General features: G+C 35.4%; 32 protein-coding genes, 3 long non-coding RNA genes and 4 other non-coding genes across 55 annotated transcripts in view; 26 read left to right on the top strand and 13 right to left on the bottom strand.

The window, feature by feature from the left end:
- Positions 1 to 3186: 3186 nt before the first annotated feature.
- Positions 3187 to 46845, bottom strand: LOC106883450 (ATP-dependent clpX-like chaperone, mitochondrial). 4 transcript variants are annotated; one of them, XM_014934469.3, is made up of 12 exons: positions 46428 to 46845; positions 14409 to 14586; positions 12944 to 13324; positions 11524 to 11663; positions 10421 to 10616; positions 9737 to 9946; positions 8274 to 8438; positions 7918 to 8006; positions 6326 to 6490; positions 5318 to 5614; positions 4230 to 4322; positions 3187 to 3599 (listed from the first exon to the last, which is right to left on the bottom strand). In XM_014934469.3, the coding sequence occupies exons 2-12, from the start codon at positions 14515 to 14517 to the stop codon at positions 3411 to 3413; spliced, it is 2034 nt and encodes a 677-aa protein (XP_014789955.1). In that variant the 5' UTR covers positions 14518 to 14586; positions 46428 to 46845; the 3' UTR covers positions 3187 to 3410. The 4 variants fall into 4 exon arrangements, with proteins under 4 accessions (XP_014789955.1, XP_014789956.1, XP_089198071.1 ...); XM_014934470.3 differs by having other exon boundaries at positions 9737 to 9943; XM_089341945.1 differs by lacking the exon at positions 46428 to 46845 and adding an exon at positions 20158 to 20283.
- Trnam-cau (transfer RNA methionine (anticodon CAU)) lies at positions 24830 to 24901 on the bottom strand. Its single transcript has one exon. It is a non-coding gene; the product is annotated as a tRNA-Met (tRNA).
- Trnam-cau (transfer RNA methionine (anticodon CAU)) lies at positions 25516 to 25587 on the bottom strand. The gene has a single exon. It is a non-coding gene; the product is annotated as a tRNA-Met (tRNA).
- Positions 28916 to 28987, bottom strand: Trnam-cau (transfer RNA methionine (anticodon CAU)). Its single transcript has one exon. It is a non-coding gene; the product is annotated as a tRNA-Met (tRNA).
- On the bottom strand, positions 30624 to 30695 carry Trnam-cau (transfer RNA methionine (anticodon CAU)). The gene has a single exon. It is a non-coding gene; the product is annotated as a tRNA-Met (tRNA).
- LOC106883453 (DNA-directed RNA polymerase III subunit RPC7-like) lies at positions 32220 to 41412 on the top strand. 2 transcript variants are annotated; one of them, XM_014934472.3, is made up of 5 exons: positions 32220 to 32388; positions 34367 to 34571; positions 35975 to 36096; positions 36603 to 36707; positions 37496 to 41412. In XM_014934472.3, exons 1-5 carry the CDS (start codon positions 32275 to 32277, stop codon positions 37583 to 37585), a joined length of 636 nt encoding a protein of 211 aa, XP_014789958.1. In that variant the 5' UTR covers positions 32220 to 32274; the 3' UTR covers positions 37586 to 41412. The 2 variants fall into 2 exon arrangements, with proteins under 2 accessions (XP_014789958.1, XP_014789959.1); XM_014934473.3 differs by having other exon boundaries at positions 32231 to 32388; positions 34367 to 34562.
- Positions 43063 to 46285, bottom strand: LOC106883451 (uncharacterized). Its single transcript, XM_014934471.3, has one exon. The coding sequence runs from the start codon at positions 45829 to 45831 to the stop codon at positions 44578 to 44580; it is 1254 nt and encodes a 417-aa protein (XP_014789957.1). The 5' UTR covers positions 45832 to 46285; the 3' UTR covers positions 43063 to 44577.
- A 2477-nt stretch (positions 46846 to 49322) lies between the features above and the next one.
- Positions 49323 to 89253, bottom strand: LOC106883447 (sugar phosphate exchanger 3). Of its 3 annotated transcripts, XM_089341954.1 has the most exons (19): positions 88799 to 89253; positions 78709 to 78832; positions 78070 to 78159; positions 76955 to 76986; positions 75610 to 75661; positions 73781 to 73926; positions 72998 to 73094; positions 71708 to 71792; positions 70294 to 70341; positions 69773 to 69808; positions 68183 to 68218; positions 64342 to 64439; positions 62911 to 63052; positions 62006 to 62031; positions 61179 to 61254; positions 59641 to 59751; positions 58440 to 58534; positions 57665 to 57730; positions 49323 to 57056 (listed from the first exon to the last, which is right to left on the bottom strand). In XM_089341954.1, exons 1-19 carry the CDS (start codon positions 88861 to 88863, stop codon positions 56877 to 56879), a joined length of 1605 nt encoding a protein of 534 aa, XP_089198080.1. In that variant the 5' UTR covers positions 88864 to 89253; the 3' UTR covers positions 49323 to 56876. The 3 variants fall into 3 exon arrangements, with proteins under 3 accessions (XP_089198080.1, XP_089198081.1, XP_089198082.1); XM_089341955.1 differs by lacking the exon at positions 69773 to 69808 and having other exon boundaries at positions 88799 to 89251; XM_089341956.1 differs by lacking the exons at positions 68183 to 68218; positions 69773 to 69808 and having other exon boundaries at positions 88799 to 89248.
- Positions 89254 to 94135: 4882 nt separating this feature from the next.
- LOC106883446 (uncharacterized) lies at positions 94136 to 107169 on the top strand. The gene is made up of 5 exons (XM_089341968.1): positions 94136 to 94263; positions 95201 to 96900; positions 99513 to 100015; position 100810; positions 105711 to 107169. The coding sequence occupies exons 2-5, from the start codon at positions 95856 to 95858 to the stop codon at positions 106937 to 106939; spliced, it is 2778 nt and encodes a 925-aa protein (XP_089198094.1). The 5' UTR covers positions 94136 to 94263; positions 95201 to 95855; the 3' UTR covers positions 106940 to 107169.
- Positions 94229 to 98213, bottom strand: LOC128250673 (uncharacterized). The gene is made up of 3 exons (XR_008266681.2): positions 97484 to 98213; positions 95886 to 95913; positions 94229 to 94356 (listed from the first exon to the last, which is right to left on the bottom strand). It is a non-coding gene; the product is annotated as an uncharacterized LOC128250673 (long non-coding RNA).
- Positions 107170 to 109277: 2108 nt separating the features above from the next.
- LOC128250672 (uncharacterized) lies at positions 109278 to 118798 on the bottom strand. The gene is made up of 4 exons (XM_089341600.1): positions 118660 to 118798; positions 115978 to 117553; positions 112797 to 112831; positions 109278 to 111833 (listed from the first exon to the last, which is right to left on the bottom strand). The coding sequence occupies exons 2-4, from the start codon at positions 117192 to 117194 to the stop codon at positions 110476 to 110478; spliced, it is 2610 nt and encodes an 869-aa protein (XP_089197726.1). The 5' UTR covers positions 117195 to 117553; positions 118660 to 118798; the 3' UTR covers positions 109278 to 110475.
- A 799-nt stretch (positions 118799 to 119597) lies between these two features.
- LOC128250671 (uncharacterized) lies at positions 119598 to 124078 on the top strand. Its single transcript, XM_052976243.2, has 2 exons — positions 119598 to 119734; positions 121750 to 124078. The coding sequence occupies exon 2, from the start codon at positions 122082 to 122084 to the stop codon at positions 123876 to 123878; it is 1797 nt and encodes a 598-aa protein (XP_052832203.1). The 5' UTR covers positions 119598 to 119734; positions 121750 to 122081; the 3' UTR covers positions 123879 to 124078.
- A 2240-nt stretch (positions 124079 to 126318) lies between these two features.
- On the top strand, positions 126319 to 140561 carry LOC106883448 (uncharacterized). Of its 5 annotated transcripts, XM_052976475.2 has the most exons (3): positions 126319 to 126355; positions 128627 to 128728; positions 136999 to 140561. In XM_052976475.2, exon 3 carries the CDS (start codon positions 137442 to 137444, stop codon positions 140010 to 140012), a length of 2571 nt encoding a protein of 856 aa, XP_052832435.2. In that variant the 5' UTR covers positions 126319 to 126355; positions 128627 to 128728; positions 136999 to 137441; the 3' UTR covers positions 140013 to 140561. The 5 variants fall into 5 exon arrangements, with proteins under 5 accessions (XP_052832435.2, XP_052832439.2, XP_052832438.2 ...); XM_052976479.2 differs by lacking the exons at positions 126319 to 126355; positions 128627 to 128728 and adding an exon at positions 133302 to 134377; XM_052976478.2 differs by lacking the exons at positions 126319 to 126355; positions 128627 to 128728 and adding an exon at positions 133302 to 134645.
- On the top strand, positions 128830 to 133181 carry LOC149131080 (uncharacterized). Its single transcript, XM_089341949.1, has one exon. It carries the CDS (start codon positions 128948 to 128950, stop codon positions 130889 to 130891), a length of 1944 nt encoding a protein of 647 aa, XP_089198075.1. The 5' UTR covers positions 128830 to 128947; the 3' UTR covers positions 130892 to 133181.
- Positions 140562 to 140702: 141 nt separating the features above from the next.
- On the top strand, positions 140703 to 149031 carry LOC128250720 (uncharacterized). 3 transcript variants are annotated; one of them, XM_089341940.1, is made up of 2 exons: positions 140703 to 142016; positions 145209 to 149031. In XM_089341940.1, exon 2 carries the CDS (start codon positions 145473 to 145475, stop codon positions 148506 to 148508), a length of 3036 nt encoding a protein of 1011 aa, XP_089198066.1. In that variant the 5' UTR covers positions 140703 to 142016; positions 145209 to 145472; the 3' UTR covers positions 148509 to 149031. The 3 variants fall into 3 exon arrangements, with proteins under 3 accessions (XP_089198066.1, XP_052832433.1, XP_052832434.1); XM_052976473.2 differs by lacking the exon at positions 140703 to 142016 and adding an exon at positions 142049 to 142198; XM_052976474.2 differs by lacking the exon at positions 140703 to 142016 and adding an exon at positions 144145 to 144275.
- Positions 149032 to 150705: 1674 nt separating this feature from the next.
- Positions 150706 to 154491, top strand: LOC106883449 (uncharacterized). The gene is made up of 2 exons (XM_014934468.3): positions 150706 to 150866; positions 152268 to 154491. Exon 2 carries the CDS (start codon positions 152588 to 152590, stop codon positions 153407 to 153409), a length of 822 nt encoding a protein of 273 aa, XP_014789954.1. The 5' UTR covers positions 150706 to 150866; positions 152268 to 152587; the 3' UTR covers positions 153410 to 154491.
- Positions 154492 to 157087: 2596 nt separating this feature from the next.
- Positions 157088 to 164162, top strand: LOC106883445 (uncharacterized). The gene is made up of 2 exons (XM_052976507.2): positions 157088 to 157260; positions 160500 to 164162. The coding sequence occupies exon 2, from the start codon at positions 160827 to 160829 to the stop codon at positions 163842 to 163844; it is 3018 nt and encodes a 1005-aa protein (XP_052832467.2). The 5' UTR covers positions 157088 to 157260; positions 160500 to 160826; the 3' UTR covers positions 163845 to 164162.
- Positions 164163 to 166829: 2667 nt separating this feature from the next.
- On the bottom strand, positions 166830 to 167393 carry LOC149131079 (general transcription factor II-I repeat domain-containing protein 2-like). The gene has a single exon (XM_089341599.1). It carries the CDS (start codon positions 167391 to 167393, stop codon positions 166830 to 166832), a length of 564 nt encoding a protein of 187 aa, XP_089197725.1.
- A 1428-nt stretch (positions 167394 to 168821) lies between these two features.
- On the top strand, positions 168822 to 173656 carry LOC149131078 (uncharacterized). Its single transcript, XM_089341643.1, has 2 exons — positions 168822 to 168984; positions 170135 to 173656. The coding sequence occupies exon 2, from the start codon at positions 170501 to 170503 to the stop codon at positions 173336 to 173338; it is 2838 nt and encodes a 945-aa protein (XP_089197769.1). The 5' UTR covers positions 168822 to 168984; positions 170135 to 170500; the 3' UTR covers positions 173339 to 173656.
- Positions 173657 to 176323: 2667 nt separating this feature from the next.
- On the bottom strand, positions 176324 to 176887 carry LOC149131077 (general transcription factor II-I repeat domain-containing protein 2-like). The gene has a single exon (XM_089341598.1). It carries the CDS (start codon positions 176885 to 176887, stop codon positions 176324 to 176326), a length of 564 nt encoding a protein of 187 aa, XP_089197724.1.
- Positions 176888 to 178301: 1414 nt separating this feature from the next.
- On the top strand, positions 178302 to 181904 carry LOC149131076 (uncharacterized). Its single transcript, XM_089341953.1, has 2 exons — positions 178302 to 178478; positions 179483 to 181904. The coding sequence occupies exon 2, from the start codon at positions 179849 to 179851 to the stop codon at positions 181505 to 181507; it is 1659 nt and encodes a 552-aa protein (XP_089198079.1). The 5' UTR covers positions 178302 to 178478; positions 179483 to 179848; the 3' UTR covers positions 181508 to 181904.
- A 4907-nt stretch (positions 181905 to 186811) lies between these two features.
- On the top strand, positions 186812 to 189465 carry LOC106874596 (uncharacterized). Its single transcript, XM_052976258.2, has one exon. It carries the CDS (start codon positions 186814 to 186816, stop codon positions 189166 to 189168), a length of 2355 nt encoding a protein of 784 aa, XP_052832218.1. The 5' UTR covers positions 186812 to 186813; the 3' UTR covers positions 189169 to 189465.
- Positions 189466 to 191291: 1826 nt separating this feature from the next.
- On the top strand, positions 191292 to 197251 carry LOC106874605 (uncharacterized). The gene is made up of 2 exons (XM_014922394.3): positions 191292 to 191616; positions 193632 to 197251. Exon 2 carries the CDS (start codon positions 193952 to 193954, stop codon positions 196040 to 196042), a length of 2091 nt encoding a protein of 696 aa, XP_014777880.2. The 5' UTR covers positions 191292 to 191616; positions 193632 to 193951; the 3' UTR covers positions 196043 to 197251.
- Positions 197252 to 198844: 1593 nt separating this feature from the next.
- On the top strand, positions 198845 to 203081 carry LOC128250687 (uncharacterized). The gene is made up of 2 exons (XM_052976315.2): positions 198845 to 199507; positions 200925 to 203081. Exon 2 carries the CDS (start codon positions 201232 to 201234, stop codon positions 202885 to 202887), a length of 1656 nt encoding a protein of 551 aa, XP_052832275.1. The 5' UTR covers positions 198845 to 199507; positions 200925 to 201231; the 3' UTR covers positions 202888 to 203081.
- A 1853-nt stretch (positions 203082 to 204934) lies between these two features.
- Positions 204935 to 218058, top strand: LOC106874606 (uncharacterized). The gene is made up of 4 exons (XM_089341969.1): positions 204935 to 205549; positions 207448 to 209175; positions 214790 to 214794; positions 215703 to 218058. The coding sequence occupies exons 2-4, from the start codon at positions 207765 to 207767 to the stop codon at positions 217602 to 217604; spliced, it is 3318 nt and encodes a 1105-aa protein (XP_089198095.1). The 5' UTR covers positions 204935 to 205549; positions 207448 to 207764; the 3' UTR covers positions 217605 to 218058.
- LOC149131075 (uncharacterized) lies at positions 218050 to 219412 on the bottom strand. The gene is made up of 2 exons (XR_016238367.1): positions 219275 to 219412; positions 218050 to 218668 (listed from the first exon to the last, which is right to left on the bottom strand). It is a non-coding gene; the product is annotated as an uncharacterized LOC149131075 (long non-coding RNA).
- On the top strand, positions 219363 to 223102 carry LOC106874597 (uncharacterized). The gene is made up of 2 exons (XM_014922386.3): positions 219363 to 219503; positions 221021 to 223102. Exon 2 carries the CDS (start codon positions 221314 to 221316, stop codon positions 222526 to 222528), a length of 1215 nt encoding a protein of 404 aa, XP_014777872.2. The 5' UTR covers positions 219363 to 219503; positions 221021 to 221313; the 3' UTR covers positions 222529 to 223102.
- A 115-nt stretch (positions 223103 to 223217) lies between these two features.
- LOC128250688 (uncharacterized) lies at positions 223218 to 229818 on the top strand. Of its 2 annotated transcripts, none has more exons than XM_052976316.2 (2): positions 223218 to 225981; positions 227547 to 229818. In XM_052976316.2, exon 2 carries the CDS (start codon positions 227876 to 227878, stop codon positions 229130 to 229132), a length of 1257 nt encoding a protein of 418 aa, XP_052832276.1. In that variant the 5' UTR covers positions 223218 to 225981; positions 227547 to 227875; the 3' UTR covers positions 229133 to 229818. The 2 variants fall into 2 exon arrangements, with proteins under 2 accessions (XP_052832276.1, XP_089198084.1); XM_089341958.1 differs by lacking the exon at positions 223218 to 225981 and adding an exon at positions 226456 to 226722.
- Positions 229819 to 232092: 2274 nt separating this feature from the next.
- On the top strand, positions 232093 to 236314 carry LOC106874598 (uncharacterized). Its single transcript, XM_089341963.1, has 2 exons — positions 232093 to 232301; positions 233719 to 236314. Exon 2 carries the CDS (start codon positions 234002 to 234004, stop codon positions 234896 to 234898), a length of 897 nt encoding a protein of 298 aa, XP_089198089.1. The 5' UTR covers positions 232093 to 232301; positions 233719 to 234001; the 3' UTR covers positions 234899 to 236314.
- A 927-nt stretch (positions 236315 to 237241) lies between these two features.
- Positions 237242 to 241991, top strand: LOC106874600 (uncharacterized). Of its 2 annotated transcripts, none has more exons than XM_089341961.1 (2): positions 237242 to 238436; positions 239445 to 241991. In XM_089341961.1, exon 2 carries the CDS (start codon positions 239797 to 239799, stop codon positions 240775 to 240777), a length of 981 nt encoding a protein of 326 aa, XP_089198087.1. In that variant the 5' UTR covers positions 237242 to 238436; positions 239445 to 239796; the 3' UTR covers positions 240778 to 241991. The 2 variants fall into 2 exon arrangements, with proteins under 2 accessions (XP_089198087.1, XP_089198086.1); XM_089341960.1 differs by having other exon boundaries at positions 237242 to 237654; positions 239445 to 241210.
- Positions 241442 to 246154, top strand: LOC149131074 (uncharacterized). The gene is made up of 2 exons (XM_014922388.3): positions 241442 to 241582; positions 243623 to 246154. The coding sequence occupies exon 2, from the start codon at positions 243968 to 243970 to the stop codon at positions 245024 to 245026; it is 1059 nt and encodes a 352-aa protein (XP_014777874.2). The 5' UTR covers positions 241442 to 241582; positions 243623 to 243967; the 3' UTR covers positions 245027 to 246154.
- A 954-nt stretch (positions 246155 to 247108) lies between these two features.
- On the top strand, positions 247109 to 254288 carry LOC106874604 (uncharacterized). Of its 2 annotated transcripts, XM_089341964.1 has the most exons (3): positions 247109 to 247321; positions 247654 to 249896; positions 252432 to 254288. In XM_089341964.1, exon 3 carries the CDS (start codon positions 252719 to 252721, stop codon positions 253598 to 253600), a length of 882 nt encoding a protein of 293 aa, XP_089198090.1. In that variant the 5' UTR covers positions 247109 to 247321; positions 247654 to 249896; positions 252432 to 252718; the 3' UTR covers positions 253601 to 254288. The 2 variants fall into 2 exon arrangements, with proteins under 2 accessions (XP_089198090.1, XP_014777879.1); XM_014922393.3 differs by lacking the exon at positions 247654 to 249896.
- Positions 254289 to 254429: 141 nt separating this feature from the next.
- Positions 254430 to 260493, top strand: LOC106874602 (uncharacterized). The gene is made up of 2 exons (XM_014922390.3): positions 254430 to 256732; positions 258312 to 260493. Exon 2 carries the CDS (start codon positions 258648 to 258650, stop codon positions 259608 to 259610), a length of 963 nt encoding a protein of 320 aa, XP_014777876.1. The 5' UTR covers positions 254430 to 256732; positions 258312 to 258647; the 3' UTR covers positions 259611 to 260493.
- Positions 256576 to 258312, bottom strand: LOC149131073 (uncharacterized). The gene is made up of 2 exons (XR_016238369.1): positions 257190 to 258312; positions 256576 to 256983 (listed from the first exon to the last, which is right to left on the bottom strand). It is a non-coding gene; the product is annotated as an uncharacterized LOC149131073 (long non-coding RNA).
- A 2601-nt stretch (positions 260494 to 263094) lies between the features above and the next one.
- On the top strand, positions 263095 to 267780 carry LOC106874601 (uncharacterized). 2 transcript variants are annotated; one of them, XM_052976213.2, is made up of 2 exons: positions 263095 to 263425; positions 265309 to 267780. In XM_052976213.2, the coding sequence occupies exon 2, from the start codon at positions 265658 to 265660 to the stop codon at positions 267206 to 267208; it is 1551 nt and encodes a 516-aa protein (XP_052832173.1). In that variant the 5' UTR covers positions 263095 to 263425; positions 265309 to 265657; the 3' UTR covers positions 267209 to 267780. The 2 variants fall into 2 exon arrangements, with proteins under 2 accessions (XP_052832173.1, XP_052832172.1); XM_052976212.2 differs by having other exon boundaries at positions 263095 to 264334.
- Positions 267781 to 267900: 120 nt separating this feature from the next.
- LOC128250666 (uncharacterized) lies at positions 267901 to 272734 on the top strand. The gene is made up of 2 exons (XM_052976214.2): positions 267901 to 269165; positions 270415 to 272734. Exon 2 carries the CDS (start codon positions 270763 to 270765, stop codon positions 271894 to 271896), a length of 1134 nt encoding a protein of 377 aa, XP_052832174.1. The 5' UTR covers positions 267901 to 269165; positions 270415 to 270762; the 3' UTR covers positions 271897 to 272734.
- A 123-nt stretch (positions 272735 to 272857) lies between these two features.
- On the top strand, positions 272858 to 278432 carry LOC149131072 (uncharacterized). Its single transcript, XM_089341962.1, has 2 exons — positions 272858 to 273230; positions 276348 to 278432. Exon 2 carries the CDS (start codon positions 276697 to 276699, stop codon positions 277666 to 277668), a length of 972 nt encoding a protein of 323 aa, XP_089198088.1. The 5' UTR covers positions 272858 to 273230; positions 276348 to 276696; the 3' UTR covers positions 277669 to 278432.
- Positions 278433 to 278635: 203 nt separating this feature from the next.
- LOC106880118 (uncharacterized) overlaps positions 278636 to 285000 on the top strand; it is a 21221-nt gene continuing 14856 nt past the window's right edge. Inside the window, exon 1 of the mRNA XM_052976216.2 lies at positions 278636 to 278992. The gene's annotated coding sequence lies outside the window, so the exon portion shown is untranslated. The remainder of the gene's footprint in view (positions 278993 to 285000) is intronic.
- LOC106883748 (uncharacterized) lies at positions 280016 to 283700 on the top strand. The gene is made up of 2 exons (XM_089341959.1): positions 280016 to 281228; positions 281318 to 283700. Exon 2 carries the CDS (start codon positions 281666 to 281668, stop codon positions 282713 to 282715), a length of 1050 nt encoding a protein of 349 aa, XP_089198085.1. The 5' UTR covers positions 280016 to 281228; positions 281318 to 281665; the 3' UTR covers positions 282716 to 283700.

The following is a 285000-nucleotide window of genomic DNA, read 5'->3' as shown; positions in this document are numbered from 1 at the left end:
CTGATAGTGACTCCGCAATTAGGGCAAGGTCATCAGCATAGAGGAGCTCCCAGGGGCAACCTGTCTTGAACTCCTCTGTGATTGCCTGGAGGACTATGGTAAATAATAGGGGGCTGAGGACGGAACCTTGGTGGACCCCTACCTCTACCCGGAATTCATTGCTGTACTCATTTCCAACCCTCACCTTACTGGCAGCATCTCTGTACATGGCTCGCACAGCTCTCACTAACCATTCTTCTATCCCAAGTTTCCTCATTGACCACCAGATAAGGGATCGGGGGACCCTGTCAAAGGCTTTCTCCATGTCAACGAAAGCCAGGTACAGAGGTTTATCCTTAGCTAGGTATTTCTCCTGCAACTGTCTCACTAGAAATAAGGCATCAGTAGTGCTTTTACCTGGCACGAACCCAAACTGCATCTCATCTAAATTGATTCGCTCCCTAATTAGTTGGGCTATGACCCTCTCTGTAACTTTCATAACCTGATCTAACAGCTTGATGCCTCTGTAATTATTTGTATCTAAAGCGTCCCCTTTACCTTTGTAGCAGTTGACTATGATGCTGCTACACCAGTCATTCATTTATATATATATATATATATATATATATGGGAGACAGCAAACTGAAGATGAAAACCAATACCTGGATGGTTTAGAACACTAGACAGAGATTACTACATGAATATAGTCAAAGATAAGGCTTTGGAAAGAAACAGCTGGTTTTCATATGTGGAAAGTCTTTGCATTGCACAGCATTGGTGGCAGTACTTATAGACAGTGGTAGTAATAGCTTATCAATTAAGGATATATTCAAAGAAGCAGAGGTTTGGAAATCATTATTATGAGAGGAAGAGCAGAGAGTAGAAGATCAAGGGGCAGGAAAAGAATGCAATGGATGGGGAATATCACGAGCTGGTTTGACAAGAGTGGCAAAGCAGCTGGTGAACTCACACTTAATCATGAAGAAATGCATTGTAGTTGCATCAATATGCAATTACAATATAAGTTGTAATAATATATCTAAAAACATTTCAAAAGCCTGGCACTCCATCAGTTATGACAAGGGTTCCAGTTGACCCAAGCAACAGAACAGCCTGCTTGTAAAATTAGCAGGCAAGTGGCTGAGCACTCCACAGACACACATGCCCTTATTGTAGTTCTCATGAAAATTCAGCAGGACACAGAATGCGATAAGGCTGGCCCTTTGAAAAACAGGTACAACTTGCTTTTGCAAGCTGAGTCGACTGGAGCAACATGAAATAAAAGACACAACGCACTGCCAGAAATTGAACTCACAAGCTTATGATCATGAGCTGGATACTCTAACCACTAAGCCACGTGTCTTCTACACTGACGAATGTATATATCAGCATCATCTTTTAACATTTGTCTTCTATGCTGGCACAGGTTGAGTGGCCTGACAGAATTTCAAGAATCAGAGAGCAGTGTGGTGCACTGGTGTCTGCTTTGGTATTGTTTCTGTGGATGAATGACATATTTTAAGAGAGACCTGGCATCTATCTTTAACGAGTCCAATGAACACTGGGGCTCCTTCGTTGGCTCAAGATGTTAAAAGCTCAACCTTTACATGGAACAGCCATGGGTCCCAGTTAAAAGACATTTGGTCAATTACTGACGATGAGAGATTCAACTCCAACTGTGTTAAGATTCACAATATTCTATTTAAGATTCTCACATGGACACTGATGGGTTTTTCTTTTATAAATGGATCAATAACCAATCATCATAAAAAACTCAATCAATAAGTAAAGGAATATATCAATCACTGAAAAAGCACAGTGCATGTGAGATTAAGTGTTTATAAGATAATGGACTAATTGACCACATGTAGCTGTGTGATTAAGGTATTTGACCACATGGTCACACAGTGGCTGTGATGTTAAGGGAATGGGCTACTGACCACATGGTAACACACGGTGGCTATGAGGTTAAGGTGCTGGAATACTTACCACATGGTGGCAATTTCAAATTCCATAACATTGCATTGTAATCCCTAAGCAAAATAGAAAGAGAAAGACTTGTTTGTTCCAGTTTGCCTGGATGACAGAAAACACTAAGGGCCACTCCCCAATTTGGTACAGGGGTTAACAATAAGAGGGGACCAGGCTGTTAAGTAATTGCTGCAACCAACAGACCCACGACAAAAAGGGATGAAAATCCTGTTGGGGCAGAGGAATAGAAAATATTCAATAAATAAAACAATATATCAATAAAAATTAATAAATCAATGAGAGATATTTTTCAATGCAGAAGAAAATTATTCTTAAAAATAAATTGTGTAAAATTCCAGATTAAAAATTTTGTATAATACCATGTTGTTACATAATTCTATGGCATGGCTCCTGCTCGAAATAACTGGTTGCTAAAAACTGTTTCTCTGAATCATGAGGACACAGAAAAGTTGAAAGGGTGGATTGACATTAAAAATAGGAAATAGAAGAAACAGGAGAGAGAGAGAGAGAGAGAGAGAGGATATAGATGGGAAGAAGAGAGAAAGAAGGAAAGGCAGAAAGGTATGAAAAGGTAATGAGAGACAGTAAGAGAGGAAACACAGAGAGAGAGAGAGAAGAGAAATGTGTATTGTGTGTATGTGTCAGAGAAAGAGAAATGGGAATAAACCAGAAATGTGTTATGTAAGAAAGAAATGCGTGAGTGTGTATGTGTGTATGAGAGAGAGAGAGAGAGAGAGAGAAGAGCAGAAAGGGGTAATTATTCAAAGTAGAACAACGTAAAACAAACTGATTGTAGTGTTTGTTTTTGTTTTTTTTCAACAATATTCTATTAGGAGAGAGAGAGAGAAAGAGAGAGAGAGAGAGAGAGAGAGAGAGAGAGAGAGAGATGGAAGAGGTCAAAAGAGAGGAAAGAGAAACAGATGAACTACATTCTCTACTACCACCACCACCAGCTTCATCAATCATCATCATCATATGGCAAACACCAGAGGCCTTTCCGCCTTGATTTTCATTACATATCACAGTGTCACTATAGACAAAAGACAAGAATCAAGTTTTCTTCCTCCTTTGATGAAGTAAAAGAGAAAGAGAAGTCGGGGGAAAGAATTGTTTTGCTGTTTCTTCTTCTTTAAGAAAAATTATTATTATTATTATTATTATTATAACAATGGTTGTAGAACGAAATATAAAATGGAAAAAAAAAAAAAAACTATAGAAATTTCTTCAAATTTATTTTTGCTACCCCACCACTGCCACACAGATACACAAACATACATACATATATATATACACACACAATCGAGTCTTTCTCAAACTCAGACTTATGGCGTCGGGCGACATGTAAGCAGCGGGGCAGCAGTTAAGGTGGGGGGGGGGGGGCATAAAGAACTACATTCCTCAAGTCGACGGACACGACGGCATCGTTTGGTAAAAAGAGCCTACGGATTTCTGACTGTCAGCTCTTCTGCCTCCTCATAGCTGCCGTCCTCTTCCATGTCTTCTGTACAGTTGACATCCTTGGTGATATATGAGGGCTCTTCTCCTCCACGCACCACTGTGTCACTGATGAGAACAGATGCCACATTGGAACCTGGTACTTGGAACATTGGTTCCAGTAGGATGGATTCCTGTAAACAACATTGTAAATAATTATTATTATTATCATAATATAATATATATATATATATATATTATGATGTGCATAATATCATCATCATCATCATCGTTAAACGACGATGATGATGATATTATACACATCATAATATATATATTATATATAATGCATACAATATATATATATATATATATACATATATGTGTGTGTGTGTGTGTAGTCCTAGAAACACAATGTCTGAAAAATAAAATGGGATGGTCATGGCTGGAAGACTTTTGATTATAGGTCTGCTCAATCAGAACTGACTGTGGTGGCGGGGGGTTTTAGTAACAAAGAAACAACAATGACAGTGGTCTGTTGGCAATAGAAGTCTATTGTTACTAGGCTGTGGTGCCTGTTTACAGCTGGAAGGACAGCACCACCACTTGAGAATTAAGTGCCTTAGCCACAGACATCACAGAAGGTTGATAACAGGATATGAACATCCAACCTCTTGGCTGATAGTTTAGTAATCTATAAACTTGGCCATCCTAAGTCACAAATGGCCCCTCACTGGCAGGCCCAAGATAAAACTACATTGGATTAATTTATTGATTAATTAGAGGATTAATGCTGTGTTGTTAATGAAGGCAACGTTACTTACCATTATAGCTCTCAGCCCTCTGGCGCCGGTCTTCTTTTCTAAAGCCAGCTGCGCTATGGCTCTCAGGGCATTATCTTCAACTATAAGATCAACCTGAAGTAAAAAGTACAATGACAGTATGGGGACTTAGGAGAGAGCGTCAGTTAAGGAAGGGAGAGATGAAGATGTAAACAGAGAATACAGAAAAAAACGAGAATGAGATACACAGATAACATGATACACACATGCAGGGTGGGCAAACAGAAAAAAGGGAAAAACACACACACACAATGGCTACAAAGGAATTTCGAAACTTCAAGCAATGTCATCACTTGGTTGTTCTCTTAAAGCAGCACGAGTGTGGCTTTCCAGTCCTGCTAGGGGCCATGTTCTTTTGCACAGATGTGGCCATGATGGGTGCCTCTTGCAGCAGGGGTTCAAAGAGTTACCACCCACACATGCCTTCATCCTATTATGGAATTACAGAATTTTTCATCGAGTGTTTTGCCTTTTCCAGCTACAGCTAGTCATAGTATGCAACACAGAGGAGACATTAAAGATGGATGGATGGATGGATGGATGGATATGTGTTGTGTGCCAGGTATTGGTGGCAAAACTTTAGTGGGTCATGAATAAATTACCAAATGTATTGATGACATCAATATGATGAATTTCAGTCTGTCGCGAGAAATGAAAAGGCACACCTTGTTTATGTCTTGGAGACTACCAGTTTTCTTGAACATGGCATCAGTATTGGTCATAACTATAATCTCACTTAGCTCGACAGGTCTTCTCAAGCAAGGTGATACACCTTGTCACTGCTTCGATGGGCTGCCAGTATCGCCTGACTGGCCCTCATGCCGGCGGAACATAAAAGCACCCACTACACTCTCGGAGTGGTTGGCGTTAGGAAGGGCATCCAGCTGTAGAAACTCTGCCAAATCAGATTGGAGCCTGGTGTAGCCATCTGGTTCACTAGTCCTCAGTCAAATCGTCCAACCCATGCTAGCATGGAAAGCGGACGTTAAACGACGACGATGATGATGATGATTACAGATAAGAATGGCAGTAATAATTGTGTAAGACTGAGCCAGAAAAACTTTACTTACATTGTCCATTCTGAAGAGAGCCATGTACTGCGGAATGAGTGCATTACGTGGACCTGTAAGGATCTGTACCAGCATATCCTCGTTGAGACTGTGGAATGGTACGACAACGGGGAAGCGACCCACAAATTCCGGGATCATACCAAACTCAATCAGATCCCGTGCTTCTGACTGACGGATTAATGCATCGCGTTCCTCGTTATCTGCAGCAGTGTTGTTGCTCTCGCTTTGGTTCTTCATGTCGGAGGCGGTGGCTGCACGTCGACCCTGACTCACAGAATGAGCTCCAAAACCCAAATACTGAAAGGTCAAAGTTGAAATAAATAAAACACAGATCAATAAGTCAATAACTGAATTCAGTGATCTTTTCACAATGTCATCTACAAAGCAAGAGTGTATGTGTGTGTGTGTATAGATATATAAATAGATTGAGTCATAAAGTATGCAATTTGTAATCTTTAAATACAATTATATGATATTTTTCTCTCTTGCTGAATATACACATGAAACTCAGTGACATGGGCAGCAGATGAGTTTAATTTGCCTTTCTTTCAGCCTCGCCGATATCTCATATTTTGCTCCACACAGTTTGAGAGAATGGTAATCATAGAAGCATAGAGTGATTATGCCCGGACACGAGGGGGAAACAACTAAATATGACGACATTGTAATGATACGGACAGGATAGTGAACTCTAGGTAAGGTGTATGAATCAGAGCAAAATATGAGATATCGGCGAGGCTGAAAGACAGGCAAATCAAACTCATCTGCTGGCCATGTCACTGAGTTTCATGTGTATATGCAGCAGCTAAAAATAGCAGCCAAATTCCACTCACCACACACCTACATTACAACTTACATCTTAAAAATACAAAGCTATAATGGATAGTGTAGTCCAAGATACACTAGGTACGATGGTTCTATGATCATAGATCTGCTGGATCAGGGCCAATTGGAGAAGAAAAAAAACATGTTCTTCAGAATATACAATAACTTCCATCCAGACTGTACCTTTTCATTTTTCCTCCTGTTGACAATTCTATCAAGGCCATTGAAAGCACCAGAAGCAATGAACAGAATATTGGTTGTGTCCACCTGGATGGTTTCTCCACGGAGTTTCCGAGAGTTTCTTTCAGGAACATTGACAATAGTCCCTTCCAGCATTTTCAACATACCCTGCAGAAAGAACATTAAAATGCATGTACAATGGTCATTCAATGGTTTGCCCCAGCTTACATATATATCATCATCATTTATCGTCTGCTTTCCATGCTGACATGGGTTGGACAGTTTGACAGGAGCTGGCTAGACAGAAGACTGCACCAGTCTTCACTATCTATGGAAACTGAAACAAGCTTGTCATGTGTGTGGTGGGGTACACTTCACTTTGCATCATCATGTGATGATCGTAAATGAACATCACCAACATAAAGCAATGTTGCTCGTTTACTGTCTTCCTTGGTGAAATATTACCTTGCTTGGACACAGGTGAGGGTTGGTGAAAGGAAAGGCATCCAGCCACAGGAAATTTGCCTCAACAATTTCCATCCAACCCATGCAAATGTGAAAAAGTAGACATTAAATAATGATATTTGTCGATTTACCAAAAGTGATAAATTACAGGACTCACTATAAGTGTAGAGTAACATTTTCCTTTTATGGTAACATATGCATCTAATTCAATAAAACTATGAAGGTTACTCTGATTACTATGCATAAAATGCAAAATATTTTTTTTTTTTTTGTAGATTAAGTAGGCATAATTCTCTCCTGCCTTTCAATCTCAGTATTAAAGCTACGCATAGTACTGCTGTAGTACACGTGCTGCGTACATTCCTACAACAACGTTTTTTTTACGTACTATAAAGGCAGAAGTAAATCTGCCTCCAACTCAGTTGAAAGCCTATGTTTCATTTATTTTTTGTGTGTTTTACAACATAAAGTTCACCAACTGCCTACCCTGACTAATTACTGACAGCATGTGCCTGATATATACATATATATATATATATATATATATATATTTATATATATATATATATATATATATATATATGTATATATATATATATGTGTATATATATATATTGTTGTTGTTGGCATGCTTTTGTCTCGGGAAACAATGGAGTTGCGCAGAGTTTTGTGCAGGCCTGGGCTAGATGTAAGAAAATCCTGGGTAGCCCAATCGTCAGGATTCCTCTCTCGACCTTGCTGACGTAGTCCAAAGGAGTGCAGAGCATTACGTTTGGCACCAGCTTGGTTGTAGGAGCTGCCAGAAGAGTGTCAAGTTGAACACTAAACCGCCTACAGGGCTCCACTCCAGATTTCTTTGAAGGTTGTCTTCTTTCCGCAACCCTGGATAGGAACCCAAATCAGTTACTGTCAGCCGGAGCCAGCTGAGCCCAGGACTTGTGGCAGGCAGGGTCGTCACTCCCTGAAGTAGTGAAGAAAATCGCTACCCACTACATACACTCGCATACTTATACAGGTTATACAATTGTTATTTTATGTATTATTATTATTGATGCCTTAGCACCATAACACCCATGATAACTCAAACAAACTGAAGAAAACCCTAGAAGAAACAGCCACCAAAATCTTACCTGCTGAACTCCCTCTCCTCCAACATCTCTCAGTTGATGGATGCCTGGAACACTACCAATTTTATCCACTTCATCAAGAAATATGATTCCTAGAAATAAACAGGGATAAAGCTTACTTAACAGGAGTGGAGATTTTATGCCCTCATAACTTAGTAATTTGGCAAAAAAAGGACTGGCAGAATAAGTACTGGGGTTGATATGGTCAACTAAATCCTTCAAGGTGGGGCCCCCAAAGACTGAAACCAGTAAAAAAAACAAAAAGACAATATAGATACATGAGAAGAGAATAAACTGTGGAAAAAAAAGATATAAATGACAATAATAATAATAATAATAATAATAATAATAATAGGTACCCTGCTGAGTTTTCTCTACATTGTAGCTGCTGTCTTGGAGAAGTTTGGCAACCACAGATTCAATATCTTCACCAACATATCCTGCTTGAGTAAGTGTGGTGCAATCACAGATAGCAAATGGGACATCCAAACACTTGGCAATTGTCTGAGCCAGCAATGTTTTACCTGTGAAATACAAAAGTGCAGAGGGTTAAAGGTTGACATGAAAGCTTTAGTACCCCAGAACTCTGGGTACTGTATGGACAATATTTCATTGTAGAAGAATTATTGCATGGGCAAAATGAACGGGTAAATAAAAGTACAGGACAACAGTACAGTCACTAACCACCATACACTAGAGTATAGTCTCTAACCATAATGCACCAGGAGTACAGTCACTGACAATCATATTCTAGAGTACAGGCGCTAAATATCAAAACAATGTGCCCCGTAACTATCAAAACAAAGTGCCCTGTAATGTGTACTTAGTCTTCTCAAAGCATGTCCAATCAAAATTAATCTTTTGCAAAGTGAAATGCAATCATCTGAGACAGTTTCAATATTTTGGAATTAAATTTATCATTTGTTAATTATTTGCTGAAAATTAATTCCAAGTTCAAATCACATTCTTGCTTGTATTTCTGTCATTGTACCAGCCTCATTACGACAGAACAATCTTTGAAAATTAGCATTTTAATTCTGTCGCTAACTGAACAATTCTAAACGAAGTAAAGTTTGGCTTGCATGCTGTCCACCATAGTCATTAGCACCTTTTGTCTTAGACCATTTTTACTCCCTGCCTTGTCATATGCAAGATAACACCACTGACATTCAGGGAGCTGAACTCCTCAAATGATTTCAATGATTTACTGAACATCTCACACTGTTGTGGAGTTACCTGTCGTAAATGGCAAATGATGGTTCCTCAATTTCTTGGTGAACAACCAGTACAGATTTATCCGTTTTACAGTGATAAAATGTTTGTGTTGTACATTAGATCACTCCCTCCATCAAGTCAGCATTGCCTGTACAAACGCAGCGTCCGCACGTTAGATGTCACGGTTATCACAGAGCGATGTAAGGTGAAGTATTTTGCTCAAGAACAAACACACCACCCAGTCTGGGAATGGAAACCATGGTCTTGCAAATGTGACTGCAACACCCTAACCACTAGGTCAAGCACCCTCATTGTACAGTAAATATAACAGTTTGATACTATTAACCCTTTAGCATTTAAACCGGCCATATCCGGCCAAAAGTATTCTGCTTGTTTTATGTTCAAACTGGCTAAATCTGGTCTCTCACACCAACTCTACAATATATTTTTTAAAAATTAACAGCTACCTCATCAAAATTTCATAGCTACAAGATAATGCATGATTAGTTCAAAACAATGTGGATGAAAAAGCATTAATTTTGGCAGAATAATGCAAACACTAAAGTGTTAAGATACCACCAGTTTCAAATCTAGAGAATTTTTTTACCTGAACCAGTGGGACCAAACATAAGTATGTTACTTTTCTCTAATTTGAAATCATAGGAGTTCGAATCAAGGACACCAGAGCCATGTGCACCCTCACGGGTTTGCTGCTGTTGGGTCTGTTGCTGCTGCTGCTGTTGTTGCTGCTGCTGCTGTTGTTGTTGTAGACTTGGGCCCAAAGCACTACCAGTGACAGCAATTTGTAATAAATCTACTAAAATAAAAAAAAATAAAAAAGACAAGAGAGCAAACATGAATAGCCAAGTTCTATTCTCAGTAACAGAAAGAGAGGAAGTGAGTAATGAGAAAAGTAAGGAAGGACAGTGTAGGTTTGTATATATACGTATATATGTGTGTATGCTTGTATAAATATGTAAATGTATATATTATGAATGCTTAAATATAAAATATTGATATATGTGTGTGTGTGTGTGTGTGTGTATGCATGTGTTGGCTTTGTATAGTTTACTCTATCAAATTCACTTTCAACTGGTTGATCAGCCTAAGTCTATAACAGCAGACACTTGCCCAAGATGCCATACAGTGGGACTGAACCTGAAACCACATGATTGGGAAATCAACTTCTTAACCACAAAGCTAATCCAGGACCCAAGAAATAGAGACAGACACAGAGAGAGAAAGAGAAACAGAGAGGAAAGATAAGTGCATAATTTTAGTCAGTTTTTACCTCTTGGGGTGAATGTATTGGGAAACTGCCGAGAATTCTCCACCGTGGATGCTACTTCCTGGTTACTTTTAGATGCCGAGGGAGACGGTGGAGGTTGGTTATTGTAGATCCGTTTGTAATGGTTGTAGACAGCAACAGAAAGGACCTTCTTGGCATATTCCTGGCCAACAACATATTTATCCAGATAGTCATAGATCTGAAATGGAGAAAGAACAAACCAACATTAGAATGTAATTTTGAAAAAACAGACAAGGGTGGTGTATTAGCAAAATTATAAGACAAAATGATTAGTAGTTTTTGGTTACAAGCCCTCTATGTTCTGAGTTCAAATCCTGATGAGGTCAACTTTGCCTTTCATCCTTTTTCAGTTAATAAAATAAAGCACCAATCAAACTCTGGAGTTGATTTAATCAAACGTAACCTCCCACAAAAAAGGTGTGACATTGTGCCTGAGCCAGAAATTAATATTGGGAAACAGACAAAAGTCAAAATATCTTTGAGGAAGCTTTTATCCTCAGGCTTGTCAGCTCTTATTGAACCATCCAACCCATACCAGCATGGAAAACAGACATTAAATGATGATGATGATGATATACATATATGGTCATTACAGAGCCAATTACTCTCTCCCTACACCACTCTTTATCAACTCAATCTCTCTCTTTCTTACCATCACCCATTCTTATTGCTGTCCACCATGTGTGTTCAAAGCATTAACCAACCTGTAACTTTCATTGTCTTTCTTCAATTATTTCTTCTATCATCCTCTCCTTTCTTTCATTCTACTTCTCACATTACACTCATACTCTTTCTCCCCTCTTTTTTTATATTTCTAGTGAGTCTAATGAGCATGGAGGCCATCTAACATTCTCAGACATTTTTTCTGCTTAGCCTCGTGCTCAACCTAGCAAGCTATTGAGCTTCAATTTGAATTACAACAAACACTATGGATCAAACAAATTTTAATCTCTTGAACTGCTCTTCAGTAAATCACAACTCCTTATAACAAAGGCACAAACATAAATACAAACACCAAGAAAATAAAAAGAAAAAAAAACAAATAAAAAGAAGTGTGAGGGAGACAAATAAAAGAGGTTACTGGCCTTTTTAGGTGCAGGTGGAGGACTTCGAGCTGGACCTTGGCGTTCTTCTTTGCTTTCTTTAAAGCTTTTCTTTGAATCCGTTTCGGACAAGACCACGAAAAAATGATGGCATTTTTCACATTTCACAAACCTGGTTGAAGCTGAAAAAAAATAAAAGAAAATTAAAAAAAAGTCAAAACATTATTAACCATTAATATACTGGTGCAGGTTGGTGCCACATAAAAAGCACTGATGCTGATGCCACGCAAAAAGCATTTGAGCTGGTGCCAAGTAAAATGCACCTGTGCTGGTTCCAAGTAAAATGCACCGATGATGGTATCACACAAAAAGCATCTGTACTAGTGCCACATTAAAAGCACTGATGCTGAAAGCAGGTAAAAAGCATCTGTGCTGGTGCCAAGCAAAATGCATCTGTGCTGGCACCATGTATGTTTGTTAGAGTAAAACTCACATCAGAGATGAATGCTGAGAAGATTTATTAGAAAAAGGTAAAGTTGACCTCAACAGTATTTGAACTCAGAGTGCAGAGGGTTGGAACAAACGTTACAAAGTATTTGATCTAATGCTCTAACAATTCAGCCAATTCACTTTGTTGTACAAATGTGGCTGTGTGGTTAAGAAGTTTGCTTCTCAAATGCATCGTTTCCGGTTCAGATCCACAGCATGGCACCTTGGGCAAGTGTCTTCTGCTGTAGCTCCAAGTTGATTGCATCCTTGAGAATGGATTTGATGAACAGAAATGGAAAAAGATCTATCGTGTGCATGTGTGTGTCTGCTTGTCTTGACATTGCATAGAAGCTGTAAATGATCAGTTCCATTATACAGTGTCTCTCATTTCCCATATTCTGTAAAAGTGAAGGCACGCGGCTTAGTGGTTGAGGTATTCGGCACACGATCTTACAGTCACGAGTTCGATTCCCAGCCACGCGTTGTGTCCTTCAGCAAGAAGCTTTATTTCACATTGCTCCAGTCCACTCAGCTGGTAAAGAAAGAGATGTACCTGTATTTCAAAGGGTGAGCCTTGTCGTACTCTGTGTCATGCTGGATCTTTTTGTGAACTACGTAAAGAGTATACCTGTCTGTGAAATACTCATCCACTTGCGCATTAACTTCATGAGCAAGCAGTGCCAGTTGTTTGGGGGTTTTTTTTTATATATTTTTCTGTGAAATTATGCCTTGCCAGAGAGAAACATTATTCTGCTGGAAAACAGGTAAGGGTTGGTAACAGGAAGGATATCCCACCATAGAAAGTTTACCTCAATAAACATCCTCTGATCCATGCAAGAATGGAAAAGTGGATGTTAAAACGACAATGATGATGATGATGAGGAAGAGGAGGTAAACAAAGGAAGATAAATAGAAGATAGAGAGGAAGGGAGAGAGAGAGAGAGGAAGAGGGTGAATTAGAGATACTACTTACATACAAATGTTTCAACGTGTGTACAAGGGTCTCCACATTTGGGGCAGCACAACTGATTTCCTTTCTTATCACCGGTGGTACTTCCACCACCAGAAGAACCAGCACCACTGGGTCCAACTCTATCCCCACGATTCTTGCCACTGCTGCCGTGCACATCACTTCCATTACGGCCACTACCACTGCCACTTTGACCAATGGTCCCACTGGCGCCGCTGCCCTCACCGGTGACGTTGTCTTTGTTGTTGTTGTTGTCACCACCACTACTGCTGCCACTGCTACCACTACCACTGCTGAAGCGGTATAATAAAGCTGATGTACTCAGTTGACAGTTCAGTAACTTGGAAGTACAGCTGCTCGATACAGGAAGTACATTTGGAAAAACTGAAGAGAAAAAAGAAATTACTCATGAGAGCTGGCGGTTTTTCTTTTTTTGAGGTAAAGGGAGAAGCACTGATATTTTGCTATATGAAGAATGATGATGATATATATACATACATACATACATACATACATATATATATGCTTGTATATATGTAAACAATTGTGGGAAACAGTGAGAGTGAGTGCTATGATACAAGTTTTTTGTTTTAAAGTGATCTAAACTAAAACCTTCCATCAAAATTTTCATGTTAATTAATGTCCCAAACACCAGATTAATAAATGACAAAGTTACTTTACTAAACTCTTCATTAATTACAAAATTAATTGAAACACAGAAATATGGGAACAAAAGGGTTAAGCAAAATCATTTTTTTTCAAAACAAGCAGATGTAGTTAATATTTTCTGTTACCTAGGTCAGTGGTAAATAAAAAGTACCCAGCACACACTGTAAAGTAGCTGGTGTTAGGAAGGGCATCCAGCCATAGAAACCAAGCCAAATCAAACTGGAACTTGGTGCCCTGCTTGCCAGCAATGGTCAAACCGTCTAACCCATGCCAGCATGGTAAATGAACGTTAAATGATGATGATGTAAGATCGTTGCCAGTGCCCCTGGACTGGTTCTTGTGCGGGTGGCACATGAGATGCACCATTTTGAGCGTGGCCGTTGCCAGTACCGCCTGACTGGCTCCTGTAGGATTTTCGAGCGAGATCGTTGCCAGTGCCCCTGGACTGGCTTGTGCGGGTGGCACATAAAAGACACCATTTCGAGCGTGGCCGTTTTCGTGCGGGTGACACGTAAAAGCACCCACTACACTCTCTGAGTGGTTGGCGTTAGGAAGGGCATCCAGCTGTAGAAACTCTGCCAAATCAGACTGGAGCCTGGTGTTGCCATCCGGTTTCACCAGTCCTCAGTCAAATCGTCCAACCCATGCTAGCATGGAAAGCGGACGTTAAACGATGATGATGATGATGATGATGAGAGAAAGTGAGACAGATAATGACACACAAGATTCTTTCTTATCCGAAGCATTTAAAACAGAAACAGTTTAGGAGAAAGAAATGTTGTGGAAACAACAGACATACTGGGTTGTGATGTTTTGATAGCTGCTGCCCTCGGTGAAAGGAGTAGAGAGGTGAGTGATATATAGTGGATCCTGTTAACATGACACACAAGTTTTGGTGCTAACGACATCTTCTAGTGCTGCTCCATCAACTCTTCAAAGAATCTTCGGTGGAGAGGCTTAAAAAACCGGGTCAGACACTGTGTAGAGAAAGAAATGAAAGATAACAAGGATAGTCGACATATATTGCACTTTGTGCATAGTTTTCCTGGTCAGCTGTGTTCATTATCCTCCGCATCATCACAGACATTATTTTAATTTTAACATCCACTTTTCCATACTTGCATGGGTCAGACGGAATTTGTCAAAGCAGATTTTCTGCAGCAGGATGCTCTCCCTATGATCAACCCTGACCTAATTCCAAACATGGTAATATTTACAGTTCTATATTTAATATTTTCTATGACCCAGACATATTTTCATGGGAGACTGGAAATAAAGGACACTGGTTGCATGATAGTGCTACTCATTTCACAACTATCACATGGAGTCAAAGCACAGAGACAGTAGCACACACACACACACACAACAGGCTCCGTTTCCATCTATCAAAATCCATTCACAAGACTTTAGCCAGCTTGGGGGCTACAGTAGAAGATATTTGCCCAATGTGCCACACAGTGAGAGTAAATCCAAAGCTATGCAGTTAAGAAGCAAACAGCTTACAATACCTGCCTGAGTTGACCTATGCAAAAGAAATAATGAACTAATGCCTGCATAGGCACGTGATTAAGAAATTAATTTTTTAACTACATGCACTTAGGTTCCATCCCAACACACAGCCATTTGAGCAACAGTGTTCTACTACAATGGCTTCAAGTTGACCAAAGCCTTGTGAATGAAATTTGAAGAATGAACAATATATTGAAACCCAACAAGTGTGCATGCATGTGTGCATTGTTACAAAAAGTTGGTGTGTTAAAAGAAAATATTTCATGGCATTTTAATCTGTGTCAGTTGCATTCTTTTTACTCCAAGGCTGACTTTGTTTTTCATTCTCCAAACAAGCCTCTAACCAGGCAAGCATAAATGAGCAACCGGTTTATTCCCCAGCAAGCCCATCATGCAACAGGTTATACCAGATTACATAATTACAGAGTGCCAGTAGCACTTGTGAGTGATCTGGCTATATATATATATATATATATATATATATATATATATATATACACACATACATATGATTTAGGTAAATAAAATAGTAGGTGTAGGCTAGAGTGATAATGTATCTAATGGTGATAACCTAAGTAAACAAATACATTTAGTACTATTGTGTCTAATACATAAACAAATGTTTTGAGATACCCCTGTAGATGGTGGTAGTTGTCATAGTTGTAGTTTTGGCTGTCATCTGTTGAAACCATTTTACCTTTGAGAAAAACATGAATGTCACAGAATCCTGTCCATTCCCTGTGAATTTGTTGTATCAATGTTTTAGCTAAACAGAATAAGAGAGTGTGTGTACAAACATATGTGTGTGTGTGTGTGTGTGTGTGTGTGTGTGTGTGTCTGTGGAGACGCAATGGCCCAGTAGTTAGGGCAGTGGTCTTGCAGTTGGAGGATCGCAGTTTCGATTCCCAGACAAGGCATTGTGAGTGTTTATTGGGCGGAAACACAAAGCTCCACGAAGCTCCAGCAGGGGCTGGAGGCGACCCCTGTTGTGCTCTTTCGCCCCAACTTTCTCTCACTCTTTCTTCCTGTTTCTTGAGTAACGCTGCGATGGACTGGCGTCCCGTCCAGCTAGGGGGAACACATATGCCATAGAAACCGAGAAACCGGGCCCATGAACCTGGCTAGGCTTTAGAAGGGCGCATAAATAAAAAAAATATATAAATATATATATATATATATACATACACAGAAATTATATTTGAAAAATATGGATTGTAAAGTTGATGGTGGAAGGGAAATGGCTAAATACACCACAGTGTATACTCCAAACTTCTAAAAGCATTGGTCGAGGTACAAAACATCTCACCCCTCCCTTTCCCCCACCCTGTACTATGCTAACTCCCATCTCAGTAAAAACTGCTGAGCCCGGTCCTTACTCCCTTGTAAATGTACTCTCTGGAATTCTTTCCTTGGACATATTTTCTGATATTTATTTTCAACCATTATGATAAGATAACCTTCCCCCACTACCCCTCCCACCTTAGGCACAAGTCCAATTTCATGTAGTACAATGAATGTCTTGATCTTCCCCTATTTAGGCGTAGCAGCTACTTTAGCAATCCATAGAATCATGAAGGGTAAATCTGATTTTGGCAAGACAGGAATTCAAACCATCAAGAATTATATTTTTAAATTCGTAGATGACGTAAATCATCATTCAAAGAACATCAAGCATAATGTTTCCGAATGATGTAAATACAAACATTGTAAAGCCTCTGTCTGCCTTTCTTTCATCACACATTGGCACTCAACCATACCAGTCATTTCTTTTACCCCTTCCATTGGTCTATTAATGATTTCTTGCATTGGCATGGAGCCACATGTTTGGCTGAGGATTTTAGTTGATTTCCTTCATTCCAGTATCTGACTGACGTGAAAGCAAATTCTCTAGTAGTTGGTTAACAATCTTTAAGCTGTGGCCTCAATTTCTGGACCAGGTAGCATGCTGTGTGTCCTTGAGCACAACACTTCATTTCTCAATACTCCAGCCCACTTAGCCAAAAATAAGAGCTGTGGCAACTGGAGTAGGGGTGGACCAAGCACTCTTGTTAAAGAGGAAGTTTTGCACAGTTTTGTAACTTACATATATATATATTTCTTTATTGCCCACAGGGGGGTTAAACATAGAAGGGACAAACAAGGACAGACAAAGGGATTAAGTCAATTACATCGACCGCAGTGCGTAACTGGTACTTATTTAATCGAACCAGAAAGGATGAAATTCCTCGGCGGAATTTGAACTCAGAACGTAACAGCAGACGAAATACCGCTAAGCATTTCGCCCGGCATGCTAACGATTCTACCAGCTCGCCGCCCTAACTTACAAATATAATTACTAAACAAAATGTATAATCAATAATTTCAAGTTTGCATCAAGGGAGATAATGGGTTCACCCATTAAATGTATGTGTTGGTGTTTATTATGTGTGTGTATGCGTGATGTACATTTGTATATGAAAGAGAAAGTCAGAGATTTCATTTTGTTACTTGAGCTGAAGAAGTTTGAAAGAAGCATATCCAGAATGGCTGCTTTTAGTATTATTACAATAGCTCAGTCCGTTCAAAAAGAACAATACAATAACAAAAAAACACGAGCAACAGCAGTTCAATATTAGAAATAAAGTTCTTCTCAAAGACCTAATTCGAGAGGACATTTTATGGAACGCCGCACAGGTTGTTACACTGTTGCAGACGTTTGTGGCAAAAAAATTTACCACCAATTTAAAGTGTGTAAATAAATTTCGGTTTATATATAAAATACATATCGTTCTTCAAATCAATTTCTTATCGTTATATTCTGTCAACTCAACTAAGTCCACTAGAAACAACATCCATCTGTTACATATCTACAGAAAAAAAAAGTATTCTAATCCAAATCCCTTTTTCATAAACAAAAAATATAATGTTCTTATTAAAAAAAAAAAAAAACGAAGAATCTCTGATATTCGATATGTTTTTTTTTTTCGGGGGCATCATAAGAATCTAATATGTTTATCTTATTTCCATAACAATCTCGAATATAATCCGTGTTTAATGTTATAAGAGTATCAGTAGTTGTAAGTCTTAGAATTTATTATATTAGCAAAATCATTGAGTGGGGTTATGTGTACAGCGCGGGGGTAATTTGAAATCGGTTTCAGGTCAGCCCCTCACCCCCGGTAATTTGAAATCAACTTCAGTCTACCGGGAGATAGCTTGAAATCCTTACACCGGTACATATATATATATATAAGAGTTAATCTCCAAAATAAACGACTAAACTTCTTGAACTTGCAAAGTAAACTATTATCACATATGATTTAATATTTATGACTCAACATAAATTATGTTACCTTTCTACACCAGGACACAACACAAACATATAAGGGCTAATCTACATAATAATCAGCCAAACTTTTTAAGCAATGTATCATCTCGTATTACTTATTTGTGATACTGAACATATATGAAGAAGTGCATGTCACCTTTCTGCAGCCAATAGTATTTAAGTCGAGTTATCTTTCTTTAACTGCACTACTCTCTTTTTTTTTAACTGGAAGGATGTATTTGCATGTTTTGATGTCAGTGTATACAAAAATATAAATAAACAGATCAACATAAATATACACAGAAATATCCATATACAACATTGTCGTCGTTGTTGTTAGGTAGAAATTAAAGCTAACATGCCCACAGAGTTAACTAAAACACAACAATTAGGAGGGGATTAACAAGTGCCCCATTGATAGATAAATACTTACATGCATCCACAGACACATATGACTGTGTGCGTGTGTGTTCTATTTTCCTGACTGCATCACCAAACCCACATATATATATATATATATATAGTTTTAACCTTGGTTCTTCTCCCTAAAACTATATATTTATATATATTTTACTCTGTAAAGCTTATTTTAATTTTTTATAAATTGATTTTGAGTCTTTACCTGTAATTTGGGATTTTGTCCCTAATATTATATATATATATATATATATATATATAAACATCCGTTTAACCCATTGAATGACAGACACATAAGCATTGATAGAGAATGAGCAACAAGGAAAAGAAATGTTTAAGGGGTAACTCAACCTGCTAGAAATAGCAATCAAATCTCCATCATGATATACCCTACTGTCTTTGAAAACAAAACAACGAAGTGAGGACACATCGAACAAGGTAGCCCAAAAGATGGAGCTCGGTTTTTGTGGGGTAGGGCTGACTGTCGTCCAGCTCCACCGTCCAAAATATATGACAGGATGGTCACGGCTGAAACGACTCTCGATGGGCCTCCCAATTAGGAAATACTAAGTAAATTGATTCACTAAAGATGTCACACTAAGATTTTATATTCAAAACAATAACACATGCAGATTAATCATACTCAAAACGAATTTTTAGTATTTTCTAATACTATTATTCCCGATAAATTTGGTGATATTTTTAACATTTTAATTTAGTTCCAGAATGTATAAAAATAAACATTTTTAGAATTATTTAGATGAATAAAAACAAGAGTTGTTGGTGTTGTTATAATTTGTTTTTCTTTTGCAAGATTTACTCTTTTACTTTTACTTGTTTCAGTCATTTGACTGCGGCCATGCTGGAGCACCGCCTTTTAGTCGAGCAAATCGACCCAGGGACTTATTCTTTTGTAAGCCTAGTACTTATTCTATCGGTCTCTTTTTGCCGAACCGCTAAGTTACGGGGGACGTAAACACACCAGCATCGGTTGTCAAGCGATGCTGGTGGCACAAACACAGACACACAAACATATACACACACACATATATATATAAATAAATATATGAGTATGACGGGCTTCTTTAGAAAACAAAATTTAAGGATTAACCATCATAGTTAAACTTGGCATAGGAAATTTTTTTTTTTTTTTTTCTGATTTTCAATACAAAAATAAAAGAATTTGTTTTTGTATAAAATTTTGTTTTGAGGTTTTTGTAAGCAAAAAGTTAAGGTTATTGGAAAGAATCGTGTTATGGCAAACAGAGGCGAAAGAAAACGTCGCTTTTACAAAAGAATAATGAAAACAACATACACTCGAAGGTAAGGTGTCAAAAATAGGGGGCAAGATGTCGGGTCAGCTTCGACGACGTTAAAAGGATTTTTTTCTGTCCTTTACAAGAAACACCAACAGATCACGTACGACTCCATGTTTGTAAACGGAACAGACTGTATCACTCCGCGAGTTTATGTTTCATGTTTTTTTTTTTTTGGTGGGGGTAAGGAATAAGTGGTGGCGGTAGTGGTGTTGCGGGGTAGTGGTCACAGTTGTTAAAGCAGTGGTGGTAGGAGTGAAACTGTTTACACCAGGTTATGAAATCACAGATACGTGAATATTCTAACTCCGCGAGTATTTTCATGTTTTTTTTGGTGGGGGTAAGGAACAAGTGGCGGGGGTATTAGTCACAGTTGTAAAAGCAATGGTAGTAGGAGTGAAACTGTTTACACCAGGTTATGAAATCACACAGACCTAAATATTCTAACTCCGCGGTAATATTAACTCCCCCCACCTTCTGATGGTGTTAATGATGATGTTAATGGCTGCTATCATGATGACATATACAACAAAATAATCCGATATATTTGAAGTAAAGTCTAATATTTACTCATCAAAAGAAAATACTTTGAGCCTTGTAAATCAACTATTTATATATAAAAATAAAAAGCAACTCTCGATATTAAAAACAATAACAAAAAACTAGTCCAGTTAAAAGTACACATGGAATGCATCGTTAACAAGGAGAAAGAGGGTATTCATCTACACTGCATTATATAAGTTATTTATTGATTTAGTAAAATATACTTGCAGACGATTTGGAGCGACGAAGGGGAATTGGCTCTAACTGGATCATAAATTCTACCCGTTCAAGCTGAGTTTTGATGTTTTATTATTTTTTTTTTTCAAAACTATTCTGTATAGAAAGTGCCCGTCTGTCTATATTATATAACACGTCATAACTGTACTTTGACGAGTTAAATTCCTATAGAGCCATCTGCAGCAAAAACATATTAAACAACTTTAATACTAATGACTCTCGAAATAAAAATAATAAAATGTTAATATTTAGATGGCTTAAAACTGTTTTTTGCTGTGCAAATGCATTTTTCGCAGAGTCTAAACAAATCAGAAACTCAGAGCAACTAAAATTATCCAAGCAGTAGTAGACAAAAATTCCCCCAAGAAATGTTTAAGACAAAAAAAATATAATAAAACCTCAGGGGAGATAACCTTCTTGAGATCAGTTAATCGAAATTTTTGGTTTAATATGGGCTAGGCGTTTCGGTCTGTAGAGCCAACTGAGAAAAGTAACGGGTATTAGGGGGGTTTATTAGTCTTCTTCAACAAAGCCTACGCTCCTTAACTGGCAAGACTAAGACTGATTGACACACACACGTACGTACATACATACATGTATATTAAACAGATTGGGTTAAAATCCAAGCTGTGTCTTCTTGAAGCAGATATTCTTATTCCAGTATTCCAAATCCGTTTGTAGATGTTCTATAAGCTATATATAAACGCTTCATCCAAATGTACATTTTGCATGATTTGATTCTCTGTCTGAAGAATTTCTAATAGGAGATATCTTACATGTTTCTCCTCCAGTTACAATTTCGTAATTCCTATTAGCAAATGAAACATGTGTAATGGTGAATAAAGACTATCAAAACTTTTTACCAGTCTCCTGTTTTGATACATATGCATATATAGAGAGACAGGAAGTGAGAGAAAAAGAGAGAAGTGATACTGTTATGTCGATTTTTAACATCATCAAAATGGCCCAAATAAAACACGTCAAAGGACTGTTCCACATATCAAACACAAACCGAGGGAGGTCTTACATACTCATTTATTCTTTTATGCGTTTCAGTCATTTGATTGCAGCCATGCTGGAGCACCGCCTTAAAGGGTTTTGATCGAAGAAATCGACCCCAGGACTTATTCTTTGTAAGCCTAGTAATTATTCTATCGGTCTCTTTTGCCGAACCGCTAGTTTTCAGGGACGTAAATACACCAACATTGGTTGTTAAGCGATGGGGGCGGGGAGTACAAACACAGAAACACACACACACACATATATATATATATATATATATATATATATATATATATATATATATATATATATATATATACACACGACAAGCTTCAGGTTCCGTTTATCAAATCCATTCACAAGGCTTTGGCCAGCCCGAGGTTATAATAGAAGACACTTGCTCAAGGTCCAACTCAGTGGTACTGGACCCGGAAACATGTGGCTGAGAAGCAAATTTCTTACCACGCAACCATCTGTGATTATCCAAGTAATTACTAGACAAAAATTCCCACTAAATGTCTTTTAAATCTATACAAAAGAAAACGAAGACAAGCGAGGTAAATAACTGCAATATGATCAGTTTGCACCTACTGTTCCTTAATAAAAACTCACCTTTTCCTAGTTTCGAAGTCTTTTGATTGCAGATCTTGTGGAACCTAAATGAGGTGCCGGAGGCAATGGAGGTAGGTTGGCTGTAACGGGAGTGGCAGTGTGAATAAGGGGAGGAAGGGCAGGTTAGCGATTGAGGTAGAGGGGAGAGCCCGGTGAACAGCATTAACACTGTCGGTGGAGCTTGACTGGGGGAAGGAGGCGATGGCGGCAGGCTAGTTGTTACGGGTGTTGTGGGCTGATTAAAGGGATGAGCAGGACTAATTCCGGCAGAATCTGACGATAGAAGGGTCAGGAGAAAGATAGGGGATATGAATTAATTCCCCTAGAACGTGACGGAGAAAGTGGGGAGCGGGAGGACGAAGGCTGGTAGGATGTAACAAAATCTCTTGGTCACTTGCCCTAAAACTTTTTATTTTATTTTATTTTTTCCTCCACTACAACCAATGTTAAATCCAACCAGACCAACGTGCGGCAGACAGGACGGATGGGTAAGTGACAGGAAATGTGTGGGCCACGTGGGAATAGGAAGGTGGGAGCGAATCAAAACAGGAAAATGAATTCCGTGTTTGAGAAGGAATGTCAGTAAAATGATGGAATGAATGTTGCGTATGTGAAAGCATTTAAAACACACACACACACACACATATACCTATGTACGTATGTACATACGTACATGCATACACACGTGTGCATGCATGTATGTATGTATGTATGTATGTATGTATATATATGTATGTATATCAGTCTGTATACCAGTCTATGCGAGCTGAGTCATATACTATATACTTAAGACAAATCACAATGAAGTATGCCCGTTGCTTGTGTATTATCGATAATGATCAATAACTTCGATAAGCTAATCCTACAGTCGTTCTCACCTCTGTTTGTGGTATTTTTAGATTATAAACTGACACAGCGGAAGTTTTAGTCTATTCATTCCTGTTTGTTTCCCAATCGATCGATCACATTGAACTCACCACATCACGGAGATGTCTTTGTGGCTTATGCAAGAAATCATTATTGTGTGGCAGCCCAACTAGCCAGCAGAGTGGCGCAGTAGAAGTTCTGCTAACTAGCTTCATTTATTTATTTTGTGTGTGTCAAATAAATGCTTCATGGCAATTCTTTTGCCACTTTCCCTTCTGCGTTCAAATCCGGCCCCAAGATCGACTTTACCTGCGTGCTGGCAGAAACGTTAGCCTTTCATCCTTTCGGGGTCGATAAATTAAGTACCAGTTACACACTGGAGTCGATGTAATCGACTTAATCCCTTTTGTCTGTCCTTCTTTGACCCCTCTATGTTTAGCTCCTTGTGGGCAATAAAGAAATAAAAAACGTTAGCACACCGGGCGAAATGCTTAGCGGTATTTCGTCTGCCGTTACGTTCTGAGTTCAAATTCCGCTGAGGTCGACTTTGCCTTTCATCCTTTCAGGGTCGATAAATTAAGTACCAGTTACACACTGGGGTCGATGTAATCGATTAATCCGTTTGTCTGTCCTTGTTTAGCCCCTTGTAGGCAATAAAGAAATAAGAAATGAGATCGACTTTACCTATCATTGTTTCTGTTTTAATATTTGGTTTAATGTGAACTCGTGTGTTGAAACATATTTTGTCGTATCTCGGGTGGGTCATCATGCCACTGATAAACACAACCACTGATTCTATTCACTTCTTGTATTGTTGTTATTATTAGAGAGCCTTATTGTAACAGCCCAATGTTAAAAGTGGACAACAAGCAGCTTGAGAAGATATGTGTATGCGGAGAAGGTGTAGGGAAAATGTAGTGTGTGGAATTTTGGCATGAAACATACCATTGACTCCAATACGTGACTCTTACTTTATTATATCGTTGTTAAAGGGACGAGAAGTAAAGTCGATCATGGTGGGATTTGAGCTTAGATGGTAAAGAGATGGAAGAACGGCCATTAAGCATTTGTCCGACGCCCAAATAAATTTGCCAAAAAACTAAAACTGCTCAGCAGAGAGTAGTTTCGATCTCTGGGTTATAGGCTCAACACGCGCCCACTGCGCCACTCTGCAGAAGTTCGGCTGATTAGAGATAGAAATGATTTCTTGCATGAGATACAAGGCTACATCATAGGCACAACGCCAGCAATTTTGTGGGGAGTGGGTGAGGGGGTAAGTCGATACCACTGACCCCTATACTTGAATTTTACTTTATTTTATCGACGACGAAAAACAACTAAGAAGGTAAAGGGCTGAAAGAAGACAAAAAAAAATAATAATTTTAAGAAAAAACGAACAAAATGGCTACCTAGCAGAGCGTAGTTTCGATCTACGGACCTCTGGGTTATGGGCCCAGCACGCTTCCACTGCGCCACTCTGCTGACTGTTTTCGTTTCACCATAATAACTATTTCTTCCCTAAGTCACAAAGCCATATCCGCCATGTGGTGAGTTCAATGTGATCGCTCGGTTGTGAAGCAAACATGAATGAACAGACAAAAACTTCCGCTGTGTCAGTTTACAATCTAAAATACAACAAAGGAGAGAACTGCTGTAGGATTAGTTGATCGAAGTTATTTGAACACTATCGATAATACACAAGTCGAATTATCATAGTAATAACAGCAATAAAATAAGTGAATGGAATCAGTGTGGGTGTTTGAACATTGACATGACGACCCTCCCGTGATACAACAAAATATAAAAACAGAGATATAGGAACCTGGCAGGCGTGAAGTGGATTCGATCCACTTTACGCCTGCCAGATATAAAGCCTATGGAAGAGATGAGTTGATATAGTCGACCCAACTACTAAACTGGTACTAAATTTTATCGACTCCGGAGGATTGAAACGTAAAGTTGATAAAGGTGGGATTTGAACAAGGAAAACAAGCAAAGTCGTCCACGGCAGTATTTCAAGTCAGAAGGTAAAGAGCTGAAAAAAAGAAAAAGCGAAAAAAAACAACAACAACAAAAAACGAGAAAAACAGTCCCCTTAGCAGAGCGTAGTTTCGATCTACGGACCTCTGGGTTATGGGCCCAGCACGCTTCCACTGCGCCACTCTGCTGACTGGCTTCGCTACCACATAATAACGATTTCTTGCATAAGCCACACAGTCATATCCCTGATGTGCTGAGTTCAGTATGATCGATCGATTCTGAAACAAACGGGAATGAATAGACTAAAATTTTCGCTGTGTCAGTTTATAATCTAAAAATACAATAGAGGAGAGAACTGCTGTAGGATTAGTTGATCGAAGTTATTTGAACACTATCGATAATACACAAGCAGCCGGCATATTTCAATTCAAATTATCATAATAATAACAACAGCAATAAAACAAGTGACTAGAATCAGTGCGGATCTTTAAATATTGACATGACGACCCTCCCGTTATACAACAAAATATAAAAACAGAAATATAAATAATTGTTTCCGTATCAAAGTACAAAGCCTATAGAAGGGTGAGTTAATGCAATCGATCCAAGTACTAAATTGGCACTTCACTTTATCGACCCCGGAGTATTGAGACGTAAAGCTGATAACGGTGGAAATAGAACAAGGAACGTAAATCAGGAGCCATTATGATATTGCCTTGTATCTTGTCCAGAAATGACAAGTTCCCGATGGCCTGTACGTTAGCAGAGTGGTGAAGTGGAGTAAGATGGTCCCTGAAATCTATAGATCGTAACTACGGTCGGCTTGGATTCATGTTTTTTTTTTTGGTTTTTTTTTTGCAGATTTATTACATGTTGGACAAATTGCCATACGATATTTCTTCCGACTTATAGTCTAAATTCAAATCCTACCGATACCAACTTTACCTTTCATTCCTCCGGGGTCAAAAATTTTAATACTAAAATCGATTCTATCAACTCACCCCTTCCTTAGGTTTGTACTTACATTCGGAAACAGTTATTCTTTATTTCTGTTTTTATATTATATTTTATACTTTTATATTTCTGTTTTTATATTTGACATGAACTCATGTGTTGAAATACATTTTGTTGTATTTCGGGCGGGTCATCATGCCAATAATAAACACACCAAGTGATTCTATTTATCAGGTCATTCCATAAGTTCTGTCCGAATTTTGAATAAAGAAAACAAGTGATCAAATGTTATTCTTAATTGAAATTTAATCATCAATGTACTTTCCCTGATTATCTATGACTTCCATCTATTTACAAGCTTTTTAATCCCATCAATGTAAAACTCTTTTGGTTTCAAAGCGAGAACTCTGAAATATCAGTTTCGACCTCCTCCTGGCTTGCGAAAGTTATGTCCCTCAAATGATTCTGTAAACTACGAAACAAATGGTAGTCTGAAGGAGCAAGGTCGAGAGAATTAGGTGGATGAGGAATTTTTTCCCAACCAAGCTCTTCGATCTTCTGTGATGTGATCTTTGCAATGTGGGGTCGCGCATTATCCTGATGAAACATTACTCCTTTTCGATTCACTAAAGCGGGTCTTTTTTTTCTTCAAAGCTTGGTTCAAACGCTGTAATTGCTGACAGTAGACTTGAGCATTGATTGTTGCATTAGTTGGTAACAATTCAAAGTGAATTACTCCTTTGCAATCCCACCAGATGGAGAAAACATTTTTCCCATGAAGTTCCCTTCTCGGTTGTGGTTGAGCTTTTACCCTTTTACCAAGCCACTGTTTACGACGTTTAACATTTTGATAGAAGATCCATTTTTCGTCACCAGTCACAACTCTATCCAAAAAGGGTGAAATGAGTTCGCGAGAATGGAGAGAAGAGCAGATGTCAACTCAGGATTTGTGGTTGCTTTCGTACAATTCATGAGGCACACATTTTCCAAGTTTAGGAACCTTTCCAAGTTGCTGAAGATGACGATGAACAGTTGTATGGTTTGAACTAAGCTTTATTGTCAATTCTTCAACTGATAATGCAGGATTTTCTTAAAGTAATGCTTTAAGGAGCTTATCATCAAACTCAACTGGACGTCCTGTTCGATCTTCATCTTCAAGGCGGAAATCTCCACTTTTGAATTTTGCAAACCATCTTCTGCAAGTTCTTTCATTCAAGCCTTCTTTCCCATAAACTGAGTGTATGTTTCGAGTCGCTTCGGCTGCAGAGTTTCCTTTTTTGTACTCATAAAGCATTATGTGCCTTAAATGCTCTTTGGATATTTCCATGTTAGAAAGAGTTTCGATCTACGAACCTCTGGGTTATGGGACCAGCAGGATCACACTGCGTCACTCTGCTGACGTAAGATTTACAATGCAAGATCATAATGGTCTCTGATTCAGGCACAAGACCAGCGATTTTGTGTGCAGTGGATGAAGGGTTAAATCGATACCATTGTAGTGATGTCAGTATGTGACAACCTACAATTTTACAATTGCATGAGAGAAGGGGGGGGTCACCATCTTGTACGTAAAACTACAACAAAAATAAGAACTTGTCAGATGTTCATAATAAATCATAACATTTCTATATTTAAGATATGAGGAATTATGTAGTTTATTTACATTTGACGGATATTTGTCTTCATCTTTGTTGTTAACACGTTTCTGCTGATGTACCCTCCAGCCTTCCTCTGGTATCTTGGGCAAATTTCGAAACGTAAATAATGTAAATAATCTACAAGTCATAACATATTCATTACTGGATGTAATGTGTTAACATATAAGAATGGTTTGAAAGAAAAGGCTTGTAACATATTACATGAACATACTTTGCAACCGATATCTCAAAGCAAATGAAGCGAATATGCGCGCGTGCAAGGGTGTGCGAGTGGCATGGCTCCATGCGTACGCCTAGGAACCGACAGAGAAAAGGAGCATGAAATTAGAATTGCGTTCGCTTTATAGAAGGGATGAATCGGAAGTTTATTGAAAGCTTCTAAAACACCCAAGGATTTTCGAGAAGGTCGAGCGAGATTACACTCGTTAGATCCCTTTCTCGTTTTGCTTTCCTGCTTGACCACCAGAGGTCGCAAAACTATTGTCTGCTTACATGAACATACTTTGCAACCACATATCTCAAAGCAAATGAAGCGAATATGCGCGTGTGCGAAGATGTGCGAGTGGCGTGGCTCCATGCGTACGCCTAAGAACCGACAGAGAAAAGGAGCACGAAATTAGAATTGCGTTCGCTTTATAGAAGGGATGAATCGGAAGTTAACTGAAAGCTTCTAGAACATCCAAGAATTTTCATGTAGGTCGAGCGAGATTACTCTCGTTAGATCCCTTTCTCGTTTTGCTTTCCTGCTTGACCACCAGGGGTCACTACACCATTGACTGCAGTACTTGACTCTTATTTTATTTTATTGACAACGGAAAGGAGACAACCAAAGTTGACCACGGCAGTATTTCAAGTCAGAAGGTAAAGAGCCGAATGAAGATTACAAAAAAAAAAAGTTTCCATCTAGCAGAGCGTAGTTTCGATCTACGGACCTCTGGGTTATGGGCCCAGCACGCTTCCACTGCGCCACTCTGCTGAATGGCTTCGCTACTACATAATAATGATTTCTTGCATAAGCCACGAAGCCATATCCGTCATGTGGTGAGTTCAGTGTGATCGATCGATTGTGAAACAGATAGGAATGAATAGACAAAAACTTCCGCTGTGTCAGTTTATAATCTAAAAATACAACAGAGGAGAGAACTGCTGTAGGATTAGTTGATCGAAGTTATTTGAACACTATCGATAATGCACAAGCAGCCGCCATATTTCAAGTTAAATTATCATAATAATAACAGCAATAAAATAAGTGACTAGAATCAGTGTGGATCTTTAAATATTGACATGATGACCCTCCCGTTATACAACAAAGCATAAAAACAGAAATATAAATAATTGTTTCCGTATCAAAGTACAAAGCCTATAGAAGGGTGAGTTAATGCAATCGATCCAAGTACTAAACTGGCACTTCATTTTATCGACACCGGAGTATTGAAACGTAAAGCTGATAACGGTGGAAATTGAGCAAGGAACATAAAGAGTTGGAAGAAACACCGTAAGGCATTTTGTCCAACGCTGTAATAAATCTGACACACACACACACACACAAAAAAGCAGTCAAATACACTAGTAGCGCTTAGTTTCGATCTATACCCCTCTATTCCACTACCTTCCTCCATTGCAGACCTTTGTGCCTGAATCAGGAGCCAATATGACATTGCCTTGTATCTTATGCAAGAAATCGTAACGGTCTCCAATGACCCATGTGTTAGCAGTGTGGCAATGTGAAGAGTGCTGGGCCCATAACCCAGAAATCAATTGATCGAAGCTACGGTCGGTTTGGATTCCATATTTCTCTCTCTCTCTCTTTTTTTTTTCGCGGATTTATTACACGTTGCTCGGATTGACTTCCTTACGATTGTACTTAAATTCGGAAGCAATTATTCTTTGTTTCTGTTTTTATATTTGATTTGATGCGAACTCGTGTGTTAAAACATATTTTGTTGTATCTCGGGTGGGTCATCATGCCACTGATAAACACAAGCACTGATTCTATTCACTTCTTGTATTGTTGTTATTTATTAGAGAGCCTTATTGTAACGGCCCAATGTCAAAGGTGGACAACAAGCAACTTGAGAAAATATGTGTATGCGGAGAAGGTGTAATGAAAATGTAGAGTATGTGGAATTTCGGCATGAAACATACCATTGACTCCAATACGTGACTCTTACTTTATTATATCGATGTAGAAAGGAAGAGAGGTAAAGTCGATCATGGTGGGATTTGAACTCAGATGGTAAAGAGATGGAAGAATGGCCATTAAGCATTTGTCCAATGCCCAAACAAATTTGACAAAATATGTATATAATTAGCAGAGCGTAGTTTCGATCTACAGACCTGTGAGTTATGGGCCCAGCAAGATCGCACTGCGCCACTCTAGTGAGGTGCGATGAACTGGAGATAGAAGTGATTTCTTGCATAAGATACAAAGCAATATTATAGGCACAACGCCGGCAATTTTGTGTGGGGTGGGTGAGGGGTAAGTCGACACCAGTGATTCGTACTTGACTCTTACTTTATTTCATCGACGACGAAAGACAAGAAAAGTCGACCATGGCAGCATTTCAACTCAGAAGGTAAAGAGCCGAAAGAAGACAAAAAAAAAAAATACTTAGCAGAGCGTAGTTTCGATCTACGGACCTCTGGGTTATGGGCCCAGCACGCTTCCACTGCGCCACTCTGCTAACTGGCTTCGCTATGACTTAATAACGATTTCTTGCATAAACCACAAAGCTATATCCGTGATGTAATGAGTTCAATGTGATCGATCGATTGTGAAACAAACAGGAATTAACAGATTAAAACTTCCGCTGTGTCAGTTTACAATCTAAAAATACCACAAACAGAGGAGAGAACGACTGTAGGATTAGTTCATCGAAGTTATTGATCATTATCGATAATACACAAGCAACGGACATATTTCAAGTCGAATAATGGTGATAATTTCTACAATAGGCACAAGGCCTGAAATTTGGGCGTGGGGGAGAGTCGATTACATCGACCTCAGTGTTCAACTGGTACTTATTTTATCGACCCCGAAAGGATGAAAAGCAAAGTTGACCTCGACGGAATATGAACTCAGAACGTAAGAACGGACGAAATGGCGCTAAGCATTTTGCCTAATGATAATAATAATAATAATGATAAATGCCCAGATGCAGTGCCAGGTAGTGGCTCTCATGACTTATGATCTTAATTGATTGGAAGTGTTACCATGTACATTGTTTTGTCTTGGTATAAAAGTTGGGCTACAGCAAATATTCTGCTCAATACCACAGATTTACTTGTCAGTTGTTTGACGTTAACCAGTTGAGCATGTCCCTAGAGGGCTGACGATATGTGCATCTCTGATCATGAGCAGAAGTAGTGGGGAAGCATCATAGCCATGTGTTGAGAGGAATTCTTTGGGGTTTGAATAATTCACCTTATAGGGGGAAATGACAATTTTATTTGTAATTTTTATTATCTTAATCAAATGACGGGAAAACAGACAGACAAACTTCGAGTTTTAGTATAATAGAAATAAATTATAAACTGGAAATGAATAAGTGAATCGTTTTGACTATGAACACAAAAGCGGTGACAATGATCTGTCGCCTCTTCACTGACTAACTGCCGACATTGCATCTAACATAACAAACTGTAATTCTGTTTTTTTTTTGTTTTTTTTTTTCTCGAATAAAAACCAAATTTTTGAAATAAAATGCCTACAACCATAAAAAGAAAGGATGTTCTTATGTGGAACTTTTTTTTTCTTCATAATCTTAAGCCTGCTCAATAACAAAGACATGCATAACATTGTGGTTAAGAAGTTTGCTTCGCAATTATATATTTCCAAGTTCAGGCCAACGTCACAGTATCCTGGGACGTGTTTCGGGTTAACTAGTAGCCTGTGGATGGAATTTTGTAAACAGAAGTCCTTCGTAAACTTTTTTTTTTTTTATATAGGAGTATATATATGTGTATAGCTTTCACCGAGAAAATTACTTATAAACCAGTGCTTTCTAACAAAAATACCTTGATAGTTTTCCGCCAGAATTGCACCGTACGTTGCTATTCAGTTTTGCCAAAAAAAGATGCCATGAATAAGTAACCATGTCTCTTGACACCTGTCACTTACGACGCTATTGTTCACAAAATGCACCAATTATAAAGAATAAACAAATAATAACTACACAAGAATCATCTCCCACTAACCGTAAAGAATAACCTCCCTTGTTTTTGTCTTGTTTATTTGTCTTGGTAATTTGAGTCGAAGCCATCATGGCTGGCCGAGGAAGGGGTCGTGGTGGCGCAACGTTTAATATTGGTATTTTAGGTTTTAACAGGGGTGATGCTCTCCCTCAGCCAATTCACCAGCCACCCCCTTTGTTTCCCGTAAGTATTATAACACTTGTTTCTATAATCATTCAAATTTACTAACATGGTTGTAGTTTTGCAAGTTAAATTCATATGAAGCCGGCAAACCAAAATAACAACTAGAATGAATTAAGGTATTTAATACACGCACCCCCGTTGTAATATTTTGGTTTAAAATATATTGATAGATTGGTAGAATCGTTAGCGCAGCGGACGTAATGCTTAGCGGTATTTCGTCTGCCGTTACGTTCTGAGTTCAAATTCCGCCGAGGTCGACTTTACCTTTCATCCTTTCAGGGTCGATAAATTAAGTACTAGTTACGCACTGGGGTCAGTATAATCGACTTAATCCGTTTGTCTGTCCTTGCTTGTCCCCTCTGTATGTAGTCCCTTGTGGGCAGTAAAGAAATAAGAAACGTTAGCACGCCGGGCGTAATGCTTACGCTCTCGGTTCAAATCCCGTTGATGCCGACGTTGTCTTTTTATTCTATAGGTGTCAGTAAAATAAAGTAATTGTCATGCAACTTCTGTTGATTTAATATTTTTGTGAGACATCTTAGATGTGAAAGGAATTATTATAGAAAACAAAGTAACGATGTCGAATCTGTACGTAAACAACATCTTCCTGTGCAAAACGGAAGGGACTATACAGAAACGACATGCCGGACACCCAGAGTATCTACAAAATTCCAATTCGGCATTCTTTCGTTAGAAGCAGCAAACTATGAAACCGTTTAATTATTTTTAGTGGCAGAGATCTAATTATAGGCTCCTTCTTTGGCTCATAAAGTATTATTTACACTACACGTGTGGAATCCTGAATTTTAAAGTATCGTATCTTGTCCATAAAATGCAATATGCTATAAAACGATAATGAAATCCGTTTAATTAGTCTTTTCAATCACAGATTTCTTCATTGACTCGTTAAGTTTTATTTACACACTACACGTGTGGAATCTCCGAATGTCTGCAAATGTTCTTAGATGTGCTTTTTAAAGTCAAAATACACCACAGAACATTCACAATGATTAATTAATCTGAGTTATTCTTTTGCTTGATTCAGTGATTAGGTTGCAGCCATGCTGGGGCCCCGCATTAAAGAACTTTTAGTCGAATGAATCGACCCTAGTACTGGTACTTATTCTATCGCTGTTTTGCCGAACTGCTCAGGTACAGGGACGTAAGCACACCTGCACCGGTTGTCAAGCGGTAGTGGTGGGAAAACACACGCTCACATAGATATTAAATATATATATACACACACACACACACATACACACATATATATATATATATATATATATATATATATATATACGCACACACACACACACGACAGGTTTCTTTCAGTTTGTCTACCAAATCCACTCACAAGGCTTTGGTCGGCTCGAGGCTATAATAGAAAACATTTGTCCAAGTTGCCACGCAGTGGGACAGAACCCGGAACCATGTGGTTAAGAAGTAAGCTTCTTACCACACAGCTATGCCGAAAATGATTTATTTGTAAATTGGGGAATGTAGCATGTCGTTTTCTTTATGCTTTGCTCCAGGGAATATCGTTATGCTGACTCATAAAGGCTGGTTTCCATGCCGTATAAATTCCCACCTGGATGGGATGCTGGTCCATCACAGGATTACTCTTTTTTTTTTCCAGCTGAGTGGACTGGAGCAACATGAAATGAAGTGTTTTGTTCAAGAACACAGCACATTGCCCAGTTCAGGAATTAAAACAACAATCTTACAATCATGAATCCTATACCCTAACCACTAAGCCACATGCCTCCATCAACACAGATAAGGTCCCTAAGGACTCACGAAACAAGACTTGTGATGTAGGATTGAGGGATTTGAAAGAAAAGGGTATCAGCTCACTTTTACTCATGCATGTAGTTGACCAAATGGCCAATTTTAAAAAGAAAACTTTGTTCAGAAATATAATCCTATTTACTTCACATATGAAAAGAAACATATGTATTTTTTTTTTTATAACCATTAGCCATTGGAACTGAAAGCTGTACCTTTACTGCAAGGAGAGGAATATGATTACATGCTTGCATTGAAACAAGAATTCCGAGGAACTATCCGGGAATCACCATTCTACTTGAAAGTAACTGAGAAAAAGAAAGACATTCACCGATATTCTGATAAATACCAATTCAGTAGCAATGATGGAAACAGTTGTTTCCAACCAGGTTTGATATGTAATATTGTATACTTGTCTACTTGTTATTAATCATCATCATTGTTTTAATATCCACTTTTCCATGCTTGCATGGGTTGGACGGAATTTGTTGAGGCAGATGTTCTCTGGTTGGATGCCAACTCTCTCCTGCTTCCAAGTAAGGTAATATTTCTCCATGGTCAGACTTGTCTTTCATTCTTTCATGGCAGACTGGAAACAAAGGACATCGCTTACAAAATAGCAACACTTGTCCACAACTATCACACAATATCAAGACAAAGAAACCTCAACTCACAGACATACACACACCCACACTTATATGCACAATGGGTTTTGGTCAGTAATATTTTCCTATGGCCAGGCATGTTTTCACAGAAGATTGGAAATGGACATAGCTTGTGTAATGGCCATACTTGTTCACAACTATCACGTGATATCAAGACAAAAAGATACACACATTCATACTGACATATGAGAGATCCTATTCTTGCAGGCTTACAGGTGCTGGGACCACATGAAAGCACCCATGCCAGTGTCAGCACTGTGTAAAAGTGCTTGTGCTAGTTCCCCAGTCCATTGTGTAAATTGGTTGGTTTTAGGAAGGGCTTCCAGTCATAAAAACCATGTCAAAACAAACAAATAGAGCCTGAGCAGCTCCTGTAGAACTATCCAACCCATACCAGCATGGAGAATGAACATTAAAAGATGATGGTGATGACTGACTCTTTTCAGTTTCTATCTACCAAATCGACTCATAAGTTTTTAGTCAGCTCAGAACCATAGAAGACCCTTGCTCAAGGGGGTATGCAGTTCAACTCAACCTGAAACCATGTGGTTGAGAAGCAAGCCTCCTAACCATATAGCCATACCTACACCTATGATATATAAAGTATTTCTGTGTATAAATTTTAGATTGTGATAATGATATACACTCTTGTTATGTATGTATTGCTGTATAGTAGTAATTATTCCTGGCATATTCCTGTGAAGGCGCATGGCTCAGTGGTTAGAGCATCGAGCTTACGATCGTGAGGTTGTTAGTTCGAATCCCAGATCGGACTGCATGTTGTGTTCTTGAGCAAGACACTTTATTTCACATTGCTCCAGTTCACTCAGCTGTAGAAATGAGTTGCAATGTCACAGGTGCCAAGCTGTATCGGCCCCTTTGCCTTTCCCTTGGATAACATTGATGGTGTAGAGAGGGGAGACCGGTATGCATGGGTGACTGCTGGTCTTCCATATACAACCTTGCCCGGACTTGTGCCTAGGAGGGTAACTTTCTAGGTGCAATCCCATGGTCAGTCATGACCGAAGGGGGGGCTCAGCAGCAGCAGTAATTATTCCTGGCATATAATGTAAATTGCTGTATATATAATTATATACACTCACTATATATAATGTATTTCTGTGTACGACTTTTAGATTGGGATCGTCTTCCGCCTGAATTAAAAACACTGAAGAAGAAACTGAAGAAAGTCAGATTCACCCCGAAACCAAATGTTCCGACCAAAGCTGAGGCTGCTGAGGTTCTGAAGACTTTGGAGGTATGTGTGTGGCATTGGGTCACTGTATGTGTGTGACATTGGGTCACTCCGTGTATTTGGCATTGTGCCACTGTTTATGTGTGTGGAATTGTACCATTCTGTGTGTGACATTGTGCCACTCTGTGTATGTATGGAATTGTGTCACTCTATGTGTGTGTGTGTGTGCATGTCACATTGTGTAAATGTATGTGTGTGAAACTCTCTATACATTGTATGACTGTGTGTCTCAGTATGTGGAATTTTGTCATTGTATGTGACATTGTGTTCATATCAGACCCTATGTGTGACATTGTATGTGTCTGACTAGATTCCACACAGTATCATCCACCCACCAAACTTGGTCCAGGGCTATAGTTATAGTAGAAGACACTTAACCAAAGTGCTGCACAGTGGGACTGAACCCAAAACCACATGGTTGCAAAGCAAGCTTCTTAACCACACAGCCATGCCTCCTACATTAATTTTTTTTCTTTCTTTTAAGTAATTTGATTAATTAATATTTTCAGAGTTTAGAAAAGAAAGATGTGAATCCTGATGAGAATGAAACAGAAGAAAACGAAGGAGAAGACAACGAGCTGGAAGAATATTATGAGGAAGAAGAAGAAGAAGAGGTAAACTATTGTTCTTGGTTTATTTCATAGCCAGCACACACTTGACCATAGAAGGGACCAAGATCTTGTAGATCTATGACCAGGTGTGTTCCAGCTATGACCACCACATTTTCTTTTTTTTCAAGTATACCTACTTTTTTTTTTTTTTTTAAGGTAAGGTAAAATTTGAGGAAGAGGTTTGACTGCTTTTTCTAGCAGTTTGTATGTCCATGTTGCAGTTTCCTCATTAACTTCAGATGAGATTTTAAACTCAGAATATAAAAAGGTTTTTTTTTTTTTTTTTGACCCCTACGACTCATAAAAACTGGTTGCCCAGTTTCCGTGATGTATAAGGGACCAAGATCAGAACACTCCCCACCCTCAACGGATCATTGGCCCATTGCAGAATTCAAGGCCAGACATTTTTTTGTGGGGAGGGGACAAACTAATTACATTGACCCCAGTACTTGACTGGTCCTTTATTTTATTGACCTATGAAAGGCAAAGTTGATTTCAGCAGGACTTGAACTCAAAATATAAAGGGCCATAAGAAATGCTGCTAAGTATTTTAGTCCAGCATTCTAACAATTCTGCCAGCTCAACATCTTGTGAAGGAATACTGCACAACCCAAAAAACGGTAAGAATATAATGCTTTGCTCTATGTGCTTGAACACTTGCCCAAGCCGCAGCTCAGAAGGATTGAACCTGGAACCACTTGGGTGCAAAGCAAACTTCTTAACCACACAGCCATGCCTGTACCCATTTATTAATCACATTTTATTGTCTTTTTCTTTTCTTTTTTTTGCAGGACAATGACTACAATTTGAACTACTTTGATAATGGAGAAGATTATGGTGATGACGATGATGATGATGTTGATGAGGGGCCTACATACTGAGACTGATGAACACAGAGTATTATTATTATCATAATTATTATTATTCACTCTGTCTTCTGTCACCACAGCAATGTCTCCATTATATTCAATTTTCGACATACATCCATTGCAGAAGAAGAGTCAGGGACTCTCTGTCCCTGTCTTTCATTCTATATTTTCTACTTTTATCTATTAAATGGGTGAATCTGTGTTTGTGTATATCTGGTTAGAGAGTGTGTGTATATATATATGTGGTCTATATTGTGCCTTAGAAACAGAGAAGTGTCTGTGTGTTCTAAACAATGCTTTATTAAGGGCTGTGTATGTTTGTGCATTTGTGAAAGTATGTGTATGTATTCTATAATGAGTTTTTAATAAGAATGTACAGTGTTTACATGTGTGTATTATGTTCAGGGTGTGTACAAGGTTTGGGTACATGGAGTAAATAAAATCATAACATAAGCAATTAGATATAAGAAATAATAATTTCTTAAAGTACGTGTTAATCCCCATGTAGGTACATGGAGTAAATAAAATCATAACATAAACAATTAAATATAAGAAATAATAATTTCTTAAAGTATGTATTAATTCCCATGTACCCAGACTTTGTGGACACCCTGTATATTACCTATTAATCATGAAAATTGTGTGTGTGTGTGTATGTATGTGTGATAGTGTACTTTTCATTGATCCATTTAAGGGAAGGGTTAGTGTGTGTGTGTGTGTGTGTGTGCTTATATCACCCCTTATATCATACATTGAACCATGTGTAATCCATAATATGGAAGTATTATTTGTGTGTCTGTTAAATATTAACCCTTTAACATTCAGATTACCCAGTCAAATGTATTGCTTATTTATTCACATTGCTTTTAATTAATCAGGCAGCTTCAAGATTTTGATGTGATTTGTTTATTTTAAGAATGACATTGTAGGGTAGGTGTCAGGCCAGATCTGGTCAGTTTGAACATAAAGCTTATTTGAGCTGGACATGACCAGTTTAAATGCTATTGGGTTAATCATGAAGATGAAAAACTGTGTGTGTATGTATGTGTGACTCTACGGGAAAGGTTAGTGTGTGTGTGTGCTTATGTCACACATTGAACCATGTGTGGTATTCATTGGTCCATGATATGGAAGTGCTGTTTATGCGTGTATGCACTTCAACATTGTTGATGTAAGGAAGTAAATTGGTGTGTGTGAGCTTGTTTTCTGCATCGAGTCAGGATTCTGTGTTCAGATTGAGTTGTATTTGAAAGGGTCATGTGTTTCTACCTTAGTCAGGATAAGTGATGTGTGTATGTCTTCATCAAAGGGAGCGTGCATGCACACACACACACGTGTGTGTGTGTGTGTGAGCAAAAAGTAATTTGTGTGTATGTGTGTACATGAACTAACCAAAGGGAGTATACATACACACACATATATATGTACTTATACACATAAATATGTATATTTAATAGTGACTGGTGTATATGTGTGTGCCAATGCATTGATCCATTGTAAAGAGTAAACAATATAAATGCATTTGTGTGTAGCTGTTATGAGAAAATGTCATTGTTTTCATTTTACATTCAACAATAATTCTCCGTTCTATCAAGTGTCAGTAGTTCTGGCATTCCATTTCACTAATAAAACATTCCCTTCTAGTCTTGCATTCACATACACAAAGCACTGTAAAATATGTTTTTGCATGAAACTATTGAAGACAAAGAATACCAAATTGGTGTTTGTATGTCATTGTTTAGTGAAAGATGATTCCTCATTGTATTACACACACACAGGCACACAATACTTACCAAAGTTACAGGAAATTGGTTTGGGAAAGAAGTTATATTGCAGCATAAGAAAAAAAATGAGGAGGTAATGATGATAATATTATATACCTACAAAGCAGCATGCTGGCAGAATCGTTAGCATGCTGGGCAAAATGCTTAGTGGTATGTCATCCATCTTTACATTCTGAATTTAAATTCTGCTGGGATCGACTTTACCTTTCTGGGGATCAGTAAAATAAGTACAGTTGAGCATTAGGGGTCAATGTAATTGACTTTCCCTGCTCCCCTGAGATTGCTGGTCTTGTGCCAAAATTTGGAACCAATATTATTAAATACCATCAAAGCTATGTACAACTAAATTCCTTATACAATTTATTACAATAATTTTGAAATTCCAGACAATTTTCTGGAATATTCTTTACTACATTGAATATCATCGTCATTATCACCATCATCATCATCATTTTTAATGTCCATTTTTCCATGCTTGCATGGGTCACATGGAATTTGTTGAGGCAGATTTTCTATGGCCTGGTGCCCTTCATGTTACCAACCCCTGCCTGTTTCTAAGCAAGGTGATATTTTCCCCTTGGCCAGACATGTTTTTCATGTGGAAGACTGAAAACGAACAGGATTGTTTGTGTGATGGTAATGCTTGTTTAGTCATCACATGACGTCAAGACAAGGGTACATACACACACACACACACCTTCACAATGAGCTTCTTTCAGTTACCACTCACAAGGCTTTGGTCGGCTCTGGGCTATAGTAGAAGACACTTGCCCAAGGTGCCATGCAGTGGAACTGAGCCCAACATCATATGTGTAGGGGTGGGATTAAAATAAACACAATTATTGCATTTATTAGGAATTCAACATTGGATGTTCCAAGTGTATTAGGATGACTAACTACAATGGATCGTCAAGGAAACACTATATTGCATTCTGTTACAAAGGTCTAATATCCGAAGTTAGACATGATAAAGTATTCCCCCCTCGTGATCCTTTGTAGCTAGAACATCCGATGCAGAATTCCAACTCACTGCAATATTGAAACATACATAGAAACTAATAATTTATGCTTGTGTTTATCTTAATTTTTCCCTACATGTGCTCTGTGTATCACAATTAGTTACACTACTAAGTACAGTGGTCAACTAACCACTATTATGCTGGCAGCCAACTGAATAAGGATTAATCTACATGGAGCTCTAACTCATACAGTTTTCATACATCTAACCATACAAGATATATATATATATATATATATATACATATCGTTTTTAAATTTGCTTTCCAAACACAGTTTTGGGTTCAATCTCACTGCATAGCACATTGGACAAATGTCTTCTGCTACAGCCCTGAGTCGACCAAAGCCTTGAGTGGATTTGGTAGATGTAAACTGAAAGACTGTCATGTACATATATAGATAGCTGTGTGTGTTCATGTGAATGAGTTGTGTTTCCCTCATCTATACATTTCGCTCCTGATTGTAAACAATGGCTGCATTAACAGTGTTTGCTTGCAGTCCACTGTAAAAGCATGTCCAGGTTTGTGTGATCTTTACAAACGAAAGGCTTGTCCATACGGTGTCTTTGTTTCCAGAAAATCACATACTGGGACTGAACCTGAAACTATGGTTGGGAAGCAACTGTATATACATATGTATATATTTTTCTTTTGTTCTTATTTGCATGTGTTGACTTAATCCGAGATTGTGTTGTGAGTATAACATTGTAGTCATTAAAAAAAAAATCTAAATCATATATTTCAATAATAACAAAATTCACCACAAAAAGCTATCAACTTGTCTTCATATATCAAATAGTAAATAATGAAAATGGTTAAGAATACCGAGTCTGGTATTTTTCATACATACATATGCTACCATATCACCTAATTAGCCTCTGAATGTTACCTGACGAAGTGGCAAAGTTACACAAACATGTTATTGCATAATCCTATGTAATCTTAAATGTTCTTACATGCCAAGGTGTATGATGCAGTATGTTAATAATAATAATAATAAATCTTTGCTACAGACACACGTGTAGTAATACCCAAATTATCTGCTTGTCTCATCTTTATTATTAATTTATATATATATATAAACAATTTCTGTATATGTTATTAAACTTTTTTCTCATTTAAAAATTACATTCTCGATGAAAATATGTCACCAGTTTCAAGTATAATCACAGCTTTGTTTACATAAAGATTGAATTATAATTTAATTACAAGGGAACGAATAAAGAGAAAGTGTAGGGGGGTATTAAACAGCAGAAGATGGGGGGAGGGAGTAACATTGTACACCCCAGAACAAATGGCATGTTCAACCACACCCCATGGACATGACTTTAGTGGTGTTGCTACAAAGAATGACCCCTGTGACGCTCGCTGCAGCAGCCATCCCACTTTGCAGGGATCATTTCTCATTTAGGAATTGTTTTAGTTAATGTTGAAAACTTATAGCATCGTTTTTGTTGGTTTTGTTTTCTTGCTGCTTTTTTTTCTTCCTGTCATGTACAAACGCCATTAACAAACCACAACCAGTCTTTGACTCATTGAGTTATCTTCTCCTTAGTCACTCAACCTGCACAAAATACTAAATTTCCCCACTATCATCTCATAAAGGAAGAGACACTGTGGATGATGCAATATTTGAGAGACAGATGGGATGATCATGACTGGAACATGTTCGGTCATAGGATTGCCCATTCAATGCTGAGCTTGGCACAATAACAACCGATATCGTCATGTTTTTGTAATGCGTTGCAAGTCAGACTGTCAGCTGAGCAGCTCCCTCTATGGGAGTTCAAACTGAACATCAACTGTATCAATAGAACCAGTCTCAGAAAGCCTCTACTCACTTGGTACATTTAAGAGAGTAACAAAAGTATCCAAGAAATAAGATTTAGAAGATGTATGTTGTTACTGGAAAGTTACAGAGCTTTACAAACATAGACAAAACTTCAAGCCATTGTTGCTTTCGGAACTAAAGATTTTGACTTCCATTCATTAATGCTGTGAAGACTTCCAATAATGCTTTCATTCAATAAAACTAAGATTATATGAAATGTTAAATGTATAAAAACTATGAATCCAAGAATTCAAAAGTCAAAAACATTTTGATGTATGGAATAAATTATTGTTTTTACTAAATCTTACCTATTTTTGATCAAATATTTTTCAAAGTCTAAGACGGTGACATAAATTTCTCAAATACTGATCAAAATTAAATGATTTTATAGGAATTGTGAACTCGTGCTATTTTCATATAATTTACAGTAACATCATTACTTGTTAAATTAATGAAAGATCACACACACACACACAGGTGGAAAAAACAGGACTTAAATACCAAACGTAGAACAAAATCATGTTATTGAAACTGAAAAGCTTCCCAAACTGTTACTCAGAGCATCAGGTAATTGATCATCAGACAGGTGAGTATTTAGAACAATGCTTTAGTGCTATTGCATTGTTCTAAATACAATTTGTAAAGTCTTCTCAGCTTCAATAAAATTATATATATATAATCATCACCATCAGCATCATTTAATGGAATGAAAGTTAAATGATGAGATATATATATATATACACATACACACACACACAATCCCAAAGTGATACTGCACATCATTTGTTTAATATGGAAAGAGTGGGGTTCAAAAGTGACTGAAATCATTCATTTTCAAATGGAATGACTAAGAGAGCTGAAAAGGATATTGAAAATACATTAGTCGTTATTTAATGTATTTCATGAAATTTTATTGTAGCTCAGGGCTATGGAAGATACTTGCCGAAATTGCCATACAATGGAACAACTGATTCTAAAACCATGTGATTGAGGAGCAAGCTTATTTAACACACAGCCATGTAAGTGAATATTTGTTGCAGGAAAATGAATAAAATATATTTTCTTTTTGCCATCAACCATTAATTTGAAACTAGACAATTGGTAAGTTTAAGTGAAAAGCAAATGATGTCGGCTATAATTGCAATTTATCTTAGAATAGATAGCTCTGGTTTAACCCTTTTTAGTTACCATGTCTGTTGAAGTACACTGCATTTGTTTCAATTAATTTAGAAAATAACGAAGAATTTTGTAAAATATTTTTGTCGTTACAATGCTAATGTTTGGAACACAAATTAACAGAATTTTGATGGAAGATTTTTGAGATCACTTTATAATAGGAAATTTGTGTCATAGAACTTAGGTGGATTGGTACCCAAGGGGTTAAAGACACCAACCTACATACAGTAGAAACCAAAGTTAACTATAAACAGTGTCACATGTAAAATATGAGATGCTAAATATACAGTGAAACATGGTTGTAGTTGTGTCATAAGCATCTTGATTTAGTTTGTCTTCATCATTGGGGGTTCTTTTCTATTGGGTTGGTGCATAATTATTGCAGCTTTTTTTCAACAAATTTTATTCAACAAAAACATCTTTAAATGATTATTCTGGAGCATATTCACTATCTACTTCAATTACTGCATCCCATTTGCTTGGCAGGCGGTCAGACCATCATTTAAAGATGTTTTTGTTGCATAAATTTTTTTGAAAAAAAGCTGCAATAATTATGTGCCAATCCAATAACTCTTCAAATCTCAAAAAGGAGTATAGGTGACATTCTATGTGCATGGCCTGCCTTTGCAATTCAACTATCAACCATTTTTTATGAATGTTCATATTTCTGAATTTTTAAAGCCAGCATTCAAGCAGGATTCCATAACATACACCATATTTTCATTGTTTTAGTCACCTATGTAGTTGTAAGTTTTTTTACACACAACACTCTTGACCCTCTCGTACCATCCTTTGACTTAATGTCACATCCTAGATGTGACAACTGGATGGACAAAGAACTGTACCATCACTCAGTCGATACTCGTTTTTGGCTGAGCAGACTACAGATCTTCCTCCAGACAGTATATGCGAATTACAAGACTAGAGCTCGGAGAATGATTCATCATAATATATTTCATATTAATATAGTTTTTCTGTCCAGTGTGTCTTCATTTATAAACTGTAAGTTTATAATTCACAAACAAGGAATTCCTCGATATTTTAGTGAAAAGACTTCTCTCAAAATGAGATTAAGACTACATTTGCAGACAACAAGACGAGAATTTAATTAGAATCATTTTGAGTGTATTTCATCACAATAGATGTTTTCCAACGAGTATTCATTGTAGACCAAGTTTATATTTGCAGAAGGAATTCTCATATTTTATATCTCAAAGACTTCCCTTTAGAATGTATTAGTTCATGTCTTTTTAAGAGAGTTCTTGTGATAAACGATTTATCACATATTCCACAACAGTAGGGCTTTTCTCCAGTATGAACCCGTTTGTGCATGTTTAAATCACTGTTATTAACAAAAGATTTCCCGCATATTTCACAGGAACAAGGCTTTTCTCCAGTGTGTCTACGTTTGTGACTTATAAGGTCAGAATTCCGAGAGAACGACTTGCCACACATTTCACACAGATGAGATTTTTCTCCTGTGTGAATTTGCATATGGAGGGTAAGAGCCGATTTCTGACAAAAAGACTTGCCGCATACTTCGCAGTGGTACGGTTTTTCCCCGGTGTGTATCTGCCTGTGACGTTTTAAATCGTGATTTTTCAGAAAAGATTTCCCGCATATTTCACAGTGGTGAGTTTTCTCTCCGGTGTGTATTTTCAGGTGAGCTTTTAACAAGCCGTTAGTGAGAAACGATTTGTCACATAGTTCACACTGAAATGGTTTTTCACCTGTATGACTACGTTTGTGGATTGCCAGTTGGGAACTTCCAGAGAAGGATTTTCCACATATTTCACAGTGATACGGTTTCTCTCCGCTGTGAATTCTTTCATGACTTTTTAAATCGCTGTTATTTACAAAAGATTTCCCACAAATTTCACAGTGATACGGCTGTTCTCCTGTATGTCTACGTTTGTGAACGATAATATTAGAATTATCAGAGAATGATTTTCCGCATATATCACAGTGAAATGGGTTTTCTCCAGTATGTATTCGTTTATGTCTTGTTAAATTGCTGTTATCCACAAAAGATTTTCCACACACTTCACAATGATAAGGTTTTTCTCCTGTGTGACTACGAACATGGACCACAAGATGGTAATTCTGAGTGAAAGATTTTCCACATATTTCACAGTGAAACGGTTTTTCTCCGGTGTGTATCCTCTTGTGGTTTGTAAAATGACTGTTACACACAAAATATTTTCCACATATCTCACAGTGATAGGGTTTTTCCTTGTTATGTTTTTCTTTGTGCGTGACCACTTCATGCTCTGAAGAGAACGTTTTCTTACAAATCTCACAACGATATTCAGGAATATCTTTGTGTAATGAGGTTTGTTTAGTAAACGTTTCACTAGATGAAGATTCCTCTTCTGTGTATTTCCCTGCAATTGAATTTACCTTGTTAAAAACAGTTGTGTTAGAAACGTCCAAGTGATTAACATCCTCCATATTAATTCTCAATGATTTCTTAAAAGCTGAGAAATACCTGTGAGTGCGATCTATTACGATTTAGTTGATTTTTGTTTTGGATATCATGAGATAATGTTTAAATATCATAACTAGAGGAGTTTGTTATGAAGATACTACTAAGCTGGCGGTGTCGCTAACAATTTGTCCTGTCTTGTAATAATACCGGTGACTGAAGTTTAAAATAACTAACATAATATATTTAGCAACACCTTCTATTATATAAATTTGCTCCTTCAATTACATCCAGTTCACATTAAATACAAAAAAAAAAAAAAATTCAACCAGCAAGGTAACTATTACGAATATACGTAGCCACTTATTCAGCTAGAAATATTAACCAAATCACTCTCAAATCGCATTCAGAAGTGTACGTTCAATAATGTAATCTTGTATATACAAAAATAAAACGGGATGGTAACGCTTGGAACGTGTTACCATTATAGGTCTACTCATAAGGATTGACCTGGTGTTAAACAACAATAACTACAATACAAAAGCAGACAACAAAGCGGTGGGAAGGGAGTAAGATTGCCGGGTGCATCAAGGGTTGGTTTAGATATATCAAAAATACTTACTGAGCAATGTTTCAATCCATATCCCCCAAAAAGTTTAGACAGGGCAATACAGTGAATTAATAGTTTCTGAAACAACTGTTAATATATACATTTCTGAATTTGTTTTGCAAGATGTGTGTTGAAACAGATATTGTACTAATTCGGGATGTTTTTTTTGGCAAATAACCACACAGACTATACACCCGTTTTTCACTAAGACCATACCTCTTCAGCAGCTTTCCATCCTACGTGTCTCTTCTTGTTCTGTTTAGTCCGTGGACTACACAGACCAAGAGGGGTGTGTCAAAGGACACTAAAATTAGAATAATAACGATAAAGCTGAAGTGAAAAACGAGTATTTCGTGCGTGTTGTTATTTGGCAAAAAAAAAAAAAAGACCATCCCCAAATATAACAATATTAATATATATTAATCAACAATTTTATTCAAGTGAGAATACTTCTTAACAACACTGGAAAGTTTGACTGGAGTATTTGGAAGGTGCACTACAAGGAATATTTTATATTCATCATCATCGTTTAACGTCCGCTTTCCATGCTAGCATGGGTTGGACGTAAGCCTGGTGTAGCTTACGATTGTGAGGTTATGAGTTTGAATCCCGGACCAGGTTGCGTGTTGTGTTCTTGAGCAAGACACTTTATTTCACGTTGCTCCAGTTCATTCAGCTGTAGAAATGAGTTGCGACATCACAGGTGCCAAGCTGTATCGGCCCCTTTGCCTTTCCCTTGGATAACACTGGTGGCACAGAGAGGGGAGACCGGTATGCATGGGTGACTGCTGGTCTTCCATAAACAACCTTGCCCGGACTTGTGCCTAGGAGGGTAACTTTCTAGGTGCAATCCCATGGTCAGTCATGACCGAAGGGGATCTCAGCAGCAGCAGTAATTATTCCTGGTATATGTAAATTGTTTTCTTGTATAAAAATACAATTCAGCACTTCCACTCGGTGCCAAAATAGGATATGCCAGAAACGAACTTGCACGCATCCAAGGCAAATGCAGCAGAACAGAGGACAAGGTGACCCACACTACACGCTTCCTAGACATATTGAAAACCAACGGATATTCTAGATCCATTGTAAATCGGCTTAAGTATCCAAGACGACCAACATGCCGAACACATAGAAAACCCAGCAACACATGCTTCCTCAAAATACCCCATTTTAGCGAGAGGATAACTACAGCCATACGAAGAGAAGGGCTAGATATACAACTAGCCCACTCCGGCCCCTCTCTGAGAGGACACCTCGCAAAGAAACTAATAAGGGACAACAATCAATGCACATAAACAATTTGTCCCATCCGTGACACAGATTTATGCCAACGGGTAAATGTTGTGTATAAAATACAATGTAACAAATGCAATAAGTTCTATGTGGGTAGCACAACAAGACAGTTACACGTCCGCATCAAAGAACATATGAACACGAGAGCCTCCTCCTTCAGAAAACATCTAGACAGATGCCGGAACACTGATAAAAGCATAACAGTCACAATTGAGGACAATGAAAGAAATTTGGGTAATTTAAGAATCAAGGAAGCTTTACTCATACACAAACTAGGACCCCAAATTAACAACAGGATGGAAGTTGGTAATCAATATATTATTTAGCTACATCTGGATGTGTGTAGTTTAATTCTTAATAACATGCTCATATATTGTTTACAACAAAAAAAAAGAAGGGCAAAAAAAAAAAGAAAGAAAGAAAAAAGAGAAGCTGCACGTATAACACAACTTAGAAGCAGCGCCACAGATGTTTCAACACAACACACACGAGATTGAAACAGCCGACCTCACGCACTTCTCATGAGGAATTCCAGAAGAAGCTTCGTGAGACCACTCCTGAGACGCTTCAGAAAAACAGAAAAAGCGTTGGAAAACAGTTTATAGCAGAGACTCCGGCAAATAAGATCTGAAGATGGAATTCTAATTCCGAAATATCATCAGACTACAGTTTACCAAGTTACAACAGGTATACAGTCCATTTTTTTGTTCTATATTGCATTGTTATACCTTCCTAAACTTTTTATTCATTAAAAAAAAAATTTTCAAAAGAACTAGTTGGAAGAATGGTTTTATTGTATGCATGTTTGCTTTTGTTGCTACATTTCTGTTAAAATACACTTCCTTTGTTTCAATTAATTTAAAAATAAAGAAGGATTTAGTGAAATAATTTTGTCACTATTAAGATGGTTTATGGGATGTAAATTAACAAGAAATTTTGATGGAGGGTTTTAATATATAACATATATAATATAACATAGAGGGTGCTGAAGAAGCATGTAAATGGTTCTGGTTAAAAAGTGATAACTGGTGCAGAAAACAGGGACTTTGTGTCACAGAACCAGCATCTGTCTCAGTCGGGTTGGTATCAAAAGGCTGAAGCTGGTGGAAAGGAATATGCCAATAGCCTTTACAGGCCCTTTGAGACTGAAATATATGGGACGATGTTTATATATTTTTGTGTGTATATATGCAGTAAAATAGTATGTTGCATTATTTCTTTCATTAAGTTGGCACCTCGTCGGTTATGATGATGAGGGTTCCAGTTGATCCAATCAACGGAACAGCCTGCTCATGAAATTAACGTGCAAGTGGCTGAGCACTCCACAGACACGTGTAGCCTTAACGTAGTTCTCGGGGAGATTCAGCGTGACACAGTGTGACAAGGCTGACCCTTTGAATTACAGGCACAACAGAAACAGGAAGTAAGAGTGAGAGAAAGTTGTGGTGAAAGAGTACAGCAGGGTTCACCACCATCCCCTGCCGGAGCCTCGTGGAACTTTAGGTGTTTTCGCTCAATAAACACTCACAACGCCCGGTCTGGGAATCGAAACCGCCTCCACCTTTCATTAAGTAAATAATGGTGAAAAAATAAAATTGAGCCAAACACAGATTTTAGGAAAAAAATGTTTATATTCATACAGTATATTTACAGTAAATTTATATAACATCATGGTTTTGAATGTTTAAGTAATATGTCACAGCAGTTAAAAAAATATATCAAAGATAAGGATGGCATTGTTTATTAGAAAAAAAAAACAAAATCAGACACAAGGTCATAAATTTGGGATAAGGAATTTAGTCAGTTATATTGACCCAAGAATATGACTAGTATATATTTCATTGACCACAGAAGGATGAAAGATCAAACTGACCTCACCACAATTTGGACCCGGAATGTAGGGAGCTGTAACTAAAAGCTATAACTCTTAACATTCTAAGTTCAAATTCCTTATAATAAAAATAAAATGTCTTTCTAATTTAGCCACAAGGCCTGGGGAAGGGGATTAGTCATTTACATCAACCTCAGTACTTGACCAGTACCCATTTTATTGACCTCCAAAACAGATAAAAGGTAAAGGTCGACTGTAGCACAATTTGAACTAAGAATGCCACTAAGCATTTTGTCCAACACACTAACAATTTTGCCAGCTCATCACCTTAATAACAATAACATTTATAATAAGGCATGAAATTTGGTAGTGGTGGGAGCTAGTCGATTATGTAAATCCCAGTGCTCTACTGGTAAATAATAATAATAATAATAATAATAATCCTTTCTACTAAAGGCAGGATGCCAGAAATTTGGGGGAAGGAGACTAGTCGGTTATATTGACCCCTGTGTTTCACTGGTACTTAATTTATCAACCCCAAAAGGATGAAAGGGAAAGTTGACCTTGGCAGAATTTGAACCCAGAATGTAAAGACAGACGAAATACCATTAAGTATTTTGCCCAGCATGCTAATGATTCTGCCAGCTCACTGCCTTAAATAATAATAATGGTTTCACATTTTGGCCCAAGGCCAGCAATTTCGGAGGTAAGTTGATTACATCAATCATAGTGCTCAACTGGTGCTTATTTTATCGACCACAAATGGATGAAAGGAATAATAATAATAATAATATTATAATAATTATTTCTATTCTAGGCACAAGGTCTTGAAAATTTTTTTTGGGGGGGGAAGGGCTAAGTTGATTACATCAACCCCAGTGCATAACCAGTATTTATTTCATCAACCTCGAAAGGATGAAAGGCAAAGTCGACCTCAGTGGAATTTGAACTCAGAAGATAGCAGCAGGCAAAATACTGCTAAACATTTCGCCCAGCTTGCTAACGATTCTGCCAGCTTGCTACCCGACTAATTATAATAATTATAAAAGCTTCAAGCATTGGAATGAATCTTTAATGATTTTTTTTTATGGCGATGGGGTAGTAATGTTTTGTTTTGCTTTGTTGTCATTGAATTTAATGAACCAATTATGTGTGGTGTGTGTATGAGTGTGTGAATGTGTGTGTGTGTGTGTGTGTATGAAACTATGGAATTTAAAAAAATTGTCATGATGGTGAATAGTTCAGTGGATGGAATGTTATCCAAAAATATTTACAAAATAAACCTTGTAATATAACTTTTCTCATTATGTACATACATGTGTATGTGTATATATATATATATATATGTGCATATATATATATACTCTCACACACACGAAAGAATGTATATATGTATGTACACAAACACACACATTCCTCCTCTTTGTTAGGCGACACAAACACTTATGCATACATGTATACACACGATAGGAACTTTCACCTACCAAATTCAATCACAAAGCTTCGGTCATATATATATGTGTGTATGTATATACATACATATGCATACAGATATAAACACACATACACATGCACACATGTCTATGTATTTATGTATATATGTCACGATCTTCCAGGAAGCCCATATGCATTTTCACGATGGACTGCACGAGATACATTGATAGCAAAGCCACTGTTTACAATCGATGAACAATCACACGTTTGGACAAGGGTAAAACAAACTTATATAAACATACACAAAGGTATTTGCACAACAAGATCACAGTGAGACTGAACCTGGGACTGCATGGCTGAAATGCAAATTTCTTATTCATATAGATATAATTATGATTAATTTATTATTAATATTAGAAAGTGTGAGAAGGTGGTGAGCTGGCAGAATTGTTAGAATGCTGGGGAAAATGCTCAATGGCATTTTATCCATCTTTATGTTCTGGGTTCAAATTCTGCTGAATCAGCTTTGCCTTTCATCCTTTCGGGGTTGAGAAAATAAGTACCAGTTGGGCACTGGGATCGGTTTAATCAACTTACTCTCTCCATGAAATTACTGGCCTTGTGCCATGACCCCACACACTTCTTTTTTTGTCTATCAATTCCAAAAAGCTGAAAGGCAAAGATGATCTCAGTACAATTTGAAACCAGACCAAAACGAGCTGGAAGACATACAGCAAGGCATTTTGTCGGATACTCTGGTAATTCTAGATTCTGACAGCTTGCGACCTTTTTATAATTAAGTTGTTTTTTTTTTTTTATTTAGGCACAACGCCAGCACTTTTAAAGTGGAGGGGATTACTTGATACCATTGACCCCCCAATATTTGACTAGTACTTTATTTTTATTGACCTTGAAAGGATGAAAGGCAAAGTTGACTTCATTAGGATTTGAACTCAGAATGTAAAGAGCCAGAAGAAATACTGCAAAGCATTTTTACCGATGCTCAAACAATTCAGCCAGCTCACCACCTTAACAACAACAACAACAACAACAGCAGCAGTCCTTTCTACTATAGGTACAGGTCCTGAAATTTGATAGGAGGGACCTAATTGATTATATCGACCCTAGTGCACAACTGGTGCTTATTTTATCAACCCTGACAAAAATGATATAAAAAACAAAAATGATATAAAATTTTAAAAACTGTACAAGAATTTTGTAAATGTTTCCAAAAATTAATAAAGAAATTTCCAAATTTTATAAATTCCCATTCAAAAACTATTTACATCTTCATTACAAATCAGGAAAAGGAAAAATCTCAGTCTGATAAAATTATGAACTAAGACTCTTCGTTGTTTGCCTTTGGCAGAGTTTCTCCATTATAAGTTTACTCTGAATAGACACAAACCATTGCTTGCCATCCACTCATGCCCTACCCCTCACCCATTCTGCTTGCGTTTGTTTTTGAGTTATAGCAATCCATAATGACAAGATACACAGAACTACTCCCATTACATCAAATAGATATGATAAATAATGTTTCTTCCTCTCTCCCTGAATAGTACGCTAGTCCACTGCATGTGAACTTCACCCAACTCACACAGGATGTGCACATATTGAATTTGAGAACATAAAAGATGTACAGACACATTAGATGCACCCAATTTAAGTATCACATATTCAGGAAGAAAAGGATTTTTAGTGCATTAAAACATGTAATATAGGACCCAGGATGACTTCTTGTGATAAAAAGTGTCTCACATGTAGTCAAATATGGTATCTGTTATCTTTTACTTGCTTCAGTGATTAGGCTGTGGCCATGCTGGGGCACAGCCTTGAAGAATCTACCCCAGTACTTATTTTTTTATTTGGTAGCAGTGGGAGCTAGTCAATTATGTAAATCCCCAGTGCTCTGCTGGTAAATAATAATAATAATAATAATCCTTTCTACTACAGGCAGGAGGCCAGAAATTTTGGGGAAGGAGACTAGTCGATTATATTAACCTGGTACTTATCTATTGGTCTCTTTTGCCAAACTGCTAAGTTAAATCTCTGTAACTTAGCAGAATGTAGGGTTTTCCCAACTATTTAGTGATGTAGTGGGTTAAACCAAACAAAATTAATGTCCTGCATATGAGGTAAAAAATATAAATCAGGAAACTCATAAGTTAAAAAATCCATTTTGGCCAACCATTTTGTAGTTTTCGTTTACTGCTGTTGTCCGACCCGAGGTTTGTTCTAGCCGAACAGACCTATAATCGAAAGGATTCTAGCTGTGATCATATCTGTTTTTTAATCTGGCAGACTTTAATCCTAATCTTAGTAGTTTAGACACTATCAAATACCACAAAATCCCTACACACACACACACACACACACAGTTATTGGGTACAAAGTTTTGTTATCATAGTAGAAATTATCATAACATTGTCCTTGTGTCAAATAAAGTCATCATCATCATCATCATCATTTATTATTATGAATAAGGGAATGTATATGAGTGTGTATTTATGTGTGTGAGTGTGTATGTGTGTATACACAGCACTGGTCTACTGTATTACAGGGAGCACAGGCTCCAAGAATTTTTATCAATCATGTTGACCCCGTTTATTTCAAATCTAGTACTTATTTTATCAACCGCTATTTGTTGAACCATTAAGTTAAGGGATATAAAAGGATACAATATGAACAACATAAATTAAAGTGCACACACACACACACACTAGTAAGCACACAGGTGTAAAACAAGGGGAGGTGGGGGAAACTACATGAATACCAAAAGTAGAGCAATGTACTATTTTATGAAAGCTAAAAAAACCTTCACAATCTGTTACTCAGAATTCCACATGACTATTCATCAGACAGTTACGATAATATTCAGTATTATCACAAATGTCTGATGAACAGTCCCATGAAACTCAGCGAAACATATTGTGAAGATTTTTTCAGATTAAATAAAATAGTATACACATACACACACACTATATATATATATATATATATATATATATAAATAGACAAACAAATAGATAGATAGATAGATAGATAGATAGATAGATAAAACTTAGTTGAATTAGGTACTTAAACTGAGGCACCCTGTTAGGTCGGACTAATATATACACACAATATTAGGTAAATATCAAACTTGGTACAGAAGTAGAGGCCGAATGTCAACTGAAATAGTAGCAGAATCACTGTGGATTTAAACTATGTTAAATCATTTTAAATGTCCTTAGTTTTGAAGTTCATGAATTCATCTAACGAAAACCGTTTCTTTATAATGATATGATGTTTTCATTAATCAATTAAAAGAATCATTGGAAATGGCCATAATGGATTGACACCTGTACATATATTGTTACACACATATATACATATATTTTCATATATATATATCATACATACATATACATATATACACACACATATATATATCGTCTCCACCATCTCTATATCCTTACCAGCTATTCCTACCTTACATAATATAACATCTCCATAGCAAAACACCTGTGCCTCTTCCTTTATCATACTAAAGTATGATAAATGCATAAAACCAGGAATAAAATCACTGACATCCCCACCACTTTCCAATACTTCACTGCCTCTTAGCCAAGGGGCATTTCCCTTTCTTTCGTTGTCTTGCAAGTACTTGCTGATACCGCTAATGCGCACTGAAATGTGGTTCGCATTAGGTGGGTAGGAAAGGCACGCAGTCAAATAATAACCATATCAAGCTGATACTGGAGCTCAACAAAAGCCCAACAGCTTGCCAGATCCTGTCAAACTATCCAACCCATATCAGCATTAAAAACATATGTTAAATGATGATCACATACACACACACACACATATATATCCTTTTCTGAGCGTCCAATAACACTATCCATATCACGTCCTCACTTTGTTGTTTTTTTGTTATTGTTTTTTTGAACTTATATATATATATATATATATATATAGAGAGAGAGAGAGAGAGAGTATAAAAGGGATAAGTTATCCTAGCGGGAGATACTGTATTATTTCTCAAATTGGTTTGGAAGCCAGCTATCCACACTAGAATGCATAATTGCATACAAAGCAATGTGCAGTTGCTGCAGTCAAAACATATGAAGGTCAGATGCATATGCTGTAGAAAATTTTTAAATAAAGAAATTTAGGATGCGTATAAAATCTCTACTCTCCTCTTTGTTAGCAGCACTATATATATATATATATATATATATATATATATATATATATATATATACAGGGTGTCCACAAAGTCTGGCTACACGGAGTAAATAAAATCATAACATGAACAATTAAATATAAGAAATAATTTCTTAAAGTATGTGTTAATCCCCATGTACCCAGACTTTGTGGACATCCTGTATATATATATTACTAATTATTATATGTGGGGACACATGCACACACACACATAATTTCATGAGCATGTGTGTTTTATATATCTATTCTTCTACTAATTTCTTTCACTGGACTGCAACTATGCTCAGGTGCAATCTCTAAGGATTTTAGTTGGCCTTATCGACCCAGGACCTATTTCTGTCAATTTTTCAATCAACATTTTAACAAATCTCTAAATTATGATTTTTGACATAACACTATATATTTGTATGTCTGTGTGTAAAAATATGGATTTATATTAGTTTATCGATGGAAACAACAAACAGTATTATGTGAATTACAAGCTTATTTATCTTTAACTTGCTTCAGTTATTAGACTGTGGCCATACTGGGGTAAAAGCCACCTTCAAGGGCTTTAGTTGAATGAATACTTAAAAGCCTAGTACTTATTCTATCAGTCTCTTTTACCCAGGTGGTGGGGGACATAAAAAAAAGACACAGACACACACACAAACAGATATAGACATATATGTGGTAGGTTTCTTTCAGTTTCTGTCTACCAAATCCACTCACAAGGCTTTTGTCAGCCAGGGACAATAGTAGAAAACATTTGCCCAAGGTACCATACAATGAAACTGAACCTGGAACCATGTGGTTGGGAAGCAAACTTCTTACCACACAGCCATGCCTGTGCTTACACATATATACAGACATATATATACATACAAATATACCCACATACATAAACACACATAAATACAATTATATATATATATATATATATGGCACAATGTAAGAGTGCACCTTTGATGTAAGTCTGATGAAGTGCCAATCTAATGTCTAAATCTGTAAATATTATGTAAACTGGCATTGCACGCAGAGTTGGTACAGAAACAATTGTAAGTGATCACTAAAAGTGTGTTAAAGTATTTGTTCGTCTTATTATATATATATATATATATATATATATATATATATATATATATATATATATATATATATATATATATATATACATATATATATATATATATATATATATATATATGTATGCATGTATGTATGCATATACACACAAACACATTTATGTACATATACCGACATTATTTACATATATACATTTGTACAAATACATTACATTAATATATACACACACACACACACACATATATATATATATATATATATATATATATATATATGTATACACACACATGCATATATTAATAATGAAAATGTATTTTTTTCCTGCATGATGGACATTTAGAACCTTGTGTTTTCCCAATGGATTGAGTTAATTTATGTTTACTCTTTTTTTCTCTTCCCCAATAGATATGATTTATATTTTGATATTTCGTTGTGTTTCTCCCAATCTATTTATCTTTGTGATAGATGTTGTTTGTCTTCATAAATTTTCTTTGCAATTCAAAATATACAGTCATTTTTCATGTACACCCTGTTGTGGATTTGCAATTCTCTTTTTGCCTTTTTTTCTGAGCAGGTGGTTTTTTTTTATTTCATATTTTTCTTTTTTTTGTTTTCGATATTCCTTTTCATGAAATTTCATCATATGAGGGTGGAGGATCACTGTAAGGGGCAGTGTTTCCACTCTCACGAACTGGAGGGTCTATGGATACTTCAGCATCTGGGTTATTGCGTCGCTTACAACACGGCAAAGTTTCTCTTGCATCTCGGACAAACATTGGCATTAGGCAAACGATAGTGAGTACAGTCTGCAAAATACGACGAAATAAAAATGAAATGAATTGGACCAAACACTGGGCATATTTAATGAGACAATTTTTAAAAAAATTTACTTGGCAAAAATTATAGAATGACTTAAAACCTGCAAGTTCCATGGATTGGCACTTATCAAACTGGTTTCAAATTAGGGGGATTACATTTACATAGACTGACAAAAATAATAAATAAAATTCTCACAGGATTGTTCTAGCCACTACTTCCTGAACTAACACCCCTGAGCCATTCTTATCTCTCTCACCTTACTGTCCCCACCAAACTAATATTTGTCATCAAGTCACAACTAATATATAGACTTAAAATATCGGTTGTCCATTCAGAAGAATTTAAATCCTTGTTTCTTGCTTATGAGGAGTTTGACCAAGGTTCTTCCACATTTTGCCTCTAGTAACTCAGCAAACATTTATTCTTGTCTGCTGCAGCATCTCTAAAGTTTCTCCACACATACCTGTCCCTATTCCAGCATTGACAGTGGCAACCTTAAGTTTTGTACCCCTCGGGGAGAAGAGAGTGTCTGGTGATGTCTTGGTTGTGTGGTGTTTATCTATGAAGACGTATATCTTGTCAAAGAGCAACTTACCATGATCACAAACATATAGAAGACACATTCCCAGTTGTATGTGGTCTCAATGTAAGGTAGGGTCACCTGAAATAAACACAAGTTGATATATAAGGGAGGTGAGTGAATGAAAAAACAAGAGAGAGAGAGAGGGAAACAGCGGGTGGGACACTGTAGGCAAATTAACATTTCATAATTAGGATGGCAGTTAGTGTAGTTCTTAAAACTAGCTGAATGATAACCAAGTTATTTTACTAAATTCTTTTGTTATATTTAAAATAATTGAAAGAAACACAGAGTATCTCAAAATAAATACAGAAACGAAAGGATTAAGAAGTATATCCTGCAAGTGATGATTTATGGCAGTGAAACATGGGCTCTCAACACTACCATCATGAATGCCCTCATTGTAGCTGAATGTAAAATAGAACAAATCAAGCTTGGCATCACATTGTGGGACAAGAAAATCAATTGCTGGATTCAACAGCACATGATAGTCAACATCATCAGGAACAAATACAAAAGGGCTAGCCACATCACGTGACTGAAGATCAACAGATGGAGAGTCAGGGAGATGGAATGGACAAGATCAAGAAGCTGACCAAAAACAATACGGCGAGATGATCACACCAACTACTCGGGACTTACATGGCCATGACTGGCCAGAGACAGACAGTAGTGGAAGGAGTTCAGGAAAGGGTTTCTCCAAGAGCGATGAAGACTTGGATATTGGAAGGGACTTTGTACAACAACAGTTCTACAACAATTCCAACAAAAACAATAAAACAACACTCACCTGTCCAATAGCTGCACCAAGACTACCTGTTCCATCAATGATACCTGTCACTGTTGCGAGAGCCCGCTTGCTTTTTGACAATGTCTTCTGCTGTCCTGTTGAGATAAAAAAAAAAAAGGTCAATTCAGACACAACTACAAGCAATATGTTTAGTGGCAGGATTTGAACCACGTTTCTATTACTTATCAGGTGGCTGTGTTAACAATTACATCCCAGAACACCTGTCATTCTCTCATTTCATGTTTGTGTGTGTGTATGTGTGCATGCATGTACATGTGTATGTAGGTGGTTGTGTGTGTGTGTGTGTCTCATTGTCTTGACACAACATGGTAGTTGTAAACAAGTGTCACTATACAAACGCTGTACTTTGATTCCACTCCTCCATGAACATATGTCTGGGGAAATAATCACAATGCTGAGAAACAGGTTTGGTTTGGTTTGGTGACAGGAAGAGCATCCAACCATAGAAAATCTGCTTCAACAGACTCCGTTGACCCATGCAAGCATGGAAAAGTAGGCATGAAAATGATAAGGGGGAGGAGGACAATGACAACGATGATGGTGGTGGTGACAATGGTGATGACAGCAGTGGTGGAGGTGGTGGTGATGATGACTGATGATGATGTTGATGATGATTGGTAAAGGTACCAATACAGGGCATTGGCTAGATGGAGATGGTAGAACATGAAAGATATCTTGCAGCAGACGTTCTCATTGTTAGTGACCTGACAGCAACACCTGTCACAACACCAGTGCCAAGCTGTTTTGACCCTTGTCTCGTCTTTCTCTGGAACAACTTCGATGACATGGAGAGGAGAGGTACAGCTAGTCTTCCACAAAATAAACCTTGATCTATGGAGGTCTTCATGTATGAAGAAAATGCATTAATATTTTATTAAAATATTGTATTAGTAACATGTTTTGCTTATACACTCTGGTATAAACTATAGCTGTATATAAGCATTGCCATAGAAGCAGCATCATTTATCTCCATTTCATAAAAATATGTTTGGTCATAGAGAAATATTACCTTACATAGAAACAGGTAAAGATTGGTGACAGGAGGGTCATCTGATCACAGAAAACTTGCCTCATGCAGGCAGGAAAGAGTGGATGTTAAATGATGATGATGATGATGATGATGATGATGGTGACAGGTAAAAGTACCCTAGTGCCAATTAACAGCGACTAATTAACTTACCTAGATCAGCAGAGATGGCAGCACTAATCAAACTAGCAACACCGCCAATAAATATGCCACAAATCGACAGGATAATTGCATTCGTAGTGATACTGACACTGGTTGGTAGGTCTAAACAAAGTAGAAACAAGCAATGACAGTTAAAATATTTGTTGTAGCAGAATGATAGGGATGTAGCTGCATACACATGTGTGCACACACACACACACACACACACACGTAAACATTATCGGTTGAACACATGAAGCGTTTAGTAACAGAGTCTTGTAAGTGTCATCCTGGCAATTTTCGAGGTTAGTATATAATTTTCTTTGTCTTCACGTCTAGAATCTGAAAAAATTGGAAGGAAGAACCGGGTACACGTGTCTGTGGAAGGCTCAGCGACTTGCACGTTAATTTCACAAGCAAGCTGTTTTGTTGATATATATATATATATATATATATATATATATATATATATATGTATGTATGCGTGTATGTATGTGTGTGTATGTATGTATGTATATATATATATATATATATATAGAGAGAGAGAGAGAGAGAGAGAGATATATACATATATACACACACACACACACATATATATATGCAGTATAAATTTCAGTGAAAAATTGTATGAAAATGTTTTAAGACAAGCAATTAACCAGAACTTCTTTATTTTGGACATTTATTTAGATTTCAGTTACCAATGAAATGATGGATACTTATTACATAAACATATAGTAAGTCCATTTTTGAAACATGTATTCAATGATTATTTAAGTAAATCCTTTTAAATAGGAAGGCACTGCGGTTTCCATACTCAACGTGGGTATGAGCAAGAGTGAAAACAATGATGGGTGCAGATCTTAGTGGTAACAGCTAATATTCGAATCAGCCCAACACACACACCACCGCCACCGCCACCACCACCATCATGACTGTGTATATAAGCTAATCAGGTGGACTGTATTAGTTCTTGAGGTATATTTAATATAACACCCCCACTCAATGCTAAAACCAGGCCCTTAGATGTCCTGAGCAAAATCCACTTTGCACTGCTTCAGACTCCTTGCTTCTGCTTTCTTTTGCTCTACCAAACTTGGAGACCTTCCAAATGGCTATGAGACCCATCCATCTGCCTAAAGCAAAGCCATAAAGAAAATTAATATAATAAGGCATGGTCGTGGGGTTAAGAACCTTATTTTGCAATCACATGCTTTAGAGTTCCATCCCACTTCACAACACCTTCGAGCAACTGACTTCTACTATAGCCCCAGTGTGAGAGAATTTGGTAAAAGTGTCTGTTAACCCATTTTGTGTGTGTGTACGTGTGTGTGTGTGTGTGCGCCTAAGTTTGTGTTTGTTCCTCACCACCTCTTGACAACCAGTGTTGGTTTGTGTATGGCCCTGAAGCTTAGCAGTTCAGTGAAAGACTGACAAAATAAGTACCAGATTTAAAAAAAAAAAAAGTACTGTGATTAATTTGTTCCACTAAACCCACTAAACAAGTAAAAAAAAAAATAAAAGAATAGTGAATAAATTAAATAATTACTTACAGGAATAGAGAACAAGAGATGGTATAGCGAAAATCAACATTGGTACAACTACAATACCTCGTTTCCCAATACGATCCTAAACATTAGGAAAATACAAAAACAAAAATAAATAGATGAATAACAAAAGTTTACAATTAAAAGAAAGATAGATGGATGATAAAAAAAAATAGAAATTAAAAAAATAGGCGTAGGAGTGGCTGTGTGGTAAGTAGCTTGCTGACCAACCACATGGTTCCGGGTCCAGTCCCACTGCGTGGCACCTTGGGCAAGTGTCTTCTACTATAGCCTCGGGCCGACCAAAGTCTTGTGAGTGGATTTGGTAGACGGAAACTGAAAGAAGCACGTCGTATATATGTATGTGTATGTGTTTGTGTGTTTGTCCCCCCACCATCGCTTGACAACCGATGCTGGTGTGTTTACGTCCCCGTAACTTAGCGGTTCGGCAATAGAGACCGATAGAATAAGTACTAGGCTTAGAAAGAATAAGTCCTGGGGTCGATTTGCTCGACTAAAGGTGGTGCTCCAGCATGGCCACAGTCAAATGACTGAAACAAATAAAAGAGTAAAAAAGGGATCCATAAGTAAAAAAAAAATGGTTGAGAAATATTGCTCTACATGGCTGCTTGATTTACTAGAAGTAGCAGTCAAATATCCCTCAAAATACACCCTCATATTGTCTTGAGAAAAAGAGAAGTTACACTGGTTTAATATAGTATTGGACAAACTAGATCTTTACAGGGATGGTCATGGCTGGAATGCTTTAAATCAAGGTTTATTTAATCAGAGATGACCTGAGACCAAACAACAACAACAGTAGTGACACTCACAGATATATATCCTGCAACAGTTCCACCTGAAAGAGATAGAACAAAACAATAATAAAAGAAATGAAACATGTAAAAAACATAATTTGTTGTATTTGTTCTGGATCTTTATATTCTGAGTTCAAATCCCACCGAAGTCAACTTTGTCTTTCATCCTTCCTGGGTTGATAGAATAAAGAACCAGTCAAACACTAGGGTCGATATGATAAACAAATTCCTGGTTTACAATTTTGGGCCAAGAGAATTGGAAGAGCACTGGAAAAAAATATTCTGTGAAGAATGTTTTTTTCTGGTCTACTTCCCATGCTTACAAAGGTCAAATGAAATGTGTTGAGTCAGGTTTCAAAAGTCAGAGATGCTTGTCTTGTCAAGGAAGATTGAAAAACAAATGACATCACTGCTTGTATGATGTGACGGTGATGTTTTTTTATGATCTGACACATACAAACACACACACATTTAAGGTCTGTTTCCCTTGATGGCACATATATATATATATATATATATATACACACATACAAACACATGCACATACACACACAACAAGCTTCTTTCCTTTTAGTTTGGCTTACAAATCATCTCTCAAGGCTTTATATGTATATCTATCTATCTAACTATCTATCTATCTATCTATACAGGGATTAGCATTGAGTTGCTTCTCCAACATACTGAAAATTTTCAGTATGTTGGAGAAGCAACTCAATGTTAATCCCTGTATATTTATGATGATAAATGGTTTTACCGATAAAGGTTTTTTCATACTGAACTACTTGGCAAAATTGTTAATTATTAATTCTATTACTAATTGACGATTCCCTGCCCTTATTCTTGTATCTATCTATCTAGATATATATATATATATATATATATATATATATACACACACACATCAAAATCTAGTAACTTACCAAAAATGCCACCAACGTCATACCAGATGGATATTTTGTCTGACATATCCTCCGACCAGTGGAAGTTGCGGTCGAGGTAGAGGGGTAACCAAAAGAAGAAAGAGTAATTCACCAGCTTCAGGAAGGCATACGCAAAGGCACACTGCAACAAGACATCAGAAAATAAACATGTTAAAAAGAAAGCAAAATTATATGATGCACTATTTAGATGGACAGGCAGATTCTCTTCTGGAAACTTATACAATCTATAATTGCATAGGTTAAGATGCAGCTTTGGTTGTGTAGTGAAGAAGTTCACTTTCAAACCATATGATTTTGGGTTCAGTCCCACTGTGCAGTATGTTAAGCGTGTGTCTTCTACTATAGGCCCAGGTTAATCAAAAGGCTTGGTAAAATAGAAGCCGGAAGAAGCCCAACACCAGGAAGTAAGAGTGAGAGAAAGTTGTGGTGAAAGAGTACAGCAGGGTTCACCACCATCCCCTGCCGGAGCCTCGTGGAGCTTTAGGTTTTTTGCTCAATAAACACTCACAACGCAAGGTCTGGGAATCGAAACCATGATCCTATGACAGCGAGTCTGCTGCCCTAACCACTGGGCCATTGCGCCTCCACACGTCAACAATATATGTAAGAGACAGCTGTAAACACCTTGTTATTATATATTTTTAGGTACAGAAAAAAATGGAGACTCTATTTTCAACCCAATATCTCTTCACATCTGTGACACACAATAAAAGCAAATTTAAGACAGAGCTAATGATCTGAGATTTTAAAAATGAATATGTTTCCTTTTTACGTTTTCTTTCATCTTTTTTTTTTATGTTGTCTGATTGCAAATTAACCCTGACTGAGCAAACCTTGGATCGAAAGTGTTTTAGTTGTCCCCATCTTGCTAACATAATTTGTTGGTTAATCCAATAGCATATAATCTGGCCATATCCAGACCCAAAATTCTACCTACTTTATGTGCAAACTGGCCACATCTGACTCCTTGCAACTACTCTACAAAGTCATTCTAAAAATAAACAATCATACCATCAAAATGTCACAGCTATGAGGTAACGCATAATTAATTCAAACAAGGTAAATAAACAAACGTGGAGGTGCGTGGCTTAGTGGTTAGGGTGTCAGCATCATGATCGTAAGATTGTGTTTTCGATTCCTGGACCGGGCGACGCGTTGTGTTCTTGAGCAAAGCACTTCATTTCACGTTGCTCCAGTTCACTCAGCTGGCAAAAATGAGTAACGCTGCGATGGAGTGGCGTCCCGTCCAGCTGAGGAGCACATACGCCATTGAAACCGGGAAACCGGGCCCATGAGCCTGGCTAGGCTTTAAAAGGGCGCATTTATTTTTTATTTTATAAATAAACAAACATTAAATTGACGGAATAATCTGAATGATAAAGGGTCAAATAGTACAGAATTAAGACTCACCAAAAGAACACCGGGCAACATGAGAGCATCCAAAAATCTTATAGCTTCCTCTTTTTCTTCAGCCTCCTCTTCAGGATGCTCTTCCGGGAGTAAAGGATCTGCAAATATAAACATACATTTCATTAGAAGTGATGTGTACGCTTTTACTTGTTTCAGTCATTTGACTGCGGCCATGCTGGAGCACTGCTTTTAGTCGAGCAAGTCGACCCCAGGACTTATTCTTTCTAAGCCTAGTACTTATTCTATCGGTCTCTTTTGCCGAACCGCTAAGTTACGGGGACGTAAACACACCAGCATCGGTTGTCAAGCGATAGTGGGGGGACAAACACAGACACACAAACACATACATATATATATATATATATATATATATACATATATATATACGACGGGCTTCTTTCAGTTTCCATCTACCAAATCCACTCACAAGGCTTTGGTCAGCCCGAGGCTATAGTAGAAGACACTTGCTCAAGGTGCCACGCAGTGGGACTGAACCCGGAACCATGTGGTTGGTAAGCAAGCTACTTACCACACAGCCACTCCTGCGCCTGTAGAAATTTTTTTTTTTTAAAGCTGCTGTTTCTTTAGCATTGTCTGATTATAGGCTCGTTTTTTTTTTTTTTTTGTTTTGGCCTGCACAACATAAAACTCTTTCCTTTCCAATCTGGCCCACCTCTGATAAATATAAGCTGACTTTGCTTGATTCTGTTGCACCAGCAATAGAACATGCCTCTTCTAAGACTTGAAAGGTTTCCCTATCCCATAATACATCAAACTTCTATGTCATGTGACCAGCAACAGAATATTTTTTGTATCATTCTTAACACCCTTAACGCTTCAGACTTTCATATTCTGATATCATCATCATCATCAGCATCATCCTCATCATTTAACATTCATTTTCCATGCTGGCATGTGTTAGATGGTAAACTTTGGTATGGTTTTAAGGCTGGATGCCCTTGCTTAATGCCAACCATCCGGATAGGTAAAGTTTCCCTTAGCAACTTTGAAAATCTTCTTTTGCTCTGCAGCTCCTCAACACTCCATATCATTACAACAGCAATAAAAATCTTTTACCATAATGATGTCCCAAACTTTCATAAACAGCTGAACAAATAAACTTTCATAATGTCTGAAGCTTTCATAAACAAATACCGTATTTGATGGGATATAAGGTGCACTTAATTTTACAAAAGAAAATCATTCCAGGTCTTAAAGGCATTCAACCCTTTAGCATTGAAATTAGTCTATCAAATGTAAAGATTATTTATTCACATGATTTTAAATTAATCCTGCATTATCTTGTAGCTTTGAGCTTTTGTTCATGTGGCTGTTTATTTTTAGAATGACATTGTAAGGTAAGTGTGAGAAGCCAGACTTGGCTGGCTTGAACATAAAACAAGTAGAATATTTGGGCTGATTATGGCTGGTTTAAATGCTAAAGGGTTGAATATTGGCTTCAAATTTTGGCACAAGGTCGGCAATTTGGAGGGAAGGCGTAAGTTGATTTCACTGACCCCAGTACTCAACTAGGATTTTATTGGCAGAAAATGACCAAAATAAGGACAACAATAATATACACCCTCCAAAATATAAATTGCGATTTTATTGAATTAATTTACTTTTTAGTATTTCAAGATATTTTTATGTAATTTTAGTAAATATATCTGTTAAAATGAGATGTCAGTGTTATTTTCATTTTTGTGTAATTTAGATGGCAATTTATTCTCCGCACCCTGTATATATTTCATAGGTTATATACGTAATGCATGCACATTTGTCAGTATGTGTGTACATGTATTTACATATAGGTGTGTGTGCATGCACGTATTGAATGTGGAATATGCGTAAATGTATGTGTATATGTGTGCATATGTCTATGCATGCACATGCATGTGAATGAGTAAATATATATGTGTGCATATGTCTATGCATGCACATGCATGTGAATGAGTAAATATATATATATATATATATATACGTTTGTGTATGGTATGTCTATGTGTACAAATATATATACATGTATGAGTATGTGTATATATGTAGGTTATCTTCATGCATGCATGCATATTAATTCAATAAACGCAAAAGAACAGAATCAACAGTCGATAAGATGCATGCAAAACACCAGACGTCTCACCTGAGTCACCATTTCCTTTCATTCAAAATGTTAATCACTGTGCCAAATGTTAAAAAAACCATATCTTTATCTACATCATTACACTTACTGTTGCATATCTGATATCAAACTTATAACACTGGATGAACAATACTAGTGGGTAGGCAGGTATCCATCTATCTATTTGACTGCCTCATGTGTTACCTGACATGGGACCACCTAATTCTAAGTAATACATACATACATTATTTAAGTATATATGAGCATGTCTAGATAGTTGTTATAAGGAGTTTTTTTGGTTTCTCACTCAACTGTGCCCCATACATAATAATCAAGAAGACATACTTAAAACAAAACATACAGATCTGCACTATACATACATACAAAAATACCGTTGATGCTGTTAAAATTCCAATGAAGGAGCCTTGGATCTAGGCTAGAAACCAACTCTTTCTCTATTGGCAAGAAATCTTGAAACAAAACTGAATAATGGCATACATACATACATACATACACACACACACACACACACACACACACACACACACACAACTTTTACAACTTGAACAAGAATGGAGAAAATCACATCTTTAATTGATGATTACACCAGACATCACCAATGATCATTTCTATTGTGCCAACATATTCAGATGTAAAGAAAAGGTACAAAGTACCAGCCAAACCATTATACATGAAAATTTATGCTAACACAATGTTATCAAAGTAATCCAAAATAGGTGAAGGTCAACGCGAACTGAGATAATATCTCTAATACAAGAATGCATACAAAAAGAACGTTAAGAAGAAATAGAATATTCTAAGTAAAGCTAGTTTAGTGTTTAAACTTACAATGACTTCAGTAGATATAAAGATAGAAATGCTACATCATGACGTTTAGTTATCTATTCATTTATACATGCTAAAAAAAATTCAGAAAAATTATGCTTATTTGATTATAAGAAAAACAATTATAATTAAGGTGTTATTTAGTATTGAAATATTAAAATGCTTTTCTATGTTTATGAGAACATTTCAACACACACACACACAAAAATACAAGGCATTGCAGAAAAGTTCCTGGCTTTGGGTAAAAGAAAATAAAGGAGGATCAGTTAATTCTGATTTTATTCAACTGATTCCCTCTCAGATTCACAGACTTATTGCAGAGGTTCTTCAGTTTTTCTAAGCCCTGTAAAAGAACTTGGAAACTTGGGCCTCCAACCAGGCCCAACATGTTTTACAAATCAATATCAATACATGTATTAAGATAACACGGTACTTTCAAGATTGATGACAATGAATCTCAAACAGTATGAAATGGTCACACTTCTTCCTTCCCAGCCACACCATCTCTCTTTAAGTAACATCAAATAATAATAATGGTGTAGTATGGGGGATTGTGAAGGTACATGACCTAGTGCAATGGTCCACAAAGAGTGGCAAAACACAAGATGGAAGAAAATCTATTTAAACCAAGTACAGAAGATAAAAAAAAAATGTAAAAAAGATGGTGATGATGGTGGTGAGGATCTTGATCCTGATGATGATGGTGATGATGGCGATGATGATTATGATAACTTAAAACTAGATATTAGAACAAACCATTTTTTCTTTTAAAATTGCATTCACAGAAAAACAAAGCATGCGAAACAAGGATTTCAAAATACTATATTCAAATAAGAATATATTTAGGGGTTGGACCCTAGTCTTGGTTTTACTTACCACTCTCAGTGTAAGAACAATGTGGGGTCATAACATCTGATGTTAGGAGGAAATAAACAAATAAATATATAAGAGGAGACAGAGGGTTAAAGGGAAAAAACAGAAACAAACATATTTTAGTGAAGAGAGGAATTGATGAAGAAATCTATGTTGCTATAAAGCAACAGTTCTGAAATTGCACATTATTATAATTTATTGTTGTTACATTAGAAATTATTATTTACCATGTTATTGTAGTTGTTGTGGCAGAATAATTAGCATGTCAGACAAAAGGCTTTGTGGCTTTTCTTCTGATTATCTGACTTTCTGAGTTCAAACCCTACTGAAGTCAACTTTGCTTTTCATCCTTCTAGGGTCGATAAAATATATGTAATTAACTAGTCCCTACTCCACTCTCAAATTGCTGGCCTTGAGGCTAAATCAGAAACAACTATTATTGTTGTTGTTAGGACAGTGAGCTACCAGAATCATTAACATGTTGCACATAACGCTTAGCGGCATTTTGTCCATCTTTGTGTTCTGAGTTCAAATTCCACCAAGGTTGACTTTGCCTTTCATCCATTCAAGGTCAATAGAATAAGTACAGAATATCAAGCCATGTGGAAGGGGCAGACCCAGGGAGACGTGGAACAAAGCACTGAGAAAGGATCTACAGATCCTAGGACTCACAGAGAGGATTATAGAGGATTATATATATATATATATATATATATATATATATAAATATATATATATATATATATATATATATATATATATATATATATATAGGTAAGTGGTAGGTTTGCCTCGATCCTTCAGGGGTAGTCAGAAGCATCCAAGCAACCAGGGGATGTTTAAATCCAGAGGCACTCCTGGGGATCACCTGTATGGGTACCGTCTTGGGAAGAGGGCGTCCAGAGGCAGGTAATATGTTGCTTAAACCGTAGTTTATGTATTTACTTGGAGAATGGAAAATACTTTTTCTTGTATTTGTTGCTCCATTCTCCAAGTGAATATGTATATATATATATATATATATATATATATATATATATATATATAAATATGTGGAAATATATAAATATATATAGTTGAAATTTATAGAAAAACTAAAGACGAAGACAAGTGTATGAACAACAGCAGGTGTATTAGTCTGATGCTTGGGGAAAGTGGGAAAGTCTTTTACATTTCAAGTCTATGCTCTTCAACAGAAAGGAACACGAGAAAATAAACAGGGAGAGACTAAAAAAACTTGTGGATTTAGCGATCAAGCATGGTGACTGGTTATGTACACACACTTATATATATATATATATATACGTGTGTGTGTGTGTGTGTGTGTGTGTGTAAATATTAATTGATAAGCCATATGAAATAACTGACATGGTCACATCAAAATGATGATGATTAAGATGATGATAATAATAAATATGCTGGTGGTGATGGCAATGATGATTACAATAACTTGAACCAGAAATTAGAACAAACCATTTTTTCTTTTAAAATTGCTTTCACAGAAAAACAAAGCATGCGAAACAAGGATATCAAAATACAATATTCAAATAAGAATATATTTAGGGGTTAGAGATTAGTTTTGCTTTTACTTACCACTCTCAGTGTAAGAACAATGTGGGGTCATAACATCTGATGTTTGGAGGAAATAAACAAATAAATATATAAGAGGAGACAGAGGGTTAAAGGGAAAAAACAGAAACAAACATATGTTGCAGTACGGTGGATTGTGAAGATGAATATTTTAGTGAAGAGAGGAGTTGATGAAGAAATCTATGTTACTATAAGACAACAGTTCTGAACTTGCACATTATTATAATTTATTGTTGTTACATTAGAAATTATTATTTACTATGTTATTGTGGTTGTTTGGCAGAATAATTAGCACGTCAGACAAAATGCTTGCAAGCATTTGGCTGGACTTTCAATCTGAAAATAGACCACAAGCAATGAGCTCTTTCTCCTCACTCCCTTTCTCTGACCAGTCACTGAAGCCCTGCAAAAAAACTCAAAGTCAGAGGTGCTGCCTTTCCCTGTCTAAATAAGTCATAAGAAAGTTGTCAGTGCTTGGTAGACAGTATGTGTGTGTGTGTGTGTGAGGAGATGAATCTGGTTACCTTCATTAGCATCTGCAATTGGTTGGTAGATGTATTTCCTGGATCTTACTGAAAAACAAAAGAAGGGAAAAATATAATAATGATGATGATGATGATGAGGATGAGGATGATGATGATAATGATGATGATGATTTTAAATTTTGGCACAAGGCCAGAAGGTTTGGGAGAGGCTAAGTTGATTAAATCAACCCCAGTTTTTAACTGGTACTTATTTTATCAACCCTGAAAGGATGAAAGGCAAAGTTGATCCTAGTGAAATTGGAACTCAGAATGTAATGACAGACAAAATGCCAGAAAGAGTTTTGCCCTGGATGCTAACAATTCTGCCAGCTTGTGATTCCAAATTTTGGCAGCAAAGCCAGCAAGTTTAGAGGAAAGGGTGAAGTTGATTTCATTGACCCCCAGTGCTTAGCTGGTACTTATTTTATCAACCTCAAAAGGGATGAAAAGTAATGTCAACCTCAGAAGAATTTAAACTCATAAAAACAGACAAAATGCAACTACAAATTTTATCTGGTGCTGCAAGGTACCACAGGTGGCAGCCACCACATCACTAACTGCAGCAGTAGCAACAATATATATGGTTTCAAATTTTGACACAAGACCAACTGGAATTTATTTTATCAATTACAAAAGGATGAAAGGTGAGTGGCTGACAAAATTTTATGGAATGGTGCAAAGACACCTTTAGCCTTTTTGATGATTTTATAAATGTGGTTCATCCAATACAGTCTGTTACCTACCACCCACGTCTCCATATTAATTTAACCTTTTAGAATTTTAACCGGCCATATCCGGCCCAAATATTTCACGTTTTATCAAAGCAGCCAAATTATTCCCAATATCGATGTATAATTGCTTTAACCTCAAATCAGCCTTGATTATAGGCAAGTGTCTTTTTTCTAGCAAACCATTGCCACAGGTTGATCAAAGCATGGGAGTGAAGATTAGTAGAGGTGAAAGAAATTGCATGGAAGCCTTTAGGAAAAAATTCATCTGTTACTGAGTGGCAAACTCAATCTGTCAGATTTGGCCTCTCACATCTGCTCTACAATTTCATACTAAAAATATACAACATAATGCATAGTTAATTCAAACAATGGGAATGAATAAGCATTATATTTGACAGAATAATCAGAATACTAAAGTTAATGTCAGTTACTCAATAGAAGAAGGGTTCATATAGAAGTTTCAGATTTACTTTCTTGCATTATCAATACCAATGATTAATATACAGCAGTTGTCGAACAAAATGTTTCACAGTATTTAATAGCACTTTTACATTCTGTGCTTTTTATCCTTTTGTGATTGATAAAATAAAATTTCTCAAGTAATGAGATCATTTATAGTCCTATAACACATTCTAAATGCAAATGGAATTATATCTGAGACAAAAGTTGTGATGTGTACTTACGTAAATCAGCTGGAGAACTGATCAAGCTGAAGAAGTTGATAATTGCAAGTCCTATCAGAAATGTGGATGTAATTAGAAAGGAATACTGAAATAAAAACAAACAGCGTAAAAGGTTTTGCAAACTCTGTTACAGTAAATACTAGGAAAGGCAGCTGGATGGATTATAAAGACACTATGCTAGGGATGTTATGGGGACTGAGAAACAGTTGTGTTACAGTTACACTGGAGTATTAGAGAATTGTATTATAATAGTCGTATTGGTGAGACAGAATGTGACAGTATTGTTACTGTCATATGGGGAACTCCTATCAGCCAGGCCTAGGCAGCGAGCTGGCAGCATGGTTAGCATGTCAGACAAAATGCTTAACAGTATTTTATCTTTCAAATTATGCTGTGACCTTGTCAGTGCTGGTGCCGCATAAAAAGCACTTGGTCCACTCTGTAAAGTGGTTGGCATTAGGAAGGGCATCCAGCAGTAAAAAAAAACCCATGCCAAAACAGACCTCACTGGTGCTGGTTCCGCATAAAAAGCACTTGGTCCACTCTGTAAAATGGTTGGCATTAGGAAGGGCATCCAGCAGTAAAAAAAAACCCATGCCAAAACAGACCTCACTGGTGCTGGTTCCACATAAAAAGCACTTGGTCCACTCTGTAAAGTGGTTGGCATTAGGAAGGGCATCCAGCAGTAAAAAAAACCCCATGCCAAAACAGACCTCACTGGTGCTGGTTCCACATAAAAAGCACTTGGTCCACTCTGTAAAGTGGTTGGCATTAGGAAAGGCATCCAGCCGTAAAGACCATGCCAAAGCAGACATTGGAGCTTGGCATAGTCTACAGGCTTACCAGTTCCTGTCTAAAAATTCAACCCATGCTAGCATAGAAGATAAATGTTAAATGATGATGATGATGATGATTCGATTTAATTAATTGTTCAGTCAATTAATTAATCAGCTAGGTTTGTCAAAGTCCTTTCATTGCTAGTCACAACCTCATCAATGACATGCCTTCTCTATTGCAGGTCAATGGAGATGGCATGTCCGGATGAAGTCATGAATAGCAATGAAAGGACTTTAACAAATGTAACTGATTAATTGATTAACCAAATAATTTATCAAACAATTGATTAGTTAACTGGTCAAATGGTTAACCAGTGACAAATGATAATGAACTGAAATAGAATTAATGCTAGGAAGACGTAGTTTTAGTAGCAGAGTTTCAGGTGTACATCATACCTGTACTCTACGGGTGGATGTAGTAGAAATAGAGTTATTAGTAGTGTATCAGACATACCTCATAGCCATACTTTAGTACACGTGCAGTGACTAGAGCACCAATGATGTTACCCACAGAGGCACAAGAGCTCCAAAGACCTAAGATAAAACCACGGCTGAAAGAGAGAAGCATAAAATATCATATAGTGAGTGGAGGCTGAGTAGAAACTGAGTGGAGATTGAACAGAGACAGAGAAGAGACAGAATAGAAACTGAGTGGAGACTGAATGAGAGACTAAGTATGTGTGCATGTGTATATGTGTGGAGGCGCAATGGCCCAGTGGTTAGGGCAGCGGACTCGCGGTTTCGATTCCCAGACTGGGCGCTGTGAGTGTTTATTGAACGAAAACACCTAAAGCTCCACGAGGCTCCGGCAGGGGATGGTGGCGAACCCTGCTGTACTCTTCTACCACAACTTTCTCTCACTCTTACTTCCTGTTTCTGTTGTGCCTGTAATTCAAAGGGGCCAGCCTTGTCACACTGTGTCACGCTGAATATCCCCGAGAACTACGTTAAGGGTACACGTGTCTGTGGAGTGCTCAGCCACTTGCACGTTAATTTCACGAGCAGGCTGTTCCCTTGATCGGATCAACTGGAACCCTCGACGTCGTAAGCGACGGAGTGCCAACAACAACAAATGTGTATATGTGTTCATGTGTGTGACCTTGAGGCTACTGTCTGATGTTAATATTTTCTAAACTGAAGCATAGAAACAAAGAATTAATTGACATACAATAAAAAAAAATTGGAAAAAGAAACTAAAAAAAAAAAGAGAGAAAAGTAAATAGTTTCAAAAGAATACCTTGATTTTCCAAACCAGTTTCCCATAATAGCAACAACACATGGCCACCCTAAAGACTGCAGAAGACCATTGAGTACCATCAGAATCATATATAAATATTTTTTGTAAACGTGTGTCGCTTCAGTTACATAGCCAAAGCAAAGAACCTAAAAGTAGATAAAACCAAGGATAAAAAAAAACATTAAAAATATTCTTTGTTGTGTATTTTACAGTTGAATGGCCTTTCTATCATAAACTACTTCACATTATGGACTAAACATATTTTAGAGTAAAACCTGCACAAGTGAGAAGCTGCATGGTAGGTGTTATGATGTGGGTGTACATCATCATCATCATTTAACGTCCGCTTTCCATGCTAGCATGGGTTGGACGATTTGACTGAAGAATGGCGAACCAGATGGCTACACAAAGCTCCAATCTGATTTGGCAGAGTTTCTACAGCTGGATGCCCTTCCTAACGCCAACCACTCAGAGTGTAGTAGGTGCTTTTACGTGTCACCTGCACGAAGGCCAGTCAGGCGATACTGGCAATGACCACGCTCAAAATGGTGTATTTTACGTGCCACCTGCACAGGAGCCAGTCCAGCGGCACTGGCAATGACCTCGCTCAAATGTCTTTTCACATGCCACCGGCATAAGTGCCAGTAAGGCGACATGTCTGGTGTAAAATGCCAGCATGGAAAACAGATGTTAAACGATGATGATGATGATGATGATGATCATCATCATCATCGTTTAACGTCCGCTTTCCATGCTAGCATGGGTTGGACGACTTGACTGAGGACTGGTGAAACCGGATGGCAACACCAGGCTCCAATCTAAATTTGGCAGAGTTTCTACAGCTGGATGCCCTTCCTAACGCCAACCACTCAGAGAGTGTAGTAGGTGCTTTTATGTGTCACCTGCACGGAGGCCAGTCAGGCGATACTGGCAACGGCCACGCTCGAAATGGTGTCTTTTATGTGCCACCCGCACAAGCCAGTCCAGGGGCACTGGCAACGATACACATATATATACAACAGGCTTCTTTCAGTTTCCAACTACCAAATTCACTCGCAAAGCTTTGGTTGGCATGAGGCTATAGAAAAAGACACGTGTGCAAGGTGCTATGCAATGGGACTGAACCCAGAATCATGTGGTTGGAGAAGGCGCCAAATTGATTACATCAACCACAATACTTGACTGGTAACTTATTATATCGACCCCGGAAAGATGAAAGGCAAAGTTGACCTCAGTGGAATCTGAACTCAGAAATAAAGCCAAAAGAAATTCTTATTTCTTTATTGCCCACAAGGGGCTAAACATAGAGGGGACAAACAAGGAAAGACAAAGGGATTAAGTCGATTACATCGACCCCAGTGCGTAACTGGTACTTAATTTATCGACCCGGAAAGGATGAAAGGCAAAGTCGACCTCGGCGGAATTTGAACTCAGAACGTAACGGCAGATGAAATACCGCTAAGCATTTCGCCCGGTGTGCTAACGATTCTGCCAGCTCGCCGCCTTCAAGAAATTCTTCAGCCAAAAGAAATTCTGCTGACCATTTTGTCTGGCATGTTAACTATTCTGCCAACTCATTGCTCCAAGATATCTAAATATTAACTTCAAATTTTGGCACAAGGCCAGCAATTTTGGGGGGAGGGGTCAAGTCAACTATATTGACTCTAGTACTTATTTATCGACCCCAAAAGGGTGTCGACTATTTTGGCCATTGCAAGACCTAAATAACAAAAATAATAATTTGGATGTTAGTAATTAGTAGAGGTTGTTATAAAAAGGCAGAAACTGAAATATTGAGAATGTATATAGTTCAATGAATAGATACGTACCACGACACCACTGCTGAACATTCCAAATGACAGAACCTTCCGGAGTTCATATCTATAAGAAAGAGAGATCACAAAAAGAATTATTTAAAAAAAAAAAAAAGGTCAATTCAAAAACTAAATTTCAGAGAATTGTTTTTTTAAAAATATTAAAAAATATTAAAAAACCCCAGGGAGGTACTTTCTAGGTGCACTCCCATGGTCATTCATGACCGAAAGGTGTCTTAACCCTATGTGTGTGTGAGTGTGAGTGTGAGTGTAGCCTATGGTGATGCTGTAGTGCTGTGGGGAAGAATTTGGGTATTTTTATGTAAGTTGAGTATTTAGATATGCTCGTATAAGCATTAAAGACTCTATATGTAATATATATATATTTAGGTACAGACATACATGTATAAATACAAACACACACACATATATATATGTATAAATACACACATACCCACACACACTCACAGACATCTCAAAAGTAAATAGACACCATTATCTTTGAAGGATTATTTTCAAAGACAAAATAATGTCATTTGATGCATGTCAATACATAGTCTAGTATTTAGGAGACATGCCTTGTGCAGTTTTTAATAATTTAACCTATTTAAGTATTGTACTAAAGCATAGTATCTGCACAGATCAAATGGTATAATGAGCGGTGTCTATGTACTTTTGAGATGTCTGTGTATATATTAATATCTGTCTGTCCATATGTATGTATAACAAGTCCAAGAATGGAAGTTATATTACGTTTATTCCTTCTTGATGATCATTTCAACAATACAAGGTTCAGATACATCATGACTTACTGCAGGACTATTAAATTATTCCTGAAATTTGAGTTTGTACGAATGGTTTTGTTTAAAGAAAGCAGTCCACTTCTGTACATGCTCTTAGCTGGTATTTGCAGGAGTGATGACTGATGATACAGCTTGGATTTTTAAATCCACTTTTATCAGCTATACATACATAAACATACATACATACATACACATGCACACACACACACATATACCTGTATAGAGATATACATGTGTGTATGTATATGTGTATGTGTATGCATGTATGTATACATGGTTTGGAGTCTAATCCCACTGTGTGCCAACTTGACCAGTCATCATCTACCGTAGCCTGAAGCTGACCAAAGCCTTATAAGTGAATTTGATAGGCAGAAACTGAAAGAAGCCTGTCATTTTGTTTTGCTCGAGAACAGGTTGCACTGCTCTGCTTTGGACTTGAAACCACAACTTTAAAATCATGAGTGTAACTTTCTTAACTACTAGGCTATGCTCCTCTTATATTTGATAAGGAAGTATTGGTTATTACTATAGAGCAAACAGATGCGGATAATACGTACTTGTCTCCAAGGTAACCAGACAGAAACAAACCCTGAAAATATAAGAAAAGAAATTAAAAAAAATTCAGATAAAAGCATGATGAAAATGAGAAGGAAAATTAGATAACAGAAAGATGAAGATGAAATAAAACAATAATGAAAATGAAATGAAAGTGTGTTCATGAAATGAGAAGAAAATGAAACAGAAATGAAATGACAATGAGACAATAAATAATAATTAGATGAAAGTGAGAAAAAAGTGAGATAAAAATGATAATAAATAGATGAAAGTAATACGAATAGAAGATGAAAATGTATTACTTTTGGTGGCACTAATGGTGATGGGGAAATCTATGAAAATCTACAAAATACTTAGTGTGGAAGGGAGTCTTTTTACTATCTTAAACCCTTTCGTGAAATTACAAAAGGTTTAGGTTTTTCAGAGGTACAGCCCTCTAAAAATCCCCTGCGTATTATGCTCAAGGGCGGACTATACTCGAGGATTTACGGTATTTTTCATTACATTTCAGAGAGATTCAGCATTGAGTTGCTGAAGCAGGAATAGCAAATATTCTGCTCAGTACCACAGATTTGCTTGTCAGCTGCTTGACCATAACCACTTAAGCATGTCCTTTGGTAGCTGATATATGGATCTCTGATCATAAGCAAGTGTAGTGGGAGAGCATCATGGCTATGTGTTGAGAGGGATCCTTTGGGGTTTGAATAAATGTAACAAAAGCAAGGTTTGAAGGAAATATTAGCCATTTTTCATACTTTCTAGGGGTCAGCACATAGGAAATAACAGTTGCTACCAAAGGACAAAAATTTTTACACAGTGTTTTTTTATATTTACAGTAATGTTGTATGGAAGGAGTGACAGACTGGATCTGTCTGGTTTGAGCTGGTAGAACATTTGGGCTGGTAGAACATTTGGGCTGAACATGGCCAGTTTAAATACTAAAGAGTCAAAATTTCAGAAAATACTAGTCACAGCTACATAGTTTATTTCATTGTTTATTTACCTGGAGTTAAACGACAACAAATAAAGATGAATAAAAAGAAAAACAAAGTGCTAACACTACCCAGCCCCACAAGCAACAAATTAAAGGGAAAAAAAAGGAAAAGAATTTACTTACGAAAGAATAAAACAGCATAAAACTGGTGTCCATGTAACCAAGGAAAATATCTGCTTCCTTCTGATCGAATACAGAACGACTGTTCCATGTCTGTGACAGAAAAGAGAAATGTTTGATGGTTAGATATCTTAATTTTATCTTTCATCACTTGTTTCAGACACTGAAGTACGGCCATGCTGGGGCACCACCTCGAAGGATTTAGTTAATCAAATTGACCCAAGAGCTTTTTTTTTATTTTTTTAAATATGGTACATATTCTATTGGTCTCTTTTGCTGAAGTGCTAAGTTATGAGGAATTAAATAAACTAATACTTGTTGTCTAGGTCAGTGCTCCACAACTGGTGTGCCACAGCTCACTTGTGTGCCACGGGTGCCACGAGATGATGCTAGGTGTGCCACAGTATAATCTGAATGTAATTTTTTTCCCCACACTTTTAGTTATGTTTTTAGTTCAGGTGTGCTGCTGAATTTTTAAAAAGAATATAAGTGTACCACAAGTGGAAAAAGGTTTGTGGAGCACTGGTCTAGGTGATGGTGGGACATGATGTGGTTGGGGACCAAATTTCTAAACCACACAACTGGGACATGTATGTAAAAAAAAAAAAAAAAAAAAAAAGGAAAAAGAAAACAAATCCTTACTTCATTAGGTAAGATCCTGAGATGGGTTCTGTTGCTTTTGAAGAATCCTTCGGTTGTCCATTCATCAGAGATGGAAGATTTGACATTGCTGAGCGTTTTACGGGTTGCATGGAAAAATGAATAACTGAAAGAGAGAGAAGGAAATATGTATAAGAGTGTTGCCTCCGCCAACATCACCACCACCACCACCACCATCAATCATCACCAACACTACCATCATCATCATCACCGTCACCATCACCATCGTCATTGCTTTTATGTTGGTCCTTTTTTTGTCTTTGTTTTGTTCCATGCTGGCATGGGTTGGACAAGAATTGTTAAGACAGTATTCTACTAACACATTGTAAATGGAACTTGCGCAAGATGTCAGGTCATCTGCAGCACTGCATGTCACCTAAGTGCTATATAAGCACCACATATTGAACTCAATGCTCGTATAAAAGCCTTTGTCTGACAATATTATTTCCACCAACTCACTGTGTCAACTAAAACAACAACAACTACTACTTAAACTTAACTTAAAACAGGTAGAATGCTCAGGCCAGATAGGCCTCCTGATCAGGACAGATTTGTGCAATTTTTCACAGAAAAACTTTGTGTACATGTCCTCAGATTGACACCCAAACACTCTTAAATGTTCAAATTGGAGCTTTCGGCATGAATGCCAAGCAGTACAGCATGTCGTTTTCAAATTTTTGGCAAAGTGAATTGTGTCAATGGTACTGTTTTCTCACAGTGCCCAAGTGATCCTACTATACTGTGTAGTCAACAAAATCAAAAACAAACAATGTGCACACATGAAATTAAAAATATAAAATGGCGACAATTTATGTATTGCACCCTAAATATATACAGTTACCTCTGCTGAGAGCAAGGTTACATATTTTCTTTTATCCAAAGCCAGGAACTTTTCAGTACCCACTCATTAATTTTTTTAGCTTTTTATTTAATTTCATTAAAATTCATCTTATGTATAATACTAGAATTTTTTTGTGGAACCCACTTCAGGGAACACAAGTGAACTAAGTGTTTTTAGTAGGAAATCCACTGTGGTTAAGGAATCGTGGCTTATTGTAACTGACATTTAAGTTACTTCAGTGTTTCAGAGTGTTTTCCCAAGCACAGACATTTGTTCTATTTAAATTGAGGAATGGTATGTTCAGAGGAAGTGGTGACTGTTGAGGTGGGGGGAGAGAGAGAGAGGGATCTTTTTTAAAACGGGGGCCACATTTTTCATTAACGAAACACTTTGAAACTTGGAACACTGGTAGAATGTGTCATATAAAACATCTTTTTCTCTTAGTCTTCTTAAAAAAAAAAAAGAAATCCATAAGTTTTTCCATGTTAAAGTTGTCGTATTTCTGTAATTTCAACCAATCACTGACGTCCATTCAGCCGATATACATTAAGTGCCGACTACATAAACAAACGATTCTGAAACAATTAACCCTAACCCTAACCCTAGGGTTAGGGTTAGGGTTAAAGCAAATTTAAAATGAAAAAAGCAAATAAAACGAAGGTATGGAGATTAAATACGCTTTACATCGCTTAATCAGCCAAAGGAGTAAATATAAACAACTGAATACTTGTCAGTGATTGGTTGAAATTATCGAAATAAGACAATTTTTTACATGAAATAAATTCGAATACAAAAATATTTTTCTGTTCTATAACACAAAATAGATAAGTATACGGAGTTTGAAAGTCTTTCGGTACCAAAAACACTACGTAAAACATTAATGAAAAATGTGGCCCCCGTTTTAAAATAGATCCGATTTCTTTTATTAGCCACACAGGGTGAAACACAGACGGGACAAATACAATGTAGAGCTTTTCTTTTTGGGAGGAGGAAGGAGAGGAAAAAAAAAAGGAGGGGTTGATCAAAAGGGATCGTTGGAAAGAAAAAAAGGGGGGAGAAAAATAGATAGATAGATAGATAGATACATACATGCATACATATAGATAAATAGACAGCTAGAAAGAGAGAGAGGGAGCGAGGGTGAAAAACTGAGCTGCCCACCATGGGCAATGCAATCATTATGTAAAGAATCGTAACTAAATACCGTTACACATTTTTGTTTCCTACTGTAACGATCCCCCCCCCCCTGCCAATCCACACTTATGCGTTTTTTCCTCTGTAGGTAATGCACCGATGTGTTTGTGTGTGTATGTGTGTACGTGTGTTTCTATATATTAATGTGCTTGTGTTTATATACATATATGCGTTTGTCCTATTTAAGCAGTGGCAGGGTATGGTGGGACAGATGTTGACAGCTGAAAGATACAGAAACAGTAAGAAAGAGAGAAGTAGAGGGATTTTAAGCCTAATATGTTCAGCACTCTCCTCACACCCACACTAGGCACCTTTGCTCTATTCACGATATTTCTCAGCCGTTTTTAAAGTTCACCACAGAGTCACATGTTGAGCTCTGTTCTCTCCCCCCCCCACTCCAACTTAACAATCAGCCGCACCCCAACAATGTTCAATGTAATTTTTTTTTAAGTTCATGATCACATGGGTTACTAAGTGTCATGTGATGACACACATATAAAATCATAAGAGATAACGTAGAATCCCTAAACTACCAGTGTTTATATATTTCAAATATGCATACACACAATATATATATATGTAGGTGTAAATGTGTGTGTATATATATATATATATATATATATATATATATATATATATATCATCATCGTCGTTTAACGTCCAATTTCCATGCTAGCATGGGTTGGACGATTTGACTGAGGACTGGTGAAACCAGATGGCTACACCAGGCTCCAGTCTAATTTGGCAGAGTTTCAAATCAGATTGGAGCCTGGTGTAGCCATATATATATATATAAGCTTCTTACCAAAGAATTAAAAATACTTTTACAAAAACACAAAACCACAAAATCAGAAATGCACTCTCTATTAGATTGACGCCAACATCTGACTGGTATCTTATTTGACCCCCAACAATTTGAACTTGGAACATAAAGGATTGAAATAAAATACAATAAGGCATTTTATCTGATTCTCCATTACCCCTATACAGCTCTGAAGTGTATGAGATATTTTGGTACAGCTGTTTCAGCACCATCTATTTGGCATCGCTAATTCAACACTAACTTATTTGATAGTAGACACTTTAATATTTCTCTTGTTTTTTTTTTCCCCACCTCTCTGTTTGTCTGTCTGTCTGTCTCTCTTTGCTTATGTGTGTGAGCATCTAATTATGTCTATATGTATGTGTAATGTTTTCTCTCTCTCAGTATGTTTCTGCGAGTGTATGTGTGTGTGTGCATTTGTCTGTGTCTCTGTGTATGTTTGTCTCTGGCGCCAAAAAGTACTATCAACAAAACAGATTGAACATCCTGTCAGCTGAGCCAAAGCATCAAAGTCCCATTAGCTGTGTCCATTTGTCTTGTTCTTCTAAGTTTTGTATTTCAGCAATGAAACTGAACCAGACCTCGTGATCACAAAGCAAACTTCTTTACAATTCAGTGCCATTACACCTATAAATCAGGTGAATGTAAAACATAAAATGGCCTGCCTTTTCATAACTGATCAATGATATCGTAGAGACAGTAACTTAAGAACTTCTGCTGTGCTTCGGCTGTTTCCAGAAGCAAATGCCCAGTCTCCAATACACTTGCCACCTCTCCAGTCAAGGATACACAACAAAGGAAAGACAAGTCAATATTTTCACAGCAACTATAGAGCCACAGGAGATCTCAGATATTGACCAAGTATAACTATAAATATCTGCCTTAGGGCCCCTCCCACAGGATTTTCTGTAGGGGTTTACTTGTTTATCATTATAAGAAATCATTATCATCATTGCCATCATAAGGTCGGGGTGTGGTTAAATCAGTAGAGCTGCTGGTAAAACGCATTGTGGCTTTTAATTATATTTCTTTCATCTGAATTCCGAGTTTATTTTGTCATGGTCAGATATGCCTTTCCAATCCTCATTCATGAAAATTAAACGCCAATCAAGTACTGGATGAGAATTTAATTAACTAAGTTGCACCCTCAAATTTCAAGGAATTATGCTTTTTGTTAGAAACCGTTAGCCTTGATATAATCATTTTGCTAATGGTTGTCAGTAATTAAGTCACTGCTTATTAGTGCAATGAGTAGACATCAACTGAGAGACACAGATAGGATAGAACAGGGTCAAATGAAGACACAAACAACAGCAGTAATGGCTGTAGTAATGAAGAGGGACTAAATATAGTGGCATCACATGGAAATCATGGCAATCTCAAAAGAGAAAATATCAAAATTCAAAAACACTATAATATCATATGTAACATTATTTAGAACTAGTGACTAATCTATGAGGAAGTATGTTTGTATGTCTACACAGATACAGAGACGAAGATTTATATATGGTATTTGATTATATATATGAGTGTCAACATATATATACATATATATATATATCTATACACACACACACACACACATAAATTTCTCACTTAATAGTGAGAAACTTGTGGTTCTGGAGTGTTAACTTATCTTTCTAGCAAGTGGTATTCTAGCACTCTATTTATTTGTATATTTCACTTTTCTAGGTTAAACTTGCTGACCACTTTATTATTATTATTATTATTATTATTATTATTATTATTATTAATGGTAATGATATTTTATTAAATTTTAAATTACACACACACACACAGATTAGATCGGCCCAGTACGTAATTGGTACTTAATTTATCAACCCTGAAAGGATGAAAGGCAAAGTTGACCTCGGCGGAATTTGAACTCAGAAAGTAAAGACAGACAAAATACTACTAAGCATTTCGTCCAGTGTGCTACTCAGACCATCTTTTGCCACACTCTCCGGTGCTTATGAAGGAATGAATGAAAACAAGGAAAGAATTTCACATGTTCTGGTTGCACATAAATTAATTTTGCTTTTGTCTGTTTTTAATCCAATATCATTTAGCAAGCATGATGATGCTTCATTTTGTGGTGTATGCTGTATGTTCGTTTTCTAATCGCTATATCTACAAAGATACAAAGCATGTGACTTAGTGGTTAGGATATCCAGCTCAGTCATAAGGTTGCTTACTATTGATTGATGAGACCTATAATCAGAGGTGCTCCAGCTGTGACTGTCCTGACATTTTAGAGTATGAGGGATTATATTATCCACTATATCTGTTCTTAAAAAAATAAGATGTGATTTAAAGGAATTTGGCTGCTATTTCTAGCCAGTTGAGGAACCACATAAAGGAACTCTCCACCTGTTACACTCTGTTTGTCTTTTCCCCTCTCTTCACACACACATCTATTTTCTTTGTTATTCCTTCAGTCATTATCAATCTACTAAACATACACTCTCTCTTCCTCTCTCTCTCTCTCTCCCTCTTACTCACCCCTCTCTGCCTGTCTGTCTCCGTATCCCACCCGCTCTCTCACACACTTTTCTCTTCTCTGATTTCTATCTACTAACAAGAAGTCAATACACGGAATTTAATAATGATGTGTGTATTCCTGAATGTATGCATATACATGAATGCAAATGCATAGGAGCAGGAGTGGCTGTGTGGTTAGTAGCTTGTTTACCAACCACATGGTTCCGGGTTTAGTCCCACTGCATTGCACTTTGGGCAAGTGTCTTCTACTATAGCCACGGGCCAACCAAAGCCTTGTGAGTGGATTTGATAGACAGAAACTGAAAAAAGCTCGTTGTATATATGTATGTATGTACTTGTGTCTGTGTTTGTCCCCTGCACCATTGCTTGACAACCAATGTTGGTGTGTTTATGTCTCCCTAACTTAGCGGTTCAGAAAAAGAGACCAATAGAATAAGTACTAGGCTTACAAAGAATAAGTCCTGGGGTCTAATTGTTTGACTAAAGGTGGTGCTCCAGCATAGAGCCGCAGTGAAATGACTGAAACAAGTAAAAGAATAAAAGAATATATATATATATATATATATATATATATATATATATATATATATATATGATTGACCGTTGACTGAACACTATTCAATTTTTTTTCTCCGTGTTTTTCTCCTTGTCTCCGTATTCTTTCTGTTGAAGAGCGTAGCTCGAAACGTCAAAGACTTTCCGTATTCCCGAGCGTCATACTAATATATACTTTTGTTATTTACACCACCTGTCCTCGTCTGTTGTTATTATTTGTATATTCTCCCATATATATATATATATATATATATATATATATATCTTAAAATGACACCCCCATACACACTCAATTAAATATCCCAGCAACGTAACTTCCACTATGTAGATAAGTTTATTTGATTCAGAATTTGTTGTTGCTAAAAGGACTGCACAGACAAATGAAACAAAGATATGCATGCAAAAACATACACTCGCAGGAGTGGCTGTTTGGTAAGTACCTTGCTTACCAACCACATGGTTCTGGGTTCAGTCCCACTGCAGGGCACCTTGGGCAAGTGTCTTCTACTATAGCCTCAGGCCAACCAAAGCCTTGTGAGTGGATTTGGTAGACAGAACCTGAAAGAAGCCCGTCGTATATATGTATATATATATATGTATGTGTGTCTCTGTTTGTCCCCCAACATCGCTTGACGACCGATGCGGTTCAGCAAAAAAGACCGATAGAATAAGTACTAGGCTTAAGAAGAATAAGTCCTGGGGTCGATTTCTTCGACTAAAGGTGGTGCTCCAGCATGGCCACAGTCAAATGACTGAAACAAGTAAAAGAGTACACATACCTATGTACGTGTGTGTGTGTGTGTGTACTTATTTAAATAAAACAAAACGAGCAAAATCCTATCATAATCATCATCTCTATTAATAAAAATTTTCAAAATAATATATTTAATCTTAATTGTTTTCCATTTACATAGTACAACATATAACCACACACATAATTTCTCACAATATCTCAAGCTCTCTCTCTCTCTGACTTCCACACACACACACACACACACACACACACACACGTGTGCTGATAATCAGTTTTATCTGTTTACTTCAATTGTTTGTTTATATCTTTCTATAAACAGAGCACGTACATCATAAGTGAACTCTCTCACAATCTCTATGACACTATTCAATGATATACCACCAGCATCACATCATTTACTGCATATACAACAAGAATAACTCTACCATCAGCTTGAACCTGAGAGGATTTCCCTATGTGGTCATTCAAACTGCAAGAAATAGCAACCAAATCTACCACCACCACCACCCCTCAAAGCACACCAAATCTTGATAAGAGTAGAACACCTTTGATATTTTACTGTTAATTACCATATTTTAACATGTACAAGGAACCCATTTTTGTCAAAAATTAGGTTAAAAAATATGTTAGTTTCTTATACATGAATAGTATTATAATCCCTTACGGAACCTTTTTTCCACATTTTAAGCCACCAAAATTAGGGGGTTCCTTGCGAATGAAACTGGAGTGATGGAAACTGTGTAGAAGTCCTGCCATATGGTATGTACAGTAATTTTAAGGTCATGCCTTGTCACACTGTTTCTGCCTGAGAATGATGTTAAGAGTACATGTCTGTGAAATGTTCAGTCACTTAAAGAATAATTCACTTGATTGAACAATTGAATACCCATTGTTGAAACCGACCCTGGTGTGAAGAAAGGCAGAGATGATCTCAGCAGGATTTGAGCTTAGAATTATGGGTTCGTTATCAAGCCAAACATACTTGACTTATTTGCATTGAAATGGTTCAGCAGGGTGAGAGATGAAAAACAAAGTCGACTACAGCTGAATTTGGAATCAAAATGGAAAGCTAGGTACCTTAATCCTTTTGATACCAACCAATCTGAGACCACCCCTGGTTCTACATGAATTCCATGCTTTAAAGTGATCTAGATAAAAAAAAAACCTTCCACCAAAATTCCATGTTGATTTATATTCCAAGTACCAATTCAATTAGAATAAAGTTAATCTATTAAACACTTCTTCCTTTTAATGAATTGAATCCAGATAAAAAAGAAACAGAAAAATAATTGTGGCAAAAAAACCCCACTTAAAATAATGATAAAGGAAACAAAATTATTATCTATTATGATTAAGAGCAAGATAAAACAATAACAATGTTAAAATAAGCAAACTAAATATAAAATAAAAGCGATCGTTATAATGTTTACATATTTAAGACCTAGAATACGTGTTTATCGTGTAGGTTTAACTTTTAGCTTACCTACACAAGTGTGCCCCACCCCCACCCCGACTTTGTTTCCTCGTAGCTTTCAGAAAAATTGGCATTTTCTAATACGCTTCATTCAGATGGTGTAGATTCCGGTAATATCGGAATTTGTTGTGAAAAACATTTGTCCCGATATGGGGAGAGGGATTTCGGAAAATTCACAAGTCAGCTTTGTTTCCTCATAACTTTCAGAAAAATGGATATTTTTTTGATGAAATTTTCTATCGAAATTTAATATGAAAAAAGAGGAAAAGATTAGTTAAAAACTCGCAAAAATACATACATACATACACACGTCCGCCAAGGCAACACCAAAGTCCTCTCAACTATTAGCCAGGGATGATTTTTTTAAAATGAGAATATTTGAAATAAACTTGACTGCTCTCACAAACGAGAATACTAAAAATGAACCCGACCGCCCTCAAAAATTAAGTAAAAACACAGGAAAAATAATCCAGAATCTTTGTCCGGTACCGGATCGATCCCAAAATCTAATCAGTTCGTGCCTGCCATGAGGCCAAACATCCCTGAAAATTTCATCCGAATCCATCCAGCAGTTCTTGAGACAAACAAACAGACAATACCTCCGCTCAGGCTAAGGCAGAGGTAACAAAACTAGTAGGAGTCTGGCCTATGGAAATTCCACGGTATAAGTCGGTACATTTGAAAACAATCTGTTAGTATATTAAACACAAGGAAGAAGTTTTAAAATTTTCTTTTGATATCGTAGTCGTAGCCGAAGCCAGTGCCATCTGATTGGCATCCTTGCCAGTGGCACGTGAAAAGCACCATTCGAGCATTGGACCTCACAGAGGCAGTGACAGGTGACTGAGACCTTTAGCGATATACTGTGCTTGTGTAGACCTGTCAAGCCAAGTGAGATCGTAGTTGTGGCCAACGCCGGTGTCACATCAATGGCACCATTGCCAGTGGCACGTAAAAAGAATCCACTACACTTCTAGAGTGGTTGGCGTTAGGGGAGGGTATCCAGCGGTAGAAACCTTGCCAAATCAGATTGGAACCTGGTGCAGTTCCTTGGCTTACCACTTTTCAGTCAAACAGGCCAACCCATGCCAGCATGGAAAGCGGACGTTAAACGATCATGATGATAATCACATATATCTACAAAATGAAACTTGAAATTTAGAAAAAACAAATTATCAGTACGTATGAGTGTTCACCGTTCCCCCCCCCCCTTATATTAATCGTATATAATCGTAATCTACACATTCTTAAAGATATTTGTAGAAAATTTCATTAAAAAAATGGTACCAATTTTCCGTATGTTATAAGGAAACAAAACAGACTTGAGAATTTTTTTGAAACTCCTCTCCTCACCCGCGGAAACTTTTTTTTTTTTTACAACAAATTCCGATATAACCGAAATCTAAACCATCTGAAGCCTGTTTTCATTGAAAAATGTCCATTCTTCTGGAAGTTATGATGAAATAAAGTCGGTGGGGGTACATTTGTGCAGATATATCGTCGTTTTTGTTAAGCTCCCAGTCAGATCTGATTAAACAGACTCACGATCGAGACCATGCTAGACGACTTTTTTTTTTAATCTGAAGAGCGTGGGAGATCTAGATCAAATCACTCTTGTGTGTAATCCTTTCTTTTTCTAAGGCGGTGGGGTGCGAGTTAAGGGAGATTTTGGTTGTTCCTTCCAGTAGGTCGAGTGACTAACTTCGTTGGGTCAATACGACTTGGTTACAAGTCGATAACAATACAAAGAAAGTTTATTTCTCTCTTTTAATAAAAGGTGTATGTATGTGTCTTTATATAAACGAGATTTCGAAATATATATGTGCGTTTATTTTTGTGTTGTTCTTAATATAACATTAAGAAGAAGAAAAAATACGTTAAAAAGTTAAGTATTATATATATATATATATATATATATTTCTTCCTTACCTTAAAAATGTCAAACAGAATATGACAACGTGATGGTAACTAAATTTCATTTCTATGTTCGGCATCTTGTCAGGATCAGATCATGTGAAGAAACAGCTGAGTGAAGGAATGTAGGAATGAAACGAAAAAAGAAATTCGTCCTTCTGTTTGTTTGGTGTTGTTTGGTTTACGTAACCGATATAATAATTACCGACCAACATCACACATCACTCCAAGGTAATTGACAACTCAAAACCCACTTCAGAGTGGCCTCCCTTGCTTTTCCTTTTCGTTCTGTTCTTTTCTTTCAATTAACGTTTGCCTCATTCACTTTGTCTCTCTTTCATTCTCCTCCTGTTGCATGGCGAGTTAATTACGGATATTCCGTATGTGTGTATGTATATGGATGTATGTATGCGTCTATATGCATACATGTGTATGTGTCCGTGTGTGTGTGTGTATATATATATTGTGTTTTTAAGTATATCTTCTGTATATGTATGTGTATAAGTATGTATGCCTGTATATATATATATATATATATATATATATATATATATGTATATGTGTGCGTATATTTGTATATATGCACCTATGTATGCGTGTATGTGAGGTTTTTTTTAAGTAAATTCAATCAATGCTGCCCAATCTACAGAACGTTATACCAATTTCTTTGCCTTATTAGACAACTTAGTTAGCTCGGACAGAATAAACTGAGTTAACAACTAAATTGTCGTTATTTTGTCAGATCTTTATATAATATTGTAGCCATATCATGTTTGACTCCACAAAATATAAACATAAATAATAAATAAATATATATATATATGTATAAAAATTTGGTTTAGTCACTTTTCCTTTCTTTTTTTTTTTGTTTTTTCTGTTTATCACTGCTATAACCCCACTTTTCCACCTCGTCCTCTTCCCCTCGAATCAATTCATGTATTTAATAGTCAACAGCGAGCAAACAATTGATCGCCAGCCTAGGGTACAGAGGTTAGTCGGGTCTGACACATCTGGATGACCTATGGAATTTTATGTCGACGTTGGTGACGTTTGTGGGTAAATTAGGCGGAGTGAAGTTGGTGACGGAGAAAAAAAAAAAAAAAAAGAGGCAGAAAGGTGAGGTGGTGGGGGATAGAAAGATGAGAAAACTTGAGAAGCAATTGTGACAGAAAGAATGCAACAGTTAGTGTGGATGGTTTGGGTGGGTGGGATCCGATATATTTATAAATATCTGGATTTTCAATCGCAATATTTCTTTTCACATCTCTCGATAGTAAATGTTCTCCTCTATACTGTCCCCTCTCTCTCTTTCTCCATATCCTTCTCTCTCTCTCTCCCTCCCTTCTTTTTTTACTCCGTTCAATCTACTGAACCTATCCTCCGTTTTCTTTCAAAATCTATCCTCAAGTTCCTCCCCTTCATCAATCTGTCACTTGTTTATACTCTTAATTTCTCTCCGTCCTTAACTATTCTTGTCTCTCAGTACAACACTCACCTCACTCTCTCACATCTCTCAAGAACATTGTGGAGATATTTTCAGTTCTATTTATCGTCTCTCAATTTCTCAATGTCGCTGATTCTTTCTTTCTCGCTTTTCACCCATGACACATCCCCCTCCTTTCTCTGTACCTTCTCTTAGGACACCTATAACTTTTCTCTCTCTCTCTCTCTCTCTCTCTCTTTCTCTCGCGTATTTGTCACCAAACTAAATCGCAACGAATACACAAATAATAACCAATACAATACACTGAATCGGCGCAGATTATATAGTGCCATATTTTTGGCGGAGAAATGGTTCGGCAGAGTAACTAAGGTTCCATCAGAGTATGTAATCGAATAATTATGCTTAGACTAGAGAACTCATGCTGACGATGACGGCAAAGTAAATATAGTTAAAAAATTTTGATAAAGATCTAAAATATAGAAAAATTACTTAACCATGTCTATATTTTTAAATTACTCTCATACATCATATTAACATTATTCCAATATGACATTTGTTTCCCTATAGAAAGCCCATATTGCATCTGCTATATTGCTCCTTGTTGTATATCCCACCACACATGACTAAATTGACAGCCGTATATATTAACCCTCTGTGCATCACATGATACGCATAGAGTTGACTTATAAGGATATATATTTTCCTATCGTCCATGCATCATATATGACACATCATCATCATCAGTATTTAATGTTCATTTTCCATGCTGGCATGAGTTGGACGGCTTGATAGTGGGGTGCAACAGATTCCATAACCTGTTTTGGCTTAGTTTATACAGCTAGATGCCCTTCCTAATGCCAACCAATTTATGATGTACTATCCCCAAACACATCCCCAATTTTTTTCCAACCACCTGAGTAACTTGAGGCTTTTGAAAGGAAATCTTTATATAATTCAGAACGTATGAAACAAGGTGAACTAAAAGTCAGAAAACAAGCCTGGGCATTTAGTACAAACTTATGAGAATTATTTGGACAGAAAAAGAGTTAATGTCACAGATAGACTCAATATAAAGATATAGTTTGTATAACATGATTTAGTAATGACACACTAAACTGTCTCTTCTAACAGAACTGCTTAACTGTTTGCCTGTCCTTTGTATCACAGAACACAGAACATATTTCCCCTGTTGTCCATACATCATATATGATACATGTAGCCAATTTATTTCAACCACTTAAGTAACTAGGGGTTCATGAAAGGAAAGCTTTATATTATAAGTCAGAATATATGTAACAAGAGCTAACTAAAAATCTGGAAACGAGTGGATATTTGAGACAAACTTATGAAAATGCTTTAGACAAGCAAAAAGTTTAAGTTACATGAAATTAATCAAAGTCTCATCAAGTTTTAACCAGTTTTTTCTTTGAAATGCCCTTTTGTTGAGTGTCAATTTGTCAAAAACAGCTTTCCGTCGGATAGTTTTGGTTGAGAATGGTTCCATCCTCAACCAAAACTGTCTGACAACAGGGAGCATGAAACTCTGAGTAACAGTTTTCATGATGTCTTTGAAGCTTTATTAATAAAGCATATTATTCTACCTCCGGTATTCGAGTACTGTGGTCATTACCTGTTTTCCCTTTATTGGAGCAAACTTGACTTACAGCTGGTTCCAGTAGTCATATTAGGTACATGTATATGTGTGTGTGAGTATTATGTTACATTATATATATGTATCGGTATAATAGTAGACAGGCAAACAGAAGGAGGGAGGGATGGGTGGCAGGGATGGGTGGATAGATAGATAGATTGATTGATTGATTGATTGATAGATATTTTAAAACTTTTTTTTACAAATGTTGCTAAGATTTTCTCTTCCATTCCCAATCATTCTTTAAAGAATATTCTTTCTTTCTTTCTTTCTTTCCTACTTCTTTCTTCATTTTGCTTTTTTACTTCATTTTGCTTTTTTACTTTTTGTTTGTTTGTTTATTTGTTCCTTTCTTTCCTTTTCCCCTACCTTTTCTCTTGCTTTTATTATTTTTCCATTATTGTTCATTTGTTCAATTAAATAGAACATTGACATGCATACACAGCTACACAGACACACACACATGGGGAGGTAGGGGAGAGAGAAATAGAGAAAGAGTAAGAGTTGTACTGACAGTGGTATAAGCAATAGTAATAAAGATCATGTGTGTATTACATCTGTATACATTGGTGTAATCAGAAAGAGAAACAAACTTGGTGATGGAAGCATGTGTGTATTCATTGGTGTAATCAGATGGCGATATTAACAGTAGTGATTGAATCAGAGAATCATGTGTGTATAATATCTATAAACAATGGTATTACCAGAGATACAGTCAATAGTAATAGAACCACGTGTGTATACATATGTGTGTGTGTGTGTGTGTGTGTGTAAATCATTGTCATCATCAAAAATCAGGACACAAACCCATGTTTTGCATGTGAAGATCTACGCCTGAGAAAAAAAACTGCCCATTTAAGAAAGTGGAATGTTTCTGTTGTAGAAAAATTGGACATAGGCGTAGGAGTGGCTGTGTGGTAAGTAGCTTGCTTACCAACCACATGGTTCTGGGTTTAGTCCCACTGCGTGGCACCTTGGGCAAGTGTCTTCTACTATTGCCTCGGGCCGATCAATAAGTTAAGAGTTTGTGCAGATTTTTCAATGGGGTCGAATGATTGCTTAATCTCACATAACTATCCATTGCTGAGTCTTGAGGAAGTGTTCACAAAATCAAATGAAGGAAAATTTTTCTCAAAATTAGACCTCTCAAAAGCATATTTACAAATTCAAGTAGAAGAAGAATGCTCACACTTATTAACTGTGGCTTATTTAAATATAAGTGGCTTCCCTTCAGTGAAAAAGTGGCTCCTGCCATATTTCAGCAAGTAATGAATACAATGCTGGATGACCGTGATTTTGTTATTGCCTATTTAGATGATATCCAAATAAAAAGCAAATCACATGAATAACATGTAGAACACGTAAAGAGGGTATTCGAAAAGATAAAAGAATTTTCAGTTTCAAGTTAACTGAAAAAAAAATGTAAATTCTTTCAAAAAAAAATTAAATACTTGAGCCAGATAATAGATAAAAATGGATGGAAACTGGATCCATCCAGAGCAACTGCAAAAAAAAAAAATATGCCCACGTTGAATAATGTGACTATGCTACAAGCATTCTTGGGTTTAGTAAATTGGATGGTCATGTCTTGTTTGTCTAACTGACTATTCTGCTATACTGGAGTGGGCATTATAAAAGTCCAACAGAGGACTACAACATATGTTTAATAAAAAAAAGTATCTGGGGTAAATTTTTTCGACTAAAATTCTTCAAGGCAGTGCCCCAGCTTGGCCACAATCTAATGACTGCAAGAGGTAAAACAAACAGAATATACATTCAAAACAATAAACTCTGTATACTTTTTGAGCAACATAACCATTTCTTCCATACACATCAAATGTCAAGAATATATATTAAAGATTGCATTATATATTTGATTATCTTTGTTTTATTTTTTAGAATTTGTTTTGAAAATTCTATAATACTAAGCATATTGTTGGTTATTAAAAAAAAAAAAGCTGTCGTTATGCATTTTTCCCGGCGTGCTATCGATTCTGTCAATTTGGTGCCTGTCTACAAATTAACCATCGTAAAAAAACTAAGTTACAAGCATATTAAATTGTGATTTTAGTCAATCAGCAGCAGCCATCGAGATGAGCACGGAACAGACGAAACTTTTACGTGGTCACTTGACCGGCTAGAAATAGCTGCTAAATCTTCATTGAACTACACCATAACGTCTATAATTTAATAAAAATGTTTTTATTGTCATATATGATAAAACACTTTTTTTTTTTTTACAATGTTTGTTGAAATGCTCAAAACACACAGTTAACACTTTACAGTTCTCATTTACTGCGAACACCTTCTCTCCAACTTCCGTTCTCGTTGCCAACAATTCAGTTGTGATAGCAAAACAAAGAGATTATACTCCCTCGCATGTAGGTAAGGCGAACAAACCCCAAATACTTCCTCATAATTTTTTGATTTGTATATAGATTTGCAAAAGGGCGTACCGATACAAGTGTGCTCCTATTTCTGAAGGAAGAAAAATATAAAAATGGCTAATTTTAAATGAAATTTACTATAAATAACTTTCAGATACATTGTAGTTACATCAGAATTTAGATTTAAAAAAAATAATTAATTAGTAGATGCATGCACATGCATATTGACACGCATCATAAATTTTTGGCGATGTTTCGTTTGACTTGCAGAAATGTCATTCGATCCCAGCTGGTTGTTCGTTAATTTCCGTAAAACATTTTTTTATTTATTTACTTTTGTTTTCATGACATGTGGAAGGCGACATTTGCTTTGAAGTGAAAGATATATGGACGTGTGTATGTGAGAGAAATGCATACATCTTTTTTGTTTGTATGTGTGTGTGAGAGAGAGAGGATCGATAAATTAAGTACCAGTTGCATAATTGACTGGCCCACTCCCCCCAAAATTTGGGTCTTGTGCCTAGAGTAGAAAAAAATATTGTATCCGTGTTCAAGTAGTACCTAGTGCATTCTGTGTGAACATAATAATTCTACGATAGGTTATTTCTTGATAACCACATTCCAAATATTTATTTAGGTAATACTATTTTAAACCCGACATTCTCATCACTGCAGAAAACAATGTTATCATCCACTATTCTTTATTCGAACATAAATGTTATACAAGCTGAAGATATTGTGTGCAAACACATCAATTTTACACACAAATTTGTATGCTGTAATTTTAAATACAAATTAAAAAATTAAGGGCAATTGTCAGGGAAATATTTTATGAACACAATTTATCTGTACATTAGTGTGTAAAAATACCTCCTGATGAATTGCCACTGTTTAAATATTCCTTTATATCTTATATTGTTTCTTTACTTTTTCAGAATATCAGATGAAGTTAGCATTGAAGAATATTTCTGCATCAAGTGTATTCATCAATATTTAGACTAAATTTAAAGGAAGATGTTATACTGAAGACTTACAACTCGGTTTATATAAATTTATCACAAAGTTACTATGAAACACTTCTTCTGGGTGAGAAATTTCATTCTTCATTTCCTGGGATGTGTACAAGACAGTATTGTTTTCTAATTAACTTTAAACAAATATGCAAAGGAGTTTTCAACCTTTTTCTATTACCAAGAGAGATTAAAATTGATGAAATAGTATAGCTGAAACATTTGATCAAGACTAGAAGATATTATATAGGAGAGATATAATTAGTCTGTTCATATAAATATATGGTGCACTTACAGTAAAATATTTCTTAGCAATTCGGATTAATAGCAACATTTTTCTATTACACTGGTTGGAATACTTATAGAAGAAAACTTTTGTATTTCAATGAAGTTTGGAGCCTTTTGCAGATGGCAGTTACAATTAGAATTGATGGAAATAGAGTGGAAGGAATATTTGTTCAGAATAAACTATAAATAGAAAAACAATAAAATTATTCTCTCAATTCAGTGAAAGAAGAGATAAACGTAGTAAAATGAATTTTGTGTGAAATTTGAATGATTGATATTATTTCTGGAAGTGATGGCAAAAGTAAAAGAAAAATCTCCTTACCACTGTGATATCTCTGTTAAAGTATTCTCTGGAAAAGATCAGGAAAAACCATATCATTGTGATATTTGTGGTAAATCATTTACTGCAGGAAGTAGCTTAATTATTCACAAACGTATTCATACAGGAGAGAAACCCTACCACTGTGATGTCTGTGTTAAGTCATTCTCTGAAAAAGGTCACCTAACTACTCATAAACGCATTCATACAGGGGAAAAACCACATCACTGTGATATCTGTGGTAAATCATTCACTGCAGGAAGTAGCTTAATTATTCACAAACGTATTCACACAGGAGAGAAACCCTATCACTGTGATATCTGTGGTAAGTCATTCACTGAAAAAGGTGTCTTGACTAAACACAAATACATACACACAGGAGAGAAACCATACCGTTGTGAAATTTGTGATAAATCATTTTCTCAAAATGGTCATTTAACTACTCATAAACGCTTTCATACAGGAGAGAAACCATATCACTGTGATATCTGTGGTAAATCATTCTCTATAAGTAGTCATTTAATTACTCACTTACGCATTCATACAGGAGAAAAGCCATATCATTGTGATATCTGTGGTAAATCATTCTCAAAAATTCAAAATTTGACATTTCATAAACATATTCATACAGGAGAAAAACCATATCACTGTGATATCTGTAGTAAATCATTTTCCCAAACAAGTCACTTAACTAAACACAAACGCATTCATACAGGTGAGAAACCATATCACTGTGGTATCTGTGGTAAATCATTCTCTCAAACAAGTCACTTGACTAAACATAAACGCATTCATACAGGTGAGAAACCGTATCATTGCGATATTTGTGGGGAATCATTCTCTGTAAATAGCACCTTAACTATTCATAAACGTATTCATACAGGTGAAAAACCATACCACTGTGATATCTGTGGTAAATCATTCTCTCAGAATGATCATATAACTAAGCACAAACGTATCCATACAGGAGAAAAACCTTTTCATTGTGATGTGTGTGGTAAATCATACTCACAAAAAAGTCATTTAACTGCACATGTGTGTGTGTTCATGTAGAACAGTAATTGCTAAATTCCTTCTATGAGAGAAATATATAACCTTAAATACATTCACATATAACAGTGTGATAACAATCTCCCAACACTTTATTTTACATGACCATATCTACATTGGTAAGATAAGTTTCTGCCTTGATATTTTAATGAAATTGTGGTTGGAAAGCTGTAGTGGGAGACATTTGGCCAAATGTCTTCTACTATAGCCCCAGTCAAAGCCTTGAGTGGATTTAGTAGACAGAAACTGAGCATTTGCCACACATGCAATACATGCCCCTGGCAGTTCACACAGTTTTTCACTTATTGAAATTCGTTATTATATCCAGGGATATATTATTGAATATAATCTTCAATTTTCAAGACTGAAATATGTGTGTACTGCATGTTTTGTATGTGTGTGTATGTATGCATACATGGGTATGCTTGTGTGTGTCTAATGCTCATACAATTCGAAAAGCAGTATAATTCATAAATATACGAAACATATTTTTAAAGCCTAAGTATTGTGTTTTATATAAATACTTTATCTCTATAAGAAAATTGCTTTACCACTTGCAATACCCTGTGACCTTATGCATCTCAAAGGGACGCTACCATTGAGGTTGTGATGTTTGACATCGAAACTGCGGCTTGAGACATAAAGTCAGCTTCACTTGTTTATTGTATTCCGTTGGGATTTTGTTGACGAAGAAAGTTGGTACTTTTTGAATGTTGCTGGAGTGTAAAGTTGATAAAACATTAGTAAACTTCATTTTAACAGTCAGATATTTACTTTGATGAAAACGTATAACACATTGATTCATTGTTTTCATCTGAAAACGGTAAGTTGATTAACGTTTGTTTTGGCAAACTTCCGCCCTTCCTTGAATGTTGTAATAATGAATGGTGGATAAGGTAATTATATTGAAGTAAAATTATAGTTCCACACCAGACTCGATTTCGGTACTGTGTCTTTTGGGGGGTCGCAATCGTCTTCGTAAGCTGTCGGAAATGCATTCTTTCCGCGAAAAACAGAGGGGTGAGGTGGAGCGGAACTTCGGAAATTCGCCTTCCCGATTCCGTCTCCCGCATTGTTTTCGTTGCAACCGTCATGATTGACCTCATACTTATAATCAGTTAATTCCATATGCAGATTGTTTATTCTAATTAAAATGTTTATGTTTGGTTGTTCGCTGGAATTGAGCGTATTAGCAAACGTCGCTTTGTTGTTCCTCTGACAAAACATCGAACGTTTTTGGCAATGTTTTTTAAAGAATGGGTGAAAACGCTGGGTATTCGTTCAAACTATCTACATCTGTACCCGGCCAGGTATTTATTTATCTCTGCTACAGAAAAACAAATTGCTGCACCAGTTTTTTTTATTGAGGCAGCAAAATTATATACACTCCTCCCAGGTCGCCAGTAAAGGATCGATTCCAGCACAAATCCGGAGAAAGAAGAGATACAGGACTGTCCTTTAACTGCATAAAGTAAATTAAATACTTTTTAAATCGTAAGGTCAGTTGCTTGATATGTTTCATTAAAATCTTTGTAAATTACTTCCCCATACCCAAAATGAGCTGCAAAATTTTGGAGTATCGTAACTGTCAACTGTAAAGTACGTGAGTTCGTTTATGTTTCTGAACAAGATCATCGCTTTCCGTAAAATTTTTTAATTTTTTTACTTATGTGAATTTTGGTGTTGTGGATGTAATCATAGATTATTTGGTGTAATAGTTGATCTTATGGAAATGAGTTCAATCCCTGAGTAAGTCAGAGCATATATTAAGTCACTCTGGTTAAAGTGTAAAATTTCTCTTTTGAATGTCTTCTTTTTAATTATCTTTGATATCTTACACAATTTCTCTATCATTTCAGATTACAAGATGGCATTGACATTACAGAATATTTTTGCATCAGTTACATCACAAATATTTATCGCATTTTAGAGTGTAAAGGAAAATATTCTACCTAAGAACTGAGGAATAGTTCTGAGTGAAACATTTCTCTCCTTCATTGCTTGGAATCCGTACAAGATGATTTTGTGTACCAATTAAATGTTGAGACATTTACAAAGGGATTTGCAATCCTTTTCTGATAATGATAAAAGTTGATGGAAATATTACTGTTGAAATGTTTTGATCAACATAGGAATAAATAAAAAGAAAAGGAGAAAAATATCCATATATTATTGTGAGAAAAGATATATATATATATATATATATAGAAGAGTGAATTGTGTGAGAAACTTTAAAACAAGTGGGTTTTTTTCCTGAAGAATTGCCTAAGGAGATGGGAAAACAATCCTACCACTGTGATATCTGCAAGAAGTCATTCTCTGTGGAAAGTAGCCTTGTTACTCATAAATGTATTCGTACAAGAGAGAAGCCATCTGATTGTGATATCTGTGGTAAATTTTTCACTACAAGAAGTAACTTAACTACTCACAAACACCTTCATACAAGAAAAAAAAAATATCACTGTGATATCTGTGGTAAATTATTCTTTCAAGCAAGTGACTTAACTAAACACAGACACGTTCACACAAGAGAGAAGCCATATTGCTGTAATATTTGTGGTAAAGCATTCTCTCGAATAGATGGCCTATCTGTTCACAAACGTATCCATACAGGAGAGAAGCCTTATCGCTGTGATATCTGTGGTAAATCGTTCACGGTAATGAGCCATGTAACTACTCACAGACGTATTCATACAGGAGAGAAACCTTATCACTGTGATATTTGTGGCAAATCTTTCTCTGCTAAAAATGCCTTAACTCGACACAAACGTATACACACAGGAGAGAAACCATATCAGTGTGATATTTGTGGTAAATCATTCTCTACAGTGAGCCATATAAATTCTCACAGCCGTGTTCATACAGGAGAGAAGCCCTATCACTGTGATATTTGTGGCAAATCTTTCTCCCATACAAATGCCTTAACTCGACACAAACATATACATACAGGAGAGAAACCATATCAGTGTGATATTTGTGGTAAATCATTCTATCAAAATAGTGATGTAACTAAACACAGAAGTATTCACACAGGAGAGAAACCATATCACTGTGACATCTGTGGTAAATCTTTCTCTCGAAAAGTTAACTTAACTAGACACAAACACATTCATACAGGGAAGAAATCGGATTCCTGTGATATCTGTGGTAAATTTCTCTCTAATGCAAGTGCTTTAACAATACATAGATATGTCCATACTGGAGAAAAACGCTATCAATGTGATATCTGTGGTAAATCATTCTCTCAATGTAGTATCTTAACTGCACACAAACGTGTTCATACTGGAGAGAAACCATATCACTGTGACATCTGTGGTAAATCATTCTCTCAATGTAGTAATTTAACTTATCACAAACGTATTCACACAGGAGAGAAGCCATTTCTCTGTGATGTCTGTGGTAAATCATTCTCTCATAGAAATGCCTTAAGTACTCACAAACATATTCATACAGGAGAGAAACCGTATCACTGTGATATTTGTGGTAGGTCATTCTCTTGTAGAAATAGCTTAACTGTTCATGAACGTATTCATACAGGGGAGAAGCCATATCGCTGTAATGTCTGTGACAAATCTTTCTCTGACAGAGCTGCCTTTACTAGACACAAACGTATACATACAAGAGAGAAACCATATTGCTGTGATATTTGTGGTAAATCATTCTCTCAAAGTGGTCAATTTACTAATCATAAGCATGTTCATACAGGAGAGAAACCATATCACTGTGGAATCTGTAGTAAATCATTCTCTCAGACAAATAGGTTATCTACTCACAAATGTATCCATACTGGAACAAAACCAAGTGACTGATTATGTTGTTAAGCATTCTTACATAGAAGTAAGGAACATGTGGGTTGTGGTAAATACATTGCAACAAGTGTACTACTTACTTTTTTGTTGATTAAATTATTTTGTTTTTCTCATTGAAGTTTCCTGTAATATTTTTTCAGAACATTGTAACAAAAAAAAAGAAAAAGAAACTTGTTTGCAGCATTTGTTCCAGCTCTCTATCTTGTGAATTCAAATCCTACTGAGCTCCACTTTTGGCTTTTTTCGGCTGGGATGCAGACATCTAAAATTGCTCTAGTTTTTTTGTTTTTGTTTTTGTGACCACGACGTGGCATCTACATGAAATTTTGCACAATGGTAGAGGAGTGGCTGTGTGGTAAGTAGCATGCTTACCAACCACATGGTTCCAGGTTCAGTCCCACTGCATGGCACCTTGGGCAAGTGTCTTCTACTATAGCCTCGGGCTGACCTAAGCCTTGTGAGTGGCTTTGGTAGACGGAAACTATGTCGTATATATATATGTGTGTCTGTTTGTCCCCTCAACATCGCTTGACTACCGATGCTGATGTGTTTATGTCCCCATAACTTAGCGGTTCGGCAAAAAGAGACCAATAGAATAAGTACTAGGCTTACAAAGAATAAGTCTTGGGGTCGATTTGATCGACTAAAGGCAGTGCTCCAGCATGGCCGCAGTCAATTGACTGAAACAAGTAAAAGAGTATAACAACCACACAAACTCGTCAAGCGTGAAAAGTGCACATTAATGAGTTATCATACTTTTAATATTTCATAATTATGCCTGTCGCCCTCTTGAGTCCAAAATTGGAAGCTAAACCAAGGGTGAGTGTATTAGACTGCTTTTTTGTTGCGAAGGAAAGTTTGTGATGTACAAAATGTTGAAACAAATCTGATTCCAGAATAAATAAGATTGTGAACTTAAATTTACATACTATTAGAAGGTCTTTTTCTTGGTTCTTATAAACCATTTAAATTAAATGGGAATGGGGAGAGGGGTTCTGAAGGGTAAATATTGTCTGACCTCCAAATCTTGATCATACAGTCTACAAATAAATTTCTCCACTGTGTGTACCAGACCACCTACTACAGAGAATATTGCACCAAATTGTTGAAAGGCCACTTGAAAATCAACAGATTCAGTCATGAGCTTCAAGGTTTTCTCCTTAGACTGGCCATAGAAACAGCTTGTTGAGTCACAGCCTGTAAAACAATGAAGGCCGATGAGGGCATCTGCAACATTGTCTCCAAGATGATTTTGTATAGTGGTTAGATTAAGTGTACGCTTGTTGTTACCTCTACCAGTGTGAAAGAGTAGCTGGGCCTGAATTTGATGAGCCTTTGCTATGCCGATAATGAAAACATCAGTGTCTGGGCTTTTATAATTAATTTCTGGTGTACTCCTTGAAAGTAAAAGGAGAGATGCAGCAGCATATTGACAATCCAAGAACAGCCTGGTGTCTGTTTCTTCATGGTTGAATTCAAGTTCCTTCACAACTTGTATCTTGACTATGCCATCTCCATTCTGCAGCAAATGACATTCTTCATCATGAGCCATGACAACTTTGACATCATGAAACAAGGTTGGGTGTTCCTGCCACATCTTGATGAAGAACTGAATTAACCCTTTAGCATTTAAACCGGCCATATCCGGCCAAAAGTATTCTGCCTGCTTTATGTTCAAACTGGCCAGATCTGGTCTCTCACACCAACCCCACAATATCGTTTTAAAAATTAACAGCTACCTCATCAAAATCTCATAGCTACTAGATAATGCATGATTAGTTCAAAACAATGTGGATAAAAAAGCATTAATTATGGCAGAATAATGCGAACACTAAAGGGTTAAGGCTTTTTTTGTTTTGACTGCATGACAAAAACATTTTCCATTGGTTGGGCACTTTGTGCTCTGGACCACAGATCTTGGTGAGCTGGCTTCCACTTGGAGCTTGTCTTCCTCGCTCTGCTGCCTTGATGCTCATTGTTCAGTGGGTGACTCCCTTAAAGTGAACAGTATCGCTGTGGGCAGTGTGCGCAAGGTGAATAAGCTGTTTGATTGCATATTCTGAAAGTTCACCGAATGTACCTGGCACAACCTTTTGGAGGAATTTCTTAGAGCATTGCCATCCCATCTACAATCCATGCACTACCCAATGGAATATCTTCCACAACCGGTGCTGGCTCTACACTGGACTCGATAGAATGAAGAAGAGTTGCTTTTGTAGTCTTGGTCAAAGAACCATCAACTGTGGCAAAGGCGAGTGGGAAAGAGCCAAGATTATACTTCATCATGTTTCGGAGATCAAGTTTCCTTACTCCAGCAATAACAATCAAACGTTGAAACAGATTGCGATCAGCTTTTATTGTAACTTCTTTGCCTTTTACTTTGTTTGTTGAAGCTTTGTTCATTGTGGTGAAGGTTTTCCTTTCCTGCTTTTTGAGGACCTTGAACAAGTCTCCATCTCCTTGTAAGCATTCTTCACAAAATGCCTTAAACGCATCATCTTCGCTTGCGTACGCAGAAGTATAGTCATCACAGACATCTGTGGAAGCTATCAATACATGAGAATTTGAGGTAGATTCCTGATGGTGGTCACAAAAAGTCAACATTTAAGGCTTTGCATGTCAACCTATTTCTCTTTGCTGGATTGATACTATAAAGTACAAATGAAGAACTGAGGTTTATATAAATATTTTATCTCTGAGAAAATCCCTGTACAACTTGCAACACCCAGCCCTCCCCGGTGACCTTATGTATCTCCAAGGGGACGCTACCATTGAGATCGTAATGTTTGACATCGAAACTGCGGCTGGAGACATAAAGTCAGCTTCACTTGTTTATTGTATTACGTTTGGATTTTATTGACGAAGGAAGTCGGTGCTTTTTGAATGTTGATAAAACATTAGTAAACCTCATTCTAACCTCGTTTATTTTGATAAACACACTTATTCACTGTTTGCATCTGAAAACGGTAAGTTGATTAACGTTTGTTTTGGCGGAATTCTGCCCTTCTTTGAATGCTGTAAAAATGTCTGTAAAAGAATGACGTTATACCTGGAGGATAAGGTAATTAGGCGATCCAGTAATTATATTGAAGTAAAATGAAATAAGAACAATGTACCCCAGCAATTTTAATAAAGGGTTCATTTCCAAATTCTGACAACATTACTGAAAATGAGAGGCACCTTAAGAAGTCCCGACAGGTACAATGACCAAAGACACTTGTCCAGATATAATGTATAATCACTATAGTATATTGTAATATAAGTGATGTTACACAATCTGAAAGTGGGAAAAGATATTTCTTTCAGATACAGTAACTTTAGAGATGTAAAAACTCATGGCGACATTGGTAAAACATATATAGTAATTACATTGAACCTCAAATAAATAACAATTTTGGAAAAGAAAAAAAATTTCATGTCCCGAGTTTTCTGTACATATATTGATCTGTATTTTTGAAAACATCTTTTAAGAAATCAACTAAGAAACCAAGATTACAAATGAAATGAAATATTAGCCTACGTGGAATGATTTATCCCTCTCAGTAGTGTGGATTCTCTCCTTTACAATTAAGTTCGTGAGTCCTTAAGTTCCTTCGTGTAGAGCAGGCATGGACAACCTTTCTCGAGAAGCGGGCCGCATGAGACATGGTCTTATACCAATCGGGCCGCAGGCGCTAATTTACATTCAAGTGCACGTTAAAAAAAGAAGGTCACTTGGGTTTTTGATTTGTTTTCGAGAATTCGTACACATTTTCCTCGATCGTAGAAATAATAAAAATAAGAATTACGATTGAAAAATTGGTATTAAAAAAAATCAGATTTCACTTTTATTTAATCGTAGATTTTATTATTATATGTAAATTAACTCTGAAAAAAAGAGAGAGAACGTGTGTGTGTGTGAACAAGTGAGAACGGAAGAAGACACAAAATTTCAGCAAACGTTCTTTCCTCGTGAAATTAGGCGGTCCATTCAGAAAGCATCGCAGGCCGCAGTTTGTCCTTCACTTTTCTGGAAAATGGTTTACCACAGGTATCACGCAATATGGCTTCTATTTTGTATGGATACGTTTGTGATGAGTTGAGCTTCTTCCAGTATAAAATGTTTCACAACAAACAACATTCGTGGAAGCTGTGAACCTACTGCTTAGAGATAGAAGAAAACCGTTGAGGCAAAAGTTTGAGTGCAAGAACCATTGTAAAATTTCTCTGTTGAATGTCTTCTTTTTAATTATCTTTGATATCTTACACAATTTCTCTATCATTTCAGATTACAAGATGGCATTGACATTACAGAATATTTTTGCATCAGATACATCAAATATTTATCACATTTTAAAGTGTACAGGAAAATATTCTACCTAAGAACTGAGGGTTAGTTCTGAGTGAAACATTTCTCTCCTTCATTGCTTGGAATCCGTACAAGATGATTTTGTGTACCAATTAAATGTTGAGACATTTACAAAGAGATTCGCAATCTTTTTCTGATAATGATAAAAAGTTGATGGAAATATTACTGTTGAAATGTTTTGATCAACATAGGAATAAATAAAAAGAAAAGGAGAAAAATCTCCATTTGTGAGAAAAGATATATATAGAAGAGTGAATTGTGTGAGAAACTTAAAAACAAGTGTTTTTTTTTTCCCTGAAGAATTGCCTAAGGAGATGGGAAAACAATCCTACCACTGTGATATCTGCAAGAAGTCATTCTCTGTGGAAAGTAGCCTTGTTACTCATAAATGTATTCATACAAGAGAGAAGCCATATGATTGTGATATCTGTGGTAAATTTTTCACTACAAGAAGTAACTTAACTACTCACAAACACCTTCATACAGGAAAAAAAAAATATCACTGTGATATCTGTGGTAAATTATTCTTTCAAGCAAGTGACTTAACTAAACACAGACGCATTCACACAGGAGAGAAGCCATATCGCTGTAATATCTGTGGTAAAGCATTCTCTCGAACAGATGATGTATCTGTTCACAAACGTATCCATACAGGAGAGAAGCCTTATCACTGTGATATCTGTGGTAAATCGTTCACGGTAATGAGCCATGTAACTACTCACAGACGTATTCATACAGGAGAGAAACCTTATCACTGTGATATTTGTGGCAAATCTTTCTCTGATAGAAATGCCTTAACTCGACACAAACGTATACACACAGGAGAGAAACCATATCAGTGTGATATTTGTGGTAAATCATTCTCTCAAAATAGTGATGTAACTAAACACAGAAGTACTCACACAGGAGAGAAACCATATCACTGTGATATCTGTGGTAAATGTTTCGTCGTAATTAGTCTCTTAACTGACCACAAATACATTCATACACAAAAGAAGCCCTATCACTGTGATATCTGTGGTAAATCATTCTGTCAGAATAGTGGTCTCACTAAGCACAAAAGTGTTCATACTGGAGAAAAATCCTGCCACTGTGATATCTGTGGTAAATCATTCTCTGGAAAAGGTAACTTAACTAGACACAAACACATTCATACAGGGGAGAAATCGTATTCCTGTGATATCTGTGGTAAATTATTCTCTGAAAATTCTAACTTAACTAGACACAAATATATTCATACGGGAGAAAAAGAACATTGCTGTGATATCTGTGGTAAATCATTTTCTCAATGTAGTATCTTAACTACTCACAAACGTGTTCATACTGGAGAGAAACCATATCACTGTGACATCTGTGATAAATCATTTTCTCAAATAAATAGCTTAACTAGTCACAAACGTATTCACACAGGAGAGAAGCCATTTCTCTGCGATGTCTGTGGTAAATCATTCTCTCAAGGAAATGCCTTAAGTACTCACAAACATATTCATACAGGAGAGAAACCATATCACTGTGATATTTGTGGTAAGTCATTCTCTTGTAGAAATAGCTTAACTGTTCATGAACGTATTCATACAGGGGAGAAGCCATATCGCTGTAAAATCTGTGACAAATCTTTCTCTGATAGAAATGCCTTTACTAGACACAAACGTATACATACAGGAGAGAAACCATATTGCTGTGATATTTGTGGTAAATCATTCTCTCAAAGTGGTCAATTTACTAATCATAAGCATGTTCATACAGGAGAGAAACCATATCACTGTGGAATCTGTAGTAAATCATTCTCTCAGACAAATAGGTTATCTACTCACAAATGTATCCATACTGGAACAAAACCAAGTGACTGATTATGTTGTTAAGCATTCTTACATAGAAGTAAGGAACATGCGGGTTGTGGTAAATACATTGCAACAAGTGTACTCAGGATCTTTAGCAAGACACAACTTTATGTATGGCTGTACCTGATGAGACTCAGACTGCAAAATGGATGCAACACATGTTGAATGGAGTCTTACCCATAAGGAACAGGATGGATCGAAATGACTGTTGTTCAAAATAAAGATTAATACCAATTCTATCTTCTGGTTACTTAAATTATTATTATTATTATTATTATTACTATCACACACACACACACATATATGTATATATATATATATATATATATACATATATATATTAGTTTATGTATATATTAATATTATCTCAGTTATTAAAACTTCCAATAATTTAAATATGCTAATAGTTACCAGAAGTAGCAAAAGTACACTAAAAAACAAGAGATACCGAGTTAAAGTGATACATTTTGAGAAGATATGGGTAATAATACATGGAGCAAAACGCATGTCAATAAAAGTTCCCTTAATTCCTACACATGTTTCAAAATAAATGAGAGCTCTTTCACAAAGAAGAAAGAGCTGTTGGGGTTCCTCATTTATTTCTCTTCAGGGAGTTCATAATAAAACATGTAATAGCAAGACAAAAACGAAATGATGGGGTAACTTACAAGCAGAGATGTTACATGGTCAGTGACAGTCACTTTGCCTTTATGAAGGCCAATATTCAAAAGGAACTCTATATGTATATATATATATATGTATTTATTTATGTATGTATATATGTGTGTGTATATATATATATATATATATATATATATATATATGTGTGTGTGTGTGTGAGTGTGAGAAAGAATAAGTTCAAGTAGAACAATTCAAACTTTGCAGAATATCAAAATGATTTTAATTGCTATAGCAAGCAATTAAAATATGAAAGTAACAAGTAAAGAGTTTGTTATAGGCATGTAGAAGATAAACTCTTATATAAAATACTACTAACAATTAGAAAAATGGAGAAGAAAAGATGTTAGAAGTTCAAATTAGAATTTAATTTCCAGATACGACCATTTTGAATGGTAATACCGACATGTAAGAAAAAACATTAATTATTATAATAATAATTAAAATAATTATGTATTACCATTCTTGTCAGTGCAAAAAAATTTAAGGAAAACATCAAAAAAGATATTAACAAAAGAAAATTAGAAGGAAAGACAAAGAGACTATGTCAGAGAAGCCGACCGAATATCTGTAAATAAATTGAAAAGGGGAAAAAAAAAAATACAGGAACAAATATATATGTATATATATATATATATGTGTGTGTGTGTGTATATATATATATATGTATGTGTGCATATATATATATTTGTATATATATATATATATATATGTGTGTGTGTGTGTGTGTGTATATGTGCATATATATGTTCGTTCTGTTGCCTGTAAACAAAGTCAGTTTTGTTTTTATGTCCCCATTCATTTTTCTAACATCCTGTACCCATATATGCATCTATATATACATGTAGATGTAGGTATGTACATATATGCATATGCTTATATATCATTTGTATTGTTTTATATATATATATATATAGATGTATATAGATTCAGATGAATTAGGTACATAAGTTGAGGCACCAGAATTTAGTACAGTATTATCCATACAGTTTCAAAATAAGGTGATTAAAATCAAAATAAACAACAGGATATCCAGAGGTAATGCAGTATGATTGTTTCAACTGACTCCCATTTAATTGAACAATTAAATGGAGTCAGTTTGTGTAGGCAACCTATTTACAATGGTCTTTCAAGTGGGAACTAACAAAAGTGGTATGAAATTAGTTGATGATCTTAACTTTGTTTATAGGATAGATAGAAAATACGGTGAAAAAAACATATTGAAAATATGAAAATAGAGAATGTAAAGCAAGAAAATGATAATTTATCTATAAAACATTCGGCGAGCATTGCCATCCTTTCGTCCTCCAAAACCAAAACGTTACATTGCAAAACTGAAAGTGAAATCAGCCACTAATTCACAAACTTCTGCCGATTGTTAGTTGCAGAAATTTCATATAGTTTAGATGATAATGCATTGTCACTGATGCGGACATCATCGCATTTGTCTCACAATATTAGATGTTGGAGGTAAAAAAAGTGGGTATATAATACCTGAAGAATATAGATTTCTTGAAAATTGTGAAGTTTTTATTATACAATAGTGTACATCCCTGTACATGGCTTATATAGCTCTCACCAACCACTAATCTATTCATAACTTCTACATTGACCACCAGATGAGGGAGCAGGGATTCTGTCAAAGGCTTAGAAATAAGGGGAAGATAAATTTGATCAACAAAATTTATTAACATCAAAAAGATCATTACTTACAATGTTTTTACACATCACATAGGAATAAATTAATATTCATATTTTGAAGGCTGATATTTAGCCTTCAGGGGTAAACTTATTGATAATGAATCAATATTAATAACATCATTTCTAATTTAGGCACAAAACCAGCAATTTTCTGAGAAGTGGTTTGTCAATTACATTAACCTCAGTTCTTCATTTGTGTTTTATTGTAACAATCCCGCAAGGATAAACGGCAAAAGTGAGATCTGCAGGGTTTGAACTCAGAAGATAAGGAGCTGGAACAAATGCTGCAAACAGTTTTCTTCATACATATAAGATTCCAATACCTTGTGAGTAAAATCCAAACTCATTCTGCCTAAACATTGGATTTACAAATACAATATCCCTACATTCACTCTCTATTTCCTATCTTAACTAAACTAACTATTGCTTAATCATCCTCTCACACCGTCTCCAATGAAGGGATATAATAAATATCCTGGAAACAGCTGTAAGACATTCTATTTATAAATGTTCTATATTATACACAGCCTTAGTCTTTTATCTCATTACGAAAAGTAAATCCTTATATATATATATATATATATATATATATATATATATACATACAACGGGCTTCTTTCATCTTCCATTTACCAAGTCCACTCACAAGGTTTTGGTTGGCCTGAGGCTACAGTAGAAGACATTTGCCCAAGGTGCTATGCAGTGGGACTGAACAGAGAGCATGTGGTTGGGAAGCAAGCTTCTTACCACATAGCCATTCCTGCACCTATCTCTCCATTTCATTATTTTACTTTCTCCCTCTCCTGTAAAACTTTCTCAAATGCAAACAATGCATTATTATTACTGCCACAAAAAAAAAAAAAAAAAAAAAAGACAAGAAAGAAAAAAAAGTTCCCATTTCATGAGTTCTGCACCAGGAAAAATATTTCACTTTTGTCTTTCATTTTGGGGCATTGTTGTTATGGCTGACTGCCCTACCTGCCATGATCAATTTCACAGAGTAATGGATGTATTTTATTGTGGAATCAGAACAGAAGCTGTTGTATCCTTGGCAACATTAATGCCGATGTTTCTGTTCAGTTGCATCCCACTCTGCTTCAGAGAATGGATATTTCCAAGCAGTTGAGCTCACTTGAGAATGACTTTCCAAGGATATCACTGTGATATTATTTTCCTTTGGAATGAATACTTTTGTGTCTAGTCAAATCACTATTTTGGAAAAATGATTTACCACAAACATCACAGTGATATGGTTTCTCTCTTGCATGAAAACGTTTGTGCTTAGTTACATCACTATTTTGGAAGAAAGATTTACCACAAATATCACACTGATAGGGTTTCTCTCCTGTATGAGTACGTCTGTGAATGGTTAAATGACTGGTTTGAGAGAATGATTTATCACAGATATCACAGTGATACGGTTTCTCACCTGTATGAATACGAATGTGAACAGTTAAATGTGCTGTTTGAGAGAAGGATTTACCACAGATATCACAGTGATATAGTTTTTCCCCAGAATGAATACGTTTGTGAACAGTTAATTTACTTCCTTCAGTGAATGATTTACCACAGATATCACAGTGATGTGATTTTTCCCCTGTATGAATACGTTTGTGAACAGTTAATATACTTCCATCAGAAAATGATTTACCACAGATATCACACTGATATGGTTTCTCATTTGTATGAACACGTCTCTTGTGTATTGATAACTGAGCTGCTTCTCTGAAAGATTTACCACATGTGTCACAGCGATATGGTTTCTTCCCCGTATGAATACGTTTGTGAGCTGTTAATGGACCTCTGTAACTGAATGATTTACCACAGACATCACACTGATATGGTTTCTGTCCTGTGTGAATGTGTTTGTGTCTATATAAGCTATTTACATCAGCATAAGCTTTACCACAGATATCACAGTGATACGGTTTCTCTCCTGTGTGACTACGCTTGTGAGTATCTAAGTGAACTTTCTGAAAGAATGATTTACCACAGATATCACAGTGATATGACTTCTCTCCTGTATGAATGTTTTTGTGTGTAGTTAAATTACATCTTTCAGAGAATGATTTACCACAAATATTACACTGATATGGCTTCTCACCTGTGTGAATTCGAATGTGGCTAGTTAGGCCATCACTTTCAGAGAATGATTTACCACAGATATCACAGTGATATGGCTTTTCCCCCGTATGAACTCGTATGTGTTTGGCTAAGTATCTTCTAAAGGCAAATGATTTACCACAGTTTTCACATTTATATGGTTTTTCTCCAGTATGAATGTGTTTGTGAATAGTTAAAGTACGTATTTGAGAGAATGATTTACCACAGATATCACACTTATGTGATTTCTCTCCTGTGTGAATACGTTTGTGAGTAGCAAGGCTGCTTTTTAGAGAGAATGTCTTTTTACAGATATCACAGGGGTATGATAATTTTCCTACTTCCTTTGACAATTCTTCAGAAGAACTCATTGTTCTAGAATTTACGTTTTCAAATGAGAGAATGGGTGTTTTTATCACTTCTTATATATTCCTGTTTTCATCAAACCATTTATACTGCAATTTTTCCTCAGTAGCAAACTCTTTAATGAATCTATCCAAATTTAACTTGAACACAAACTCATCCTGTGAGGAGAAAGTGTCTCACACAGAAGAAATATTTCTCAGTAACTCAAAGATAAATCTATAGAAACAGAGTTGTACGACTTTTGTGTCAAATCTTCCTTTTGTGTATTAATGATAGCTTTAATGCCAATGTCAGTTGATTTCTGAAATGATAGAGAAACAGTGTAAATAATTAAAAATATTTAAAAAATAAATATTTCTACAATTCTATATGGATAAACTATAAACTTTTACCTCAATAATTAAACTTTACATTTTAATTTGTGTAACGTTACATATATTACAATAAAAAATAGTGATTATAAACTATAGTTTTTGTAGCTTCAGGATTTCTTTAGTATTCAGTAATGTTCTCAGGAATTAGAATTGAACTCTGTATCAAAACTGACAGGATACATTATTCTCATCCCATTGTCCACACCAGGGATATTCTCCTCATCAACTATTCTATTACTTCAATTAGAGTATACATATATATCCTGGCTTACCTAAGGACTGAACTCACTCCCACAGGAGAAACTATTACAGCTAACAGTTGACACTTAAACTATACTTATATTCACTAAACCACAATTTACAGAATAGTGAACAATAACATTCGTCTCTCTATTGAAACATCCATTGTTACCGTTACGTAATTCCTAGTCATTCCTTACAAAGTACACCTATGACCAAACGCATTTGCAATCATATATCTAGGAATACATTATCCATTGTGCTCCACATCCGGCCATCCTCTCTAAGATGGTTAGGCGCAATTTTGAAAGAAATTTGGTTCCTATTTCAAGAAGGTTCGGTGACTACAGTTTCCACCCGAGACACGTTGTTGTTGTTTTGTTCTCAAGTCAGCCATGACTGACCAGACACATAAGTGAAGTCGTTTTCATTGATGCTACTAGTTTTATAAAAGATCAAACAAAAAGAAACATTATGGATAAAGAAAAGATCGCCCAAATGTATTCAATATCGTAGTCTTATTTGTTGTAAATCATTCTCCGCAGAGAGTAGCCTTTCAACGAAATAAATCATTCCAGTTGCTTTGACAGTTGTTTTCCGTAACTCCATCATATCCAGATCGGAGATTCTCGAAGAAAATATCTTTTACCAATGTCGCTGAGTTTTTACGTTTATATAATTACTTTATCTGACAGGAATATCTTTTCTCATTGTTATATGTTTTTACTTCAATATGATTGATCTTATCCACCAAGTAAAACACAATTCTATTATTTACACACATTATTAATTATTACAGCATTAAAACAAACGTTTATCAACTTACCGTTTTCAGATGTAAAGTGAATCAGGGCGTTGTGCATTTTCACCAAACTAATTATCTGATTGTTAAAATGAGGTTTACTAACATTTTATCAACTTCTTTCTGCGCCTGTATCAAAGTAATTCCCCAATTTGTTCAACAATAAAATCCTAACTTATTACAAATAACAGATGAAGCTGACTTTATGTCTCCAGCCGCACTTTCGATGTCAGTTATTACAACCGCAATGATAGCGTCCCCTTGGAGTTATCGTGAGACGAGATACTTACGATCTAAGAGCATTTTCTTAAGATCATCGATCTTTAGAATATGAATAAGACATTATATAAGTCGGTAAGAATACTGATAGTAAACCACTGGATAAAATTTAGTCCTGTTTTTCTCTCCCACTTCTGATTTTATTGCTAAACAGAGGGGAAGTGCCATGTTTCTGTGAAAAGAAATGCTTATCTGCAGCAGTGTGGCAACCACCGTTTTGGAATATTATAATCGTTCGTTGTTTTGAAACACAAGCACAAAGACATGAATTATATAGTAATATCAAGGACATCATCATCATTGCTTAGCATCTGTTTTCCCTGCTGGCATGGTTTGGGCAGTTTGACAGGAGCCGACGAGGTAAAGGTCTATACCCTCTATACTCTGCGAAGAGTGTACTGGGTGCCATTTACATGGTACCAGCACAAGTGAGGTTAGCAAATCATTTGAGGGATGTGGCTTTTTGCCAGGTAATGAGAAGTTAAAGTATGATAGATGGATAGAAACAGGTATTTTGAGGTAGAGCAGATACATGGTTACTCTAGTTAGAAAAGAAAAGAAAATGGTAAAGGGATGTCAGAGCATACCCTCAAGTTACAGGAAGGTGGACAGAATTAAAATGGTCAACAAGATTGGACTGGGTAAATGGGTAACACTGATTGTGTAAAAGGAGAGTGGCTGATGGGGACAGAAGTGAATGGTGAACAACAGTGGAGTTGTGGTTAATGGTGAATATCAGTTTAAAGAAGGGAAAGAGGAGTAAGTAAGACTGGGTCAGGAAAGTGAAAGGCAGAACACATGTGATCTGGAGTAGACAGACAGAGGCATGGCAAATTTAATCAAGGCAGTGGCTGAGGATGGCTGCAGTCAAATAACTGAAACAGGTAAACATATACATACATATGTATGCATGTGTGTGTGTGTGTGTGTATGTGTTTGTGTGTGTGTATATATATATATATATATATATATATATATATATATATATATATGGTGAAGGTGCATAGCTCAGTGGTTAGTGTCGAACTTATGACTGTGAGGTTGTCAGTTAGAATCCTGGACCGGGCTGCGTATTGTGTTCTTGAGCAAGACACATTATTTCACGTTGATCCAGTTTACTCAGCTGTAGAAATGAGTTGCGATGTCACAGGTGCCAAGCTTTATCGGCCTCTGCTTTTCCCTTGGATAACATCAGTAGCATGGAGAGGGGAGACCGGTATGCATGGGCGACTGGTGATCCTCCATAAACAACCTTGCTCGGACTTGTGCCTCGAAGGGTAACTTTCTAGGTGCAATCCCATGGTCATTCGTGACCAAAGGGGGGCTCCGAATATATATAGGATCTGAGAAGTAATTTTCATGGGATTTTGCTTTGGTACTTACCTGCATTCTCTAAGGGTGTTTAAATACCTTCATAGTTCCAAATATAGTGTCTGAGTTTCAATGTGGTTTTTGTTCCTCTAGGGGCACAGTTGATTGTATCTTTACTATCAGCCAACTGCAGGAAAAGTGCATTGAACAGTATCTTGCTCTATACCATTGCTTTGTTGATTTAAGCAAGGCATTTGATACTGTTAATCAAAATGTTCTGTGGCTAATTCTATGGAAAATAGGTTGCTTAGAAAAGTTTAGGAAAATGCAAGTCAGAGCTGGAACTAAATAGTTTCAGCTTTATTTATGTTGAAATAAGCATATTTGTAGTCAATGTGCAAAACACAAAATGAATCAGAGTGCAAAGTATTGGATAACCAAAATGTTCAGTAAAACTTTATCAGATGCAATGAAATGGGCAAACAAAAACAAACAACGTTTAGATCCTTCTAGGACAACTCATTCTAATAAGTTCAAATCAATAAATAATCAATGCAATGCAATATATATAATCATTTATTAAAAGTATCACAAAAAAAAACAAAACAAAGAAAAAAGGTCCGTTCTATGAGTTATGTAAAACATTTCACATGTATGTTTTGAGGGCATAGTTTTTATGGTTGGTTGCACTACCAAACATGATCAATTTGACAGTGTATTGTAAGGTATGTTATTGCAGATCCAACATTAGGGAGGCTGCTATATTCCTGACAATTTTAGAGTGATGATATCTCTGTTTACAGAGTGTATATTTGTAAGTAAATGAGTGATGTATTACACATAACACTGTGATGGTTTTTTTCCCCCCTAGAATGGTTATATCTATTTAGGTTAATTACTATTTTCAGAAAGTGATAAACCACAGATATCACAATTGTGTAATTTTTCTCCTTTATTAAGGCATTTGTGAGTAGTTCAGGCACTACTTAAAAAGAATGCTATCTCACAGATAGTACAGTAATATGAATTTTCTTCTGTATAAATGCCACTGCACTTAGTTATATCACTATTTTGGAAGAAAGATTAACCATAAAAATCACATGAAAGGGTTTCTCTCCAGTATAAATATGTCTGTGAATAATTATATACTTGCTTAAGAGAATGATTTCTTACAGATATCACAGTGATACAGCTATTTTCCTGTATGAGAGTCGTAGTGTGTACTTAACTGACTTGTTACTGTGAATGATTTACCACAGATATGACAGTGATATGGCTTTTCACCTGTATGAATACGTATGTGCCTAATTAAGCTAGAACTAGTAGAAAGTGATTTACCACAGATATTACAGCGATATGGATCCTCTCCTGTATGAATACGCTTGTGACCAGTTAATGCACTTCCGTAAGTGAATGATTCACCACAGATATCGCAGTGATATGGCTTCTCTCCTGTATGAATACGTTTGTGAAGAACTAATGAACCGCTATCACTGAATGATTTGCCACAGATTTCACAGGAATGTGGTTTCTCTCCTGTATGAATGTGTTTGTGAGTATTTAAGACATTCCCATGAGAGAATGATTTACCGCAGATATCACAATGATATGGTTTCTCTCCAGTATGAATGCGTTTGTGAGAATTTAAATGAGCTTTTTGAAAGAACGATTTCCCACAGATATCACAATGATATGACTTCTCACCTGTATGAATGTGTTTGTGTTTAGTTAAATTACCAGTTTCAGAGAATGATTCACCACAAATGTTACACTGATATGGTTTTTCACCTGTATGAATGCGTATGTGGCGAGTTAGGCCATTAGCCTGAGAGAATGATTTACCACAGATATCACAATGATATGGTTTTTCACCTGTATGAGTACGCTTGTGACCATCTAAGTGACACCTTAGAGAGAATGATTTACCACAGATATTACATCCATATGGTTTTTCACCTGTATGAATGCGTTTGTGAGCAATTAAATTATGCATTTGAGAGAATGATTTACCACAGATACAACATTCATATGGTTGTTCACCTGTATGAATGTGTTTGTGAGTAATTAAACTATGCAATTGAGAGAATGATTTACTGCATACATCACAGTTATGTGGTTTCTCTCCTGTATGTACATGTCTATGTTGAGTTAATGTGCCTTTTACAGTGAATGATTTACCACAGATATCACAGTGATATGGTTTCTCTCCAGTATGAGTACGCTTGTGAACAATTAAGGTTTGTAATCGAGGGAATGATTTACCACAGATATCACAATTATGTCGTTTCTCTGCTGAGTGGATGGTTTTATGATTACTAAGGCTACTTTTTAGAGAGAATATCTTTTGACAAATATCACAATGATAAAGTGATTTTCCCACTTCCTTTGGCAATTCTTGAGGAAAATTCATTTCCCTTTAATTTTTCTTTTCTCGGGACAATTACATCAATATTTCTTCTTTATCTACTACAACATTGATCAAAATTCTTCTACTGCAATATTTCCATCAACAGTTTTCCTTCTGCTGGTTTCAGAAATAGCAATGAAATTCATTTGTAAATCTGTCCAAATTTAAGTGTAATGCAAAATCATCTTATACCCATTCTATACAATGAAGAGAAATGTTTCACTTGGAAGAGTAACTGTCAGTAACTCAAAGATAAATTTATAGAAACAGTGTTGTAAGTTTTCTGTATAACTGCTTTCTCAAGTCTGTAAATGGTGACAAATACTGATAATGGATCTTTGATGTTGATGACATTTGATTTTCTGAAATGACAGAGAAACCATAAAAGATATATAAAAAACTGAACGAAGTAAAAACATTAGCAAAAAGAGAATAGTTCTCAAAAAGGTAACCTAACTACTAATAAATGCATTCATATGGGGAAGAAACGAAATCACAGAGTTACCTATTGTAAATCATTTTCTGCAGGAAAGAATCTCACTATTTATGTACGTAATCACAAGAGAAGCTGTCACTGTTATCTGGGATAAGACATTCCAGATACTTTTACAGTTGTTTTTCATAACTACAGCAAATCTTAAACGTGAGTCTCAACATTTAATTCCTCCACATTCAATGTGGCGTCTCTTCCTCGAAAGACCTTGTCACTATTCGAGGCAATATAAACATATCAATGAAATATTTTAATTATGCAAATATTTACTTCACTTAATTACTAGTCTTGGCTTTTAAATTAATTTCCAACATATATTTTTAAAAATAGAGATCAACATGTGAGGTTTAAAAGTATTATCTTCTACATCAAAGTGAAGATATGGAAATTTGTTCTTCAAAGTTGTTATTTATTCCAAGTACAATATAATTGTGGAGGCGCAATGGCCCAGTGGTTAGGGCAGCGGTTTCGATTCCCAGATCGGGCGTTGTGAGTGTTTACTGAGCGAAAACACGAGGCTCCGGCAGGGGATGGTGGCGAACCCTTCTGTACTCTTTCACCACAACTTTCTCTTTCTTCCTGTTTCTGTTGTGCCTGTAATTCAATGGGTCAGCCTTGTCACACTGTGTCACGCTGAATATCCCCGAGAACTACGTTAAGGGTACACGTGTCTGTGGAGTGCTCAGCCACTTGCACGTTAATTTCACGAGCAGGCTGTTCCGTTGATCGGATCAACTGGAACCCTTGACGTCGTAAGCGACGGAGTGCCAACAACAATATAATTACTGTATTCTTGGAAGAAATATCTTTTACTAATGTTGTTATGAGTTTGCACATTTATATAATTATTGTATCTGAAAGAAATATATTTCCCTGTTGTTTTGTTTCATTTCAATATACCTTATCCTTCAAGTGAAACAATTTTATTATTTACAGACAATATTACAGCATCAAATCAAACGTCTATCAACTTACCATTTTCAGATGTAAACAGTCAATCAGTATGTTATATATTTTCACCAAACTACCACAATAAATATCTGACTGTTACAATGAGATTTACCGATGTTTTACCAACTTTGTTCTACATCGACATTCAAGAAAACCCTTTAACAACAAAACACTAAATTACCACAACAAACAAGTGAAGCTGATATAGCCGCACTTTCGATGTCATATTAAAACTCGTTGGTAGTGTCCCCTTGGAGATCTCATGAGCTCATAAGGAATGGGAGAGCTGGATGTTTCCAGTGAAGATGTGATTTTTCTCAAAAATAAAATATTTAAACCAGATACAATAATTACGTTTTAAAACATTTTCAAAAAGATCTTTATTAATCCTTAGAATATGCATTGGGCATGTTATTAGTGAGTAGATTACTCTGATAATAAACCATTGGACAATATTAGCATTAATGTTTATCACCACCAAAATGTAGGTGTTCTAGGGGAACAGACGATATTCCAGCTGGTTATTCGGTGAGCTTTGCAAGCAGGGAGAGAACTTCCTACTATTGTAGCTTGGAGACCACCAGCTCACGTGATTTCGCCCTCATTTTGGTCATCTTCGGCGATGGATGTTCGTCTGCTAGACATACCTGCTGGTATCATAAAATAACTGCTATTTTTTTCCTGCTTTCTTCCAATTGTTAAACATGGAGGAGGATCTATGATGATCTGGGGGGGTTCTATATCTTGGAAATCTGCTGGCCCAATGGTTTCCCTTCATGGCAAAATTAATAGTTAAGACTATTTAAGCATTTTACCTAATCAAATTCATCCTATGGTTGCAGAACAGTTTCCAGAGGGAAACGCAATCTTTCAGGATGATAATGCACTAATTCACACAGAGATTGTAATGTTAGACATCGAAAGTACGGCTGGAGACATATAGTCAGCTTCACTTGTTCATTGTGATAATATAGTAATTTCTTCAATGTTGATGTCTAATGAGGTTGATAAAGAATTGCTAAAACCTCATTCTAACAAACAGATATATATGCTTTGGTGAAAATATAACCCATTGATTTACTGTTTAGATTTGAAAACGGTAAGTTGACAAACGTTTCTTTCTATACCGTACTAATATTTGTAAATAACAGAATTGTGCTTTACTTGGAGGAATAATGAAATTAATTATACTGAAGTGAGAACATAACAGTAGGAAGAAGCATTTCTTCCTGATACAGTGATTGATTGTCTTTCGGAATTTCTCTCGCGAATGAAATAGATTTTTTTTCGCGATTTTTCGAGATTGTATAGAATCTCATGATGCAAAATACTTAATGAATCGTTTAAAAATTAAAAAAAAAATCCAGTTGTCTCAATCCTCTCGCCTTTAATTGTGCATTCGCAAAAGCTGCCACCATTAACATGATTTCTTCTTTTTCGTAATTTTGTAGTATTCTTCATTCTCAAATTCCTGTACTGTAATTCATCTTAAATAAGAAAAGAAAAAGAAAGAAAATCTGAAATCCTACACGATGAAAATTAATATTCTGTGTGTGTGTGTGGTTTCGTTATTTTTGGTCTTTTTTTTTTCTTCATGCTTTTGCTATTCTGTAAAAATATTTTTCTAATGGACATAACAAGTAAGTGAAGAGAAAAGCTAGAATTTATTAAGACTTGATTTCACCTAAGTTAATGTCGCCAATTAGGTTATAAAGTATTATTAGCCTTCGCTGCAAGGTCATTGAAGACAGGTATATATGGGGATATTTAACATTGAGACTGTCATTAAAAATTTTATGAAGTTACAAAAATGATTTTAAAATCATCAAGAATAATTTACCACAGATATCAACAGTCATACAGCTTCTCTCATATCTGCATGTATTTGTGCGTGGTTAAGCTACTTCGCGTAGAGAACAATTTATCACAGTTATGACCGTGATATACCTTCTATCCTTTTAGGATAGACGTGAAAGAGTAACTGTATTGCATTTTTAGGCTTGCAAGTAAAACCACTTTCTACGGGGAATAATCTACCACATATAAGACTGATATGGAGTCTTTCCTGTACGAATGTATTCATGAGTAGTTTGTTTACCTTTTTGAAAGGTATATTTTATGTTTTTCCTTCATTCAGTCGTCTTTTCTTAGTTCATCTATGTTTCCTTTCGTTTGATCTGTTATAAAATTCATAGCAGCGATGAAAACAACTCTACTTTGATAGAAGGCCCAAACAAAACAATGAGCCCCTGGAATGGAAACTATATAGTAATTCGATCTGCTTGAAATAGAAGCCAAATTTTCATAGGTCTGCTTAGTAAGGAATGACCAGGAATTACGTTACGGCGACAAATAATTATCCACAGAGAGAAGAAAGTTATTGTCCACTATTCTATAAAAGTTGGTATAGTGAATATAAGTATAGATTGTTAGGTGTAATAGTTGATCTTATTGAAATGAGTTCAATCTCTGGGCAAGTCAATTTATATATATATATATATATATATATATATATATATATATATATATATATATATATATATATATACACATGTTAGGGGTTATGCAATTGTCTAAAGGATATATGTATCTGTATAGGCACTCTTAGTGTATTACCTCAGTTTGTATAGTCCTCATTAAAAGGTAGTAGGTAATTTAAAGATAAAACTGTGGTTATATATATATATATATATATATATGAAAACTTTGGTTGAAGTGTATCAAATTAGTGGCATCACAAGTAGTAGAATAACTAACGAGGAAAATGTTCTTGGAACAACAGTGGAGTGAGGTCTGTGTACTGCTGCAGATTTAATGTGAGGCACCTGAAGAAGTTCTGAAGATACAACAACCAAAGACACTAGTCCAGATATAATATAAAACCACTGTCATTTATTATAACATAGGTAATGTTACACATTCTGAAGGTGTGTCTGTAGTCTGTAAACTTTACGCAACTTTGTATACTGTAATTTTGATAAATCAAAATCTGAAGTTCATTTGTTGAGGTGAAAGTTTATAGTTTATCACTATTTAATTGTAGTGAAATTTCACTGTTAGATTTCTACTTTTTAATTATCTTTGATATCTTACTCTCGTTCTTTATCATTTCAGAATATCAAATGACATTGGCATTAAAGAATTGACTATCAACTGTTAAAGACTAAAGAAAGATATATAGAACAGATGTAATTCTGTCTCTATAGATTTATTATTGAGTTAATGTGAAATATTAGCAATCATTCTCTGCTTCATTATCTGGAATGTGCATGATATTGTATCCTACTTAAACCTGGTCAATTTTACAAAGGACTGTGCAACCCTTTCCAGATAATAGTTGATGGCAGTATTGTGGCAGAAATGTTTTGAATAACTAGGAATATATAACTACAAAACAAAGGAAGATATCCATATACTGCGGTCAGAGAAAGTAAAGCTATAGAAGAATGAATTATGTGATGAATTTAAATGATTGTTTTTTTCCTGGAGAGTTACAAAAAAAATCATATCAGTGCAGCATCTGTAAAAAGTCATTCTCCAAAAAGGGTGTCTTAACTACACATAAATGTGTTCATGCAGGAGAGAAAGCCTATCATTGTAATATCTGTGACAAAGTATTCCCTAAAGAAAGTGCCTTAACAACTCACATTCGCATCCATACCGGAGAAAAGCCATTTCACTGTGATATCTGCGGTAAATCATTCTCTGTAAGAGGTCACTTAACCAATCACATACGTATTCACACAGGGGAAAAACCATATCATTGTGATCTCTGTAGTAAATCATTCTCTCAAAAGGATCGCTTAACTAGTCATAGACGTATTCATACAGGTGAGAAACCATATCATTGTAATATCTGTAATGAATCTTTCTCCGAAGGAAGTAAATTAAAAATACACACATACATTCATACAGGAGAGAAACCATATCACTGTGATGTATGTGGTAAATCGTTCTCTATAAAAAGTCACTTAACCACTCACATACGTACTCATACAGGGGAAAGACCATATCACTGTGATATTTGTGGTAAATCATTCTCTCGAGGTGATCGCTTAACTAGCCACAAACGTATTCATACAGGTGAGAAACCATATCAATGTAATATTTGTGGTGAATCATTCTCTGAAGGAAATAAGTTGACCAAACACAAATATATTCATACAGGAGTGAAACCATATCACTGTGATATCTGTGGTAAATCATTCTCTGAAGCTGGTAATTTAACTAAACATAAACGTATTCATACTGGTGAGAAGTTATTTCACTGTGATATTTGTGGAAAGTCGTTCTTTCAGAGAGTTCATTTAACTGGTCACAAACGTATTCATACAGGAGAGAAGCCATATCACTGTGATATCTGTGGTAAATCTTTTACTGAAGGAAGTGCTTTAACTCAGCACAAGCGTATTCATACAGGAGAAAAACCATATCACTGTGATATTTGTGGCAAATCATTTTCACAGACAAGTGGATTAAAGATGCACAACAGACGTTTTCATACAGCAGAAAGACCATTTTCCTGTGATATCTGTGGTAAATCATACTCTGATCAAAACACTTTAAATAAACATAGAAATATTCATACTGGTGAGAGACCATATCGGTGTGATATCTGTGGTAAATCATTTTTTCATGGTAATGCTTTAACTGAACACATACGTATACACACAGGTGAAAAACCATATCACTGTGAAATCTGCGGTAAATTGTTCTCTGCAAGAAGTAAGTTCACTGAACATAGTCATATACATACAGGAGAGAAGTTACATCATTGTGATATCTGTGGTAAATCATTCTCGCAGTTAACTCGTTTAACTACTCACAAACGCACCCATACTGGAGAAAAACCATATCATTGTGATGTCTGTGGTAAGTCATTCTCTCAAACTGCTCATTTAACTATTCACAGACGTATTCATACAGGAGAGAAACCTTATCAGTGCGATATCTGTGGTAAATCATTCTTCCAAAATAGTGATGTGACTAAGCACAAACGCATTCATACAGGCGAAAAACCATACCACTGTAATATCTGTGGTAAATCTTTTTCTGGAAGTAGTTCCTTAACCACTCATAAATACATTCATACAGGGCAGAAACCATATCATTGCAATATCTGTGGTAAATCATTTTCTCAAAATAGTGATTTGACTAAGCACAAACGTACTCATTCTGGAGAAAATCCATATCAAAATTATATGTGTGGTGAATCATTTGCTGTGACTAATCATTCATCTTAGAAACACAGGTTCTACAAACTAGCCTGGAAATGAACAGAAGTCAGATGGTGTACTGCATTATGTATGCTTTCAAAAAGAGTTGGTGACAGGAAGAGCAGTCAATTATTAATAATCAATCTAAAAAAAATGGAGCATAGAAATGAAATACTGTTCTTGATTCATCTAAGACATTTTATGGAATAAAGCCTAATTATAACGTACTTTTTTCCCTGCTTGATTCATTAAATATATTTTATCAGATTCAGGTGTTATGAAATTTGGTTGTATTTTAGAAGGATCAAATTTTTTGGTGGGGTTCCATTTCTTTATTTACATAACTTATTTTTGCAATCTAATATATTTGATCATAAAAAGTATGACCAAAACCATTTCCACTTGTTTTTTAACTTAAATTTCAACTCAGAGAACAAATGAAATCAAAAATATTTATAATTTACAATGCATTTCATCCAACATAATATGTTTCAAGGCAAATTCCTTTTATGAGAATATAGTTGACCAGAATTCCATAGAGTATATTCAGTGTTGTCTGTTGGTGCTAAGAAGGTGTAATGGAATCAAAAATAGGCTGATAAGTGAGTTTGTGGTAAATGCACAGAAGTAGTTAGCAGTCAGAGCACCAGTAACATAAATTGTTTGGAATATTCAAAAGGCTGTATACAGGTAGTTGATAGTGTATGTAACTGAGGTGACCTCATCTGCAGCGGATGAAGGAATTTTGTAAGTATAGTCACCAGAATAAGAATATGGTGGGGTGGAGGGGAAGAAACAAGTAAATAACAAGAGAATACTCTCATCAGGCAAGAGGAGACATTGTATGAGCTACAGTGCTAAATAGTAGTTTGGGCATTGAATGTAAGGGATTTATGAATGCTGGAAAGAAATGAAGCAAGCTTAGTGTGCTAGATGAGAAATTTTTGAGTGCATGAACAGCAAGGTATAAGTGAAGTGAGGAATGAAATGGAGCATGCAAGAAGGAATGTATTGTTACAGACATTGCGTGTGTGTAGATGATGACAGATGGGATGTACAAGTGTCAGGAAATCCTTGTGGGAAAGGAAGACCAAGGCAGGTATGATGAAAGCTGATCCCAGGATGTGTTTCTTTTGTAAAATACAATAAATGATAAGACACTGTTGAAAAGGACTTGTACAACCCAAGGAAATAGGCGTGTGAGGTGGTGGTGATGATGATGATAATGATCATCATCATCAGTGAACCAGTATTTAGAAATGAAGGAATAAGATATAAGATACGTTTGCAGTAATAAAAACGCTTGAGTTTAAATTGTTGAATTGCATAAATTTGTGCTTTCTTGGGAAATAAATATTGGAGAAATACTTAAATAAGAGTAAACTGCCACATCTAGCCCCATGGTGTCACAAATATACTTCCAAAGTTACCAGTCATATAATCAATAACATTCTAGTTTATCTATAATGACAGATGTATTACTTTGGCATTAGGAAGGGCATCCAGCTGTAGAAACCAAGTCAAATCAGACTGGAACATGATCCAGTTTAGTCACACCATCCAACTGAAGCCGGCATGGAAAACAGATATTAAATGATGGTGATGTGTTATCATGTACAGCATGGCAGCACAAGGTTTGGGTTCAATAGACAGTTCTGTGTTAAACTCTTACATCTTACTATAATATGAACACAATCGTCACTTCAAAAGCTAAGCTAAAATGCAGAGTCCAAACCACATTGTGTAAAGAAATAGGCAGAAAACACTTTTCATATTTTTATGTCTTTATATATACACACGTGTTGCAATGAGTTAATTATTTGCTTCAGCACACAGACAAAATATACAATTTTAAAATCTTGTTACATACCTATAATAATACATAAATGAAAATTATAACCAGACAGAATGTGTGTGTGTGTGTGTATACACACAATATAATACATACATGGGGAATATGTTTATCAAAAACAAGGAATGGTTATAATTGTTTAAAGCGGTCGTTGTCAAACTTTTGTTGGTGGGCATCTTCCTTCAACGGAGAAAAAGTAATTTTCACGAAACCGAAACTAAAATTGTCCAGTCGTTTGTTATCAGTGTTTCTTCACACAAACATCACATTCAAGTGCTGGCGATAAAAAAAAAAAATTTTCTTAAAAATACTTTTGAAATGTAAGCATTATAAATGGTTTCAATAATTTATTTCGAAGGCTAATCACATCTTCACCAGTATCACCCACTGTCTCCTTGTCAGCTCACGCCATCTCCAAGGGGACATTAGTTTATAAGAGATCGAAAATGCGGTTGGTGACATAAAGTCAGCTTCGCTTGTTCATTGTGATATTTTAGTATTTTATGGTTGTACTAATTAGGAATTCCTTGAATGTCACCATAGAATTAAGCTAATGAAACATTGGTAAATCGCGTTCTAACTATCAGATATTTACTTTGATAGTTTAGTGGAAACGTTCAATGCACTGATTCACTGTTTACGTCTGAAAACGGTAAGTTCATAAACGTTTATTTTAAGGCTGTAATAATGTATGTAAATAATTGTGTTTTACTTGGAGGATAAGGTAATAAATAATCATACTGAAATGCAAACATAAATGAGAAAAGATGTTACTTTCAGCGACAGAAGTAAAGAGTAAGCACTGCTCCCACTTCCAGTTTTGTTTTGTCGAAACATTTTTCGGATTCCTAGGTTTTCGATATAGAAGATTACGATTTTGCAAAAAAAAAGCACGTTTTCAAAATTTTAATTCCTTCTCCCCATCCCAGTTTTAAGCACCCCTCCCATTCTACCTGCACCCTTTCAGATACAGTAATTATATAAATTTGAAAACGTACGACAATGGTAAGAAAAAAAAAAATTTCCTTTAAGAGCACAGAAGCGCTAAGCAGTGACTTCGGTAAAATTATTTTCATGTCCTGATTTTCATGTAGAAGATAATCAATCCTACCAAACTGAAATATTGATCTCTGCTTTTGAAAAGATCCTCTAGAAATTAACTTACAAGAATAGAAATGAAATTGAACGGTAGGTAATCTTTGACACATTTGCTACTTTCATTTGCATACGTGCAATATTTCCTTTGTAGGGTGGTGGTGAGGGGGGCAAAATTATTAACTGGAGTAAAATGAGTTACTTCTGATTGCTCGTTATTTTCTCCCTGTCTATTTGAAATCAATACATTGTAAATATTGCATCGTCATTTTGTACTGTTGCATCACCTTTAGGAGTAAAAAAAGTTGGTCAGCAAAGTTCAGTGTCCGAAACAGTTAGGTAACAGGTACTTTTTTTTTTTTTCAAGAAATTTTTCCTCAATCCGATTTTGTAATTGAGTTTGCTAATAAAAATATATGGATAATTTTTGGTGTTTAATAATTAATATTCTTTTCTCTGTTGGATTCTAAGTCAATTTTTCTCACACTAATGTCTAATTTGATTATTTTCAAATGTCTAAAACGGGGTAAAATGAGTAATGACTAATTTCAATCTCTTCCCCTTAAATATATCGGGGGAGGGCCATTCTAGAAGATCGTGAAGAAGCTATAGAGCATATTTTATGTTGAATCTTTTTCATCTAGTCGAGTTTCGTTAATTTCTTATCATGTACCATTATTAAACTGATCCTCTTTCATTTGACCTAGATATTTTAATTTTGTGTTCGTTTCTGTTTCTGATGCCAAAGGAAGGATTTTGGGCATAACTACAGATTTCTGCTCCCCACCACCACAACTTTGGATGATCATAACTTTCGGGAAAATGGATATTTTTTAATGAAATTTTCTTCGAATATGTGTTGTCATGTAGATTTCGAATATACAAAAGTTTTGGAGGAAAGTCTTTTAGGAGGGATGGGGTGGGGAATTTCGGAAAATTCACCGGCGTCCACTTCAGTTCGTCTTAACTTTCAAGAAAATGGATATTTTAAATGAAATTCTCTACAAATATAACTCGGGCTTTCTAGATTCCGAGGACATAGGAATTTGTGGGGAAAACAATTGAGGGTTATTTCTGAGAACCGTTCCCCACTCAGGGGTGTTTCGGAACAAGTCGTCTTGTTTCTGCATTTTTCAAGGAGAGGTGCGAAACTGCATTAGCCCCTAAGACGACTCATCTGTTGCATACGATTTTTTTCCACTTTAAGTAAATTCCCAGGTAAACGGTTCTAATAGAAAGGCAGAAGCAAAAATAAGTAATATATACGCACAGTTAAGTATAGATGTGTAATATATAATTTGTTGCATAATCTCTATAATAAACATGATATTGAATGAAATAATTCCCCATTTGAACTTTTTTAATTACATATGTGTGTGTGTGCGTAAAAATCTATGGATGCACAAACGCACAAAACGGAGAAAATGAAACAAATATGAACGACTTGTTCCGAAACACCCCCGAGTGAGGAACGATTCTCAGAAGTAACCCCCAATTTATTTTCCCACAAAATTCCTATGTCCTCGGAATCTTCATAGTCCGAGGTATATTTGTAAAGGATCTCTTTAAAAAATATCCCTTTTCTTGAAAGTTAAGGCGAATTGAAGTGGACACCGGTGAATTTTCCGAAGTTCCCCACCCCTCCTGAAACACCTAACCTTTGTAAACTACACACAATTTTGTATCATGTAATTTTAAGTACAAATTCAAATGTAAAGTTCAATTCTTGAGGTAAAAGTTTATAGTTTATCATGCTAAATAAAATTATTGTAAAATCTCTATTTTTTAATTAACATTTATATCTTATGCTATTTCTCTATCATTTCAGAATATCAGATGACATTGTCATTAAAGACATAACATCAATATCTATATAATCTTTTAAAGACAAAAGAAAAATGTTTCACAGAAAAACCGATAAGTATTTCTTGTGAGCGTGCTGTTTCTTTCCTTTGTTGTCTGGAGTGTGTACAAGATGATTTTGTGTTCCAGTTGAATTTGGACTGATTTACAAAGAACCTTGATATCCATTTCTGAAATCAACAGAGATGAAAGTTCATGTAAATATTGCATTAGAAAAGTTTTGATCAACATAGGAGTAAATAATAAAAGGTAAAAAAAAAAAAAAAGGAAAAATCCAAATATTTTTATGAGAAAAAAATATTGCAGAAGAATGAATTTGCCTGAAGAATCACCAAAAGGAATTGGGGAATCATCATACCAGTGTGATATCTGTAAAAAGTCATTCTCTCTGAAAAGTAAACTTGTTACACACAAATGTATTCACACAGGAGAAAAACCATTCAACTGTGATATCTGTGGTAAATCATTTGCTTTAAGAAGTAACTTAACAAATCACATACGTACTCACACAGGTGAGAAACCGTATCATTGCAATATCTGCGGTAAAGCATTCTCTCGCACTAGTAGCTTAACTAGCCATATACGTACTCATACAGGTGAAAAACCATATCAGTGTAATGTTTGTGGTGAATCATTCTCTGAAACATACAAATTAACCAAACACAAATACATTCACACAGGAAAGAAGTCGTATCACTGTGATATCTGTGGAAAATCATTCTTTCAAAGATATCACTTAAATTCTCATAACCGTATTCATACTGGAGAGAAGCCATATCAGTGTGATATCTGTGGTAAGTCATTCACTGATGGAAGTGCATTAATCGTTCACAGACGTATTCACACGGGGGAAAAACCATATCACTGTGATACTTGTGGTAAATCATTCTCTCAATCAAGTCAGTTAACGATACACAAGAGACGCATTCATATGGGAGAGAAAGGCAATCACGCAAAAGTGATGCCATATCATTGTGATATTTGTGGTAAATCATTTACTTATCCAAGTTTATTAACTATTCACAAACGTATTCATTCTGGGGAAAAACCATATCACTGTGATATCTGTGGTAAATCTTTCCCTCTCACAAGTCATTTAACACTACACAACAGACGCATTCATACAAAAGAGAAACCATATCACTGTGATATCTGTGGTAAGTCATTTGATTACGGAAGTACTTTAACTGCTCACAAACGTATTCATACAGGAGAGAAACCTTATCACTGTAGTGTCTGTAGTAAGTCATTCTTTCGACGTTATGACCTAACTAGGCATATGCGTTTTCATACAGGTGAAAAGCCGTATCACTGTAATATCTGTGCTAAATCTTTCTCTGAAAAAGGTCAGTTAAAAAGACATAGATACACTCATACTGGTGAGAAGCTATATCATTGTGAAATCTGTGGAAAATCGTATACAAGTGGAAGTGCATTAACTGTTCATAAACGTATTCATACTGGAGAAAAGCCATTTCACTGTGATATCTGTAGTAAATCATTCACCCGTGGAAATGCATTAACTGCTCATAAACGTATTCATTCAGGGGAAAAGCCATATCAGTGTGATATCTGTAGCAAATCATTCTGTCAAAATACCCAATTAACTAATCATAAACACACTCATACAGGAGAGAAACCATTTCGCTGTGATGTTTGTGGTAAATCATTCACTCGCAGTTATGACCTAACTAGGCATGTACGTATCCATACAGGTGAGAAACCATATCACTCTGACATCGCAGAGAAGCTATATCACTGTGATATCTGTGGTAAATCATTCTCTCAAACATGTTATTTAACTATTCACAACCGTATTCATACAGGCGAAAGACCATACCATTGTGATATCTGTGGTAAATCATTCTCTCAAACAAGTCATTTAAAAATTCATAGACGTATTCATACAGGAGAGAAACCATATCAATGTGAGTTTTGTGGTAAATCTTTCTTTCAAAATAGCGATGTAACTAAGCACAAACGCATCCATACCAGAGAAAAACCATATGACTGTAATATCTGTGGTAAGTCATTCTCTGCTAGTAATGCCTTAACTACTCATAAATACATTCATACAGGCGAGAAACCATATCAGTGTGATATCTGTGAAAAATCATTTTCTAGGAATGGTGACCTTACTAAACACAAATTTATTCATTTCAAAGGAAAGCCTTATCCCAATGGTGGCTCTGATAAATCAGTCTCTGTAACAAATGACTCACCTACTTAAAAACATTCTCTCTGTAAAATGGGAGGCAAATGAATGGAGACAGAATTCTAATCTTGTCTTGGACATAGCAACTTGTCTACTGCTGGCTCCACAGCAAAATACATCCAGTGCACTGTGAAATTCATGGTGATAGTTAGGACAGCCAGCTAAAGAAACCATGCCCCCCAAAAGGGAATGTACAAGTGAAATCTTATTCCTGACTCATCTTGTACTTGGATCCTTTTTATTTTTGTTCTGTAGTTGTAATAACTATTGATTCATTAACTACATTACATTGGATTCATTACTGATTGATTTGGGATTATGAAAATGAATTGTATTTTAGATGGATCAGATTGTTGTTCGTATTTTATTGCATTTGATAAAAATTTTACATGACTTATTTTGGTTTATTTCATACTTTGCAAATTGATTCATTCTGAGTTTTGCACATTGCTGAAAATATGGAGCTAACACAGCTCCCCAGTCAGCTCTGATTGAGAAAAAAAATATGACTACTATTCCAGAAACTTTCAAGTTCAAATTCCACCTGAAATTGAGAAAAATTTTAATCAAAATGAATAAAGGTTATGATGCATTTTAATCCAGTATAATACAATTTAAGAAAAACTCTGTTTTGAGAATTTTGTAGTTTAGGATAGTGGAGGCGCAATGGCCCAGTGGTTAGAGCAGCGGATTCACGGTCATAGGATCATGGTTTTGATTCCCAGACCGGGCGTTGTGAGTGTTTATTGAGCGAAAACACCTACAGCCTCACGAGGCTCCGGCAGGGGATGGTGGCGAACCCTGCTGTACTCTTTCACCACAACTTTCTCTCACTCTTTCTTCCTGTTTCTGTTGTGCCTGTATTTCAAAGGGTCAGCCTTGTCACACTGTCACGCTGAATATCCCCAAGAACTAAGTTAAGGGTACACATGTCTGTGGAGTACTCAGCCACTTGCACGTTAATTTCACGAGCAGGCTGTTCCGTTGATCGGATCAACTGGAACCCTTGTTGTCACAAGTGACGGAGTTCCAACCAACCAACCCACATCTCCTATCCAAAGCCACCCAGAACACTTCACGATTCCCTAACAATAAAACTAACAACAAAACCACTTCAATGATGTTTTCTTCTCCTCCTCCTCTTCTTTTCTGTTGGCAACAACAACAACCTGAAACTGATGATTTTAACATTTTGACTGGTTGCTCTGTGCCTTTGAAGATATAGGATTAACAGGGAAAACATCTGTCTAATCTGCTCTAGTATTGAACAAAAAACATTAGATATATGACTGAAGAAATTATTTTGGTCAGTAGACATGCCTTTGCTCATAGTGATGTCTGAGTTGAAAATAGGGGATAAAATAGCGAGAGACATAGGTAGAAAAATAAGAGCTGGTGAGGAGTTGTGTGAGGAATTAACGGTTCAGTTAGGTACCCATCAAGGCTTGGTTCTCAACCTTGTCTTCTTTATAGTTCTTGAAATTATATCAGGAATTTAAAACCTCACCTATGCTGCAGACTTATTCCTTATAGCAGAGATTGTGGAAAATTTAGAGAAGAAATTCCATACGTGGAAACAAAATCTCAGATCAATTGTGCTTCAAATTCTCATGGAAATGTTTCAGTAAATAGAAATGAAGACAACATTCTGATACCATCAGGGAAATAGTAGTGTTATTAGGTTATGAGGTAGGAATTCCATTCAGTGTAATCTGTTTGTGCATAAATGTAGTGCAATCAAGGATATGCTGACAAGTGAATAAAGACTGTGTGATATGCACAGTAGTAGTTAGCAGTCAAAGCACTAGTAAAATGAATTGGTTGTAATGTTCAGAAGGTTTTATACAAGTAGTTGATAGTTTCTGTAACTATCCTGTAGTCTGCAATGGAAGAAAGAGGTCTGAAAGCATTGTAACCAGAATAAGAATATAGTGAGGGAAAATCAGGTAAGTAACAAGAGTATACTTTCATCAAGTATAAAATACACTGAACTGCAATGTTATATGGTGGTGTGAAAATAGAATGTAAGGGATATGGGAAAAGTGGAAACAAAAGATGCAAGCCTGATCTTGATGTGTAATTTTAGTGTGTCAAGATCATCATCAATAAACTGGGATTTGTAAAGGAAGAAATAATATATAATATGTTTGTAGTAGTCAAAAATGTTTGAGGTCAAAGTGTTAAGGAAGTATTTGTTCTTTTGTGTGAGAATATTGATGTAGGAATGTTGCAGTAAAAGTTTAGGTACTAACTTAATTTTTTGCTGCAATTAGTTTCTGTAAATAAATAAATATCCATAACATTAGCAAATGCATTGAAATTTTTTTTTTTTTTTTTGAGGGTTTGTGTAATATTAGTTCTTGGTTGGTATTTGCTTTATTGATCTTCAGTTGATCAAATTTAAAGTTGACCGGAGTTAAATTTCATCTCTTAACATCTCAAGAGAGTTCACTTTTCTACCAATTGTTTCATTATAGAGCCCTTGGCCTAAAAAATATAAATAATCATTTACAGGGATTTTTATTACTGCCATAAGAGCAAGAAAGCACAAAACAGTAGTGGTAGCTGTGTAGCCCAGGTCTGCTCTGATTGAGTGGATTTGTAATGAAAGGTATTCAGGTTGTGAACAACCAATTGATGTTCTAGTCTGTGTACGTCCAGGATACACTGTGACATCTGGTAAATTATTCAGTTATGGAGGTACAGAAACATATACATGTAGGAGAGAAACCATATCACTGATATCTGTGGTAAATCTTTTACTAAGGGTATACTGAGTGTCAAACATATTCATGCAAGAAAGAAACCACTTTGCTGTTAGATCTGTGGTAAACCATTCTTCTAAAATTGTGATGTCACTAGGCATAAACGCATTCATACAGGACAGAAACCATATCACTACAACATCTGTTGTAAATCACAGTACTTTAACATCTTACAAATGTACTCTTTCAGGAGAGAAGCCATATCTCTGGTAAGTCCATCATTTGCTGAAAAGCATTGGTTGCTCACAAATGTATTTAGAAAGGAGAGAAACTACATTGATATCAGTGGACGGTCCTCTATCAAATAATTCACCTACTTAGAAACACATCTACATTACATAGCGATTCGGTGGAGGCGCAATGGCCCAGTGGTTAGGGCAGCGGACTCGCGGTTTCGATTCCCAGACCTTGCTTTGTGAGTGTTTATTGAGCGAAAACACCTAAAGCTCCACGAGGCTCCGGCAGGGGATGGTGGCGAACCCTGCTGTACTCTTCCACCACAACCATCTCTTACTTCCTGTTTCTGTTGTGCCTGTAATTAAAAGGGGCCAGCCTTGTCACGCTGAATATCCCCGAGAACTACGTTAAGGGTACACGTGTCTGTGGAGTGCTCAGCCATTTGCACGTTAATTTCACGAGCAGGCTGTTCTGTTGATCGGATCAACTGGAACCCTCGACGTCGTAAGCGACGGAGTGCCAACAACAACATAGCGATTCGACTGAAGTGACTAATAGAGTAAGTACCAGGCTTAAAAAGTAAATAATGGTGTCGATTCATTCGACTAAAATTCTGCCGTAGTCTAATGACTGAAACAAGTAAAAAGTAAACGATATCGCGGCTGGCTTTATTTTGGGGGAGTTTATATACTTTCGCTAATACGATTTCTAGTTTCTGCCAGCGGGACATTAGCAGATAACCTATGCGGAGATATAGTTTGTATTACTTTCTACAAAAATCTGAAAAAAATCGTCAGGTGATCTTATACGAATATTACGTTTATCAGGTGCGTATATTCTGATAATACTTGCTTTTTTGTTTCGCGATTGAATGTGCAGGTGCATATATTTGAGATATTATGGGACTACGGTGATTGTTTTGTTCGTGTAATTTTAGTATCCCATATATAATATGTGTAATGAGGAGGATTCTTTAATGTGTACAACGAAAGGTGGTCCTATGTGTGGATTTATAACTGTAATTAATTTAATTTTACTTTTAATTGTTTAGTCTTTCTTGATCGTAGTGACTTTGTTTTTATATCTGAATAAATGATTAAAATTTTTAATGAATTTCTTCTACCGAATAATATCCTTTTGATATTCTAAATCTAACAAAATGTGTCAATAACATAAATATTTTATCTTAAATATATCCTTCTAAATATTACGTATCGAAACTGCGGCTACAGTCAGTTTCACTGTCTGACAAAACAGGAATATATTAAGCTCTATAAATGTTGATGTCGCATTAAGTTGTTAAACCATTTGTAAACCTTAATCTAACAATGAAATGATTTCTTCCGGAAAACAGTAAGTTGATCAACGTTTCTTTAATGTTGTAATAATGTATATAAATAGTAGAATTGTGTTTCACTTGGATGCTGTAGTAATTATGTAAAAAAAAATATGTAAGTGTGAAAACTTAGAAGAGAAGAAAGGAGGTGAATGGATATTACGATATGCTACATGTTTTGGGTCAAACTAAAGGGTTTGACCCGGTGGGAAATAAAAATAATAAATTATTCTAATAGGTGTAAAACAACTTGCTGGGAACGAATATGAAGAAAAAAACGCGCGCTCGCGAAGGGGGGGGGGAGAATCCTCGGAAGATTCACATCCTGAATGTTCCGAGACGCCTCACCGGAGCCAAGAAACAAAAGAAAAATAGTGTAATAGATGTTTTGTTTGTATATTAATGTCGCCTGTTTTGTTTCAAGAATGGTCTTGAATACAAGGCCGTTGAAAGAAAGATTCCGCATTAAATATATTTTCTTAAAACTCTCAACGATCGATGAAGTTAAGAAAAACTGTTAAAGCAAGTGGAATGATTTCCCCGCATACATCATTGATACAAGTTCTCTCCTGTCTGTGACTAAATATGTATTTCCTGTAGAGAATTATCTACCATAGACATTTTAGGGACAGGATTTTTTTCCCCAAAAATGTATACGGTTATTGGTTAGGTTACCTTTTTTTTAAGAAATAATTTTTCGAAATAATGTTTCTTCCATTTATCCGTTCATTCGGCAAATGTAAAGAATACGCACACCATCCGTTTTCGGCGTTTAGGGTTAGGGTTACGCCGAAAACGGGTGGTGGGCGTACTCTTTACCACCGCCCTTCAATCATCCATATTGTTTCTTTGGTCCAACTAAAGCGTTTGACCCGGTAACAAAATTAAAAAAAAAATTATTCTAATAGGTGTAAAACAACTTGCTGGGAACGAATATGAAGAAAAAAATGCGCGTTCGCGAATGGGTGGGTGGGTGAGGAGGGGGCTCGGAACGTTCACATCGTGAATGTTCTGAGACGCCTCACCGGAGCCAAGAAACAAAAGAAATATAGAGTAATAGAGTAATAATCCGCAAAGAAAAAAACAACACCATTAGAATGAAAAAATGTATTGGGTATTAAAAAAGTGTCCTCCATGTGACCATGTTAGAAATAAGACAGGACATTTTTTTTCCATTCTAATGTCACAGGGAAGAATGACAGTTTCATGGCTGGAATGTATTGGTCACTGGTGTGCTTAGTAAGATTGATCAGGGATTATGTAACAATGACAAGAGATGTTTCTAGAAAGAGAAAATGTTAGTGTCGCCTATACTGTAAATTTTGGTATAGTGAATATAAGCATAGATTGAATGTCAATTGTTAAGTGTAATAGTTTATGCTGTTGTGGTCAGTTCAATCCCTCAGTATGTCTAGATACATATAATTTGGTAGAAGTGTAACAAAGTAATGGCATCACAAGTAGAATAATAATTAGTAAGGAGAATATTTCTGGTATGGACAATGAAATGAGATCAATACACTCCTGTAGATTTGATAAAGGGTTCCGTTTCAAACTCTGAGAACATTACTGAATATGAAGATGTCCTGATTAGTGCATAATTGCTAGTGTTTATTGTAATATATGTAATGTTACACAATCTGAAGGTGTATTTATAGTTTGTAAATATGTAAACGTCACACAACTTTGTATGGTGTAACTTGAATAACAAATTAAAATGTAAAGTTCAGTTGTTGAGGTAAAAGTTTATAGTTTATCAATATAGAATTGTAGGAAAATTTTTCTGTAGAATCTCTTCTTTTTAATCATCTTCAGTATCTTAAACTATTTCTCTGTCGTTTCAGAATACCAGATGACATTGCCATGAAAGATACATCATCAATATATATCGTCATTACAACAAAAGGAAGATGTTATACAGAAGAGTTTCAACACACAGTTTCTATGAATTTATCTTTGAGTTACTGAGAGTTGGTTCTTCTGAGCGAGACATTTCTCTTTATTCTCTAAAAAGTTTATGAGATGGTTTTGCATTCCAATTAAATTTGGACAGATTTACTAATGAGTTTGCTACTCTGGAAATATTCTTTTCTACTCTAGGCACAAGGCCCGAAATTTTTGGGGAGAGTCCAGTCAATTAGATCGACCCCAGTACACAACTGGTACTTAATTTATTGACCCTGAAAGGATAAAAGGCAAAGTTGATCTTGGTGGAATTTGAACTCAGAATGTAAAGACAGATGAAATACCATATTTGTTGTGTGAGAAAAAAAAAAAATTCAGAAAAATGAATTCTGAAGAATTGCCAAAGGAAGCAGTAAAATCATTATATCCCTGTAATATCTGTCAAAAAACATTCTCTCTAAAAAGTAGCCTTACTAAACATAAACGTGTTCACACAGGGGAGAAACCACATAACTGTGAGACCTGTGGTAAATCGTTCTCACGAATACATACCTTGACTATTCACAAACGCATTCACACTGGAGAAAAACCATATGAATGTGATATCTGTGGAAAATCATTCTCTGTAAGAGGTCACTTAGCTGGTCACAGGCGTATTCATACTGGGGAAAAACCATATCATTGTGATATCTGTGGCAAATCATTCTCTCGAAGTGATGGCCTAACTAGTCACATACGTATTCACACAGGAGAGAAACCATATCAGTGTAATATTTGTGGTGAGTCATTCTCTGAAAGGGGTAATTTAACGAAACACAAATACATTCATACAGGAGAGAAGTCGTATCACTGTGATATCTGTGGGAAATCGTTCTTTCAAAAAGTTCATTTCACTTCTCACAAACGTATTCATACTGGGGAGAAACCATATCACTGTGATGTCTGTGGCAAATCATATGCTGATGGAAATACCTTAAACAAACACAAACTCATTCACTCAGGAGAGAAACCATATCAATGTGATGTCTGTGGTAAATCATTCACGTATGGGTGCTCGTTAACTGTTCATAAGCGTGTTCATACTGGGGAAAAACCGTATCACTGCGATATTTGTGGTAAATCTTTCTCTAGAACAAGTCACTTGAATGTACACAAAAGAGGTGTTCATGCAAAAGAGAAACCATATCACTGTGGTATCTGTGGTAAATCGTTCACTAAGGGAAGTGCCCTAACTGCTCATATACGTATTCATACAGGAGAGAAGCCATATCAATGTGATGTATGTGGTAAGTCGTTCACTGATGGAAGTACATTAACTGTTCACAAACGTATTCATACAGGAGGCAAAACTTACCACTGTGATATCTGTGGTAAATCATTCTCTCAAAGAACCTACTTGATTATGCACCACAGACGTATTCATTCAGGTGTGAAGCCATATCACTGTGACATATGTGCAAAATCATTCTCTGTAATTCGTACCCTAATCAATCACAAACGCATTCATACTGGAGAAAATTCGTATCAGTGTGATATCTGTGGAAAATCATGCTCTGGAAAAATACGCTTAACCAGTCACAGACGTATTCATACAGGTGAAAAACCATATCATTGTGATATCTGTGGTAAGTCCTTCACTGATGGAGGTGTGTTAACTAGGCACAAACACATACATTCAGGAGAGAAGCCATATCATTGTGATGTCTGTGGTAAATCATTCACTTACGGAGGTACATTAACTCTTCACAAACGTATTCATACAGGGGAAAAGCCATATCACTGTGATATCTGTGGTAAGTCATTCTCTGCAAGAAGTAAGTTAAATGAACATAGATATATACATACAGGAGAGAAACCATATCATTGTGATATCTGTGGTAAATCATTTACTGATGGAAGTGCATTAACTAAGCACAAACACATACACACAGGAGAGAAACCATATCATTGCGACATTTGCGGCAAGTCTTTTGCTGATGGAAGTGCAGTGACTGTTCACAAACGTGTTCATACAGGAGAGAAGCCGTATCACTGTGATACTTGTGGTAAATCATTCAGTTATAGAGGTACATTAACAGTTCACAAACGTATTCATACAGGGGAAAAACCATATCACTGTGATACTTGTGGTAAATCATTCTCGCAAAGTAGTTACTTGACAATACACAAGAAACGCATTCATACAGGAGAGAAATCATATCACTGTGATATCTGTGGTAAGTCATTCTCTCGAGCACGTTCTTTAAATACTCACAAACATTCCCATAGGGGGGAGAAACCATATCACTGTACAACCTGTGGTAAATCATTCACTGCTGGAAGAGCATTAACTGCTCACAAGCGTATTCACACAGGAGAAAGGCCATATCATTGTAGTGTCTGTGGTAAATCCTTCTCTCAAAGGTATGGCCTAACTAGGCACATGCGAATTCATACAGGTGAGAAGCCATATCACTGTAATATCTGTGGTGAATCGTTCTCTGAAAGATGTCATTTAACAAAGCACAAATACACTCATACTGGAGAGAAACCATATCATTGTGATATCTGTGGAAAATCATTCTCTCAGACAGGTCATTTAACTAGTCATAAACGTATTCATACAGGCGACAAACCGTATGAGTGTGACATTTGTGGTAAAACATTCTCTCAAACAGCTCATTTAACCAGTCACAGACGTATTCATACAGGAGATAAACCATATGAATGTGATATTTGTGGTAAATCATTTTTCCAAAATAGTGATGTAACTAAGCACAAACGCATGCATACAGGAGAAAAACCATATCAGTGTAATATATGTGGTAAATCATTCTCTGGAAGTAGTAATTTAACTACTCACAAATACATTCATACGGGAAGAAAACCACATCGCTGTGAAATATGTGGTAAATCGTTTTCTCAAAATAGTGATTTGACAAGACACAAAAAGATTCATTCCAAAGGAAAATAATATCACTGATATCTGTGAAAAATCTTTCTTTGTAACGAAGGACTTTCCTGCTAAGAAACATGAACTGTTTGAAGTGAGTGGTATATGAACAGAAACATCAGCACGCTAATGTTGCCAGCAACATAACAGACTCTCTTTTGCTAATTCCACAATAAAATACATCCAGTACATAATTGGTAGAGCAGCCAGCTATCAAAAACTGTTATGACCTTAAGTTGTGCACATTGGGCATAAGTGTAGTATTACCCAAATGGATATTTGCAGAATTAATATGCTCACACAGAATGCACTCCATATTAATCCAAACATAGTTACGATATTAAACTAACACAGTAACCAATGTGGATGATCAACTCTGTCAACTAATTTCTTTATTTAAGCACTCAGGCATTTACACAGAGGGGTGGGGGACAGACAGAACACCACAATGGGGACAAAAACACAAAAACTAATGAAAGTGAGAAAAATGTTAATATAATAAATGAAGATGAAATGGCTGCTTGAGCCCCACTCTCATGCAGTACCATTTGAATGCTTTTACTGACGGTTTATAATCTTTTCTTTTATTCCTCTTGTTTGTTTTTTTTACCATTAGCATCGTTTTTTTTTAAGCAGTTTTACTTACTCTTTTTTTAATAATTCATGTATGGTTCTAATTCTCTATATTCCATCACTGGCGGCAGTTCATCAAACTCTACCACAACTCCCGGTGGATCAATATCCCTTCTAAATATTTCCTTTAACCTGTTATACTTCTCTTTATCTATAACAATTGCTTTCACATTTTCTGTGAAAATCTCCATATTGGTTATTGATCGATTCAGGGCTATGAAAAATGAATTGTGTTTGTTTGCATTTGATGAAGTTTTACATAAATTATTTAGATTATTTCATACTCTGCAATCTAATTCATTCTGGGTTTTTTGAACTCCCACTAAAAATATGCTTAATTCAACATTAATAGAGCTAACAGATTTAGCCCTAGGTCAGCTCTGAGTAAGAACAAAATATGATCAAAAGCATTTCAGCTGTTTTCAAAGTTAAATTTAGACCAAAATTGAGAAAAATTCAAATCAAAATTAGTAAAAATTTATGTTTTATTTTATTAAAGCATATTATGCTTCAAGTTGAATTTAATTTATGAGAATAATGCAATTTAGGATAATTATATTTGTTGACAGGTTTTAACCTGAAAAGTGTACAGCTTCATTCACCTGTTATTTAAACACATCTGCCTCAAGAAATTGAAATATTTGTATTCACTTTGTTAATACAAACATTTCTTAGGTTAATCAAGCCTCACCAGGGGTAATAGTTTGTCTATAGCCTTGTTAAATATCCCAGTATTAGAACATTACTGTGGATCAAAGTTTTGTCACATAGTGACATTAAAAGTTAAAAATAGATTCAACTGTCACTGAATGATGAAATGAAATCACCAAGACTTCATCAAATGACTTAACCCATAAAGCACTGGGATCTGCACTTACATGGCATGGACTGCTGAGCACATTTTATGAAAATAAGACTATCATAAAAAACAAAAAGCCTGACTGGCTCCTGTGCCAGTGGCATGTAAAAAGCACCATCCAAATGTGATCGTTGCCAGGCCCTGCTGACTGGCTCCTGTGCCAGTGACACGAAAAAAGCACGCACTACAATCTCGGAGTGGTTGGCATTAGGAAGGGCATCCAGCTGTAGAAACATTGCCAGATCAGATTGGAGCCTGGTGCAGCTGCTGGCTCTCCAGAGCTCAGTTAAACCGTCCAACCCATGCCAGCATGGAAAGCGGACGTTAATCGATGATGATGCTGATACCATAATTTCCTATACATGTAACCAAAGAACATGTTTTTAAAGGCTACACATTGTATCTGATATAAATACTTTATGAAAAATCGCTTCACCACTTGCAACACCCAGCGCCCTCTTGTGACTTTATGTATCTGCAAGGGGACGCAACCACTGAAGTTGTAACGTTTCACATCGAAACTGCGGTTAAAGGTATAAAGTCAGCTTCACTTGTTCATTGTATTACATTAGGATATTATTGACGAAGAAAAGTGGTGCTCTTTGAATGTTGGTGTTATGTAAAATTCGTAAAACATTGGTAAACCTCATTCTAACAGATATTTACTTCGGTAAAAACGTATAACACACTAATTTACTGTCTGCATGTGAAAACGGTAAGTTGATTAACGTTTGTTTCGGTGGAATTCTGCCCTTGCTTGAATGCAGTAATAATGTCTGTAAAAGAATAGCGCTACACTTGGAGGATAAGGTAATTATATCGAAGTGGGGATAATATATTTCTTTCAGATACAGTAGGCAGTAATTATAGAAATGTAAAAACTCATAGCGACATTGGCAAAAGGTATTTTTTACAAGAATATAGTAATTGGGTACTATTCAAGAAGAGTGGTCCCGGTGCGCGCATCCGCGCTAGCTAGTCGTGGTTTGTCGATCCTGCGTCTACTGGGCGCGTCATGCACAAAACAGTTATCTTTTTGCGTAACCCCTACCAAATTGGTGGACTTGGGCACGTCGTAGAAATAGATGAATCTATGATGTGCAAGCGCAAATACAACGGAGGATGGGATAGAGAGGATAAAGATAGGTTAAAACGACGTTTTAATAATTAGATGGGGAAGATTCAACAAAAAAAAAAGATGATTTACTTTGTGTTTTATTTATTTCGTTTAAAAATAATGGTGGAGATGGAGTATATGTAATCTGGGTATACCCCCACTTTTAAATTTTGTTTTTTTTTACGGAATCCTATGTTTCAGACCATGGAGAATCCGATTCTGGAAAAAGATTTTCAAAATTTCGACCCCCCCCCCCCCGGTTTTTATATAGATCCACAGGGTAAACCTAACCCTAACTCAAACCCTAACCCTGACCCTAACCCTAACCCTAAACCTAACCCTAACACTAGTTTTGTGAGATTTGGCTGTTATTTCTAGCATGTAAATAGCCTGCTTGGGGGGGGGGGGGGTGAAATTTTTCAAAAATTTTTTTTTCTGAATCGGAGTCTCCATAGCCTAAAACGTGGGATTCCGTAAAAAAAAAAATAATAAATAAGGGGGGGGGGAGGTTCAGATTACATATAGTCCGTCTCTACCAAAATAATTATTTACTTTGTTTTAAAAAAACCCTCAACCATGTTTTGCGCACACGTGCTAGATAGTCGTTGTAGGATCGACTAGCTAACGCGAGTGCGCGCACCGGGACCATTCTTCTTGAATAGTACCAGTAATTGTATTGAACTTGAAAAAAAAAAAAATAACAATGTTCATGTTCCGAGTTTTATGTACAGGATAACTGTACAAATATTTTTGAAAACATCAATACGATATCAGCTAAGAAACCAAGATTACAAACGAAATAAAATAAATATTAGCCAGTCAGTAGCCAAAGAATCAACTCAAACCAGCAATAACGTTCCTTGTCTGATTTTTCTACTTTCACTTCTGACAGCTAATACGATGACAGTGCCACGTAAAAATGCCTGCTTGGCCATTCTTCGTTTCGCGTAAGCGGAACATAAACAAATATTCATTAGTTTCCGTGAGCACGTGTTGCCTTGTCACCTGCTTATTCTGTTTGACATGTCGAAATGGAAGAGGATGCTCGTTGGTGTACTTCTGTGTGTGTGTGTGTGTGTGTGCGTGCGTGCATGTTTATCCTGTATTTATGTGTGTGGAATGTAGATATAACAAAAAACAATGTCGCATTTTAAACTTTAAAGAAAAATGCCTTGCATATTTCTTCTTACCTGCATCCTGTGAGTATGTAAAATCCGTAAATTTCCAAGAAGAAAACGAGCGCGCGAACACACACACACACAGAGACGTACACCCATGAGCTTCTTCTTCGACACGTCAAACAGAACAAGAACGCAGTTATCAAGCCAATATGTGCTCATAGAAACTAACGAACATTTGATGTTCTGCCTATTGAAAACGAAGGATCGGCATTTCGACGGCCTTTGTTTTGAGCTCAAATTCAGCCCGGGTCGACATGACCTTTCATATTTTCGGCGCATCAGCCAACTACTGAGATCGATATAACTGACTTCCTTCTCCTTTCATAAACTGCTGGCTCTGTGCCAAAATTTAAAGCCATTATACTCTTTTTCAATTGGAAATATTCTTACCTACAATTTGAACTTGAAGCCATCGTTTTATAGATGCTTTTTTTCAAAAAACTTTCAAAATTCTAATTTCGGTTTTCAAACATTAACTTGTGCTGTTGTGAAAGGTGTGATGCAGAGAATTTGTTTAGATTTTTTTGTTTGTCTAATTTTAAATGTGAAATCCAAATGTTTCAGAATGTGGAATATAATATGGCTGACAATAACGGGACAGGGGAATAATTTTAGTGGTGATTCGGGGGAGGGAATAAACGTTTAAAATGCATGGATTTCATTTTTTTCTTCTAAAAATTTGAATGTGTTTTAGAGAATGGAATATAATCCTTTTTACTATAGGCAAAAGGATTTTGTGAAATTTGTGGGGAAGGGGTAAATTAATCACATCGATCCCCAGTTTTTGACTGATACTTAATTTATCGACCCCGATAGGACAAAAGACAATGTCAAGCTCAGCAGAATTTGAACTCAAATCATAAAGACGGCGAAATACCACTAAATATGTTACCTAGCCCGCTAACGAGTCTGCCAGCTCACTGCCTTTGGAAATTAAGAGGGGGGGGGGGAATTAATGGCGATGGTTATCGTGAAAATACGAAGGTAGAGAGAAATGGAAATGACGTTTGGATTAAAATTTTTTTTTTCAAAGGCTTCGCACCTTCATCATTTTGAAGTGCATGGCTACTGACATTAAGCTTAAGGATTATATGATGTACAAGTATAAAGAAAAAAGGACTCGTTATATTGAATGTTATTGATAATATTGAGTGGGAATAAGGGGTGCTCCAGTTCCACAGTCCCTATATGCGAGCCTCCACTGGAAGGCATTAGTCCAGATGTAATGTATAATCACTATTGTTTATTGTAATATGTGTAGTGTTACACAATCTAAAAATGTAGATATGCAAAAAGTAAAGTTCAGTTGTGGTGGTAAAAGATTATAATTTATCAATATAGAATTGTACAAAAATTTTCACTGTTAAATCTCTTATTTTTTAAAAAAATTATCTTCAATATCTTAAACTATTTCTCTATCATTTCAGAATACCAGACAGCATCAGCATTGAAGATAGATTGTCAATATTTATAACCTTTTAAAGATTTTAGTAAAATGTCATGCCGAAAAACTGAGAAATATTTCTTGTGAGAGTGACATTCTTTTCCTTCATTGCCTTCGAATATATACAAGCTGATTATGGGTTCCATTTAAATTTGCAAGAATTATCAAAGAACATTGCAGTAATAAAGTTTTGATTAACAAATGAAAAATATCCATATCTAGTCCTGAGAAAAGAAGATATAGTAGAATGGATTTCCCTGAAGAATTGCCAAAAGCAACTGGAGAATCATCATACCACTGTGATATCTGTAAAAAGTCATTCTCTCTGAAAAGTAAGCTTGCTACTCATAAATGTATTGACAAAAAAGAGAAAGCAAAGAAACGACATCATTGTGATATCTGTGGTAAATCATTCACTCTAAAACTTAACTTAACTGAACATAGATATCTCCATACAGGAGAGAAGCCACACAACTGTGATATCTGCGGTAAATCATTCACTCGATCACGTACATTAATTACTCACAAACATCTCCATACTGGAGAGAGACCTCACAGCTGTGATATCTGCGGTAAATCATTTTCTCTAAGAGGTCACTTAGTTGGTCACAAACGTACTCATACAGGTGAAAGGCCATATCACTGTGACATCTGTGGTAAATCATTCTCTCACACTAATGGCCTAACTCGCCACATACGTATTCATACAGGAGAGAAGCCATATCAGTGTAATATTTGTGGTGAATCATTCTCTGACAGAGGTAATTTGACTAAACACAAAATAATTCATACGGGAGAGAAGTCATACCACTGTGATATATGTGGTAAGTCATTCTTTCAAAAAGTTCATTTAAATTCACACAAACGTATTCATACTGGAGAGAAGCCATATCAGTGCAATATCTGTGGTAAATCTTTCAGTAATGGTAGCACAGTAACTATTCATAAACGTATTCATACAGGGGACGAACCATATCACTGTGATATTTGTGGTAAGTCATTCACTTATAAAAGAAAATTAACTGTTCACAAACGTTTTCATACAGGGGAAAAACCGTATCACTGTGATGTATGTGGTAAAGTATTTGTTGATGGTAATACTTTGACTAAACACAAACATATTCACACAGGAGAGAAATTATATCACTGCGATAGCTGTGGTAAGTCATTCAGTTGTAGAGGTAAATTAACTGTTCACAAACGTATTCATACAGGGGAAAAGCCTTATCACTGTAATATCTGTGGAAAAACATTTACTCAAACAAGTCAGTTAACAACACACAAGAGAGGCTTGCATACAGGAGAGAAACCATATACCTGCAATACCTGTGGTAAATCTTTCTCTGATGGAAGTGGATTAACTGTTCACAAACGTATTCATACAGGGGAAAAGCCTTATCACTGCAATACCTGTGGAGAAACATTTACTCAAACAATCCAGTTAACATTACACAAGAAACAATTGCATACAGGAGAGAAATCGTATACCTGCAATATCTGCAGTAAATCTTTCTCTGATGGAAGTGAATTAGCTGTTCACAAGTGTATTTATTCAAGTGACGAACTATTTCACTGTGCTATCTGTGATAAATCATTCCCTGGAACAAGTGAATTAATGTTGCACAAGAAACACACTCATTCTCAAGAAAAACCATATCACTTTAATATCTGTGATAAATCATTCATTTCTGGGAGCACATTAACTATCCACGAACAAACTCATACTGGGGAGAAACCTTTTCAGTGTGATATCTGTGGTAAATCATTTAGTCATAGATGTACATTAACTCTTCACAAACGTATTCATACAGGGGAAAATATACATCATTGTGATATCTGTGGAAAATCATTTACTACTTCAAGTGCATTAAATGTTCACAAACGTATTCATTCAGGGGAGAAGCCATATCACTGTGACATTTGTGGTAAATCATTTAGTCATGAATATACATTAACTGTTCACAAACGTATTCATACAGGGGAAAAATTACATCATTGTGATATCTGTGGAAAATCATGTACTACTTCAAGTGCATTAAATGTTCACAAACGTATTCATTCAGGGGAGAAGCCATATCACTGTGACATTTGTGGTAAATCATTTAGTCATGAATGTACATTAACTGTTCACAAACGTATTCATACAGGGGAAAATATACATCATTGTGATATCTGTGGAAAATCATTTACTACTTCAAGTGCATTAACTGTTCACAAACGTATTCATTCAGGGGAAAAGCCATATCACTGTGACATTTGTGGTAAATCATTCATTGGAGCAAGTCAGTTAACGTTACACAGAAGATGCATTCATACAAAGGAGAAACCATATCATTGTGATATCTGTGGTAAATCATTCGTTCACCGAAGTTCACTAAATCTTCACAGACGTAGTCATACTGGGGAGAAACCGTATCACTGTGATATCTGTGGTAAATTATTTGCTTATAGAAGTGCATTAACTTGTCACAAACGTATTCATACAGGGGAAAAACCATATCACTGTGACACCTGTGGTAGATCGTTTGCTTATGCAAGTGCATTGACTGTTCATAAATATATTCATTCAGAAGGAAAGTCATATGACTGTGGCATATGTGGTAAGTCTTTCACAAAAGCAAGTCTCTTAACAACACACAAGAGATACATTCATGCAACGGAAAATGTATTTCGTTGTGATATCTGTGATAAATCATTCACTTATAGATACGTATTAACTGTTCACAAACGTATTCATACAGGGGATAAACCATATAACTGTAATATCTGTGGTAAATCATTCCTTCAAACAGGTCAGTTAACGAGACACAACAAATCTCATACAAGAGAGAAAGCATATCGCTGTGATATCTGTGGTAAATCTTTCTCTCAGGCAGGTCATTTAACTGTTCATAGTCGTACTCATACAGGCGAGAAACCATATCACTGTGAGATGTGTGATAAATCATTCTCTCAAACAGCTCATTTGATAAATCATAGACGTATTCATACAGGAGATAGACCCTATAAGTGTGATATTTGTGGTAAATCTTTCTACCAAAATAGTGATGTAACTAAGCACAAACGCATTCATACGGGAGAAAAGCCATATCGGTGTAATATATGTGGCAGATCATTCTCTGTAAGTGGCACTTTAACTAGTCACAAATACATTCATACAGGAGAAAAACCATATCACTGTGATAACTGCGGTAAATCATTTTCTCAAAATTCTGCTTTAACCAAACACAAATGTATTTGTTTTGACAAAAAACTACATCACAATGATATCTATAATGAATGACTCATCTGCTAAGATTACACAATGTGAAGTGGGTGGTAAATGAGCAAAGACATCGGCACTCTAATGTTGCTAGCAACATATCAGCCTCTTGTGTGCTGGTTCCACAATAAAATACATTCTTGTTGTGATTAGAACACCTCATTGTAAACAATATTCCTTGTTTTTCCTTGTGGAGCATATGCAAATAGGTTTGTTTCGCTTCCCAGTGAAATTGATGGTGATGGTTAGGGCAGCCAAATCAACTCGCAAAGCTTAGGTTGGCCTGAGGCTATAGTGGAAGACACTTGCCCAAGGTGCCATGCAGTGGGACTGAACCTGGGACCATATGGTAGGGAAGCTAGCTTACTACACAGCAGATTTATGTAATTTTGATGTAGGACGTTTTTATCATAAAATCAGTGGTGACCTTGTGTGTGTTGGTTTCAAAAGGTTTTATTTTATTATTATTGTAATCATTATTTTGTTATTATTGTATGATTATTGTAATGTCCATGTATAAATAAATAGTTTCCTTGAAAACTTTGAACGGACTTGACTTTTGCATGAAATTAAGCTGTAAAATACATTCATTTCAGCTGATTGTATCATTTTACTCTTTACTCTTTTACTTGTTTCAGTCATTTGACTGTGGCCATGCTGGAGCACTGCCTTTTAGTCGAGCAAATCGACCCCAGGACTTATTCTTTGTAAGCCTAGTACTTATTCTATCGGTCTCTTTTGCCGAACCGCTAAATTACGGGGACGTACACACACCAGCATCGGTTGTCAAGCAATGTTGGGGAGGGGACAGACACACAAACACGCACACACATATATATACATATACGACGGGCTTTCAGTTTCCGTCTACTAAATCCACTCACAAGGCTTTGGTCGGCCTGAGGCTATAGTAGAAGACACTTGCACATACAACAGCCTTGTATGAGGGGGTACCCAAAACAAACTAGAATTTTACAATATTATTTTATTCACTTAGCTTTACATCTTTACATTTTTATCATCTTCAAAGTATTCTCTGTTTGAAATAATGCATCGGCCCAGATGTGTTTTCCACTGTTCGAAGCAGTCCTACAACTCTTGCGCCTTCGTCATCCTTTCCTTCACCTCTTCCGCATCTATAAGACGTTTTCCTTTAAGGACTTTTTTCATTTGGGGGAAAATATAAAAAGTTGCTGAGAGCAAGATCAGGTGAATAGGGAGGGTGGGTAAGCAGGTCATGCCATTTTTGGTTAAAAACTCTCACATTCAAGGCGGTGTGCACAGGCGCAATGGCCCAGTGGTTGGGGCAGCGGACTCGCGGTCATATGATCGCCGTTTCGATTCCCAGACCGGGCGTTGTGAGTGTTTATTGAGCGAAAACACCTAAAGCTTCACGAGGCTCCAGCAGGGGATGGTGGCGAACCCTGCTGTACTCTTCCACCACAACTTTCTCTCACTCTTACTTCCTGTTTCTGTTGTACCTGTAATTCAAAGGGTCAGCCTTGTCACGCTGAATATCCCCGAGAACTACGTTAAGGGCACGCGTGTCTGTGGAGTGCTCAGCCACTTGCACGTTAATTTCACGAGCAGGCTGTTCCGTTGATCGGATCAACTGGAACCCTCGACGTCGTAAGCGACGGAGTGCTAACAACAACAACAATAGCACAGGCGCATTGTCTTGATGAAACCACCACTCTCCACTTTGTCACAGGTTGTGACATTTTCATCTCACTGCCTCTCACAAACACTTCAGAACTGCCAAGTAAAATGCCTGGCTAACAGTTTAACCAGGAGGAACAAATTCAGTAAACAATTCCTTTTGCATCGATGAAACAAACCAGCATTAGACGTTCCCGCCATTGGAAGGAGTCAAATGTGCAAAGAACATATGCACACAGTCACATGTATATTATGGCATACACTCACAAATAAACAATAATTAATTACACAAAGGCGGCGTGCTGGCAGAATCGTTAGCACGCTTGGCGAAATGCTTAGCGGTATTTCGTCTGCTGTTACGTTTTGAGTTCAAATTCCACCGAGGTCGACTTTGCCTTTCATCCTTTCGGGGTCGATAAATTAAGTACCAGCTGCGTACTGGATTAGACTAATCGACTAGCCCCTCCACCAAAACTTCGGGCCTTGCGCCTAGAGTAGAAAAGAATATTTGTCATCGAAACTGCGGCTGGAGACATAAAGTTAGCTTCATTTGTTCATTGTGATTAGGATTTTATTGTTGAAAATGTGGCGTTATTTCAATGTTGATGCAGAATAATGTCGATAAAATATTGGTAAACCCCATTCTAACAACCAGATGTTTGCTTTTGTAGTTAGGTGAAAACGTATAACGCCCTGATTCACTGTTTACATCTGAAAACGGTAAGTTGGTAAACGTTTGTTTTATGACAGTCTCTCGTAGTCCGAGAAAGGCAGTTCTGCATTTTCTGGCTGCACAAGTGATTTGCTGATAGTAATCAAACGTGTGGGTTCACTATTGTTTTTAAATTCGTGTTTTGGTGTTGGAAAAATAGTTTCGTTTTATTTTTTTGTTTAAGGAAAAGATGCGGGCGAAAACGATTGTAATGGTGATCGCTTTTGTGAGGGTTGTTGCGGAGGAGCAACTTCCAAAATGATGGATTTTCATAGATTTCGAAAATACCTTTCTGTTGCTTTTTTTTTTTTTTTTTTTTTTTTTTTAAAGCAAAGGCTGCTCCCATTGTTTTTAAGTGTGCAGTGCAAAAAAAAAAATAAATAAAAATAAAAAAAGGGGACAAAAATTGAAAAGTCCGCCTCGAGGATGCCATGATTGGGTTAGGGTTAGGGTTATCTTCAAAAAAAAAAAAAAAATTTTAAAGCTTCCTTCTCCCCAATCATTTTGCAGTGCGTGGTGAAAAAAGTAAAATTTGAAAAATCCCCGTCAAAACGGAGAAAATCCAATGTATGTGCAATCCTCTGCCATTTCCCTGCCTCATTTATTTTCCTTATTCTGAAACAGTTGTAGGCGGAAACCACTTAATCATCTTCGAGAGAATGACAGGGTGTTGGGATTGAACTCACTGGATAATGTATTCCTAGATATACGATGGTAGTGTTGTGGCTAGAATGTGGTTGATCATAGTCTGCTTTGTAAGGGATGACCAGAGGTTATATAACAATAACAATAGATGTTTGCTGAGAGAGAAGAATATTATTGTCTACTATTATGTAAATTTTATTATAACGACTACAAGCATAGGTTAAGTGTTAACTATTAAGTATATAGTTTATGTTGTGGGAGTAAGTTCAGTCTTTACGTAAGTTAGGATAAATATATATTCTGGGTGAAGTGTGACATACTTGAGGCATTGTAATTAGTATAACTAATGAGGAGCATATTCTTGGTATGGACAATGGAGAGAGAACAATGCAGCCCTGCAATTTTAATAGAGTTCAGTTCCAAATTCTGAGAACATACCTGAAAATGAGAGGCACCTGAAGAAATCCAGAAGATACAATGACCGAAGACACTGGTTGAGATAGAATGTATAATCACTGTTGTTTATTGTAATATATGTAATGCTTCACAATCTGAAGGAGAACTTGTTGTTTGTAAATATGTAAACTTAACACAATTTTGTTTGATGTAATTTTAATAACATAAAATATTAAATTCAGTTGTTGAGGTAAAAGTTTATAGTTTATCAATACAGAATTGTAGGAAAATTTCACTGTTGAGTTTCTTTTTTTCTTTTCATTTCTTTTTTGTCTTCAATTTCTCACACTATTTCTCTACCATTTCAGAATACACGATGGCATCAGCATCATGGATCATCACTATTTATCATCTTTGAAAGATTATAGTAAAACGTCATACTGTTTTCAGTATGAGAAATATTTCTTGTGGGAGTGACATTTCTTTACTTCATTGCCTAGAATATGTACAAAATGATTTTCATGTCCCAGTTAAATTTGCAAAAATTACCAAAGAACATTACAGTCCTCTGATGCCAACAGAGATAAAAGTTGATGGAAATATTGCTGTTGACAGCTTTTGATTAATGCTGTAATAAGTAGAGAAAATATCTGAATATAATTGCCCTGAGAACTTAAAATATAGAAGAATGAGTTTCCCTGAAGAATTGCCAAAAACGACTGGAGAACCATCATACCACTGTGATATCTGTAAAAAGTCGTTCTCTCTGAAAGGTAACCTTGCTACTCATAAATGTATTGACAAAGAAGAGAAAGCAGAGAAACGATATCATTGTGATATCTGTGGTAAATCTTTCACTGTAAAACTTTATTTAACAGAACATAGACATATACATACAGGAGAGAGACCACACAACTGTGATATTTGTGGTAAATCATTTGCTCGAATACGCACATTAGTTACTCACAAACATCTCCATACTGGTAAAAAACCGTACAGCTGTAATATCTGTGGTAAATCATTCTCTCTAAGAAGTCACTTAGCTGAGCACACACGTACTCATACAGGTGAAAAACCACATCACTGTAATATCTGTGGAAAATCATTCTCTCATGCTTATGGCCTAACCCGACACATACGTAGCCACACAGGAGAGAAGCCATATCAGTGTAATGTTTGTTATGAATCATTCTCTGATAGAGGTAACTTGACTAAACACAAATACATTCATACAGGAGAGAAATCATATCACTGTGATATCTGTGGTAAATCATTTTTTCAAAAAGTTCATTTAAATTCTCACAGACGTACTCATACAGGAGAGAAACCATATCAATGTGATATTTGTGGAAAATCATTTTCTGAATCAAGCCAAGTAACGTTACACAAGAGACGTATGCATACTGGTGAGAAACCCTACCCATGCAGTTCCTGTAGTAAATGTTTCGCTGACAGAAGTGGGTTAAGTATTCACAAACGTAAACATAGAACAGAGAAACCATATCACTGACATCTGTGGTAAATAATTCAATTATGGACATAGGTTTAACTGAATTAGAGGTTACATAGGTTTAATTATAGGATACATAGGTTTAACTGAATTATGGACATAGGTTTAACATATTCATTCAGGTAAAGAACCATATCTGTGATATCTATGGTAAATCATCCACTGATGGAAGTGAATTAACTGCTCAAAAATCTATTTATACAAGAGAAGAGCCATGTCACAGATGTCTATTGTAATTTCATTCTGTGTACATTCTTGCCTTATATGGTGCATAGGTTTTTATACTCATAGTCATACAAGCGAGAAGCTCTATCATTGTTAGATCTGTGATAAATCATTTTCTTAAACAGCTCATTTAACAATTCATAAATGTATTTATACTGGCTGAGCTGAGACCCCCTTCATTCATGACTGACCATGAGATTGCACCTCTCCTCTCTACACTACTGATGTTATCCAAGGGAAAGGCAAAGGGGCCGATACAGCTTGGCACCTGTGACATCACAACTCATTTCTATAGCTGAGTAAACTGGAGCAATGTAAAATAAAATGTCTTGCTCAACAACATGCAGCCTGGTCCGGGATTTGAACTCACAACTTCGCGATCGTATGCTCGACGCTCTAACCACTGAGCCATGCGCCTTCACATTTATACTGGAGGAAAGCTATATTACTGTAATATCTGTGGTGTATCATTTTCTCTAAATAGTGGTTTAACTAGAAATAGTTATGTCCATTCTGAAGAAAGACTATATCATAGCAATGTAAGTGGCAAATCATTCTCTGTAACAAATGACTCATCTACTTAGAAATACACTCTGTGCAGTGGGTGGCAAATGGAGAGAGAGACACTGCACTCTACTCTTACAAGCAACATAACAACTTCTGGCTCCACAATATAATACATGCAGTACAATGTGAAATTGATGGTAATAAGTAGGGTATCCAGTCATTAAAACCATGACCCCATAAATGGAATATAGAAGTTGGACTATTTTTCCCTGACTCATCTAAGACATGGAATGGATCCTTTTCTCTTTTTTTTTCTTTTGTGGAAGTAATAATAAATGATTGAGTATTTATATTGCATTGCTTGTTTATTGCTTTGGTGTTGTGAAAATGAGTTGTGTTTTAGAAGGATCAAATTGTTGTTCCTTTTTATTTGCCCATTTCATTGCATTTGATAAAACTTTACATAACATATTTTGGTTATCTCATATGTTGTAGTCTGATTCATCCTGGGTTTTGCATATTGTTTAAAATTATACTTTTAACATTAATAGAAGTAACATATAATAACACAGGTTAACTCTGATTGAGAGAATAGTAAGATCAAATGCATTTGTAACTTGAATGTCGACTAAAATTGAGAAAAATTCAAATCAAAATTGATAAACTTTTTTGATGTTTTTTTATTCCAACATTATACAATTCAAGATAAATTCCATTTATGAAAATAATGCAATTTAGGGTGATTAAAAATCATATCTGTTGAATGAGGTCTTAACTGGAAAATGTGAAACCTCACCCCCTGGTATTTAAATACATTGTAGCAGAATGGATTGACAAAAGCATAAATAACAAACTTATTCTCTCTCCCTTTTATTTATAGTTGTTTGGACATAACAGAGAACACTTAGCTATAAAGATCAAGTTTTAACCATTTGCTCTGATTGGTTAATTTTTAGGCACAATTTGTCCCCTAAACAATTATGTCAAATTTCTTAGTCAACCAATCAGATGCGCTCAGATGGATCATGTGTTCTCTTGGCAGAAAAACCTTTCACATCTCTGCAGTTCTTTAAATAGAACAGTTTTTCTCTGCTTAGGGAGTGTAGCTTGCATTGCCACCAGGAAGCTATTTGCTCGCTTTCTCCATGTTACAACACAATGAAACCCACTACCACTGATATCGCCGATACCAGCTCTTACTGCATCTAACGCAGACAACATCATAGTTCATCGTCGCATATGTAAACTCACTAAGTGAATATGACTTTTAGAGTTCCCACAAACCTTCATTTATCTTATATGATATTTAATGTTGTTTCACATTCATGTTCAATTATGCAGCAATCTTATGTTCTCTTCAGAGAACACTTGTATATATTACCAGTTATTTTGGTATAGTAGATTTTGCTATTCTTGTTTGTCTCCTTACAGACATGTATATTCTAACAAGTCACTTCTTAAATTTTGCCCCTCTCTTGTTCAATAAACCCTGAGTTAAACTTGCAAAGCTGTTTATATTTTCTCCTTTGGATTTTTAATGTTTATTTTAGCGGGTTACTAAACAATCAGTTTGGTCTCCCTGCTAGAACATTTACCTCAAGAAATAATGTATTTGAATGTACTTTATTAATAGAGTTCTGGCTAATCTTAATCAAGTTGAACCAAGAGTAGTAGATTGGCCATAGCCTTGTTAAATACTTCAGGATTAGAACAATACCAGGGATTAAAATTTTCTTACATAGTGACTTTAAAAATTAAAAAAATAGACTCAAATGTCACTAGATGATGAAATCGACCACCAAAACTGCATCAAGTGACTTGTCAAACTCTCAATAGATATTCACAAGATGTAGATGGGTCTCAATACAAGTTCAATATACTCAAAAGAAGACAATCAATTACAAAGGAATTGTGCTTTTTAAAATGGTATTTGAGTACAGAATGTTTGATTCAACTACCACAGATGTAGGCCAGGATATATTGATAAGAAGTTCATTTGGAATCAAATGCCCACCACCCATTTCATTACACTAGTGCTATATGGAGTTGGCTAGTATTTTAGAGGGGGCAGGGCAATGGTCGTAGTCCAAATGTTGAAGGGTTATATAATATAATTTTATGCATGCATGCATACATACATACATAAATGTCTCTTTCTTACTTTGTGTTTCTTTGTACGCAAATGTGTATCAAAACGGAATGATTATGACATTCTAAACCAATGCTTGTCAAACTTTTGTAGAGAAGAACCCACTTGCCCCGAAAAATAACATCCACCCTATAAAATGAGAGGAGTAGGGAAAAACAGCAATTATTTCATCAAACATAAGCTTAAGTTTGCACTGCGGTTTATTATAAGTATATCTACCTACTGTGGAGGCACAATGGCCCAGTTGTTAGGGCAGTGGACTCGCGGTTTCGATTCCCAGACCGGGCGTTGTGAGTGTTTATTGAGCGAAAACACCTAAAGTTCTACGAGGCTCCGGCAGGGGATGGTGGCGAACCCTGCTGTACTCTTCCTCCACAACTTTCTTCTTGTTTCTGTTGTGCCTGTAATTCAAAGGGTCAATCTTGTCACGCTGAATATCCCCGAGAACTACGTTAAGGGTACGCGTGTCTGTGGAATGCTCAGCCACTTGCACGTTAATTTCACGCGCAGGCTGTTCCGTTGATCGGATCAACTGGAATCCTCGTCGTTGAGCGACGGAGTGCCAACAACATCTACCTACTAATAACGTCATATTCTGAAGATTAAAACGATTTTCTTGATTCTTGAAAAGGTTTTATTGTACCTGGTTTAACTATTTTATTTTTCAGAAAAATCAGATCTTCATTAGAAACATTGTGCGTCCACTTCTGAACTTGCGTTATCTTAGAGACATTACTATTGAGGTTGTAATATTTGACATCGAAACTGCGGCTGGAAGCATAAACTCAGCTCTGTTTGTTCATTGTGATTAGGATTTTATTGTCGAAGATATACAGAGAAGTCACTTGAATGTTGGTGCTGAATAATGTTGATAAAACGTTGGTAAACCCCATTCTAACAATCAGATGTTTCCTTTAGTAGTTTGGTAAAAACGTATAACGGTCTGATTGATTGTTTACATCTGAAAATGGTAAGTTGATAAACGTTTGTTTTATGACAGTCTCTCATAGTCCGAGAAAGCAGTTCTGCAGTTTCTGGCTTAATTAACAAGCTGCACAATTGATTTGCTTATAGCGATCAAATGTATAATTTCAATATTGTTTTTAAATTCACTTTTTTCTTTGGTTGGAAAAAAAAAAATTCTTTTAATTTTCTGTTTAAACAAAAAAGAGAAAGGTGGGGGTCGAAAGAATTATAACTGTGATCACTGCCGTGGCTGTTGCGACGGGGAGCATTTCCAAAATGTTGGATTTTCATGGATTTCGTTTTTAAGTGCGTAGTCAAAAAGAAAGAAAGAAAAAAAAATGAAATGTCCGTCCCGAGGGCACCACGATGGGAATAAAAAAAAAAAATCATAGATCTTTAAAAAAATTTTTTTATTAAAAGCCCCCACCCCATTCATTTTACGGCTCACATAGCGGAGATGTAAACGGAATCCTTCCCCCATTTAAAATTATTATTATTTCTTTTTTTTACGGAATCCCACGTTTTAGGCTATGGAGATTAGGTTTCCGTTTACATCTCGGCTTTGTGAGCCCATTTTACAGCGAACTGGATGGGCATATAACAAACCAAAAAGTTGTCAAAACGGAGAAAATCCAAGTTATGTGCGCGACCTATTCCAAACCTTCACCATTCCACCCTCATTATTATTTATTTTCCATATTTTGAAACAGATTTAATTCAAATATCTATTGAAAAAAAATTTTAAACGTTGACTCCTCCTGTTAGTGATGGTTCTTTTTTTTTTTAGAGAGGGACGTTATATCTAAATACATAGATTTACGCCAACTCCACTTAACGACCATAGATAAATAAATAAATAAATAAATCGATTTTCGGACGTTGGGCTGCCGCACGTACGATTACTATAGCAGCATCTGCCACTGTCTCTCACTCAGTCGCTTTCAAGCATCAATTTGCGTGTGGATTTGGCACAACTGTATCTGAAATACTCCTAAAATGACAGTCTAAATCAATAGCCTTCCTTAACTTCTTAAACTAGCGCATCTACAGATCCTCCAGTTAAGGAAGGCTATTGATTTACACTGCAAAATAAGGATTATCTGGCAGTGTGAATACAAATAGCATTGACTTGAAGTTGTCGCATTCCACGGTAACGACGATACTTAAGGACAAAGAAAGAATTCTTGAAGCTGTGAAAGGTTCTGCATCTATAAAGTCTACGATTTTAACCAAACAATGACAGGGACAATCCATGAAATGGAGAAATTGTTATTCATGTGGATGGAAGATTCGATATAGAATATAGAACACAAAATAAAACAGAAAAACACTCGTGAACCTTCCCACAGTGCAAACAAAGGCGAGAAGTTTGTTTCACGCTCCGGAGACGATTACGAACCAGATTTTCAGGCTAGTAAAGGGTGGGTTACACGTTTAAAAAAAAAAATTATTTTGCGTAATATACATGTCACAAGGGAAGTAGGGAGTGCGGATGAAGATGGGGTACTAGTGGGATACAAGGGTCCCGAAATATTGACTTAATGGGGGTTGCGGTGGGGGGTCTAATGCAGTTTCGCAGCTCTCCTTCAAAAATGCATTTTTTTTTTCTTTTTAATTTTTCTGATTCCTACGTTTTAGATATCGGAGATTACGAATAAGCAAAAAGGAAATTTTGATTTCCCCCCCCCCCACTCTCCCTACGATTTAAAATTCTGAACTTTTTTGGAAATTCTTTTCCCCTATGTTTTAGGATTAATATAAAGATCTTCACCCGGGAAGAAAAAAAAAAATAAATAAACCAGCCTGCTGGGTGTTAACAAGTATGTAGAAAACGAATATAAAAAAAAAATGACGACCCTGGTGGGGTGGGGAGAGGACTTTCGGAAAATTCACAAGATCCGATTTTTCCGTCATAACTTCCGGTAAAATGGATATATATTGATTTTTTTTTTTACGGAATCCCACGTTTTTGGTTATGGACGATCCGATTCTGAAAAAGAAATTTTCAAAATTTCAATTACGCTCCCCCCTCCCTTCATTTTTCACTTTTTCCGAAATTTTTTTTTTGTTTTCGAAATATGTAGAAAAAATACGAAGATTACGATTCTAAAAAAAATTTGTATGTAAAATTTCAACTTTTGAATATATATATATATATATATATATATATATATATATATATATATATATATATATATATATATATATATATATATATATATATATATATATGTATATATATGTATATATATAATAATAGGCGTAAGAGTGGCTGTGTGGTAAGTAGCTTGCTTACGTACCACATGGCTCTGGGTTCAGTCCCACTACGTGGTACCTTGGGCAAGTATCTTCTATAGCCTCGGGCCGACCAAAGCCTTATGAGGGGGTTTGGTAGATGGAAACTAAAAGAAGCCTGTCGTATATGTATATATATATATATTTATTTATTTATTCATGTATGTGTGTGTATGTTTGTGTGTCTGTGTTTGTTCCCCGAACATCGCTTGACAACTGATGGTGGTGTGTTTACGTCCCTGTAACTTAGCAGTTCAGCCAAAGAGACCAATAGAATAAGTACTAGGCTTACAAAGAATAAATCCTGGGGTCAATTTGCTTGTCTAAAGGCGGTGCTCCAGAGGGATGTTATTGTCTACTGTTCTTTAAATTTTGTTATAATGACTATAAGCATAAAGTGTAATAGATTATGTTGTGGGAGTAAGTTCAATCTCTGAGTAAGTTAGGATAAATATATATTTTGAGTTAAGTGTAACATACTAGTGGCATTGTAATAATTAGTATAATAACTAATAAAAAGAATATCCTTGGTATGGACAATGGAATGAGAACAATGTATCCCAGCAATTTTAATACAGGCCTCAGTTACGAATTCTGAGAACATCTGAAAATGAAAGGCACCTGAAGTCCTGGACATACAGTGACTGAAGTCACTAGTCCAGATATTATATATATTCATTATTGTTTGTTATGATATATGAAATGTTACACAGATTGAAGGTACAGATATAGTCTGTTAATATGTAAACTTCACACAACTTTGTATGGTATAATTTAAATAACAAATTAAAATGTGAAGTTCAGTTGTTGAGGTAAAAGTTTATAGTTTATCAATATAGAATTGTTGGAAAATTTCAGTGTTGAATCTCTCTCTCTCTCTCTTTCTTTTTTTTTTTTTTGTTTTTTAAATTGTTTTCAATATCTTACACTGTTTCACTATCATTTCAGAATACCAGATGGCATTGGCATTAAACAATATATATCATCAATATTCATCATTTTTTATAGACTGAAGAAAATGGTTATACAGAAAACTGAGAAATATTTCTTGTGGGAGTGACATTTCTTTACTTCATAACCTAGAATATGTACAGGACGATTTTCATGTTCCAATTAAATGTGAAAAAATTACCAAAGGACATTGCAAGTCCTTCTCTGATGCCAACAGAGATAAAAGTTGATGGAAATATTGCAACTGACAGGATTTGATTAATGCTGTAATAAGTAGAGAAAAAATATGAATATAATTGTCCTGGGAAAAGAAAATATTGAAGAATGAGTTTCCCTGAAGAATTGCCAAAAGAGATAGGGGAATCATCATACCACTGTGATATCTGTAAAAAGTCATTCTCTCTGAAAAGTAAGCTTGTTACTCATAAATGTATTGACAAAGAAGAGAAAGCAGAGAAACGATATCCTTGTGATATCTGTGGGAAATCTTTCACTGTAAAACTTAACTTAACTGAACATAGGGGTACACATACAAGAGAGAAGCCACACAACTGTGATATCTGTGGTAAATCATTTGTTGCAAGAAGTAAGCTAACTGAGCATAAAAATATACATACAGGAGAGAGACCATATAAATGTGATATCTGTGACAAATCATTCTTACGTAAACATAACTTAATTACTCACAAACACCTCCATACTGGAAAGAAACCCTATAAATGTGATACCTGTGGTAAATCATTCTCTCTAAGAGGTCACCTAACCAGTCATGGCCGTATCCATACAGGTGAAAAGCCATATCACTGTGATATCTGTGGTAAATCGTTTGCTCACACTGATGGCCTAACTAGGCACATACGTGTTCATACAGGAGAGAAGCCATATAAATGTAAAATGTGTGGTGACTCATTCTCAGACAGTGGTAATTTAACTAAACACAAAAAGATTCACACAGGAGAGAAGTCATATCACTGTGATATCTGTGGAAAATCATTCTTTCAAAAAGTTCATTTACTATCTCACAAACGCATTCATACTGGAGAAAAACCATATCAGTGTGATATCTGTGGTAAATCATTCAGTAATGGAAGCTCGGTTACTACACACAAACGTATCCATACAGGAGAGAAGCCTTATCACTGTGATATTTGTAGTAAGTCATTCAGCTTTGGCAGTAAATTAACTGTTCATAAACGTATTCATACAGGGGAAAAACCATATGGCTGTGATGTCTGTGGTAAGTCATTTAGTAACAGGAGTGCAGTAACTTCTCATAAACGTATTCATACAGGAGAGAAACTATATCAATGTGACATCTGTGGTAAATCATTCCCCGCTGGAAGTAAATTAACTGTTCACAAACGTATTCATACAGGGGAAAAACCTTATGAATGTGAAACCTGTGGTAGATCTTTCCCCTACGCAAGTGGATTAACTGTTCACAAACGTATTCATACAGGGGAAAAACCATATAATTGTGAAACTTGTGGTAAATCATTCACTCGAAGAAGCCAATTAATGATACACAAGAGACGCATTCATACAGGAGAGAAACCCTATCCGTGCGATGTCTGTGGTAAATCTTTCACTGATGGAAGTGGATTAAATGTTCACAAACGTATGCACACAGGGGAAAAACCATATCACTGTGACCTCTGTGGTAAATCATTCCGCTATTCAGGTGCAATAACTGTTCACAAACGTATTCATTCAGAAAGCAAACCGTATGACTGTAATTTCTGTGGTAAATCATTCTCTGGAACAAGTCAATTGACGATACACAAAAGACACATTCATACAAAAGAGAAAACATATCACTGTAATATCTGTGGTAAATCGTTCTCTGCTCAAAGTCCATTAAATTATCACAAACGCATTCATACTGGGGAAAAACCATACCACTGTGATATCTGTGGTAAATCATTCGGTTATTCAAGTGGATTAACTGTTCACAAACGTTTCCATACAGGAGAAAAGCCATATCACTGTGACATCTGTGGTAAATCGTTTAGTTATAGAGGTGCATTAACTGGTCACAAACGTCTTCATACTGGGGAAAAGCCATATCACTGCAATATCTGTGGTAAAGCATTTGCTCAAGCAAGCCCATTAACAATACACAAGAGACGCATGCATACAGGAGAGAAACCCTATCCGTGCGATATCTGTGGTAAATCTTTTGCTGATGGGAGTGGATTAAATGTTCATAAACGTATTCATACAGGGGAAAAGGTACATCACTGTGATATCTGTGGTAAATCATTCAGTTATCGACATACGCTAACTGTTCACAAACGTATTCATTCAGGAAGCAAGCGTAATTACTGTGCTATTTGTGGTAAATCATTCAACGGTAGAAGTGAATTAACAGTTCACAAGAAACTCATTCATACAAGAGAGAAAGCCTATCACTGTGATATCTGTGATAAATCATTCACTGATCAAAATCCATTAGCCGTTCACAAGCGTATTCATACCGGGGAAAATCTTTTCCACTGTGATATTTGTGGTAAGGCATTCACTTATAGAAGCCCATTAAATCGTCACAAACTCATTCATACAGGGGAAAGACCATATCACTGTGATATCTGTGGTAAATCATTCCGCTATACAAGTGGATTAACTGTTCACAAGCGTATTCACACAGGGGAAAGACCATATCAGTGCAATATCTGTGGGAAATCGTTTGCTTATGCTAGAACCTTGAGTGTTCACGATTGTATTCATATAGGAAAAAAACCATATCATTGCGATACCTGTGGTAAATCATTCATTGCTGGAAGTGAATTGACTGCTCACAAATGTGTACATACTCGAGAGGAGCCGTATCACTGTGATATTTGTGGCAAATTGTTCTCTGAACGTTCTGGCCTTATTAGGCACATACGTACTCATACTGGAGAGAAGCCATATGAATGTAACATCTGTGGTAAAACATTCTCTGAAAAATATCATTTAACTAGTCACAAATACACTCATACAGGTGAGAGGCTATATCACTGTACTATCTGTGGTAAGTCCTTCTCTCAGACAGGCCATTTAACTGTTCACAGTCGTACACATACAGGTGAGAGACCTTATCACTGTGAGTTCTGTGATAAATCATTTTCTCAAACAGCTCATCTAACAATCCATAGACGTATTCATACAGGAGATAAACCCTATCAGTGTAATATCTGTGGTAAATCTTTCTCGCAAAATAGTGATTTAACTAAACATTATCGGATGCATACAGGAGAAAAACCATATCAGTGTAATATCTGTGGTAGATCATTTTCTCTAAATAGTGGTTTAACTAGACACAGGTGTTTCTATTCTGCAGAAACAACTCTATCGCAGTGATGTAAGTGGCAAATCATTCTCTGACTCGTCTACTTAGAAACACACTCTGTGAAATGGGTGGCAAATGAACAGACACATCAGCATTCTAATCTTACAAACAACATAACAGCTTCTATAACACTGGCTCCATAATATAATACATCCAATAAACTCCAAAATTGATGGTGATAAGCAGGGCATCCAGTCATTAAAACCATGATCTCCAAAATGGAACATAGAAGTTGGACTATTTTACCCTGACTCATCTAAGACATGGAATGGATCCTTTTCTCTTTTTTTTTTCTTTTGTGGGAGTAATAATAAATGATTGAGTATTTATATTGCATTGCTTGTTTATTGCTCTGGTGTTGTGAAAATGAGTTGTGTTTTAGAAAGATCAATTTCATTGAATTTCATTGAGTTTAATAAAACTTTACATAACATATTTTGGTTATCTCATATGTTGCAGTCTGATTCATCCTGGGTTTTGCACATTGTCTAAAATTATACTTAATTTAACATTAATAGAAGAAACATATAACACAGGTTAGCTCTGACCGGGAGAACAGAAAGATGAAATCTGTTCCAACTTTTTCCAAGCACATTGCAACTGAAATTAAGAAAAATTCAAGTTAAAATTAATAAAACATTGATGTATTTCATTCAAATATAAGATTCTAAATAAATTCCATTCATGAAAATAATACAAGTTTAGAACACTTAAGAATCATATTTGGTGGATGAGGTTTTAACCTGAAAAGTATGCGACCTCTCGTCCCGTTATTTAACACATCTACCTCAAGAAATAAAAAGTTTTTGTGTTCACTTTGTTAATAAGGTGCAGACGTAGCTGTATGGTAAGAAGTTTGCTTCTGAGCCAAATGGTTCTAGGTTCAGTTGCCACTGCATGATATTTTGGGCAAATGTCTGTTATAGCCTTGTGAGTGGATTTGGTAGACGGAAGCTGAAAGAAACCCATTGTAAATATGTGTGTGTGTGTGTATATATATACACATACATGGGAGAATTTACGAAAAAAACAACAGACGAGGACAGGTGGTGTAAACAACAAAAGGATGTATTAGTTTAACGCTCAGGAATAGAGAAAGTCTTTAATGTTTCGAGCTACGATCTTCAACAGAAAGAAATAAGGAGAAGAAAAATATAAATGTAGTGGTCAGCAATCTATCATACACACATACATATATACGTGTGTGTGTTTTGTTTCTGTAACATACAATTATCAGACAATTTTCAAAAAGTTTCATTTTGCTGACCTGTGTTATTATATACAGAACATAAAAATACACACATGAATATTTATTTATATACTTATTTATTTATTAATACATACATTGTTGTCATCCATACATACAAGCTTGTCCTTTACAGATGCTGGTACCACATAAAATGCTCTCATGCCAGTGTTGTGTAGATCAGCCATGTCAAACTGAAGGTCCTCCAAGGGCCATATCAGTCACATTTGTGTTGCCACAGGGGCCACATTCGCTTCAATTATAAATGGAAGTCATTTAATAAAAATTATTGCAGAATATTTCTTCTTCCTTAAACTTAGAAACACAACATGGTTTTGCCACATTCAAGAATGCAAAGTAACGAAGTAGTTTAACAAAAGAAAATAAACAAAATTTTAAAAGGTAACATAGATTTGAATGCAACAGCAACAAATTCATTGTACAAAAATTACAATAGTTCAAAACGCAGGAGTGGTTGTGTGGTAAGTAGCTTGCTTACCAACCACATGGTTCTGGGTTCATTCCCACTGCGTGGCACCTTGGACAAGTGTCTTCTACTATAGCCTCGGGCCGACCAAAGCCTTGTGAGTGGATTTGGTAGACGGAAACTTAAAGAAGCCCATCGTATATATGCATATATATATATGTATGTGTTTGTCTCCCCAACATCGCTTGACAACTGATGCTGGTGTGTTTACGTCCCTGTAACTTAGCGGTTCGGCAAAAGACACCGATAGAATAAGTACTAGGCTTCCAAAGAGTAAGTTCTGGAGTCGATTTGCTCGACTAAAGGTGGTGCCCCAGCATGGCCACAGTCAAAAGACTGAAACAAGTAAAGAGTATTTATTTACAACTATTCAAACATTTCTAGTGTTTTGTCCTGAGGCTCGACACCTTTTTGTTGACAATTTTGGTATGTCTGGCTGAAATGTCTGTGCAGTTCCAAGTTTGATCTGAGATGACAAGTGTTGATCAGTCAGCCTTGTTCTTTGAGAAGTTTTTGTTGATTTCATGGAGGAAAATAACTGTTCACACTCATAGGTAGAACCAAACATTGTTGTAATCCTTGTAGTAAACTTTCTGAAGTTTTTAAAGTTTTCACAAAGGTATGAAAAGAAACCAGGTGACCCCACTTCAAAATACTTTGCTCTGAGTGAAGAATCTGACTGTATTTCTAATAGTTCCATCTGCAGGCTTTCTTCTGTCTTAAAAACATCAAAGGTGAATGGTGCTGAGAATAATGAAAATGGATGTTCAAAAGATGAGAAATCATGAAATCTTAACTGAAATTCCTTTGACAACAATTCCAGGCGACTGTCATACTTGCCAAAGTTAAGTACAGACTTAGTATTAGCACTGTTTTTTTTAGTTCTTTGCACTCAGGAAAATGAACTAAATTTTCATTTGACAGCTGTGACTTCCATAAGCTTAATTTTGGAACGAAGCACTTGATGTCGTCATCCAACTGAGAGATGAGTTTGTTTTTACTTTGTAATTTCAAATTGAGATTAGTTAATTGTGCAGTAATGTCTACTGCAAACGCCAGATCCTGGAGCCAACTCTCATTTGTATTTTGACCTTTCATGTCTCAACAAATAAAATGTTTTCAACATTTTGTGGTGTGACAACCAGCAGACTTGTGTAGAATGGAACATCGATGGACTAATTATCCATATCTTCTGACAACTGACTGAATTGACCGTAGTTGAGAGCACAGCCTCTGATATAGTTCGCTGTCTTTGCGACTAAACTAAGCAGATGATCCAATTTTAAAATCTTTGAACAGAAATTTTGCTGATGAATAACACAGTGAAAATGATGAATCTGGATGCAAATTGTCTATTTTTGTTTGTAACTTGGCAGCAACACCGTTATGGCTGTCAGCCATCCTTGCAGCACTGTTGGTAGATAAGCATGCAAGCTTGCTCAAATCAAAACCATAGTTATGCAGAACCTGTTCGACTTTCTCAAAGACGTCCTGGCTTGTTGTAGTGTCATGCATGGGGATCAGTTCAATCAGTTCTTCATAAATATTGAATTTACAGTCACAGGCCCTGGTTAAGACCGGAAGCTGTGCTGTTCCAGTGATGTCAATTGTTTCATCAACAGCAACAGAAAAATGTTCAAATCTTGATGATGCAGCCTTCAGCTGTTGTTTCAAATCACCAGACACTTCATCAATCCGTCCAGCAACATTGTTCCTGGTTAATGAAATATCTTTGAATAAGTGTGCTTTCTCTGGACACACAATTTCAGCTGTTTTTACAAGGCATTGCTTTACGAAATCTCCTTCACTGTAAGATTTCCCATTCATGGTGATCATTCAGCGGAGTTCCTAGCTTGCAGTAACAGAAGCGACATTCCCTTTCTGATTTTTTGTAAAACAGGTCTGTTGCTGTGTCAAGTTTGCCTTCATTTCCTTGAGTCTTGAAACATATATTGGACTTTCATATTCATCGTAAGATCGAGGTTCGTTTCATAATGTCTTTTCAAGTTTTTAAATAGACATTCACTTCTAGCCTTGGAATCACAAAAAAGTATTTTCATTAGTACTCGTATTATTACTCTGTTTCATATCATTACATTCATTATAATTGCTATTTGCCATTTTATCTACATTCAATAAGTTGGAATGGGATTTGATATGGGTTGTTTCCCCTTGTACACTAGACTTCTAATTTACTTGCATTACTAATGTTTATTCCGTTAGTATTACTGTTATAGCGTTTACTACTATTACAATTATTATACAAATTAGATCATTTTCTTTCGCTAATTGAAGATATAATCTGGCATAAATTATTAGATACTGAATAACCAATTCTAAGAAGCCTACGGTTAATGATATCATAATATCTATTTTCCTTTGAAAGGTATTTAGAGAAAAGTTTCTATAAGGTTCCAACCAAATTATCCTTACACTGGTATAAACCGGAGAACTAGGATGCTAGCATTCCTTTAAAGGATTATAGGACTTTGACAAAAATTATATATATATAAAGTCTGCTAAAATGAATTCACAAACACACATATAGCTTCCAAAAGTACATCTTTTTCCCTCTAATAATATTATGCTCATGTTGCATAAGTATAAATTTAATGTTTATCGAGTATTAATTGAAACGGTCGTAAAGGAAGATGACCAAATTGCTGTTAAGAATAAACAATTATTAACTTCTCAATCTCCATTTTTCTCCTACTTCTTATATATATATATATATATATATATATATATATATATATATATATATATATATATATATATATATATATATATATATATATATATATATATATATATATATATATATATAAATGGGGGAGGGGTTATGTGTGTGTATCTTAGTATGTATATATTTGTCATAACAAGAAATGATTATAATACTCTACGGCGGTTAATACCTACAATACGTTGTTTGACCATAAGATTTGAGAAGAGGGGCGGGGAGACATATCAGTTGTTTAGCTTGGTGGTTTATTATAAGTATTTGCACCAACTGATAGCACGATGTCCTATTCATATTCTAAAGATCAAGATATCTTCCTCAAAATGTCTTTAAAACTTATGTATTGCGTCGGGTTTCACTATTTTATTTCTAGGAATTCTCACATCTCATTTAGAAACACCCAGCGCCTCCCTATGAGCTCGCAGCATCTTCAAAGGGACACTACCATTGAGTTTCAATGTGATATCGAAAGTACGGCTGGAGACATAAAGTCAGCTTCACTTGTTCATAGTTGTAAGTTCGAATTTTATTGCCGATCAAATTAGGAGCTATCTGAGTGTTGCTGTAGAATAAAGTTGATAAAAACATTGGTAAATCCCATTCTAACAATCAGATATTTAGTTTGGTAGTTTGGTGGAAACACACACCACATTGATTCACTGATTGCATCTGGAAACGGTAAGTTGATAAACGTTTGTTTTAATGCTGTATTAATGTAAGTAAATAAATAGAATTGGGCGTTCTTTCGATACAATCCTTTTTCTGACATCTCTTTATTTACATCAATTCGGCAGTTTCCGTAAGGGAAAGGACGCGAAAGAGATAGCGCGATTTCTTTTGATGTTGGTATGCTAAGACTTGCTGTGTTAAGCAAGGAAAAACAATAAGGAAAAAGAAAAAAAGCAAGCATAAACACACACTCTGTGTGTGTGTGTATATATATATATATATATATATATATATATATATATATGTATATATATATATATATATATATATATATATATATATATATATGTATATATATATATATATATATATGTATATATATATATATATATATATATATATATATATATATATGTATATATATATATATATATATATATATATATATATATATATATACACCTCTCTCTCTCTCTTCTATATGTATGTATATATATATAGAGAGAGAGGTAATGATATAGATAAAGCTTGGTGTGTATGTATGTATATAAATGTGTGTGTATGTATGTATATAAATGTGTGTGTATGTATATATATATACATCTATATGTATATATATATACATCTGTATGTATATATATATATATATATATATATACATCTATATGTATATATATATATACATATAGATGTAGGCATGTACATATATGTATGGATATATAGAAAGAGAGAGAGAAGGTGAGAGATACCGGACATGTGTTTTTAAGGGAGGGAGAAAGAGAGAGTGTGTTTAAATTTTCTTTTTTTTCTTTTTCCTTGTTGTTTGCTGCTTAACACAGCAAGTTTTAGCAAAGCCCTGAAAATACTAGTCCAGATATAATGTATAATTATTGTTGTTTATTATAATATGTGTAATGTTACACAATCTGAAGGTGTAGATGTAGACTGCAAATGTGGAAATTTCACACAATTTTGTTTTTTATGTAATTTAAATAACAAAATAACCATAAAGAAAAATTTGAACAGTAAATTAGAATGTACATGTTGAAGTAAAAATTTATATAGTTTCTCAATATAGAATTGTTGAAAAATTTGTCTGTTGAATTGCTATTTTTTAAAAGTTCTTACAATATCTTACATTGTTTCTCTATCATTTCAGAATATGAGATGACATTGGCATTAAATATATATTAGTATATTTATCATCATTCACAGACAAAAGGAAGATTTTATACGGAAGTGCTACAACTTTGTTCCTATTAAATTTATCTTTAAGTTACTGAGAGTTAGTTCTTCCAACTGAAACATTCCTCTTCATTGTCGAGAAAGCCAATGGGAGGATTTTGTATTCCAATTAAATTTGGACAGGTTTAGAAAGTAGCTTACTACTGTCTTCTGATACCAACAGAGATAACAGTTGATGTAAACATTGCAATAGAAGGGTTTTCATCGGTGCAGTAATAAATAAATAGAGGGTACAATATCAATATAACTGTTGTATGAAAAACAAAAAATTTAGAGAAAAATGGATTCTCCTGAAGAATTGCCAAAGAAAGTAGGAAAATCGTCATATCATTGTGATATCTGTGAAAAGACTTTCTCTCTAAAAAGCAGCCTTACTAACCATAAACGTATTCACACAGAAGAGAAACCATACAACTGTGATATCTGTGGTAAATCATTCACCATAAAAAGAAACTTCACTGAACATGGGTATATACATACAGGGGAGAAACCACATAACTGCGATGTCTGTGGTAAATCATTCCCTCGATTGAGAACATTAACTACTCACAAACGCATTCATACTGGAGAAACCCCTTATGAATGTGATATCTGTGGTAAATCATTCACTTTGAGACGAAACTTTACTGAACATAGACATATGCATACAGGAGAGAAGCCACACAACTGTGATATCTGTGGTAAATCATTCTTGCGTAAACATACCTTAATTACTCACAAGCACATCCATACTGGAGTAAAACCCTATAAATGTGATACCTGTGGTAAATCATTCTCCCTTAGAGGCCACTTAACTGGTCACAAACGTATTCATACAGGTGAAAAACCATATCACTGTGATATCTGTGGTAAATCATTCTCTCAGACGAATGGCCTCACCAGTCACATTCGTATTCATACAGGTGAGAAACCATATGAGTGTAGTATTTGTGGTGAGTCATTCTCCGAAAGAGGTAATTTGACTAAACACAAAAACATTCACACAGGAGAGAAGTCATATCACTGTGATATCTGTGGAAAATCATTCTTTCAAAAAGTTCATTTGCATTCCCACAAACGCATTCATACTGGAGAAAAACCATATCAGTGCGATATCTGTGGTAAATCTTTCAGTAATGGAAGTGAAGTAACTTCTCACAAAAAACTTATTCATACAGGAGAGAAGCCATATCACTGTAATACTTGTGGTAAATCATTCATTGATGGAAGTACATTAACTAAACACAAACGTATTCATACAGGAGAGAAACCATACTACTGTGATACCTGTGGTAAATCATTCTCTCAGAGGTCTAGCTTAATTAGGCACATATGTTTTCATATAGGTGAAAAGCCATGTCACTGTAACATCTGTGGTAAATCATTTTCTGAAGCTTATCTTTTAACTAAACATATATACATTCATACAGGGGAGAAGGTATGTCCCTGTGATATCTGTGGTAAATCATTCAATGATGGAAGTTCCTTAACTAAACATAAACGTATTCACACAGGGGAAAAACCGTATCGCTGTGATATCTGTGGTAAATCATTTTCTGATGGAAGTACATTAATTTCTCACAAACGTATTCATACAGGGGAAAAACCTTATCACTGCAATATCTGCAGTAAATCTTTCACTGATGGAAGCACATTAACTGTTCACAAACGTATTCATTCAGGAGAAAAACCATATCACTGTGATATCTGTGGTAAATCATTCGGTTATTCAAGTGGATTAACTGTTCACAAACGTTTCCATACAGGAGAAAAGCCATATCACTGTGACATCTGTGGTAAATCGTTTAGTTATAGAGGTGCATTAACTGGTCACAAACGTCTTCATACTGGGGAAAAGCCATATCACTGCAATATCTGTGGTAAAGCATTTGCTCAAGCAAGCCCATTAACAATACACAAGAGACGCATGCATACAGGAGAGAAACCCTATCCGTGCGATATCTGTGGTAAATCTTTTGCTGATGGGAGTGGATTAAATGTTCATAAACGTATTCATACAGGGGAAAAGGTACATCACTGTGATATCTGTGGTAAATCATTCAGTTATCGACATACGCTAACTGTTCACAAACGTATTCATTCAGGAAGCAAGCGTAATTACTGTGCTATTTGTGGTAAATCATTCAACGGTAGAAGTGAATTAACAGTTCACAAGAAACTCATTCATACAAGAGAGAAAGCCTATCACTGTGATATCTGTGATAAATCATTCACTGATCAAAATCCATTAGCCGTTCACAAGCGTATTCATACCGGGGAAAATCTTTTCCACTGTGATATTTGTGGTAAGGCATTCACTTATAGAAGCCCATTAAATCGTCACAAACTCATTCATACAGGGGAAAGACCATATCACTGTGATATCTGTGGTAAATCATTCCGCTATACAAGTGGATTAACTGTTCACAAGCGTATTCACACAGGGGAAAGACCATATCAGTGCAATATCTGTGGGAAATCGTTTGCTTATGCTAGAACCTTGAGTGTTCACGATTGTATTCATATAGGAAAAAAACCATATCATTGCGATACCTGTGGTAAATCATTCATTGCTGGAAGTGAATTGACTGCTCACAAATGTGTACATACTCGAGAGGAGCCGTATCACTGTGATATTTGTGGCAAATTGTTCTCTGAACGTTCTGGCCTTATTAGGCACATACGTACTCATACTGGAGAGAAGCCATATGAATGTAACATCTGTGGTAAAACATTCTCTGAAAAATATCATTTAACTAGTCACAAATACACTCATACAGGTGAGAGGCTATATCACTGTACTATCTGTGGTAAGTCCTTCTCTCAGACAGGCCATTTAACTGTTCACAGTCGTACACATACAGGTGAGAGACCTTATCACTGTGAGTTCTGTGATAAATCATTTTCTCAAACAGCTCATCTAACAATCCATAGACGTATTCATACAGGAGATAAACCCTATCAGTGTAATATCTGTGGTAAATCTTTCTCGCAAAATAGTGATTTAACTAAACATTATCGGATGCATACAGGAGAAAAACCATATCAGTGTAATATCTGTGGTAGATCATTTTCTCTAAATAGTGGTTTAACTAGACACAGGTGTTTCTATTCTGCAGAAACAACTCTATCGCAGTGATGTAAGTGGCAAATCATTCTCTGACTCGTCTACTTAGAAACACACTCTGTGAAATGGGTGGCAAATGAACAGACACATCAGCATTCTAATCTTACAAACAACATAACAGCTTCTATAACACTGGCTCCATAATATAATACATTCAATAAACTCCAAAATTGATGGTGATAAGCAGGGCATCCAGTCATTAAAACCATGATCTCCAAAATGGAACATAGAAGTTGGACTATTTTTCCCTGACTCATCTAAGACATGGAATGGATCCTTTTCTCTTTTTTTTTTCTTTTGTGGGAGTAATAATAAATGATTGAGTATTTATATTGCATTGCTTGTTTATTGCTCTGGTGTTGTGAAAATGAGTTGTGTTTTAGAAAGATCAATTTCATTGAATTTCATTGAATTTAATAAAACTTTACATAACATATTTTGGTTATCTCATATGTTGCAGTCTGATTCATCCTGGGTTTTGCACATTGTCTAAAATTATACTTAATTTAACATTAATAGAAGAAACATATAACACAGGTTAGCTCTGACCGGGAGAACAGAAAGATGAAATCTGTTCCAACTTTTTCCAAGCACATTGCAACTGAAATTAAGAAAAATTCAAGTTAAAATTAATAAAACATTGATGTATTTCATTCAAATATAAGATTCTAAATAAATTCCATTCATGAAAATAATACAAGTTTAGAACACTTAAGAATCATATTTGGTGGATGAGGTTTTAACCTGAAAAGTATGCGACCTCTCGTCCCGTTATTTAACACATCTACCTCAAGAAATAAAAAGTTTTTGTGTTCACTTTGTTAATAAGGTGCAGACGTAGCTGTATGGTAAGAAGTTTGCTTCCGAGCCAAATGGTTCTAGGTTCAGTTGCCACTGCATGATATTTTGGGCAAATGTCTATTATAGCCTTGTGAGTGGATTTGGTAGACGGAAGCTGAAAGAAACCCATTGTAAATATGTGTGTGTGTGTGTATATATATACACATACATGGGAGAATTTACGAAAAAAACAACAGACGAGGACAGGTGGTGTAAACAACAAAAGGATGTATTAGTTTAACGCTCAGGAATAGAGAAAGTCTTTAATGTTTCGAGCTACGATCTTCAACAGAAAGAAATAAGGAGAAGAAAAATATAAATGTAGTGGTCAGCAATCTATCATACACACATACATATATACGTGTGTGTGTTTTGTTTCTGTAACATACAATTATCAGACAATTTTCAAAAAGTTTCATTTTGCTGACCTGTGTTATTATATACAGAACATAAAAATACACACATGAATATTTATTTATATACTTATTTATTTATTAATACATACATTGTTGTCATCCATACATACAAGCTTGTCCTTTACAGATGCTGGTACCACATAAAATGCACTCATGCCAGTGTTGTGTAGATCAGCCATGTCAAACTGAAGGTCCTCCAAGGGCCATATCAGTCACATTTGTGTTGCCACAGGGGCCACATTCGCTTCAATTATAAATGGAAGTCATTTAATAAAAATTATTGCAGAATATTTCTTCTTACTTAAACTTAGAAACACAACATGGTTTTGCCACATTCAAGAATGCAAAGTAACGAAGTAGTTTAACAAAAGAAAATAAACAAAATTTTAAAAGGTAACATAGATTTGAATGCAACAGCAACAAATTCATTGTACAAAAATTACAATAGTTCAAAACGCAGGAGTGGTTGTGTGGTAAGTAGCTTGCTTACCAACCACATGGTTCTGGGTTCATTCCCACTGCGTGGCACCTTGGACAAGTGTCTTCTACTATAGCCTCGGGCCGACCAAAGCCTTGTGAGTGGATTTGGTAGACGGAAACTTAAAGAAGCCCATCGTATATATGCATATATATATATGTATGTGTTTGTCTCCCCAACATCGCTTGACAACTGATGCTGGTGTGTTTACGTCCCTGTAACTTAGCGGTTCGGCAAAAGACACCGATAGAATAAGTACTAGGCTTCCAAAGAGTAAGTTCTGGAGTCGATTTGCTCGACTAAAGGTGGTGCCCCAGCATGGCCACAGTCAAAAGACTGAAACAAGTAAAGAGTATTTATTTACAACTATTCAAACATTTCTAGTGTTTTGTCCTGAGGCTCGACACCTTTTTGTTGACAATTTTGGTATGTCTGGCTGAAATGTCTGTGCAGTTCCAAGTTTGATCTGAGATGACAAGTGTTGATCAGTCAGCCTTGTTCTTTGAGAAGTTTTTGTTGATTTCATGGAGGAAAATAACTGTTCACACTCATAGGTAGAACCAAACATTGTTGTAATCCTTGTAGTAAACTTTCTGAAGTTTTTAAAGTTTTCACAAAGGTATGAAAAGAAACCAGGTGACCCCACTTCAAAATACTTTGCTCTGAGTGAAGAATCTGACTGTATTTCTAATAGTTCCATCTGCAGGCTTTCTTCTGTCTTAAAAACATCAAAGGTGAATGGTGCTGAGAATAATGAAAATGGATGTTCAAAAGATGAGAAATCATGAAATCTTAACTGAAATTCCTTTGACAACAATTCCAGGCGACTGTCATACTTGCCAAAGTTAAGTACAGACTTAGTATTAGCACTGTTTTTTTTAGTTCTTTGCACTCAGGAAAATGAACTAAATTTTCATTTGACAGCTGTGACTTCCATAAGCTTAATTTTGGAACGAAGCACTTGATGTCGTCATCCAACTGAGAGATGAGTTTGTTTTTACTTTGTAATTTCAAATTGAGATTAGTTAATTGTGCAGTAATGTCTACTGCAAACGCCAGATCCTGGAGCCAACTCTCATTTGTATTTTGACCTTTCATGTCTCAACAAATAAAATGTTTTCAACATTTTGTGGTGTGACAACCAGCAGACTTGTGTAGAATGGAACATCGATGGACTAATTATCCATATCTTCTGACAACTGACTGAATTGACCGTAGTTGAGAGCACAGCCTCTGATATAGTTCGCTGTCTTTGCGACTAAACTAAGCAGATGATCCAATTTTAAAATCTTTGAACAGAAATTTTGCTGATGAATAACACAGTGAAAATGATGAATCTGGATGCAAATTGTCTATTTTTGTTTGTAACTTGGCAGCAACACCGTTATGGCTGTCAGCCATCCTTGCAGCACTGTTGGTAGATAAGCATGCAAGCTTGCTCAAATCAAAACCATAGTTATGCAGAACCTGTTCGACTTTCTCAAAGACGTCCTGGCTTGTTGTAGTGTCATGCATGGGGATCAGTTCAATCAGTTCTTCATAAATATTGAATTTACAGTCACAGGCCCTGGTTAAGACCGGAAGCTGTGCTGTTCCAGTGATGTCAATTGTTTCATCAACAGCAACAGAAAAATGTTCAAATCTTGATGATGCAGCCTTCAGCTGTTGTTTCAAATCACCAGACACTTCATCAATCCGTCCAGCAACATTGTTCCTGGTTAATGAAATATCTTTGAATAAGTGTGCTTTCTCTGGACACACAATTTCAGCTGTTTTTACAAGGCATTGCTTTACGAAATCTCCTTCACTGTAAGATTTCCCATTCATGGTGATCATTCAGCGGAGTTCCTAGCTTGCAGTAACAGAAGCGACATTCCCTTTCTGATTTTTTGTAAAACAGGTCTGTTGCTGTGTCAAGTTTGCCTTCATTTCCTTGAGTCTTGAAACATATATTGGACTTTCATATTCATCGTAAGATCGAGGTTCGTTTCATAATGTCTTTTCAAGTTTTTAAATAGACATTCACTTCTAGCCTTGGAATCACAAAAAAGTATTTTCATTAGTACTCGTATTATTACTCTGTTTCATATCATTACATTCATTATAATTGCTATTTGCCATTTTATCTACATTCAATAAGTTGGAATGGGATTTGATATGGGTTGTTTCCCCTTGTACACTAGACTTCTAATTTACTTGCATTACTAATGTTTATTCCGTTAGTATTACTGTTATAGCGTTTACTACTATTACAATTATTATACAAATTAGATCATTTTCTTTCGCTAATTGAAGATATAATCTGGCATAAATTATTAGATACTGAATAACCAATTCTAAGAAGCCTACGGTTAATGATATCATAATATCTATTTTCCTTTGAAAGGTATTTAGAGAAAAGTTTCTATAAGGTTCCAACCAAATTATCCTTACACTGGTATAAACCGGAGAACTAGGATGCTAGCATTCCTTTAAAGGATTATAGGACTTTGACAAAAATTATATATATATAAAGTCTGCTAAAATGAATTCACAAACACACATATAGCTTCCAAAAGTACATCTTTTTCCCTCTAATAATATTATGCTCATGTTGCATAAGTATAAATTTAATGTTTATCGAGTATTAATTGAAACGGTCGTAAAGGAAGATGACCAAATTGCTGTTAAGAATAAACAATTATTAACTTCTCAATCTCCATTTTTCTCCTACTTCTTATATATATATATATATATATATATATATATATATATATATATATATATATATATATATATATATATATATATATATATATATATATATATATATATATATATATATATAAATGGGGGAGGGGTTATGTGTGTGTATCTTAGTATGTATATATTTGTCATAACAAGAAATGATTATAATACTCTACGGCGGTTAATACCTACAATACGTTGTTTGACCATAAGATTTGAGAAGAGGGGCGGGGAGACATATCAGTTGTTTAGCTTGGTGGTTTATTATAAGTATTTGCACCAACTGATAGCACGATGTCCTATTCATATTCTAAAGATCAAGATATCTTCCTCAAAATGTCTTTAAAACTTATGTATTGCGTCGGGTTTCACTATTTTATTTCTAGGAATTCTCACATCTCATTTAGAAACATCCAGCGCCTCCCTATGAGCTCGCAGCATCTTCAAAGGGACACTACCATTGAGTTTCAATGTGATATCGAAAGTACGGCTGGAGACATAAAGTCAGCTTCACTTGTTCATAGTTGTAAGTTCGAATTTTATTGCCGATCAAATTAGGAGCTATCTGAGTGTTGCTGTAGAATAAAGTTGATAAAAACATTGGTAAATCCCATTCTAACAATCAGATATTTAGTTTGGTAGTTTGGTGGAAACACACACCACATTGATTCACTGATTGCATCTGGAAACGGTAAGTTGATAAACGTTTGTTTTAATGCTGTATTAATGTAAGTAAATAAATAGAATTGGGCGTTCTTTCGATACAATCCTTTTTCTGACATCTCTTTATTTACATCAATTCGGCAGTTTCCGTAAGGGAAAGGACGCGAAAGAGATAGCGCGATTTCTTTTGATGTTGGTATGCTAAGACTTGCTGTGTTAAGCAAGGAAAAACAATAAGGAAAAAGAAAAAAAGCAAGCATAAACACACACTCTGTGTGTGTGTGTATATATATATATATATATATATATATATATATATATGTATATATATATATATATATATATATATATATATATATATACACCTCTCTCTCTCTCTTCTATATGTATGTATATATATATAGAGAGAGAGGTAATGATATAGATAAAGCTTGGTGTGTATGTATGTATATAAATGTGTGTGTATGTATATATATATACATCTATATGTATATATATATACATCTGTATGTATATATATATATATATATACATCTATATGTATATATATATATACATATAGATGTAGGCATGTACATATATGTATGGATATATAGAAAGAGAGAGAGAAGGTGAGAGATACCGGTCATGTGTTTTTAAGGGAGGGAGAAAGAGAGAGTGTGTTTAAATTTTCTTTTTTTTCTTTTTCCTTGTTGTTTGCTGCTTAACACAGCAAGTTTTAGCAAAGCCCTGAAAATACTAGTCCAGATATAATGTATAATTATTGTTGTTTATTATAATATGTGTAATGTTACACAATCTGAAGGTGTAGATGTAGACTGCAAATGTGGAAATTTCACACAATTTTGTTTTTTATGTAATTTAAATAACAAAATAACCATAAAGAAAAATTTGAACAGTAAATTAGAATGTACATGTTGAAGTAAAAATTTATATAGTTTCTCAATATAGAATTGTTGAAAAATTTGTCTGTTGAATTGCTATTTTTTAAAAGTTCTTACAATATCTTACATTGTTTCTCTATCATTTCAGAATATGAGATGACATTGGCATTAAATATATATTAGTATATTTATCATCATTCACAGACAAAAGGAAGATTTTATACGGAAGTGCTACAACTTTGTTCCTATTAAATTTATCTTTAAGTTACTGAGAGTTAGTTCTTCCAACTGAAACATTCCTCTTCATTGTCGAGAAAGCCAATGGGAGGATTTTGTATTCCAATTAAATTTGGACAGGTTTAGAAAGTAGCTTACTACTGTCTTCTGATACCAACAGAGATAACAGTTGATGTAAACATTGCAATAGAAGGGTTTTCATCGGTGCAGTAATAAATAAATAGAGGGTACAATATCAATATAACTGTTGTATGAAAAACAAAAAATTTAGAGAAAAATGGATTCTCCTGAAGAATTGCCAAAGAAAGTAGGAAAATCGTCATATCATTGTGATATCTGTGAAAAGACTTTCTCTCTAAAAAGCAGCCTTACTAACCATAAACGTATTCACACAGAAGAGAAACCATACAACTGTGATATCTGTGGTAAATCATTCACCATAAAAAGAAACTTCACTGAACATGGATATATACATACAGGGGAGAAACCACATAACTGCGATGTCTGTGGTAAATCATTCCCTCGATTGAGAACATTAACTACTCACAAACGCATTCATACTGGAGAAACCCCTTATGAATGTGATATCTGTGGTAAATCATTCACTTTGAGACGAAACTTTACTGAACATAGACATATGCATACAGGAGAGAAGCCACACAACTGTGATATCTGTGGTAAATCATTCTTGCGTAAACATACCTTAATTACTCACAAGCACATCCATACTGGAGTAAAACCCTATAAATGTGATACCTGTGGTAAATCATTCTCCCTTAGAGGCCACTTAACTGGTCACAAACGTATTCATACAGGTGAAAAACCATATCACTGTGATATCTGTGGTAAATCATTCTCTCAGACGAATGGCCTCACCAGTCACATTCGTATTCATACAGGTGAGAAACCATATGAGTGTAGTATTTGTGGTGAGTCATTCTCCGAAAGAGGTAATTTGACTAAACACAAAAACATTCACACAGGAGAGAAGTCATATCACTGTGATATCTGTGGAAAATCATTCTTTCAAAAAGTTCATTTGCATTCCCACAAACGCATTCATACTGGAGAAAAACCATATCAGTGCGATATCTGTGGTAAATCTTTCAGTAATGGAAGTGAAGTAACTTCTCACAAAAAACTTATTCATACAGGAGAGAAGCCATATCACTGTAATACTTGTGGTAAATCATTCATTGATGGAAGTACATTAACTAAACACAAACGTATTCATACAGGAGAGAAACCATACTACTGTGATACCTGTGGTAAATCATTCTCTCAGAGGTCTAGCTTAATTAGGCACATATGTTTTCATATAGGTGAAAAGCCATGTCACTGTAACATCTGTGGTAAATCATTTTCTGAAGCTTATCTTTTAACTAAACATATATACATTCATACAGGGGAGAAGGTATGTCCCTGTGATATCTGTGGTAAATCATTCAATGATGGAAGTTCCTTAACTAAACATAAACGTATTCACACAGGGGAAAAACCGTATCGCTGTGATATCTGTGGTAAATCATTTTCTGATGGAAGTACATTAATTTCTCACAAACGTATTCATACAGGGGAAAAACCTTATCACTGCAATATCTGCAGTAAATCTTTCACTGATGGAAGCACATTAACTGTTCACAAACGTATTCATTCAGGAGAAAAACCATATCACTGCAATATCTGTGGTAAATCATTCACTCAAACATGCCAATTAACATTACACAAAAGACGCATGCATACAGGAGAGAAACCCTATCCCTGTGATATCTGTGGTAAATCTTTCACTGATGGAAGTGCATTAACTGTTCACAAACGTATTCATACAGGGGAAAAACCATATCACTGTGATATCTGTGGTAAACCATTCTCATACAGAAGTACATTATCTGTTCACAAACGTATTCATACTGTGAAAAAAACAACATCATTGTGATAAATCCTTCCCTTATTCAAGTACATTAACTACTTATAAACATTTTCAAACAGTGGGGAAAAAACTATATCTGTGTTAGTCCGTTTGCATACAGAAATACATAAATTATTCATAAATGTAATCATTCAGAGGGGAAAAAAACCCATATAATGTAATATGTATGTTGTAAACTGTTCTTTCACAGTTTTGACCTAATTAGGCTCATGTTTTCATACAAAGGATATGCCATGTCACTGTAATGTGTGTAGTAAGTCATTCTGCAAAAGCTTATTGTTTAATTAAATACATTCAGGAGAGAAGGTATATTACTGTGATTTCAATGGTTAATCTGTCTCTCAAACACCTCATTTCACTGTTGGTACTCAAGAAATTAAAGTATTTGTATTCACCTTGTTAATAGAATTCCCTCTATAATTTATCAACTTCCACCAGGGGGTCATAGCCCCAATATTAAAACCATATCAGGGATCAAGGTTATGCCATATGGTGATGCTGTAAATTAAAAAAATCAACTCAAATGTCACTAAATGAATATGGTCAGGATGTAGATGGTCTCAATAAAAATTGAAAAACTACATAGGGATCCAATCAGTAAGTAATGGCAGGTTTCAAAGTAGGTATTTGTGTATACAATGTCTAATTCGACCAACATAGTAACACAGATGCAGGCCTGAATATGTGGTTAAGAAGTTTACAAACATATATTTTGGTTTCATCCTAGAATGCAGTACCTTGGGTAAGTTTTTTTTCTCCTAGGGTCAACTAATGCATTGTGCTTGAATTTGGTTGACAAACTGTGGAAAGCCTGTGAGAGACCATTTTGTTGATTGGTTGCTCTGTGATTTCAAAGACCTGGGATAAAAAAAAAAATCTTTTACTTGAAACACAGGTAAGTATTGTCAGGAAAAGCATCTGTCCAATCCATTCAAGTATGAGGAAAACAGACATTAAATTTATGATTGAAGAAATAATTTCGGTGAATAAACATGCCTTTGCACATAATGATCTCTGAGTTGAAAACAGGTGATAAAACAGTGAGAAATGCAGTCAGCATTCTAATATCATGGAAACAGTGGTGCCTACTTTGCAGGAATTCAATACAGTTTACTCTCTGATCTATTTGGTGCACAGAAGTTGTGGAATCAAGGACATGCTACTAACTGAACAAAGAAGTAGTTAGTGGTCAGAGCACCTGCTAAATAAATTGTTTGTTTGCAATGTTCAAAATCGTTGATAGTTTCTGTAACTGAGGTAAGTTAATCAGCAGTGTGTTCTGAAAATATGCAAGGGTTGGCTGTAAAGTACATAGGCTAACCAAGATTCTCCTTTGGAATGTTACCAAATGAGGTTTATTTTTCAACATAGTTCCCTTGGCAGTTCACTCACTTCTTCCATCAGTGTTGCAGTGCAAGAATCCTATTGATGAAAAAGCTTTTATCCTGTTGGTCAAAAACGTCTACAGATGTGATGTCATCATCACTGATACTTGTTCTCAGCCAGATGTTTTTATTATGTTGGGGAACATGATAGTTAGATTGGGTCAAATCAGAATAGGGAGGGTAATCAAGTTCAAAACCACAATCACACCATTGAAACCAAGGACTTGTGTACTGGAGCATTGTCCTGATGAAACAAGACCCCTTTTGTCAGTTTTCCTAGGTGTTTGGTCTTGGAAATTTTTGTGACTGCCTCAACAAGTTGGTATCGTACTCTCCATTGATGCTGTGGCCCTTTTGAAGGTAGTCAACAAACAGTGCATTTTGCATCCCCAAAAGCAGGCCATCACCTTCCCTGCAGATGAAACAACCTTGGCCTTTGAGCAGGTGAGGAGGGATGTTTCCGGTGTGTGCTTTGTTGCCTCAAACAATATCCGGTTTTCCCATAATGTGATCAGCCTAGTGTGCTTTTCATCAGGTGCCAGATGACCTGGCACCCACTGAATGGACACCTGTCATCAAGATCTTTGTACAGGATATTCTCAACTCTCATGGGATTTGCTAATTGATTTATAATCAGTTGCTGGTCATCCATCAGCATGTGAACATGAACAATATTTTTCCTCACTGGGCTAATTTGTTCAATTATACCCTTGAAGGTGGGGTGCTCCAGCATAGTTTCAGGCCATAGACTAAAGTAAGTCAAACATAAAGGACATACATATTCCAGCTTGACATGATGGTTGGTTATGTGTATGTTTCTCTCTCTCTATTTTGCCTTCTCTGTTCTTTTCTTTCCTTGTCTGCCCTATATTTCAGAAGACCGAATACCCAAAACATAAAAGACATTTTCTTCTGTTTTCCTATTTCCCATTTCCTGAGTGTCACTCAAATACACCCTCTGTTTACTGCTTTTTCTTTTCACTTTCTGCTAGTCCAACCAGATGCATAGATTCTTGGCTTTCAGCTAAATTATATTGAGTCTCTCTCTTGTTTTAACGTATGACCTCATTATCATTCATTGTTTCAGCTCACCCAAATCTTTCCTTCAGAAATGCTATACTTTCAGTGGTAGTAATAAATAATTGTGCATTTTTACTATAGCAAGCTTCACTCTCTCAATTTCATGGTTAAAATTCCCTTGCCTCCCACGTGCTCCACCTGTCACCTCCTTCATCCAATCCTATATCCTTCACCTTCTCTTCTCTAAACAGAAATTCACCCTTCACCACACCTCCACTGGTGTTCACTGCATTTGCCTCTACCCTCATTTCTATCAATCAGCCATTCTCCTTTCACACATTCTCAATCGTAACCGAAAACGAGGGGTTTGTGTCGAAAAAAAAATTAAATTAAAAAGGAGTGTTTTTGGGCGGGGTACAAAAGGAAGTCTTGTCTGTTATCTACTGTCTTATTTTCTAAAGATTAAAAAAAAACAAAAACAATTTGATATTTTTAAAACGTATGTATTTTATCTGGTTTAGTTATTTTATTTCGAAGATAGATCAAATCTCCGCTCGAAACACCGAGCACCGCCTTGTCACATCGCGAAATCTCCAAGGAGATGCTACCATTGAGGTAATATTTAATATCGAAAGTCGTCTGTCTTTTCGTTTTGAGTTCAAATTCCACCGTGGTCGACTTTGCCTTTCATCCTTTCGGGGTCGATAAATTCAGTACCAGTTGCTGCTGGAGTCGATCTAATCGACTGGCTCCCTCCCCACAAATTTCGGGCCTTGTGCCTAGAGCAGAAAAGAATATTTAATATCGAAAATACGGCTGGAGACATAATGTCAGCTTCACTCGTTTATTGTGACAAGAAGAAAGCAGGAGCACCTCCAATATTGGTGTAGAATAAAGTTGATAAAACATTGGTTAACCTCATTCTGACAATCAGATATTTACTTTGGTGAAAATGTATAACACACTGATTGATTGTTTACATTTGAAAACGGTAAGTTGATAAATGTCTGTTTTAATGTTGTAACGAAGTATGAAAATAACCCTTTCTTCAATAGTTGCAAGGAGTGAAATTTTGTTGCGGAGGGAATTGGTTTATTTCGTCAGCCTGCTACTCATCTCACCGACTTCTAAAGGATGAAAAGCAAAGTCGACTTCGGCAGAATTTGAACTCAGAATGTAAAGGCCGCTCGGCATTTTGCCTGGTGTGCTAACAGTTCTGCGAGCTCACACCCTTATGCATGGAGAAAATAAATTGGTTTCACTTGGAGGATAAGGTAATTATATTATAATGGGAAAAGATATTTCGTAAGAATACAGTGATTATATTAAACTGAAAATAATAATAAATTTGCAGAAAATATTTCTATGCCTTGGCTTTTACGTACACGACGATACTTTCAAACCGAAATGTTGATATGTATTTTTCAAAGCATCCTTTAGAAAATTAACTTCACGGCCAGTTCTAGAAATGAACTGAAATTACTATTAGCATGCGTAAAATATTTCGTTTGTTAATGTTCCTAGTTCGATATATAGTATTGCTCGAATAGTTTACATGGTCCTTCAAGGCGAAGGTACAACTCTGGAACCCTCATTGAAAATTTAATGAAGTTACGAAAAACAGTTGTGGAATCATCTGGAATTATTTATCTCAGATATCAGTGAAAATGGCTTCTCTTTGATTACGATCATGAGGAGTGAGGCTACTTCCTGCGAAGAATATTCAGAACAGATAACTCTCTCATTGCTCCTTCCCCACGTAAATGCATTTATTAGTCGTTAGATTTTCTTTTCCGTTAATGCTTTTTTTCTTTCTTTTCTTCGTCCATAATGTTTCTTCTTCCTTGATCTATTTCGAAACTCATAGCATCAGTTGATTATTGGTTTATGTTGATTAAAAGAGTTATTCAGTTACGGCTGATTTGGGGAGAGAACAGCAACAATGAGCCACTATAGTGGAGACTATGTGGTCACTCAGCCTTCTTGAAATAGGAGCCAAATTTCTCTCAAATTCAACTTAATTATCTTACAGAGGATGGCAGGGTGTACCGGGCGTTCTAGATAATGTATTCTTTGATATACAATGGCAGTGTTATGAACGGAATGTATATGATCACAAGTCTGCTTAGTAAAGAATGAAAGACCAGAGATTATGTAACAGTGACAAAAGATGTTTCTAGAAAGAGAGAAATGTTATTGTCCACTATTCAGAAAATTTTGGTATAGTGAACATAGACACAGATTAAGTGTAAGAGTTTATGTTGTAGGAGTGAGTTCAATCCTTAGGTAAATTAGGATGTGTATCTATCTATACACACACATGAGTGGTGCTGAAAAGTTCCTGGCTTTAAGGATATCATGAAAGGCCTGATTGGAGGCCCAACCTTCCGAAAAACTGAAGGACTGCTGCAATAAGTGTGTGAATCTAATTAAGTGAGTATTTTCTTTCACCCAAATGTTACAATGTTTATTGTAATGTATGTAAGGTGCAAATATAGTCTGTAAATATATAAACTGCAGTCAATTTTGTATAATGTAATTTAAATAACAAATTAAATGTAGAGGTTGATTGCTGAGTTCTGCTTTTTAATTATCTTCAATATCTTACCCTATTTCTCTATCATTTCAGAATACTAAATGGTATTGGCATTAAGGCTATATCATCAACGTTTATCATCATTTAAAGACTGAAGAAAATGGTTATACAGAAAACTGAAAAATATTTCTTTCATTGGCTGGAATATGTACAAAATGATTTTGCATTCTAATTAAATTTGCAAAAGGGCACTACACTCCTTTTCTAATACCAACAACTATAAAAGTCGATTGAAATATTGCAGAAGAAAGGAAAAAAACAAATGAAAAGTATCCATATACTGTCGTGAGAAAATTAAATGTTATAGAGCAATGAATTTCCACGAAGAAATGCCAAAAGAGATGGGGGAATCATCATACCACTGTGATACCTGTAAAAAGTCATTCTCCCTGAAAAGCAAGCTTACTACTCATAAATGTATTAATACAAGTAAGATACCAGAGAAACGGTATCATTGTGATATCTGTGGTAAATCATACAATGTAAAAATTTACTTAACTGAACATAAACATATACATACAGGAGAGAAACCACACAACTGTGATATCTGTGGTAAATCATTTGCTCGAATACGTACGTTAATTACTCATAAACATATTCATACTGGTAAAAAACCATACAGCTGTGATATCTGTGGTAAATCATTCTCTCTAAGAAGCCACTTAGCTGATCACATACGTACCCATACAGGCGAAAAACCATATCGCTGTGATGTATGTGGTAAATCATTCTCTCAGACAAATGGCCTAACTCGACACATACGTATTCATACAGGAGAGAAGCCATATAAGTGTAATATTTGTGGTGAATCATTCTCTGAAACAGGAAATTTAACTAAACACAAATACATTCATACAGGAGAGAAGTCATATCACTGTGATATCTGTGGAAAATCATTCTTTCAAAAAGTACATTTAAATTTTCACATGCGTATTCATACAGGAGAGAAACCATATCAATGTGATATATGTGGTAAATCTTTCAATAAAGGAAGTGCAGTAACTTCTCATAAGCGTATTCATACAGGAGAGAAACCATATCACTGTGATATCTGTAGTAAGTCATTCTCTGATGGAAGTAAGTTAACTGTTCACAAACGTATTCATACAGAAGAGAGGCCATATCCCTGTGAAGTCTGTGGTAAATCATTCATTGATGGACGTACCTTGACTAAACACAAACATACTCACACAGGAGGGAAACTATATCAGTGTGATATCTGTGGTAAATCATTCTCTCATGGAAGAGGAGTAGCCGTTCACAAACGTATTCATACAGGGGAAAAGCCTTATCACTGTGATATCTGTGGTAAATCATTCACTCAAACAAGCCAATTAACTATACACAGGAGATGCATGCATACGGGAGAGAAACCCTATTTGTGCAACATCTGTGGTGAATCTTTCACTGATGGAAGTGGATTAACTGTTCACAAACGTATTCATGCAGGGGAAAAACTTTATGACTGTCATATCTATGGTAAATCATTTTCCAGAACACGTGAATTAACAATACTTAAGAGACACAATGATACAAAGGAAAAACCATATGATTGTGATATCTGTGGAAAATCATTCCCTGCTGGAAGTAAACTAACTTTCCACAAGCGTATTCATTCAGGAGAAATACCATATTACTGTGAAGCTTGTGGAAAAGCATTCTCTCTAAAAAAGCAATTAACATTACACAAAAGACGCTTTCATACCAAAGAGAAACAATATCATTGTGATATCTGTGGTAAATCATTCAATGATCAAAGACCACTAAATCTTCATAAATGTATTCATACAGGGGAGAAACCATATAACTGTGATGTATGTAGTAAGGCGTTTATTTATAAAAATGCATTAATTGCTCACAAACGTATTCATTCAGGAGACAAACCATATCACTGTGATATCTGTGGCAAATCATATTCTGCAACCATTAAATTAACAATGCACAAAAGACGTATTCATACAAAAGAGAAAACATATCACTGTAATATCTGTGGTAAATCATTCACTGACCAAAGTCCATTAACTGTTCATAGACGTATTCATACAGGAGAGAAACCTTATCACTGCGATATCTGTGGTAAATTGTTTGCTTATGCGAGTGCGTTAACTGTTCATAAACGTATCCATACAGGAGTAAAACCTTATCGCTGTGATATCTGTGGTAAACCATTCTCTGAAAAATATCATTTAACTAAACACAAATATACTCATACAGGTGAAAAACTATACCACTGTGATATCTGTGGTAAATCCTTCTCTCAGACAAGCCATTTAACTGTTCATAGACGTATTCATACAGGCGAGAAACCATATCATTGTGAGATGTGTGATAAATCATTTTCTCAAACAGCTCATTTAACAATTCATAGACGTATTCATACAGGAGATAGACCCTATAAGTGTAATATTTGTGGTAAATCTTTCTCCCAAAATAGTGATGTGACTAAACACTACCGCATTCATACAGGGGAAAAACCTTACCAGTGTAATATCTGTGGTATATCATTCTCTTTAAGTACTGCTTTAAGTAGTCACAAATACATTCATACAGGAGAAAAACCATATCACTGTGATATCTGTGGCAAATCATTTTCCAAAAATAGTTTATTAACTAAACATACATGTGTTCATTCTGAAGAAAAACTACATCACGATGACATCTGTTAAAAAGCATCATTTTCTGTAGCAAATCACTCATCAACATTGAAAGATACCCTTTGTGAAGTGGGTGGCAAATGAACAGAGACATCAGCACTCTAATGTTGCCAGGGATATGAGGGCGTCTCCACTTCTGGCTTTATGATAGTACATCTAATACGCCTTCAAAAAGAATCATAAGTAGGGCAGACAGATATGATAACCTTGTCCCTGGAAAATAGAAATGAAATGCTTTTCCTGACTCATCTAACATGCAGAATGGATCTTTTTCTGTTATTTTGTGGTAGTAATAAATGATTCCTTAAAGATATTGCATTGGTTATTGATTGGTTTGGGGTTGTGGAAAGAAATAGTATTTTAGAAGGATCACATTGTTGTTCATATTTGTTTGCACATTTCATTGCATTTAAGATAGTTTTTTACATAACAAATATTGGTTATCATTTACTTTGCAATGTTATTCATTTGGGGATTTGCACATTGTCTAAAATGATGCTTATTTAAATATTAATAGAGGGAATACATTTAGCTCCAGGTTAGATCTGAATGAGAAAAAAAAAAGATCTAAACTATTCCAGTTTTTTCTAAATTCACATTTCAACTGAAATTGAGAAAAATTCAGATCAAAATTGATAAAACTTAAAATGCATTTTATTCCAATATAATCTGATTAAAAATAAATCTATTTGTAAGAATAATGCAATTTAAGATACTTAAGAATCATATCTTAACCTGAATAGTGTGCAGCCTCACCTGGTGTATGAGTACATATCATCATCATCATCATTTAACGTCCGCTTTCCATGCTAGTATGGGTTGGACGATTTGACTGAGGACTGGTGGACCAGGTGGCTACACCAGGCTCCAATCTGATCTGGTAGAGTTTCTACAGCTGGATGCCCTTCCTAACACCAACCACTCCGAGAGTGTAGTGGGTGTTTTTACGTGCCACCGGCACAAGGGCCAGTCACACGGTACTGGCAACAGCCATGCTCAAATGGTGTTATTTACGTGCCACCTGCACGGGAGCCACACCAAGAAAATAAGTATTTGTATTTACTTTAATATAGTTCTCTCTAATATCAATCAAGTCCGAACAGGCATAATAGTCTGGTTATATCCTTGTCAAATATCCCAATATTTGAACAATATCAAGGATCAAAGTTTTGTCATATGGCGATATTGGAAATTAAAAATGCCAGTGGAGTGCTAACAGCATCATCCAACTGGGATCACTGCCAGAGCAGTGGTCTTGCTCCCATGCCGGTGGCACGTAAAAAACACCATTTGAGCATGATTGTTACCAGTTTCTCCTTCCTCGCACTTGTGCCGGTGGCATGTGAACAAAACATTGAACTGACTTCTGTGCAGGTGGCACATAAAAAACACCATTTGAGCGTGGCCGTTGCCAGTACCGCCGGACTGGCCCTCGTGCTGGTGGCACGTAAAAAGCACCCACTACATTCTCAGAGTGGTTGGCGTTAGGAAGGGCATCCAGCTGTAGAAACTCTGCCAGATCAGATTGAAGTCTGGTGTAGCTATCTGGTTCGCCAGTCCCCAGTCAAATCGTCCAACCCATGCTAGCATGGAAAGCGGACGTTAAATGATGATGATGATGAAATGTCAATAAATGATGAAATCAATCATCAAGTCTGCGACAAGTGAAATACTTGTCAACCTCTCAATAAATATGCACAGGATGTAGGTGGGTCTCAACGAATGTGGAATATATACAACTGAAACAATCGGTTGTATATATTGAATCAGTTACTGGTAGAGTAACAAAGTTTTGGTAAGTAAAAATGAAGACAGCATTTTGACATCAGGGAATGGGTGATGCTTATGAGACAGGAAAGTAGTATGTAGAAATTCCATAGATTATATTCAGCATAAACTGTTGGGCTCAGAAGGTGTAGTGAAATCAAAGACAGGAAGAGAAGTGAATACCCCCTTATACACCCCATTATTAAAACTATTTTTTTAGTCATTGCACGGTGATCGCTATAAGCTTTAAGCTTATGTTGTTGTTGGCACTCCGTCGCTTACGACATTACTTCTAAACTTTAATTTTTAATATAACCTGTATATATCGCGCATCCTTCGTGTGTATGTGTGTATGCGCGCGCGTCTCTGCCTCCTTGTCGTGAAATAGTGTGATAGCTGCAAACGATTGTCAGTCATAGTAATAATGTCATGATATTATTCTGCAGGAGACACACTACCATTGAGTTTGTAATATTTGATATCGAATGTGCGGCTGGAGACATGAGGTCGGCTTCACTTGTTCATTGTGATAATTGAGTATTTTATTGTCGAAGTAATTAGGATTTAGTAGAACGTTGGCGTAGATTAACGTTGATTAAACAACGGTAAATCTCATTTTAACAAACAGATATTTACTTAAGTAGTTTGGTAGAAACACATAACACATTGATTCACTGTTTGTGTCTGAAAACGGTAAGTTGATAAACGTTTGTTTTAATGTTGTAATAATGTAAGCTAATAGAATTGTGTTTCACTTGGAGGATAAGGTAATTATATTGGAGTGAAAACGGCGATCTTAAACATTACTTTCAGATACAGTAATTATATAAATATGAAAACTCATAGCGTCATTACTAAAAGATATTTCCTTCGTGATTGAACTGAAAATATTTTGGCAGAGTTCTGCTTTACGCGCGACATATAACGCCTCATAACTTTATTTTTTTGAATTTTCAGAAAATTCTTTTCACAGTCATGTGAATTCCGGCGGAGGTAAAGAACACTTACACCAACAATTTACAGCTTAACCCTAACCGCCTGGAATATGCACCGAGGAATTCCTTATGTAGATCCTGTGATCTACATAATAATCCTTATGTAGATCCTGGAACGGGTGGTGTGCGTATTCTTTGCCTTCGCCGTGAATTCCTCTGTGTAGAATACAAATTTGCAAAAATTTTCTGAAAGTTCCAAAAAAAAAAAAAAAGAGTTACGTGGGGTTATATGGCGTGCGTAAAGCGGAATTCCGGCAATGTTTCCATGTCCCGACTTTTACGTACACAATACTTCAAAACTGAAATGTTAATCTCTATTTCTGTAAAATATCCTTCAGAAAATTCACTTTGAAACTATGATTAGAAACAAATTGAACGACTTTTTGTCGTGATTCAAATATTTTAGCGATTGAAGCGTGGAAGACATAAGTTTGCTGGCAATAACGAATGATTGCCAGCTAGCTATTTAGTGACACACAAAGACCGGCAGTTTCATTAACATTTACTAGTAATATCGTGTCAAAATTTTTATCGCTCGAAACTTCGATCAGTTCACTGACAAAAGAAAAAGAAAAATTTGCTGTATCTGAAAAATTTCATCGCTTGGGATGTTTCTTTGTTGTTTCTGTTGATATAGGCCTGTCGTTCTGGTTGGGTGATCATAGCTGGTCAGTTATCAGTGACGTCAAAACGGTAGAGGAGTAGGGGCCGAAACCGGACGTGGTTCCTCCTGATGATGTCTTGAGCTAACTGGATCCTATAAAGGAGCTGTTGTGGTAGCAGACCACGAAACATGGTTGATTTCAGGACAAAACAGTTGATTTCAGGACAAAACAGAAACAACGAGCTACTACAGTGAAAACTATGTAGCCATATTAATCTTGAAATAGGATCCAAATTCCTCTTATATTACATCTAATCCTCTAAGAATGGCATGAGGTGGGGCACCCTGGATCATATAGTCCTGGATGTACAATGGCAGTACTGTTACTGGAATATTTGACCATAGGTCTGCTTAGTCAGGAATGACCAAGCACAACAGTGACAAAGGATGTTTCTGGAGAGAGAAATGTTATTATCAACTATTCTGTAAATTCTGGTATAGTGAATATAAGTATAAATTAGGTATCAATTGTTTATTTTGTGGAAGTTCAGTCCCAGAATATGTTAGTCTGTGTATACACATACATGCATCGACGAGCTGGCAGAAACGTTAGCACGCCGGGTGAAATGCTTAGCGGTATTTTGTCTGCCGCTACGTTCTGAATTCAAATTCCGCTGAGGTCGACTTTGCCTTTCATCCTTTCAGGGGTCGATTAAATAAGTACCAGTTACACACTGGGGTGGATATAATCGACTTAATCCGGTTGTCTGTCCTTGTTTGTCCCCTCTGTGTGTAGCCCCTTGTCGGCAGTAAAGAAATAATATATATATATATATATATATATATATATATATCCAGATATAATGTATACTCACTGTTTTTTATTGTGATATAGGTAATGTTACACAATCTAAAGGTATGGATGTAGTCTGTAAATATGTAAGCTTCACACAATTTTGTATGATTTAATTTAACAACTTAAAATTAAAATTCAGTCATTGAGATAAAAGTTTATAGTTTATCAATATAGAACTGTAGGAAAATTTCACTGTTGTAGCTCTATTTTTTAATTATCTCCAATACCTTACCCTGTTTCTCTATCGTTTCAGAATACCAGATGCCATTGGCATTAAAGATATATCATCAATATCTATCATGTTTTATGATCTTAGAAAAGGTTTCACAGAAAAATGAGAATTATTCCTTATGAGTGACATTTCTTTCCTTCTTTACCTGGAATATGTACAAAATGATTTTGTTCCAATTAAATTTGCAAAAACTATCAACATTGCAATCCTTTTCTGAGATATACGGAAATAAAAGCTAGTGGAAATACTACAATGGAAAAGTTTTTATCAACACAGGAATAAAGTAAAAATAGTAAAAGGTATCCATATATTGTTGTGAGTAAAGAAAATATTATACAAGGATGAATTTTCCTGAAGAATTGTCAAAAGAGATAGAGGAAACATCATACCACTGTGATATCTGTAAAAAGTCATTCTCTCTGAAAGGTAACCTTGCTACTCATAAATGTATTGACAAAGAAGAGAAAGCAGAGATACGATATCATTGTGATATCTGTGGGAAATCGTTCACTGTAAAAATGAACTTAACTGAACATAAACATATACATACAGGAGAGAAACCACACAACTGTGATGTCTGCGGTAAATCATTCGCTCGAATATGTACGTTAATTACTCACAAACATCTCCATACTGGAGAGAAACCTCACAGCTGTGATATTTGTGGTAAATCATTCACTGTAAAAATTAACTTAACAGAACATAAACATATACATACAGGAGAGAAACCACACAACTGTGATATCTGCGGTAAATCATTTGCTCGAATACGTACGTTAATTACTCACAAACATCTCCATACTGGAGAGAAACCTCACAGCTGTGATATTTGTGGTAAATCCTTTTCCCTAAGAGGTCACTTAGCCTGTCACAAACGTACTCATACAGGTGAAAAGCCATATCACTGTGATATCTGTGGTAAATCATTCTCTCAGACTAATAGCCTAACCAACCATATACGTATTCATACAGGAGAGAAACCATATCAGTGTAATATTTGTGGTGAGTCATTCTCTGAAAGGGGTAATTTGACTAAACATAAGTATATTCATACAGGAGAGAAGTCATATCACTGTGATATCTGTGGAAAATCATTCTTTCAAAGAGTTCATTTAAATACTCACAGACGTATTCATACAGGAGAGAAGCCATATCACTGTGATATCTGTGGTAAATCATTTTATGATGGAAGTGCAGTAACTTCTCACAAACGTATTCATACTGGGGAGAAGCCCTATCCCTGTGATATCTGTGATAAATCATTCACTGATGCTAGTAAATTAACTAAACACAAACGTACTCACACAGGAGAGAAACCATATCCCTGTGATATCTGTGGTAAATCATTCACAGATGGAAGTACTTTAACTGTTCACAAACGTATTCATACAGGGGAAAAACCATATCACTGTGATATCTGTGGTAAATCATTCTCTCGGACAAGCCAGTTAACAATACACAAGAGGCGCGTTCATACAGGTGAGAAACCATATCCCTGTGATATCTGTGGTAAATCATTTATTGATAGAGGTGGATTAACTGTTCACAAACGTATTCACACAGGGGAAAAACCATATCAGTGTGATAGCTGTGATAAAACGTTCACTTATGCAACTGCATTAAATATTCACAAATATATTCATTCAGGCGAAAAACAATATCGCTGTGATATTTGTGGTAAAACATTCTCTGGAACAAGTGAATTAATGATACACAAGAGACGCATTCATTCAAGAGAGAAACCACATCCCTGTGATATCTGTGGTAAATCATTCACTTATTCAAGTGCATTAACTGTTCATAAACGTAGTCACACAGGGGAAAAACCATATCACTGTGATATCTGTGGTAAATCTTTCTCATATGGCAGTACATTACCTGTTCACAAACGTATTCATACAGGGAAAAAACCACATCACTGCGATACTTGTGATAAATCATTCCCTTATGCAAGTGCATTAACTCTTCATAAACGTATTCATTCAGGAGAAAAACTATATCATTGTGATATCTGTGGCAGATCATTTACATATCGAAGCACATTAACTGTTCACAAACGAATTCATTCTGGAGAAAAACCATATCACTGTGATATCTGTGGAAAATCATTCTCTCAAACAAGTCAGTTAACAGTTCACAAGAGACGCATCCATACAAGCGAGAAACCATATCATTGTGATATCTGTGGTAAATCATTCACTGACGGAAGTTCATTAACTGTTCACAGACGTATTCATACAGGTGAAAAGCCATATTCATGTGATATCTGTGGTATATCATTCTGTCGAACAAGTCAGTTAACAATACACAAGCGACGCATTCATACAGGAGAGAAACCATTTTACTGCGATAACTGTGGTAGATCATTCACTGACAGGAGCTCGTTAACTGCTCATAAACGGAATCATTCGAACGAGAAACCATATCACTGATATCTTTGATAAATCATTCAATGGAAAAAAGTCATTTACTGATTCAGCTGAGATGCATTCATACAAAAGAGAAATCGTGATTACAATGTTTGTGGTAAATTTTTGTAGATCGAAGTACATTAACTGGTCAAAAATGTATTCATACAGGTCAGAAGCTGTATAATGTTATCATCATGTGGTGTTCTTTATTCCATGCTAGCATGGGTGGGACAGTTTGACTAGAGCTGGTAAACTGTGGAGCTGTACCAGGTTCCAGTCTGTTGTATCTATGGTAAATTGTTCTGGCTTGATTAGGCTCGTACTTTTTCATACAGGTGAGAAATCATACTACAGTAATATCTGTGGTGAATGACTATGAAAGGTATTATTTAACTAAAGACAATTACGCTCTCACAGGAAAGAAGTTATATTACTGAAATGTTACACCATTCTCTGAGATGTCATTTATGAGGGTGGGGTGCTGTAAAGGCTTTAAGGGTGTTGCAAAGGGCCTGGTTGGAGGCCCCACCTTCTGAGTTCTTTTTCTGGACTTAGAAAAACTGAAAGACCACTGCAATAAATGTGTGTATCTGTTATGTCTCAAGCTACTGCTATCTAGCACCTTCGGATGATCTCTGCTCAACCGCTACACGACTGCTCCTCGTTGGCTACTCAACTCCCCTACTACGGCCAGACTACCTCTATTTATATGTCTTGGGCGATCCTACTTCTTCGCTTATGGGTGTCAACACAACAGAATCAGAGGTGAATGTTGAATAAAATATTAATAGCTGATCCTTCTGTATTTTCTTTTATCCAAAGCCAGGAACATTTCAGCGCTCGTTTGTAACTATTCACAGATGTATTGATACTGGAAAGGAACCCAATCAGTGTGGTATTTGTGGTAAATCTATCTTCCCAAACAGTGATGTAATTAAGCATAAACTTATACAGGGGAATAATCATATCACTGTAATATCTGTGGCCCATTGCTCTGCGTTAATTACTCATGAATGCATTCATACAGAAATAAAAACATGTTACTATGATATCTGTGGTAAATCATTTTATCAAAATAGTCATTTAACTAAAAACAAATGTATTCATTCCAAAGACAATCTATACCACATTGATATCTGTGGCAAATCACTTTCCCTATGATTTTTTTAATGTATTGTATTGATTATTCAATGATTTGGTGTACTGAAAATGAATTATGTTTTAGAATGATTGAGTAGTTGTTCATTTTTGTTTCCTCCTGTATTCTTTCTTGCATGGGAATAAACCTCTTACCTCTTTATATATCCACTATATAAATGTAACTATACGTGGATATGTGTGTGTTTAGCCCCGAAAGGCTCTGAAATGGTATATTCTTGAGAAAAACGAATTTTATTTTTGAAATCTATGTCCCAAAGAGTGATGAAACGTGGAAGGTAACAGGTAGTCATGGGATGTGTCAGAAACAGCAGCTCAACCTCTCTTAAAATCACATGTCTTTTCATTTGAAAAGTATTTTAAAATTATAAACAGAGACAAATTGCCGATTCAGACTGTCCATGTTTCAAAACTATGATTAAAAAAAAAAAAATCAGAAAAAAAAAAAAGTTGAAATTTTAGAATTTATGGTAGGGTACATGGTAAATTAGAAAGTTTTAAAATTTCTTTATTGCTTGTAAATTGTTTCATTTTTTGTTTGAAAACAAAGGAAGTGGAGAACTGTAACGGTAGTTGCCGATTTCCAAACTTTTATTTTAAGGCTTCTCCCATCATTTTCAAAAACAAAAAAGAAAGAAATAAGCCAACATCAAAACTGAGTGGAAGAAGGAAGTTTGAAAAAAATTCATTTTTCTTTTATTTTCTTTCTTTTTTTTTTTTTTTTACCTGAAAGGCTTTTCCCATTGTTTTCAACATTAGAGTGGCAGTTCTATATTTAAGAGATGAGGAATTATGTACATTATTTAGATTCAACGGATATTTGTCCTCATCTTTTTTTGTTGTTAACACAACGTTTCGGCTGATATAACCTGTGCTCTAATGCCCATGGGCATATGGCATAGTGGTTAAGGACACGGGTTACTAACCCCAAGAATCCGAGTTCGATTCCAAGCAGTGACCTGAACAATGATAATAACAACAACATCGAAAAATACCTTAGGAATGAGAACCCAGGTTCGAAATTTCCCCAAGACACCTGAAGAAGGCTGGAGGGTATATCAGTCGAAACGGGTTAACAACAAACAAGATGAGGACAAATATCCGTCGAATGTACATAAGAGTGGTACTTCATCAGATTTGCATCAAGGTGCACTCTTACATTGTGAGTCTACCATGCTTTATATTAGGGGGAAACAAGAAGTATAAATAAAGATTAAAATAAAAATGAAATTCTGCGAAGACAGACAAGCCATATAGAAAGTTAAAACCAAAACAGGTAAGCATATATTTACGTTAGAAGAGGAAGGAGGAAAAAGAGAAACCGATTCGGGAGAAGAAAGTAGAGGAAATATAGAATATAACAGGTGAGGTGTACTAATAACACGTAACCCCGCCGTTGCCGACCCCAAGTGATAATGGTCAAGTGAGTATAATAATGTTTATGTACTACTAAAGCAGCGCGGACCCGAACGCGCAGTCGCGCGTCCGCGCTAGCTCGTCTTGAGTGGTCGATCCTAACCCTATCCCGCGTGTGAAAATGAATACGTGTTTAGGGTTAGGGTTAGGATCGACCACTTACGACTAGCTAGCGCGGACGGTCCGCGCTGCTTTAGTAGTACCGAACTATAAATATCCGGCATAACTATAGATGTGTACCCATCCCGCCGACTTTGTTGCCTCATAACTTCCAGAGAAATGGATACTTTGTAACGAAATTTTCAACAAATATCGCTAAGATGCTGCGCTTTCAGAGTATATAGGGATTTAGGGAAAAGAATTATTCCGAGGGGGTGGGGAGATGAGTTTCAGAAAATTGAGGCGATCCAAATTGTTTCCTTCATAACTTTCAGGAAAATGGATATCTTTTAGTGAAATTTTATACAAATACCATTCAAACGGCATAGATTACGATTATAAAGAAATTTGTGTGGAAAATATTTTTTCTGAGGGAATGGGGAGAGGAATTTCGAAAAAAAAAAAAACGGAGTTTCGGATCAGGCAGAAAATACTTTAAAACGTAATTATTGCACGTCGCTTTAGTATTCTCTTCCTACGAAAAATCCTATCTGCACTAGAAACACTCAACGATTCCTTATCAGCTCACGGAATTTTCAAGGGGACACTACCATTGAATTTGTAATATTTGATATCGAAAGTGCGGCTGGAGACACGAAGTCCGCTTCACTGGTACATTTTGATAAGTTACTGTTTTATTGTTAATTAAAGTAGAACCTGCTGAATGTTGATTAAACATTGGCAAACCTCATTCTAAGAGTCCAGATATTTACTTTAGTGAAATCATTGATTCACTATTTACATCTGAAAACGGTAAGTTGATAAACGTTTGTTTTAATGTCTGTAAATAATAAAATTCTGTTTCACTTGGCGGATAAGGAAATTATAATGAAGTGAAAACATATAACAATGGGCAAAGGCATTTCCTTCAGATACAGTAATTACATAAGTGTGAAAGCTTTTATCTCCATGTCTTGCAGAGAGCAATTTGCCACAAATATCGATTGCAATGATACAGCTTCTGTCGTTTATGTTTATGTTCATAAGTAAAGAGGTTACATCCTATAGAGAATTTTCAGAACAGATAACAGTATGATATTGTTTCTAGCTCGTATGAATGTATTTACCAATAGTTAGGTTTCTTTCTTCAGACATATTTTCTTTTTTGGGAATGTTTTTTATTCGTTCATGATGTCGCTGTTTGATCTGTTAAAAAAAACTCGTAGCATCGATGAAAAACTTTATAATTGATAACAGAGCTGTTAATTATGGTTGATTGGGGATAAAACAGCTGCAATGAGTCACTGGGGTAGAAGTTATGTGGTCACTCGAGCTTCTTGAAATAGGAGCAAAATTTCGGTAATTTTTCAGATTAACACCCGCACGATCTTCACTACGGTGTTAGGGTTAGGGTTTGAGTTAGGGTGACTGTTACGGTTACGGATGGAATTCCCTAACCCTAACCCCCTAGTGAAGATCGTGCGGGTGTTAATCTGAAAAATTACTCAAATTTCTTTCAAATTCCACTTACATTGGTTGGCAGGGTGTTGGGCTTGGACACACTAGATGATGTATCCCTTGATATACAATGGCAGTATTGTGATGGAATGTGTTTGATCTCAGATCTGTTTAGTAAGGAATGACAAGGGATTACACAATACTGACAAAGAATCTTTCTAAAGAATGTTATTGTCTGCTCTTCTGTAAATTTTGGTTATGATGAATATAAGCATAGACTGTCAACTGTTAATTGTAATAGTTTATGTTGTGGGAGTAAGTTCAATTCCTGGGTAAATCATGATAAGAAGTGTAATATACTACTAGTACATCACATGTAGTAGAATAACTAATGATGGCAATATCCCTGATATGGAGAATGGAATGAGAACAATGTACCCCTGTGGATTTAATAAAGGGTTCAGTTTCAAATTCTGAGAACATTACTAGATATGAGAGGCATCTGAAGAAGTCCAGAAGGTGTGACGACTGAAGACATTAATCCAGATATAATTGTATACTAATTATTGTTTATTTGTAATATATTTAATATTACATAATCTGAAAGTGTAGATCTAGACTGTAAATATGTAAACTTTACACAACTTCCTTGTAACTTTAATAAATTCAAATGTAATGTTGTTGGGATGAAGTTTATTGTAGTAAAATTTCTCTGTTGAATCTTTACTTTTTGATATCTTCAATGTCTCACAGTATTTCTCCATCATTTCAGAATATCAAAGACATTGGCATTAAAGATATATCATCAATATCTGTCAGACAAAAAGAGGTAATTTTACAGAAGAATTAGAACCTCATTCCTATAAATATATCATTAAATTACTGTGAAATATTTCCTCTAAGATATTTCTATCTTTCATTGTCTGGAGGATTTACAAGATGGTTTTGTGTTTCCATTAAGTTTGGACAAATTCACAAAGGATTCACTACTGCAATACAAATGGTTTGATCATCACGGAAATATATAGACAGCAATAAAAGCATTCATATTGTTTTCTAAGAACAAAATTTACAGAAGAATGGATTTTCCTGCAGAATTGCCAGAGGATGTAGGAAAATCATCATATCCTTGTGATCTCTGTGAACAAACATTCTCTCTAAAAGACAGCCTTGCTATTCATAAACAGATTCACACAGGAGAGAAACCACATAACTGTGATATCTGTGGTAAATCATTTTCTCTAATACGTACTTTAACTATTCACAAACACATTCATACTGGAGAAAAACCATATAAATGTGAAAACTGTGGTAAATCATTTGCCTTTAGAAGATATTTAACCAAACACATACGAGTTCATACAGGAGAAAAGCCATATCACTGTGATATCTGTGGTAAATCCTTCCCTGAAAGTGATGCCCTAACTAGCCACATTCGAATTCACACAGGAGAGAAACCATATCAGTGTAATATTTGTGGAAAATCTTTCTCTGAAAGATGTAATTTAACTACACACAAATACACTCATACAGGAGAGAAGTCATATCACTGTGATATCTGTGGTAAATCATTCTTTCAGAAAGTTCATTTAAATAGTCACATGTATGTTCATACTGGGGAGAAGCCTTATCAATGTGATATCTGCTTGAAATCATTTGCTGATGGAAATAGATTAAACAGACACAAACACATTCACGCAGGAGAGAAACCATATCAGTGTGACGTCTGTGGTAAATCATTTAGAGAAGAAGCTCATTTATCGATACACAAGAGACGCATTCATACAAATGAGAAACCATATCACTGTGAAATCTGTGGTAAATCATTCATTAATCCAAGTTTATTAACTGTTCATAAACGTATTCATACAGGCGAAAAACCGTATCAGTGTGACATCTGTGGTAAATCATTCATTGAGAGAAGTGCATTAACTGTTCACAAACGTATTCATACTGGAGAGAGGCCATACCGCTGTGATATTTGTGGTAAAGCATTCATAAGGGGAAATAAATTAAATGTTCACAAGCGTATTCATTCAGGGGAAAAGCTCCATCACTGTAATATCTGTGGTCAGTCATTCTCTCAAAGAGCTCATTTGACTGTTCACATTCGTACTCATACAGGTGAGAAACCATATGACTGTGATATCTGTGGTAAATCATTCTCACAGACAGGTCATTTAAAAATTCACAGACGTATTCATACAGGAGAGAAACCCTATCAGTGTGATATTTGTGGTAAATCTTTCTTCCAAAATAGTGATGTAACTAAGCACAAACGTTTACATGCAAGGGAGAAACCTTATCACTGCGATATCTGTGGTAATTCCTTTAGCAGTGGAAGAGGACTAACTGTACATGAGCGTATTCATACAGGGGAAAAACCATATCGATGTGATATCTGTGGTAAATCATTCACTGATGGAAGTACATTAACCAAACACAAACGTATTCATACAGGGGAGAGACCATATCAGTGTGACATCTGTGGTAAAGCATTCACTGATACTAGTAAATTAACTAAACACAAACGTACTCATACAGGGGAAAAACCATATCACTGTGATATCTGTGGTAAATCATACACAGATAGAAGTACATTAACTAAGCACATACGTATCCATACAGGGGAAAGACCATATCACTGTGATATCTGTGGTAAATCATTCATTGATGGACGTACATTAACTAAACACAAATGTATTCATACAGGGGTAAAAACTACATCCCTGTGATTCTTTTGGTGTATCTTTCTTTTATGCAAGTGCATTAACAATTCATAAATGTATTTACTAAGATATATAATAGAACCAAATTTTGACGGTTTTTTTTTTTTGCTTTTTGACCTTTTGTGGTAATAATTATTATATGTATTGTATTGGTTACAGATTGATTTGGTGTTATGAAAATGAAGTGTTTTTTAGAATGATCATGTTGTTCATTTTTCTTTGCCCATTTCATTGCATTTGATAAAGCTTTACATAACATCTTTCAGTTATTCTTTACTTTGCAAGTCTGATTCATTCTGGGTTTTACCCATTCAATAAAAATATTCTTATTTCAACATAAAGACAGCTAATACAGATAACTGCAGGGCAGCTTTTAATGCAGAAAATGTCTGGCCAGAAGTATTCCAATTGTTTTCAAATACAAATTTCAACTGAAATTGAGAAAATTTCAGATCAAAATTAATAAATTTTTTGATGCATTGTATTCCAACATAATATCATTCAAATTAGATTCCATTTATAAAAATAATGCAATTTAAGATAATTAAGAATCATATTTGTTGACTGAGGTCTTAAGCTGAAAAGTTCCTGGCTTTGGGTAAAAGAAAATACAGGAGGATTAGTTAATTATGATTTTATTCAACACCAACACATCTTTCTTTGTGTTTGCCACTGACATGCTGGGAACAAACTTTGCACAAATTTACATATTCAGATCTTTCATGAATAATTTGTGTACAGTTGCCTCACCAACTCCAAACTGTACACTCATCTTTATTGATATGTAATGGCCTTCATTTTGAAACTAACCCCTCAGATTTTATGAAGTTCTGTCTCTCTGCCACACCTCTTATCTTCCTCTTCCACTCTACCATCTTTGAACCTTTGGTGCCAGTGCTTATGGATTAACTTTTATGAGCTAAGAGGTTTGCTTATAAAAGTTAATCCATAAACAGTCTGGAGTATTTCGTTGGTTTCATTAGCATTTATGCACAGTTTAAATTAAAGTTTTATTTCATAGCAGGATTCTAAATTGTTCTTATGTCCTGACTACATTCCACAACTTAGTCAGCTGTGACAAGCAATGTTTGGTAGGAATTGGTTCAAAATGTTCTCATAGCTGTCTCCTTCAATCTGAAATAAAAGAAAGTTGACAGATCTGTTTATAGTAATGATATACAAAAACTACAATAATCTTGAACAGCTTTGACTGCAAAAATAGTCCTCAAGCTTTTGGAATGCATGCACATATAATTTGATTATGCACCAAAGTAGATGCTGAAATTTCAGAGAATAAAGGTATGACAGAAGACATTTATGTCAATAAAGGATGTGCTGAAAAGAAAGATAGACACTGCCATATGTACCAATATTTTCAGTAACATTGTCCTACATTTATTCTTATATGCTAGTGAGACGTGAGACACTACAAATGGAATATGGCTATGATGCAAAGGGCCTTGGAAGGATTGCTGAGCAGAATATCATTACGAGAGCATATTTGAAATGAGATAAATTTGAGAATGGAGTAGAGTGAATGATGTAATCACAGAATACTGAAAGGACAAGTTCCACTGGATATTTCACAAGCCTGACAGACAACAAGTAAACTTGCACAGATGGTGAGTGGTGTCCAAGAGATAGAAAAGGTGAAACTGAAAGGCCTTCATCATGATGAGAAGATGATTTAGTTAAGTGATTTGCAACAAGATGTAAAAGAATGGCTTAATAATGACAGAATTGGTGTTCAATTGATGCTTTTCTCTTTCTTACTCTTTTTCCTCTTCTCTTATTTTTCGTTCTTTGCTCGTGTTTGTGTTTACTTCGATTTTGGATTTGTTTTCCAATGTGGTTTTGTACAATATATCTTATTTCTTTATTGCCCACAAGAGGCTAAACATACAGGGGACAAACAAGAATACATAAAGGGATTAAGTCGATTACATCGACACCAGTGCGTAACTGGTACTTAATTTGTCGACCACGGCGGAATTTGAACTCAGAACGTAACGGCAGAAGAAATACTGCTAAGCATTTTGCCCGGAGTGCTAACGTTTCTGCCAGCTCGCCGTCTTTTGTACAATATATCTGTCATATACATACGTATTATATATGTAATTATCTCTGCTAGTAATAAAAACCTTCATTTGTTAGCAATAAAATTAATGAGGAGGGGCAGGTAAACACCACAATTATTTCTTGAGAACCAAATTTTGTCCAGTGTTTTACTGAGTATTTGCACCAGCTAATAACATAATATTCTATTCAAGTTCCAGTGATTAAAAAGATTTTTCTTGGAAATGTTTTTAAAACGTAATTATTACATTTCCTTAAAGTTTTTTTTTTTTACTTTCTAAGAACATATTTGGTCTAGAAACACCTAACGCCCCCCCCCCCCTCCGTCAGCCCAAGACGTCTCCAAGGAGACGCTGCCATTGATCTTGTCATATGTGATATCGAAAGTACGGCTGAAGACATAAAGTCAGCTTCACTCGTTCATTGTGACAACTTATGATTTTAACATCGGAGTAAATAGGAGCTCTTTGAATGTTGGTGCGGGATAAAGTTGATAAAACATCGGTAAACCTCATTTTAACAGTCAGATACTTACTTTGGTTGTTTGGTGAAGACCTATAACACACTGATTCACTGTTTACATCTGAAAATGGTAAGTTGATAGATGTTTGTTTTAATACTGTAATAAAGTATGTAAATAAGAATCGTGTTTCACTTGGAGGATATGGTAATTATATTGGAGTGAAAACATGTAACAATGAAAAAAGATATGTGCTTCAGATACAGTCATTATATAAACACGAAAACTTATAGCAACGTTCGCAAAAGAAACACACACATTAAATGAATCGTAAAAAAAAAAATGAATGAGTGATTTTGATTTAATTCAGAAAGAAAATTGCTTACATGAGAGAGGAACGAATCCCAGACTCTGTGCGTGTATGTATATTTGGGATCATTCAAAATAGAGTTGCTACATCGAATAAGTGTTGAACATTGAAACTTGCCTTCAAGGTTTGATGAAGTTACGAACAACAATTATAAAAGCATCTGGAAAGATATTTCTAGGATATCAGTGAGAACAATTTACCACAGATATCGCAGTGATACAGCTTCTGTCGTTTATGGCTGTATTCATAAGTAGTGAGGTTACAACCTATAAAGAATATTTAGAACAAATAACTGTATGATATTGTTTCTTGGCTGTGCAAATGCATTTATTGTGGAAGCGCAATGGCCCAGTGGTTAGGACAGCGGACTCGCGGTCATAGGATCGCGGTTTCGATTCCCAGACCGGGCGTTGTGAGTGTTTATTGAGCGAAAACACCTAAAAGCTCCACGAAGCTCCGGCAGGGGATGGTGGCAAACCCTGCTGTACTCTTTCACCACAACTTTCTCTCATTCTTACTTCCTGTTTCTGTTGTGCCTGTAATTCAAAGGGTCAGCCTTGTCACACTGTGTCACGCTGAATATCCCCGAGAACTACGTTAAGGGTACACGTGTTTGTGGAGTGCTCAGCCACTTGCACGTTAATTTCACGAGCAGGCTGTTCCGTTGATCGGATCAACTGGAACCCTCGACGTCGTAAGCGACGGAGTGCCAACAACAACAAATGTATTTATTAGTAACGAGATTAACCTTTTTCAGACTATTTTCTTTTTTGTTAATGTTTTTTTCTTCATCCATAATTTCGCTATTTGTTCTGTTACAAAACTCGTAGCATCGATGAAATCTTTACGTTGATTATAGGGTTGGTAAGTTATGGTTAATTTGATAACAAAACAGCAACATTGAGCCACTGGTATGAAAACTGGTCACTCAACCTTCTTGAAATAGGAGCCAAATTCCTTACAAAATCCACTTACATGAGTTGGCAGGGTTTTGGAGTTGGACACACCAGACGGTGTATTCCTCGATATACAATGGCAATATCATGATAGAATGTGTTTGATCATATGTTTGTTTAATAAGGAATGACCAGGGATTATATAACAGTAACAACACGTTTCTAGGGAGAGAAAAATGTCTATTCTTCTGTTAGTTTTGGTACGATGACTATAAATATAGACTATCAACTGTTAAGTGTAATAGTTTATGTTGTGTGAGTAAGTTCAGTCCCCAGGTAAATAATGATAACTATATAATCTGGTTGGATTGTAATATTCTAGTGCATCGCAAGTTGTAGTATACCTAATGAGGAAAATGTCCTGATATGCAGAATGGAATGAAAACAATGTATTCCTGTGTATTTAATAAAGAATTCAGCTTCAAATTCTGAGAATATATGAGAAGGTATGATGACTGAAGACACTAGTCCAGGTATAATGTATACCCATTATTGTTCATTGAAATATATTTGATATTACACAATCTGAAAGTGTAGATATGGACTGTAACTATGTAAACTTTATGCAACTTACATGTAATTTTAATAAATTCATTTGTAAATTTGTTGGGGTGAAGGTTATCAAAGTTGAATTGTAGTAAAATGGCACTGTTGAATCATTTTAATTATCTTCAATATCTTACAATATTTCTCTGTCATTTCAGAATATCAGAGACATTGGCATTAAAGGTATATCAATACTTATCATTTACAGACAAAAGGAAGCAGTTATACAGAATAATTACAACTCTGTTTCTATAAAGTTATCATTGAATTACTGTGAAATATTTCATCTGAGTGAGACATTTCTCTCTTCCATTGTCTGAAGTGTATGCAAAGTGCTTTTGAGTTTCCATTAAATTTGGACAAATTTACAGAAGGATCTCACTACTGCACTATAAACGTTTTGATCTACAAGGGAATGTATAAAAAGAAGTAAAAATATTCATAGTGTTTTCAAAAAATTAAATTTACTGATAAAATGGATTTTCCTGAAGAATTGCCAGAAGATGTAGGAAAATCATCATATCCTTGTGATCTCTGTGAACAGACATTCTCTCTAAAAGATAGCCTTGCTATTCATAAACAGATTCACACAGGAGAGAAATCACATAACTGTGATATCTGTGGTAAATCATTCTCTCAAATACGTACCTTAACTATTCACAAACACATTCATACTGGAGAAAAACCATATAAATGCGAAAACTGTGGTAAATCATTTGCCTTTAGAAGATATTTAACTAAACACATACGAGTTCATACAGGAGAAAAGCCATATCACTGTGATATCTGTGGTAAATCCTTCCCTGAAAGAGATGCCCTAACTAGCCACATTCGAATTCACACAGGTGAGAAGCCGTATCAGTGTAATATTTGTGGAAAATCTTTCTCTGAAAGATGTAATTTAACTACACACAAATACACTCATACAGGAGAGAAGTCATATCACTGTGATATCTGTGGTAAATCATTCTTTCAGAAAGTTCATTTAAATAGTCACATGTATGTTCATACTGGGGAGAAGCCTTATCAATGTGATATCTGTTTGAAATCATTTGCTGATGGAAATAGATTAAACAGACACAAACACATTCACGCAGGAGAGAAACCATATCAGTGCGACGTCTGTGGTAAATCATTTAGAGAAGAAGCTCATTTATCGATACACAAGAGACGCATTCATACAAATGAGAAACCATATCACTGTGAAATCTGTGGTAAATCATTTATTAATCCAAGTTTATTAACTGTTCATAAGCGTATTCATACAGGCGAAAAACCGTATCAGTGTGACATCTGTGGTAAATCTTTCAATGAGTGTAGTAAATTGACTATCCACAAACGTATTCATTCGGGGGAAAAACTTTATCCCTGTGATATCTGTAGTAAACCATTCACTGAGGGAAGGAAATTAATTATTCACAAATGTATTCATTCAGGGGAAAAACTACATCACTGTAATATCTGTGGTAAATCCTTCTCTCAAAGACCTCATTTAACTGTTCATGTTCGTACTCATACAGGTGAGAAACCATATGACTGTGATATTTGTGGTAAATCCTTCTCACAGACAGGTCATTTAAAAATTCACAGACGTATTCATACAGGAGAGAAACCCTACCAGTGTGATATTTGTGGAAAATCTTTCTTCCAAAGTAGTGATGTAACTAAGCACAAGCGTATACATGCAAGAGAGAAACCTTATCACTGTGATATCTGTGGTAATTCGTTCAGCAGTGGAAGAGGACTAACTGTTCATAAACGAACTCATACAGGGGAAAAACCATATTGGTGTGATATCTGTGGTAAATCATACACAGATGGAAGTAAATTAACCATTCACAAACGTACTCACACAGGGGAAAGACCATATCGCTGTGATATCTGTGGTAAATCATTCATTGATGGAAGTACATTAACTAAACACAAACGTATTCATACAAAGGAAAAAACCACATCACTGGGATCCTTTTGATGCATCTTTCCCTTGTGTGAGTATTAACTATTCAAGGAGACCCCTTTTGGTCATGAATGACCATGGGATTGCACCTAGAAAGTTACCCTCCGAGGCACGAGTCCGGGCGAGGTTGTTTATGGAAGACCAGCAGTTGCCCACGCCACCAATGTTATCCAAAGGAAAAGCAAAGGCCGATACAGCTTGGCACCAGTGATGTCGCAACTCATTTCTACAGCTGAGTTAACTGGAGCAACGTAAAATAAAGTGTCTTGCTCAAGAACACAACACGCAGCCCGGTCCGGGAATCGAACTCACAACCTCACGATTGTAAGCTCGATGCTCTAACCACTGAACCATGCGCCTTAACTATACATAATCGTATTTATTCAGGAGAAAAAGTGTTTTACTGTGATATGTCTGATAAATCAGTCATGCTGCAAACAAATGAGATGAAGATACACAAGACCATTATATAAGAGAGAAACCATATTATTGTGATATCTGTGATAACTCCTTCACTGATCGAAGTAAATTAACTGCTGGCAAATGTAGAGCAAAAGCCATATCACTTTGATACATGGGGTAAATCTATGCAACTATTTAACCTATTCTCTGTAAAACGTAATGCTTATTTATTCACATCGATATGAATTAGTCATGATTTATCTCATAGCTTTGAGATTTCAGTGACATGATTGTTTACTTTTAGAATAATTATTGTAGGGTAATTGTGAGAGGCTGGATCTGACCTGTTGGAAGATAAAGCAGGTAGATTATTTTGACATGGACATGGACATGGACAAATGTGTTAAATGTTCTCAGTTGTATACAAACAGGTGAGAAATTATATCACTGTGGTAGCTGTGATAAATCATTCCTCATCAACGTTTAACATCCGCTTTCCATGCTAGGATGGGTTGGACGATTTGACTGAGGGCTGGCAAGCCAGAAGGCTGCACCAGGCTCCAATCTGATTTGGCAGGGTTTCTACAGCTGGATGCCCTTCCTAAAGCCAACCAATCCAAGAGTGTAGAGGGTGCTTTTACATGCCACTGGCACGAGGGCCAGTCACACGGTACTGGCAACGGCCATGCTCAAAAAGGTGTTTTTTACATGCCACTTGTGCAGGAGCAAGTCCAGTGGCACTGGCAACAACCTCGCTCGAATGATTTTCTAACATGCCATCAGCACAAGTGCTAGAAGGCAACGCTATTCTCTTTATGAAATCACTCATATATACTTAGAAACCTGCACTCTGTGAAGTGAGTGACAAATGAACAGAGACATCAGCACTCTAGTGTTGCCAGCAACACAACAGCCTCTCTAGTGCTGGTTCCACAGCAAAATACACTGTCAAAGACACAATGACAGATAGGGCAACCAGCCATAAGAAACATTCCCAGAAATGAAGCATAGAATTGAAACATTTTTCTTTGACTCATCTAAGACATGGAAAGGAACCCGATATAGATTTTTTTTGTTGTTATAACAATATGTAAATTATTACATGTATTGTATTGGTTACTGATTGATTTGATGTAAAAATGGAGTTTTAGAATGATCAAGTTGTTGATTTTTGTTTCCTCAGTTTATTGTATTTAATAAAGCTTTATTTGCGTAATGTTTTGGTTATACTTTGCAGTCTGAACTTTTATATAGCACATTCCCATCCTGAACCTCCTTTGTGTATGTATATATATATATATACACACATACATATCTCTATATATATGTATCTTGTGGTATATGTTAAAGAAGTAAAATGTAAAAATTTCTACTGGATACCTCCATAAGAAACAATACTCTTGTATTTTCACAGCAATCTTTATATCCTGCTTAACATAGATGCATTGTTAGAATACTATTACTGCAGTATTTGCTTTGAGAAATCCTCTCATGTAGATTTATACTGCTAAGAAGCACAGAAATATATCAGTATATTAGTAACAGTGAGATTTGGCTGGCATGCACTGAAAGGATGTCTGGGGCTGATGAAGCACAAATTTGATGAAATCAGTTTATTTAGCAGTTCCATCAATGTTGCTGGACAATTCACAACTGCTACCAATAGTTCTGTGCCAATAGCACTATACATCTATAATACTGCTTCCATCACTAATATTTAATTTGTATTATCATATTTCTGCAAAGAGATACATCTAACAATTTGGTGTTACTAGGGCTCATTTGAAGAATTAATGCTAATTTTAAAGTGATGGGAGAACAACTGGTGATGATATTTTCAAAGAGGTAGAGAAAACATTGAATACAATTTGGTTTTGAAATATCTTCAGTGTCTTCTGATTCTGGGAAAAACTATCAGTGATGTTAGAAAAGGTTTTGTTGGGCAAGACCACAGAATATGTGATTGTATGGGCTGTAGGGAACCACAACACCATTCACCAAAAAGCATATCAAGAATAACTTTTACATCCATCATATGTGGTAGACATACCAGCTTCAATAAATTTTTGATTACATTGTATCTATGACTTTGGAGCAATTTGTCACAGTGAGGCTTTGTTACAGTGAACACAAAATAGATTTTCTAGCTTGTTGCTGATGCTTAAATGATTCATTTCTCCTTAGGGTTTTACAAGTCTTCGTTTAGTAGTTTCATTTCAACTATTTTCTTGTTTCTAGTTCAATTTGTGTTGTAGGTGAAAGTTAATATCGAGATGGAGGACTGTAATTTGGTTAGTGTTATTTGCATGTTGTGATAAGTTAAATAAACTTATCTCCTTGTGTAAGGTGAGCAATTTTTCCTTTGCAGTGTTGGCTTAACTTCATCACCTTATGTCTAACATGTCTAAAGGTGAACTCTGTAATTTATCGAGGGCTGTTTCTTTTTCTATCTTTTACTTGTTCCAATCATTAGACTGCGGTTATGCTAGGGCACCGCCTTGAAGAAATTTTAGTCGAATGAATCGACCCCCCAGTACTTATCTTTTTAAAACTTGGTACTTATTCTGTCGGGTACTTTTGCCAAACTGCTAGGTTACGGGGACGTAAACACACCAAGCTGTAGTGGCTGGGAGAGACAGACACAAAGGTACACACGCATAGACATATATACTACAGGTTTCTTTCAGTTTCCATCTACCAAATCCACTCACAATGCATTAGTCAGCCTGAGACTATAGAAGACACTTGTCCAAGGTGCCAAGACGCAGTGGGACTGAAGCAAGCTTCTTTATTTCATAATATTTGCCATAAGACAGTACATAGATGGGATGAACAAGGACAGACAAAACACCAAAAAGGTGTAGTAGTTGCTTAATAATTAAAAATTACAGTTCGAATGAAAATTTACAATGACCAATAGTTAAAAATATAATTAAATATCTAATTGCGATTCGCAATAAATAACGTCAAAAGGAAAGACCTCTGACCACCTGGATAGAACCTTTGCTTTCTTCCACTGACCCCATTTACATGGTGCCAATCACTCTCAGCTTGCTTCCACTTCTAACTCAGACCACGCACATTTAAACCAAGGTTAAGTGAGGTCGTTACAAAAAGCAAAGGTTCTACAATCCAATAAGCGTAAAATTAATCCAATAAGAAAAACACAGTCCACAAAAGATAAATTCCAACTTGCAGCAAACAAAATATTCGTCTTTAACGGAAGCAATCCAAAAACCGGAAGCTAAGCTTCTTTATTTGATAAATATTTGGTATACAAGCATTACAAAGAGGGGACACGTAAAATGGTGAAAAAGCTGCTATAATTTACAAGTTCTTTTTTTTATTATTATTAATGATAAATTACGATTAAAATTACAGTAAAAATTTTAAAGTACGATGATATCACATTGCCACATGCAGTGTATCTCCTGAAGGAAAGGCACCCGACCACCAGGGTAGAACTTTTGCGTCTTTTCCGGGGCTTCACTCACTTGGTGCCAATCACTCCCAGACTAGTACCAATCCCTCCCCCCCGCTAGAGGCGGGGCACAAGAACAAAGTTCTGAAACGACTTCAAGCAGTTCGAATTTTTACACAAAATAAAAAAAAAAAAGCAATGCCACAATGGCCACAGTAATATACCGAGGAATAGTAAAAACAAATACAGTTCAACAAAGGTAATAATCCAAAATAAATGGAATCCAACTATAGCAAAACGCTCATCAGCACCAAAAAAAAAAAAAAAAACGACCACGTTGTATGACCGGAATCAAGTTTCTTACCTCACAATCACACCCTTTTATTTATTTTCTTTTAAAATAAAATTTCATCAATTGCTTCCTTCTATTGTATAATATCCTATTAATATTCTAAGATTGAAGAAAGCTTTTCTCTTTCGTTTTTAAAATGTGTTGATAACAATTATACCCTTATAAATGTTTCTTATCGAAACTGCGGCGTAAGTCCTACAGTCAGCTTCACTTGTTCTATGTGGCAAGACTAAAAATCATTTGTTAAACCCTGAATCTAATGAAATAATTTCTTCGGTAAACGGTAAGTTGACCAACGTTTGTTTAATGCTGTAATAATGTATATGAATAGTAGAACTGTGTTCCAATTGGAGGTTATTGTAGTTATATAAAAATGAAACTATTTCGATGGTAAAAGATGTTTTCTTCAGGAAAATAGTAATTATATGGATGTAGAGCCCAGACATGAAATAAGTTACAGGAATACTATGTTTAACACGCTTCGTTTTGTATGTTAATGTCGCCTGTTTGTTTTAAAATATGGCTTTGAAAACATACAAGCTCATTCAAAGATAGGTTCCACATCGGGTAAACTTCCCTAAATATTTGATGAAGTTAAGACAAGCGTTAAAGTCATCTAGAACGATTTCCCCGCAGATAGTGATATCGCTTCTCCTGTATGAATAGGTTTGCTAGTAATTATTGAGCCACTTCCAGCTGAGAATGATTTACGATAGATGTCTCTGTGATAGGGTTTCTTCCCTTGTAATGAATACTGTTATTCGTTGAGTAGGCCGCATTTTGAGGTATTGTGTTCTTAATGTTCAATTCAATTTTCCCTTCTTCATTCATCCAGATTGTTTCTTTTTTCTTTTTCTTTTAAATCTGTTATTCAATTCATGATACCCAAGAAAGCATTTTCACTTTGGTTATAGATCTAGGGGATATAGAACAACGGTGAGCCACCGGGATGGAAACTATGTGGTCAGTCGATTCCCTTGAAATAGGAGCCAGATGTATAAATTGCACCTTACCAGCGTGATACGTGAGAGACATACTAGACAATGTATTCCTAGTTAGACTGTCACAGAGTGAAGAACGGCAATGTCATGACTTATGTGTTTGATCATTGGTCTGCTTAGACAAAAAATGTTTCCAGAGAGAAAGAGAGAGAGAGAGAGAGGACCGTTATTGTCTACTATTCTGGAAATTTTGTTATGACTATAAGTGTAGATTGTTAGGTGTAATAGTTGATCTTATCCTAGGATTGAACCTGTCTCCGTAAGCCAGAACATTTATATATACTCTGCCAGAATTGTAACGAAGCAGTGACATTACAAATAGAACACCAAATGTGGAGAATATCTCTGGTTTGGACATTGGAATGAGAACAAGTAATGAAATAACTAATAAGAATAACATCGTTGTTATGGACAATAGATTGAGAGCAATATACCCCCATGGATTTAATAAGGATTCAGTTCCAAATTCTGAGAATATTACTGAATATGAGAAGGACCTGAAGAAGTCCTGGACAACCAAAGACACTAAACCATGTATCATATATACTCATTATTGTTTATTGTAATATATGTTAATGTTACACAATCTGGAAGTGTATCTGTAGTTTGTAAATGTGTAAATTTAACACAACTTTTTATGATGTAATTTAACAAATTAAAATGTTAAGTTCAGTTGCTGAGGTAAAAGTTTCTAGTTTATGACTATAGTAAAATTTGACTGTTGAATCTGTATTTTTTAATTATCTTCAATATCTTACACTATTTCTCTATAATTTCAGAATATCAAATGACATTGGCATTGAAGATATATCATTAATATTTATCACCATTTACAGACAAAAGAGAGATTTCATAATGAAGAGCTGCAACTCTCTTTGTATCAATTTATCTGAGAGTTATTTCTTCCAAGTAATACAGTTCTCTTCAACATCCAGAACAGGCATGGGCAAACTTTTTTGAGAAGCAGGCAACATGAAACATGGTTTTCCATCTAGTGGGCTGCACTACTAAGAAAAATAATGGTAATGTTTTTTGTTAGGCATGTCATTAAGAAGGTCCCATGGGCCACTGGTCTGGAAGGTATACAAGTTTGCCTCTCTTTTCTGATAACAGTTGATTGCAAATATTACAGGAGAAAAGTTGTGATCAATACAATAATAGAGCAGAAAATATCAATGTAGTTGTCGTCAGAAAAGAAAATTTATAGAAGAATGGATTTTCCTGAAGAATTGTTGAAGAAGGTGGGAAAATCATCATATTCCTGTGATATCTGTCAAAAGACATTCTCTTTAAAAAGCAGCCTTACAAATCATAAAATTATTCACTCAGGAGAGAAACCACATAACTGTGATATCTGTGGTAAAGCATTCTCTAGATTACAAACCTTAATTACTCATAAACGTATCCATACTGGAGAAAAGCCTTATGAATGTAATATCTGTGGTAAATCATTCTCTGTCAGAAGTCATTTAGCTGATCACATACGTACTCATACAGGTGAAAAGCCATATCATTGTGATATCTGTGGTAAGTCCTTCTCTCGAAGTAATGGCCTGACTAGGCACATTCGTATTCACACAGGTGAGAAGCCATATCTGTGTAATATTTGTGGTGAATCATTCTCTGAAAAAGGTAATTTAACTAAGCACAAATACATTCATACAGGTGAAAAGTTGTACCACTGTGATATCTGTGGAAAATCATTCTTTCAGAAAGTTCATTTAAATTCTCACAAATATGTTCATACTGGAGAGAAACCATATCACTGTGATGTCTGTGGCAAATCGTTCGCTGATAGAAATACTTTAATTAAGCACCAACACATTCATACAGGAGAGAGACCATACCCTTGCGATATCTGTGGTAAGTCATTCAGTAACAGAAGTACATTAAATGTTCATAAACGTATTCATACAGGAAATAAACCATACCACTGTGATATCTGTGATAAATCATTCTCACAAACAAGTCAATTGACTTTACACAAGAGACGTATTCATACAAGAGAAAAGCCATATTACTGTGATATCTGTGGGAAATCCTTCACTGACGGAACTGGATTAACTGTTCACAAGCGTATTCACACAGGGGAAAAACCATATCGTTGTGATATCTGTGGTAAGTCATTCACATGTGGAGGTACCTTAACTGTTCACAAACGTATTCATTCAGGTGAAAAACCATATCATTGTGATATTTGTGGTAAATCCTTCACATATGGTAGTGCATTAACTGTTCACAAACGTATTCATTCAGGTGAAAAACCATATCATTGTGATATTTGTGGTAAATCCTTCACATATGGTAGTGCATTAACTGTTCACAAACATAGTCATTCAGGAGAAAAACTGTATCACCCTGCTAAATCATTCTCTGGAGCAAGTCGTTTAATGAGACATAAGAGGCACATTCGTAAAAGAAAGAAAACCTATCAATGTGATACTTGTGGTAAATCATTCACTGATGGAAGTGTGTTAAGTGTTCACAAACGTATTCATACAGGAGAGAAACCATATCACTGTAATACCTGTGGTAAATCATTTTCCCAAAGTTCTGGCCTAATTAGGCACATACGTATTCATACAGGAGAGAAACCATATCACTGTGACACTTGTGGCAAGTCTTTTACTGATGGACGTACGTTAACTTCTCATAAACGTATGCATACAGGGGAAAAACCATATCACTGTGATATCTGTGGCATGTCATTCTCTGAAACATATAATTTAACTAAACACAAATACACCCATACAGGAGAAAAGCTATATCACTGTGATATCTGCGGTAAATCCTTCTCTCAGACAAGTCATTTAACTGTTCACAGTCGTACTCACACAGGCGAGAAACCTTATCACTGTGACATCTGTAATAAATCCTTTTCTCAAACAGCTCATCTAACAATTCATAAACGTACTCATACAGGTGAGAAACTGTATCATTGTGATATCTGTGGTAAATCTTTCTCTCAGACAGGCCATTTAACAATTCACCGACGTATCCACACAGGAGAGAAACCCTATCAGTGTGATATTTGTGGTAAATCATTCTTCCAAAATAGTGATGTAACTAAGCACAAACGCATTCATACAGGGGAAAGGCCTTACCACTGTAATATCTGTGGTAAATCATTCTCTGGGAGTACTTCCTTAACAATTCACAAATGCATTCAACCAGGAGAATAACCACATCGCTATATCTGCAGTAAATAATTTTCTGAAAACTATGATTTAACTGAACACAAATATATTCATTCTGAAGAATAAATAGCACATTTATATGTGGTAAATCATTCTCTGTTACAAATCACTCCTCTATTTAATAATATGTGCAATGTGGAGTGGTTGAGAAATTGTAACAGAGGTATCAGGATTCTGAAATCTACTGTGTGACATGACTGCCTGGTTCCACAATAAAATACATCCAACACACTGTCAAATTGATGGTGACAAGTAGGGCAGCCAGCTATAAACATCATGCCCCTAAAATGGAACTTGAAAGTGAAATATATTTCCTGATTCACCAAACTCATGAAAAAGATTTTTGTTTTGTTTTTTGTACGAGTTGAATATATTGTATTACATTTGTTATTGATTGATTCAGGTTCATGAAAATAAATTGTGATTTTGAAGTATCTGATCATCTGTTTTTGTTTTTCATTATATTGCATTTGATAAAGTTTTAACATAACACTTTGGTTACCCCGTACTTTGCAATTTTTATGTACTTTCATTAAAAATATGCTTATTTCAACATTAAGCTCACACAATGAAACTGAGAAAACTTGTAATCAAAATTAATGAAATTGTTAAAAGTAGGTTCAGCTGTCTCTAAATGATGAAATCAGTCATCAGATCTGCATCAAGAGTCTTTCTTGTCAACTTCTCAATAAATATGTACAAGATGCAAATGGGTCTTGGTGACAGTTTAATATATACAACAGGAGCCAGACAAGAAGGAGTCCTGCTTTGCCATGTGGTATTGAGTACGCAATGGCTAATTCAACTAACATAGATGCAGGCCTAGGTATATGGCTTCGAAGTTGGCTTTGCAACTGTCTATTTTTGGTTTCATCCTACTATGCAGCACCTGGGTATTTCTGCAACGTCACTGGCCCAAATGATGCCATGAGAGCAAAACTAGAAATCCCATCATATGTGTGTGTGGGACTTGATATTCAATAGTTGCCTCTATTTGAGTGAAGTAGTGATGCTGACATTTTAACTGGTTGCTCTGTGCTTTTGAAGATCTAAAATGAAGAAAAAAAATCTTAAAATACAAGTGTTGTTGTGAGGAAAAATGCTCTTCCAACCTGTGCTAGTGTAGGAAAATGCACATTAAATATATGAAGCTAGCTGTTTACTGGGTGCCGACCTCTGCCTTAGTGGCTCCTGTCAGAATGGGAAGTGAATGCTAAATGGCGAAGACGATGATGTGTGTGTGTGTGAAACCAAGCTATGATTATAATAGTCTAAAATAGTGGTTGTCAAATTTTTATAGATAAGGACGCTCTTGGCAATAAGAAAAGCAGTGAAAAACAATAATTATTTCATCAAACAGAAGCTAAATAGCTCCAGTGGTTTATTATCAAATTTTCCACCTACTAATAACATAATGTTCTTATTCATAATTTAAAAAGTAACGAAAATTTTTGGAAGACACAAATAAAAATAAATAAATAAATGAGGGGAAATCGAACTAATGTGTTAGATATTGAGGTAGTTTGATTCTCCCCAGATACAACAAAAATTAAAAAGTTATCTTGAAAATGTTTTTAAAACATTACGCATTTTATTTCCAAGAAAATTCATATCACTAGAAATACCCAACGTCCCCTGATGAACCACGACATTACCATTGAGGTTGTTGAACTTGATATCGAAAATGCGGCCGCAGACATAAAGTCAGCTTTACTAGTGTTCAGTTTGGATTTTATTGAGGAAGTAACTTGGTGTTCTTTGAATGTTGGTGTCGGATAAAGTTGATAAATCATTGGTAAAACCTCATTCTAACAATCAGATGTTTACTTTGGTAGTTTAGTGAAGACGCTTAACACAACGATTCACTGTTTACATCTGGAAAAGGTAAGCTGATAAACGTTTATTTTAATGCTGTAATTATGTATGTAAATAATAGAATTATTTTTTAATTAATTGGAGGATGTTAATTATATTGAAGTTAAAACATATAACAGTGGGAAAAGATATTGCTTTCAGATGCAGTAATTATATAAATTATATAAATGTAAAAACTCATAGCGACATTGGTAAAAGATATTTCCTACAAGAATATAATAATTACATTGAATTGAAAATAATAAATTTATAGAAAATATTTACATATCTTGATTTGGCGAAAGTAAAGAATATGTACACCCGGTGTTTAAGGTTAGGGTTTTTATTTTGTTACGCCGAAAACGGGTGGTGTACGTATTCTTTACTCCCACCTCTTGATTTTTATGTAGAAGATAATACTTCGACAGTCTTTCATGTTAATCTCTGTTCTTTAAAAAATCCTCTAAAAATTAACTTACAATAACAGAAACGAATTGAACGGTATAAGATAGCATATATATATAAAGTATCAACATTTTCCCTAACATTGTGAATCTCATTTAAATTTTGAAGCTACGAAACACAGCTGCAAAATTATCCGGACGTATTTATGTCAGATATCAGTGATTTGGCTTCTCTCTGCTTTCTGTAAATAATAGTTCACAATAGATGACATGATATTGTTTCATCTCCATATGAATGGACGTATTAGGAGTTAGGTCACCCTTTTTAAGAAGTACTTCGTTTTTTGATCATTTTTTTCCCCCGTCATTCAATGTTCGTTCCTTCATTCATAATATTTTTTTAGTTACGGCTGACTTTGGGACAAAATAGCAACAATGAGGCCACTGGGGTGGAAACTATGCGATTACTCAACCTTCTTGAAATAAGAGCTAAATTTCTCACAAATTACACCTAGCCGTCTTAGAAAGGATGTCAGGGCGTGGTGATTGGACACTCAAGATAATGCATCCCTAGATATACGATGACAGTGTCGTGACTGGAATGTGTTTGATAATAGGTTTGCTTAGTAAGGATTGCCCATTGATTAAGTAACAGTGAACACGGATGTTTCTAGTGAGAGATAAATGTCCAACGTTCTGTAAATTTTGGTATAGTGAGCATATGTATAGGTTAAGTGTCAACTGTTAAGTAGTAGGGAGGTCAATCGCTGGGTAAGTCACGATATATTCTGGTTGAAGCGTAGCAAACTAATGGCATCACAAGTAGTAGAATAACAAATGAGTAGAATATCCCTAGTGTGGACAATGAAATGAGATCACTGGCTGTGTGGTAAGTAGCTTGCTTACCAACCACATGGTTCCGGGTTCAGTCCCACTGCGTGGCACCTTGGGCAAGTGTCTTCTACTATAGCCTCGGGCCGACCAAAGCCTTGTGAGTGGATTTGGTAGACGGAAACTGAAAGAAGCTTCTCTGTTGAACCTCTATTTTATTTAATTATTTTTGGTATCTTACTTTTTCTCTATTTCTGTATTTCAAATAAGATTGCCATTAAAAATAATATCGTCAATATTTATCGTTTACAGACGACAGAAAGCTGTTATACAGAAGAATTACAACTCTGTTTCTATAAATTCGTCATTGAGCTTGTGCAAAATATTTCTTCTGAGTGAGACATTTCCCTTCAATGTCTGGAAGGTATACAAGATGATTTTGTATTCCAGTTAAATGTGGACAGATTTACAAAGGAGTTTGCTAATCTGGAAATATTGCAGTGTAAATATTTTGTTCTTCACTGGAAATATTGCAGTATAAATATTTTGATCGCAAAGCAGTAAAAATATCCATATTGTCATTAGAAAAGAAAACTTATAGAAGAATGAATTTTCCTGATGAATTGTCAAAGGAAGTGGGAAAATCATCATATTCCTGTGATATCTGTCACAGGACATTCTCTCAAAAAGGTAGACTTGCTACTCATAAATGTATTCACACAGGAGAGAAACCATACAACTGTGATATCTGTGGTAAATCATTCACTGTGAGAAGGAACTTTACTGAACATAGCCATATACATACAGGAGAGAAACCACATAACTGTGATATCTGTGGTAAATCATTCTCTAGAATTCGTACTTTAATTACCCATAAACGTGTCCACACTGGAGAAAAACCATATGAATGTGATACCTGTGGTAAGTCATTCTCTGTCAGAAGTCATTTAGCTGATCATGTACGTACTCATACAGGTGAAAAACCGTATCACTGTGATATCTGCAATAAATCATTCTCTTGTACTAGTAGCCTAACTCGCCATATACGTATCCATACAGGAGAGAAGCCATATCAGTGTAATATTTGTGGTGACTCATTCTCTGAAACGGGTAATTTGACTAAACACAAATACATTCATACTGGAGAGAAGTCTTATTACTGTGACATCTGTGGAAGAGCATTTTTTCAAAGATCTCAGGTAAATTCTCACAAACGTATTCATACACGTAAAAAACCATATCACTGTGATATCTGTGGTAAATCATTCTCTTATGGAACAGGATTAACTGTTCACAAACGTATTCACACAGGAGAAGAGCCATACAACTGTGATACCTGTGGTAAATCATTTTCTCACACAAGTCAATTGACAATACACAACAGACGCATTCATACAGGAGAAAAACCATATCAGTGTGATATCTGTGGTAAATCGTTCACTGCTGGAGGTACATTAGGTATTCACAAGCGTATTCATTCAGGGGAGAAGCGATATCATTGTGATATCTGTGGTAAATCATTCACTTATACAGGTACATTAACTGTTCACAGGCGTATTCATACAAAAGAGAAACCATGTCACTGTGAGATCTGTGGTAAATCCTTCACTGATGGAAGTGCATTAGCTTCTCATAAACGTATACATACAGGGGAAAAACCATATCACTGTGATAACTGTGGTAAGTCATTCTCTCGTAGTTACGACCTAACTAGACATGTACGTTATCATACAGGTGAGAAGCCATATCAGTGTAATATTTGCAGTAAATCATTCTATGAATCATGTAAATTAACTAAACACAAATACACACATACATGATGAAATCCATGTCACTGTGATATTTGTAGTAAATCATTCATGCTAGAATTCATATCACTGTAATATCTGTGGTACTCCTGTCAGTAGCATCTCTGTATATACTCACCAACACTTCGATGCTGACAGGAAATTGTATCACTGTGAAATCTGGGGTAAATTTTCTCAAAATAGTGATCTAACTACACATAAGTATTGATTAAAAAAAATATCTATTCTGGTAACTCATTCTCTGTAACAAATGACTCCCCTACTCAGAAACATACACTTTGTGAAGTTAGTGGCAAATGGACAGTCATCAGCACTCATGTCATCAGGGATATGACTGCATCTCTAGTGCTGGCTCCACAATGTAATCTATCCAGTACACAGAAATTGATTGTGGTAGGTAGGGCTGGCAGTCTTAAGAAGCATGCACGAAATGAAAGATATTGGTGAAATGTTCCTCCTGGCTCATCTAACATGGAATGGACTTGTTTTGGGTTTTTTTATGGTAGTAATAAATGATTCATTAAAAATATTGCATTGGTTATTGATTTGGGGTAATGAAAATAAATTGTGTTTTAGAAGGATCAAATTGTTTTTCATTTTTGTTTATTGTGGTTGATTAACTTTTACAAAAATCATTTTGGTTATCCCATACTGATTCATTCTGGGTTTTGCATGTTCACTTCAAATATGCTTGTCTAAATGTAAAGCTAACATATTTAGCCCCAGGTCAACTGTCATTGAGAAAAAAAGTACGTTCAAAAACATTCCGGCTGTTTTCAGATTAAAATTTCAACTGAAATTGAGAAAAATTCAAATCAAAATGAATAAAACTTATGATGCATTTTATTCCAACATAATACAATTCATAACAAGAGCACAAACTTCCTCTGTCAAGGTAACACCAACGTCTTCTCAACAATTAGCCAGAGATGATTTTTTTTAAATGAGAATATCTGAAATAAACTCGACTGCTCTTGCAAATGCTAAAAATGAACCTGACTGCTCTCAAAGATTAAGTAAAAAAAATAGGAAAAATAATCCAGAATCCTTGTGCAGTACCAGATCAATCCCAAAATCTAATCTGTTCATGCCAGTCATGAGTCCAAACATCCCTGTAAGTTTCATTTGAATCTATCCAGTGGTTCTTGAGATATCTTGTCCATGGACAAGCAAACAAACATGATTGAAAACAATACCTCTACCTTAGCAAAGGTGGAGGTAATAAATACCATTTATGAGAAGAATCCAATTAAGAAAACGTTCAGCCTCACATTCTGGTATTTAAACCCTTCTACCTTAAGAAATTAAAGCATTTGTATTCACTTTTCTGCGAGGGTTCCAGCACCAACAAGGTTACCAAGCAACATGCAAGACAAATAACCCTCAACTGAGGGAGGTGGGTTTGTGCCAAGTGGTGAGAGGTTAAACTATGTTAGAACAGAAACAAGTGTTTTGTTGTAGAGGAGCTACATGGTTACCCTAGTCAGAAGGAGATAGTGGTGACATGCTATTGCTTATCGTCAGGGTATAAGGGTCTTTCATTCTTGTCCTACCTTCACTTCTATATGAACAGACATTCTTACACACACACACACACACACACATTTATTTATTCTGGCAAAAGTTAAAAAATAACAAATTTAAAAGCTTCTGAACATTTCTATAAGAAATGATATTGTTATATTTTCATATTTCGGAGAAGAGACACATCTAACTGTTTGTTGCAGTGAATGTCCATTTAAAGAATTAATGCTAATTTGGAAATGATAGAAAAACTATCTTCAAGATTTATATACACTTATTTATAATAATACAAAAGCATTAAATACAGGTTGTTACTGCAATTACTCTGAAAAGGTTCTGAATAAAATCCATTCTAATATTGTTGGTGTTGATTGCTATTTTGCATGAACGAGGCAATCCAATGGTTGGAAAATGATTGTCCCGGTCGTTTTGTTATTATACAATATTATGTGATGACAGTGTTGATATTGAGCTGTAAAACTGTAAGGCTGACAGCTTCTGTTGCTTTAAAGATTGTTGCTGCACTCTGCTTGTGATTGTATAACACTAGCACAGTTAATTAGACTCATGTATTTAGCAACAAATTGGTAACCAAAGTGGACTGTAGACACCATAATTAAATGCTTCAAATGCTGACCATTCTGAATTTGTCTTATATCTCTTGGAGCGGAATGCTTATCGTAATTATGCAGTTAAACATGCACATTCCTGTTCCATCCAGTTAGAATGCAGTTCTGCCATTTTCGAGCTTGGCCTTTCAGTGTCAGGGTGACCATTGTCACACTAAAAGAAATTTGTGGTTTATGTATGTTCTTACTTGTTGATGTAAGCTGGTCTGTGTGTTTAACCATAATGATCAGATGCAAACATGATATGATATATTTCTACTGTGAGATTTATTGGAACAAAAGAATAATTGAATATAAACTTCTATTGTTTGCTTGTCGTAATGTAGCTAGATTAGAAATTGAGCTCAGTGTAACAAGTTTACATATTAATGATTATTAATTATTTGAAATGCCAAAAAGAGAATTAGTTGTCATTATACAGAGATCCTTAGTTCTTCTGACTGGAATTCAGCTTGGAAAACTTGGTGTTGTTTCTGCCATACCAGGCCATGTTCTATTTGCTTGTGGTAAGGGGTGAGAATGTGTTCCTAGGTCCATGTTTAACATTTTCAGACCTTCACAGTCTTATCTTAGAACAGTAGTCGAACTTTTGATCCTCAGGCTTTCATGCCAGTAGTCAAGTGATAATTTACTTTATTTCAGTCAAATTCATGTAAAGCTTTACTGCCTAAATTTTGACTGTCTTCGTGTCAGTAGTTACTTTTTAATTTTTTACATGTGTGTGTTGTTTGTGTTTATTTTGGTATTGTGTTGTGCCATGAATATGGCTTCCAGGAATAATCGTTTAATTTTGGTAAGAATTTTATGGAATATGTAAATATTATCCGCTAGTCTTGTTTTCTAAACTTTATTTTGTAGTGTGTATGTTGTGATTTCCTTATAAATCCATAGTATGCTTACGAGAGTGTTGTAAAGCTTACTGGTATCACGGGTGGCTTTATTTTTGGATATTTATATATGTTCGTTATTACGATTTCTATCGTTTCTGCCACTAGAATGTTTGTCCCCTCTTATTCTATTCCGGCAATCTGTCGGTAATAGTCTATGAGCGAGTGTGTGGTAATGTGCTTCGTCTGATCAGCAGAGCTACTCAAACACACTCAACCACACTTACTCATGACTGACGTCACATACTATCGAAACATTGCCTACATTCCCTAAATCCCTGAGCTACACCTATATCACTCACATCAATTGCTACAGTCACTCTATCCCGCCTCTAAGCATCTCTCCTCACACTCTTATGAAACTTCCCCCTTCAGCCACTGCTCCCTCACGCAGTCTAAATTCTCTGTACCCCAGTATATTGAAGGTAAGTCCTGGCACATATCCATCACTATCTCTCCCTCTCTATCTTTCTCTTTCCAGTTGGGTATCCGTGTATGTCATCTATAGCAAGCTATCTCTTTCTCTCTATTCTGGTTAACTAACCTCTCATCAACGGGCACACTCCAAGCTGAGTCACTATTTATTCTCATTCAGAAGTCACAACTCCCTCAATACCACCCCCATCTCCCAATAAAGGGGTCATTGTTTGTCTTGCAAAGTTACTTGGTCTCGACAGAGTCCTATTTAGCTTGTAGTTTAAAGTAAGTAGCTAGGTAGAGTGTTATGCGTATGTTGTGAAAAATTAATGAAGAGAGAGAACGATTTTTCTGCTGTAATGTTCGCTCAGCTTCGATTGTCTTAATCTCTCTAAGAGTACACTATATTTTATCGAAGGCTGTTTCTATATATTTTTTCTTTATAAAATTTCGTCAACTGTTTTCCTCTACTGTATAATATTCTATGCCTGACAAAGGCTTTTTTTTAAATATTTTCAAAATGTGTTCATAACATAACTATTGTACGTTAAATATGGTTTTCTAAATATTTCATAGCGAAACTGCGGCTAAAGGCCCACAATCAGATTCTCTTGTTCTGTGTTATAAGCTAGGAATAGACAGTGCTCCGTAGACACCATTTATAAACCTCAAGCTAACAATGAAATATTTTCTTAGGTAGTTAAGTGAAAAGGTAACACAAAATGATTTACTGTTTACATCTCGAAACGGTAAGTTGAGCAACATTCGTTTTGATATTGAAATTTTACATATAATAAAACGTCTGTGACGCTGGGGGTGGGAACTAAAACAACAAAGGGAGTGGGAGACTGACGGCGAGAAAACGCTAAATGCAAACGAAATTAGAGGTTTCGCTCTGCAGTCGCTGGTAATTTAATCAAAATAAAACTAAATTTTCTTTTGCTATTGTAAATTACATATAATTTATCAATCCCCGCCCCAACGCCTGTGTTAGAATGGTGGCAGCTGATGAAGGAAAATGTTCTGTGTGTTTTCTGTACTCTGGTTATTATTATTTTTTTTTGTCTACGTTTTGTTTGCAACGTCCTGTACCCAGATATGCACCTATATATACAGGTAGATGTAGGTATGCACATACTTGTACGTATATATGCATATACTCATTTATTATTTGTTTTATATATATATATATACACACACACACACATACATACCTGCAGTTTTAGTAAAGGGTTCAGTTTCAAATTCTGAGAACATCACTGAAAATGAGCAGTACCTGAAGAAGACCTGATGATACAACAACTGGAGACAGTAGTCCAGATATAATGTAAAATCACTGTTGTTTATTGTAATATTGGTACTGTTATACAATCCAAAAGTATAGATATAGTGTATAAGCTTACATAAGCTTCTGACAACTTGTATCATGCAATTTAAATAACAACTTAAAATGTGAAGTTCAGTTGTTGAGGTAAAAGTTTGTCACTTGTTTATTAATATAGAATTGTTGTCAAATTCCTCCCATTGAATCCCTTCTTCTTCAATATCTTATACTATTTCCCTGTCATTTCAGAGTGTCAGATGATATTGGCATTGAGGATATATCATCAATATTTATCGACATTTACAGACAGAAGGCAGATTTTATACAGGAGATCTACATTTTCGTTTCTATAAATTTATCTTCAAGTTTCTGAGAGTTATTCTTCTGAGTGAAACATTTCTCTTCATTGTATAGAACACGTATAAATTGATTTTTGTATTACAATTAAATTTGGATATAGTTACAAAGCAGTTTGGTACCCATTATAATATTTGATGAAAATATTGCAGCAGTAGTATAAAATAAATTCAGGAAACAAACATTTATTATTGTTGTGAGATAAGAAATTTCATTGAAGAATGGATTCTGCTGAAGACTTGCCAAAGGAGGTGAGAAAATCATATCCCTGTGATATCTGTCAAAAGACATTTTCTCTAAAAAGTAGTCTTACTAATCATAAAATTATTCACTCAGGAGAGAAACCACATAACTGTGATATCTGTGGTAAGTCATTCCCACGATTACAAACCTTAATTACTCATAAACGCATCCACACTGGAGAAAAGCCTTATGAATGCGATATCTGTGGTAAATCATTCACTGTAAAAGGCACATTAACTGAACATAGACATATACATATGGGAAAGAAACCGCATAACTGTGATATCTGCAGTAAATCATTCTCTCGAATGCATAACTTGAATATTCACAAACGCATCCATACAGGAGAACGGCCACATAGATGTAATATCTGTGGTAATTCATTCTCTCTAAGAAGTCACTTAGCCGATCATGTACGAACTCATACAGGTGAAAAACCATATCACTGTGATATCTGTGGTAAATCATTTTCTCAGAATCATAGCCTAACTCGCCACATACGTACTCATACAGGAGAGAAACCATATCAGTGTAGCATTTGTGGCGAGTCATTCTCTGACAGAGGTAATTTAGCTAAACACAAGTACCTTCATACAGGAGAGAAGTCATATCACTGTGATATCTGTGGAAAATCATTCTTTCAAAAAGTACATTTAAATTCTCACAAACGCATTCATACTGGAGAGAAGCCATATCACTGTGATATCTGTGGTAAATCATTCTCTCATGGAAATGCCTTAAATACTCACAAACGTATTCACACAGGAGAGAAACCATATCAGTGTGACATCTGTGGTAAATCATTCAGTGCTGGTGGTCCATTAACTGTTCACAAACGAATTCACACAGGGGAAAAACCATATCAGTGTGATGTTTGCAGTAAGCCGTTCTCTAAAACAAGTCTTTTGATGGGACACAGAAGACGCATTCATACAAAAGAGAAACCATATCACTGTGACATCTGTGGGAAATCATTCTCTGACAGAAGAGGTTTAACTGTTCACAAGCGTATTCACACGGGAGAGGAGCCATACCATTGCGGTACCTGTGGTAAATCGTTTTCTCAAAGTTCTGGCCTAATTAAGCATGTACGTATTCATACAGGTGAGAAGCCATATCACTGTAATTTATGTGGTAAGTCATTCTCTGGAAGTAGTTCCTTAACTACTCACAAATATAGTCACACGAGAAAGAAACCAAATCACTGCAATATCAGTAACAGATCGGTTAAATAAACACAAATATGTTCATACAGGACAATAGCTGTGCCACTGTGATGCCTGTTATAAATCCTTCTATCAAACCAGTCATTTAACTATTTTCAGATGTTTACATACAGAAGAGAAAACCCTGTCAGAGTGATATTTGTGGTAAACCTTTCTTACAAAATAGTGATATAAATAAACATAATCACATTGAGGCAGGAGAAAAACCATATCACTGTAATATCTGTATTGTATCATTCTGTATTAGAAGTGCTGTAACTACTCACAAATGCATTGATACAGGAAGAAAACCATATGATTGATGCCTTTGGGAAACCATTTTCTGAAAGTAATCATTTAACTAAACAAATGTACTCATTTCAAAGGAAAGTTATATCACGGCAATATCTATGACAGATCATTCTCTGTAACGAATGATTCATATTGGAATATACACTCTGTGAACTAAGTGGCAAATGAACAGAAACATCAGCACTCTAATGTTGTCAGAGGCATGACAACCTCTCTGGTGCTGGCTGCACAATAAAATATATCTTGTACAATGTGAAATTGATGTTGACAAATACAACAAATAGCCAGTAAAACCATTCATGTAAAAGGGAAATTGGAAGTCAAGTACTTTTCTTGACTCATCTAAGACATGGAGTAGAACTTTTCTGTTTACTATGGAAGTAATAATAAATTCATTAAATATATTGCATTGTATTGGTTATTAATTGATCAGGGGTTATGAAAAGGAATTGTGTTTTAGCAGGACCAAATTGTTCGTTTTTGTTTGCCTATTTTATTGCATTTCAATCTATCGATGGAGACTGTGTCTTGTCGTCCACCAATTAGGAGTTGGAATGTTTTATCTCCCGGATGTATGACTTGATATGGACCATCGTAGGTTGGCTGGAGGGTCTTCGTCGTGTGTCACGTCGAACAAACACAAAGTTAGCCGTGCGGAGGTCATTTGGTACGGATGATCTGGGTGTACCATATGTCGACATGGGAACAGGGCGCAACTGGCCCACGCTGTCTCTCAGTTGAGCGAGGTACCTTTTGACATCCAAGTCTAAATTCGTATTCATAAAGAACTCTCCTGGCACTGTAAGGGGAGCAACATACACCATTCCCGCAGAGAAAGGGTTGAGATTTTCTTTTGGGGCAGTGTGGATTCCCAGCATCACCCATGGGACTTGGTCGATCCAATTTGGCCCGTTAAGTCTGGTTGTCAGTGATTCCTTCAGGCGGCGGTGAAATCTCTCCACTAATCCGTTGGCCTGTGGGTGGTAGGCTGTTGTGCGGTTCATTGTGATTCCGAAAAGGTCACACATTATTCCACAGCTTTGAGGTGAATTGTGGACCCTGATCGGATGAGATGCTATCTGGGACACCGAAACGGGCGACCCAGTTTGCGATGAAAGCTCAGCTGACCTCTTGCATTTCTGCACTGCGGAGAGAGATGGCTTCAGGCCAACGAGTGTAGCAGTCCACCAAGGTCAGTAGATACAAGCAACCCCTTGAAGGTAGTAGGGGGCTGACAAGGTCAATGTTGGCATGACTGAATCAGTTGCCGAGAGGTGCTTTGGTGTGTTGATGGACTTTGGCTTATTGACAGGGGATGCAGGACCTGGTCCAATCCCCGATTTGCTTGGCCATACCATGCTAGATAAATTTACTTGACAGCAGCCACCATGTGGCTTTAGTACCTGGGTGGGAAAGTTCGTGAATGATGTCGAAAACTTTCTCGTGCCAGGCTGATGGGACGATTGGTCGTGGGTTGCCAGTGGATACGTCACACAGCAGGGTTGTGCCGTTAGAGTCAAAGTGTACACCCTGCTAAGAAAGTGATGTGATGGCAGTGCGGTAGGCCCTGATCTCGTCATCTGTCTGTTAAGTTGCAGCCATAGCTTCATAATCCAAGCCTTCCGTTATTGGTGCTAGGTAGGTGTGAGAGCAGGTAGGAGCACAAGCGAGTGCATCGGCAACTGGGTTGCCCTTGCCGGTTATGTGTTGGATGTCTGTGGTGTACTCAGAAATTGCCGATAGCTGTCGTTGTTGGCATGCAAACCAAGGCTCAGAGAGCTTGCTCATAGCAAAGGTGAGTGGTTTGTGATCCGTGAATACTGTAAACGTGCGGCCTTCAAGGAAATACCATAAGTGGCAGACACCTAGATGGACAGCCAGTAGTTCCCTGTCGAAAGCACTGTATTTCTGTTCAGGGGGTCGTAGTTGTCACTGATGTGTCAACTGTGAGTGCAGTTCGAGCTGACATGTGAGGATGTGACAGCATGGTTGCTTGGGCCAGGGCTTGTTTTGTGGATTTGAAGGCTGAAGTCATTGTACTATCCCACTCCACCAGCCTTTTTGCACCTTCTTTTGACAGTGCCTTGTATAGGGGATCTCATCACTTTTGCTGCAGAAGGGATGAAGCGATGGTAAAAGTTTACCATGCCCACAAAATGATGTATGTGTGCATTTATAAAAATAAGGAATGATTGTCATACTTTAGAACAGTGGTTATCCAACTTTCGTCAATGAACATCTTTCATTGAAAAATAACACTCACAGTATGTTTGACAATAATATTAAACAGTAGAGGCAGGGAAAAAACGGTAATTATTTGATGAAACCGACACTAATTTTGTCCACTGGTTTCTTAACGTTTCCACCTACGACTAATGTGTTTTATTCATATTCTAAAGATCAGAGAGATGTCTTTCTGAAAATGTTTATAAAACTCTGATGGAAACATCCCGTACCCTCATTGGGAGCTGACATGTCCAACTGGACACTACAATTCAGGTTATAATATTTGACATCTGGCAGAGACGTTAGCGCGCCGGGCGAAATGCTTAGCGGTATTTCGTCTGTCTTTACATTCTGAGTTCAAATTCCGCCGAGGTCGAGTTTGCTTTTCATCCTTTCGGGGGGGTCGATAAATTAAGTACCAGTTGTGTACTGAGGTCGATTTAATCGACTGGCCATCTCCCCCCCCCCCAAATTTCGGGCCTTGTGCCTAGAGTAGAAAACAATATTTGACATCGAAAGTTCGGCTGGAAACATAGAGCCAGCTTCACTTGTTCATGCTGATACGTTAGGATTTTATGGAATTAGACGATATTTGAATGTCGGGTGCAGATGGTTTGGGCGCGTCTCGGATTTAACCCAGTTGGACAATCGACGCTGAGAGGTAGGTGAATTGCTCGTTATTCCTCATATTACAGTTCCCCATACCACAGTATATTCAAAATAACGTTTGCAGCTGTGTGTTCTACAAATACCCTCCTCCTCCAGTCTCTGTTTATAATTTAAAATTCTTGGAGAACCTGAGAAAGTCGTTCCTGGGATTTTAAAAACGTATGGAAAATGTAACTTATTTTAATAACATGCTTGTTTGTTTGTAAGTGTTTTTCTTACACACACACACTCACTTGGTGGGAGAGAAGGACTACCTTTCCATTTGTTTATGGGTAGAAAAATATTGAAGAACATGAATACACGTCAAAGTGACAAAGAATCGAAGAAGGTATCAGGAAGATCGTAGGATGTACTAGAAACAATAGCTAAATCTCCTTTAAAAGGTCAATTTATATTGACCGAAATTTCTTTATAATTTGTGCCATTTGAACAGTATTTCTGTTTAATTTCATCAATAAATATCAATTTTCCTGAAAGTTATGAGGGAAAAATCGGATCTTGTGAATTTTCCGAAACTCTCCTTCTCCACGTTCGTTTGCACAATTTTTTTTTTCGTATTCGGCTGTTGTTTTTTTCTTTTTCGTTGGGATATTAAACTTTATATTGACCCTTTAAATCGCACACCTTTTCGTCTGAAATTTTCGAAACTTTTTTTGTTTTTATCGAAAAGGCTTTTCCAATTATTTTTAAGTAGTACAAAAAAATTGAATAGCAATTTGCCACAGATATAATGATACAGCTTCTCTCGTGTATGACAAGGTACATGGGTACTAAGACTACATCATTCTGAGAATATTCTTTCTTTCCAATATGAATGCATCTACTAGTACATAGGTTTCCATTTTGAGAAATTTTAAAAACTTATTTCTTCATTCACTCTTCATTCACTCACGAAACCCGACGCATCGATGAAAGGAAATTTAATTTGATTGGAGGTTTCGTCAGTCACGATTGATTCAGGGTCAAAACTGCAATGAGTCACTGGGGCTTCTTGACCATCTTGAAATGGGAGACTAATTTCTTTTAGATTACACTTTATCATCTTAGAAAGGATTACAGAGTGTAGGGTTGGACACGCTAAATAATGTATTCCTAGGTATATAATCGCAGTGTTATGAGATTCACCTGAAGACATTCTGAATGACCGAAGACCTTCATCCAAGTATAATGTATAATAATTATTGTTTAATATATATAATGTTACACAATCTGAAGATGTAGTCTGTGAATAAATTTTGTACAACTTCGTATAATGTAATCTAAATGACAAATAAAAATATATGGTTCAGTTTTTGAGGTAAAAGAATATATCGATAGTTCAACAATATACAATTCTAGTAGAATTTTACTATTGAATCTCTACTTTTTAATTATCTTTAATATCTTAAACTATTTCTCTATCATTTCAGGATATGAGAGACATTGCCATTAAGGATATATAATCAATATATATCGTCATTTACAGAGAAGAGGAAGATTTTATACAGATGAGCTACAACTCTTGTTTCTATAAATTTCTCCATGCGTTACTGAAAGTTGGTTCTTCTGAGCGAGACATTTCTCTTCATTGTATAAAATTTGTATGAGATGATTTTGTATTCTACTTAAATTTTGACTGACTTACAAAGTAGTTTGCTACCACTTACTGAGAACAACAGAGATAACATTTGAAGTAAGAAAAATTTAAGAACAATGGATTCTCCTGAACAATTGCCAAAGAAGGAGGGAAAATCATCATATTGCTGTGATATCTGTCAAAGAACATTTTTTCTAAAAAGTAGACTTACCAACCATAAATGTGTGCACACAGACGAGAAACCATACAACTGTGATACCTGTGGTAAATCATTCTCTCGACTGGATCACTTATATACACACAAACGCTTACATACAGGAGAAAGGCCATATACCTGTAATATCTGTGGTAATTCATTCACTGTAGCAAGTCACCTAAGCAGTCACAAACGTACTCATACAGGTGAAAAACCATATCACTGTGATATCTGTGGTAAGTCATTCTCTCAGACTAATGGCTTAACTAGCCACGTACGTACTCATACAGGAGAGAAACCATATCAGTGTAATACTTGTGGTGAATCATTCTCTGAAAGAGGTAACTTGGCTAAACACAAAAACATTCATACAGGAGAGAAGTCATATTGCTGTGACATCTGTGGAAAATCCTTCTTTCAAAAAGTACATTTAAATTCTCACAAACGTACTCATACAGGTGAGAGACCGTATCACTGTGATGTCTGTGGTACTTCATTCATTTATGCTGATACATTGAAAAAACACAAACGTATTCACACAGGAGAAAAGCCATATTGCTGTGATACTTGTGGTAAATCTTTCATTGAAGGAGGTTCACTAACTGTTCACAGACGTATACATACAGGCGAAAGACCATATCCATGTGATATCTGTGGCATATCATTCTGTCGAACCAATCAGTTGACAGTACATAAAAGGCGCATTCATACAGGAGAGAAATCATATCACTGCAATAACTGTGGTAGATCATTCACAAGTAGAAGGTCATTAACTGCTCATAAACGGAATCATTCAAATGAGAAACCATATAACTGATATCTTCAGTGGAACAAGTCATGTATTGATACAGCTGGGATGCATTCATACAAAAGAGAAATGAAGTGATTACAATATCTTTGGTAAATCTTTCATTGATGGAAGTACATTAACTGGTCAAAAATGTATTCATACAGGTCAGAAGCCATATAATGTTATCATCCTCATTTAGTGTTCTTTTTTCCAGGCTAGCATGGGTAAGACTATTTAACTAGAACTGGTAAGCTAGAGAGCTGCACCAGGCTCCAGTCTGTTGTATATACAGTAAATTGGTCTGGCCTAATGAAGCTGATACTTTTCATACAGGTGAGAAAACATACCACTGTAATATCTGTAGTGAATGACTATGAAAGGTGTTATTTAACTAAAGACAAATACACTCTCACAGGAGAGAACTTATATTACTGGGATGTTGTGGTACATTATTCTCTTAGACAAATCATTTAACTATTCACAGATGTATCAATATTGGAGAAGAAACCCTTCAGTGTGATATTTGTGGTAAATCTCTCTTCCAAAATAGTGATGTAATTCTTTTCTACTCTTGGCACAAGTTCCGAAATTTTGGGGGAGGGGGCCAGTCGATTAGATTAACGCCAGTACGCAACTAGTACTTAATTTATTGACCCCAAAAGGATGAAAGGCAAAGTCAACTTTGGCAGAATTTGAACTCAAAACATAAAGACAGACGAAATACCACTAATCATTCTGCCAGCTCGCCGCCTTAAGATAGTCTTGCAATTAAGCACAAACTTATACAAGGGGAATAATCATATCACTGATATCTGGTAAATTGGTTTGCTTTAATTACTCACAAATGCATTCATACAGAAGGAAAAATCATACTACTGTGATATCGGTGGTAAATCATTTTCTCCAAAAAGTCATTTAACCAAACACAAATGTATTCGTTCCAAAGAAAATCTATACGACAGATATCTATCTGTGGCAGATCACTTTCTGTATGAAATCACTCATTTACTTAGAAACGCACACTGTGAAGTGAGTGGCAAATGAACAGAGATATCAGCATTGTAATGTTGCCAAGCACATGACAGCCTCTGTAGTGCTGGCTCCACACAAAAATACATCCAGTACACTTTCAAAGAGACAGTGATGTGTAGGGAAGCTAGCTATGAAAATTATTCCTCAAAATGGTGCATAGAATTCAAATGTTTTTCCCTGTCTATGAAACCTGGAATACAGCCTAATTTCAATTTATTTATTTTTTTTTTTTTGGTTTTCTTTTCTGGTGTTAATAATTCTTTGTTTATTATAAATATTGTATTGCATTAGTTACTGATTCATGCAGTGTTTTGAGAATGAATTGTGTTTCAGATTAATCATTTTGTCCATTCTTGTTATACTTTGCAATCTGATTCATTAAATGCAGGTTGAATGCAAAAAACTACGAAATATGTGTTGTTTACTCAATTCCTTTTTGTCATTGAGGTGTGCTAAAAATAACAGCTACATAACTTTTTTGGATAAATCTTTTAACTGTCGCAATAACTTAAACTATAAACGACGTGTTATTTACGCTTTCTTGACAACACGTGCTATTTTCCGGATGTTTAGAACAACATGTGGAGTAACGCACGGATTGACAGCCTCCAAACCCTGTTTCCTGACTGCGTGAAAATGATCAAACTTTAAACCTCTATAACGTTTTAAAAACATTTGGTGGACATTGGGGTGGAGATGGAGTATATGTAATCTGGGTATACCCCAACTTTTAAATTTTGTTTTTTTTTACGGAATCCTATGTTTCAGACCATGGAGAATCCGATTCTGGAAAAAAATTTTCAAAAATCTCAATTTCAAAATTTCGATCCCCCCCCCACCGGTTTTTATATAGATCCACAGGGTAAACCTAACCCTAACTCAAACCCTAACCCTAACCCTGACCGTAACCCTAACCCTAACCCTAACCATGACCCTAACCCTAACCCTAACCCTAACACTAGTTTTGTGAGATTTGGCTGTTATTTCTAGCATGTAAATAGCCTGCTTGGTGGGGGGGGGGGGATTGAAATTTTTCAAAAATTTTTTTTTCAGAATCGGAATCTCCATAGCCTAAAATGTGGGATTCCGTAAAAAAAATTAATAAATAAGGTGGGGAAAGGTTCAGATTACATATAGTCCATCTCTACCGACATTGGAATTAGACACTGAGGGAAAATGGCTGTAACTTTTTTATTTTTTAAGTTAGGCGATTTTCGTTTTCGATAATGTGTTCTATATGTCCCGGTCATGCGATTCCCCCTAAAAAAAAAATTTTGAGAACCCCCCCCCCCCCCCCCCACCCGCACCCACCCACGGGGGGGGGGGGCGATTTTCATTTTTGACATTGTGTTCTACATGTCCAGGTCGTACGAGTAGCCTTCTCGCAACTTAGATGTGAAAATGAACGGCTTCAATTTATATTGAAACAGAAAAAGGATCACGGCATGTGGAGTCCCCACCACGAAACTTGGTATGCTAGAAATAACAGCTAAACGCGGACAATCCAAATCTTGCATTTAAAAAGTGAAATAACTCGGCAACAGAAGGTTATATTTCTTGGGATCGAAAGTTCGGCTGCAGACGTAAAGTCAGCTTCACTTGCTCATTGTCACAAGTTAGGATTTTATTGCTGTAGGAAGCTGAATTTTGATGGTAAAGTTCTAAAGTGAAACATCAAAGAATTTCATTCTAACCGTCAGATATTTACATTGATATATAACGCACTGATATACTGTTTACATCTGAAAACGGTAAGTTGATAAACGTCTGTTTTAATGCTGTAATAATGTATGTAAGTAATAGAATCTTGTTTCACTTGGCTGATAAGGTGATTATATTGAAGTGAATAGCGCAGTTCTAATCGAAGAACCATTTAAACCTGTCGGGCTATTATAGATTCTGGATCGAAGCACACTTTGTAGCTTGTCATAACATTTACCCATTTTTAGTCTTTGGTATTTTCAGAAAAATTTTACGACTCTGTGTTCTACAAACTATCTCGCACGATTAAGCCAAAAAAAAAACAAAAACAAAAAACCAATTTGTAATTGAAATTTTTACTCTTTCCTCCCCGCATTACAACTAAGAACTGTCGGAATTTTTTTAACTAAGGATTTATAATGCGGACATTACGAATTTCCCCACTTCTTTTCATTTCAAAATAAAAATTGAAAAAGTTGAGCCAAAATATTGCGCTTGAGCATAATTTTATTTGATCTGCACCAGGCGAGTCTGCATGTGTATCCGTGTTATAAAAAAACAGTTACTCACAGAAAAGTATGTTATTAAAATACGTCGTCTTTTACGTAGATTTTTTTATAAATTAGTGTGGTTAAACCCCAGCAATGTCTCGTAAGTGGAATCCTTGTTTAAGCACCAAATTGGCAAACATTTTCTGACAATTCCAAAAAAATAAGGAAACGCATGAGGGGTTATATGGAGTGCTCAAACCAAAATCCTTCGAAATGAACAAGTAGTCATCATTTGTCTTAGTCTCCGAATTCTCCAGCCAATATTTGAATCCATGTCAAAAGTAAGTCGTTAAGAAAACTTTTATTTGACCTGTTGCTTCATCTTAGAGTCAACGCCTAATCACTTCGTTGTTTTTTTTTGTTTTTGTTTTTTAGTTTTAGGAAAACTTTTGCGAATTTGTGTTCAGAACACGGGAAATCATAGGATTATGCAACAAAAAACAAAGGAAAAATTTAATTTTTAAACCTACATAAATCCTGGTTTCTACTCTTTCTAGAAAACTTTTTTAGATCATACTTTTTAAAACACAGATAATCCGTTTCAGTTTATAATTTCAAAATAATCTGTTGACGTAAAAATATGTTTTTTAAGAACAAATCTATTCTGGCTGCAAAATTTAAATACCCTTCAGCAAGCATATCACAATTGAATTGAAATTTTGGAATTATACGCTGTATGTGAAGGTTGGAAGCAACATGTAATATCCTTTGCTCAGAGTAGATTTGTGAAATCAGGTACAATGAGATTCTTTTCTCCAGTTTTTCAAAGAAACAGTGGAGTAGAAACAAGTATTTGCCGTTAGCAAACATTGATGCATTCCAGCATGCAAAAGACAGGTTTAATTGGCGTTGTTGCAATAATAAAAACAAGACTTTATTGTGTCTAGGGCGATCCATTATGCCAATATAATTAACACACACACTGGTTCAATACCATTCATTAATTAAATATGCGAAACATTTTCTGAAATTTTTCTTTTACTAAAAAGCTTCTCTCATCGATGTTAAGTGTGTACTGTAAAAAAGATTGGCTAAACTTTGTCCAGATAGGAGTGATAAACATCATATATTTTCAAAAAAAGCTTCCTCTGTCTTATCCAAAGCCATAGGTGGGTGTAATCGAAACATCCCTATCCGAACGGAGAAAATCCAACCTATCTGGGCTTACTGATCTGAAACTCTACCTATTTCATGGGTTTATCAATATGTAATTGATGTAAAATTTCGCTTGTCAAATTCCTACTTTTTAATTATCTTTAATATCTTACACTCTTTTACTATCATTTCAGAGTATCGGATGAGATTGGCGTTAAAGATATATTCTTAATATTTGTCACCATTTACAAGAGAAATGGAAGATTTTATACAGATAAGTTACGACTCTTCTGTAAATTTATTGCTTGAGTTACTGAGAGTTCTTTCAAGTGAAACATATTTCCTCATTGTCTAAAAGGCCTATAAGAGGATTTTGTATTCTAATTCAATTTGGACTGATTGACAAAGAAGTAGTTTGCTACCACTTTCTGATAACAACAAATATAATAGTTGATGGCAGTATTGCAGTCTTTTCATCAGTGCTGTAATGAATCAATAGAATGGAAAATATCAATATAACTATTGTGTGAAATTTAAAAAAATAAAATGGATTTTTCTGAAGAATTGCTAAAGGAGGGAAAATCATCATATCACTGTGATGTCTGTCAAAAGACATTCTCTCTTGAGAGTCGCCTTTCCAACCATAAATGTATTCACAGAAAAGAGAAACGATATAACTGTCATATCTGTGGTAAATCATTCTCTCGTACGGATTACTTAAACAATCACAGACGTTTACATACAGGAGAAAGGCCATATACCTGTAATATCTGTGGTAATTCATTCTCTGTAGCAAGTAGCTTAAACAGACATAAACGTACACATACAGGTGAAACACCATTTCACTGTGATACTTGTGGTAAATCATTCTCTCAGACTTATGATTTAACACGACATATACGTACTCATACAGGAGAGAAACCGTATCAGTGTAACACTTGTGGTGAATTTTTCTCTGAAAGGGGTAATTTGACTAAACACAAAAACATTCATACAGGAGAGAAGTCATATCGCTGTGATATCTGTGGAAAATCATTCTTTCAAAAAGTACACTTAAATTCTCACATACGTATTCATACAGGAGAGAAACCATATCACTGTGATATCTGTGGTAAGTCATTCATTGATGCTGGTAAATTAACTAAACACAAACGTACTCACACAGGAGAAAAGCCTTATCCCTGTGATATATGTGGTAAATTATTCTCTCACTCGAGTCAGTTAATAGTACACAGGAGACGCATTCATACAAGTGAGAAGCCATATCACTGTGATATCTGTGGTAAATCATTCATTGTTGGAGGTTCACTAACTGTTCACAGACGTACTCATACTGGTGAGAAACCATATTCATGTGATATCTGTGGCATATCATTCCGTCTAACAAATCAGTTAACGAAACATAAGAGACGTATTCATACTGGAGAGAAACCATATCACTGCAACAACTGTGGTAGCTCATTCACAAGTAGAAAGTCGTTAACTGCTCATAAACGGAATCATTCAAATGAAAAACCATATAACTGATATCTTTGATAAATTATTCAACGGAATAAGTCATTTATTGATACAGATGAGATGCATTCATACAAAAGAGAAATCGTGATGACAGTATCTGGTAAATCATTCATTGATGGAAGTATCTTAACTGGTCAAAAATGTATTTGTACAGGTCAGAAACCATATAGTGTTATCGTTACCATTTAGTGTTCTTTTCTCCATGCTAGCATGGGTAAGACGGTTTGACAAGAGTTGGTTAGCTGGAGAGCTGTCCCGGGCTCCAGTCTGTTGTATGTGTGGTAAATAATTCTGGCCTAATTAAGCTCATACTTTTTCATATGGTTGAGAAACCATACCACTGTAATGTTTCGATTTGTTGACAGAAAATGTAGAAAGCCTGTAGTGTTTGTCACTGCTTCAGTGAAACAGTGATGAAACATTTTGAATAGTTGCTCTGTGATTTTTTTTATACCTGGAATAATAAAAAAAAAAATCTTGAAACACAAGACGTATGTATTGTATACATACGTTTTATAAACATTTTATTTTAAAATAAAATGTCTACTGGAAACGTACTAGCATCGCATTGGTAGCTGACAGGGGACACTACCATTTAGCTTATGATATTTCGTATCGAAAGTTCGGCTGCAGACGTAAAGTCAGCTTTACTTGCTCATTGTTAGTAGTTAGGATTTTATTGTGTTAGGAAGTTGGATGTTGATGGTAGGATAAAGTTATATAATGAAACATCAACGAACTTCATTCTATCAGATATTTACATTGGTAGAAAAAAACATACAACACATTGATTCACTGTTTACATCTAAAGACGGTAAGTTGATAAACGTCTGTTTTAATATTGTAATAATGTATGTAAATAATCGAATCGTGTTTCACTTGGCTGATGAGGTGATTATATTGAAGGGAACATTTTGTACTTGTAACATTTTTAGTTTTTGGTATTTGCAGATAAATTTTCCGACTTTCTGTTCCACAAACTCTATATTATACGATTAAATAAATGATAAAAATTGTAATTGAAATTTTTACACACACCCGTCCCCACATTACAACATTGAACTTATGTCAAAAAATTTTTCCGCCCGTCGCCCTATTTTTTCTGTATGATTTTCGGTTGCTGGTAATATTGTAAACAGCTAATTTTTTTTTAAATCAGGGTTTTAAAATATGGGCATTATAAATCTACCTCATTTTGTGACTTTAAAATAAAAATTTTAAATAATTTTGCGCATAAACGTGTTTTTATTTGATCTGCACCGAGCGAGTCTGCATAAGTATTTGTGTAAGAAGACGCACAGTTTCTAACAAGTATGTTATTAAAATACTATGACTTTTACGTACATGTTTTAAAAATCGCTATAGATAAACCCCAGCATTGTATAAAATGTCTGTAGTTGGAATCCTGGTGTAAGCTCTAAATTTGCAAAATCTTTCTGATCATTCCAAAAGATAAAAAAACAACGTATGGGGGGCGTTATATGGGGTGCTGAAACCAAAATTCTACCTCCGAAATTAACAGGTGGTAGTCTTTGTCTCAGTTTTTGAATTAATACTTGGATGCGTGTTAAAAAAAGTAAGTCCTAAGAAATATATTTTAATAAACTTGTTGGTTAATGTTTATAAAGGTCATGAACCAAGTTTTCCCCACAAATTTCGGTCAATGTACAGAATAAATCCCGGTAAAAAAAAAAACATAAAAAACCTGAAAGTTATGAGGGAAAAGATCGGATCGTGTAAATTTTCCGAAAGTTCCCCCTTCCCGTTAGTTTGCGCACATTTTTGTTTTCATATTCTCTTTCTACGTTTTTTTTTTTAAACTCTTATTAGACTGGTCATTTTTAGTTTTAGTGACCGGGCACTAAACTAGATTCTGAAAGTTATCAGGGAAAAAAGCGAATCGTGTGTACTTTCCGACAGTCCTCTCCCCACCCTTTCGGAAAGCATTCCCCCCCCCCCACAAATTTCTTTATAATCATCATCTATGCTGTTTAAAAGGTGTTTCTGTAAAATTTCATCTGAGGATATCCATTTTCCTGAAAGTTATGAGGTGGGGGAAAAAAACGGATCGTGTGAGTTTTCTGAAATCCTCTCCCTAACCCTTTCGGCAAACATTTCTCCCCCAGGAATTTCTATATAATCGTAATTTGTGTCATTTGAACGGTATTTCTATAAAATTTAATTAATATATATATATTTTTTCCTGAAAGCTATTAGGGAAAAATCGGATCTTGTGAATTTTTCAACTGTCCTCTCCCCACCCCCATTTGCGCATCACATGACCAAACTAGTGCAGTCTTCTCTCTTGCACACTGCACCTAATTCCTCTGATGCCTAACTTCTTTCTCAATACACTAGCATTCTGATGAACATATACACTTACATTACACATCCAGCAGAGCATCCTAGCCTCATTCCTCTTTAATCTTCACAAGTCCTCTGCATTCAAGGCCTACATTTCACTACCATGTAGAATTGCTGTCCGTATACATAATTTAAATAACAGATGAAGAAGCAGTTTTTAAAGTAAATGAACCAGGGTTATTCAATATGGAATTAACGTAAAATTTCACTGTCAAAGCCCTACTTATTAATAATGTTTAACCCTTTAGTGTTTAAACCGGCTGTATCCGGCCCAAATATTCTACACATTTTATGCTTGAACTGGCCAGAACCAGCATCTCACACCTACCCTGCAATGTCATTCAAAATAAGCAATTACATCTTTCCTATCTTGAAGCTACAAAATAATATCAGATAAATTTTTAAAATGTGAATAAATAAGGATTACTTTTGACAAATTAATCTGAATGCTAAAGGGTTAATATCTTACACTGTTTTCCTATCATTTCAGAATAACAGATCAGATTGGCGTCAAAGATATAACATCAATATTTCTCACCATTTACAAAGAAAGGAAAGATTTTACACTGAAGCACTACAACTTCTATGAATGTATCTTTTTAGTTCCTGACAATTCTTTCAAGTGAAACATTTCTCCCCATTGTCTGGGAGGTGTATGAAAGCATTTTGTATTCTAATTGAATTTGGACTATTTTACAAATTAGTAGTTTGCTACCATTTACTGATAACAACAAAGATAACAGTTGAGGGAGGTAATGCAGTAGAAAGCGTTGACATAAATAAATAGGAGGAAAAATATCAATATAACTATTGTGTGGAAGAAAAAAAGAAAAGAATGGATTTTTCTGAGGAACTGCCAAAGGAGGAGGGAAAATCATCATATCGCTGTGAGATCTGTCAAAAGACATTCTCTCTAGAGAGTAGCCTTTCCAAACATAAATGTATTCACAGAAAAGAGAAACGATACAACTGTGGTATCTGTGGTAAAACTCTCTCTCGAATGGATCACTTAATTACTCACAAACGCTTACATACAGGAGAAAGGCCATATACCTGTAATATCTGTGGTAAATCATTCTCTGTAACAAGTCACCTAAACAGTCACAAACGTACTCATACAGGTGAAAAACCATATCACTGTGATATCTGTGGTAAATCATTCGCCCGAAGTGATAGACTAACTTGCCATGTTCGTATTCATACAGGAGAGAAACCATATCAGTGTAATATTTGTGGTGAGTCATTCTCTGAAAGAGGTAATTTAGCTAAACACAAGTTTATTCATACAGGAGAGAGGTCATATCGCTGTGATATCTGTGGAAAATCATTCTTTCAAAAAGTACATTTAAATTCTCACATACGTATTCATACAGGAGAGAAACCATATCACTGTGATATCTGTGGTAAATCATTCACTGAAACTGATAAAGTATCTAAACACAAACGTATTCACACAGAAGAAAAGCTATATCCTTGTGATATTTGTGGTAAATCATTCAGTATTGCTAGTAGATTAACTAAACATAAACGTATTCACACAGGAGAAAAGCCATATGACTGCGATATCTGTGGTGAATCATTCTCTCAAACAGGTCAGTTAACATTACACACGAGACGCATTCATACATGTGAGAAGCCATATCATTGTGATATCTGTGGTAAATCATTTATTGATGGAGGTCCACTAACTGTTCACAGACGTACACATACAGGGGAAAAACCATATCACTGTGATATCTGTGGTTTATCATTTGGTCGAAGAAGTCAGTTAGTGGTGCATAAAGGACACATTCATACAGGAGAGAAACCATTTTACTGCAATCACTGTGGTAGATTATTCACAAGTAGAAGGTTATTAACTGCTCATAAACAGAATCATAAGGATAAGAAATGATATCACTGATATCTTTGATAAATCGTTCAATGGAACAAGTCATCTATTGATACAGATGAGATGCATTCATACAAAAGAAAATTATATGATTACAATATCTGTGAAAATTTCTTTCATTGATGGAAGTATATTGACTGGCGAGAAATGTATTCATGCAGATCAGAAGCCCTATAATGTTATCATCATCATCTAGAGTTCTTTTTTCCATGCTAGCATAGGCAAGCTGGTTTGACTAGGGCTGCCCCGGGCTCCAGTCTGTAGTATGAATGGTAAATTATTCTGGCCTAATTAAGCTCATACTTTTTCATATGGTTGAGAAACATATCACTGTAATGTCTGTGGTGAATGACTATGAAAGGTCTTATTTAACACAAATACACTTTCACAGGAGAGAAGTTATATTACTGGATGTTTTGGTACATTATTCTCTTAGACAATTCATTTAACTATTCACAGATGCATCAATACTGGACAAGAACCCTATCAGTGTGATATTTGTGGTAAATCTCTCTTCCAAGATAGTGATATAATTATGCACAAACTTATACAAGGGAATTATCATGTCACTGATATCTCTGGTAAATTGCTCTTTTGCAATTTTAAAGATGTTTATTCACTTTACCGGTTTCACTTTTTTAGAAAAAAGATTGTCAAAAGTAAAATATAAAGCTTTATAGTGTTAAGTACAGGTTGTCACAAAAGTATTAACATACATATATACATTCTTTGATAATAATAATAAGAATATGTTTAAAATATAAAGCTTTGTATAAGCTTTGTTGTGTTAAGGACTGATTGTCACAAAAATATTAAAATACAAATATACATTCTTTGATAATGTATATTATCTGTGTCACGCTGAATCTCCCTGAGAACTGCATTAAGGGTACACGTGTCTGTGAAGTACTCAGTCACTTGCACGTTAATTTCACGAGCAAGCTGTTCCGTTAATCGTATCAGCTGGGACCCTTGTTGTCGTAACCGACGGAGTGCTCCTATCCTATGGGTATGTGTGTATGTATATATATATATGTGGATATGTGTGTATATGTATGTATATATATATATGTTTGTATATGCATGTTCTATCAATTTTTAAATAGATTAAATAAATTTATTTATGATTAATATTTTCCTTTAGTTTTGTTTTTGTTTTTCTCTTCATCTGTGTACGGTATCTACTTTAAATGAATATACCAATCAGTATATCTAACTTAACTTGGATGTGTTGTTCTGAACACTGTAGACTATGATAGTAGGCTTACGAAGTCATCTCAAACCGAAGTTGTTACTTTATATATAATTTTATACAATTTCCCCTGTCTAAATTTCCCCCTTTTTTTGCCTACTGGACCCTAGTAGCGGGAAATTTTGACAGTGTCACGTAACAAGTTGCTGGGGCAGCCTGCTGGAGCCTAGCAGCAGGTATAAAATAGGGGAATTTGACAAGACAGTCAGTCGGACGCTGACACTCGTTGATGCTGCATGGAAGAGGCCAAGGAATAGAAGAAAGAAGACATGCACCCAACACCAGAGCTGAAGACACCTCCGAAAGGGGAGGGGGGCGCCACGTCAAAACGGTAGAGGAGTAGGGGCCGAAACCGGACGTGGTTCCTCCTTATGATGTCTTGAGCTAACTGGATCCTATAAAGGAGCTGTTGTGGTAGCAGACCACGAAACATGTTAAAATTCCTCATTCCTGTGTGTGCGTATGTGTCAAAAGAAGGAATAATTAATTAATGGTTTAAAATAGTGGTTATGCAACATTTGTTGGTGAACATCTATTATCGAAAAATAACACCTACCGTATGTTTAACAATAACATTAGAAAGTAGGGGCAATGGAAAATGGTAATCATTTCATGAAATCGAAACTAATCTTGCCCACTGGTTTATTATCTGCATTTCAGCCTTTGAATAATATGCTTTATTCATATTGTAAAGATTAAAGAGATTTTTCTTTGGAAAATGTTTACAAAACGTATGTATTATATCTGGTTTAAATATTTTATTTTTAAGTAAAATTAAATTTTTGCTAGAAACATTTCAGCAACGCATTAGTAACTGACATCTCCAAGGGGACATTACAATTCAGGTTATATTTGGGATCGAAAGTTCGGCTGGAGACGTAAAGTCAGCTTCACTTGCTCATTGTCACAAGTTAGGATTTTATTGCTGTAGGAAGCTGAATTTTGATGGTAAAGTTCTAAAGTGAAACATCAAAGAATTTCATTCTAACCGTCAGATATTTACCTTGATATATAACGCACTGATTTACTGTTTACATCTGAAAACGGTAAGTTGATAAACGTCTGTTTTAATGCTGTAATAATGTATGTAAATAATAGAATCTTGTTTCACTTGGCTGATAAGGTGATTATATTGAAGTGAATAGCGCAGTTCTAATCGAAGAACCATTTAACCCGTCGAGTTATTGATTCTGCATCGAAGCACACTTTGTAGCTTGTCATAACATTTACTCATTTTTAGTCTTCGGTATTTTCAGAAAAAAATTTGTGACTTCGTGCGATTAAGCGAATGAAAAACATTTTAAGTGAAATTTTGGTAATTTTTCAGTTAACACTCGCACGATCTTCAATATCTTACACTGTTTTCCTATCATTTCAGAATATCGGTTGAGATTGACATTAAAGATATATTGTCAATATTTCTCACCATTTACAAAGAAAGAGAAGATTTTATACCGAAGAGCTACAACTTTTTTTTCTTCTATGAATCTTTCTTTTGAGTTCCTGAGAGTTAGTTCTTCTAAGTGTAACACTTCTTTATTGTCTGGGAGGTGTATGAGAGGATTTTGTATTTTAATTGAATTTGGACTGTTTTACGAAGCAGTAGTTTGCTACCACTTTCTAATAACAACAAGGATAACAGTTGATGGAAGTAATGCAGTAGATAGCTTTTCATCAGTGCAAGTAATGAAAAAATAGAAGGAAAAATATCAATATAACTATTGTGTGGAAGAAGAAAAGAAAAGAATGGATTTTTCTGAAAAATTGTCAAAGAAGGAGGGAAAATCATCATATCGCTGTGATATCTGTCAAAAGACATTCTCTCTAGAGAGTAGCCTTTCCAACCATAAATGTATTCACAGAAAAGAGAAACGACACAACTGTGATATCTGTGGTAAATCATTCTCTCGAATGGATCACTTACATACTCACAAACGCTTACATACAGGAGAAAGGCCATATACCTGTAATATCTGTGGTAATTCATTCTCAGTAACAAGTCACCTAAACAGTCACAAACGTACTCATACAGGTGAAAAACCATATCACTGTGATATCTGTGGTAAATCTTTCACTCGAAGTGATAGCCTGACTTGTCACATTCGTATTCATACAGGAGAGAAACCATATCAGTGTAATATTTGTGGTGAGTCATTCTCTGAAAGGGGTAATTTAGCTAAACATAAGTATATTCATACAGGAGAGAAGTCATATCGCTGTGATATCTGTGGAAAATCATTCTTTCAAAAAGTACACTTAAATTCTCACATACGTATTCATACAGGAGAGAAACCATATCACTGTGATATCTGTGGTAAATCATTCTCTGACGGAAATGCTTTAAGTACTCACAAACACATTCATACTGGAGAGAGACCATATCCTTGTAAAATCTGTGGTAAATCATTCAGTAACAGAAGTACATTAACTGTTCACAAACGTGTTCACACAGGTAAAAAACCATATCACTGTGATGTTTGTGTTAAATCTTTCTCTAGTGGTCATGTTTTAAATACACACAAATGTATTCAAAATGGCAAAAAGTCATATCATTGTAACGTTTGTGGAAAGTTATTCTCAGTAAAAGTTCAATTAAGTAAACACAAACACACTCATACAGGACAGTAGTTGTGCCACTCACATTTGTTACAAATCGTTCTCTCAGACCAGTTATTGAAGAATTCTCAGATTTATTTGTTCAGGAGAGATACTCTATCACGTGTGATATTTGTGGTTAATCTCTCACAAATTACTGTTATAAGAAAGCATCATTGCATTCAGACAGGAGAAAAACCATATTGTTATAATATCTGTGATACATTATTCTCTGTAAGAAGTGCTTTAAGTACTCACAAATGCATTGTTACACACACAAAAAAAAACTACACGTGATTTCTGTGGTAAACCATTTTCTGAAAATAATGATTTAAGTAAATTCAGGCATATTCATTGTAAAGAAAAACTATCACAGTTATATCTGTGGAAAGAAATTCTATGCAATAAATGACTTGTCTAAGTATAAAGATACACTTTGTGAAGTGGTTGGTAAATGAACAGAGATATCAGCACTCTAATGTTGTCAGTGACATGACAACTTCTTCAGTTCTGGTTCCACAATAAAATACGTCCAGTACAATGTGAAATTGATGATATGTCAGGCTGGCAGTCATTAAAACCATCATCATCTTCATCATTATTATTTAGCTTTTGCTTTCCATGCTCTCATGGGTTGAATTGTTCGAGTGAAACTGGTAAGCTGCACCAAGTTCCAATCTGATTTGGCATGGTTTCTACTGCTGCATAGATTAAAGCGATTTTTTTTTTGAAAATATTTTCAAAACGTATGTATTATATCTGGTTTCAATATTTTAGTTTTAAGAAAAGTTAAACCTCTACTAGAAACAGACAGCACCGCATTTTGTGCTAACATTGCAGTTGTAATATTTGAGTACGAAAGTACGGCTATGGGCTTATAAATCAGCTTCAGTTGTTCGTGGTGATAAATTGGGAATTTATTCTTGGAGACCCAACGAGCAACTGGAATGTTGTAGATGGATCTCATTCTAACTGTCAGATATTTACTTTAGTGAAAACATACAACACTGTTTACACCTGAAAACGGTAAGTTGATAAACATTTATTTTAATGCTGTAATAATGTATTTAAATAATAGAATTTGTGTTTCACTTGGTTGATATGGTAATTATACTGAAGTGAACGACGGAGTTCTGATCAAAGAACGCTTATTTTAACCCGTCGGCCTGTTACAGATTCTAGATCGAAGCGTATTTTGTAACTTGTATCATTTTTAGTTTTTGGTAGTTTCAGAAAAATTTTGCGATTTTGTGTTCTACAAACTCTATCTCGTGCGATGAAGCAAAAAAAAGAGAAATAAATAAATAAATTGTAATTTAAATTCCCTCCCCCCAACAAATTCTAAATTTGAACTTTCAAAAAGAAATTTGGTAATTGTTCAGTTTACGAGCGTTGAAGCCAAATGTCAGATGTTGGTGTATTTAGTTATTATGTCCCTTCACTTTTTTCTTCCGTGCATTAACTGAACGATTACCAAAAAGTTTTTTAATCAAGGTTTTAAAATGCAGACATTATAAAGTTTGCATGATTTTTTTGTTTTCGCGCATTTCAAAATACAAATTGAAGATGTTGAGGTTTGAGATTTTGCGGTTCGATGCATTTTCAGTTGATCTGCACGAAGCCAGTCTGTCTGTGTGTGTATACAGGAAAACAATTATCAACACGAAAGTATGCTGTAAACAAAATTATCTTTTACGTACATTTTTAAAATCTCTGGATAAACCCCAGTAATTTGCTGTATAAAATCTCTTTTAATTAGTCCTGAAGCACGTTTAAACCATACCTTGGTTCTGAGCTAAAGCCACATAACTCTTAAAAATTTTTGTAACTACATATTCTTAATACATTCAGTATATCGTATTGGCAGGAAAATTCGAAGATCGAGAAATGCCTACCTCCTCTTTATTTTCAAGGAAATATTGATTCCGGCTAGAAAATTTAAAGGAATGACCCGTAGCGAGATGGAGTTATTTAGAGATGCCGCAATTGTAGAAAACTGTACATCCCAAAAACACATTTTTTGAAAGAGGCTAACTATCAGTCTTCAAAAATTTATTGTAATACTAGCAGAAATACCCGGCTTTGCCCGGGTTAAAGAGAATAATGAAATCTAAAAACGCCGTCTAGACTATGCAACCCTCAACTGTTAGTAGCTACGATACCATATTTCTACATTAATAACTCTCCAATCCATGCCAGCATGGAACATAGACATTAAGTGGAATGCCAGTCTCTCATCTAGGAGGGCCTTGAAATCAATGTTACCAACTGGGGACTATGTGTGTCGTAGTGATAATAAAAAGACCAAAAGGAGGTCTGCAACGAAATAATTTTACTCAACGCTTTGCAAGTGAATCAGTGGAGGCAAAGATGTATCTCATTTACTTGACAATTTATGCACCACATTGCAGAAATCACAATGAAAGTATATCTGAAAGGGTAGTCTTACACTGTTGTACCGTTGAATTACAAATAATGCTCATCTGTTATGTTCGGGTTAAAATTTCATCAACATCAAAAATATATGAATTTTCATGGGAGTTATGGCCGTTATACATAGAATATAATTTCCAAATTTCATAAAGATCCGTTCAGTACTTTTGACGTAGTTTTGGATAAGAAAACAAATGACTAATGTGTGTGATGGGTGTATATATATGTATAGATATCTGTATGCATGTATATATATATGTATATATGTGTACATATTACATGTACATCTATATATATATATATACATCTACACATGTGTATACATATACATGTATGCATATAGATCCATATCTATATATATATATATATATATATATATATACATCTACACATGTGTATACATATACATGTATGCATATAGATCTATATCTATATATATATATCTATGCATATACGTGTACATATACATGTATATGTATACATATACATCTCTTTCTCTCTCTCTGAAAGTATCTGTCATTACAGTATCGAAATGTGATCGTTTCAGTTAGTGGAATAACGTGTACATATACATCTATATGTATACATATACATCTCTCTCTCTCTCTGAAAGTATCTGTCATTACAGTATCGAAATGTGATTGTTTCAGTTAGAATAGTTTAATTTTTAAAGTGAAAGTATTTGACATGAGTGTTTTTGTTTCACTTTTGACACGTAATACTTAAATAGTGGAGGAGATATTATGTTGCCGTGGGCTCGAACTCTGCAAGAAGTTAAAAAAATTTTTGACTAAAACACAACTGGAACCCTAAGTAAGGCATGTGTAAAATTTGAATGAAATTGGTTGCATAGTTCTCGAGTTTTAGGGATTCACACAGACAGACAGACAGACAGACACACATTCTCATTTTTATATATATAGATATGTAGTACACAATCTGAAGGTGTATGTGTAGTCTGTAAATGTGTGAACTTTGTACCGCTGTCATTGCATAATGTAATGTTTAGTTTTTTGTAGTAAAAGATATCTATAGTTTATCATAATAGAATTAATGTAAAATTTCACTGTTGAATCTCCATTTTTTTAAATATCATTGTTATCTTAAACTATTTCTCATTCATTTCAGAACATCAGATGACATTGTCATTTATTGTCACTTAAAGAGAAAAGGAAGATGATATACAGAAGTGCTACAAATCTGTGAGTGTCTCATTGAGACAGTTACTGAGAGTTAATTCTTCCAAGTGAATCATTTCTCCTGATTGTCTGGAAGGTTTATGAGAAGATTTTGTATTCTAATTAAATTTGGACTGATTTACAAAGACATTTACTACCTCTTTCTGATAACAGTTGATGGAGTTATTGCAGTAGAGGGGAAAATATCATAACTGTTGTGTGAAAATAAAAAAAAGAATGGATTTTTCTGAAAAATTGCCAAAGAAGAAGGAAAAGTCACCATACTTGTGTGATATCTGTCAAAAGACATTTTCTCTGAAGGGTAAACTTACTCATCATAAAATGATTCACAGAAAGAGACCACATTATTGTGATACCTGTGGTAAATCATTCTCTCAAATGCATACCTTAACTACTCACAAACGCATTCATACTGAAGAAAAATCATATGAATGTGATATCTGTGCTAAATCATTCTCTGAAAGAAATAGCTTAGCCAAACACATTGATATTCATACAGGTGAAAAGCCATATCACTGTGATATCTGTAGCAAATCATTCTTGCGTAAACATTCCTTAGTTATTCACAAACAGGTCCATACTGGAGAAAAGCCACACGTATGTGATATCTGTGGTAAATCTTTCTCTCGAGTACATCACTTGATTACTCACAAAAACTTCCACATAGGGGAAAGACCATATAGATGTAATATCTGTGGTCAATCATTCACTTTAAAAAGTCACTTAGAAGGTCACAAACGTACTCATACAGGTGAAAAACCATATCGCTGTGATATCTGTGGTAAGTCATTCACTCGAAGTGATAGCCTAACTTGCCACATTCGTATTCATACAGGTGAGAAACCTTTTCAGTGTAATATTTGTGGTGAATCATTCTCTGAGAGGGGTAATTTAGCTAAACACAAATACCTTCATACGGGAGAGAAGTCTTATCACTGTGATATCTGTGGAAAATCATTCTTTCAAAAAGTACACTTAAATTCTCACCTACGTATTCATACAGGAGAGAAACCATATCACTGTGATATCTGTGGTAAATCATTCAGTAATGGAAGTTCTTTAACTGTTCACCATAAACGTGTTCATACAGGTAAATAAATGTATCACTGTGATGCTTGTGCTAAATCATTCTCTTATGGTCATGTTTTAAATACACACAAATGTATTCAAAATGATAAAAGCCGTATCATCGTAACATCTATGGGAAATCATTCTCTGTAAAAGTTCATATTGAGTAGACAGAAATACAATTATATATACAGGACAGTAGCTGTACCACTGTCACGTGTTATAAATCATCCTCTCAAACCAGTCATTTAAGTATTTATAGATGTATTTGTACAGGTGAGATACTCTGTCAGCATGATATTTGTGGTAAATCTTTCTTACAAATTACTGATATAAGAAAGCACTATTGCATTTGAGCAGGAGAAAAACCATATCACTGTAATATGTGTGATAAATCATTCTCTGTAAGAAGTGCTTTAACTACTCACAAATGCATTGTTACAGGGAAAAAACCACATGGTCATTAGCACTCAAATGTTGTCAGAGATATGACACTGTCTTCAGTTCTGGTTCCACAATAAAATATGTCCAGTACAATGTGGGCAGTCATTAAAACCATCCACCAAAAATGGAAAACAGAAGTGAAATGTTTTTCCTGACTCATTGAGGACTTTGAATGAAGCTTTCCTTTTTGTTATGGTAGCAATAATTTATTAAATATATTGCATTGGTTATTCATTGATTAGCCGTTAATAAAATGACTTGTGTTTTAACAGGATTGAATTGTTGTTCACTTTCGTTTTCCATTTTATTGAATTTAATGATGCTTAACATTACTTATTTTAGTCATCCTTAACTTTGCAATCTAATTCGTTCTCTGTTTTTCACATTCACTAAAACTGTGCTTACTCTAACTTAGAGTTAACACTTTCAACCTCAGGTCAGTTCAAATTGCAAAAAGAGTAAAATAAAATGTATTCCAATTAGTTCCAAACTGAAATTTAGAAAAGTTTTTATAAAAATTAACATAACTTATGATGCATATGATCCCAGTATAATATGATGCCAAGAAGAATTTCAGAATAATGCAATTTAGGATGACTAAGTATTGTAGTTGTTGACAGAAGTCTTAAACTGAGAAATGTGCAGCCAAACCTCTTGGTATTTAAGCCATGTACCTCAAGAAATTAAAGAATATGATTCCCTCTAAGATTAATCAAATCCCACCAGCTTCTCATAAGTCTGTTAACAATATCAGGGATCAAAGTTTTGTCATATGATGACATTGAAAATTAAAAAAATAGACTTAATTCTTACTAAATGATGAAATCAGTCACCAAGGTTGCATTCAGTGAATTACTTGTCAATCTCTCAATAGATTTGCACAGGATGTAGGTGGGTCTCAATGAAAGTTCAATATATTCTGCTGGAGTCAATCAGTTGCAAAGGAATTAGTTTTCAAAGGGCTATTTGAATATAGAATATCTAATTCAAGTGACATAGATTCAGACCTGGATATGTGATTAAGAAGTTTGCTTTCCAGCCATACATTTTTATTCCATCCTACAATGTAGCACCCTGGGTACATTTTTTTTCTGTGACATCCCTGGGGCAAACTAATGCCTTGTGCTTGAATTTGGTTGACAGAAAACTAGAAAACCTATTTGTGTGTGTGTGTTGATATTCAATATTTTGTCACTGCTTGAGTGAAACAACGAGGATTGAGAGTCGTGCTTTGGTGATAGTTGCATAGGCTGCCGAAACAGCGTCCTTCAACTGATGGGTATTCTGGTATTGCTCTTGTGAAACTCTCTTCTTGGTAATACTCCACAGTGTTGTCGCAAGACGTGAGGTCTGGACTTCTGGGATGCCAATCGAGAGGTGCTGAAAGTTGTGATCCTCACCCATCCATCTATCCTGAAAAACTTCATTCAGGTATTTCCTGGCATTGATGGCATAGTGGGGTGGGGAACCATCTTGTTGAAATCCACATTCAACCATTGGAGCTGTGAAACAAACCACTCCCTTAACATGGCATGGTAAGAGTGCTGGTTAACAGAGCCCTCGAATAAATAGGGTCCTATCAAGTGCTTACTCGATATAGCAACCCAAATCATCACACACGGGGGGTTGTACTCCACTTCTTCATAATAGTGTGGCAGCCTTTGCAACAATCACTAAAGCACAGCTTCGTAAAATATCACACAGGACATAGAGTCACATTATTTTGTGCCACGAAAAATAACGATGATCACACAGTCCTTCCCAATGTGTGTCTGTCAATGAAAGTGAATATACTAAAACCTGTACATGTGTTTGATATTATTATATTGTTCCTCTAGTGTTATTACTTTTCGGTAGGGGCTGACAAGACTTTCGGACCACCCTGCACTTTAACCCATTACCTACCAGTGATCTTATATGAGATCACTTAAAAATTACAAATTTCATAATTATCTGTCAATATTTACACATATCTAACCTTTTTGCTATATCTACTAGGTATATTTCTCTGATATTCAAATGAGGTTTGCTAATTTTTCACCCAATATCTTGCTTATTTCTATTTAAAATGTTTTGAAACATTATTTTGATCATTCCGGCGTGTTTCTAAGGCTGTTTTATGCTAGAAATCAAAGTTTCATAAAAAAAATTCCAGTTAATAGAATTATGGGAGGTAAAAACAGAGGTTATCCAACTTTTATGGAAAAACAAGGTGCAGGCAAAACGTTCTTTTTCTTTTTCATGGAACATTTTTTTAATTGAAAATTTAGATAATTTCATATTTACATACGTAACACATACATAATACAAAACCACATTGAAATAGAAGTCCAAAACCGAGGAAAGAGAGAGAAAAAACATAAATTCAACATCAATATACATCTTGTTAATATTCTAAATATTAAAGCGATTTTTTTTTTTTTTTGAAAATGTTTTTAAAACGTATGTATTATATCTGGTTTCAATATTTTACTTTTAAGAAAAATTAAACCTCTACTAGAAACTTTCAGCACCGCATTTTGTGCTGACATCTGCAAGTGAAAGCTAGCATTGCGGTTGTAATATTTGGGTTCGAAAGTACGGCTAGAGACTAAAGAACTCAGTTTCAATTGTTCTTGGAGATCTCACGAGTGACTGGAATAACATTGATGGATCTCTTTCTAACCGTCAGATATTTACTTTGGTAAAAACATACAACATTGTTTGCATCTGAAAACGGTAAGTTGATAAACATCTTTTTTTAATACCGTAATAATGTATTTAAATAATAGAATCGTGTTTTTCTCTTGGCTGATTATGGTAATTGTACTCAAGTGAACGACGGAGTTCTGAGCAAAGAATGCCATTTAGACCCGTCGGCCTCTTACGGATTCTGGATCGAAGCACACTTTGTAACTTGCCTTAAGATGTTTAGTTTTCGGTAGTTTCAGAAGAATTTTTGCCACTTTGTGTTTTACAAACTCTATCTCCTGCGATGAAGCAAAAAAAAAAGAAAATGATAAATACATAAATTGTAATTTGAACTTTCGGAAAAAGAAAAATTTTAATGAAGGTTTTAAAACGCGGACATTATGAATCTTGCATGATTTTTTTTTTTTTCATATTAGAATAAAAATTGAGAATGTTGAGCTGTAATTTTGCGCTTCTATGAAAGTTTTATTTGATCTGTACTAACTTTAAAAAGTGATTATTTACAATGATTAATCGTAAAAAAAAGGTGGGTATTCTTTCGTTATGTGTTAAAACAGCGTTCGGTAACTTCCGTTAAAAAAAATCGTGGGTGGGGAATGTAGATTTTCTTTGATCTCACGATAAAGTGAAACAGAAATTTGACAAACGTATATATGTCGATGGGGGTGGGGGTGCGAGACAAATTGTGTTATGTGCGTATGTGAGAGAGAGAAAAAGAAAGAGAGAGATGTGTTGTTGTTCGTGTGTGAGAGAGAGGGAGAGAGTAACAGCGTACATTATTTTATTTATTTTACCTCGGATCTTTTCTGAGTGTGTTAGTAATCGGCTGAGAGTGAGAAAGGTCTGTGTTGTCGGAAAGAGTGTAAATTTTATTTACTTTTTCTTGCATCTTTTTTTTTAATGAGTGTGTACACACACAGCAACACACATCTCTCTCTCTCAGAGTCAAACACACTCACTACAGAGATGTGAGAAAAAGTAGATAAAATTTACGCTCTCTCGCTCTCTTTCTCACACACACTCAGTCAATCACTCACACACTCAAACAAAAAGATGCGAGGAAAAATAAATAAAAAAATGTTACTTCCTATCTCGCACTCCTCGTCGACATATACACACATCGCTGTCAGGTTTCTTTCTGTTTCACTTTATCATAAGATCAGAGGAAATGTACATTTCCACCTACAAAAAAAAAAAAAAAATTTACGAAAATTACCGAACGCTGTATGTAAAACAGCTGTTTTTGTTTGACGTATTTTTAACGCATAACGAAAGAATACCAAAAAAGGGCTTTTCTTTTTGGGAGTAACCTCGAAACGAACGTTTTTATGAATTTTTAATTTTTGGCAAAATATTTCCTTAATAATCAAACTCATTTATTGTAATATATGTAGGTGTAGATGTAGTCTGCAAATGTGTGAACTTTATACCACTGTCATTGCATAATGTAATGTAAATAACAATTTATGGATATAAGTTTAGTTTTTGCAGTAAAAGATTATATTTATAGTTTATCAATATATCAAAATTAATGTAAAATTTCACTATTGAATCTCCATTTTTTTAAATATCATTGTTATCTTAAACTATTTCTCAATCATTTCAGAACATCGGATCACATTGTCATTTATTGTCACTTACAGCGAAAAGGAAGGTGATATACAGAAGAGCTACAACTCTGTGGGTGTCTCATTGAGTTAATGACAGTTGCTGAGAGTTAATTCTTCCAAGTGAAACATTTCTCCTGATTGTCTGGAAGGTTTATGAGAAGATCTTGTATTCTAATTAAATTTGGACTGATTTACAAAGACGTTTACTACCTCTTTCTGATAACAACAAAAATTGATAGAGAAACTGCAGTAGAACAGTTTTCATCAGTGCAGTAAAAAAGAAAACATCAATATAACTGTTGTGTGACCCCCCCCCCCCAAAAAAAAAAAGAATGGATTTTTCTGAAAAATTGCCAAAGAAGGAGGGAAAGTCACCATACTCGTGTGATATCTGTCAAAAGACATTTTCTCTGAAGGGTAATCTTACTCACCATAAAATGATTCACAGAAAGAGACCACATTATTGTGATACCTGTGGTAAATCATTCTCTCAAATGCATTTATTAACCACTCACAAACGCATTCATACTGAAGAAAAACCATATGAATGTGATATCTGTGCTAAATCATTCTCTGTAAAAAATAGCTTAATCAAACACATAGATATTCATACGGGTGAAAAGCCATATCACTGTAATATCTGTGGTAAATCATTCTTGCGTAAGCATTCCTTAGTTGTTCATGAACATGTCCATACTGGAGAAAAGCCACATGCGTGTGATATCTGTGGTAAATCTTTCTCTCGAATACATCACTTGATTACTCACAAAAATTTCCACATAGGTGAAAGACCATATAGATGTAATATCTGTGGTCAATCATTCATTTTAAAAAGTCACTTAAATGGTCACAAACGTACTCATACAGGTGAAAAACCATATCGCTGTGATATCTGTGGTAAATCATTCTCTCAGACGAATGGCCTAACAAGTCACATTCGTATTCATACAGGTGAGAAACCTTTTCAGTGTAATATTTGTGGTGAATCATTCTCTGAAAGAGGTAATTTAGCTAAACACAAATACCTTCATACGGGAGAGAAGTCTTATCACTGTGATATCTGTGGAAAATCATTCTTTCAAAAAGTACACTTAAATTCTCACCTACGTATTCATACTGGGGAGAGACCATATCCCTGTAAAATTTGTGATAAATCATTCAGTAACAGAAGTACATTAACTGTTCACAAACGTGTTCATACAGGAGAGAGACCATATCCTTGTACAATCTGTGGTAAATCATTCAGTAATGGAAGTACATTAACTGTTCACAAACGTGTTCACACAGGTAAATAACTATATCACTGTGATGCTTGTGCTAAATCATTCTCTTATGGTCATGTTTTAAATACACACAAAATGTATTCAAAATGCTGAAAGCCATATCGTTGTAACATCTATGGGAAATCATTCTCTGTAAAAGTTCATATTGAGTAGACAGAAATACAATTATATATACAGGACAGTAGCTGTACCACTGTCACGTGTTATAAATCATCCTCTCAAACCAGTCATTTAAGTATTTATAGATGTATTTGTACAGGTGAGATACTCTGTCAGCATGATATTTGTGGTAAATCTTACAAATTACTGATATAAGAAAGCACTATTGCATTTGGGCAGGAGAAAAACCAGATCACTGTAATATCTGTGATAAATCATTCTCTGTAAGAAGTGCTTTAACTACTCACAAATGCATTGTTACAAGAAAAAATTCACACATGTCATGTCTGTAGCAAATCATTTTCTGAAAATAGTGATTTAATTAAACACAGACATATTCATTGTAAAGAAAAGCTATATAAAACACCCTCGTCTATGAGATGCATCCCAGACTTACTTTGTACATTAAGATACATTTTGTGAAGTGGTTGGTAAATGAACAGAGACATCAGCATTCTAATGTTGTCAGTGACATGACAGCATCTTCAGTTCTGGTTCCACAATAAAATATGTCCAGTACAATGTGAAATTGATGACGATGATATGTCAGGAAGGCAGTCATTAAAATCATTCACCAAAAATGGAAAAGAGAGATGAAATGTTTTTCCTGACTCATCCAGGACTTAGAATGGAACTTTCCATTTTGTTGTGGTAACAATAATTATAAATTCATTACATATATTGTATTGGTTATTGATTGATTAACTATTATTAAAATAATTTGTGTTTTAACAGGTTCAAATTGTTGTTAATTTTTATTTACCATTTTATTGAATCCAATTATGTTTAACATTACTTATTTTAGTTATCCCTAAATTAGCAGTCTGATTCATTCTCTATTTTGGACCTTCACTAAAACCATGCTTACTTCAAGCCAACTTTAATGCACATTCAGCCTCAGGTTAGCACCAGTTGAGAAAAGAATAAGATGAAAAATATTCCAGCTATTTTCTAAACTGAAATTGAGAAATGCTTTTATTAAAATTTATGTAATTTATGATGCATTTTATTCCAATATGATCATCATCATTTAACATCCGCTTTCCATGCTAGCATGAATTGGACGATTTGACTGGGGGACGGCGAACCAGATGTTTACACCAGACTCCAAGCTGATCTGGCAGAGTTTCTACAGCTGGGTGCCCATCCTAATAATACGATTCATAAAAAATTCTACATTTAGGAATAATGCAATTTATGACAATTAAAAATCATAGTTGTTGACAGAAGCCTTAACCTGAGAAGTGTACAGCCTCATCTCCTGGCATTTAAGCCATCTACCTCAAGAAATTAAAGAATTTCTATTCACATTTTTAATATGATTCCCTCTAAGATTAATCAAGTTTCACCAAGAGCTCATAGTGTGTTTATAGCCTTGTTAAATATCTCAATATTAGAACAATACCAGGGATTAAAATGTTGTCACATGCTGGCATTGAAAATTAAAAAATAGTCTTAACTCTCACTAAATGATGAAATCAATCACCAAAACTGCATCAAATGGCTTACTAGTCAATCTCTCAAGAAATATGCACAGGTTGTAAATGGGTCTCAATGAAAGTTCATAATATGCTGCTTGAGACAATCAATTCAGAAGTAATCACATTTTTGAAAGGGGTTTTTGAGTATAGAATATCTAATTGAACTAACATAGATGCAAGCCTGGGTATGTGGTTAAGATGTTTGCTCTACAACTATATATTTTGGGTTTCATCCTAGAATGCAGCACTGCAGGTAAGTTTTTTTTTCTGCAATATCCCTGGCCAAACCAACGCATTATGTTTGAATTTATTCAACAGGAACTGTAGAAAGTTTTGTTTTGTGTGTGAGAGGCTGTTGATATTCACTGTCTATCTCTGTTTAAGTGAAACTGTGTGGCTGTTGGTATCTCAACTGGTTGCAGCCATGCTGGGGCTTGAAGAATTTTAGTCAGACAGATTGACCCCTGTACGTTTTTTTTTTTTTTTGTTTAAGCCAGCGATTTATTTTATCGGTCTCTTACTGAACAGCTAAGTTACAGGGACATAAACTCATCAAGTAATAGGGTGGGGCACAAAGACACATATATAGATATATGTGTGTGTGTGTACCATATATACTCAACTATAAAAGCCCTCGTCTATAAAATTGTTTATCTCATTTTAACAGAAGTAAAGAAATATATAAAGAAATGTCTAAAGATCAGCTTCGGAATTAGCGATTCAGGTTTTTTCAGTAATTCCAAGTATCAGCACTTCAGACATGGCTTGCACCTAGAAAATATCCAAAGATTTTGGGGGGTGTTTATAAGTCGCACCCCCAAATTTAGGTGAAAATTTCAAGGCAAAATAGTACAACTTATAGTCGAGTATATATGGTATATGAAAGGGTATTAAATGTGGAGAGTTGAAGGATTTTCTCCTTATGTGAACACAACAGAGGGCCCAGGTTGACAGCGGTATGATAAATAAGGCAATTAAAGGTATAAGCACAAGGAAAGCCCCTGGTCCATCAGGAGTCACTGCTGAAAGGCTTAAACGTATCTGGTAGAGCAGGATATGATCTTGTCACCTGTATAGTTAACCAGGTTATTCAGGAAGGCATCATCAGAGCAGCTGCAAGACATAAGACAGAAGTAATTACAGAGGCATCAAATTGCTGAACCAGGTGATGAAAGTTGTGAGTTATAGCAGTTTGGCTTTGTGCCAAGGAGACACACTACTGCAAGAGAAGTATTTAATAATAAGCCATTGTACTTGGCATTTGTTGATCTGGAGAAAGCCTTCAACAGAGTACCTTGCTCTGTAATGTGGCGTTATCTTAGGAAACTAGGGATAGATGAATGGAATTTAAGACTGGCTGTCCAATTGAACTATAGTATACTGATGATGTTAGTCTGGTAGCAGAATCTGTAACAACTGGAAAAGAAATTCCTGATGTGGAAACAAAACCTATAATAAAAGGGCCTTAAGGTTAACAAAGACCAAAGTGCTAGAGAGCAAAAAAATGGACAAAATTCAAACCCCTTCAGGTGAATGGCCCTGCTCACTATGTAAGAAAGGTATAGTAAGAAATTCCTTTTGCTGTACTTAGTGAAAAAAAAAAAATTCTGAAACAAGTTAAAAATGAAGAAAGTAGGGGGTAATTTCAAAATGCCGATTTTGCCAATTGTTTTGCAGATTCGTATTCTTCGTAGCCGAAAACGTGGGTTTGTGTAGAAAAAAAAAAATTTTAAAGGGGTGTTTTTGTGCGGGTACAAAAGGAAGTCTTGCCAAAAAAAACATATGAACCCCCACCCTTTTTTCCGAACAAAAATAAAGGGTTTGCGGCACATTCTGCATCCATAATGCATGCCGTTTGAAAGGTATATATATATATATAAATATATATATATATACACAATTTTATTAAAAGATATCCATTTACGAGGGGAAAAAAATTGGATCTTGTGAATTTTCCGAAGTCTTTGCGGGTGTAATATTTGAGATCGAAAGTGCGGTTGGAGTCGAAATCAGCTTCACTCGTTCATAGTGATATGCTATGGTGTTATTGTAGAAGAAATAATAAACAGCTTGACTGTCGATATAGAATGAGGTCGATAAAACGTTGGTAAACCTCATTCTAACAATTAAATATTTATTTTGGTGAAAACGTATAACATATTAGTTAAGTGTTTATATTTGAAAACGGTAAGTTGATAAACGTTCGTTTCAATGATATAATAATAGAATTGCGTTTCATTTCGCGGATAAGGTATTTATATTTGAGTGCAAACATAAGAATGGGAAAAGATATTTCTTTCAGACACAGTAATCACATAAATGTGAAAACAGCAACATGAGTAAAAGACATTTCTTTTAAGAATACTAATTATTTTGCACTGGAAATAAATAACAACTTCGTGAAAGAAGAATTTCCATGTCTTGACTTTCATAGAGAGGATAGTACTTCCAAATTGAAATGATCTCTATTGCTGGAAATATCCTTTAAATAATTAATTTACAAAACATGAATAGAAATTACTGTATTTTAACGTGTATAAGGAACCCCCTAATTTTGGGAGTTTAAAATTTGGAAAAAAAATGGTTTTGTAAGGGATTATAATACTATCTATGTGTAAGGAACTCCCATATTTTCTGAACCTAATTTTTGACAAATAAAGGGGGCGGAGGTAAAGAAACGTACACCACCCATTTTCGGCGTAACAAAAACCCTAAACACCGTATTCTTTGTACGTATTCTTTACTTTCACCAAAAAAGGTTTCCATATACACGTTAAAATACGGTAATTGAATGGTGTATTAACATATCTGTAGCGAGACACGAAGAGATCTCTTTTGTTGCTGTGGCTTAGTTTAGTTGTGCTTCGGCAGACTCCAGTCATTCAAAGCTGGAGGCGTAATAATACAAGTAGTAATTTCCGCTTAGTAACATTGCGTTCGTTTTTTTTTTTGAATGGTCGGCAATCATGGATTTGACGGCTTTCAGGAATCGTTGATTTGTTTAACATGTCATATTTTGTGTCACCACCAATTACTCGCAACTCATTTGATGAACATCAACTTCCACTCTACTTCATATAAACCTCAGTGCATATAGTAAGTCATGCGATTTTTCCTATTTTGCATACGCATATATTTGGTGCCCTTTCATATGCAAGATTATTCGGTTAAACTCTAATTCTTTGATCCGAGCTAAAAAAAAAAAAAAGGGCAAAGGTTTAAAACAACATGTAGTAGACGAATATGAAAAAAAAATGCGCACAGGCGAACGGGAGGGGGCGGTGACGACTCGGAAAATTCACATCGGGAATGTTCCGAAGTCCTCTCACCACTTCTCCGTTCTTCGACGAAATTTCTTTTTCTTCATATTCGTTTACTACACATTATTTTACACCTATTACACTATATATATTTCATTTTTGTGACCGGGTGTCGAAGTAGGGTTACTGGATCGTGTGATTTATCCGAGTTCGTACCCCACCCATCTCCGTCACAAATTTTTTTAAAAATAATAGTGTACTAGGTGTAAAATAATGTGTGGTTAACGAATATGAAGGGGAAAAAATGGTTAAAGTTTACAACTTGACGTTGAAACGAAAATCAGAAAAAAATAGTGCAACAGGTGTAAAAAAAAATGTGTAGGAAACTAATATACATACATATATACATACAGACATACATACACTGGTTGAAGTGAAATAAAGCAGTGACATCACAAACAGAATACTAAATGAGTCGAATATCCTTCATATGGACACTAGGAACAATGTACTCCTGTGGATTTAGTAAAGAGTTCGGCTCAAAATACTCAATGTAACTGAATATCAGAGAAGGCCTAAAGATACAATGACTGAAATCACTTGTTCATATATGTATAATCACTATTGTTTATTGAAATATTGGTAATGTTTCACAACCTGAAGGTATATCTGTATTCAGTAAATGTGTTAACACATTCAAAAGTAAAGTTCAGTTGTTGAGGTAAATGTAGAATTGTAGTAAAATTTCTCTGTTATATCTCTACTTTTTAATCATCTTCAATATCTTACACTATTTCTCTGTCATTTCAGAATATCAGATGACATTGGCATTAAAGCTATAGCATCAATATATATTGACATTTACTGACAAAAGGAAGATTTTATACAGAAGAACTACAACTCCATTGCAATAAATTTACTGAGAGTTAGTTCTTCGGAGTGAGACATTGCTAATCGTTGCCTACAAGGTGCATGAAATGATTTTATATTCCATCTAAATTTGAACAGATTTTTTAATGAATTTGCTACTGTTTTCTGATACCAACTGAGATAACAATTGATGGAACTATTGCAGTAGAAGGATTTTCATCAGTGCAGTAATAAATAGCGAAAACAATATCAATATAATTGGTTGTGTAAAAAGAAATATTAAAGAAGAATGGATTTTCCTGAACAACTACCAAAGGAGGTGAGAAAAGCATCATACCCCTGTGATATCTGTCAAAAGTCATTTTCTCTAAAAAGTAGTCTTATTAATCATAAAATTGTTCACAGAGGAGAGAAACCGTTTCAATGTGATACCTGTGATAAATCATTCTCTCGATTACAAACCTTAATTAATCATAAACACATACATACAGGAGAAAGGCCATATGGATGTGATATCTGTAGCAAATCATTCACTCTAAAAAGTCACTTAGAAGATCATAAACATACTCATACTGGTGAAAAACCATATCAGTGTGACATCTGTGGTAAATCATTCACTGCAAAACGCACATTAACAGCACATAGTCGTATACATACAGGAGAGAAAGCGCATAACTGTGATATCTGTGATAAGTCATTCACTCAAAAAAGTGACTTAGAAGATCATAAACGTACTCATACTGGTGAAGAACCATATCAGTGTGATATCTGTGATAAATCATTCTCTCGAATACAAGCCTTAGTTACTCACAAACACATCCATAAAAGAGAAAAATCATCTAAAACCTATGGTAAATCATTGACTGTAAGAAGTCTTTTGGAAGATCATAAACATATTCCTACAGGTGAAAAACCATATCAGTGTGATATCTGTGGTGAATCATTCTCTGCCAAACGCACATTAACTGGACATAGGCGTAAACATACAGGAGAGAAAGCGCATAAGTGTGATATTTGTGGTAAATCATTCTCCCGTACAGATCATTTAATTACTCACAAACGCATCCATACAGGAGAAAGGCCATATGGATGTGATATCTGTGGTAAATCATTCTCTCTAAGAAGTCACTTAGACAGTCACAAGCGTACTCATACAGGTGAAAAACCATATCATTGTGGTATCTGTGATAAATCATTCTCTTGGACTGATGGCCTAACTCGACACATACGTAGTCACACGGGTGAGAAACCATATCAGTGTAATATTTGTGGTGAATCCTTCTCAGACAGAGGTAATTTAGCTAAACACAAGTTAATTCATACAGGAGAGAAGTCATATCGCTGTGATATCTGTGGTAAATCATTCTTTCAAAAAGTACATTTATATTCTCACATACGTATGCACACTGGAGAGAAGCCATTTCACTGTGATATCTGTGGTAAATCATTCTCTTATGGAACAGGATTAACTGTTCACAAACGTATTCACACAGGAGAAAAGCCATACAACTGTGATACCTGTGGTAAATCATTTTCTCGAAGATCTGGCCTAATTAGCCATGTATATATTCATATAGGTGAGAAGCCATATCACTGTGATATCTGTGGAAAATCATTCTCTCTTAGTACTGTCTTAATTAGACACAAGCGTATTCATACAGAAGAGAAGTCATATCACTGTGAAACTTGTGGTAAATCGTTTTTGCGAAAAGCACATTTATATTCTCACATACGTATTCATACTGGAGAGAAACCATATCACTGTGATATCTGTGGTAAGTCATTCTCTTATGGAAGAGGATTAACAGTTCACAAACGTATTCACACAGGAGAGCCATAGAAGTATGGTAAATTGTTGTCTCAAGGATCTGGCCTGATTAACCACGTACCTATTCATACAGGTGAAAAGCCATATCATTGTGATAGATCATTCTCTCAAACAGGAGAGATGCCCTATCAGTGTGGTATTTGCAGTAAATATTTCTGTGAAAATAGTGATGTAACTAAGCACAATTGCATTCATACAACAGAATATACCATTGTAATGTACGTGTTTATTCTAAAGAAAAAGCATATCACAGTGATATTTGGAGAGAAATTCTTTGTAACAAATGACTCATCTATGTATAAAGATACATTTTGTGAAGTGGGTGATAAATGAACAAACAGCAGCAGTTTTGGTTCTACAATAAAATACATCCAATACAATGAAATTGATGATATGTCAGGCAGTCATGAAAACTATCCACCAAAAGTGGAAAATAGAAGTGAAATGTTTTTCCTGACTCATGAAAGACTTGGAATGAGCTTTCCTTTTTGTTATGGTAGCAATAATTAATTCATTAAATATACTGCATTGGTTATTGATTGATTAGCTGTTATTAAAATGACTTGTGTTTTAACAGGGTCAAATTGTTGTTTACTTTGCATTTTATTGAATTTGATTATGTTTAACATTAACTTATTTTAGTTATCCTTAAATTTGCAATCTGATTAATTCTCTGTTATGAACATTCACTAAAACTGTGCTTAAATAAAGCTAATACATTCAGCTTCAGATTAGCACCAGTTGAGAAAAGAATAAGATGAAAAGTATTCCAGCTATTTTCTAAACTGAAGTTGAGAAATGCTTTTATTAAAATTAATGTAATTTATGATGCATTTTATTCAAATATAATATGGTTCGAAAGACTTCTGGTTTTGAGAATAATACAATTTACAACCATTAAAATTCATAGTTGTTGTCAGAGGCCTTAACCTGAGAAGTGTACAGCCTCACCTCCTGGTATTTAAGCCATCTACCTCAAGAAATTAAAGAATTTCTATTCACATTTTTAATATGATTCTCTCTAAGATTAATCAAGTTTCACCAAGAGCTCAGTCTGTTTCTAGTCTTGTCACTATGCCTCTTACACGCGTCTCACACAGCCACTCCTCTTTATAACCAGAGATGTTTTTATAGCAACATAGTTTTGCTGTATCAGGGTTGATTTGAGGCTAAATTACAACAAAATTATTACTGAGATAGACCAACGACGGAACCTATATGTAGTTACATGACCTGCTAGAAAAAGTAGCTAAAAAGAAATTTCTGTCTTCAAGAAAAAAAATGCAAGATTATATTCTTTTATAAAGGAATCCCAATATTTGGAATATGGATACTTGCTATCTTTTATTCTTTCAACTTTAGCTGCTTCATCATTCAGTGAAGAATATTGTTTTAACCACAGGATAGCTCTGATTGTAATGGATCTGTGAGAAAAGGCGTTCCAGCCATGACCATTTTGTTTTATTCTTTTCTAGAAGTAATGAATTCCTAAGCGAACATTATATAATAATATAAACTTGCATTATTATTATTTTTTTTTCTTGAAGACGGAAATTTCATTTTTCTTTTTGTCAGGAAGATTTGGTTGCTCTTTCTAGCAACTCGTTGCCTCGTCTCGTTCCGTTCGTCACTTGTTGTTTAGTCACGAGATGGATCTGATTGAGTACATATGATCAAAGACGTCCCAACTGTGACCATTCCGTGACATAATGGACGCTACGCGTATATCTGTCGGTCAGATTAAAAAGATTCGAAACACCGAATGTCTCCTTATGACATTGTGGGTGTCATATTTGTGATCGAAAGTGCGGCTGGAGACAAAGTCAGCTTCACTCGTTCATAGTTAATATGTCACGGGGTTATTGTTGAAGAAATACGGAATTCCTGACATTGGTAAACCTCATTCTAACAAATATTTACATTGATGAAAACGTATAACATATTGATTAAGTGTTTGCATTTGAAAACGGTAAGTTGATAAACGTTCGTTTCGATTGTGTAATAATATATGTAAATGTAAATAATAGAATTGTGTTTCACTTTGATCATAACGTAATTATATTGATGGGAAAACATGTAACAATAGGAAAAGAAACCATTTTTCGTTTTGACTTGAGCGAATTTCATTGTCGTTCTCTCTCTCTCTCTCTCACACATACAAAATAGATTTATACATGTGTATTTATGTATGTACGTGTATATAAAAGATAATAGGTATATATGTGTGTGTGTGACTGACTACAAAGTGCTGAACGAACCCTCGCCACTTATACATGAAAAAAAATACATGGCAACACACCTTCATTCATTCATTCATTCACTCTCTCTCTCTCTCTCTCTCTCTCACACACACGTTTTTTTCATATACGCGTACATACATCCTTCACATTCTCCTCGCTTTCACTTTCTGCTCTCACATGTGTATTAAACGAATATACAAGATCCGATTTTTTCCTCATAACTTTTAGGAAAATGGACATCTTTTATTGAAATACCTTTCAAACGGCACAGATTACGATTATAAAGAAATTTGAGGGGAAATTTATTTTTGGTTTGAGTAATAGAAAAAGTCTAAGCAACTGGTTACTTTTAATGGCGAAACAAACACGTTGAAATAATTACAGAAATAGCGATGGCATAACTACAGGGTTTTACCCCCCAGACTTTGGGGGGTAAAACCCTGTAGTTATGCCAATAGCGATTCACACTTTGAAACTAACAATTGTTTAAAATTTCAGCACGATCGCATGAACACTACTTGAGTGTTAAGCGCACAAACAGACAGACACACAAAACAATTTATATATCAAGATATATATATACATATATATACTCTGGTTGACGTGAAATAAAGCAGTGACATCACAAACAATACTAAATGAGGAGAATATCCTGGATATGGACACTAGGAACAATGTACTCCTGTGGATTTAGTAAAGAGTTTGGCACAAAATACTCAATGTAACTGAATATCAGAGAAGGCCTAAAGATACAATGACTGAAATCACTTGTTCATATATGTATAATCACTATTGTCTATTGAAATATTGGTAATGTTTCACAACCTGAAGGTATATCTGTATTCAGTAAATGTGTTAACACATTCAAAAGTAAAGTTCAGTTGTTGAGGTAAATGTAGAATTGTAGTAAAATTTCACTGTCGTATCTCTACTTTTTAATCATCTTCAATATCTTACACTATTTCTCTGTCATTTCAGAATATCAGATGACATTGGCATTAAAGCTATAGCATCAATATATATTGACATTTACTGACAAAAGGAAGATTTTATACAGAAGAACTACAACTCCATTGCAATAAATTTACTGAGAGTTAGTTCTTCGGAGTGAGACATTGCTAATCGTTGCCTACAAGGTGCATGAAATGATTTTATATTCCATCTAAATTTGAACAGATTTTTTAATGAATTTGCTACTGTTTTCTGATACCAACTGAGATAACAATTGATGGAAATATTGCAGTAGAAGGGTTTTCATCAGTGCAGTAATAAATAGTGAAATCAATATTAATGTAATTGTTGTGTGAAAAGAAATATTAAAGAAGAATGGATTTTCCTGAAGAATTACCAAAAGAGGTGAGAAAATCGTCATACCCCTGTGATATCTGTCAAAAGACATTCTCTCTAAAAAGTAGCCTCAATAATCATAAAATTGTTCACACAGGAGAGAAACCATTTCACTGTGATATCTGTGGTAAATCATTCTCTCGATTACAAACCTTAATGACTCACAAATATATCCATACTGGAAAAAATCCATATGGATGTGATACCTGTGGTAAATCATTTGCTACGAAAAGCACATTAACAGAACATAAACGTATACATACAGGAGAGAAAGCACATTGCTGTGATATCTGTGGTAAATCATTCTCTCGATTACAATCCTTAATTACTCACAAATATATCCATACTGGAGTAAAGCCATATGGATGTGATACCTGTGGTAAATCATTCACTCTCAAAAGTCTCTTAGAAGATCATACACGTACTCATACTGGTGAAAAACCATATCAGTGTGATATCTGTGATAAATCATTCTCTGCAAAATGCAGGTTAACACGACATAGACGTATACATACAGGAGAGATTAACTGTGATATCTGTGGTAAATCATTCTCTCGTACACATCATTTAATAATTCACAAACGCATCCATACAGGAGAAAGGCCATATGGATGTGATATCTGTGGTCAATCATTCACTCTAAAAAGTCACTTAGAAGACCATAAACGTACTCATACAGGTGAAAAACCATATCACTGTGATATCTGTAATAAATCATTCTCTCGGTCTCCTAACCTAACTCGCCACATACGTATTCATACAGGTGAGAAGCCATATGAGTGTAATATTTGTGGTGAGTCATTCTCTGAAAGATGTAATTTAGTTACACACAAGTTAATTCATACAGGAGAGAAGTCATATCGCTGTGATATCTGTGGAAAATCATTCTTTCAAAAAGTACATTTATATTCTCACATACGTATGCACACTGGAGAGAAGCCATTTCACTGTGATATCTGTGGTAAATCATTCTCTTATAGATCAGGATTAACTGTTCACAAACGTATTCACACAGGAGAAAAGCCATACAGCTGTGATACCTGTGGTAAATCGTTTTCTCGAAGATCTGGCCTAATAAAGCATGTACCTATTCATACAGGTGTGAAGCCATAATACTGTGATATCTGTGGAAAATCATTCTCTCATAGTTCTGTCTTAATTATACACAAACTTATTCATACAGGTGAGAAGCCATGTCATTGTAATACCTGTGGTAAATCATTCTCGTTAAAAGTTCGGTTAAGTAAACACAGATACACTCATACTGGACAGTAGCCATATCTCACTGATGTCTGTGATAGATCATTCTCTCAAACAGGATAGATACCCTATTCTGTGATATTTGCAGTAGAAATTTGTCAAAATAGTGATGTAGCCAAGCACAACTGCATTCATGATATGTCAGTCATTAAAACAGTACAATGAAATAGATAACGATATGTCAGGTTGGCAGTCATTAAAACCATCCACCAAAAATGGAAAATAGAACTGAAATGTTTTTCCTGACTCATTGAGGACTTTGAATGAAGCTTTCCTTTTTCTTATGGTAGCATTAATTATTAATTTATTAAATATATTGTATTGTTTATTGATTGATTAGCTGTTATTAAAATGACTTGTGTTTAATAGGATCAAATTGTTGTTCACTTTACATTTTACTGAATTCAGTTATGTTTAACATTACTTATTTTGGTTATCCTTAAATTTGCAATCTGATTCATTCTCTGTTTTGGACATTCTCTAAAACTGTGCTTCCTCCAATCCAACTTAAACAGAGCTAATGCATTCAGCCTCAGGTTAGCACCAGTTGAGAAAAGAATAAGATGAAAAGTATTCCAGCTATTTTCTAAACTGAAGTTGAGATATGCTTTTATTAAAATTAATGTAAAATATATTGTATTGTTTATTGATTGATTATTGATTAGTTGTTATTAAAAACAGGATCAAATCATTTACTTTCGTTTTCCATTTTATTGAACTTGATTACTGTATATACTCATGTAAAAGTTGAATTTTTTAGACCATATTTTTAAGGTAAAATTTATGGGGTCGATTATTACATGGATACCACAGAGGATATGATGATCTCTATTGCTGAAAATATTCTTTAGATAATTAACTTACACAACATGAGTAGAAATTAATTGGAACGGAATTTCTGTAGTAAGACGAGAAAAGATCTATTTTGTTGCTGTGGCTTAGTTCAGTTGTGCTTTGGCAGACTCCAGCCATTCAGAGCTGGAGGTGTAATAATACAAGTAGCAATTTCCACCCAGCTGTATTGTGTACCCTTATTTTAAATAGCATGGGAGTTGCGTATTTGATGGCATAGTGGTAACGTTGCCTTTGTTCAACATGTCACATTGTTTGTGTCATCCCCAACAACTCGCAACTCATTTGATAAACATCAACTTCCACTCTGCTTCACATAGACCTCAGTGTATATAGTAAGTCATGCGATTTTTTCTTGTGTTTCATACACATTATATTTGGTTCCCTTTCATATGCAAGATTATTCCTTGTTACCATTTGCTAACATGTCAAAGCTGTTTATTGTTTTCGTTTCAAAGAGGCACATTTTTCACGTAATGGCTTTGTTTATTTTCTACTAAACATTGGGTGTATTTTGTCTTCAATATGGCTACTGACCTTCTTCACGTGTGTATAATATATATAAATATATATATATATATATATATATATATATAGGCATTTTTGTCATGGTAAAGAATGCCATCTTTCAGTTGTCTCAGAAATGTCAAAGAGAACAAATGGTTTTGTTCGTTAATTTCCGTAAAAATTTTTATTTACTTTTGTTTTAAAGTGAAAGATGTATGTATGTGTATATGAAATGGATGTGTGAGCGAAGGATTGTGTTGTCATGTATATGTACATACATAAACATGCATACGGCGTAAGATCGCCGTGCATACATCTTTTTGTTTGTATGTGTGAGTGCCACTTAGCCATCACTCTCTCTGTCTCACACTTACATGCATAGAAAAAAGATGTATGTATGCATGACAATACATCCTTTCACTCTCTCTCTCTCACACACACACATGCATAAATGTATACAAACATACATACAATAACACGTGCGTATGTGACTGACTACAAATACATGGAAATGAACTCGGCCTGCAAAAAGTAAATAAATAAATTTTTTACGGAATTTAACGAAGTGTGCGGATAAAAACGACAGATGGCTATATGTATATATACATATATATATATATATATATATATATATATATATATATATATATATATATTACAAAGAAAATTGAGAATGCATACACAGAATAATCAATATATTTATTATAGTAGTCAATTCGGATCTATTTCAAAACTGGGGCACCAGTTTTCATTTATGTTTTATGTAGTGTTTTTGGTACCGAAAGACTTTCAAACTTCGTATACTTATCTATTTTGTGTTATAGAACAGAAAAAAATTTTTGTATTCGAATTTATTTCGTGTAAAAAATTGTCTTATTTCTACTAATCACTGACGTCTATTCAGTTGAAAACAGTTAGCGCTGTAACGGTGTATATCGTATTAATCCCCTAACCCTAACTAGACTGTTAACCCTAACCCTAACTCTAGAATCCGAACTCTAAAATTGTTACACACATAGATACGCACAGCGTAATTTATTATATAAACAATATATGCGTATAAATTACGATTAAACCGGATGAAATATGTCACAGGGAATAACATTTTTATGACCGCCCAGCAGTAACTCTGTTCAGCTGAATAGACGTCAGTGATTGGTTGAAATTACAGAAATACGACAACTTTAACATGGAATAACTTGCGATGTACGGTTTTTTGTTAAGAAGACTAAGAGTAAAAGATGTTTTATATGACACATTCTACCAGTGTCCCAAGTTTCAAAGTGTTTCGTTAGTGTTTCGTTAAGAAAATACTGGTGCCCCCGTTTTGAAATAGATCCGTCAATTCGGTATAGTTTCGTTATTCTTTTGTTACTGTCAACATAGTTGTCATTTGAAGCACGTGGTATCGTTATGGTATTGTTCGTTAATTTCCGTAATTTTTTTTTATTTCTTTACTCCTCCTTGGAAGGCGACTATTTGCTTTGAAGTGAGAGCAGGAAGTTGAAAGAGAGGAGAATGTGAAATGTTTGGACGTGAGTTTATATGTATATGTATGTGTGTTGTCATGTATTTTATTCCATGTATGTATAAGAGACACTCACTCACCCTCTCACTCTCTCTCTCTCTTTCTCTCTCTCTCTCTCTCTCTCTCGCTCTCTCTCTCTCTCTCTCTCTCTCTCTCTCACACACACACAAATCTTTCATATACACGTACATGCAGAAATACATATGCTTGCAGGTAAGAACGAACCGTAGCCTCTTAGACATACATGCAAAAAGAAAAACAAAAAACATGAGAACACACCTTTACACACACACACACTCTCTCTCTCTCTCTCTCACTCTCTCACGTGTGCATACATACATACAAAAAGGATGTATGTATGTGTATATGAAAGATATGTGTGTGAGGGAGAGAGCAAGTGAGTGCGCTTTACACATACATGCAAAAAAATACAGACATAACACCTTCACTCACTCTCTCTCTCTCTCACACATGTCCATTTCATATACATGTACATACATTTTCACTTACTCTCTTTCACTTCCTGCTCTCACCTCAGAGCTTTCAATTTCTGCTCTTACTTCAAAGCAAATTGCTGCCTTCTAAAGAAGAGTAAGGAAATAAAAATTTCTTAGGAAAATTATCGAACAATACCACATGCTTCAAATGACAAGTTTGCTGACAGAAACGAAAGAATACCTAGTTCGCACATACTATATTGATTAGCCATTTGGTTTGAGCAAATGGAGGCATACTTAGCTGTGGACAATATTAAGTTGAAGCTGCAACAGCTACACATTTTGTTGAGTGCCATTCCTCGTCCTTGGTGGTTCATTTGAAAGATCTAATCACAGACACACCTGAAGGTGCTTCATATTTATCAATGAAACATGAAGTCCTTCATCGGACATTTCTATCAGGGGAGAAAACATTTCGAACTCTAGTTAACAAAGAACACTTGGGCGATAGGACACCAACCCAACTCCTTTGCAGAATGCGTGAGCTTACGGTGGGTGGGTCATTTGCAGTCAAATGTACAAGCCATCTCTGAGGTCGGTTCAGTGGATCAGTTGGTTTCCTCTTTGTCAACATATTAGATTACACTGGAGGCAGTCCAACTGCTGTTTCTCCTTTTTTGTCTCCAGTAGCATCTCTATCGTTGGATCTTAATTCGTTGCAAGCAGCTACTCTTTAGCTAGAGAAATCAAACTTTTACGTGCTGCATGGAATTATTCACCTCGCTGAGGGGCATACAGTCGTTCTTTCTCTCCTGCCTCTTCATCGACACTGCTGGTTTATACATTAAGTAAATGTATAAACAAATTCAAAAGTAAAGTTCAGTTGTTGAGGTAACTGTAGAATTGTAGTAAAATTTCACTTCCATATCTTTACTTTTTAATCATCTTCAATATCTTACACTATTTCTCTGTCATTTCAGAATATCAGATGACATTGGCATTAAAGCTATAGCATCAATATATATTGACATTTACTGACAAAAAGGAAGATTTTATACAGAAGAACTACAACTCCATTGCAATAAATTTACTGAGAGTTAGTTCTTCGGAGTGAGACATTGCTAATCGTTGCCTACAAGGTGCATGAAATGATTTTATGTTCCATATAAATCTGGACAGATTTTTTAATGAATTTGCTACTGTTTTCTGATACCAACTGAGATAACAATTGATGGAAATATTGCAGTAGAAGGGTTTTCATCAGTGCAGTAATAAATAGTGAAATCAATATTAATGTAATTGTTGTGTGAAAAGAAATATTAAAAAAGAATGGATTTTCCTGAAGAATTACCAAAAGAGGTGAGAAAATCGTCATACCCCTGTGATATCTGTCAAAAGACATTCTCTCTAAAAAGTAGTCTTATTAATCATAAAATTGTTCACACAGGAGAGAAACCATTTCACTGTGATATCTGTGATAAATCATTCTCTCGATTACATATCCTAGTTACTCACAAACATATCCATACTGGAGAAAAGCCATATAGATGTGATACCTGTGGTAAATCATTTGCTACGAAAAGCACATTAACCGAACATAAACGCATCCATACAGGAGAAAAGCCATATGGATGTGATACCTGTGGTAAGTCATTTGCTACGAAAAGCACATTATCCGAACATAAACGTATACATACAGGAGAGAAAGCACATAGCTGTGATATCTGTGGTAAATCATTCTCTCGTACATATCATTTAATAATTCACAAACGCATCCATACAGGAGAAAGGCCATATGGATGTGATATCTGTGGTCAATCATTCACTCTAAAATGTCACTTAGAAGATCATAAACGTACTCATACAGGTGAAAAACCATATCACTGTGATATCTGTAATAAATCATTCTCTCGGTCTGATAGCCTAACTTGCCATGTACGTAGCCATACAGGTGAGAAGCCATATCAGTGTAATATTTGTGGTGAATCATTCTCTGACAGAGGTAATTTAGCTAAACACAAGTTTATTCATACAGGAGAGAAGCCATATCGCTGTGATATCTGTGGAAAATCCTTCTTTCAAAAAGTACATTTAAATTCTCACATACGTATTCATACTGGAGAGAAACCATATCACTGTGATATCTGTGGTAAATCATTCTCTTATAGATCAGTATTAACTGTTCACAAACGTATTCACACAGGAGAAAAGCCATACAGCTGTGATACCTGTGGTAAATCGTTTTCTCAAAGATCTGGCCTAATTAAGCATGTTCTTACTCATACAGGTGAGAAGCCATAACACTGTGATATCTGTGGAAAATCATTCTCTCATAGTTCTGTCTTAATTAGACACAAACTTATTCATACAGGTGAGAAGCCATGTCATTGTAATACCTGTGGTAAATCATTCTCGCTAAAAGTTCGGTTAAGTAAACACAGATACACTCATACTGGACAGTAGCCATATCTCACTGATGTCTGTGATAGATCATTCTCTCAAACAGGATAGATACCCTATTCTGTGATATTTGCAGTAGAAATTTGTCAAAATAGTGATGTAGCCAAGCACAACTGCACTCATAATATGTCTGTCATTAAAACAGTACAATGAAATAGATAACGATATGTCAGGTTGGCAGTCATTAAAACCATCCACCAAAAATGGAAAACAGAAGTGAAATGTTTTTCCTGACTCATTGAGAACTTTGAATGAAGTTTTCCTTTTTGTTATGGTAGTATTAATTATTAATTTATTAAATATATTGTATTGTTTATTGATTGATTAGCTGTTATTAAAATGACTTGTGTTAAATAGAATCAAATTGTTTTTCACTTTATATTTTACTGAATTCAGTTATGTTTAACATTACTTATTTTGGTTATCCTTAAATTTGTAATCTGATACATTCTCTGTTTTGGACATTCTCTAAAACTGTGCTTACTCCAATCCAGCTTAAATAGAGCTAACACATTCAGCCTCAGGTTTGCACCATTTGAGAAAAGAATAAGATGAAAAGTATTCCAGCTATTTTCGAAACTTTTATTAAAATTTATGTAAATATATTGTGTTGTTTATTGGTTGATTAGTTGTTATTAAAATGACTTGTGTTGTAACAGGATCAAATTATTTACTTTCGTTTTCCATTTTATTGAACTTGATTATTGTATATACTCATGTAAAAGTTGAATTTTTTAGACCATATTTTTAAGGTAAAATTTATGGAGTCGATTATTACATGGATACCACAGAGGATATGATGATCTCTATTGTTGAAAATATTCTTTAGATAATTAACTTACAAAACATGAGTCGAAATTAATTGGAACGGAATTTCTGTAGTAAGACGGGAAAAGATCTATTTTGTTGCTGTGGCTTAGTTCAGTTGTGCTTTGGCAGACTCCAGCCATTCAGAGCTGGAGGTGTAATAATACAAGTAGCAATTTCCACCCAGCTGTATTGTGTACCCTTATTTTAAATAGCATGGCAGTTGCGTATTTGATGGCATAGTGGTAACGTTGCCTTTGTTCAACATGACACATTTTCTGTGTCATCCCCAACAACTCGCAACTCATTTGATAAACATCAACTTCCACTCTGCTTCACATAGACCTCAGTGTATATAGTAAGTCATGCGATTTTTTCCTGTGTTTCATACACATTATATTTGGTTCCCTTTCATATGCAAGATTATTCCTTGTTACCATTTGCTAACATGTCAAAGCTGTTTATTGTTTTCGTTTCAAAGAGGCACATTTTTCACGTAATGGCTTTATTTATTTTCTACTAAACATTGGGTGTATTTTGTCTTCAATATGGCTACTGACCTTCTTCACGTGTGTATAATATATATAAATATATATATATATATATAGGCATTTTTGTCATGGTAAAGAATGCCATCTTTCAGTTGTCTCAGAAATGTCAAAGAGAACAAATGGTTTTGTTCGTTAATTTCCGTAAAAAATTTTATTTACTTTTGTTTTAAAGTGAAAGATGCATGTATGTGTATATGAAATGGATGTGTGAGCGAAGGATTGTGTTGTCATGTATATGTACATACATAAACATGCATACGGCGTAAGATCGCCGTGCATACATCTTTTTGTTTGTATGTGTGAGTGCCACTTAGCCATCACTCTCTGTCTCGCACTTCCATGCATAGAAAAAAGATGTATGTATGCATGACAACACATCCTTTCACTCTCTCTCTCTCACACACACACATGCATAAATGTATACAAACATACATACAATAACACGTGCGTATGTGACTGACTACAAATACATGGAAATGAACTCGGCCTGCAAAAAGTAAATAAATAAATTTTTTACGGAATTTAACGAAGTGTGCGGATAAAAACGATAGATGGAATTATATATATATATTACAAAGAAAATTGACAATGCATACACAGAATAATCAATATATTTATAGTAGTCAATTCGGTATAGTTTCGTTATTCTTTTATTACTGTCAGCAAAGTTGTCATTTGAAGCACGTGGTATCGTTATGGTATTGTTCGTTAATTTCCGTAATTTTTTTTTTTTTTTCTTTTTTCTTCCTTAGAAGGCGACAATTTGCTTTGAAGTAAGAGCAGAAATTGAAAGCTCTGAAGTGAGAGCAGGAAGTGAAAGAGAGTAAGTGAAAATGTATGTACATGTATATGAAATGGACGTGTGAGAGAGAGAGAGATTGAGTGAGTGAAGGTGTTGTTATGGATGCATTCTTTTGCATGTATATGTAAGGCGTACTCACTCGCTCTCTCTTTCCCTCACACACATATCTTTCATATGCACATACATACATCCTTTTTGTATGTATGTGTGCACACGTGAGAGAGAGAGAGTGTGTGTGAAGGTGTGTTCTCGTTTTTTTTTTTTGCACATGTCTAAGTGGCTAGGGTTCGTTCTTATCTGCAAGCATATGCATTTATGCATGTACGTGTATATGAAAGATGAGAGAGAGAGTGAGTGAGTACCCCTTACACATACATGGAATAAAATACTTACATGACAACACACACCCTCACTGACACTCGCTCTCTCTCTCTCTCACACACACACACACATACATATACATTCACGCCCATACATTTTCTTATTCTCCTCTCTTTCAGCTTCCTGCTCTCACTTCGAAGATTTCAATTTCTGCTCCTACTTCTTTACTTTTCCAAAGAAGAGTAAAGAGATAAAAATTTTTAATGAAATTATCGAACAAAACCACATGCTTCAAATGACAACTTTGCTGATAGTAACGAAAGAATATCAGTTGAAGCAGCAACAGCTACACATTTTGTTGAGTGCCATTCCTCGTCCTTGGCAGTTTATTTGAAAGATCTAATCACAGACACACCTCAAGATGCTTCATATTTATCAATAAAACATGAAGTCCTCCATCAGATGTTTCTATCAGTGGAGAAAAGATTTCGAACTCTAGTTAACAAAGAACACTTGGGCGATAGGACACCAACCCAACTCCTTTGCAGAATGCGTGAGCTTACGGAGGGGGGGGGGGATCATTTGCAGTCAGATGTACAAGCCATCTCGCCCCTATGATGGAGGTCGGTTCAGTGGATTAGTTGGTTTCCTCTTTGTCAACATATTAAATTACACTGGAAACAGTCCGACTGCTGTTTCTCCTTTTTTGTCTCCAGTAGCATCTGTATCGTTGGATCTTAATTCGATGCAAGCAGCTACTCTTTAGCTAGAGAGGTCAAACTTTTACATGCTGCATGAAATTATTCACCTCGCTGAGGGGCATACAGTCGTTCTTTCTCTCCTGCCTCTTCATCGACACTGCTGGTTTATACATTAAGTAAATGTGTAAACAAATCCAAAAGTAAAGTTCAGTTGTTGAGGTAAATGTAGAATTGTAGTAAAATTTCTCTGTTATATCTCTACTTTTTAATCATCTTCAATATCTTACACTATTTCTCTGTCATTTCAGAATATCAGATGACATTGGCATTAAAGCAATATCATCAATATATATTGACATTTATTGACACAAGGAAGATTTTATACAGAAGAACTACAACTCCATTGCAATAAATTTACTGAGAGTTAGTTCTTCGGAATGAGACATTGCTAATCGTTGCCTACAAGGTGCATGAGATGATTTTATGTTCCATATAAATCTGGACAGATTTTTTAATGAATTTGCTACTGTTTTCTGATACAAACTGAGATAACAATTGATGGAAATATTGCAGTAGAAGGGTTTTCATCAGTGCAGTAATAAATAGAGAAATCAATATTAATATAATTGTTGTGTGAAAAGAAATATTAAAGAAGAATGAATTTTCCTGAAGAATTACCAAAAGAGGTGAGAAAATCGTCATACCCCTGTGATATCTGTCAAAAGACATTCTCTCTAAAAAGTAGCCTTATTAATCATAAAATTGTTCACACAGGAGAGAAACCATTTCACTGTGATATCTGTGGTAAATCATTCTCTCGATTACATACCTTAGTTACTCACAAACATATCCATACTGGAGAAAAGCCATATGGATGTGATACCTGTGGTAAATCATTTGCTACGAAAAGCACATTAAATGAACATAAACGTACACATACAGGAGAGAAAGCACATAGCTGTGATACCTGTGGTAAATCATTCTCTCGTACACATCATTTAATAACTCACAAACGCATCCATACAGGAGAAAGGCCATATGGATGTGATATCTGTGGTCAATCATTCACTCTAAAAAGTCACTTAGAAGACCATAAACGTACTCATACAGGTGAAAAACCATATCACTGTGATATCTGTAATAAATCATTCTCTCGGTCTGATAGCCTAACTCGCCATGTACGTAGCCATACTGGTGAGAAGCCATATCAGTGTAATATTTGTGGTGAATCATTCTCTGAGAGATGTAATTTAGTTACACACAAGTTAATTCATACAGGAGAGAAGTCCTATCACTGTGATATCTGTGGAAAATCATTCTTTCAAAAAGTACATTTAAATTCTCACATACGTATTCATACTGGAGAGAAACCATATCACTGTGATATCTGTGGTAAATCATTCTCTTATGGAACAGGATTAACTGTTCACAAACGTATTCACACAGGAGAAGAGCCATACAGCTGTGATACCTGTGGTAAATCTTTTTCTCAAAGTTCTGGCCTAATTAATCATGTACCTATTCATACAGGTGAGAAGCCATATCACTGTGATGTCTGTGATAAATCATTCTCCCGTAGTACTGCCTTAATCAGACACAAAAGTATTCATACAGGTGAGAAGCTACATCATTGTAATATCTGTGGTAAATCATTCTCAGCAAAAGTTCAGTTAAATAAACACAAACACACTCATACTGGACAGTAGCCATATCACATTGATGTCTGTGATAGATCATTCTCTCAAACAGGAGAGATACCCTATCAGTGTGATATTTGCTGTAAATCTATCTGAAAATACTGATGTAACTAAGCACAATTGTATTCATACAACAAAAGAACCCAGTACTGTAGTATATGTGGTACATGATTCTCTGTAAGAATTGCTTTCACTACTCACAAATGCATTGGTACAGGAGAAAAATCACACAGTTGTGATATGGTAAATCATTTTCTGAAAATAGTAATTTAATTAAATACAGATGGGTTTATTCTGAAGAAAACACATATCATTGATATTTTGCAGTAAATCATTCTCTGTAACAAATGACTCATCTCTGTATAAAGATACACTTTTTGAAGTAGGTGGGAAATGATCAGAAATATCAGCATTACACTTACTAGCAACATAACAGCTTCTCCATTGTTGGCTCCTCAGTATAATACTTGCGGTCAGCTCTAAAAAGCATTCCTCGAAATGAAGCATATAAGTGATATAAGTGAAATGTTTTTTCCTGATTATCGAAGATGTTTATTTTTTTTTTCATTTACACAATTATTTACAATCAACAGTATAAATTAAAAGATTTCTGAAAGTATTGTTATTTGTGATGTACGGGCTTACCTCGATGCAACAAATCCAAACAAATGGATTGGGAGGAGAGGTAGCGTTGAATTTCCTGCACGTTCCACCAGACCTTACACCAATGGATTTTTTTTTTTTATGGGGACATCTCAAAGATGATGTTTACATTACAAAACCAGTGACAATTGATGATTTAAAAAATGAAATTCGAATACAATGTGTTGCAATTCTAAATGAAATGTTTGTCAATGTTGTTGAATCCATTGTTGGACATTATCAGCTTTGTTTGGAAAATGAAAGAAGGCAGTTTGAACATTTGCGAACACGCAAGAATGAGAGAGAACATTAAATAATTCTAAATGACAATAAATAATCGTTTCTACAACAATTTATTTTCCTGAATTTAATTTAAACTTTTTAGGATTGTATGTATATCAATAAACATCTACTTGAACACAAAATGCATGAGTACTGGGAAGTCAAAGAGAGTACATCTTTTTGGAACACCCTGTATATATATATATATATATATATATATATATATATATATATATATATATGTATATAAATATATATATATATAAATATATATATAAATATATATATATATAAATATATATATATATAAATATATATATATATAAATATATATATAAATATATATATATATAAATATATATATATATAAATATATATATATATATATATATATATATATATATATAAATATATATATATATAAATATATATATATATATAAATATATATAAATATATATATATATAAATATATATATATATATATAAATATATATAAATATATATATATATAAATATATATATATATAAATATATATATATATATAAATATATATATATATAAATATATATATATAAATATATATATATATAAATATATATATATAAATATATATATATAAATATATATATATATATAAATATATATATATATAATATATATATATATATATATAAATATATATATATAAATATATATATATATAAATATATATATATATAAATATATATATATATATAAATATATATATATATAAATATATATATATATATAAATATATATAAATATATATATATATAAATATATATATATATAAATATATATATATATAAATATATATATATAATAAATATATATATATATAAATATATATATATATAAATATATAAATATATATATATATAAATATATATATATATAAATATATATATATATAAATATATATATATATATAAATATATATATATATAAATAAATATATATATAAATAATATATATATATATATAAATATATATATATATATAAATATATATATATATATAAATATATATATATATATAAATATATATATATATATAAATATATATATATATATAAATATATATATATATATAAATATATATATATATATAAATATATATATATATATAAATATATATATATATATAAATATATATATATATAAATATATATATAAATATATATATATATAAATATATATATATAAATATATATATAAATATATATATATATATATATATAAATATATAAATATATATATATATATATAAATATATATATATATATAATAATAAATATATATATAAATATATAAATATATATATATAAATATATATATAAATATATA

Source organism: Octopus bimaculoides, chromosome 25, assembly GCF_046866305.1.
Source record: "Octopus bimaculoides isolate indiv1 chromosome 25, ASM4686630v1, whole genome shotgun sequence".
NCBI lineage: Eukaryota > Metazoa > Mollusca > Cephalopoda > Octopoda > Octopodidae > Octopus > Octopus bimaculoides.
This window is presented reverse-complemented; position numbering and strand designations above follow the sequence as displayed.

Bases quoted from the DNA above. Each gene is read 5' to 3' on its own strand.
- LOC106883450 (XM_014934469.3), bottom strand. From the start codon at position 14,517: ATGTCGTTAGCACCAAAACTTGTGTGTCATGTTAACAGGATCCACTAT. The intron at 9,947-10,420 runs GTAAAAACTGAC...TTTTTATTTTAG, and splicing joins CAATACATTCACCCCAAGAG to TAGATTTATTACAAATTGCT. The intron at 8,439-9,736 runs GTAAAAAAATTC...TGTATTTCACAG, and splicing joins GTTTGGTCCCACTGGTTCAG to GTAAAACATTGCTGGCTCAG.
- LOC106883453 (XM_014934472.3), top strand. From the start codon at position 32,275: ATGGCTGGCCGAGGAAGGGGTCGTGGTGGCGCAACGTTTAATATTGGT. The intron at 36,097-36,602 runs GTATGTGTGTGG...TAATATTTTCAG, and splicing joins AGGTTCTGAAGACTTTGGAG to AGTTTAGAAAAGAAAGATGT. The intron at 36,708-37,495 runs GTAAACTATTGT...TTTTTTTTGCAG, and splicing joins AGGAAGAAGAAGAAGAAGAG to GACAATGACTACAATTTGAA.
- LOC106883451 (XM_014934471.3), bottom strand. From the start codon at position 45,831: ATGGAGGATGTTAATCACTTGGACGTTTCTAACACAACTGTTTTTAAC.
- LOC106883447 (XM_089341954.1), bottom strand. From the start codon at position 88,863: ATGCCGAACATAGAAATGAAATTTAGTTACCATCACGTTGTCATATTC. The intron at 73,927-75,609 runs GTACGTATCTAT...ATCTACTTTTAG, and splicing joins TGTTCAGCAGTGGTGTCGTG to GTTCTTTGCTTTGGCTATGT. The intron at 61,255-62,005 runs GTGAGTGTCACT...CCTAATGTTTAG, and splicing joins CTGTTGCAGGATATATATCT to GATCGTATTGGGAAACGAGG.
- LOC106883446 (XM_089341968.1), top strand. From the start codon at position 95,856: ATGGCAAAAGTAAAAGAAAAATCTCCTTACCACTGTGATATCTCTGTT. The intron at 96,901-99,512 runs GTCATTTAACTG...TCTCTCGAATAG, and splicing joins TAAATCATACTCACAAAAAA to ATGGCCTATCTGTTCACAAA.
- LOC128250672 (XM_089341600.1), bottom strand. From the start codon at position 117,194: ATGAATTTTCCTCAAGAATTGCCAAAGGAAGTGGGAAAATCACTTTAT. The intron at 112,832-115,977 runs GCTGTATCACTG...TTATAAAACTAG, and splicing joins GACTCTCATACAGGAAAATA to TAGCATCAATGAAAACGACT. The intron at 111,834-112,796 runs GTCAGTCATGGC...GGAATATATAAG, and splicing joins CGACTTCACTTATGTGTCTG to AAGTGATAAAAACACCCATT.
- LOC128250671 (XM_052976243.2), top strand. From the start codon at position 122,082: ATGAATTATGTGATGAATTTAAATGATTGTTTTTTTCCTGGAGAGTTA.
- LOC149131080 (XM_089341949.1), top strand. From the start codon at position 128,948: ATGAGAAAAAAATATTGCAGAAGAATGAATTTGCCTGAAGAATCACCA.
- LOC106883448 (XM_052976475.2), top strand. From the start codon at position 137,442: ATGAATTCTGAAGAATTGCCAAAGGAAGCAGTAAAATCATTATATCCC.
- LOC128250720 (XM_089341940.1), top strand. From the start codon at position 145,473: ATGGATTTCCCTGAAGAATTGCCAAAAGCAACTGGAGAATCATCATAC.
- LOC106883449 (XM_014934468.3), top strand. From the start codon at position 152,588: ATGAGTTTCCCTGAAGAATTGCCAAAAACGACTGGAGAACCATCATAC.
- LOC106883445 (XM_052976507.2), top strand. From the start codon at position 160,827: ATGAGTTTCCCTGAAGAATTGCCAAAAGAGATAGGGGAATCATCATAC.
- LOC149131079 (XM_089341599.1), bottom strand. From the start codon at position 167,393: ATGAATGGGAAATCTTACAGTGAAGGAGATTTCGTAAAGCAATGCCTT.
- LOC149131078 (XM_089341643.1), top strand. From the start codon at position 170,501: ATGGATTCTCCTGAAGAATTGCCAAAGAAAGTAGGAAAATCGTCATAT.
- LOC149131077 (XM_089341598.1), bottom strand. From the start codon at position 176,887: ATGAATGGGAAATCTTACAGTGAAGGAGATTTCGTAAAGCAATGCCTT.
- LOC149131076 (XM_089341953.1), top strand. From the start codon at position 179,849: ATGGATTCTCCTGAAGAATTGCCAAAGAAAGTAGGAAAATCGTCATAT.
- LOC106874596 (XM_052976258.2), top strand. From the start codon at position 186,814: ATGAATTTCCACGAAGAAATGCCAAAAGAGATGGGGGAATCATCATAC.
- LOC106874605 (XM_014922394.3), top strand. From the start codon at position 193,952: ATGAATTTTCCTGAAGAATTGTCAAAAGAGATAGAGGAAACATCATAC.
- LOC128250687 (XM_052976315.2), top strand. From the start codon at position 201,232: ATGGATTTTCCTGCAGAATTGCCAGAGGATGTAGGAAAATCATCATAT.
- LOC106874606 (XM_089341969.1), top strand. From the start codon at position 207,765: ATGGATTTTCCTGAAGAATTGCCAGAAGATGTAGGAAAATCATCATAT.
- LOC106874597 (XM_014922386.3), top strand. From the start codon at position 221,314: ATGAATTTTCCTGATGAATTGTCAAAGGAAGTGGGAAAATCATCATAT.
- LOC128250688 (XM_052976316.2), top strand. From the start codon at position 227,876: ATGGATTCTGCTGAAGACTTGCCAAAGGAGGTGAGAAAATCATATCCC.
- LOC106874598 (XM_089341963.1), top strand. From the start codon at position 234,002: ATGGATTCTCCTGAACAATTGCCAAAGAAGGAGGGAAAATCATCATAT.
- LOC106874600 (XM_089341961.1), top strand. From the start codon at position 239,797: ATGGATTTTTCTGAAGAATTGCTAAAGGAGGGAAAATCATCATATCAC.
- LOC149131074 (XM_014922388.3), top strand. From the start codon at position 243,968: ATGGATTTTTCTGAGGAACTGCCAAAGGAGGAGGGAAAATCATCATAT.
- LOC106874604 (XM_014922393.3), top strand. From the start codon at position 252,719: ATGGATTTTTCTGAAAAATTGCCAAAGAAGAAGGAAAAGTCACCATAC.
- LOC106874602 (XM_014922390.3), top strand. From the start codon at position 258,648: ATGGATTTTTCTGAAAAATTGCCAAAGAAGGAGGGAAAGTCACCATAC.
- LOC106874601 (XM_052976213.2), top strand. From the start codon at position 265,658: ATGGATTTTCCTGAACAACTACCAAAGGAGGTGAGAAAAGCATCATAC.
- LOC128250666 (XM_052976214.2), top strand. From the start codon at position 270,763: ATGGATTTTCCTGAAGAATTACCAAAAGAGGTGAGAAAATCGTCATAC.
- LOC149131072 (XM_089341962.1), top strand. From the start codon at position 276,697: ATGGATTTTCCTGAAGAATTACCAAAAGAGGTGAGAAAATCGTCATAC.
- LOC106883748 (XM_089341959.1), top strand. From the start codon at position 281,666: ATGAATTTTCCTGAAGAATTACCAAAAGAGGTGAGAAAATCGTCATAC.